The sequence below is a fragment of the Ruditapes philippinarum genome, unplaced genomic scaffold (genome assembly GCF_026571515.1).
Source record: "Ruditapes philippinarum isolate M1 unplaced genomic scaffold, ASM2657151v2 ctg5910_1_1_1_1, whole genome shotgun sequence".
NCBI lineage: Eukaryota > Metazoa > Mollusca > Bivalvia > Venerida > Veneridae > Ruditapes > Ruditapes philippinarum.
In genome coordinates, this window is record NW_026860609.1 from 1 (window position 1) to 233,335 (window position 233,335).

At 32.9% G+C, this 233,335-nt stretch overlaps 8 protein-coding genes and 2 long non-coding RNA genes across 23 annotated transcripts; 4 read left to right on the plus strand and 6 right to left on the minus strand.

Moving 5' to 3' along the window:
- Window positions 1-10,331: 10,331 nt before the first annotated feature.
- On the plus strand, window positions 10,332-20,138 carry LOC132712766 (uncharacterized). Its single transcript, XM_060695197.1, has 2 exons — window positions 10,332-10,420; window positions 18,512-20,138. Exon 2 carries the CDS (start codon window positions 18,521-18,523, stop codon window positions 19,385-19,387), a length of 867 nt encoding a protein of 288 aa, XP_060551180.1. The 5' UTR covers window positions 10,332-10,420; window positions 18,512-18,520; the 3' UTR covers window positions 19,388-20,138.
- A 12,825-nt stretch (window positions 20,139-32,963) lies between these two features.
- LOC132712767 (uncharacterized) lies at window positions 32,964-50,151 on the plus strand. 5 transcript variants are annotated; one of them, XM_060695200.1, is made up of 3 exons: window positions 32,964-33,089; window positions 48,422-48,443; window positions 48,906-50,150. In XM_060695200.1, exon 3 carries the CDS (start codon window positions 48,915-48,917, stop codon window positions 49,755-49,757), a length of 843 nt encoding a protein of 280 aa, XP_060551183.1. In that variant the 5' UTR covers window positions 32,964-33,089; window positions 48,422-48,443; window positions 48,906-48,914; the 3' UTR covers window positions 49,758-50,150. The 5 variants fall into 5 exon arrangements, with proteins under 5 accessions (XP_060551183.1, XP_060551181.1, XP_060551182.1 ...); XM_060695198.1 differs by lacking the exons at window positions 32,964-33,089; window positions 48,422-48,443 and adding an exon at window positions 44,871-45,029 and having other exon boundaries at window positions 48,906-50,151; XM_060695199.1 differs by lacking the exons at window positions 32,964-33,089; window positions 48,422-48,443 and adding an exon at window positions 47,188-47,287 and having other exon boundaries at window positions 48,906-50,149.
- Window positions 47,359-73,724, minus strand: LOC132712770 (uncharacterized). Its single transcript, XR_009623349.1, has 2 exons — window positions 72,920-73,724; window positions 47,359-47,566 (listed from the first exon to the last, which is right to left on the minus strand). It is a non-coding gene; the product is annotated as an uncharacterized LOC132712770 (long non-coding RNA).
- LOC132712765 (uncharacterized) lies at window positions 67,045-75,310 on the plus strand. 4 transcript variants are annotated; one of them, XM_060695193.1, is made up of 2 exons: window positions 67,045-67,127; window positions 74,219-75,310. In XM_060695193.1, the coding sequence occupies exons 1-2, from the start codon at window positions 67,122-67,124 to the stop codon at window positions 75,089-75,091; spliced, it is 879 nt and encodes a 292-aa protein (XP_060551176.1). In that variant the 5' UTR covers window positions 67,045-67,121; the 3' UTR covers window positions 75,092-75,310. The 4 variants fall into 4 exon arrangements, with proteins under 4 accessions (XP_060551176.1, XP_060551177.1, XP_060551178.1 ...); XM_060695194.1 differs by lacking the exon at window positions 67,045-67,127 and adding an exon at window positions 67,474-67,628; XM_060695195.1 differs by lacking the exon at window positions 67,045-67,127 and adding an exon at window positions 67,744-67,866.
- Window positions 75,311-75,810: 500 nt separating this feature from the next.
- Window positions 75,811-79,715, minus strand: LOC132712769 (uncharacterized). Its single transcript, XR_009623348.1, has 2 exons — window positions 79,663-79,715; window positions 75,811-77,366 (listed from the first exon to the last, which is right to left on the minus strand). It is a non-coding gene; the product is annotated as an uncharacterized LOC132712769 (long non-coding RNA).
- An 803-nt stretch (window positions 79,716-80,518) lies between these two features.
- On the minus strand, window positions 80,519-83,895 carry LOC132712775 (suppressor of Mek1-like). The gene is made up of 3 exons (XM_060695215.1): window positions 83,844-83,895; window positions 81,282-82,895; window positions 80,519-80,625 (listed from the first exon to the last, which is right to left on the minus strand). Exons 1-3 carry the CDS (start codon window positions 83,893-83,895, stop codon window positions 80,534-80,536), a joined length of 1,758 nt encoding a protein of 585 aa, XP_060551198.1. The 3' UTR covers window positions 80,519-80,533.
- A 2,191-nt stretch (window positions 83,896-86,086) lies between these two features.
- LOC132712774 (telomeric repeat-binding factor 2-interacting protein 1-like) lies at window positions 86,087-91,689 on the minus strand. Its single transcript, XM_060695214.1, has 6 exons — window positions 91,528-91,689; window positions 89,863-89,909; window positions 89,470-89,574; window positions 88,636-88,764; window positions 87,497-87,611; window positions 86,087-86,131 (listed from the first exon to the last, which is right to left on the minus strand). Exons 1-6 carry the CDS (start codon window positions 91,645-91,647, stop codon window positions 86,093-86,095), a joined length of 555 nt encoding a protein of 184 aa, XP_060551197.1. The 5' UTR covers window positions 91,648-91,689; the 3' UTR covers window positions 86,087-86,092.
- Window positions 91,690-91,692: 3 nt separating this feature from the next.
- LOC132712771 (anoctamin-4-like) lies at window positions 91,693-212,705 on the plus strand. 7 transcript variants are annotated; one of them, XM_060695204.1, is made up of 27 exons: window positions 91,693-91,795; window positions 97,100-97,560; window positions 149,453-149,528; window positions 150,482-150,582; window positions 155,413-155,491; window positions 156,754-156,801; window positions 159,527-159,550; window positions 163,077-163,211; window positions 163,757-164,093; window positions 165,017-165,073; window positions 168,162-168,256; window positions 170,145-170,266; window positions 170,712-170,801; window positions 171,438-171,593; window positions 172,420-172,456; window positions 173,656-173,765; window positions 174,435-174,577; window positions 179,672-179,909; window positions 180,481-180,610; window positions 181,461-181,594; window positions 182,469-182,549; window positions 183,376-183,464; window positions 184,149-184,163; window positions 185,966-186,136; window positions 187,101-187,160; window positions 190,561-190,800; window positions 207,737-212,705. In XM_060695204.1, the coding sequence occupies exons 2-26, from the start codon at window positions 97,144-97,146 to the stop codon at window positions 190,772-190,774; spliced, it is 3,159 nt and encodes a 1,052-aa protein (XP_060551187.1). In that variant the 5' UTR covers window positions 91,693-91,795; window positions 97,100-97,143; the 3' UTR covers window positions 190,775-190,800; window positions 207,737-212,705. The 7 variants fall into 7 exon arrangements, with proteins under 7 accessions (XP_060551187.1, XP_060551188.1, XP_060551189.1 ...); XM_060695205.1 differs by lacking the exon at window positions 207,737-212,705 and adding an exon at window positions 192,457-192,520; XM_060695206.1 differs by lacking the exon at window positions 184,149-184,163.
- On the minus strand, window positions 121,404-122,654 carry LOC132712773 (uncharacterized). Its single transcript, XM_060695213.1, has one exon. The coding sequence runs from the start codon at window positions 122,343-122,345 to the stop codon at window positions 121,404-121,406; it is 942 nt and encodes a 313-aa protein (XP_060551196.1). The 5' UTR covers window positions 122,346-122,654.
- Window positions 129,302-139,344, minus strand: LOC132712772 (uncharacterized). Its single transcript, XM_060695211.1, has 2 exons — window positions 139,075-139,344; window positions 129,302-131,603 (listed from the first exon to the last, which is right to left on the minus strand). The coding sequence occupies exon 2, from the start codon at window positions 131,594-131,596 to the stop codon at window positions 129,842-129,844; it is 1,755 nt and encodes a 584-aa protein (XP_060551194.1). The 5' UTR covers window positions 131,597-131,603; window positions 139,075-139,344; the 3' UTR covers window positions 129,302-129,841.
- Window positions 212,706-233,335: the final 20,630 nt, after the last annotated feature.

The window sequence follows — 233,335 nt, forward strand, 5'->3', positions numbered from 1 at the left end:
TAATATAAATTTTTGCGTAAAATTCTATTGGCCGAGCCTGACTTTTCGCATGAAGGTTCATATTTAAGAAATTGTACTGCATTAATGTAATTTGTTAGAGACATGTCAAACCTATATGATTGTACTTGTATAACACTAAATTACTAGGAATGAGTATAAAGTTTTGCTTAACTTAAATTTGGATTCATTTAGGTCTCAACCCGGTACGGAATTAGACCCAGCCCATTGTAGTCTAGAAAGTAGTTCTTTTAAATTTTGAAATGGCCTATTTCAAGTCATCTTAATTGATACTGGTTATATTTTAAGTATATCTTTATTAATTGTGTACATAAAGTTTCATTTCTGAGCACTTTAAAGGTTGTTTTTGATGTATTTTTGCAGGATTTCATTTCTGGGTGGAAGGTTTCAGGAGGCACTATGCACAAGAATACACACCAGTTACTATTTGGAATATTCTATAGTGATTACAGAAATTAAAAGCTGCAGAAAAACTCCAAGGGCTAATGTATTATTTTTTTGTGCTAAATTTACTTGGACTGCATTGGTGTTTAAAGAAATGGTCATGAAGTTTCGGTACCGGATTTGCTTTGTCCAGAATTTAGCCTTAAATGTGATGGATTTACTATAGGATATATGGGTCGAAAATTCAGTGGGCCGTCTCCGTCAAGGACTCGGCCCAGTCAAATTTCGTACTATTTGTTCAATAGTAAATCAGTGTCTTCCATATGAAAAAATATCTTCGCAAGGGAGGATACCTTTCGCTGGTACTTTGATAGCTGATGTTGTGGCAACAAGTAGTCATCGATAAGCATACCCCAATAATAAGTTTTGTGTGCGTGTACTTTGGAAACGAAATAATTGTATACGAGAATGAATAAAAGAAAACGGTCTGAAAATATTTTATATCATGCATGTACATAATTTCAATTGTTTCGTGCGATTTTCCAATGCATACAACTTCTTCACACACGTCTTTGTCACTCAACGTACCTGATGTTTCTAATGTGGTAATATATTGGCAACGGCGCTTCATATTGGGAATCTTAATTAATTGTCATACATGTGATTGTAGTAAGGGTCATCTCGAATATATTTGTATGACAAAATGGTGCTCAGAAAATCAAATGTCTTAGATGTAGATAAAGTAAAAATTAAAGTATTTTTAAGTACATATAAATACGTTTAAAGAAGTTTTCCTTTTAAAGGATCCTGAGAAGTGTCAAAAAATTTAAACTTCAAATTTTTTACGTTTCAATTTTTAAAACTATTTTTTTTTAAAATTTTGTGAAGAGTCAAACGGCAAATTTTAAAACATCTACTGTCTGCATGACGTTATTAATCTAAGAAAATATTCAAATATGAGCTCTACTGTTAGATTTACACGTAATCCATCAATCACAATCTGAAGATTGATGGAAATGGAAGAAATATTGCTATTGTCTACAGATATATAATTATATAGAGGGTGTTCGTTGGCAAATTCCAGACGTGTAAAGTGTTCATTTTGTAAACTACTTTGAAAATGCGAACGTGAATGCCGAGCATTTTTTTTTAAATAAAAAGCAAAAATGTTTTACTTAGTCTAGCAATCTTCTACAAGAAGTCATGCATCTTTGTTCGAAATACACGCGCGACAAACTGCCGCTCCATTTCAAAATTGTGATATACGGAAAAACAAGCAAACAGCATATCCGAGATAGAGCGGAAGGCCATTGTAAGCATTGCTTATGTTTTTGTCTTGTAATTCAATTAAGTTGTATCTTTTTTTTTCGAAAAACATAAAAACAAAAAACACGAAGAATGTAGTTCCGAGAAGGATTGTTTAAGGCTTCCAATGATCTAAGCTGTTACAAAAGAAAATTATGTTAAACCCGGGAGAACTCCCCCACCACCTGACGAATTGAGCGACGATTTGTTGTAACCAAGAGCATATTTCAATGGAATCAAATGCTAAATTTTATAATGTTTATGTTGTAAATATGTCCATAATGTACATCAGTATCAATACATATAACTGATTCATGAATTCAATTTTTCTTATCGGGGTGACTGTTTTCTTTTGTTTACATTTTCTTTTGCCCCGTTGGAGCCTCTGTGAAAAAAAACTACATTGATATATACAAGGTGCGAAAAGAACTCAACCATTATATATCAGTCGAGTTTTTTTTCCAATATGAAGCAATGAAAAAACTGAATTGTTATATATCAATACAGTTTTCAAATGCTCATTGAAGTGTACTGAGTATAATGGGTTAGTATAAAAACAAAGGAAAATTTCCAAACCATGCGATAATTAACAGTACCCATTTATCTTGACACCTATTAGAATTACAACCTGTCAAGCATATAAAAACACATGTGTGAAAATTAAGAAATTGAGAAAAATGTGATGAAATGAAAAAATACAAGTAAATAACAGCCTGGTCATACATGTACATGTATATGAAATCACGGATTTATATTACATGTAATATAAATCCGTGATGAAATTCACTAAAGGATAAATTGTGATAATTAACATTATGCTATTGTTTCAGCAAATTCAGTTTTAGGTGATTATGAAATTTAAAATATTAAAAGTCCTATAATTTTGCTATTTTATTAATTTAATCAACTTCATATATTTTTCATCATGTCTTACTATAAAACAGTTGCATATGATGTATAATAATTGTACTTTGTTCAGATAATTCCGAACTTCTGAATTCCGGAAACTTTCTTATACCTAACTTTTTGGCTAGTCACACAGATGTTCGGTTTTCAGAAATTATACTGTATACAGAGCACGAACATGAACTTGGCAATACGGACAATTTATACTTGACCCTGTGACACTTAACAATTAATATGAGCAATGGTTCATTCCGTTTATATCCTTTAAACTGTATAATCGATTATTTTTTTCCAAAAAAAATAGTAACAGTGAATTTTCTTGAAAATTGAGGTTGGAGGAATTCAGCTGTATAAAGTTTAATAATAATAATAATAATAATAATAATTATTATTATTATTATTATTTTATTATTTTTATTATTATTATACATGTTGTTATACTGTTGAACAGAGCAGACATGGATTTTTAGCTCTGATGTTTTCTCTTAATATTTAGTGATATACTGGATTGATACTAATGAAAATTATATCTGTATGACCAGGAATTTATTTGGAAATAAGATTTGAAAATATTTTGTATCTGTGATTACTAAATATGGAGTTAAATGAGGATTTTAGTGAATAATTTTGGAAATTTATGTAGCATTTTGAATATACATTCACAGGAATTTCACACCTAACATTCCCTTCCATTAGCTATACAAACATTTGTGTAAGGAAACAAACTTAATCCTCTTAACTTCTTATATCATACTCTTTTAAAATATAATGGATGTCAACACCTCTACCTCTACAGACTGTGACAGCTTTAGTGGCTTCTCTGAATGTGATCTTTCTGCAGATTATACTGATTGCAATAATGGAAAACTTTTTTGATATGGTTGTTAGTGAAGTGGCAGATTGTGTGTCAATTAATTTTTATCACCAATCCACTAAAGACGAATTATTGGAGTTGTTACAACAGTTGTATCAATTTACACCAACAAAAGATGAAACTGGATTATCCACAACTATCTACATTACAGACAAAAAGGTTGTAATAACAGTTTATAATACCTTAACTATGCTAATCCAGGGACCAGGATGCAGAGTATGGAAAAATACCATTTTTCAGACCCTATCAACAAAGCTTAAAACATCAACAAAAGTAAATGAAACTGTAGATCAACAGAGCAAACCAAATTCACCATACACATTGAACCAATATATCCCTAAGCTGAAGAAAAAATCTAAGTCAAGTAACATATTAACAACTGTTTCTACCAAACTATTTGGCCCATCTCCAGACAAAGGACTTCTGAAAGTTGCTAAACAAATGAAGAAAGCAGAAAAGGTAGCTAAGAATGGAGGGCCACCTGTTGATAAAGATTATTTCAACAAATGTCTAAATGATGTACTGTCAAACAAATCAGAAACATATGGTTTTAAACCAGCCAGTCACTCAGCAACACCATTAAATCACCAATATAATAAAAAACCACAAGAAACACACATACAAAACAAATTGAGAGAAAAAGCAACCAAACACATAATGAGCATAGAAGTTAAAGAATGCTGTGATGGTTATCATGACAATGATCAAACACTAAGAAAAGAAATACTTGAACCAAATAACTCTTTTTCTGCAGAAAATGATGACAGTAAAATAGCTGACAGTAAAGTAATCACTACTAACTTATGTGAAAAAAATGATGTGAGCTCTCCTTGTTCTTTGACACTAGAAAATCCTCATAATCCAACACAGATAGGTGAAAATAAAAGAAATGAAAACAGAAATACTAAAACAGAAAAATGAAGAAATGAAAAATCAAATAAGAAGGCTTGAGAAAGAAAATACTCAGTTGAAGACAAAGTACAGCGAGCAAGGAAACAGACTTTCAAAGGCTTTAGACTCTGCTGAAAAAATAAAAGCAACCCTTGAAGATACCAGGAAAAAAGTTTCTGAACAGAGCAAACATATTCGTTCAATTTCATTAAAATCTGATACCTTGGAGCATAAACTGGCAGAGGCAAACGCAAAATGCTTGGTACAAAGTGAGGAAATTGACAACCTTAAGAAAATAAATAGTGTCGTGACAGAAGAAAACACAAAAGCTGACTATCAATAAATTTGCAATAAAAAGCCTTGAAAGTGATAAGGATAAAACACAATGTGAATGTTCAAAAGAAATTATGGATGATATGACTACCATCAAACAAAATATTTGCACCTTGATGAATATCCACAAGATAGCAGCATCATCAAATGATATTTCTTTGCTTAGTTCAGAAATGAGGAAACAGACAAAGAAAGTTAACTCTCAATCAGAATCAGCACCCAAAATATGAAAACACAGAACAACCAGGCAGAACTGTAAATAATGGTAGTTACCGCAATCCCATTGAAATAGACCTCAATGACAAAGAAGACACCTCAAAAAAAACTCAGTCTTTATTCTAGGGGACTCGGTTACAAAAGTATTGAGGACAGATAAAATGTCAAACATACAAAAATAAACTGATGTTAAGATAAAGTCTCAAGGAGGAGCCCATGTTAAGGATATCCATAGCAAAATGTCCCCCAATGCCAACCAGCCCCATATGAAGAATACTGATGTTTTTGTCATTCATGCTGGAATTAATAACATCTTGCATGGTGATCAGCCAGAGGAAATAAAGCAGCATTTGTATGACCTGACAGAACTTTTGAAACAAATCAACCCCACATGTTAAAATAATCATTTCTTCAATACTGCCTATGAAAACAGATAAAAAGTACTCGGAAAAGATATCAAATACAAATGAACTCTTAAGAAACCTCTGTAACGAAAACAGCATGACCTTTATTGACCATACAAATTCCTTTCTGAAAAATCAGCAGACAAATCAATCTCTTTATTCAAATGAAGTTCACCTAAATAGTCATGGCGCTGCAGTATTTGCAAAACTATTAAAAGCCACAATAAGAAAAATACTCAACATCAACCAAAGGAACACCCAAGGAAATTTTCGTCAAGCCAGCCACTCATACAGAACACCCACGGTACCAACACTACAAGAGACCAAACATCCCCTGGGGCTTTCAACACTTCCATCACCCACCTGGGGCATGGAACTTACCACCATGGATGTACAGATACCCACCCCTTCAAAGATAGAAAACAATCAGAGTGTCTTCTTACTAGAACAGCAAACAAATATGCACACAGTCCTTCCAGACAATAAAGAATCTTCAAATACCAATTATTTTAATATTGATAGTGTTAATTTTGAAAACAAATACAAAAATAATGATAAAACAGATAATAACACTATAGACCAAACCAGCCCTTCTAGCTTTAAAGAACCCAACTTTTTATCCAAACAAGGAATGAAATTTCTCCATCTTAATATACATTATCTGTATCCTAAAACTGGATGAATTAAAAATGTTGTTGCATACTCATTCTTATCTAGACATTATTGGACTTTGTGAAACATTTTTAAATGACAGCTCTCAGATAATGAATTCCAGTTTTAAAGGATATCAAATGTTCGAATGACAGGAAACAAATGGGGGTGGACTTATATTATTGTTAATGAAAATTTTTTCTTGTTTTCCGCGGAGTGATTTACAAAAAGAGAACATTAAAAGCCATCTGGCTTGAAATCAGGAACAATCAACAAAAAACGTTTATATTAGGATATATTTACAGACCCCCATCATCACCTGCAAACTGAACTTGGATTTAGAACAAATATTAGATAAATATATATTGAAAACAAGGAAATTATTTAACTGGAGATTCAACTATAATTATGATCCACTAACACTATCTACTAACAACACTTGTTGGAATAATATTACTAACAGTTTTTCAACTTAAAGCAGGTTGTTGAAGAAACCCACCAGAGTAAACTAAAACATCAAAGACCATAATAGATCACCTATATACAAATTTCCCTCATAATATTTCTGAAATTTACTATCCCTCAGTTGTCAATAAGTGATCATTTCCAATTTGTTTCACACGCAAAATTTCAAATACAATTATAAAAAAGTCTTTACATCAGATAATACAGTACCGAAATGTTAAAAAAATTGATGAAAAGATTTCTTGAATCTCTGGAACAACAACCTTGGTCATGGATAGAAATATTTGAAGATCAAAATGATGCCTTGGATTGTTTTTTCAACTCTTTATTTAGTCAGGTATTAAATGAACATGCCCCTCTAAAACGAAAACGTGTAAAACACACACATCTTCCAGACTGGTACAATCATGACATGATATTCTTCATGCCTTCTAAACAAAGAGATAAAGCTAAAAAATAAATAATAATGAAGATTATAAGTATTGGGAGAAACAAAGTTAAAAACCTGATTTCTAGTTCTAAAGAAAAGTTACTACTCAGAAACAATAAATAACAATAAAAACAATGCTAAAGAAATGTGGAAAATCTCAAACAATTATCAGGGAAATTCTTCTAATCACCAGACAAGTTATATTCAAGATGAAGAATGGAAATAAAATTACAGACCACTAAAAACACTGAAGTATTCAAATAAACTATTTCATTAATTTTTAAATCTGCTCCGCAAATTGTTCAAATTATTACAAAAGAGAAATATAAAACTATGAGTTTATTGAAATGCATTTCAAAAACGATTCTCCATTTACAATACCAGAAAATATTTTTGAAAATTCTAATCAAAAGAATTCCCATTAATCCTTGATTTCAAAAAAATCAACTGTGTCAGATGTATAGGACCTAAATTTCTTAAAAGATTCTAAAAAATTATTTCCAACAACCTTAGAAAAAATTTAATCTCATTAATAAATGAAATTTTCCTCCAAATTTAAAAAAGCAAAAGTTACACCTATACATAAGAAGGGCAACAAGAAGAAGTAACAAATTACAGACCAAAATTTCCAATACACCATCCTGTCAAAAAAATTCTCGAAAACATTTAGTGATCACCTAAATCATTTCTTGAAGCTAACCTCTTTTTCAAACCAAATCAATCTGGCCCTTTGCACAAATATTCATGGAAACTGCCTAACTTCAAATTTTGAACGGGTTAAAAACAAAAAGAAGAGAAACTTAAGGACAAAATTTTTGCCTCAAAACATTTTTCTTAATCAACAGAATTTTATTAAAAAAAATAAAAAATTTTTAAAATGATAAAAATTTAATTTTTTGGTTTTAGATATATTTAGTAACGTTTACAACAATAGTGTGTCAGGAAAAAATCTAATCTCAAGATGTTTAATCGGTGCCCCCAAGGCTCATTTTTTAAAGGGCCCTTTTTCTTTTTATTTTTTCATAAATGACAGCCTTTTCACTTTTCAATTTCCCTTTTAAAAATGTTTCTGGGATGACACTTCCCTTACGTATTTGGGCAAACATCAACAATCTGTTAAATTTTAGCTGACCTTGACTCTATCAAAAAATGGGGTACCAGAAATTCAATGATTCCAAATGCCAAAAAACCAAAGCAATGATTATTTCCCCTTCACATAATATCCACAATATCATTAATAATTCTAGTGATTTCAACATCACTCTGCAAGTGAAAGCATTCAATTCTCAGAAACAGAAAAATTTTAGGGTCCATGTTGATCATACACTTAATTGGAAAACACATGTCAAGATGACGCTGAATAAATGCAATTCCTTACTATATTACTTCTGAGAATTAAACCATTTCTAAAATCTTCAAGTTAGGAAAATGTTCTTTAATGCATACATTCTCCTCATTTAGACTATTGTCTGCACTATTTGGGGTAATTGCAGTAAGGAACTCTTAAACGACATGTATAAATTTCAAAAACGTGCAGCAAGAATAATACTTGATTAAAGATTTTTTGATGCGCCTACTGATGAGTTATTATTTTCTGAATTGAAACTGGATGAAAATTCTCTGATAGAGTGAATTATAAAAAGGCCATTTTAGTACAAGTCCCTAAACAATCTTCTCCCTGATTATATGCAAAATCTTTTTACAAATACAGAAAATAAATCATTAAGATCATATGAACAAAAACTTCTTTTAGTCCCCAAACCAAGAATTGAATTCTGCAGAAAATCCCTATCATATTCAGGCTCAAAATTTTGGAACTCCCTCCCTTTAAACATAAGAAATTCTTCCAACTTACAAACATTCAAAACAAATTATCTTAAATGGTGGTTCTCTTGGTGGGCACCAAATAATCTAGCTATGTTTTAATATCACATATATACATGTAGCTCATAAAATGTACAATTTCATACTTTCAAAATGTTTGTATTCATTTTTCTTATTGCATTTTTTCAATTACTCATCTTTTCTTTGTTGTATAACTTGTATACATTAAGTTTTCTTTCTTTGTTTATATAAATCTTTGTTTGTAACTGTATATATGTACATTTTTGATAGAGGCTCATAGGGAAGACTGGGCTTGCCTAACTATGTTGCCTCTTTAAATAAAGTCTTTATTATTATTATTAGTAGTAGTAGTAGTAGTAGTAGTAGTAGTAGTACGTAGTAGTGTTAGTATATAGTAGTAGTAGTAGTAGTAGTAGTAGTAGTAGTAGTAGTAGTAGTAGTAGTAGTAGTAGTAGTAGTACTAGTAGTAGTAGTAGTATTATAGAAATAATACCTTTATTTTGAGAAGTGATATATTAAGGTATTAGGACCCTAATTGGGCACTATCAGGAACTAAAAATGACATCATAAGTCAGATGTATACCTTAAAGTACACCTGTATGCAAAATTTAAACAAAGTTTACCGTACGGAAATCAAGTTATGGCCACTTTTCTGAAACTTCAAGCTAGGATGTTATGAGGGCCTTTTTTTAGAAAGTAGGAACCTTTAAATAATTTGCAATAACATTCTATATGAAAAATGTTTTCCCATTAATTTTGGTAAGAAACAAAAAGTACCATTCAGCTAACAATCCAAATAAGCAAAATTATGGTTTCTACTTAAAATTTATGAAATCTGTATAAAAAATGTTACCCTACCCCACCCATTTTTACCACGTGTCTGGCCATTTTTCTTACTTAGGGAGCCTAATTTAAAAGATTCTTTTAAATTTTACCCAAATGAGTGCCTGTTTTCAAAGTTTCCCTAAATTTTTAAAAAAAGTATATTGGTTGATCTTGTAAAATATGAAATACTTTTACCGTCTAGTTTTGATTATATTACACTTTGAAAATATCAGGTACCATATTTATTACTAGATTTAGCATAATTTAGCCAATAAATACCTATATAAATTAAAAAATCAAAATTAAACACTTTTTTCTTTCCAAATGGGACATGAGAGATACATAAATAATGTTAAAAGAAAAAAAGAAAGAAAAAAAAAGTTGGCCCTTCTGGGGATTGAACCCATGGCCCTCATTTTCAATGTAGTTAACAGTAGTTCTAGCCTATTTGAATACTCTTCAAAGCGGAGGTAATGCATTAGGGTGCTAATACCTTAAGAGTGCATAATAAACATACAACTTATTGCCAATATGACCTTGTATACATCTGGGACATAAGATGTTGTGTCCCAGTATACATATATAAACAGAAAATAGAAATAACAATAAACAGCAATATTCAATTCAAATGATATATACATTTTTGATGTAAATCTGGAACTTAAAATTGTTTGATTGACATACTTTATGCCATTTTTATGCCCATTTTGAAAAATCTCTGGTGCCTTTTATGAAAAAAATGTTTCAATAAACGATAATAATCCTTTAAGGGGAGATCACTGTAAAGTTGACCGAAAAGTTGCGATTGACAAACAAGGAAAGTAACTTTTTGTTATTTTTCAGTGTATATATATTGATATCTAAGATAACGAGGTAAATATATATTTGATCTTTTAGTTTGATAACTGTCCACAACATCAACCGAATTCGTTTTCAATTTAGTACTTACTTAGTTACTACTTTCGCTTTTGTCTTGATATACATGTATATTACATTTTTGCTTTATACATGAGTAATGTAAATTATTATTTTGTCTTCAAATGTACTATTTGTGGATTATATTCAGTATTAAATGTGATAAACGTTTCATTTGTATACACACATTTAATCTTTCTCTTTTTTTTTTAATAATTTCTATATACATATTTCAGTATACCGTCATGACTGGATGAGATATATGCTATAGAATTAAACTAAAATGGAATGTGCACGTTATCGTATTACATGTATGCTTAATTTATGCCGACATGTGACACAGATCAGCGTAAAAAAATACATGTTAAAATGGAAACATTTTTATGATAATTTTTAAAAAATGACTTTAAGTTACGTAGGGAAAGTTTAATATTTGTTTTTGTTTTGATTTTTGTATGTTTTTGTCATATGTATAAAAAAAAATGCGCTCCGCACAATTTATTTATGATATAACATTAATTTTTGAATGTAAGGTATGCGCATATTAAAGTATAATTATATGTTAAATTTATGCCTACATGTGATAAAATAAATACTGCATATTCATAATATTGTACATGTTAAGTGCTAGGGGCGTGGACGGTAACTTGCACTTTCCATTACCGTCCATGAACAGGCTCAATGAAACCGAGGCCTGCAACTTTTCAATTTATCGTGTTGGGCTTTTCTTTAGGGATTCTGTATGTTCTCTATTGCCTTATTTTCAATTTGTTCATATTAAAACCTTATATCAAGTTGATTAATGTTCATATTGTTATTTAATTAACATCTTGTTCGCTCTTCAAAGTGATATCTATGTTCAATTACGAAGTCGCACTAAATAACAATTCTTTCTCCTCATGCTTTAATATATTGACGCTCAAAATCTTTTTTTGAAAATAAACTTTACTGAACAAACTCTCGAGTAAAGAGAGAAAATATTACATAATAGATTTATACTATTTGTACGACAGGTTATTTATACCAAGTTAATGTTATGTCATCAAAATATTTTTAATAGCCTATTCATGATATTTTTTATTATCCCCATCGCATTCAAATTTGTGAGTGAATGTATTAAATTCTGCCGCAGATTAGGAATTGATGATCTTACAACCTGTAATAAACTTATTCAGGCTCCAAAATTCCTGTAGGTGTATTTCAATACTCTACTCAATCCGCTCCTCTTTTAAATTGGAAAAACATTTAAAGTTCATCATAACATATTTCTTCCCCTTTGATTTCTATGCAATGCAGATGGTGCAAAACACATTATCTTTAACATTGGTGGTTTCTCTGGATGCGGCACCAAATATCTAAGCTATGTTAATATCACATTTATAGCTCAATAGTCTAATTTTGTGGATAAGATAACATCATTTAAAATGTGTTATCTAACATATTATCAGTACTTTCAATGTGTTCATGGTAATATTTTCTCATTTTTCAATCGTAGTTAATATTTGAATTCTCTATATATGTGTATATTCTAGAATTACTGTTAGCTTGATTTGTTCTTTTACAATGTTTATGCAATTTGTTTGTTTAATTATATTATCAGTATAGCGTAATACTAGTATGTAAGTGCATATCTTTCTTTCGTTGTGGTTTGCTGAATTTAAGATATATTGCGTAAAGGTTGCGTGTAAATTGGTGTATTCAATATTGTATAATCTTTCTTTTGAATATGCTTTATTTATTTTGTTATACCATTCTCTATTAGGATAGAGCTGTCTTCTATCAGAAGCGTACAGTATCTTTTTTTCTGAGGAATATTCATATTATGCACTGATAACTCACCTAGCTTTTGACTCGTCTTCTTTATAATTACACAATGTCGATTATGAATAATTTTAATTGAGTCTATTAAAAGTTTAGTATGTTAAGTAGATAGATAAAGTTGACTTAGTTCAGGTTCGCTGTAGCTTCCGATTATTGATATTGTTTTGTTAAAATATAGACATAATAAATAGAAGATCCAATGATGTTTAGTATGTACGTATTTCTCAGCTATAGTTATGTATTAGCTACTAGTTGATGTAGTTTGTTAATGTAGATGCAAAGACTTTATGAGCTTTAGTTACAGTTTTTCATGCTTTTTTGATGTTTTTGTACTTTGAGTTCCACGGTTATCGGTATCTTTTCGCTAATTTGAGTATTAAGTACGTTACTGGCGAAGTGTACTATACATCTTAATTTATTTTCGTTGGAATGGTTTGGGTATACTATTATCTTCATGGATCAGACCTCTGGACTCTTAAGACTAATGGAATTTATTGGGCAATGACGCATCGGTCAGGGATAACATAATGATCAGATAGATGAAATAGAATTGAATAATATGAGATCGAGCATCGTTTCGTTCAATTTTAGCGGTTTTTCAGACTCAGATCTATTAGAATGGGCGTGTTATGATACACCTGTATTCAATATGTACTTGTGATTATTCTCTTTAAAGTTTAACTCTCTCTCTTTTCTGTCTCCGGAGGTAATTAATCACACTTTATGCTCTGGATCTTTCCTATTTTCCTCGTAAGAAATCATAATCTGGAGCTTTCCATTGTACACGGGGTGTGGCTCGTTTATAGGGAGGGCCCTTTATTACATACTAGCAGAAAAACGCTTCGGGTATTTTAACCAAATTTTCGAAATATTCAAATTGAATTCTCTCCAATGTGCTCTCTTTTTTAATACAGTACTCTATCTCTAATGGGAACATATGTTTACTTTCCGCGTTTTATATATATTCAAATAACATACTGTTTGTGAGCTGCTTGTTATATATGCAAAAATCATAACATAAAGTCAGTTTATCTGAGGTATGAACCTTCATTCACCAAGAACTTAACAGATGCAACCTAGATGAAGCACCACAAGGATCAAATTTCTTTACTGGTCTTTCTCTTACTTGAATCCTACAACAATGACATTTCAATTTGATAGAAGATTCTTGTGTTTCTATAAATGTAAACTGGTATTCTACTCCGTCCCACTCACTCGCCAAATTTATTTTACCAGATCGTGCTCAGAGTGTGCCATTATTATAAAAACACATAATAATGTAGTCGACACAAATTCATTAATTTGGCTGATTTTTCTCATTTGTGAAAATCTTATTTCTTTGACGTTTCTCTGAAATTAGACCTGGCTGGATGCTTACTTTATTCTATTGGATATTACTCAACTCGCTCTTTTTCCTCCTACTATAATCTTTTCTCTTAAAAGATCTCAGTATAGGAGATAAGTGGAGCAGATCTTGTCGTTAAAAGTGATGATCAAGGCATGAATGTCTTTACTCGTACCGTCTAGTTTTGATTATATACACTTTTGAACAGGTACCATATTTTATTACTAGATAGCATAATTTAGAAATAATATTATTATATGATAAAAATCTATAAATTTATCATATAGTACCCATTTATATCTTCTTCTGTACCAAAATGGTGAGATTGGATCTAGAAGATATCATCATACACCTAATGGGTTTAAAAGAGAAAAAAATGAAAATATGATCGGAGTTATCTAGAAAGTTTGACTTTGTTGTACAGCCCTTATCGCATGGGAATTTAGATACTCTTTGGATTGGGCCGCTCTATCTCTATCGTGACCTCTCCTTCATACAAAGCTTAACACTACACAGGTTTAGTGATTTTGAGGACACTAATCTTAGAGTTCAGTGGTTGATTCTACAAGGCCAATTCAAGTAATATCATTATAACTGGTTGATTTCTAATAAACGAACTACTTGACGATATTCATCACAGCGCTCGGACTTAAGCAGAGGTACAAATAAGACTGAAAGCACCTTTGAGAGTGTCAGATCACATTCTCATCTATTTACCTCTCTCAATGCAAAACGAAGGATCGCCAACCTTCAACTATTTCAAGCATACAACTTAAAGTTCACTTAAATCTTATTGCTCCTCTTCAGTTTGATACATTTGGGAAAATACACTAACAGTCGGTTTATTGCTTCCAGTTCTCATAATTATTTTATATACTCATATATAACATGAGAGTAAGTTAACTCTATGTTATTGAACTCATAAAACCAAGTCCGTATAAATCATGTACTTCTCGCTCTAATAGTTTTTTTCAAATGTTATACTTATTTAAGACAATATCTTTTGGAGATGTGAGCGTTAATTTCATGCGCGATATCTACTGTTGACTTATCTGACAAATGTGTTATTGATGAACTATTATTCAGCTTCTATACTCGTCAGAGTAGGTATAACTTTAGCTCATAGTGTTGTATATACAAACATAGGGCTGACTGGAGTAAGCATCTTTATGTGGAAAACATAATGTGATCAATTATAAAAATATGCGCATAAATATAATCCATTGTATATTCGGGTGTCATACTGTATAAAGGATTTGGATCCGAAACATCTTGATGGTATGCGATTCGTGCCAAAACAAGGGGCTAAAAACGATAATAAAACTAAATTTCTTGTTACCTTATTTCGTGGTGGTAACTATACAAGTTTGATTATATAGTCATAATCTCTAAAGCTACTCCACGAAAGTATAGACGATAGACGTAGGTACATTACAGAAATGCTGAAACGCTGACAATTACCTATTTGTTAGAGTATTTCTGATACTAGACTCGCTCAAATTTACATGGAATCTACATTCGTTTCCAAATAAATTTCCAGGATATTTACGGATTAATTGCTAAAGTTAGTATTTACGTTAGTTACATTACTTTCACGCTTTCGCTCCATTTAGAATATACCTATGCTGCATATATTATACATCTTTTTGTCCAATAATTCATCTATGGATCACTAGATCTATTTGCGTTAGAGTACTTGTCTATGGTTTGTCTTTTTAAGATCAATTCTTCATATAAAAACCATCAAATGGCTATTGTCTCAACTAATTTCGTTGAAGTACTTCGTATCTCCGCAGTATTATAGCGTGACTCGCGCTCTCTAGTTAACACAATAATAAATAGTGACATCTTTTTAGAAGATGAACGTGTTTAAATGCTGATTTTCTTTTTAACAATTCATTTTCGTGATCAAACCATTTAAACGGAAAATCCCTACAACATTTTTCTCACTGATTGAGACGTAAAGATGCTTTTTCATTCGTCCATTGTGAGTAATTTGGTGAATATCATAGTTTTTGAATACGGTCAATTCGATCCAGACAGTTAGAATTCAAATTAGATAATGTGACTGCAACGTTATTTCTGATGGATACATCATAGGATAGTCAGGTGTCTGACTCTCCCGATGGCCTTGACAATAGCTGAGATTTCACATAGATCAGAGAAGGTCTGTCTTACAAATAATAACAGTAGTTTTCAAAAATTGATAACTATCTCTTTTTTTATTGTACAGATTCATAATATCTTTTGTCTTTCTTATACTTCTAGAATATCCAATTTGCAAACGTTGAGGGAAGAAGAGTTAGGACCAAGTGTTCCATCTCAATTCACATGTTTTTTCTCTGAACGCGGGTTTGGCATTTGTAATACTGTACACTTAGAGGAAAAAAATTACCGTCCTGATTGCATCTCTGGGTTTTCACCATGATAACATATTATATCAGGGTGAGTGAAAAACAAGTGTGTCGAACTTTTGATTAGGCGGGAGAATCATAGTTATTATAGGTATGAATATTTATAACATCTTTTATTATACGAAATATAGCCCTATTTAAATAGATCCGCTTATTCAGTAAATGGATTTGTGCCCCACTCGTTGTAATGCTGTCAACGGCTCCGTACATCAGCTTATCTTCTTGTATTATTTCTTTACTGAAGGCAGCTCTGGAAAAGAGGCTCCGAGCAGTATTTTGCGACATTCAGCAAAATGCTTTTGATAGGGTTTTGGCTATAGCCTCTTTAATTAAATTGAGGAAGATTTCGTGTATTAAAGGAAATCTTATAGTTGGTTCTCCTCTTATCTGTCGAACAGAAAACAAAGGGTCGTGTGTCCAGGTGCTCATCAAGGTGTTGGAATTTATCAGAGCAGGTGTATCTCAAGGGGTCCATCTTGGGTCCCTTATTTCTTCATTTTTATCAATGATATTGTTGCCGACATTAAAGCTAATATACGCCTGATTCGCTGATGATACCAGTCTTTATATTACAGTAAAAGGTCAAGTTAAGTGCAACCGAAACTTGAACGCTGACTTACAATATCAGATGGCCACAAAGTGGCTAGTGAAATTCAACACTAAGAAAACAGTATCTCTAATCATGTCTCGTAAACCAAACCCCACACCATTCTCGCGTATTTATGAACAATGTTGAAATTCGGAGATATTTAGCCACAAACATTTAGGTTCTTATTTTTAGCAATAATTTGAAATAGAATACTCATATTTGATTTATGTACTTGGAAAGGCTTATCACCGTATAAATATAATGCGGAAGCTTAAGGTTACTCTTGACCGACAATCGATACAAATTATATACATTTCATTTATTCGGCCAATATTAGAATATGGTGATAATTGTACACTCGAGCAAAAAAATGCACTTGAAAATGTCCAGTATGAGGCTGCCCGTATTGTTACAGTTGCAACTAAACTAGTCTCTTTGCAAAAGTTTCTAGATGAAGTTGGTTAGGACACTTCAGAATCCAGACGTCAGAAACATAAGCTACTCCTTTTCTACAAGATGAAGTCTAACCTAACGCCATCTTATCTTTCAGATTTATGTCCGCCATTAGTTGATAACGAAAATTATCTCCTCTGTAACCGTGAAGATCTTAGAACACCAAGAGCTAGAGCATCGCTGTACTATAACTTATTTCTCCCTACAACAAGAGCTTTTAATGAACTTCCTTTATCTCTTAGAAATGCACCAACAGTTTCAACTTTTAAGAAAGAATTGTTTAAACAAACAAAAACTGTACCGCAATACTTTTACTTTGGAAAACGTAAAAATCAAAGTATTCAGACCCGTATTCGTACAAATTGTAGCTTACTTGCAGATGAATGACCTATTTTCCAAGAAATATCACCCAGTCACCTCTTTGTATCTGTGGATTAGGCGAAACAGCCTCTTACTTCTTCTTGCATTGTAGATCAGACCGTCCTTGATAAATGTTATCAATACTTATTGTATTGTTTCACTTAAATCATTATTTCAGGAAACACATCTTTATGAGCTGGAGAGAATGAATGTATATTCAATGCTGTTCACACTTATATTGAAAAGTCTAAACGTTTTGACTGATCTGAAAAGGTCCACCATCTTTATGAATGTGTCATTCTGCAGTCCGCCCAATTCTATAGCTTCACACTTCTTTATATCTTTAAATTTTCTCATATTTTCTTCTTTAATCGGATTTCTTTCCTAATTTAAACTTCTTAACACTTCTGCATGTTTTTCCTTCGATTTTTTTGTTTGTTTTGTTCTAATTTTGTTTTATTTTCCTATAATAATATTAACATATTTTATCTTGGATGGTTGTACCATTCTATCAAATCATCTGTGTCGCCAAAATCTGTACCGATGTCTAGCTAGAAGTGGAGAGAATTACAATAAGCTTTGAGCTTCCAGTTCAATTCACTTTATCATGATTTTGTATAAATTTTGTGTTTGATGTGTAATATTGTAACTTAATGAAAAAAATAAATATATTTCAACCAAATATTTTTTCTCTCGTGTATTGGAATAGAAAATGACCAGTCAACATTTAACATTATCAAATAAAGAGTGTTTGTAAAAGCTATAAGCACAGGGGTGAAATATAAGGTATAGACCATAACAATTCTTTTTCCGTGTAGGTTGCAACTGGTCTCCTATGTAAGTTAAAGGGATATAATAAAGTATTTCCTGATAAACATATGTGAACCGAGGAGTTTAGGCTGCCATATCGTCTGTACACGTTACCGTGATTCCCCACCGTGTATCAGAGAAATAAAAAAATGTCTTTATTGTTTTAATATTTGATATTTGAACCTATCAGAGATGTTTGTCATCAATTAACACGGGTATACATGTATAAGAGTAGGCTTGTTTTTTATCTGTTTCAGATACCTAAAATGGACTTGAGGTACCCTATTAATAAATATGGGAAGATTCTCGTTTGGATTTGCTCTCAGACGAGTCCACTTGGTTTTAATGATCTTTCAGCGGAAGAGAAAAAGGGAAGTAAGATACTGATGACAGAAGAAGCCACTGGTTGCAAACGAGACATTGATTTGAAACAAATCAGAAATTTTTTCGACAAGGAAGGGAACTTTGATACACAAATTGAAGTTAAACAGCAAATAAGAGCATCATTTGAAGAGTTCAAATCTGAGTTGAAAAAACTAGACAAAGAACAGCCAAAACCCAAACGTGAGCTGGAAAACCTAGGCGAAGAAGCGCCGCTTGAGTACCAATGTTTTGTTTTTGTCTTTTTGACATACAGTAAGCCTCAACATGTAGGGGAATACAGTGAAGAGTTGCTGCATTTCGACCACAGATCTATGGCAGAAGGGCTTGTCCCACAGGCAAAAATCATCGATGAAGTGAAAAATCTAGATGTAACAAAAGGGAAGCCAAAAATCTTTCTTATCCAAGCGGATGATTTAAGTCTTCTTAAAGATAAGGTGACATATTTAGCCATACCGGATTATGAGACACCAAAAGTCATTAAAATACCAACAGATGCTGATCAGCTCATCATAAAATCCACTATTCCTCAGAGAATTGCCAACAAACATGATGCTGCTACACCATCGTTTTTGATTCAAGCATTTTTGGAAGCAATGAAAAATAAAAAAGAAAAGGAAGATCTTTTCACGTTGACGACAACTATTAACAGACACGTTGCACGCCGTATTACTGAATCTAAAGACAAGAGGGCAGCTGATATGCATGTTCCTTTGGTTACATCTACACTCACAAAATTATTGTTTCTATAAGCTAATACTGCCCCTGAAGATATTAGACGGCAAGTTTACAAAGCTGGCTGACTAAATTCAAGCAAACATTTGTTTTGAAATACCGTTGTTCGGGAGCGAATCAACTTGTTAGCTTCTTTGAGTTTATCAGAACAATTCACATGAAGAAATTCATGAATAATTGACATCAACTAAGTACCATAACTCTGTGGGGTAAAAAGATAACTTTATTTCTTTCACAGATGAATTAAACAATAGTTTACTCCATCATCTGTCCATTTTGTCTCTTCAAACCTCCTTATTGTTTTTTTTTATCCGTACATATACATTTGTCATTTTTGCATTAATTATTTCCGTAAAAATTCTCACTATTTTTCACAATGTTTCCTAGGGGTTATTTTGTTATCAGAAATATACATGTACAGGTTATATATAATAGGCTTATTCAATATTAAACGTTTCATCAATATATAAACTAGAGATGTAATAAATTTTAAACAGAAACAATTTTTCAGTAAATTTGTAATAAATTTTAAACAGAACTTTTTCAGTACAGTTTTATAACTTATAACAAGCAAATCACTTGATTTGAGCTTCTTTGTAATGTATGTTAGGATTTAACTGGGATTGAAGCATGTTTGTGCACAAATTAACAAACTCTTAGATTTCTGTTAGATCAGAATTAATCATTACTTAAATTTCAACTCTGATTTATTAGGTAACACTGATTATGAGATATAATAATTAATAAAAGAGTGTTCGATTCGAGAAAGGGTTAATAAGCTTATAGTTTCCTTAAAATAAAATAAATTCTGTCAACTAAACTAATTAATAAAAAATGGGTCAAAGACAGAAAAGGCCGGGTTGTATTTGTATACCAAATATCATGATGCTGTGATGTTACGAAAGAAATTTATCACTGATCATTAATGTCGAAAATTTAACTTAGTCAGCAACAGACCTGAAACCGATTCCCACATTATGGGACCACGTGTCAATGCTGTATGCAAAATATCAAAAGGCTGTGATAAGTAATTGCTGAGAAAACAGTTTACTGTTATGAAAATTTCCTATCAAGGACCATAAATGTCGAAATTTAACTAAGTCAGTAAACAGGAAGTGGATAAGCAACAGATCTGAAATCGGATCCCACGGTATTGGACCACATGTAAATGCTGCATGCCAAATATCAAGAGGCTGTGATCAGAAGTTGCTGAGAAAACTGTTACGAAAATTTCCTACCATTGTCCATGTAGTTGCTGAGAAAACTGTTATGAAAATTTCCTACCATAGACCATAATGTCGAAAATTTAACTAACAGGAAGTGGACGAGTGACAGACCTGAAACCGAATCCCACAATATGGGACCATGTGTCAATGCTGTATGCCAAATATCAAGAGAATGTAATAAGTAGTTGCTGAGAAAATTGTTAAGAAAATTTCCTACCATTGACCATTTATGTCGGAAATTTAACTAAGTTGATAAAAAGAAAGTGGATGAGCGACTGACCTGAAATCGAATCCCACGGTATAGGACTACGTGTCAATGATGTATGTCAAATATCAAGAGGCTGTGATTAGTAGTTGCTGAGAAAATTGTTACGAAAATGTTCTACCATTGCCCATTAATGTCGAAAATTTAACTAAATCGATAAACAGTAAGTGGATAAGCGACAAACCTGAAATCGAATCACACGATATAGGACCATGTGTCAATGCGCATGCCAAATATCAAAAGGTTGTGATAAGTAGTTGCTGAGAAAACTGTTACGAAAATTTTCTACCATTGTCCATGTACTTGCTGCGAAAACTGTTATGAAAATTTCCTACCATTGACCATATTAATGTCGAAAATTTAACTAAGTCGATAAACAGGAAGTGGATGAGTGACAGACCTGAAACCGAATCCCACAATATGGGACCATGTGTCAATGCGTATACCAAATATCAAGAGGCTGTGATAAGTAGTTGCTGAGAAAACTGGTACGAAATTTCCTACCGTTGACCATTAATGTCGAAAATTTAACTAAGTCGATATACAGGAAGTGGATGAGTGACAGACCTGAAACCGAATCCCACAGTATGGGCCACGTGTCACTGCTGAATACCAAATATAAAGAGGCTGTGATAAGTAGTTGCTGAGAAAACTGTTACGAAAAGTTTTTCTACGCCCTGCCACCGCCGCCCGCCGCCCGACATTCACCATACTATAACCCGGGTTCGCACCAGTGCAACCCGGCCAAAAATATACATGAATCTGTGTTGGTATTTTATACATATGCCCTCACTCCTTAATTTGTCAGTAATCAAATTGCCTTAAAAGCTTTTTTCATTCAGTCAGTCAGTGGAGCAAAAAAATGTTAACTTTTCTGTAATTGAGTTAAGTCTTAATACAAAATTGCACGAGCTGAAATGTGTATTGTGGTTATACGTTGGCAACGACTACATCATAATAGGAATTTCAAATGTCATACATGTAACGGAAGCAAATTAAGTGACAAATGCAAGCTCAGAAAATCTAAATTGCCATTGATAAGCTTAAAATAATACCAAAGGGAAGCAATTTAAAGCACTGTGGCGCCGAACTATAATAATAATAATAATAATAATAATAATAATATCTTTATTGAAAGAAGGTATAGCACATGAAGATATTCCATCGTCCATCCGTCCGTCAGTCCTTCCGTCCGTTCTCTTTTGTGTCGCACGTAACTCAAAAAGTATTTGACCTAGAGTCATGAAACTTGACAGGAATGTTGACCAGTATGTGCAGTTGTGCACCTGGGTATTTTTGTGTGGATTTATTCAGTATTTTTAGAGTTATTGCCCTTGACTTAGTAAAAATTTGCAATTTTCAACTTGTGTCGCATGTAACTCAAAAAGGATTTAATCTAGAGTCATAAAACTTTACAGGAATGTTGATCAGCATGTGTTGTTTTGCACTTGGGTATTTTCGTCTGGATTTATTTAGTATTTTTAGAGTTATTGCCCTTGCCTTAGAAATGTTTTGCAATTTTCAACTTGTGTCGCTTGTTACTCAAAAAGGATTTCATTAAACCTTACGGGAAGGTTGCTCAGCATATGTAATTGTGCACCTGGGGTTTCGCTTGAGGATTTATCCAGTATTTGTAGAGTTATTGCCCTTGACTTAGTAAAAATTTGCAATTTTCAACTTGTGTCGCACGTAACTCAAAAAATATTTGACCTAGAGTCATAAAATTTTACAGGAATGTTGATCAGCATGTGTAGTTGTGCACCTGGTTATTTTCGTCTGGATTTATATAGTGTTTTAGAGCTATTGCCCTTGACTTAGTAAAAATTTGCAATTTTCAACTTGTGTCGCATGTAACTCAAAAAGGATTTGACCTAGAGTCATAAAACTTTACAGGAATGATGATCAGCATGTGTAGTTGTGCACTTGGGTATTTTCGTCTGGATTTATTTAGTATTTTTAGAGTTTTTGCCCTTGACTTAGAAATTTTTTGCAATTTTCAACTTGTGTCGCATGTAACTCAAAAAGGATTTCATTAACCCGTATACGGGAAGGTTGCTCAGCATATGTAGTTGTGCACCTGGGGTTTCTCTTGAGGATTTATCCAGTATTTGTAGAGTTATTTCCCTTGACTTAGTAAAAACTGTTTCATTATGTTGTGTTATTTGTTCCTTAAGTGCTTGAGTTAGAATCAACCAACTTTACAGGAATAATGATCAAATCACTAAAGTACAGGAATTATGATCAACATCACTGTGAAGCTATGCACCTGGGACTTTGCATGTGGATTTTCAGTTTTGTTAGAGTTATTGCCCTTGACTTACAGTAGTATAAATTTGCAATTTTCAACTTGTTCATGCAACACTCAAAAAGTATTTGACTTGTAGGCCTGAAAGATTACAAGAATGTTGGTCAGCATGTGTACTTATGCACCTTGGGGTTTGCTTGTGGATTTATCCAGTATTTGTAAAATTCTTGCCCCTTACTTAGTAAAAGATTTTTTGTTTTCAACTTGTGGCACATGTAGTCCAAAAATTATTTGACCTAGAGTCATAAGATTGACAGAACAGTGGCGTGTGGGGGCACCCGTGTCCTATGAACACATTTCTAGTAAAATATAGATTTACTAAAATATCAATAACACAATAAACCGTCCCAGTATCTGATGTTTTCTTCATCGACCAGGAAAAAATCCCACCGTACTCCGTACATATATTGTTTCCCAACCGTTTTAATTAGAACATGAAATGACGTTTAAAAATTTTCTTTCCAGACAATTTTATATCTATTGCACTTTTTTTTCAGCCGAAGGCCGTCTGATTTCACCTTGACTTCCGCTAAAATTAACAGTAAAGAAATGAAAATAGGCAGAATTTTCATTGGTCATTTTAACACTAATAGCCTGTTTGATTGATACTTTAGGAGAGCTTCCGTTATAGATAGAGGTCTTTTCGATCGCGCGATGGCAAGAAGTGTTGGAAAAAGATATGTCAGCATAAATATAAAACACAATAATGATATTTTCAGCTTTTCAATTAAATATGACAGATCGCCTTTTTGATACTTTTGCGTTCGATTGGGTTTCTCTTAGATGTAAGTTGTTCTGGTCATTATATTCCCTTCTCGAACCGGGCATTATACGATTGAAACGAACTTTCGACTAATTTACAGTTGCAAAATTCTTCGTGGAATTAGTGTACTGTATCTACTTAATCTTTGTTTTATTATAAATTCCTATTCAAATCAAATTCCAATTTGATTAAAATGAAATAATGTGAGTAATTTATTGTTTTAATCTAAGATGACAATAAATGGGGAATAACACTGCGGGTAAAAATGAACTGTAATAAAACTATTGAGGACGAATAAAATGTTCTGTTTGCGGTTAGCATGGTAAGTAGTAGCTTATCCTGTGCAAGTTAACAAGTTTGACTTCGGCCGAGTATCTTTTTAAGATACTTCTTGTTTCTTTTGCAATCACATTCAGATTTCGTTAAACAGGTTACGCTATTCAAATGTGTCTATAATATTATATGTAACTATAGCAATCGCCTTTAAGTAAAAATATCTATTAACATTTCCACCTGATCTCTTGTTACGGTTATGTTATTTGAAACTGTATAATAATAATTTTAATGAACATCATGCAAATTTTAAGAATTTTCCCATACTCATGCGCGGATCCAAATGTAGGAGGGGGGGTGGGCTCATGAACATCTCCAATCCCAGACTTGGCTTGCATGTCGAGCCCGTCTGAAATTTGATATCCATACATTTGTATTATATCACTCTACTAAACAAGTAAATCCCCTAACCCATGTGAGCAACTTTGCCGGCCCTTTCCGTCAGTCTTCAAACACAATAGTAAGAATACACAGAACGGATACGGTAACTTAACATGTAACTAAATAGTTATTTAATGCAGGTAGTTGTTGACAAGTTTTTTCCCAATACATCAAGTGAAAGACCACCTAAAATAAGTAAAGCCATAGATATAAAAGTAAACAATACAATATTTATACACTTTTACTATTGTTGTAGAAATGTCAACCCGTTGACATAAAGTCAGACCGTTGACATTAAGTCACAGGTGTTCGGCGTGTTGATTGGTCACTACCCCCACCCTCCTTTTACCCACGCTACAACCCTCCTCCCTTTTCACAACAATGTAAACTGTAGTATTTTCTTTTGGAATATGTTTTAATGTTTGATATATACTTTAAATGCGATTTCCTTCATTCTCCACAAAAATAAAAAGAAAATAAAGAAAAGATAGATTATTTCAATTTCGTATATTGTATATAAATACTACTTTCGCTTTTGTCTTGATATACAAGACATTAGTCTTATAAATATAACGTTGTTTTGGGATATTTTTACTTCTTGGCAAAACCGGGCTTTACCAACATAAACTATAGCAAGTTCGTTGCGTAACGTCTAATATAATGGACAAGATGTAGATGAATATTATATTTTTAATTTATAGTATAAATAGATGAAATTACAAGAACCTCGCACCGACTGCCTGTGAGTTTGGCAATATATAAAAGCATTACGGCCTAAAATTAAATATTGTTTGTTTCCCCTTCCCGATACCTACCCACAAAATCACAGCAACACTAAACAATTTTATTGCCTTGCAAAAACATTTTTTCTTAACATGGAAGCAGAGTATGTCAATGAGAATCACATCTTCATATCTGTCTCATGATTTTAAAGCTACATGGTTTGTAAGTGCCATTGATAATGTGTAAATTGCTTCTCTATGGTTACTTCGCAATATAACAAATTCAAATACATTTTCAAAATTTTCATGAAAATCAGCATGAATCTGAAGGCGTGCTGCTTTAATTGTAAATATACAAACTGGGATATATGTTTAATAAAATTTAAAATATGGTTCTAACCTTTAAACAGATAAACAAAAATCTATACCTACCTAGTCAACCCAAACTACTGGCATGGGTTGCGTGAGAGAAAACAAAGATCATTCAAAGGCTGGCCTAAACGTGTACACTTAGCATCATAAGAAAATTTTTGTTAAGTTCATATATAAAAGAACACAGATATGGAGGTGTGTGGCTTAAATGAGTTGAAAGTATTTAGTTTTATTACGGATTTATATTAATATAAATCCGTGGTTTTATACTTGGCAACAAACTACGAAATAATTTTTATATGGAAGACGTTGGTAAGTGTGAGATACATTCATGATCCAATATTACATTATATGTAGCAGATAATAAATTGTTTGAGAACAAGATTATTATACATTATACAAAATCATTAAGAATTCGATCGACATTTTGTTTTTCAGGAAATATATCGTGTATTATCGAAAAGATGTATTCCTACTGTTTTATCTATATTTGAAACAATTCTTGAATATTTGCCTTTTGTAGGCCGATTCACACTTAACATACACTTGATTTTTAAATAGCCATTTAGCAAAGTCCTGTTTAAGTAATTTCTGAATCCAGCAACTCTTAAAATGACTAAACATGTATTGACCTTTTATATAGTTTAATGAATGTATGAAGTGTTTTTGCTGCTTGTAGCAGGTGGACAATATTAAAATTGCAGAAAAAGGAAACAATTATTCCCTAAACTTAGAATAGCCTATAGGCAGAACTAAATAAAGTAGTCATTGAGACATTTTTTTCAAGTCATAACCATAAATTCAGATCAACATTTAAAGTATAAATGCATCTAAATAATGGATTTCTATGCCCCTTTTAAAGCATATGATTGGTGGTTCTGAGTATCGTTATAAAGATTTCATGTAATTAGAACATATTGGATTAATATTTTAGTGATATTTTATATAACTAAGTAATCGTTGATAACGTTTGTAGTTAAAAGGATAATGTCGAAAAAAATTTTCGACCTTAAAAAAATCCTCGGAAGTGTGACAATGGTTATTGTGTGAAACTGTGACCCATCAGTGAAATCATGTGAAAACAAGGGCAACATTGTTGCAATATACGTCTGTCACAGAAGCTTTTGGCAGAGATGTGGGCATTATAGATATGCATATAGGAGATATGCTCTGGGAAATATCTGGATATACAATCATCTCTAATGATTTTTATCTGAACTTTGACTCCTATGTGTGACCTTGACCTTAGCCACAGGGGCCTAAATTTTGCTTGCGACACTCCGCCTCACAAAAATGAACATTTGTGCCAACCAAGTTAAATTGAAATCCCTCTATTCATGTAGAAGTTTTGCTCCGGACAAGCATTTTTCAATGGCCTCTAAGTGTGACCTTGACATTTGACCCAGAGGCCTGGTTCATGCAGGCGACATGGCTTCTCATAGTGGTGAACATTTGTATGAAGTTTCGTTAGAATCCCTCCATATGTGTAGGAGTTATGCTCTGGACAAAATCTCTACATTTTATCATCTTAAGTGACCTTGGCAATCATCTTTAGTGACCTTGACCTTGCATATATTAATCTAAATAACATGTTTCACACCAGTAGTCATGATAATGACCATTTGTGTTTCAATCCCTCAATAAATGATGACTAAATGGTCCCAATACACATTTTCATATTTTTATCTGAACTTTGACCCCTGTGTGACCTTGACCACAGGAACTTAAATTTTGCTTGTGCCACTCATCCTCACAATAGTGAACATTTTGCCAAGTTATATTGAAATCTATATGCATGTAGAATTTTTGTTCCGGACAAGCATTTTTTATAACCTCTAAGTGTGTCCTTTGACATAGAAGCCTTGTTCATGCACGGGACACGGCTTCTCATAGTGGTGAACATTTGTATTAAGTTTCATTAGAATCCCTCCATATGTGTAGGAGTTATGCTCTGGACAAAATCTCTATATTTTATCATCTTTAGTAACCTTGGCAATCATCTTTAGTGACCTTAATCTTGCATATATTAATCTTAATAACATGTTTCACACTAGTAGTCATGATAATGACCATTTGTGTTTCAATCCCTCTATAAATGATGACTAAATGGTCCCAATACACGGTATCATATTTTTATCTGAACTTTGACCCCTATGTGTGCCCTTGACCTCTAAACTTTGCACGCAATACTCTGCCTCACAATAGTGAACATTTGTGCCAAGTTATATTGAAATCCATCTATGCGTGTATAAGTTTTGCTCCGGACAAGCATTTTTCAATGACCTCTACGTGTGACCTCGACCTTTGACCTAGATGCCTGGTTTATGCGCACGACACGGTTTCTCATAGTGCTGAACATTTCTATGATGTTTCATTAAAAACCCCATGGGTGTAAAAGCGTTAAAGAGCACTAATGTTAGAGTTTCACTATAGGCGCGTCAAATAAAAATGTCTCTTGTAAACAGTTTACCGTTCTTATTAAATAAAATATTATGTTCGTATAGATTCAATACTTAATTAATTGAACTCGTTGAATAAAACAATATTATGCTCACCAGAGGCTCAAATAATATGATTTTATTCAACTTGTTCAATAAATTTAGTATTAAACCTACACTCATTCAATATGTCCAACTATATAAAGACAACCATTTCTATGAAAGTTTGATTGAAATCCTTTAAGAAATTAAGCAGGAGTTTCTGATCGAAGAAATCGCTTACACGCAGATGCCCACTTTAACCAATCGAATAACCAGGGTCATCAGAGTTAGATAATATACATGTAGTAAAAATATCAAAAGTCAAAATTTTGTTTTTATCATAATATAGTTAAAATATCATAAATTTTTTTATTGTTTTAATATTTGAAAATATCAGAAAAGTTTGTTTCTAAAATAAAATGCTGTTATCATTTAACACGGGTATATACATGTATATTAGTAGGATTGTTTCTTTTATCTGTTTCAGATACCTAAAATGGACTTGAGGTACAATATTAATGAAAATGGGAGGAGTCTCGTTTGGATTTGCTTTAGACAAGTGCACTTGGTTTTCATGCTCATGAAAAAAGGAAGGAAGCTGATTGAAGAAGAAACCACTGGTCACAAAACATTGATCTAAACCAAATCAGAAAGTTTTTCGAGAAGAAAGGGAAATTTAATGCACAAATTGAAGTTAAACTGCAGATAAAGGCATCGTTTGATAAGTTCAAATCTGAACTGAAAAACTAGACACAGAAAAGCCAAAACCCAAAAGTTGAAAAAACTAGGCAATAAAGAGTACCAATGTTTTGTTTTTGTCTTTTTGACATATAGTAAGTCACAATTTAATGAGGTAAACAATGATGACATGCTGCATTTCAATGTCAGAACAAATGGACTTGTCCCTCAGGCAAAAATTATCGTTGAAGTTAAGACTCTAAATGTAACAAAAGGGAAGCCAAAAATCTTTCTTATCCAAGCAGATTATTTGAGTCTTCTTAAAGATAAGGTGACATTTAAATCTGACAAATTGGAACCACCAAAAGTCATTTAAGTACCAACATATGCTGATCAGCTTATCATAAAATCCACTATTCCCCTGAGAATTGCCAACAAACATGATGCTCTACACTATCGTTTTTGAGTCAAGCATTTTTGGAAACAATGCAAAATAAATCAAAGGGCTGCAAGCTCTGTGGTATTTTCTGATCTTTGCAATCTAAATCGTACTGTATATATCTGTAATTTTGTTCTACAGTTTAGGCTAACTTAAATATATACATGCCTTTTAAAAGTCGAATTATTTTGAAATATTTTGTGCATCGTTTACTAAATTATCAAGTTGTGTATTTGCCCGGTTCATAATTTTACAGGTGCGTAAGAATATTACTAAATCTTTTGTGGTTCGTAAGCTATAAACATTGTTTTAATTCCTCTTTGTAAGCAGAAAACATGAAGAAAACAATCAAGATTGACAGTAACAATTCCATTGTCAAAAATAATTGAATAACTGTTAAAGTGCAATATTTAAGGATTCATGCATATTTCAGAAATGTAATGATTTTTATTCATGATTTAATTTGTTTAAATTTTATATTATCATTTGTTCAATTATTGTTTTATCGTTATATATTATTATTGGTAAACAATTGTTTTAGTCAGTTCCTAACATGTAACAAATATATAATGCTATAACCATTTCGTTTTAAAATTGATCCCGTTTAGCGATTTATTACCTACAATTAATTAGACTATGTTTGGGATGCATCGTTCCCTATTACAGGTCATAAAAAGTTGGTCATCTTCTTTAATGATACTATATATTCATATTTTAGCGTAACACCTATAGTAGCATAATATGAAGTCAAACATGTTTACTCTATATTTACAAATAAACGGTGTAGCAATTATCAATATTTTCTAATATTAAATTTTTAACAGTTCATGTACATAAAGGGCGATAATTAGAAATATGTTTCTGATAAAGTTTTCGATAATGCGGGGACAAACAAAAATGTTTGTACCCAGGATAATGTTTCAATAAAAAATGTATTATTCTAAAACTTATTTATAATTTATGAAAGTGATAAATTCTTTCTTTTTCCATTTTTTTAAATTAAGTCTGTATCGTTAAAATTATGATTGAAAATATGTCTGACAACCATTTTTAATTTAAATATGCCCACTGTTGGCCGAGACAGGTTGGCATTTTGTGCTATCGGTTTCTACAACCACAACAATAAATATGTTTTCTTTTCATTTGTATCTATGAATTCACTGATTTTAGGTGGACTTTTACTTGATACAGTATGTTGGAAATAGACTTGTCAAGATTTTCCAGCATTCGTTTACATATTTATTGGTCCTGATCCGAAAACTGACGGAACAATCGCAACTACTCGGCCCTTTCCGTCAGTCTTCGGATAAGTAGGTTATTACGAGGGTTGTTCAAAAAATAATAGGACTGCAGTTCTCCTGTTCACATTTTTTAATTTACGTGCACAATTTTACAAGATGATAATATTGGAACATATCCACTATACACAGTGAAAAAATCAATAAAATATGTTTAAAAATAACGAGTCTGTGAACATTTCAAATGACAAGGAGTACGCGACCCGGTGCACGCTAACAGCACAATAGATGACGTTTATGACGTCGTAAAATAATCAAAGGGCTGCAAGCTCTGTGGTATTTTCTGATCTTTGCAACATTAATCATACTGACTATCTGTATGTATTTTCCTATATAAGTTTATTTTTATATACTATAATTCATCTTACGCAGCGACTGCGTTTAGATTTTTTTATATAACAGTTTAATTGAGATTGATACATATGGAATTTTGCATGACTAGAGTTGCATCAAAAATCATTTTTTATGACAGCCACACTTTATCCGGCTACTTCCTAAAAAAAGACACTTCAAAAAAAAGTTGCCTCGACTAGGATTTGAACCTTAGGCCTCTCACACCCTAAACGAGCGCGATACGAGCGCGATACCCCTGCACCGCGGTGAAGTAATACGTAATATGTAGCCTGAATAAAAACAAATACATTGTAATTCTAAATTGAGAATTTCCATTTCGTGTTTGTAATCCTTATCAATTTCGAGGTATTTTGTTCACGATAAACCTGTTTAACACTGATAAAAATAATTTAGCGAAAATCTTCTCGCCAAAACAGTCCGACATGTATATATTCCACTACTCGGCAGTCAGATTTATTTGTGTACTACGCCCTGGAGTTTTCAGTAATCGACATAGCTAAAAATAGCATTTTTATTGATTAAAATGATATTCATCCGCAAAATTTGTGATTGTAACCTCATATTTCTATTGACTAATCTGAACTTTCAATGCACTGTAATTCGTTAAATGCCTACATTAAAAATTATTCTGTCTTTTAAATTGCTGGTTTTAAGCAGTTTTGAGTGAGAACTACTTTGCGTTGTTAGGTCTGTTAGGAAATTTTGTGTTAGACCGTGGATGTTAGCTATGTATTTACTGATCTTGCGATCAGAAAATACAAAAACAAAATGAATCAAGCGTCATCCCTTCTGAAAGAATTCACCGTAGTGTTTTAGGTGTCTAAATCATGTAACTTTGACCAGACCTCATATGTGAAGATGAAGGGAGAACGAAAACGAACACATTCTCGTTCCACTCTCGGAGAAAAAGAAGTCCGATAGCCGGCCACTCTCCGCCTTTTCTCGTATTCTTGTATCTTAAATTATAGTAATCAATATAGATTAAACAGGCATGAACTTATGATGTTTATGAAAAAGTGATTAATTGAATTATTTTACACATATCATCGTACTTTCTTAAAACAATATGATTATGTAAGTAAAATAACAATAGTTATCAACTGAAAAGTATATTTTCCTACCAAGAACAGCGTATCATTTTTAAAAGAAAATCGGGGAAAATATTAATTATTACCGTTAATCATTATTACATTAATTTATTGATGACACATATAAATCTAGTTAAATGAAATAGCATTTTGTTTGAAACAAATCATTTCGGCAGAACTAAATCAATAGACCCGATGCAGAAATCAAACATGCCGGACAGTCCGTGGACTGTTTACCGTCGATCATTTAATTTGTAGCGCTTTTCCATTTGACGTCACTAGTATAAAGTCCCGTCAATTTCCCGCTATCATTCTCATCCTTTCCTGTTTGTGATTTGGTAGGTGCAATTTTAGAATTGCTTGCACAAGCTGAAAACGAATAGCCGATTAATTGTACTGAGTTGATTTTATGTTTTCATATGTATCTGAAGGAGTATCGCCAATTTGTTGGCAAAGTTTAACGATCGCACACATTTTCATTTTGAACGAACGTCAAATTTCTACATTTAACGTTATGACCACTGCTGTTCAAAACTTGATGATTTAGGCATTTCATGTCTGAATGACGTCAAATTTGGGCATAATGTCACTTAAATACAATAAATTGTGTTGATGGAATAAATGGGGGGGGGGGGAGAAAATAAATTATGAATAAAACAGAAGTTCAACTAAGCTTCAATTACTTTTTATGTGCTGCACCGGGTGCGTGTTACTATGGTTATTCAATAACACAGGGAACACGCGTGAAGCACAATAATTCAATATTTTTATGCTTAAATTGAAGAAAACATTTTTCGATCGCTGTACATATTAAAATATTCCAAATTGAATTGAATATGAAGATAAAAGACTCTTAGTCTTATTACTTTATAAACAACCCTCGTATAGATAATAGCCGAGGCAGTTCCGAATGACTGACAGAAAGGGTCGAAAAGTTGCGATTGTGCGAAAACGCAAGGAAGTTAATATCGGAAAAAAACATAACTTGTTGTTATTTATCAGTGTATAGATATATAATTGATATCTAAAGATAACGAGGTAAATATATATTTGACATAAATTACAAAGTTTGATTACTGTCTACTACTGTCTACTCAACCGGCTTTATTTTTGTCATTGTTTCGATTTCGGTATCGTATATAAGTACTACTTTTGATTTTGTCTTGATATACATAAATATGACGTTGCTTTGAGATATGTTTACTTCTTGGCAAAGCCGGGCTTGACCAACATAAACTGTCACAAGCCCGTAACGTCCGTTAAATTGGACTAGATGTACATGTATATAACATTATTGCTTTATGGTATTTACCAATAAATAGTTTTATATACATGTCTATACAGCATAAAAGAAAGTAAATGACGTAAACCCATTTTAAAAAGGGTAGGCTGTCGTCTCAAACCAAGACATTTTGTTTTCCACTTTTTGCTATTAAAACTACTTAATTCCCCGGGCCCTGACATACATTTATTTTAAAAGGCAGGTGCGGACCTAGGTTGTAGTGAGTGAGTAAATTCCTTAAATACTAACAAGCTCACTTTCGTCATATAAAAATGAAATGAAATAAATAAAATGATATTTAAGATAACGAGGTAAATACATATTTGATATAAAAGTTTGATTATTGTCCACTTCTATCATTCTATAACTTTTTGTCATTATTTCAATTTCAGTATTGTATTTAAATACTACCTTCGCTTTTGTCTTGATAACATTAGTCCTATAAATATGACATACGTTGCTTTGGGATATTTTTACTTCATGGCAAAACTGGGATTTCCCAACATAAACTATAACAAGTTCGTTGTGTTACGTCTAATATAATGGACTAGATGTAGATGTATATTATATTTTTATTTATAGTATATATAGATGAAATTAAAAGAACCTCGCACCGACTGCCTGTGAGTTTGGCAACATATAGTAAGGCTAGGTTAAAGCATTAAGGCCTAAAATAAAATATTAAAATATTGTTTTTTTCCCCTTCCCGATACCTACAAACAAAAATCACAGCTACACTGTATATTTAATAAAAGAATTGTTTCTGTATCTGTTTCAGATACATAAAATGGACTTGGAGTACAATATTAATAAAAATGGGAAGATTCTCGTTTGGATTTACTCTCAGACGAGTCCACTTGGTTTACATGATCTTTCTGAAGAAGAGAAAAAAGGAAGTAAGACGCTGATGACAGAAGAAGCCACTGGTTGCAAACGAGACATTGATTTGAAACAAATCAGAAATTTTTTCGAGAACGAGAAGGAAGGGAATTTTGATGCACAAATTGAAGTTAAACAGCAGATAAGAACATCATTTGAAGAGTTCAAATCGGAGCTGAAAAAAATAGACAAAGAAAATCCGCTTGCGTACCAATGTTTTGTTTTTGTCTTTTTGACATACAGTAAGCCTCAACATGAGGAATACAATGAAGAGTTGCTGCATTTTCGACCACAGATTTATGGCAGAAGGGCTTGTCCCACAAGCAAAAATCATCGATGAAGTCAAAAATCTAAATGTAACAAAAGGGAAGCCAAAAATCTTTCTAATCCAAGCGGATGATTTAAGTCTTCTTAAAGATAAGAGGACCCATAAAGCGAAACCGGACTATGAGACACCAAAAGTCATTAAAATACCAACAGATGCTGATCAGCTCATCATAAAATCCACTATTCCTCAGAGAATTGCCAACAAACATGCTGCTAAAGAAACACCATCATTTTTGATACAAGCATTTCTGAAAGCAATGAAAAACGAAAAAAGAAAGGGAAGATCTTTTAACATTGACTACAACTATCAACAGACACGTTGCGGACCTTATAACTGAATACAAAAATAAATCTGGAGACCTGAGGGCAACTGATATGCATGTACCTTTGGTTACATCTACTCTCACAAAATTATTATTTCTATAAACTAATACTACCCTGAACATGTCATTAGCTGTTTTAAATGTAAAGCATTGTTAAGTATTTAAAAGGAGATAACTTAAACATCGAACAAGGAAGAATGTAACATTTTTTGTAATACTTTTTCTCCATAGTGATTCAAACAACAGACAGGTGCTTGCATTATTTGTATATATGTTTGGAAATGGCTAATAGTTTGTATTAATTAAAATTTGTTCATTGCGTTTTATGTCAAATCAAATATTTATGTGGCTAAATAGAAAAATCAGAGTTTTTTTGTAAATACAGAGTTTAGCTTAAGTTTATCACTTTGTGCATGTACATTTTTGTATTTAATTATTATTATTATTATTATCATTATTATTATTATTATTATTATTATTATTATTATTATTAGAAAATATTATAGGATATACTTAACATAATTGATGAAAAAAAAAGTTCGACATTTATCATATGCAGTTAATTTCCGGGATATCTCTATGTTTAATTCGATCTCGGCTTTTCTGAAAGCGATATGTTGCATAAGATCTCTATACACATGTTTGTAATACGACCTCATCCTTTGTAGGTCAAATTTCCCGGGATCCTTTTATATGGGTATACACCCTCTGATAAGTTTCTCTGTTTAAGATACGGAACCCACAGTATCGTAACGAATTAAGAGGAACATGGATCATCTGTTTATATTAATAGCATTTGCTGTGGTTTTATGAACGAAAGTAAAATAAACCCGTATATTGATTATAACCTTGACTTAAGAGTAAAATATAATAAGAACTTACCAATCTGCATATATTTGACAAGTGGAAATAACATTATGGATCTACATGTATATCTATAAGTAGGACATTTCTGACCGTTACTATTGTTTATACATTATTGTGAAACAAAACACAAATACGACATTGCATGCTTATATTTTGTAAGAAAGCACATACTACATTGTGTGTCTAATGCTGATTGATATGCTAATAAAGAAATGTTCTTTGACAATTATGTTGTTGCTTTGATCGATATGTTGTTTTAAGGATAACAAATTTTCAAAGATCATACATGCATACATACATGCATTCTAATTAAAAGAAGAAGCAGTTGATGTGCAGTCAGAGACATAGATAACATTTTATTAAAGTTTTGTGGTGCAATAAAGCAAAAAGCATGTATACGCATTTGCAATGTTCTGTTAGATAAACAACCATTTTCAATGCGACATTAACATATCATCAAGATACAACTATACATCAAAATTAACTCTTCTTTATTTAGTATACTTTTAGCGGATATTCCCCTCCATAAACGTACATTTAACTCTTATTTATTTGGTAATGGTCACTATGAGTTAAACATATATATATATAGTGTTTTTTTTAAAGACTTATAGAAAATTGCTACGTGACTTGTATAGTAATTCCCACGAGAAAATGGCGACTAAGTTCCTTATTATGTTAAAATAAGGTGACAAACGTTTCTTAAATCCAAACAAAACATAGCGTAACATTTGCGGGGTAATTTCATTCAAATGACAATACAAAGTGCATTATCTTACGTTTTGTGATTTTTGAGAACATTGTTTTGAATTGTGTGAAAATTACACATGCAGCGATAGTAATTCGCATGAAGCGATGTAATTTGGTACCAAATAAATGAAAATAAGCTTTCTTTCTGCACTTTTAGACATAAAACCAATCATTTTATTTACATATGTTATCGCAGAAGTCCAATTTGACTCGTCCAATTAGATCGCGTATTTCAACCCAGGTATCAGACTGCAAAATGGCTACGGCAATTCAAAAAATACCGCGAAACAGAAAAAAATCGGAATAAATATTGATAGTGGTTGGACTTGAATTAGATAAGCTGTAGAATTCTAGTACTTTTTATTGATGTTTATGAATGATGGCAGCGAAATCCCGCCCGGGAATGCGTCTCAGTAGCTGAAACGACGATTTCCCTTGTTCCACAGTTGTTTGGCACATGAACATATATTAGGCTTTTCAACTTTCTATAACTATACTTTTGATAGTGGCAATTTTTTCTTATCGGTGGTTTTCTTATTGGTACCTTATAGTAAGCCTTATAAAGTGTTGAATTTTTTTTTCAGGGTTATAGTAGGGGTCCAGGGCAGATAGGGGAGGGGTGTCTAAACACTGATACTGCCATCTGTGATGCAAATTACTTTGATAAGATTTACAAAATATTCTATTTTATCAGTGAGTTAAATTATATTTAGTTCGGAAAAAACAACTTTTTGTTATCTGTTTTGATACTATGCATAGGCATTTCGTTTACTGTATGTGAGCTCAAGTTTTATCGACAGCTCTTTAAGTTACGTTAAATTTAATAAAAACATCATTTTCACTTAAATTAAACTTACATATAAGGCTATCTTTAATATATACATGCCTTTTAAAAGTCAAATTATTTTGAAATGTTTTGTGCATCGTTTACTAAATTATCAAGTTCTGTACAAAGTATTTGCCCGGTACATAATTTTAAAGGTGCGTAAGAATATTACTAAATCTCTAGTGGTTTGTAAGCTATAAACTTTGTTTTAATGCCTCTTTGTAAGCAGAAAGATGAAGACAAAAAAAAAATCAAGATTGAGGGTGTCAAAAGTAATTGAATGACTGTTAAAGTACAATATTTTAGGAGTCATGCATGTTTCAGAAATGTATTGATTTTTATTCATGACTCAAATTTTTAAAAAAAAATTATAGTGTCATTTGTTCAATTATTGTTTTTAGTACAGTCCCTGTGTGCAAAAAAGGTCCATAGATAAATGTTATACCAATGTAAAGCTAAATGTTTGAGTTTACAAAAGTTTTGGGTAGGCATGTCAAATCATGGTACGTTTTGAGAAATCCAAGATAGCCGCCAAGATTGCCGCCAAATTATTGAAAAACGGCTAATACGGGCAATTTATATGATAAAATTAGTTCTTTTTGTATTTATTTTGGTACATATGATGTTAAAACTTCACATCCTATTGGAACAATATGAAAATGGAGGCATTTCCATTATTTTTTCATATTCTCTGAATTTCATAAATAAATTTGCTAAAAAATGCATGAAAAAATCATCAAAAATTGATATTGGGCTGACATTTTTTCCTACCAGCTTATGCATTGCGGTGTAAATGAATATGTTTAACATATACTACAAAGACTTGAACAAGATCATACTGAAATCACCCTTATTTTTTATCTTTATTGTAAAAGAATGTGGATTCTGATATTCTTAAAGTGGGTGGGGTAACGAAAACTAAGTCTCAGTATTTTGTTCACTGGTTTGTTATGATAATTAAAACTATGAATAGTCAACATGTATTGCACTTTGGCATGTACCTAAAGATTTAAATAATTAAGAAACTTAGACTGATATTTTGTTTGTCAATATTCAACATGTTCTGTTGCCATGGCAACGGAGAAGTAAAATGAAAGACACACCTGAAACGTATGACACTTTTAGCATTTTAAGCATGTTGTTAAGAATGACACAAACTTATAGATAAATAATCTGTGCACAATGCCATGGTAACAAATTGAAAAAAAATGTAACATTAAAAGAAGTCACATTTAATTCTAGCAAATTATCAACACAGATATTTTGAAATTAGATGAATAAATTTATTTCAAGAATTTGCATCATGCATTTGCTTTTTTCAAACTGCTATACATAGAAAAAGGTCATGTCAAATGTGAATGTTGTTACGTTTGGATAGGATAATTAATGGTGATAATAATAAGTAAAAGGCAGTCTTAAGGTAGAAATGTATATAAACATTATCAAATATTTGAAACTGTACATAGGGTAAACATTTAAGACTTTGCAGCTAAAACGAGAAATAAATAGGTCACTGGTTCAAATTCTAGGTCAACCAATATCAAATTTTAATGACAATCAAATTCATTGTTGAGTTCCAACTTTTTGGTTATAGCTTGTATTATGAAATTCTAACTTGCATAAGATAAAATTCTAGGTCAACTGATCTCAGTGTATAATTCTGCATCTGAAATTTTACAATCAAAATACAAAAAGATCACTAGAACAAATTAAGGTCAGCTGGCATATCATATTGTGTCTGTTATACAAATTTCTTTAGCTTCAAAAACAAGAAAGTAAGTCACGAGGTTTTAAATTCTAGGTCACCTTAAAACAAAGAGGAACACAAGACAATTCTTCCAACCAAATGGTCTTGCATTGTGGTTTCTGACATAAAGAGTTTTTTTATATAAAAATCGACATCTAGGCAGGGCCATTTTTATGCTCCCCGAACAATTATGGGGGAGCATATAGTCGCCGGGCGTGTCCAAAACCTAGTCGGAGAGCATCCCCTGGTTCAACCGGTTATTCTTTTAATCCAGACTCATGGTCATTATTTGATGCCTGCAAGCTTAGCACTTTACGGAGAGTGTCGGATGTGAAGTCCAGGCGTCTCTTGTTCCACAGACAACAATTGTCTGTCAAAAAAGTTAGTACCGTAGCTTAGTAGAAATTGGTCATTACTCTTCTGGTTATTTATCCATGAAAGTCAGATAGTTCAACCAACCTTCAAGCTATCAACAAAGAAGTGTTGAAATTGGCGTATAACCCAGACCCGGCCCTTTCATGATTTGAAGAAACATGGTAAAAGTCTTCTAGAAATTGTTTCACATGCTCTAAACAATGGCGTTAAAGGGATGATTTTATAAAGGATTTTACATATAAGTTAGACTATGTAAATCAATTGTCCCTTGGGAAAGGTAATCATAATCAAACGGATCATGACTTTACCAAGCTTAGAAGTTGTGTATTATTTCTATTATATGTTTTGTATCGTGACATAAATTGATATGGTCATAGAATGAATACTTCACACTTAAATATCAAAGCATTTATTTTTATGGAGAAGAAAGTTTTCAAAGCATTTTCTTTATAACACAAAGTAAAATGACTCCTGGGGTTAGGTCAACTTTGACCAGATTGTCAAGATTTGAAAAATAAATTAAGGTTTTTTTGACAATGCTTTTAACCCAAAATCTAAGATCTGGGCATTTGGTTTTTGGAAAAAAATTTGGTAAAGATCTTGTTTATTATAGTGTCACCCCTACTGAAAGGGCCAGCCAATTTGACTAATGAGACACCTTTTGCTTGCATACCATGTACCTCCAAATTCCTATCACTATGCCAGGCGCCAGGCGGATAGAAATCGGTAACCATTCATTTTAACTACCTCGCGGCTCACGAAGCGGCCATTTCGGAACGAGTCCCACGAGAAACATTCATCCGTCAATTAACGCTCGCCGTGGGGCTCGAACCTTCGACCTCCCGATCCGAAGGCGGACGCCTTAACCACTAGGCCAACGGTACCGGTACCGATTTTAAAAAGTTTCCTATGTGTCTCCATATGAAATAAGTTGACCCTAGGGGTGGGTTAAATTTTCATTTGAATAAATTTTGTACTGGTCTATACCAGGCTACAACAGAAATATTAGCTATAGGCATCAGTTTGGGAGAAGTTTTTTTTAGCTTATCAATTATGTAAATTGAAGTGACCCCTGGCATAAATGAATTTGACCACAAGATCGTGATTTAAGGAAATTTAATAGTATTAAATACTAGGTCCTGCAGTTATGGAGAAGAATATTTTGATGTTTTTCCTATATTTACACTGTGTAAAGAGAGTTTACTCCGGGGCTTCGCAAGAAACATGAATGTGTACTTCTTGACCTTTTTCCAACCATGACCTTGATGTTGCGTCATGCATATCATAAGCACATAGTCTCACGATGGCGATTATTTGTGCCAAGTTATTTAAAATCTTCCATAAAGTCAAAAAGTTAGGGAGAACATATAACCTTGATCTTGGTTGCAGCGACCTGGATGTTGAGGTCTGTAAATTGTGTCGTGGTGGGGATCATTTGTGCTAAGTATTTTTAAAACCTTTGAATTGTCAATATGTTATAGAGCAGACATGAAAAAAAAAGTTTTTACATTGGACCGTTGAGTGTGACCCTGACCTTTAGGGTTGTGACTTGCTTATTGTGCTCTGTCAATGGTGTCACAATGTTGATCATTTTTATCTTAAAAACATTTCAGAGGTTTAAAAGTAAGAGACAGACGCGAAATGTAGACTTTCTAATATATGAACTGTAAGTGTGACCTTGACCTTTGGGGTAGCAATTCAATTATTGCGATCTGCACATCGTCTCATATTGGTGATCAATTGTGCCAAGCTATTTAAACAAAATTTCATAGGTTTAAAAGTTATGGAGGGGACACGAAATGTAGATTTTATACATTTGACCTTGACCTTTGGTGTAGCAACCCAATGTTTGCGTTCTGCACATGTTCATATACTGGTTATCAATTGTGCCAAGATATTTTTTTTAAATTTCAGCGGTTAAAATGTTGGAGCGGACACGAAATGTAGATTTTTTTACATTTGACCTGAAAGGGTGACCTTGACCTTTGGTGTAGCAACCCAATTATTGCGCACTGCACGTCGTGTCATAATGGTGATCCGTTGTACCAAGTTATTTCAAAACTTTACATCGTTAAAAAAAGCTATGGAGCGGACACGAAATGTAGACATTTTATTATTAAATGAAGACTTTTAACATTTGACCTTAAAGTGTGACCTTGACCTTGGGGGTAGCAACCCAATTATTGCGCTCTGCATATTATCTCATTATGGTGATCACTTGTGCCAAGTTATTTCAAAACTTTACAGCGTTAAAATAAAGCTATGGAGCGGACACGAAATGTAGACTTTTTATTATTAAATGAAAACTTTTAACATTTGACCTTAAAGTGTGACCTTGACCTTGGGGGTAGCAACCCAATTATTGCGCTCTGCATATTATCTCATTATGGTGATCACTTGTGCCAAGTTATTTCAAAACTTTACAGCGTTAAAAAAAGCTATGGAGCGGACACGAAATGTAGACTTTTTATTATTAAATGAAGACTTTTAACATTTGACCTTAAAGTGTGACCTTGACCTTGGGGGTAGCAACCCAATTATTGCGCTCTGCATATTATCTCATTATGGTGATCTCTTGTGCCATGTTATTTCAAAAAATTTTCAGGGGTTAAAAAGTTATGGAGCCGACACGAAAGTGTTATGGACGGACAGACTGACAGACGGAGTCCATTCCTATAATTCCATTTTTCCGCTACACGGAAGGTGATTACTGATTAACAATGTTGGTTAAGTCCCATCTGAAAAAGCCATACATATAAAAGTTCAAGATCTTTTTATTTATTTCTGGGAATATTTGAAATCATTGCGCATTTTCAGTTCTATTTTTAACTTCTGTGACTAAGATATACAATTATCCGATTTGTGCAAAAAAAAACAACAACAAAACAAAATTTCTGTCAAATTTTATCAAATATAGCCTGTTTTTACGTCACATCAACACTTTAAAAGGCTTTGTGGCGACTTTCCTGCTTTACTGAGGAAGACTTTGATATGTTCCCTCCGTGCATTATTTCATAATATTGACACCTTCTGGTCATCTTTTAAGGCAAATCAGAATTACAAAGTATATAAGAAAGTGAAATTTGGCTTATTCAAATAAAGAAAACAGTAAAATTGTTTGTAAAATAAAGAAATCAAAGTCATATGTTCATCCTGATTCCAAATTCAAATACACCTTAATCTTAATTTGGAACACACTAGTGTTCATGTGCATTACACGCTACAGGACAATTTGAGAAATGCTGTTTTTCCTCATCTCCAATTACATCGAAACTATGGTTTTCATACTGCACTTTTATAATGACTTAATTAAAACAGAAAGCTTATATGAATTTTGGATACGTTTAGCCGCGGGTTATTTCACATGATTTATTGATATTTATTGATGATGAGAAAATAACGAAACTGTCACAGTTGATATGATTACCAATGCCTTTGAGATTTTATTTGAATGTTACCTGTATATCAGTTATTGCTTATAAGACTTTTAAGTTTCAGTTTTGTGTACAATCTTCTGTAGCTTGTTCTTAATGTATACTAGAGTTTTTCCCCTCTGTATCCGATTTTCAATAGGTAAAACAATGGAGATTCCAAACAGCGCGGCGTTTTAGGGATTCTGTTTTTCTCTATTTTAATGTGTTTAAATGGAGGGGTTGTTTTTGGTTATAAGACAAGATACCATTTGATGAACAGTCCGGAGTTTGTTGATGATCATTTAAGACATACTGACCGTATAACAAAGCATTAGGTGGTCTGACCTGTAGGTCACAAAATAATTTATAAAGAATTTTGAGGCAACGGTGGAATACGGCCTATTTGTTTTGCGTAACAAGACATCTACAAGATTTATAATTTATGCTGCTCTATCTTTTTTAGAATAGAAGAAAGTGTCAAATATTTAACACAAAATGGTGATTTTATCCATGTTTCTCTAACTGTTACAATATTTCAGCTGGGCTTGTATTGCATTGAGATGAGAACACAATCATTTAGGTTTTCCAGATGCATCTATGGCACATTATCTTGAAGACGTTCTTCATCACAACATATTGACATATTGTCTATTCCTTCTTATCACATTTGATTTGTGGGAATTTTTTGCTTTATTTGTTATTTATTATTATTATTTAATGACCAATAAATGAAGAATGTTGAAAAGTTTTTTCTCAAATCGGGCCAGACATCAAGCATAAATTTTATTTTTCAATATAAATCTGAGTAGATTTCATTATTATCTTTTGCCTCTAAAACTTTAAGCGTTTTTATTGTTACAGTAACGGATCAATAAAATGTTACCGATGTTTTATTTCAAATTTGTGTTTTTTCATAGAAAGTAAATGTAGTGATTTTTTTTATGTTTCAAATGTATCCAATGCTGTAATGCATAATCATGACATTAACTTCTACAACATGCTTGAAATGATAAAACTGAAAGCCTCATACGTTTCCGGCTTTCTCTCATTTTACCACTTTGTTGCCATGGCAACAGAACCAATTAATGTTGTTGATAGAATAAAAATCTACCTTTTAAAAAAATAAAGACTTAAGAACATTTTAAAATGTAATCTTGTTGGTTATTCTTAGTCTTAATAATCATAATATATAAGTTCACTAGAAATTGGGACTCAATTTTCGTGTACCCCACCCACTTTAGGAATGTCAGAATCCACATTCTTACACAATAAAAATAAAAATAAGGGTACATTTAGTAAGTTGTTGATCAGGTCTTTGTATAATATGGTAAAAATATTAGTTTTCACCACTATGCCTCGACTGATAGGAAAAAATGCCAGCCCTATGTCGATTTTTGATACTTTTTCATGCTTTTTAGCAAAGTTTCTCTATGAAAACAAGAGTATATATATTAGAAAAAGGAAACGGACCCCTTTTCATATTGTTCTAATAGGATGTGAAGTTTTAACATCACCTGTACCAAAATAAATACAAAAAAGAACTAATTTTATCATATAAATTGAGTATTAGCCATTTTTAAATAATTTGGCGGCCATCTTGGATTTCTCAAAACGTACCATGATTTGACATGTCTACCCAAATTTTTTGTAAACTTCAAATATTTAGCTTTAAATTGGTATGACATTTATCCATGGACCTTTTTTGCACACAAAAGGTCCCCAGGGACTGTACTATTTATCGTTATATATTATTATCGGTAAACAATTGTTTTAGTCAGTTCCTAACATGTAATAAATATATACTGCTATAACCATTTCGTTTTAAATTTGATTCCGTTTAGCGATTTATTACCTCCTATATCTAAACTATGTTTGGGATGCATGGTTCCCTATTACAGGTCATGTAAAGTTGGTCTCTTCTCATATTTTAGCGTAACACCTATAGTAGCATAATATATGATTATCTACTTTGTGTGAAGTCAAACATGTTTACTCTAGATCTATATTTACAAATAAAACGGTGTAGCAATTATCAGTATTTTCTAATATTATATTTCTAACAGTTCAGGTACATAAAGTGCGATATTTAGAAATATATTTCTGTTAAAGTTTTGGATATAATGCTGGGACAAACAAAAGATATTTTACCTAGGATAATTTATGAAGGTGATAAATTCTTTCTTTTTCCATTTTTTTAAAATTAAGTCTGTATCGTTAAAATTATGATTGAAAATATGTCTGACAACCATTTTTAATTTAAATATGCCCACTGTTGGCCGAGACAGGTTGGCATTTTGTGCTTTCGGTTTCTACAACCACAATAATAAATATGTTTTCTTTTCATTTGTATCTATGAATTCACTGACTTTTAGGTGGACTTTTACTTGATACAGTAATGTTGGAAATAGACTCATGAGACTTGTCAAGATTTTTCAGCATTCGTTTACATATTTATAGTTTAGATTCGTCAACAATCGCAACTACTCGGCCCTTTCCGTCAGTCTTCGGATAAGGAGGTTATTATAGATAATAGCCGAGCAAGTTCCGAATGACTGACGGAAAGGGTCAAAAAGTTCACGGTGATAGGGCGATTACCACAACTTTTCCGCGCAACGTCAAAATATCTTACTTCTGTCTGAGACACCGTATATTTCTGTGGTACAAAATGGACAGCAAGTCTGTAACCGAGACGAAAACAGCAGATCATTTGCTCAAAACAAGGTAAAATCATCATTTTTTCTTTTTCATCGAATGTGCCATTTAATTTGAAACTTATTTATCCTTACTACATGCAAAATGCTTCATTAATTAAGTCAGGATAGTGAAAACATTTAGGGCATACTGAAAAAAATCTTGCTTTGATTACGAAATATAACGTATTTCTAGTCCGTTCAGTTCATATAACTGGCCAAAATACAATATAAATATGTACATTGTTGTCGTATGAACAAGTTACAATACATAAATAACCCGTTTTTTGTATATTTGGTACGATTTTTATGTTTCCACGTGTGTATTTTAAGGCACCGCACAACTTTGTCAATCATAAGATTAGGGCACCGCATTCTTCCTCCTTAAAATCACCGCATTTTTCTGGTTTTTTTAGCACCGTTTATTTTTTATATTAATGTTTGCTTTCAGAAAAAGAAGACGTTCAAACCTATGTCTGAACAAGCCAAAGCAACGTGCGAAATTTGCAAAGCTGCATATACTTCCAGAAGATACTGCAGCAACTGGAGAGCGCCCAACTAAGTCTTCTGATATCAGCAGTGCGCCAATGGATCAGCGCCTCCCTGTATTTCAGGACGATATGCTTAACGCACCTCATTAGAGTCAAACTTTCGCAAAAGATTGTTTAATAAAAGCACATTGGAGACCATGACTGAAGAGATTATGGAAATATTGCCCGGGTTCCTGCAAAAACTACACCATGAAAATTTATGTTATGACTTTTGCAACTTTATCAAATTAGTATGCAATAAGAAATTCCCATTAAAAATATTTCATTCCTTTTTTTTCTCGATGTTGTAAGATGGTATAGTCTGCCAAGAACTTCAATCTTTCCATGTGGGGTTTATCAGTTTGAATAAGTTCGAAAAGGAAAAGACATCCTTATCTATATATAGATACCATTGCACTTATCTATAATTGGTAGTATTAACACAGATCAGACCTTCTGAAATTTTCCATAACATAACGTATGATAACAGCAACATAACGTAACAGCAAGTAAACAATCTTTCATCAAATTAAACATATTTGTATGAAGATTGCATAATTCAAAAGAAGACGGTGGCCAGTATTTATCGGTCTAACGGAAAAAGAATGCGGTGTTTGAATTCAGTGTTGTACGGTGCTCTAATATTCGGGTCAGTAGGCCTTTTTTCAACATATATTCCCTGAAATTTACGATAGAAACACACAATTTTGCATGGAACTTGAACTTAGGGTTAACCATAATAAATATACGAGCTCGTTAGGTCATAGAACAAAGACATCGTCGTTAAACCACACGTTTTTGTGACAGGTACGAGTCATGTTGAGGTACACACGATATTTTGTAAACACTATTTCTTCGAAGTATGTGTTTTTTTGTGAATTGTATTGTGCTAGATTAACGATAAATTGTCTCAAAAATTCGATGGAATACTTAAACAATTGGAATAATCTTGCAATATCCAGCAGTAAGATATTTTGTAAGCTATAACCTGGAATTTGTTTATCCCGCCATTAATATTTTGTCCAGAAATATACGGTGTCTCGGTCAGAAGGATGGTATTTTGACGTTGCGCGAAAAAGTTGTGGTAATCGCCCTATAACCGTGAAGTTGCGATTGTGCGAAAAGTTGCAATTGAGAAGCAAGGAAGTTAATCGGAAAAAAAACATATAACTTGTTGTTATTTAGAAGTGTCTAAGATACCGAGGTAAATATATATTTGACATAAATTACAAAGTTTGATTACTGTCTACTACTGTCTACTCAGACGGCTTTATTTTTGTCATTGTTTCGATTTCGGTATTGTATACAAGTCCTACTTTCGCTTTTGTCTTGAAATGCATAAATATGACGTTTCTTTTGAGATGTGTTTACTTCTTGGCATAGCCGGGCTTGACCAACATAAACTGTCACAAGCCCGTAACGTCCGATAAATTGGACTAGATGTACATGTATATTACATTATTGCTTTATAAATGATATTCACCTCTTACATTTGAACATAAATAGTTTTATATACATGTCTATACATAAATGACGTGACGTAAACTCATTTTAAAAGGGTAGGCTGCCATCTCAAACCAAGACATTTTGTTTTCAACTTTTTGCTATTAAAACTACTAAATTCCCCAGGCCCTGACATACATTTATTCAAAAAGGCAGGTGCGGACCTAGGTTATTGATTTATAGAAGTCGGAATACAGTAGTTAGTGCGTAAATTCCTTAAATACTAACAAGCTAACCTTGGTCGTTATAAAAATGAAATGAAATAAATAAATAAATAAATAAATAATGATAAACGTAAAGTGATACGAGTCTAAATTAGTTAAAACTAAAAAGTGTAAAGGAAAGTTCTGTATACTTTAGCCACAGGCAGTCGGTGTGTGGTTCATTAAATTTCATCCATATATACTATTAATAAAGAAAAAAAACATATAACTTGTTGTTGTATCATAGTTTGGGGACCTTTCTGTTGAAAACGAGTTAAATCGTATACATATACATGCACAGTGCGTTAACTCGAGTGCATGTATTAGTTACCCGCACTCCAGAGCATGCCCATTGATTGGTTCATTTTTGCTGGGGTTTACATATTGTGACGGCAGAGAAAGGGAAAGAGACAGAAATATCATATTCAGATGTTCCTTCATTGGTTCCTTTTTGCTGGGGTTTCATATTGTGACATCAGGGAACATGTTTTTATGTTTGACTATGATACAAATCAAAACACTCGGCAATCTGATTAATACTCGGGGGCTACACTCCCTCGTACAAATCAGATAGCCTCGTGTTTCGATGCTCTTTCTATTACTTATTTTTCAGTGTATATACTGTGTTTACAAATTGATATCTAAGATAACGAGGTATATACATGTTTGATATAAAAGTTTGATTATTGTTCACTACTATCTATAACTTTTTGTCATTATTTCAATTTCGGTATTGTATATAAATAATACTTTCACTTTTGTCTTGATAATAATAAATTAGTCCTATAAATATGACGCATGTTGCATTGGGATATTTTTACTTCTTGGCAAAACCGGGCTTTACCAACAGAAACTATAACAAGTTCGTTCCGTAACGTCTAATATAATGGACTAGATGTAGTTATTATATATTCATATTTTATTTATAGTATATAAAGATGAAATTAAAAGAACCTCACACCAACTGCCTGTGAGTTTGGCAACATATAGTAAGGCTAGGTTAAAGCATTAAGGCCTAAAATAAAATATTGTTTTTTTTCCTTCCCGATTCCTACCAACAAAAATCACAGCTACTCTGTATATTTAATAGAAGAATTGTTTCTTTATCTGTTTCAGATACATAAAATGGACTTGGAGTACAATATTAATAAAAATGGGAAGATTCTCGTTTGGATTTACTCTCAGACCAGTCCACTTGGTTTACATGATCTTTCTGAAGAAGAGAAAAAAGGAAGTAAGACACTGATGACAGAAGAAGCCACTGGTTGCAAACGAGACATTGATTTGAAACAAATCAGAAATTTTTTCGAGAACGAGAAGGAAGGGAATTTTGATGCACAAATTGAAGTTAAACAGCAGATAAGAACATCATTTGAAGAGTTCAAATCGGAGCTGAAAAAAATAGACAAAGAAAATCCGCTTGCGTACCAATGTTTTGTTTTTGTCTTTTTGACATACAGTAAGCCTCAACATGAGGAATACAATGAAGAGTTGCTGCATTTCGACCACAGATTTATGGCAGAAGGGCTTGTCCCACAAGCAAAAATCATCGATGAAGTCAAAAATCTAAATGTAACAAAAGGGAAGCCAAAAATCTTTCTAATCCAAGCGGATGATTTAAGTCTTCTTAAAGATAAGATGACCCATAAAGCGAAACCGGACTATGAGACACCAAAAGTCATTAAAATACCAACAGATGCTGATCAGCTCATCATAAAATCCACTATTCCTCAGAGAATTGCCAACAAACATGCTGCTAAAGAAACACCATCATTTTTGATACAAGCATTTCTGAAAGCAATGAAAACGAAAAAAGAAAGGGAAGATCTTTTAACATTGACTACAACTATCAACAGACACGTTGCGGACCTTATAACTGAATACAAAAATAAATCTGGAGACCTGAGGGCAACTGATATGCATGTACCTTTGGTTACATCTACTCTCACAAAATTATTATTTCTATAAACTAATACTACCCTGAACATGTCATTAGCTGTTTTAAATGTAAAGCATTGTTAAGTATTTAAAAGGAGGATAACTTAAACATCGAACAAGGAAGAATGTAACATTTTTTGTAATACTTTTTCTCCATAGTGATTCAAACAACAGACAGGTGCTTGCATTATTTGTATATATGTTTGGAAATGGCTAATAGTTTGTATTAATTAAAATTTGTTCATTGCGTTTTATGTCAAATCAAATATTTATGTGGCTAAATAGAAAAATCAGAGTTTTTTTTGTAAATACAGAGTTTAGCTTAAGTTTATCACTTTGTGCATGTACATTTTTGTATTTAATTATTATTATTATTATTATCATTATTATTATTATTATTATTATTATTATTATTATTTTTATTAGAAAAGATCATAGGATATACTTAATTTAATTGATAAAAAAGTTCGACATCTATCATATGCAGTTAATTTCCTGGATATCTTTTATGTTTAATTCGATCTCGGCTTTTCTGAAAGCGATATGTTGCATAAGATCTCTATACACATGTTTGTAATACGACCTCATCCTTTGTAGGTCAAATTTCCCGGGATCCTTTTATATGGGTATACACCCTCTGATAAGTTTCTCTGTTTAAGATACGGAACCCACAGTATCGTAACGAATTAAGAGGAACATGGATCATCTGTTATATTAATAGCATTTGCTGTGGTTTTATGAACGAAAGTAAAATAAACCCGTATATTGATTATAACCTTGACTTAAGAGTAAAATATAATAAGAACTTTACCAATCTGCATATATTTGACAAGTGGAAATAACATTATGGATCTACATGTATATCTATAAGTAGGACATTTCTGACCGTTACTATTGTTTATACATTATTGTGAAACAAAAACACAAATACGACATTGCATGCTTATATTTTGTAAGAAGCACATACTACATTGTGTGTCTAATGCTGATTGATATGCTAATAAAGAAATGTCTTTGACAATTATGTTGTTGCTTTGATCGATATGTTGTTTTAAGGATAACAAATTTTCAAAGATCATACATGCATACATACATGCATTCTAATTAAAAGAAGAAGCAGTTGATGTGCAGTCAGAGACATAGATAACATTTTATTAAAGTTTGTGGTGCAATAAAGCAAAAGCATGTATACGCATTTGCAATGTTCTGTTAGATAAACAACCATTTTCAATGCGACATTAACATATCATCAAGATACAACTATACATCTACATTAACTCTTCTTTATTTAGTATACTTTTAGCGGATATTCCCCTCCATAAACGTACATTTAACTCTTATTTATTTGGTAATGGTCACTATGAGTTAAACATATAGTGTTTTTTACAGACTTATAGAAAATTGCTACGTGACTTGTATAGTAATTCCCACGAGAAAATGGCGACTGCTGAGTCCCGCTAAGTTCCTTATTATGTTAAAATAAGGTGACAAACGTTTCTTAAATCCAAACAAAACATAGCGTAACATTTGCGGGGTAATTTCATTCAAATGACAATACAAAGTGCATTATCTTACGTTTTGTGATTTTTGAGAACATTGTTTGAATTGTGTGAAAATTACACATGCAGCGATAGTAATTCGCATGAAGCGATGTAATTTGGTACCAAATAAATGAAAATAAGCTTTCTTTCTGCACTTTAGACATCAAACCAATCATTTTATTTACATATGTTATCGCAGAAGTCCAATTTGACTCGTCCAATTAGATCGCGTATTTCAACCCAGGTATCAGACTGCAAAATGGCTACGGCAATTCAAAAAATACCGCGAAACAGAAAAAAATCGGAATAATATTGATAGTGGTTGGACTTGAATTAGATAAGCTGTAGAATTCTAGTACTTTTTATTGATGTTTATGAATGATGCAGCGAAATCCCGCCGGAATGCGTCTCAGTAGCTGAAACGACGATTTCCCTTGTTCCACATTGTTTGGCACATGAACATATATTAGGCTTTTCAACTTTCTATAACTATACTTTTGATAGTGGAATTTTTTCTTATCGGTGGTTTTCTTATTGGTACCTTATAGTAAGCCTTATAAAGTGTTGAATTTTTTTTTCAGGGTTATAGTAGGGGTCCAGGGGCAGATAGGGGAGGGGTGTCTAAACACTGATACTGCCATCTGTGATGCAAATTACTTTGATAAGATTTACAAAATATTCTATTTTATCAGTGAGTTAAATTATATTTAGTTCGGAAAACAACTTTTTGGTTATCTGTTTTGATACTATGCATATGCATTTCGTTTACTGTATGTGAGCTCAAGTTTTATCTACAGCTCTTTTTAAGTTACGTTAAATTTAATAAAAACATCATTTTCACTTAAATTAAACTTACATATTAGGCTATCTTTAAAATATACATGCCTTTTAAAAGTCAAATTATTTTGAAATGTTTTGTGCATCGTTTACTAAATTATCAAGTTCTGTACAAAGTATTTGCCCGGTACATAATTTTAAAGGTGCGTAAGAATATTACTAAATCTCTAGTGGTTTGTAAGCTATAAACTTTGTTTTAATGCCTCTTTGTAAGCAGAAAAGATGAAGACAAAAAAAAATCAAGATTGAGGGTGTCAAAAGTAATTGAATGACTGTTAAAGTACAATATTTAAGGAGTCATGCATGTTTCAGAAATGTATTGATTTTTATTCATGACTCAAATTTTTAAAAAAAATTATAGTGTCATTTGTTCAATTATTGTTTTTAGTACAGTCCCTGAGGACCTTTTGTGTGCAAAAAAGGTCCATAGATAAATGTTATACCAATGTAAAGCTAAATGTTTGAAGTTTACAAAAATTTTGGGTAGACATGTCAAATCATGGTACGTTTTGAGAAATCCAAGATAGCCGCCAAGATGGCCGCCAAATTATTGAAAAACGGCTAATACGCAATTTATATGATAAAATTAGTTCTTTTTATATTTATTTTGGTACAGATGATGTTAAAACTTCACATCCTATTGGAACAATATGAAAATGGAGGCATTTCCATTATTTATTCATATTCTCTGAATTTCATAAATAAATTTGCTAAAAAATGCATGAAAAATCATCAAAAATTGATATGGGGCTGACATTTTTTCCTACCAGCTTATGAATAGCGGTGTGTGAGGTTGATGAAGGCACCCCTATAAAAAAATGTTGAGCGTTCTTTGCGTAAGTTATTCTTTGCGGTAATTTGGCGCAGTCTCCGCCATGTTTTAAGTAGAAAGAATAAAGGCAATGAATTAAGAACATATTCTTTTCTTTTTAGACTCCGTATCATATCTTCAATTTGACCCGGCCAACATTTGGGGGCTCGTCCGGGATATTAACAATGACAAGTTTACGTGATGTGATGCGGATGAAGAGAAAAATTTTCGGCCTTGAATCTTCAGAACTGAGGTCTCTAGTAAAACATCTGGATGAAAAAAAGAAATTTTCAAATGAAGATGAGATGTTAAACTTTGCTGAAGAGATGGCAGAATCAATTTTGAAAGAAGAAGAAGAAGATCAAAAGGCTTTTCTTTTTGCTGATTTTGAACGGATGCTATTAGAATGCAAATCAGATGACAAGTCACAGAAAACTTTTCTTAAATCCACATGAGAAAACTAACCCGACACCAGCCATGTGGAGAAGAGACTTCAAAATATCAGGATCAATTACAGACGCAGGTGGTCTAAGTTTGGTATCTTTAAATCGCCAAATAAGAACTGGCATTGAAAAAGGACACACCGAGACAGAGATAATTCGACATCAGAAGATGCGGTGTCTTATGATAAAGTGTTGGTAGAGAGGATGTTTTTCCAGGCTGTTGCAACTGGTCTACGTGAAGATAACATAAGACATAGACTCAGACCTATTTTACTACCAGGTGTGTCTGATGTAGAGATTCTCAAAACACTGAACGAAATAACTCTTAATGAACTAAAACATAATTCAAAAACAAAATCTACAATAGCAACAGTTCAGGTACAGGAGAATAAAGCCATGAAAGAACTACAAGCGCAAGTTAAAGAGCTAAAGAGTTATGTGCTTCAGATGAAACAATCTAATCACCAAAACGGAAAGCACGAAAAAAATGAGAATGCAAGCATGCGAAGACCAAGAAAAAAATGTCAAAAGTGTCAGGATGGAGATGAACTATGCAACCACTGCTTTAAGTGCGGCTCTGAAGAACACTATGCGAGAGGATGTAGAGCAGCTTTAAACATGAAGGGGTCATCGGGGCAGGGGACGCGATGACCAGTGACATCAATGAGAGACATCCCCTAAATAGAACAATTGAACATTTTGAAGAAATCAAATCAAAAATAGCATCATTAGAAACAGAGAACAATGTCTATGGTAACCAAATTAAGGGTACAGTTTTAAGTTTATCATCTAATTCAAAAGAGAAATTAATTAATATAGTAGTGTAAAGAGTGTTTAATAGATGTAAATTTTAGAAAAGGGAATTCGGTTATGGATACAGGAGCCAGATCTCACTTTCAATCAAAAACTATTATTTAAAGAAAAAAGACCATTTCTAAAGATGAGGAAGATCTGCTACCAGAAGAGGGTGAAATTCCGAATTGGAGGGGTTGGAGAAATTTATACTTCAGTAGGCAAACGAGATTCTAACAAATTGCTTCATTTAATACCCAAAGCTAATTTTTGTCCAAAACCAATCTCAAGTGAGTTTAATGTAAATAGACATTTTAAGTGGGATAAATGAAGATTTAACTTTGTTGGATCAAGATGTTGTACAAGTGATTAGAATGAGGGTTAGTTATGGAAAACGCTCAGAAAATGGTAGTTGTCGCCTTGGAAAAAGACGACAGTATCTATGGTAAACAATACGATTGGAAAGAAACCGTTTAATTCCTTTGCCCCAAAATTCTAAGCAATGATAGAATAACAGTTTATTCATTATTGTTCATGAAAGACATTTCAGGCAAAAGTTTTTGAACCAAAAGTTGAATTTTCTATGCATAATGGGTTAGACTAACACTGGCCATATGTTAATGGGGTTTCGTGGTCCAAAGTTAAGATTCAATGGTTGGGGCCTGGGAAGCGTAAAATACATCAATAAATAGAAGTGTTTGTATTAACTAGTAGAGAACAGAGTTGGAAAGTTGTCAAGGCTTGAGACTTTTTTAATTACTTATGTTGAAATAAGTTATTGCTTGAAGGTATTTAAATACTTGTTCTGTTTCAAATTTTAATTATAGGGTTAAAGAAGTTGTGAGGAAGCATTCGGTTTTGGACTTAAGGCGAACAAAGTCGGACAGGAAGTTTCAAAAGATATGTCAAATCAAATTCATTTTACTCGGAATGAAAAAATACCATTTACTAAAGATTGAGAAAATGTTTTTCTAAATACCAAATTAGAGAAAGAATATTTAAATTCTAAAGTTGGGACGAACAGTCTCAGTGTTCCTTTTCATAGAAATTAATATACTTCCATGTATTGTTTGGCATACAACGAGAACTACAGACAAAATTAAGAAATTTAAATCCATATTGTTGCTAATTAACATTTTGTTGCCTAGGGCTTAAACACCGAAAGTTCAGACAATGATGTGTTAAGTACCAATAGAATAAACAATTTTAGTGATGGTAACTTAAAAAAGAAGATTTGTACATTTTTTAGGCAAAATTATCAAACCAGTATTTGAATTGATGAAATTTATCAGAATATTGCACATGCATTGCCTCAGATGACGAGAGTGAGTAAGTTTACGCAATTTTGGGATAAGACGATCGTAAAGCCGCAACCTAGGTTATTAACATACGATAAATTGGGACAGCCATGCTTACCAAAAAGTGTTAATTCACTGTGTTGTTGTCACCATTAGGTAATTTTTCTAAGCAATTTGATAAGAATATACAGTACTCACTTAAAGACCATTTATTGATTATAGAAATAAGGCATGATGCTTCAGGAACAAAGGGTTCGTCATTAAAGAGAACAGGTTGGCAATGGTCAAAACTTCTATAGCCCCAAAGGGTATGACTTGAAACAGACTGGCCATCTTTTCAATTTCATGGGGTTTTGGCGTGGTCAAACTGTTAAGTGTAATGGCGTTGGGTTTCCTGGGGAAGCGCTTAAGATAAAGAATCAATAAATAATGAGTGTCTTTGTATAAATAATTGTGATCTTAGAGGTTGAAAAGAATGTTAGTCAATAGTGTTTCATTTGAGATCTGGGGAAATATTTTAAAGCTTATGTTTGAAATAAGATAAATTTTTGAGGTATTTTTCTATTTTTTTTATTTACTTGGTTTCTAGTCTTCATTTTATTATAGTTATATATTTGTAAATTGTTTGTGAATCATTTGGGGTTTTTAAGTGGTTAGTGGTAACGGTTCATTTGATAGCAAATTCGGAACGACATTTGGTTTACGGGGGGAGTGTGTGAGGTTGATGAAGGCACCCCTATAAAAAAATGTTGAGCGTTCTTTGCGTAAGTTATTCTTTGCGGTAATTTGGCGCAGTCTCCGCCATGTTTTAAGAAGAAAGAATAAACACAATGAATTAAGAACATATTCTTTTCTTTTTAGACTCCGTATCATATCTTCAATTTGACCCGGCCAACAGGTGTAAATGAATATTTTTACCATATACTACAAAGACTTGAACAAGATGTTACTAAAATCACCTTTATTTTTTATCTTTATTGTAAAAGAATGTGGATTCTGATATTCTTAAAGTGGGTGGGGTAACGAAAACTAAGTCTCAGTATTTTGTTCACTGGTTTGTTATGATAATTAAAACTATGAATAGTCAACATGTATTGCACTTTGGCATATACCTAAAAGATTTAAATAATTAAGAAACTTAGACTGATATTTTGTTTGTCAATATTCAACATGTTCTGTTGCCATGGCCAACGGAGAAGTAAAATGAAAGACACACCTGAACGTATGACACTTTTAGCATTTTAAGCATGTTTTTAAGAATGACACAAACTTATAGATAAATAATCTGTGCACAATGCCATGGTAACAAATTGAAAAAAAAATTAACATTAAAGAAGTCACATTTAATTCTAGCAAATTATCAACACAGATATTTGAAATTAGATGAATAAAATTTATTTCAAGAATTTGCATCATGCATTTGCTTTTTTCAACTGCTATACATAGAAAAAGGTCATGTCAAATGTGAATGTTGTTACGTTTGGATAGGATAATTAATGGTGATAATAATAAGTAAAAGGCAGTCTTAAGGTAGAAATGTATATAAAACCCCATTATCAAATATTTGAAACTGTACATAGGGTAAAACATTTAAGACTTTGCAGCTAAAACGAGAAATAAATAGGTCACTGGTTCAAATTCTAGGTCAACCAATATCAAATGTTTAATGACAATCAAATTCATTGTTGAGTTCCAACTTTTTGGTTTGTAGCTTGTATTATGAAATTCTAACTTGCATAAGATAAAATTCTAGGTCAAACTGATCTCAGTGTTATAATTCTGCATCTGAAATTTTACAATCAAAATACAAAAAGATCACTAGAAACAAAATTAAGGTCAGCTGGCATATCATATTGTGTCTGTTATACAAATTTCTTTAGCTTCAAAAACAAGAAAGTAAGTCACGAGGTTTTAAATTCTAGGGTCACCTTAAAACAAAGAGGAACACAAGACAATTCTTCCAACCAAATGGTCTTGCATTGTGGTTTTCTGAACATAAAGAGTTTTTTATATATAAAAATCGGACATCTAGGCAGGGCCATTTTTATGCTCCCCGAACAATTATGGGGGGAGCATATAGTCGCCGGGCGTGTCCAAAAACCTAGTCGGAGAGCATCCCCCTGGTTCAACCGGTTATTCCCTTTTAATCCCCAGACTCATGGTCATTATTTGATGCCTGCAAGCTTAGCACTTTACGGAGAGTGTCGGATGTGAAGTCCAGGCGTCTCTTGTTCCACAGACAACAATTGTCTGTCAAAAAAGTTAGTACCGTAGCTTAGTAGAATTGGTCATTACTCTTCTGGTTATTTATCCATGAAAAGTCAGATAGTTCAACCAACCTTCAAGCTATCAACAAAGAAGTGTTGAAATTGGCGTATAAACCCAGACCCGGCCCTTTCATGATTTGAAAGAAACATGGTAAAAGTCTTCTAGAAATTGTTTCACATGCTCTAAAAATGGCGTTTAAAGGGATGATTTTATAAAGGATTTTACATATAAGTTAGACTATGTAAAATCAATTGTCCCCCTTGGGAAACGGTAATCATAATCAAACGGATCATGACTTTACCAAGCTTAGAAGTTGGTGTATTATTTCTATTATATGTTTTGTATCGTGACATAAATTGATTGGTCATAGAATGAATACTTCACACTTAAAATATCAAAGCATTTATTTTATGGAGAAGAAAGTTTTTCAAAGCATTTTCTTTATAACACCAAAAGTAAAATGACTTCCTGGGGTTAGGTCAAACTTTGACAGATTGTTCAAGATTGAAAAAATAAATTAAGGTTTTTTGACAATGCTTTTAACCCAAAATCTAAGATTGGGGATTTGTTTTTGGAAAAAAATTTGGCTAAAGATCTTGGTTTTATTATAGTGTCACGACCTACTGAAAGGGCCAGCCAATTTTGGACTAATGAGACACCTTTTGCTTGCATACCATGTACCTCCAATTCCTATCACTATGCCAGGCGCCAGGCGGATAGAAATCCGGGCGTTAACCATTCATTTTAACTACCTCGCGGCTCACGAAGCGGCCATTTTCGGAACGAGTTTCCACGAAAAACATTCATCCGTCAATTAACGCTCGCCGTGGGCTCGAACCTTCGACCTCCCGATCCGTAAGGCGGACGCCTTAACACTAGGCCAACGGTACCGGTACCGATTTTTAAAAAGTTTCCTATGTGTCTCCATTATGAAAATAAGTTGACCCTAGGGGTGGGTTAAATTTTCATTTGAATAAATTTTGTACTGGTCTATACCAGGCTACAACAGAAATATTAGCTATAGGGCATCAGTTGGGGAAGTTTTTTTTTTAGCTTATCAATTATGTAAATTGATGAGTGACCCCTGGCATAAATGAATTTGACCACAAGATCGTAGTTAAGGAAATTTAATAGGTATTAAATACTAGGTCCTGCCAGTTATGGAGAAGAATATTTTGAGTTTTTCCTATATTTACACTGTGTAAAGAGAGTTTACTCCGGGGCTTCGCAAGAAACCTGAATGTGTAGCTTCTTGACCTTTTTCAACCATGACCTTGATGTTGCGTCATGCATATCATAAGCACATAGTCTCACGTATGGCGATTATTTGTTGCCAAGTTATTTAAAATCCTTCCATAAAGTCAAAAAGTTAGGGAGAACATATAACCGGATCTTGGTTTGCAGCGACCTGGATGTTGAGGTCTGTAAATTGTTCGTGGGTGGGAATTCATTTGTGCTAAGTATTTTTTAAAACTTTGAATTGTCAATATGTTATAAGCAGATCATGAAAAAAAAAGTTTTTACATTGGGATCCGTTTGAGTGTGACCCTGACCTTTAGGGTTGTGGACTTGCCCTTATTTGGCTCTGTCAATGGTTAGTTCACAATGTTGATCATTTTTTATCTCTTAAAACATTTCAGAGGTTTAAAAGTAGAGAGACAGACGCGAAATGTAGACTTTCTAATATATGAACTTGTAAAGTGTGACTTGACCTTTGGGTAGCAATTCAAAAATTTATTGCGATCTGCACTATCGTCTCATATTGGAGATCAATTGTGCCAAGCTATTTAAACATAAATTTCATTTAGGTTTAAAAGTTTGATGGCAGGGGACCGACGAAATTTAGATTTTATACATTTCACCTTGACCTTTGGTGTAGCAACCCAATGTTTGCGTGCCTGGCACATGTTCAGATACTGGTTATCAATATGTGCCAAGATATTTTTTTTAAATTTCAGCGGTAAAAATGTTGGAGGCGGACACGAAATGTAGATTTTTTTACATTTGAAACCTGAGTAAGGGTGACCTTGACCTTTTTTGGTGTAGCAAAAAACCCAATTATTGCGCACTGCACGATCGTGTCATAATGGTGATCCGTTGTACCAAGTTATTTCAAAACTTTACATCGTTAAAAAAGCTATGGAGCGGACACGAAATGGTAAGACATTTTATTATTGGTAAATGAAGACTTTTTAACATTTTGACCTTTAAAGTGTGAACCTTGACCTTGGGGGGGTAGCAACCCAATTTATTGCGCTCTGCATATTATCTTCATTATGGTGATCACTTGGCCCCAAGTTTATTTTCAAAACTTTACAGCGTTAAAATAAAGCTATGGAGCGGACACGAAAGGTAGACTTTTTATTATTAAATGAAAACTTTTTTAACATTTACCTTAAAGTGTACCTTTACCCTTTGGGGGTAAGCAAACCCCCTTATTGGGGCCCCTGCATATTATTCCCCATTATGGTGATCGCTTTGTCAAGTTATTTTAAAACTTTACAAACGGGTTAAAAAAAAACTATCGGAGCGGACACCCAAATGGGAGACTTTTTTTTTATTAAAAAGAAGACTTTTTAAAATTTGACCTTAAATGTGACCTTGACCCTTTGGGGGTAAACAACCCAATTAAATTTCGCCCCTTTTCATATTATTTTCATTAAAGGGATCTCTTTGCCCTGGTTAATTTTTAAAAAATTTTTAGGGGGGGTTTTTAAAAATTTTGGGGGCCGAAAACCCAAAGGTTATGGGCGGCAGACTGACAGCGGAGTCCATTCCTATAAATTTCCCCCTTTTCCCCTACACGGAAGGTGTTTTGATTAACAATGTTTTGGGTTTAAATCCCCCTCTGAAAAAACCATACATATAAAAGTTCCCAAAATCTTTTTTTTTATTTCTGGGAATATTTTAAAAATTCGCATTTTCAGTTTTATTTTTAACTTCTGTTTACTAAAAATAACAATGTATCCCATTTGTGGGAAAAAAAAAAAAACAACAAAACAAAATTTTTGTCAAAATTTTATCAAAAATAGGGCCCGTTTTTTCGTACATCAAAAACTTTAAAAAATTTGTGGGGACTTTCCGGCTTTACTGAAAGGGAAAACTTTATAGTTTCCCTCCGGGGCATTTTTTTCATAATATTGGGCACCTTCTGGTTTATTCTTTTTTAAAGGGAATCAGAATTAAAAAGATATAAAGGGAAAATGAAATTTGGTTATTCAAATAAAAAAAAAGTAAAATTGTTTTTAAAATAAAGAAACAAATCATAAAGTTCATCCTGAAATTCCAAAAATTCAAAAACACCCTTTAAACTTTTAAATTTGGGAAAACACTAGTGTTTTTGTGCATTACCCGCTGGCAATTTGAGAAATGCTGTTTTTTTCACTCCAATTACATCGAAACTTTTGGTTTTTTATACGCACTTTTATAATTTACTTAATTAAAAAAAAACTTATAGGGAATTTTTGGGTACGTTTTTGCCCGGGTTTTTTCACATGATTTATTTATATTTTTTGATGATGAGAAAATAAAAGAAATGTCAAAGTTGAATGATTAACCCAAAAGCCTTGAATTTTATTTAATGTTAAACCTTTATATCAGTTATTGCTTATAAAAACTTTTTAAGTTTTAGTTTTTTGTAAATCTTCTTTAAACTTTTTTCTTTAATTTTATACTTAGAGTTTTTCCCCCCCTGTATCCTGGATTTTTCAATAGGGAAAACAAGGAGGATACAAACAGCGTTTTTGGGATTCTTTTTTTCTCTATTTTTAAAGTGTTTAAATCGGAGGGGGTTGTTTTTGGTTATAAAGACAAGATACCATTTGGCGAGAACCAGGTCCGAGAGTTGTTGAAGATCATTTAAGACCATATGACCGTTATCAAACAAAGCATTAGGTTGGTCTGACCTGTAGGTCACAAAATAATTTATAAAAGAATTTTTGACTGGCAACGGGTTGGAATACGGCGGCCTATTTTTTTGCGTAACTAAAGACATCTAGCCAAGATTTATAATTTATGCTGCTCTATCTTTTTTAGATTAGAAGAAAGTTGTCAAATATTTTTAACACAAAAATGGTGAATTTATCCATGCTTCTCTAACTTTACAATATTTCAGCTGGGTTGTATTGCATTGTGAGATGGAACAGCCAATTCATTTAGGTTTTTTCACGCAGATGCATCTATCGGCGACATTATCTGAAGAACGTTTCTTCTCATCACAACATATTTGACATCGAATTGTCTATCCTTCTTTATCACATTGATTGTGGGGAATTTTTTGCTTATTTCGTTATTTATTATTATTTTTTATTTTAAATGAAACCCCAAGTAAAATGAAGAATGTTGAAAAGTTTTTTCTCCAAATCGGGCCAGACATCAAGCGATAAATTTTATTTTTCAGTATAAATCTGAGTAGATTTCATTATTATCTTTTTGCCTTCTAAAACTTTAAGCGTTTTTACTATGTTTTTTACCAGTAACGGACATCAATAAAATTGTTAAACCGATGTTTTTATTTCTAAATTGTGTTTTTGCCCAAAAATAAAATGGAGTGATTTTTTTTATGTTTCAAATGTATCCAATGCTGTAAATGCATTTAACTCATGACATTAACTTCTACCCAACGAGCTTGAGAATTATAAAACTGAAAGCCTCATTACGTTTCCCGGCTTTTCTTCATTTTACCACTTTGTTCCATGGCAAACAGAACCAATTAAAGTTGTTGATAGAATAAAAATCTACCTTTTTAAAAAAAAAAGACTTAAGAAAATTTTAAAATGTAATCCTTGTTGGTTATTCTTAGTTTCTTAATAATCATAATATATAAGTTCACTAGAAATTGGAAATTTCAATTTTCGGTGGTACCCCACCCCACTTTTAGGAATGTCAGAATCCACATTCTTAACCAATAAAAATAACTAAGACTTTTTGTTAAAAACGATGCCCCCGGTACACAGCCAATAGTAAATTGATCAGAGTGGTTATTAGCATGACTTCTAACCCAAGTGATCAAACAATTTTAATAAGAGGTTATCAAGTATCTACTGGTCAACCTTAACCTTTCACCCATTGACCCATAACTAATAGGTCATTCTGCTGGTCACGAAAATCCCATTCATACCAAAGTTTGATTGAAGTTCTAGGGCCTAGCGTTCTTTAGAGTTTAATTGATCAGAGAAGAAGCAAACCGTTTTTACCTACAAGGTCAATGTGACCTTGACCTTTGACCACTTGACCCCAAAATCAATAGAGTCATCTGCTGGTCCATGACCAATCACCATACCAAGTTTGAAGTTCCTAGGCCTAAGGGTTCTTTAGTTATTTGATCGGAAACCGTTTTAACATACAAGGTCAATGTGACCCCTTGACCTTTGACCCCAAAAACAATAGGGGTCATCTGCTGCTCATGACCAATCACCATGCCAAGTTTTGAAGTTCCTAGGCCGAAGCGTTCTTTAGTTATTGATCAGAAAACCATTTTTACTTACAATTGTCAATGTGAACTTGACCTTTGACCCCTTGATTCCCAAAATCAATAGGGGTAATCTGCTGGTCATGACAAATATCACCATGCCAAGTTTTGAAATTCCTAGGCCTATAGCATTCTTAAGGTTATTGATCAGAAAACCGTTTTTACTTACAAGGTCAATGTGACCTTGACCTTTGACCCCGTTGACCCAAAAAACTCAATAGGGGTCATCTGGCTGTTTCATGCAACCAATCATCATACAAAGTTTGAAGTTCCTTAGGCCTAAGCGTTTTTTAGTTAATTGATCAGAAACCGTTTTTACCTACAAGCGGTCAATGTGACCTTTGCCCTATTGACGCCCTTAACCCCAAATATCAATAGGGGTTCATCTGCTGGTCATGACCAATCACCATACCAAGTTTGAAGTTCCTAGGCCTAAGGGTTTCTTAAGTTATTGATTGGAAAAGCATTTTTACCTACAAGGTCAATGCTGACCTTTGCCCTTTTGACCCCTTAACCCCAATTATCAATAGGGGTCATCTGCTGGTCATGACCAATCACCATTACCAAGTTTGAAGTCCCTAGGCCTAAGGGTTCTTTTTGGTTTTTGATCGGAAACCGTTTTTACCCAAGAGGTCAATGTGACCTTGACCTTTGACCCCTTAACCCCAAAATCAATAGGGGTCATCTGCTGGTCATAACCAATCACCATACCAAGTTTGAAGTTCCTAGGCCTAAAAGTTCTTAAGTTATTGATTCGGAAAAACCGTTTTTGCTTACAAGGTCAATGTGACCTTGACCTTTGACCCCTTGACCCCAATATCAACAGGGGTCATTCTGCCTGATCATGACCAATCACCATACCAAGTTTGAAGTTTCCTAGGCCTTAAAGTTCTTTAGTTATTGATCGGAAAAACCGTTTTTCCGTACAAGGTCAATGTGACCTTGACCTTTGACCCCTTGACCCCAAAATCAATAGGGGTCATCTACTGATCATGACCAATCACCATACCAAGTTTTTGAAGTTCCTAGGCCTTAAAGTTTCTTTAGTTATTGATCGGAAACCGTTTTTCCGTACAAGGTCAATGTGACCTTGACCTTTGACCCCTTGACCCCCAAAATCAATAGGGGTCATCTACTGATCATGACCAATCACCATACCAAGTTTGAAGTTCCTAGGCCTTAAGGTTCTTTAGTTATTGATCGGAAACCGTTTTTCCTTACAAGGTCAATGTGACCTTGACCTTTGGACCCCTTGACCCCAAAATCAATAGGGGTCATCTACTGATCTTGACCAATCACCATACCAAGTTTGAAGTTCCTAAGCCTTAAGGTTCTTTAGTTATTGATCGGAAACCGTTTTTCCTTACAAGGTCAATGTGACCTTGACCTTTGACCCCTTGACCCCAAAATCAATAGGGGTCATCTACTGATCATGACCAATCACCATACCAAGTTTGAAGTTCCTAGGCCTTAAGGTTCTTTAGTTATTGATCGGAAACCGTTTTTCCTTACAAGGTCAATGTGACCTTGACCTTTGACCCCTTGACCCCAAAATCAATAGGGGTTATCTACTGGTCATGACCAATCACCATACCAAGTTTGAAGTTCCTAGGCCTAAGGGTTCTTTAGTTATCACTCGGAAACCATTTGGTCTACGGACCGACGGACCGACAAGTGCAAAGCAATATACCCCCTTTTCTTCGAAATGGGGGCATAAAAATAAGGGTACATTTAGTAAGTTGTTGATCAGTTCTTTGTATAATATGGTAAAAATATTAGTTTTCACCACTATGCCTCGACTGATAGGAAAAAATGCCAGCCCTATGTCGATTTTTGATACTTTTTCATGCTTTTTAGCAAAGTTTCTCTATGAAAACAAGAGTATATATATTAGAAAAAGGAAACGGACCCCTTTTCATATTGTTCTAATAGGATGTGAAGTTTTAACATCACCTGTACTAAAATAAATACAAAAAAGAACTAATTTTATCATATAAATTGAGTATTAGCCATTTTTAAATAATTTGGCGGCCATCTTGGCGGCCATCTTGGATTTCTCAAAACGTACCATGATTTGACATGTCTACCCAAATTTTTTGTAAACTTCAAATATTTAGCTTTAAATTGGTATGACATTTATCCATGGACCTTTTTTGCACACAAAAGGTCCCCAGGGACTGTACTATTTATCGTTTTATATTATTATCGGTAAACAATTGTTTTAGTCAGTTCCTAACATGTAATAAATATATAATGCTATAACCATTTCGTTTTAAAATTGATTCCGTTTAAAGCGATTTATTACCTCCTATATCTAAACTATGTTTGGGATTCATCGTTCTGTACGTATAATAGGTCATTCATGTAAAGTTGGTCTCTTCTTTAATGACACTATATATTCATATTTTAGCGTAACACCTACAGTATAGTAGCATAATATGATTATCTACTTTGTGTGAAGTCAAACATGTTTACTCTATATTTACAAATAAATTGTGTAGCATTTATCAGTAATTTCTAATATTAAATTTTTAACAGTTCATGTACATAAAGTGCGATTCAGAGTCAACTCGTCCTCTGGTCAACTCGTCACCTTTTTGGTCAACTCGTCCCCTGGACAACTCGTCCTCTAGTCAACTCGTCCCCAACTCGTCCCTTATATTTTATTACTACTTGTTTTTCATATAGTTCATAAATCATTATAGACTGTTAAAATAATATATTATAAAATTACTGAATTGGACATATTTTGACGCTTTTTGTATGCGAATATTTGGAGTTCCATCTTATAATAAGGATATATATGCATAATTCTGATTAAATTACATACAGAAAAAAACAACACGAAGACGATCAATAGCAATAACATTTAATGTATAAAACATGTTTTATATGCAAAAATAAAATATCATATCGTATGTCTTTTTTGTCAATATTATGTCATACATGTATATATAGTCACTTTCACACTTTCATTGTTTTTTTTTCCATGCACATATTTCATTGTCTTTTTTTTTTTTTGACATCTTACGACTCTACTCTTGGGGCTTGTATAAGTTGCCGAATTCTCTCAAAAGTCCCGTTGATGATAACTCCCCATTCCTGTACTTATCCCACAGCTGGTGCGTCTGTCCCTGAAGAAAGGTGTACTTTTTCCGCTGGTAGCGGCGTAGTCTTCCTTCACTTATCAATTCCGAGTTCCTCACCGCTACCTGGGCCTCATCGTACAGCAGTTTTATCAAAAGGTAGAATGGAGGCGTTCCCCCAGCCCTCCCATTCAATCTTCTATGCCATCCTATAAAATAATAGAAGTATATTACAATACCAATAAGATAGGCACAGGTCAACTATAATAGATATATTTATCTCTTTAATGCGGCGATGTATGTGTCCATGAATGCATTTCTCAAATATATATCATTGTCGATCCAGGTCCGTCTAATGTAAGCTAGCAGTCCATCAAAACAGTCTGGAGCTAAGTCTGCCATAGACTCGAACACAAGACCAATGTGTTCTGCAGGAAGGAATGGCAGACACAGAAATTTTCTGATGAAGCGGTGTGCCCCTCGGTGACTGACATACTCGGCAGACAGGCCTTTTTCCTGTAAAAAAACAATTAGTTTCAGAATACGTTCAAGAAAGATAAAAAAAAATACAATTAGTTTCAGAATATGTTCAAGAAAGATCTATAAAAATAAATTGGCAATATCAAAATATTTCAAAAAAAATATATGTATATTTCAATCATATGGCTCTTTTATATGAATATATTTGATGTGACATCATCTTGTTTTTATTTAATTCTATACTTTTTTTAATATTGTTTGAATTACGAGTTGACCGGATTGCTAAAGTGCGATATTTAGAAATATATTTCTGTTAAAGTTTTGGATAATGCTGGGACAAACAAAAGATATTTTACCTAGGATAATTTATGAAGGTGATAAATTCTTTCTTTTTACATTTTTTTAAATTAAGTCTGTATCGTTAAAATTATGATTGAAAATATGTCTGACAACCATTTTTAATTTAAATATGCCCACTGTTGGCCGAGACAGGTTGGCATTTTGTGCTTTCGGTTTCTACAACCACAATAATAAATATGTTTTCTTTCATTTGTATCTATGAATTCACTAACTTTTAGGTGGACTTTTACTTGATACAGTAATGTTGGAAATAGACTCATGAGACTTGTCAAGATTTTTCAGCATTCGTTTACATATTTATAGTTTAGATTCGTCAACAATCGCAACTACTCGGCCCTTTCCGTCAGTCTTCGGATAAGGAGGTTATTATAGATAATAGCCGAGCAAGTTCCGAATGACTGACGGAAAGGGTCGAAAAGTTGCGATTGTGCGAAAAGTTGCAATTGAGAAGCAAGGAAGTTAATCGGAAAAAAACATATAACTTGTTGTTATTTAGCAGTGTCTAAGATACCTAGGTAAATATATATTTGACATAAATTACAAAGTTTGATTACTGTCTACTACTGTCTACACAGCCGGCTTTATTTTTGTCATTGTTTCGATTTCGGTATTGTATAAAAGTCCTACTTTCGCTTTTGTCTTGAAATACATAAATATGACGTTTCTTTTGAGATGTGTTTACTTCTTGGCATAGCCGGGCTTGACCAACATAAACTGTCACAAGCCCGTAACGTCCGATAAATTGGATTAGATGTACATGTATATTCAGGCCTCGACACTAACTTTTCTATCAGGTGGTAAGCCGGACCACTAGATTTGAAATTAAGGTGGTCCTTCCAGAAGTCAAGTGGTCAATTATTATTATTATATCAGTTTACTGTAAGTTTAGAAAAAAGTATGCTTAAAATTGATGACAAAGATGAATTATTAACCTTTAAAGAAAACAAACATCTTAGATATATATTTTTATCTGAGAGCAAGTAAGTAGGTATTCTGTCGTGAAGTTATTTGTTGTTTTTCATAGCTCATTCAAAAATACACAACAGGGCTCTTATTTATGTTAACTTTTATATTGAAGTGATTTCTTCCTCAACTCAAGTTAGGGAATAGTGAAACCATTTGTGTCTGGTTTTTAGTCCCCTACCGGTTTACCGGAGGGGACTTTAGGTTTACCCTCCGTCCGTCTGTCCGTCTGTCCGTCCGTCCGTCCGTCAGTCCGTCTGTCCGTCCGTCAGTCCGTCCGTCCACAAAACTGGATCCCGCGATAACGCAAAAAGTACTGAAAATATTTTAATGAAACTTGATATATGGATAGATGGCAGTATGGAGATTATGCACGTCTTTTTCTTTTCTTCCTATGTTAAAAATTCTGGTTGCTATGGCAACAAATAGACTGAAAATATGGCAAATTTTACACATAACCTGGATCCCGCGATAACGCAAAAAGTACTGAAAATATTTTTATGAAATTTGTTATATGGATAGATGGCATTATGGAGATTATGCACGTCTTTTTCTTTTCTTCCTATGTTGAATATTCTGGTTGCTATGGCAACAAATAGACTGAAAATATGGCAAATTTTACACATAACCTGGATCCAGTGATAACACAAAAAGTACTGAAAATATGTTTATGAAACTTGACATATGGGTAGATGGCAGTATGGAAATTATGCACATCCTTTTCTTATCTTCCTATGTTGAAAATTCTGGTTGCTATGGCAACAAATAGACTGAATTTCAAGATTTCTGATTCTAGTTTTTAAGTTTTTTCACTATAAGTTCTTTATTTCTTAAGGTATTTTCTTCAAACTTTAAATATAAGTTGCTTGTCATCAACCACATCATATGTGACAAGGTTTACAACTCTAGCACAAAGTTTATCAGAATTACCTCCCTTGAACTTAAAATTTTCATGAAAAAAACTCTTTTTTTTTTAATAACTTCTTTTTCTGAATGTATCTACTTCAAACTTCATATAAATGTTTCATATTATCACTCAACATTAAATTTTGTGAGTGTTCAATACTCTAGCAAGACTATTTCCAGAATTATGCCCCTTTTGAACTTAGACTTTTTTTTGAGAAATTGGTAATTTTTACTCCAACTTCTTCAATCATGATAGGATTTTAAAAATGTTATATTTTGATAACAGGGATGTTTAATAAATAACTTTAGAGTGTCTTTCAGTCCGTCTGTCTGTACATAAAAACTGTTTCCTGTGATCACTTTTAAAGAACTTTTTCAACAAATTTACTTAAAATAGGAACCTAAGTGAATGGCCCTTCAAAATGTTGCTTGGGCTCTTACCGGTAGGGGACTTATGGATTGCTTGCAATACTATGATAATTGCTTGTGATTATAGGATATTGAATTTTTGTAGTTTCCATACTGAATTTATTCAAGATGAAGAAGTTTAATCTACATAACAAATATTTTATTCTGTATATCTCATACCCATATTAAAGAAAGTTTACAGTAAAAACAAAAAATTTCTTGCTTTGCATTTACTTTAACATTAATAATATTATTACTGAAGGCCTACGGCTGTCACATATTTTACATGGCACATTTTCCTCACTGTATGAACCAGTATTGCTGTTCATCATATGATGATGTCGCATCAAAACAATTGCATGCCTGTTTCAAATTGTTTTTGACTATGTAATGTTGTATATAATTTATGTCACATTGTATTTATATGTTGTTATGTTACATTGTATGTATATGCTGAGGCCCACATGGAAGATCGGGAAACCGAATGTGCTAGCCTCATTAAATAAAGTCGTTACTTACTTACTTACTTACAGAGCCCCAAAAGCAGTACAAATACAAGAAAACAAATTTTTTTTCCAGATATTAAAATGTATTGACTGTAACTTTTGTGTCAAAGAATCTTGGTCTTGTGTAAATGTTTTCTTATTAAAATTTGTTTGATTAGGTGGCCCCTATGCATGAGATGTAAAAATGAATGACTAAAAATCACCTGCCCCCATAACTGTATTATGATAACTAGTGCTTCATTGGAGGAAGCTTAAAGAATCCAACCAGTACCTAATGTAAAACAATGATTTAGCTATGAACTACATATATTTTAAATGCCACAAAACATTTAAATCCACATACTTATTCATGTGTCTGAAAACTAGGAAACACACACCTTGTTAAATCTTTGAGAAATTCATGTCATAAATGTATGAAAACATTGACTGAACTGTCACAGTTTGAAGTATTTAATAGTATATTTCACAATGTATGGCATTGCAGGCTTCGTTTAGATATAAATTTGGATTATGTATGAATTTTGATTCCACCCTATCAAATAATAAATGTCCATGTGTCTGGAAGTTTTATAAGCCCACAAGCTTACAAATGGCAGGCATTTATACTATTTTAATCATTCTTTAATCAAGCTTTATAACTGATTCTGACAAAAATTACCCTCTAAAATGTTTTGACATTACAACAATTACTGATGTCAAACTCGGCTTCTGTTCACAAAACTTGCCCAGCTTAAATAAAAGTTGTCATTTATATGCTGAGAGTTTGACATGAATTGCCATTATATAGTTAAGATGGATAAGTTATTTCAAGATTGTGCCAGGCAGCTGGGAGGTTTTTTTTCATTTGAGTTTTTTTGTTTTTGTTTTACTGTAGATTTTCTTTACTGCACCCTTTTTTAGTCCCCTACCGGTTTACCGGAGGGGACTTTAGGTTTACCCTCCGTCCGTCTGTCCGTCCGTCCGTCCGTCAGTCCGTCCGTCCACAAAACTGGATCCCGCGATAACTTGAAAAGTACTGAAAATATTTTTATGAAACTTGGTATATGGATAGATGGCAGTATGGAGATTATGCACGTCTTTTTCTTTTCTTCCTATGTTGAAAATTCTGGTTGCTATGGCAACAAATAGACTGAAAATATGGCAAATTTTACACATAACCTGGATCCCGCGATAACGCAAAAAGTACTGAAAATATTTTTGTGAAACTTGATATATGGATAGATGGCAGTATGGAGATTATGCACGTCTTTTTCTTTTCTTCCTATGTTGAAAATTCTGGTTGCTATGGCAACAAATAGACTGAAAATATGGCAAATTTTACACATAACCTGGATCCAGTGATAACACAAAAAGTACTGAAAATATGTTTTTGAAACTTGACATATGGGTAGATGGCAGTATGGAAATTATGCACATTCTTTTTTATCTTCCTATGTTGAAAATTCTGGTTGCTTTGGCAACAAATAGACTGAATTTCAAGATTTCTGATTCTAGTTTTTAAGTTTTTTCACTATAAGTTCTTTATTTCTTAAGGTATTTTCTTCAAACTTTAAATATAAGTTGCTTGTCATCAACCACATCATATGTGACAAGGTTTACAACTCTAGCACAAAATTTATCAGAATTACCTCCCTTGAACTTAAAATTTTCATGAAAAAAACATTGTTTTTTTTAATCACTTCTTTTTCTGAATGTACCTACTTCAAACTTCATATTAATTTTTCTTATTGTCACTCAACATTTGTGAGTGTTCAATACTCTAGCAAGACTATTTCCAGAATTATGCCCCTTTTGAACTTAGACTTTTATTTGAGAAATTGGTAATTTTTACTCCAACTTCTTCAATCATGATAGGATTTTAAAAATGTTATATTTTGATAACAGGGATGTTTATAAAATAACTTTAGAGTGTCCTTCAGTCCGTCTGTCTGTACATAAAAACTGTTTCCTGTGATCACTTTTAAAGAACTTTTTCAACAAATTTACTTAAAATAGGAACCTAAGTGAATGGCCTATGGCCCTTCAGAATGTTGCTTAGGCTCTTACCGGTAGGGGACTTATGGATTGCTTGCAATACTATGATAATTGCTTGTTTTTCTTACTGTTATTCAAATATTCATTGCTGATACGTGGTACGTCTTATAATCATGATAATTACATGTATCTTTTATAGTTTAACATTTTTAATAAAAACTAATTATCTTAAAACAAGGAAATATCTAAAGGATAAAAAATAAAAACAACTTTATATATAACTATAGTTTAGCTTATTTTTCTCACAGATTTATTATGAATACAGAATTTTTACCGCCCTGTTGCTTGTTGGTTGATATTTATTTTTTACATCGAGTATTTTTAACCTTTTATTAAAAATTAAAAAAAAAGTAATTTTAACTCTGGAAGAAATGGATCTCTTAGCGTTAAAAAGTTAAAATAAAGATAACTAGCAAAGAATTATTTGATGTATTTTTCAAGTTCCTTTAGTTTGCTGCCATTATTCATGTATATGAAATTGAAAGTTCATACGGTATCCCATACAATATCATAATTACCATCGTCGGATACCCACGTGTGATTAACATGTAACATAACATAAATGTTAAAGGTTCCGCTGTGGTAATCCGACGATGCATCATTACTAGCATCATTTGAATGCAATTTGTTCCTAGATAAATATCACAAATTCTTAACTCTTTTAACTTGCATAGACACAATTTTAGCGAATTAAAATGAAAGTTATTGATGATTTAAGACCTTCTTTAACTTATCAGATTAATCTATTAATGAACCATATACATGTTCATAGGACAAATGGTTTTAAACAAAATGTTTATAACATGTTTTTGACCAAATCACAATTCCCCGAAATGAGCCTTGCACAAACCAGAAAATTCAAGTGGTCCGACGGACCAGGGGATTTTAAAATAAGGTGGTCCTTGCCAAAATCAGGTGGTCTCGGACCAACGGACCACCGCTAATGTCGAGGCCTGATATTACATTATTGCTTTATAAATGATATTCACCTCTTACATTTGAACATAAATGACGTGACGTAAACTCATTTTAAAAGGGTAGGCTGCCGTCTCAAACCAAGACATTTTGTTTTCAACTTTTTGCTATTAAAACTACTAAATTCCCCAGGCCCTGACATACATTTATTCAAAAGGCAGGTGCGGACCTAGGTTATTGATTTATAGAAGTCGGAATACAGTAGTGAGTGCGTAAATTCCTTAAATACTAACAAGCTAACCTTGGTCGTTATAAAAATGAAATAAATAAATAAATAAATAATGATAAACGTAAAGTGATACGAGTCTAAATTAGTTAAAAGTGTAAAGGAGAATTCTGTATACTTTAGCCACAGGCAGTCGGTACATGTGTGGTTCTTTAAATTTCATCCATATATACTATTAATAAAGAAAAAAAACATATAACTTGTTGTTGTATCATAGTTTGGGGACCTTTCTGTTGAAAACGAGTTAAATCGTATACATATACATGCACAGTGCGTTAACTCTAGTGCATGTATTAGTTACCTGCACTCCAGAGCATGCCCATTGATTGGTTCATTTTTGCTGGGGTTTACATATTGTGACGGCAGAGAAAGGGAAAGAGACAGAAATATCATATTCAGATGTTCGTTCATTGGTTCCTTTTTGCTGGGGTTTCATTTTGTGACATCAGGGAACATGTTTTTATGTTTGACTATGATACACATCAAAACACTCTGCAATCTGATTAATACTCGGGGGCTACACTCCCTCGTACAAATCAGATAGCCTCGTGTTTCGATGCTCTTTCTATTACTTATTTTTCAGTGTATATACTGTGTTTACAAATTGATATCTAAGATAACGAGGTATATACATGTTTGATATAAAAGTTTGATTATTGTTCACTACTATCTATAACTTTTTGTCATTATTTCAATTTCGGTATTGTATATAAATAATACTTTCACTTTTGTCTTGATAATATTAAATTAGTCCTATAAATATGGTGCATATTGCTTTGGGATATTTTTACTTCTTGGCAAAACCAGGCTTTACCAACATAAACTATAACAAGTTCGTTCCGTAACGTCTAATATAATGGACTAGATGTAGTTATTATATATTTATATTTTATTTATAGTATATAAAGATGAAATTAAAAGAACCTCACACCAACTGCCTGTGAGTTTGGCAACATATAGTAAGGCTAGGTTAAAGCATATAAAAAACAAAATAAAATATTGTTTTTTTCCCTTCCCGATTCCTACCAACAAAAATCACAGCTACTCTGTATATTTAATAGAAGAATTGTTTCTTTATCTGTTTCAGATACATAAAATGGACTTGGAGTACAATATTAATAGAAATGGGAAGATTCTTGTTTGGATTTACTCTCAGACGAGTCCACTTGGTTTACATGATCTTTCTGAAGAAGAGAAAAAAGGAAGTAAGATACTGATGACAGAAGAAGCCACTGGTTGCAAACGAGACATTGATTTGAAACAAATTAGAAAGTTTTTCGAGAACGAGAAGGAAGGTAACTTTGATGCACAAATTGAAGTTAAACAGCAGATAAGAGCACCATTTGAAGAGTTCAAATCTGAGCTGAAAAAGCTAGACACAGAAAAGCCGGTTGAGTACCAATGTTTTGTTTTTGTCTTTTTGACATACAGTAAGCCGCAATATAAAGGGGAATACAGTGAAGAGTTCCTGCATTTCGACCACAAAAAAATGGCAGAAGGGCTTGTCCCACAAGCAAAAATCATCGATGAAGTCAAAAATCTAAATGTAACAAAAGGGAAGCCAAAAATCTTTCTTATCCAAGCAGATGATTTAAGTCTTCTTAAAGATAAGATGACACAAAAAGTGGTAGGATTTGAGACACCAAAAGTCATTAAAATACCAACAGATGCTGATCAGCTCATCATAAAATCCACTATTCCTCAGAGAATTGCCAACAAACATGCTGCTACAGAAACACCATCGTTTTTGATACAAGCATTTCTGAAAGCAATGAAAAATAAAAAGGAAAAGGAAGATCTTTTAACATTGACGACAACTATCAACAGACACGTTGCAGACCTTATTACTAAATCTAAAGACAAGAGGGCAGCTGATATGCATGTTCCTTTGGTTACATCTACACTCACAAAATTATTGTTTCTACAAGCTAATACTACCCCCGAACATGTCATTAGCTGATGAATTTACTTTATTCCACCATAGTCCAAATAATATGGACAAAGATTTTAGATGGCAAGTTTTAAAAGCTGACTAGCTAAGTTCATATAAACTTTTCGTTTTATTTATCTTTTGTATGGTGGGTTTTGCATGGAATTAAATCAAACAATTAACTTACTGAAGTATATAATGTATTATTAACAAGTCAATATATAATGGCAATAAAAGCAAAAGTGTAAAGCATTGTTAAGTATTTAAAAAGAGGATAACTTAAACATCGAGCCAGGAAAAATGTGAAATTTTGGATAGTGCACTCTCTTTATCCAGTCACTATCACTGCCTGTTTTGTTAAAAAGATTCTTCCATTACTTCAAGACAAATGTGTGATGGAAAGACATCCTCAAATTTTGGTATTTAAGTAGGTAATTTTTTTGTTCCCTCTCCTCTTTTAGCTACTTAAGAGCTTACTCAGTGAATATCATCAAAAAGAAATTAATTGTTTTGTATGGTTCAAATAGTCACCAAAGTATGTGTACATCTGTTCGAAGGGATGAACAAGGCAGGGACGTCCCCTTCCCCTTATCATAGAAAAGAACAAAGTAGGGACCATTAGCAAGCTTCATTAACTTACATATAAACATGTTGTAATCAGGTGAGTTTAATAACAACAATGCCCCGAAACAGCAATATATCTGATCACACAAAATGACTAATACATGTAAATAAACACTAACACAAAGTCTAATTATTTCAAAATATTTAATATATTACTATTTCCTTACTTGCATGGCAATTGTCTAAAAGATGTGGCTTAAATAATATAGTCCATTTATAGTCACAAGATTCTTAATGAAGTATTGACTGTTTCTTTGGATTTTGGATCATAAATTAAATTTCTCATTACCAATGAACCCTGATTTTAAAGATTCAAATAAAACATGCAAAGCTGAATTGATTATCCCCATCACAAGTAGCAAATCAATTGGATGATACATCATAATGTTGTTTTAAGTACCTCTGAATATGGAATGCTTCATAAGTTCCTAACACAATTCAGTACTGATCATCTCTCCTGACCCCCAACCCATAAACTGCTTCAAACTAGAACTGCCACTATCATGGCGTGAATACCCCCGCATACCACTTTGTCAGAATCAACAGTGGCCATTTAGAGCTCAAGGACAACCTCCCTGCCAAATCTGAGGTTACTAAGCCAGTGCATTGCTAAGTTATGTATTCTACATGCTTCAAATGTGAAAATGTCAAAATCAATACATTGCGGACAGGACATTCTTTAGAAATTGAGAAGAAAAGCTTTTTTTTTGTCAAGGTCCCTGTGACCTTGACCTTTGACCCAGTGACCTCAAAATCAATAGGGGTCACCTTATAGTCATGATCAACATCCATGCCAAATATGAAGACTGTGGGTCAAAGGAATCTAAAGTTATTGGGCAGACAAACTTTTTGAAGTCAAAGTCCCTGTGACCTTGACCTTTGACCTGGTGACCTCAAAATCAATAGGGGTCATCTACTAATCATGACTAACCTCCATGCCAAATATGAAGACTGTGGGTCAAAGGAATCTTAAGTTATTGGGCGGACAAGCTTTTTGAAGTCAAGGCCCCTGTGACCTTGACCTTTGACCTGGTGACCTCAAAATCAATAGGGGTCATCTACTAATCATGACTAACCTCCATGCCAAATATGAAGACTGTGGGTCAAAGGAATCTTAAGTTATTGAGCGGACAAGCTTTTTGAAGTCAAGGCCCCTGTGACCTTGACCTTTGACCTGGTGACCTCCAAGTCAATAGGGGTCATCTACTAATCATGACTAACCTCTATGCCAAATATGAAGACTGTGGGTCAAAGGAATCTTAAGTTATTGGGCGGACAAGCTTTTTGAAGTCAAGGCCCCTGTGACCTTGACCTTTGACCTAGTGACCTCAAAATCAATAGGGGTCATCTACTAATCATGACTAACCTCCATGCCAAATATGAAGACTAAGGGTCAAAGGAATCTTAAGTTATTGGGCGGACAAGAAAAAACCGACGGACAGCCGGACGGACGGCCAGACAAGCTGATTCCAGTATACCCCCCTTACAACTTTGTTGTGCGGGGGTATAAAAAGAAAAAAAAGTTTTTAACATAGTAACACTGTGTTACAGATCTAAGTGATATAGTTTAAAAAATTATATCTTGTTGTGACATCTTTTTCTCCGAACTTGTTTATCAGACGAACTGCTTTGGGATCTGTTTCAAGGATCTTATCATCAATGTCGGTCCAGGGAGGTAACTCTGAAAATGAAAATAAACATTTATTTAAATAAAGTTTCAATACTTTCTTTTACCCTTACTGATAACCTTATTACAGTTTTTAGAACCAGAACCACGTTAAGGCAAAAACAATTTGAGCCACGTCACGACAAAACCAACATAGTGCATTCGTGACCAGCATGGATCCAGACCAGCCTGCGCGTCCACGCAGTCTGATCAGGATCCATGCTGTTCCCTTACCAACTCTAATACAAGTAAAGAAACTGATAGCGAACAGCATGGATCCTGATCAGACTGCGCGAATCCATGCTGGTTGCAAACCCATTATGTTGGTTTTGTCATGAGGCGGCACATTTATCAGTGGTGCTTGTAATATCCTTTCACAAACACACTTGAATAATCTGAAAAATACAGGAAGGTCCCAAGATAATTCATAACCATCAACCACTGCCTAGCAAGGACAGTGTTTGACTTTTTCTTATTCTTTAGTCAAACACATCTTCCGAGAAAAATACTGTTAAGAATACTCCAAGAATACATTTCATTTGATTCACAACTAAAATAAATTATAACATGGAACAAGAGCTATTGCCTGTCAGTATGACAGAACGCTTGACAATTCTCAGTGCTTGATAGTAAAAGAGGAGCCAAGTTTATGAAGTTTCAAGTCCAGGACAAAAATAAAGTATGAAAGTTAACAAAGGGCAATAATTCAAACAAGAGCGATCAGTGATCACATGTGTCATCTCATGATGGCCAATTTCATGTTGGGAAAAGTTTTGTGACAGACAGACAGACAGACAGTGCACAACTAGACTTGGTACTGATCATTCCTGTAAAGTTTGGATAAAATTGCACCAGTAGTTTATGAGGAGTAGTCCGGACAAGCTTTTGTGTATCTGGCAACACACAGAGAAAAACACCTTTTTATCAAAGGGCCATAATTCGACCAAAAATCATCCAACTGGAAAACCCGTGCAATATGCACAAGGACTTGAGCTACAGATCAATCCTGTAAAGTTTCATTGAAATTGCATTAGTGTTAGAGAAGTAGTCCGAACAAACTTTAAAAATAAAAATTATTAAAGGGCCATAACTCTGACAAAAATCATTGAACCGGAAAATGCTGACAATATGCACAACTAGACTTGGTACTGTTCATTCCTGTAAAGTTTGGATGAAATTGCACCAGTAGTTTATGAGGAGTAGTCCGGACAAGTTTTGTGACGGACGGACAGACAGACAGACGGACAGACAACGCCAAAACTATATCCTCCTCCCAATTCCATCGGCGGGGGATAATAAACAAAGGGCAATAACTCCAGAATTAGGCAAGGAAGAGTTGTGATTCTTGTGCACTGCACATCTACCCATTGAGATATATCTACCTACAAAGTTTCATGTTGATATCTCTTAAAGATTTACAGCTATGTCCAGTACAAGATTTTTCTAAAAGGGGAGATAATTCAAAAATGAGGCTTAACAGAGTTATGGTTCTTTTGCACTGCACTTCTACTCAATGAGATCTATCTACCTACAATGTTTCATCTTGATATCTCTTATAGTTTTAGAGTTATGTTCCAGACAAAGTTCAAAGTGTTGAAATTAACAAAGGGCAATAACTCCAAAATTAGGCAAAAAAGAGTTATGGTTCTTGTGCACTGCACATCTACCCATTAAGATCTATTCACCTACAAGTTTCATGTTGATATCTCTTATAGTTTTAAGAGTTATGCCCCGGACAAGATTTTTCTATAAGGGGAGATAATTAAAAAACCAGGCAAAATAGAGTTATGGTTCTTTGACACTGCACTCCCCCTCAATGCCCTCTACCACCGGCACTGTATGAAGTTTAAACAAATTATCTCCAAGGGTTTTCAAGTTATGCTCCGGACAAGACAACGGACGGACGGAAGTCCGGCCGAAATGGAATAAGGGGCCATTTCTTTTGTTATTTTCTTTTGTTTAATAGAGGGCCAATGGCCCCTTACTCTATTGTTACGGAATGAACTCTATTGTTCTCTTTTGTTCTGTTTACAGTTAGATGGCCCCCTATCCCTATTCGGTAGTGCAGACAGACGGACGGACAGACGGCGCCGACTATATGCTCCCCCGAAATTTTTCGGGGAGCATAAAAAATTGCAATTGGGGTGCCTGAAATTGAAAATGAATCAAACATTTGGTGAATCATTGCAGGCCTACTGACCCAATTGTTGAAAACATTGCCAAATATGCACCCAGTGACCACTTTAAATAAATGGAAATATTGTCAAATTGTGCACTCAGTCACCACTTGGTTGAAAATATTGACACATACCTAAAGAATGAGGTCCATATTCTATATATGATATAAGTCTATTGATATCACTTTGCACTGTCAGACTGTCTAACACACCTTCAGTTAAGTCCATATTGTAAAATATCATAACATAAAAGAAATAAGGCCGCTATTCAAAACCGAATAAGTTTTCGACGCATATCCAACCAGCCTGCGCATCGCAGTATCAGACTGCTGTACGCTTCGAGCATATAGCAAGACGAAAACTATATGACACATGATCCTGATAGTGCCGCGGATCACACTGTTGTCTGCTGCGCAACCAATTAGTTGGTTGATGAAAGGCTCAAACATATTTACATTGTTTAACAAATGATCTGCTTAACTCTTGTCTTGGGTTTGCTGTGTTTTGAACAGGAAACAGTACCATCAAAGTTAAAGGGATTTCAATATCAAAATAGAAACATTTCACTACTAACAGTAGAGCATGGTCAGACTGCATGGCTGTGCTGGCTGGCCTGGCTCTGTGCTGGTGGCAGAGGCTCATCGGTTCAAACAGGTTAAGGTTTAAGTATCAAAATTTGAGAATTAGAGGATATTGAATGAGAGTAAGTTCAATACTGATTATATTGAACAAGTTGAATAATTATATTATGTGAGTAAAATTAAATAAATAGTCAGTTATTAACTTACTGTCTTACATATCATATTCGATTTATCACACCTAAAATAAAGACTGTTTAAAGCGAAAAAGAATAATTCTAGCATTGACACCCCTATAGTGAAAAGCTAACATTTAGCTTGTTTAAACACTATGCAACTGATGTCACATCAAAAACAGAGTTGCAAAAGGGGCACTGGTATGTGATAACATTTATTATTGTAATTTGTATATAAGGAGTGTTGGTTTTTAACCAAAAAAAAACTTTCTAACTTTTATGTTAGCTCGACATTCTTCCACAAGTTTTCTTTTCTTTTCCTCTCTTGAACAATCTGTCTCATCTGAAATGACATAACTCAATATTCAATAATGTTGGAAAATTCTTAATTGATGACAGATCTGATTGCATGTATCACTAACCTTGTCCCATTTTCCCACCTAATAAAAAATGTAATAAAAGAAATTCATTTTGCAAGAAATACGAATGTCCAGTTGAAAAAGACAAGTATACTCTAAATTATGATTTTAAATAAAGCTTTAACAGAACATACAAATATAATTTTACTTATTAATAACAAAGTTAACAGACAAATAATCTCCAGCACACTAATAAGATGTTAACCAACTTGTTGTTGAAAAGTCCTCTGCTGAAAAGTTATAACTAATATTTTGATTTGGAGTTCCGATGGCAATTTTAATTAATATTTTCCATTTATTTGTTTTTATTTTCAGTGACACAAAGCCCAACAGCTTAACAACTTAACATTCTTTGATTCCTACAGTAGAGCAAACCTATTCCCCACAACTAAAGCTTGCAAGTGGTGGAGTTATATTGAAAACAAATGACTCTAGTATGATAAACATGCAACATAAAAGAAATCCAAACACAGTGATCTTGTTTGCCAGACAAGTCTTGTAACTAATTTCATTTTTTAAATCATCTAAAAATTTTCATAATATCTTTGACCTTACTTTCCCCTTAATTAAAAAATCTCACCTTTGTCATTTTCACGCTTTCTCTTTCCACTTTGTTTATTATTTAACTTTCCCGGAGTTTTTTTAGTGACCATAACATCATTATCGTCATTACCCTTCTTGCTTCTATCTGCTATTTCAACATTTATTACAGTTGCCTTCTTATTCTCTATGAAACCTTTTAACATTTCATCAAAACTATCAGATTCTGCATCACTTTCCTCAAGTGTATTTCTATTTTCACTATCGTCAACAATTTCTATTAGTTGACCAGAAGAGGTCACTTCATTACTACATATTTCAGCCTCGGGAGGCTGTGTCTCGGCATTTTCACTAATTTGAGAACTTTCATTCCTGACATGAGTATTATTATTTGTATTACATTTTACAACAGTATCAACAAACTTTCCACTTGAACATGTTTGTAAATCTTCATCAACAATCTGTTTATTGTTCTTATCTTTACTGTCCTGTTCACTACTTTTAGTGTTAGAATCAAATCTATTAACATCTGAATTCATATGACTCTTTTCAAGTTGAGGTATTCCAAGATTAGTCTCTTTTCTTATTTGTCTACCACTTCTCAACACAGTTTTCACTTCAAATTCATCTTCAACATCATAATATACACTATCACAAGAATCTTGTGAAACTGTCAATCTATCATCATTCATGTTAACAACTGATTTCATTTTCTTATTTCCATCATCTTTTACAGTTTTACCCTCATTCGGAATGTTGTCTTCATTGGCTATTTTAAATATGTCTGGTGGGGAAAAACTTTCAGCGTCTAAGTACTCTGATTCATCCTGACTGTCTTTTGCATCAGATTTGGCTTCACTTTCATCTTCGTGATTACTTTTAGTGGCTGTTGACTTTTTACCATTGTCCTTATCTGTTTTATTACTTGACAATTCAGCACCACCATCAACCTCATTACCATCAACATCATCGTTCCTTTCAGTAACAAGCCTGTCCTTATCATTTGAACTTTCCAAATTTCCATTACAAGTTTCAGAGTTTAGGTCATCACCTGTCACTTTGTCCATGTGTAAATCAAGAGCTTTAGCGTAAAAAATGTCTTCCTTATTAAGCTCCTCACAATCATTTTCAAGCACACTACTCTTTTTGCTATCATCAATATTCCTACCTTCCGAATCATCATCAACAGTTAAATCCTGGCTATGCTTTTTTGTTCTTGGTGATTTCCTAACACCTCTCCTAGGTTCATCATTTCTTTTTTCAATTCTTTTCTCCTTATGTTCTTCTGAACAATCATATTCATTGTTGTCCACATTTTCGTTATCTCTTTCGTCATCTTTATTCATATGTTTATTTCCTACATCACACTGTTTGTCCACATTAACTTTCTTTTTGCTACCATCAGCATTAACAGGTACAATTTCAACATCCTGACTACTCTCATCTCCCGTTGTAAAATCAAACTCGTCTCCAAATTCTCCTGTTAAATCGACCTTTCTTACAGTAGTCTCAGACCTGCAGCTCCTCTTCGAGGTTGTAAATAATGCCTCGGCAGCTAAAGGGAACAAACGTAAAAATACTTGAAGAAAATAACAACATATAAAATAGAAACATTTATAATATTTAATATAGTGTAAACCTCTATATCTACCGGCTGTAGTTTACTAAATTATTTTTCAAATTCTTTAAAAGAATAATTTCAAAACACCTCTATGAATTTGAAATATATATGTGTGTATTTTTCCTCAAAAGAAAATTAACTGTTGTAACCCCACAGAAAATAGGCGCATAACATTTTATTCTGTTTACTTACAATACTCATTATAGGATGGTCCCCTATGGTACCATTGTTCTTATTTTTTCCAGCAAATTGTACAAATAAAAAGAACTTTTATTTACTATTTTAATAAACTGTGTTTAACTGTCGCACCTTCACTTTAAAATACACATGACATTCATAGAATAACTCAATGATTTAAATTAGAAGCAACTATAATCAGTCAGCCATGTTTTGAATTTGAACGGGAGCTTGAGGGGAGAGCACTATGATACCGTGGTAAGTAAATTGATGGCCTGTCTTGGCTTCAGTAGAATTTTTTTAAACAGAATATGACCTCACTACAGTTTCAGCAGACAACCGTCACTTGCCAGAACATGAAGTTATCAGTTTAACTGGTATAAAGAAGTATTTTCAGCACACATGGGCAGCTTTGGATTTTATTATCAATGACAGAAATTTATTTCAAATGAAAATATTTCTAACAATTTTTATCCAAATTCAAAAAAGATTCACTTCCACTTTAATGGTGGAAACAGTCGACTGGTGGTGTTCAGCGAGTAAATAAACACATTTTCTTACTACACCGTAATAAGCATGGACGCGGTTCCTGCAGGGAATTAAATAAAACAGATATCATATGCTATGTTACAACTCTTTCAAAAATCAATTTAAGATTATAGAACCAAAATACACGTAATTTAATCATTTAAAAAGACATTTTACAAAACAACAACAACAACAACATTCTAACACTATGGGAGATTTGTCTTTTATAAACATAGAAGGCCAGAAGTGGGATATATTTCACAACAATGCACTCGCCGTTCTTATTTCCTCCCTCTGTATTTTCAAACCGACACATTGACTGCGCCATTTTGTTTGAAAAATCTGATACATAAAAAACAATTTTTAGTTAAATTTTATTTAAAAAAAACTATATAGAATGATAGAAAATGATCTAAGAAAATAAATGGGAACACCAATATCTTTCAGTCGTTAACGCTGTACAGACGTTTAGAGTGTTGTTTACATGACGTCACAATGTAGCGCCAAACAGCACGTGCAAAACAATCAAAACAAGAACGTTATTTCAATGTCGCAAACCAGTTAAATTTTACATCCAAGATATGCGTCAAGTTTTAAGTAAATGATGTTATTTGTTTTTAAGAGTGATGCCGCATGCAAAACTTTATCTAAGAATCTGACATAATATAATTTTTGACTGAACTTGGAAAGTTATGGAATTTGCATAATGACCTCCAGTTAAGATTTAAGTGAAGACCATCAGTAGTTTTTACAACTGACGTTGCATGCAAAATTTAAACTAAGTCCACAAAGGACCATAAAGCAGTCAAAATCCATGTCAAAATTATGGTCTATAATAATTATGATCCAGAAGATATGCGCCGCGTCACGACAAAACCAACATAATGGGTTTGCGACCAGCATGGATCCAGACCAGCCTGCGCATCCACACAGTCTGATCAGGATCCATGCTGTTCGCTTACAAACCCTATTACAAATAGAGAAACTGGTAGTGAACAGCATGGACCCTGATCAGACTGCGCAAATGCGCAGGCTGGTCTGGATCCATGCTGGTCACAAACCCATTATGTTGGTTTTGTTGTGACGCGGCTCATTATGTATTAAGTTTCAAGGGAAAACCTTCACTAGTTTTTTTTTTTTACTTCCGACTTCCCTTCGTGGCGTGCACTTTGTTTGGGGGAAATTGTCACCCCAAAAGGGGTACCTATTGGGTTACTTTACTGGTACCAAAAACCAAAAAAACCCAAGGGGTGGGCCCCTAAAGAGAGCTGCCCTCCCGGGGAAGAGGTTGCCTTTCCTTCTTTTTGTCAAACCTTTTGTTATGAACAAGGAATTTGGCCCTTTTAGAAAAAGGGATCTACACGATCGACCATGAAAAGCCCTTTCCGTCGGGGTTTTACAAACCACGAACCGACTTTTCCCAGGGGAATAATTTCCTCCTTTTTCCCAGGGCTCAAAGGGTTTACCAGAATCGTAATAAAGGCCGACTGGGCCGGGAAAAATAGGGGGAAAAACCCCGGGGCCCCCAGTAAAAAAAAACTAAATACACCCCCAAACCCCCACTAGTTTTTTAAAAAATTAAAGTTGCATGCAAACTTCAACCGGGGAAATTTTCCCTAAATTAAACAAAGGACCAAACTCTCCCAAAAAAAATTCCCAAAAAGTTTTGAATCCCCCTTTTAAAATGACAATTTTCCCCATCCCCCAAAATAAGTTTTTTAAAGGGTTTAAAAAGCAAAAAATTTTAAATTTTTTGACAAATTTGCTTTTTAAACAAATTTTAAAAAAAATTTTTGTTTTTGATGCTTTTTAGATACCCCCACTTTTCATTAAAAATTGGGGGGCTAAAAATTTCCCAAAAACCCCACCCTCTTTTGGAATTTATTTTAAAATATTTTTCCCCCTTTTTTCCCACTTTAAAAATTAATTTAAAATTAAAATAAAAAAAAATAAATAAAAATTTACTAAATTTTGAAAATAAAAAGGGAACCCTGGTTTTTAAAAAAACCAAAAAAAAAAGACTCTGTTTTCATAAAAAGATCCAAACAAATTTTTCATGAAAAAAAAAAATTTTCTTGAAAAAAAAACTAAAATTAAATTGATAGCCCAAAAAGGGACTTTGAATTATTAAAAATTTGGGGGGCTGAACCCCAAATTTTGTTTTTTGGTTTTAAAGGAAAATTTTTTAATACAGGTACTAGTAATGAAAAAACCATTAATTTTTCCTTTTCTAAAAAAATCAATTAAAACAAAAAAGGGTTTTAAAAAAACTTAAAAAATTTATGAGGGCCTATAAGACATAAAATGCAGATGTAAAGAAGAAAGTGAAAAAAGGGGTTTTCTTTTCCCTTCCCCCTGAAACAAACTAAAAAATTTTAAAAAAATTCTTTTCCCAAAAATTTTTGGCTCTTTTCCTTTGGTGAAAAACAGCCCCTGGATTTTCCCGCTAATAGCTTTTTGCCCAAAAAATCATTTTTTCCTATCCCTTTCCCTTTAAATTTTGGGAAAGAATGGTTTTTTTCTTTTTAGCGTGTATTCATAGAGCTGGCTGTGTGTAAAGTTACCTGTAGGAAAAATAAACAAATCAGTGACTTTTTTTTTTGCTTAAAAAAAGGCTGTAAATAGGTCTTTCATCAATTGAAAATTCCAAAATTTATAGTAAAAATTAACAAAAGTTGTGAAAGATTTCACCCCAAAAGCTTACATCTACAATCATACTACTAATTTTTTTTTACACCTGATGTGTACACTTTCAATGACTAATGCATTTAAAAGATACATTTGTATGTCACTCACAACAAACAACATATTGTAAGCCACTTAGCCATAATTCAAATAATTTGTTTCCAAAAAGTATATATAAATTTTGTAATCAAACTTTTCATTTACAATTTATGTCATGTGCTAGTAAAATTAACACCCAGAAACATATAGGCCTGATATTGACATTATAGAGTGAAATTTTAAAGGCCCATTATTCTGCAGAAAAATATTTTATTTTTATTTCACAAAAGCTTTTTAGTTTCCAACTAGAACTGTGTCCAAAGGACACGGATGCCCCCACTGACAACATATATATGGTATATAGTGAAAAAATCAACAAAGGGCCATAATTCTGTTGAATTTGGTCGCAGCAAAAATTCCTTCCTTTACTACCATCTACACATTAAGGTTGTTCATCCTGGAAGTTTTAGCAAAATCTGCCATCCGGTTTAAGAGGAGTTGTGTTCACAAAATTTCTATATAGTATATAGTGAAAAAATCAACAAAGGGCCATAATTCTGTTAAATTTGGTCGCAGCAAAAATTCCTTCCTGTACTACCATCTACACGTTAAGGTTGTTCATCCCTGGAAGTTTAAGCAAAATCTGCCATCTGGTTTAAGAGGAGTTTAAGAGGAGTTGCGTTCACAAAATTTCTACATACTATAAAAGGGCCATAATTCTGTTAAATTTAGTCGCAGCGAAAATTCCTTCCTCTACTACCATCTACACATTGAGGTTGTTCATCCCTGGAAGTTTAAGCAAAATCTGCCATCCGGTTGTTCTCTCTACAGAAGAAATATATTTATTCGTTTCTGAGGAAAAATGTATCTTTAACAAAAGGATACACTGAAGTGGTTATCCTATTTTTCTCCCTATCATCATGTTACCAATTTGTCACCAATTGTTCCAATGACCTCAATGGAATCTATAATTTAATGCAGGACACAAAACAAATCGGAAACTTTGAGATTCATCATAAAAAATTTAGGAAGAGTAAAAAAACTTGGTGAATTGTACCTTTTCTGATGCCACATCTTTCCATACGTGTATACCTAATACTTAAAAATCCTAGCTTGGGGGACAAGGATAGCACTCCTTATTCTTCGAATAGTCAAGCTAAAAAGTTTGGGTAGTGTAAAAATATCGAAAAATTGTGGAATCGTACCTTTTTTGATTCCATATCTTTCCATACACGTATACCTAATGCTTCAGAATATCTTTTTTCATCAAGCAGGAATGTTAACATGGCTATGTCATCTTCTTTGGTGTACTTGGATCTCCTAATAACCAGAAATAATTATTAAAATTACACTTTATTCTTACAAACATAATTACGGTTTATCATAAATACTTTTCTATCTTTGCTTAAAAATACAAAATGTAATCTACTTTTTCTTCCAATCATATTTCCGATATTAAATAAGGAATATAGTATTATGTGTGTTTTATCAATATGTTGTAAACATGATGTTTAAGTGTGAAGCTGTAACACTGTTACAGGTAGTCTTATCAAACACCATACAAGGACATGACTATGCAGTGCTTCCATGAAGTTCCAAAATTAGGAAGTCAGAGCCTGCAAAATACCTAACACTGGAAGACACATAATCATTATATAGGTAAAGAAAGAAAAGGGTTATATTTCGGAAGTCACAAGCCAAAACTCATGTAAATGACTCCCAAACTTCCACTAATGGAAGCCCTGGATATGAGGGAAGTGTAAAATACAACTTTTACACAATCCAACAGGAGTAATACAAATATACTAGAATAGGATACACATGTAATTTTTCTTTTATTGTAATACCTTCTGTAAAATTTTAAAAAAAAACCTCTTCAACAAAACCTAAGGAATTATATTTTACTTTCCTTATGAATAGGGCTATGTAAGAAGTATCAATTTTACACTCAAGGCATACATGCAACAACTCCAGCAATAGGAAATGTGTGGAACATGGAAAAAACGATGTCAGTTTCCCTTCATTCATGAGCATTCAATAAGCCAAATGGCAGGAAAATTACTTCTATGCTCAATGTCGTTCAACATATTGTAATGAATTCTCTTTTTTTATTAGCATGTTAGAATGGAAATTGATATTAACTTTTTGTACATAATAGTATAATAATGCATGGTTTATTGTTAAAATGCTTTGTAATTAATCACTCAGGCCTATCAGTCTTCATGATTATATTGCTGGGCATTTGAACTCTGCAACAATGCAAGAAAAATTGTTAATTATTTCCTAAATATTGTATAGAACAGTGTAAAATAACCTGATAATACATTTTAAAGATAACACATACCCTTTATAATCTCTGGCTTTTGTCTGTACAATATAGGATGCGGGTGATAAACTATCATTGGAACCAAAACTTTCTTTTGACACATTAGTATCACCTGATTCATTACGCACTCTGGATCCTGACTTCACTCTAGACAAATATAGAAAAACGACAGATATGTGAATGTATGACTGAGATTTCTAGTGTCCAATGTTTTTTCTCTGTTTAAAAAAATGGCGGCAAGGAACGATGATGAGAAAATTATGTTGAAAAAAGGAGAAAACATACACTAAAACTGAGAGAGAAGTGGCCAAGTTTTGGCCCAAAATCAACCCTAAAATGCCTTATTCAAACCTAGATAAACCTGATCAAATTACAAAATCCTAAGATCATTTGCAAAGACACTTGATGACTACCATTCTGTAATAGTTTGGTTGCACATGGTTAAAAGAAACAGTTTGAGCCAAGTTACCTGCTGATTCTCTGATATTCTCTAATCTAACAATCTTTCTGTTGGAAAAGCAGGTTAAAAATTAGCATCATATTGACATTTTTCATCTAGGAATATTAATGTTGAAGATTATAATTAAAGGTTCACAACTGTACATTATAATGCATTATTTTTAAACAAAATAAACCTGCTGTGATGCCACTACATGCACTATAATCACTAGCTGTTTTTATTGATAGGTCTTTATGAATTTTACAAATGGTGAAAAATATGTAACCTTCAATGAAAGGATTTGAATAAAACTGATAAAATTATTATATCTAAAAACCTTCATGATGTGATTTCTGATCAAATATAACGTTATCCTTTAGATTAAACTATTGCTCTCATTTTTGAAGATTTACCTGTATGAATCCATAGGTAATAGTTTATTCTGATTCACGCAGTCTTCTATGTATTTAGCTGATATATAGTCATCTGCAGAAACCGTACTTCCTTTCTCTGCAAGTCTGCAAAAAAAATAGAATAAACATATAAATTAAAACATTCATTTATGTTACACATTATGCTTTAAAATAAATGCCCCAAAGCATAGCATATATTATTAAGGAAAGTCCAAAGGAGGAAAATCTATCTAAAATGAAGGAGAAAAATCCATCTTAAATGAGTCCAGTGAGCTTTTTTGGCATGACTAGACTGGATATAATTTTTCGAGATTCATATTCTGTTTGATGTAGCAATCATAATAGCTTGATTTTCTTTTTGAAACAGATATGTTACTTTTAAATCATACTTACTTTATACTTTCCTTCATCACTTTAGATGTAACCTTACCACCGCCAGACTGGAAAATACATACATGTATATTATGTCAAGATAAAACACAAAAATAATTGTATTACAGAACTCCTAGGTTGATTGCATATAAAAGAGGATGTGACACTTGTTGTCAGCCTTTTTCCTGATATAGTTACTACCAGTACAATGAGATTCACAATTTTTTTTTTCATTAGCACATCTGTACCATACATTTGGTGAACTCTCCCACTTTTTGCAGCCATATGAGTTTTTTTCAAGAACTTTTCTTCAGATAAGGGTTTTTTTTTCATAAATTAAAGAAATCTCCCTTTTTTTGATGTCAGAACTTTCTTCTTTGTCATTGCAAATTCTAAAATCTCTTTTTGAAGAAAAATCTCCCACTTGATCATCGAAAAAAAAGTTTATGTGTACATGTATGCTGTACACTCAGAAAAAAACAACACAGCAATGCCATAATAATCAATCATTTCTGATTTATGATGATATATTTAAATTATGAAATCATTCAAATTAATATAAAACAATATTGACAAAAAATTTAAGTAATTCATTATTCTACTTAATCACTTTATCACAAGATTTTCATTAGTGTAAAAAACTGTAATAAATTTAAAAATCGGACATTAACAGGTCTAGGATTTCATGATATTTATGGACTGTCAGTAAATTTATGGATAGTCTATAAATTTAAAGACTTTTCAGTCCATAAAGTTACAGATCCTCTATGTTAAATTTGCTGTTTTTAGTTTTATACCAAAATCCGCAGCTTAAAACAAGTTGTTATATTGATTGTTCCTATTAACAAAGGTAATGAGATAAGTTTCATGTTTGTATGATGACTTTGAAATTTTTGTTAAAAGTGAAAATTGAAAGTCATCAAATTGTTCTAAATCTTATCATACTGTTACATTTAATCATATAATCAGTAAATTTATTTTTATTAACCTGCGGTTTTTAATTTTAATACAACTTATACTATTTTTGCATTTAATGTCTATAAATTTACAGATAGAAAAATCTGTAAAATTATAGATGGTCCATAAATTTACAGACTGTCCGTAAATATCATGAAATCCTAGACCTGATTAAATTGCCCCAAACCAATTATTTAAAAACTGCTAAATTTGTATTGTTTTAGCATTAGAGATAACAATTTTACTCGAATATATGGGAAACAACTCGTATTTTTTCACTTAATATACCTCGGTTATTTACATAGTCCATATAGAGACTGTATATGGTTGTTTTATGACAACAATGTCACTGCAGCAATAATAACAGCTGAGACACTCAACTTTTTCTTCAAAACAGAGGACATAAAAGGTAGCTTTTATTTTCTTTTTATCATCATCAGTGCATCTCAATGTCTATTCAGACTATTGCAATATGGGTTCCTGCATAACACTTTTATCAGTTGTCCAGACACTGTAAAGTCACGCAAATCGAGTTATATGTTTAACTTTGATCATTATTTAACATAACATTACTATTCAAACTGACTTTGCTAGACTTTGTTGTCTAATGTACAGCAACATATCAGTGTGATGCGAATTGTAGTGGGGCGAATGCAACTCGGTACGAATCATTCCTAAATCATTGAGCTCAAAAGGGCAGATTATCAATGGTTAAGTATCAGATTAAACCTCTATTAATGGTCTCAATTCTTGTCTGTGACTGCAAGGACGCATAAAGAAAACCATAGTTGAACCATCACCACATTTGAAAAGATCTTTCGAATGTTTGAATTGATTTTCTACCGCCATTCTGTTAGGACTAATTGCCGTAGCAAATGTTAAAATATGCACCGGTTTAGAAGTTATCTCCCTTACATCTTGGAAACACAGTAAATAACTTTTATTTTTTAACCTCGAATGTGTAAATAGGCCAAATAAAAGTGTAACTTGATACCAGGTATTGTTTTAAACTATATTTTGTGATTATGTTGTAGTACTAAATCATACTTTTTATAAGAAACTTGTGATGATAATCATCGTTTCTTTCGGATACATCTGTACCGGATAAGTAAAAGCATCATTCAGGTAAAATTTTCAAAGTAGGACAGTTTTTTTTTATCTCAGTTGAGATAGAATTTTTATCTCACTAGAAAATTTTTATCTCACCAGAATGTTGCGTATTTTTTATAGTATTGATGACCTAGTCAAAATGTTTTGACATATGACATCTAGTCCTTTAATTATTATAACATAAGACGTTTCCGCTAGTACTACGTGCACTGCAACTTCTTATCGACTTCTTCATTAGTTCCTTTAGCAAAACACGCAGCGATTTTGAAGCGCTATATAAACCGTCGTAATTTACTACAAAAACAATATTTTGAGTCGAAAGATAATGCAGACAGTAAATTAAAACATTTTTGCATCAATGTGCAGCAAAAAAAATAAACGACTCACCTTTGAATGTAAATAAATCTAATACAATTTAATTTATACCACTTTCACCGCTATATACATTCAGCCATATTACCTGTATACATGTTGGCACGTTTTGCTAAAGGCACTTATGAAGAAGTCGTTAAGACGTTGGAGTGTATGTAGTACTAACAGAAACGTCTTATGTTATAGGACTAACTAGAACATGACAGACATCTGATCCGTACTGCTAGCCAAATGTTCTAGCCTAACGTGAGTCACATACGTCTAGCTCATACACATTGTTGGGGATAGCCATATCACGGTATGGCATATTTTTTTCAATAATAAATAAATGCAACGATGAAGTCAGTAACTTGAACATCTTTTAAAATTACATTTTCACAAATAATGTTAATATATGTTTTTCCAAATAATTTTATGTACGATATTTGGCCATTTATATTATGACAATTAAGATATCGGATAGATCTGTCAGAAATGAATTCAGTTTTGATTAAGTAGTTTTCGTAAGCCCATGTAAATTTGTATTATTTACAACTTATAATTATCAAAAATATTTTGTTACAATGTATACAGTGATTTTCCTGCTTATATAACAGACTCCGATAAAACTTAAAAGGCCTCTTCCCAATTGAAATTTTCTTTGAAATCATGCAGTTTTCCCAAAAATCTTAACTTTCACCTGCTTTTTTACTTCCCAAATTAGCAATTTTAGCGATCATTTTTTCCTAAAATCAAGAGGCTAAGACCTCTTCCCAATTATGGAAATTGGCCCACATACATGTACTTAAATGTCAAATTCATAATATTAAAGTCTGTGATTGACACGATAGCATGCTAATATGCAATCATGAAAAGCATTAAATTTTGTTCTTTGAACATCATTAAAAGAAATTTTCAATGCCTGCTAAAAGCCTAGTTGTCAAGACAAAAAAGTATTACAAATGTATTACATCTATAATTGTCCATAGAAGTGATAAATAATGTTTCTGTTTATTTCTCTTTTTATTTTCTCACAGACTTTAATTCTGAAAATCTGTGATTTTCAGAAGGAAAAAAAACTTCTGATTCGAAAATTAATGTATATGATAAAGTTTTCATGATATTCAATAAAATCTTCATTTAGGAGCACAAGTTTGCATATTCATAATTGTTTTAAGTTATTTATTTTAAAATGCCATATGGCTAGCCTCAACAGTGTGTAGAGGTGAGTCGTACGTGACTCACATACGGCTAGAACTTGCTTCTGGCATTACAGGCCCATACAGCTAGCCACAGCTATAGCAGAATAACATAATTTGTAATATCATTTGGAATATCATTAAATATGGGGAAAAAATAAATATTTGTTTAAATTATCCTTAGAAAATATTCATTGTCAGAAATGTCCAAAAATCAAAAGGACAATGTATTTTGATTTATTCGAAATTATAAGGCCTCCACTATAAAGTACATGTAGAACAAACCAGAAGTTTGGACATTTGGACCAGATTTTACACAACATCCTTTAGGACAAGACCTTTATGAAAATCAAACTACATGTAACTTTGACATTTGACTTTTAAATGAACTTGACCTTGAAGATGTAATTATTGAATGTTTTTTTGTTTTTTTTTTTGCTTAATGATAATGGCAGTAAAACTTGGCTATTAGTGTATGGAAAATTATTAATACTTGGGACAAACATGACAATCACTGCAAAAATTACAATGCATCTTGGACGTGTCAAGTTTCATAATATTACAGTTTTAAAGAAATGGACAAATTGGTGGCTTTATAACTTAGGAAATATCTATAGCATGCTTATTATTATAATGAATTGTCTTCATAAAATGGACACAACAAAACCTTGAGAGGATTTGACCATCAAGTTAATGAGACTTTACATTGATTTGATCATAAATGGTTGGCATTCAAGGTCAAGTTATAGATTTTTTTGTGTGCAGTAACTAGCTGTCCCTTCCCATCTCATAAACCAGTAGAGATGTTTACTTGAACTTGAAATATCAATGCAATATCACATTTCTTTTACTTAGTTATCTCCCTTTTTCCTTTTTACCAAAGTATTAATGGTTAGCACATGATAATAAATATATAAAAATGAGTTTGACTTCACCCATTTTCATATTTATTTCTCATTTTTTTTTTTTTAAACTAATATGGTATACATTTGACTAATATAGTACCATATTTCATGGGTAAAATCAATTTTTGTGTATTATTTCATGCTTTCCAGTGTTTTACTGTAATGTGTCACATGTTTATATTCTGATAAACCACTGGTGAAATTTATAAAATATAATTTTCACTGTAGCCTGACTACATAATTATATCTGAATGCTGACTGGAATAACAGGCAGAAATAAATGCATAAAATTTTGCTTCTTTAGGAAAAGAAAGTCGATGTCATCATGACTGTTAAAAATGTAACAAATTAGAGAAATTTTAACAGAACTATATTTCAAAATTAATGATATGACGTCATGATGTGATGACGTCACAAAGGAGAATGCACAACATTACACAGCAAAATCAGTGAAAAATACTTAAAATTACGGTACTTTAAAAAGCATGAAATAAAAAGAAAATTTATTTGTTTTACATATAAGATTGAAATATCTTTCATTCGTGAAAACCAGCTATTCTATTTTAAAATATTGCATCTAGTGTTCACTCAGTGAAATATATTTCAATCTCACATGCAAAACAAACAAATATCCTCTTTATATTTTGTTTACAACTTCATGGTATTACTGACATATACGGTGATAAACATGTATATCCTTATAATTATTATATGAATGAGATAAAAAGGTAGGTTTTTTTGTTTTCTGTGAAATAAGTAATATATTTTCACTTAACATGAAAATATATGGAATTGTATCATGTTTTGTGGAAATATATTTCATATTTCACTGAAACCAAAGAATATCCTCTTAGTATAATATGTCTGTAATACAATTAATTGATAAACAGAATATTAAACGCTTTAATACAAACATTGATAAAGGATACAGTATTGGAGGCATTTTATTTATTGAACTTAATGTGTCTGAAATGAAAAGTAATTATACAACCGTTACAGTGCAAACTGTTAAGCTTTCTGAATTCAGTGTTATTGATCAATTTTATTGGGTTTTTTTTTTCTCCGGTTACAGCACAGGTATTTTATAGATTAGAACACTAACACTCTAATGTCATATACAAATATTATTAACTTATTGATGAGATCCATGGACTATAGAAAATGACCTAAATATTGATTATATAAAAGCTTAAAGTTGCCATGCCACCAGATGAGCCAAAATGTTTGAAGAAAATCAACCTTGAGAAAAATCTACTTAGATTTTCAGAAAAGTAAAAATATTCACGCTTCAAAATTGCAAAATTGATGTGGTTAACTTTTTTCTGCAGTCTGATCAGGTTCCATGCTGTTCGCTATCAGTTTCTCTACTTGTAATAGGGTCAGAGTGTAAGCAAACAGCATGGATCCTGATCAGACTGCGCAGATGCGCAGGCTGGTCTGGATCCATGCTGGTCGCAAACGCACTATGTTGATTTTGTCATGACGCGGCTCAAATATTAAATACACCAATTTGTGCATCATATTCTCAAATAGAGTACTGAGCCCCCTATCAGCTTGCGCTTGCTTATCTATACCAAGTTTCATCAGTCACCTGAGGTAGACTCCTATAATACTGATTACTGCTCATGCAGTTTTAGTATTTTGATATCTCAAAATGGTAATGGACAGGTCTGAAATTAAACGTAAATTATGGCAGTGTCATTTTGGATCATATTTGACAAATTGTCTTGCTCTAAGGTTAAAGAGTGTAAAGCTATATTTAACAAATTATTTTTATGAAATTTATAAAATGTAAAATTATGTCTTCAATCACTGCCCGGCCCAGGACTTGTCCATCTTTCAATCGGGACAAAATTAAAGAAAATTTCAAAATAAATACTGATTGAATAAGGAACACTGCACACAATGATCAGCCATCAGATCTAGGTCCGCTATATGGTCCCGTGGGTATATGGGTATATGGGTAGAATCAGTTGTGCTAAGTGTCATTAACACAAAAGCATGATAAACATCAAATCATTTGCTTAATGATGTATGGTTAAAGTGATGTCAGATCAACGGATATGTATATTTGTATGTTTAAATCTTTTATTGACATTTTATTATGGACATGTGCTGGAATTCCCATTATTCAAAGTCAAGTATATACAATGAAGCAATGTTGCCGGAAACTTTGACCCATTAAAATCCGGACATAAACTAAGCACACTTTTATTGATTGCAGGCAATATGACAAAACTGCTGCCTTTGGACCATGAATTTAATGTGAACTAAACAGGCTGGCAAAAACATGATACTGTTAAATGAATGCAATAGAAATTATTTGCACATTGCAAAATAAAACACTATTGGGATTATTATTCACATTATTTTTGGTGAGATGTTTGAGGTTGATTTTAAGAGACATAAAAAGTTGATTGTGTGTTTTAATTATAACCTTTTTGAGTTTATGCAATTAGCTTCAATTAGGTTTGGCTTTTACTTCAAAATCAGCAACAAATACTGCTAAATTGTTGTTTTTTTTATTCAGATAAGAAACTTAATACATGTTTATCATTGTTAGCATAATGATTTATAAAATTTGAAAACTAATTATTGTTTGTAGCATTATCCAAGGATAAATACAATAGAAAAAAAGATACTTTATTCAAATTGCCTGTACTTACATTTAATCTAAAAAGTGCATGTTGGTAATTCTTTATTCACAAATGTAGGAAAAATTAATTTTCATTCCAGAATGAAGTTCTGATGTCAGTCTTAATCAACTGAAAAAGACACAGATGGAGGGGTCAACACAGGCGAAAGATGGCGCGACAGTCTTAAATGGCCAATTTAAAGCTGTCGGTGCTATAGGGCATTTAAAACATCGAAGAAATAAAACGCGAAAGAGAAAACTTACAAAATTTGAACGGAGATACTCTTCCCTCGGGACAGCATTACATCCGGAGCAGAAACGCATTGACTATGTACTTGTACATAAAGTGAAAACTTCGGACGAGTACGATGACGAGGAGAAGAAACAGTCGAAGAAAAGGAAAGAAGATTTGCGGGACCGATTTGAGAAGGCCATTAGAGCTGAGGGTTTCTCTATAAAAGAAGAGATTATTGACGGCTATGTGTATAAGAAACTTCATTGTCCATTTAAAAGACTTTGCAAAGAAGCAGAGACTGTGAAATTAGAGATGCCTTTGAGAGGGGTAAGTTATAAATTTGTGATTTGTGTCATTAACATATAATTTGCACAGCAACAGTCACCATTTACTTATTTAGGGTTAACCCTTAACATGCTGAATATTTAAATGGACTTTTCCCGCTTCCATTTTTGGGACTGTCCATTATCAATTTTAGGGATATCAATTTGAATATTAAAAGTTTGTCAGCCAACTGTTGAACAGTATACTCAGCCTTGTCAGACTGCACGGATGTGTAGGCTGGCCTGGCTCTTTTATGGTGGCAAAGGCTTAACACTTTCAGTTCCTGAGCACTTTAAGGGTTAATAATCTGAATATATTTTTAACTTGTTACGAACATTTCAAAGATTTATTATATTCCGAGTACCATATGGATTTGATTCTCTATCAGGCCTGTAAATGAGAAAGATGTTTTTTCCTGAAATGTACCAATCAATCATGCAGCCTTTTGCCTAATTATCATTTTGATTATCATTAATTTATAACTTTCACATCAACTGGGCAATGTGCAGAACCAATGCCACTGTTGTGCTCCCTCAAGGTCACCCTTAAAAGCTGCGCGCCTCAAAGTGAACCAAAATATTTCAAGAAAATCAAACTTGATTAAAAAAGTACTGAGATTTTAAGAAAAGTAAACTGATTCAAGATAAAAGTAAAAATTTCCATATTATTTCCATATTATTTGCAATTATGACATAATTTTTCACCATAATTCTACTGCTTTAGTAACTTACTTTCATGTATCAATGTTAAAATTATTTTCTTTGTTCACTTTAAAGTATTTTACTTTTTAATACATTTTCAAAATTTTCATAAAAAATAGCATGGATCTAAGGAGCGTGGTCCTCAATTTAAAGATCAAATGTCCCACATTTTTGTGTCCACACTTTTTTTCTTGGTCATTTTGTAAAATAAAAGTATTATTTTGGAAAAACGAGATAAAGCATTAAAGGTCTGATCTGAAAATTTGAACACAACTTACTGGTCCAGACCTACATTAAATGGTAGAAAAAATATTTCCAGTCCCTTCATGTCAAAAAACCTCTGTTGGGTGCCTTTAAATTTTAAACTCCTTGAAAGACTCAATCCTTTGTTATAGAGATGGTGATGGTATTGATCAGTTCTAAGGCAGCTCAAGTTACTTACATTAGTTATTATATTGGTGGGAATGATCACTCCTGTGGCAGTTCTAGTTTTTTTTATCGTCCGTCCATCCATTACGCTGCAAATCAAATAAATGTTTTTTCCTATTGATAACAATTGCTTTCAAATATGATACTGTAGGTATATAATAAATTAATTGGATGTTTCTTCTTCTAACCACATCTGTTATCTAACCAGGGAGCTGTACTGGTATGTATTCTCTCTATATTTTAGATGTTAGATTCTTTTATTTAACATTATATGACATTGCTAGTTTACATTACAATATAACCATTAATGATTACGTGGTTCTTTATATTAAACATGTAACATATCAAAATGTCTTGTCAGATGAGGATTTTTGCCATTTTTTAAGCTCATCAGTATCGAAGAAAAAGTCAAGGTATTATGATCACTGCATCGTCTTTGCCGTCGTCGTTCAAAAAGTTTAATGTAGCCCAAAATATTCAAAAATTTTAATAGTGATAAACATGGACACTTGGAATACTTGCTGATAATGACAAGGAGCAAAATTGTTAGAAAAGGGGCACAATTCTGAAAGCTGTATTTTTGGAGTTATGTCTCTTTTTAAATAATATAATTTTGTGATAAGGAAGGGATGAAGAACAACACGTCAGGAACACCAGAGTGGGTTTACGTTATTATATTTATATACCAATAGAATTTTGGTCAAAATGGGTTATCAATATTATTGCCCTCAACAGACGAGCGTTAACACCACTTGTGGGTGTCTTGTTCTAGGTTTATATAATACTATCATGTCTGGGTAAAAGAACATTTTAATTGTCATGTCATAGAGACTTATTTTAGCATGTCCAGGAAAATGTTGGATTTTAACTCAGGATTAGAGCAGTACCTCTAGACACTTGCAGAAATCATGATCATCAAATGGACATTTTTTTTTTTTTCTTCGCTGATTTTTAAATTTTTTATTCATTATTTTACATAAATCAGTGTGTAGAGATGTCAATTAAACATTTTGAAGTTCATTCATTTGGGTGAAAAGGCGAGATTTTAGCATTTAATTATTTAAGCATCTTTTCTCATATATACCCGAATACGGCATTTAGTGTGGGAATACGGCATTTAGTGTGGGAATACGACATTTAGTGTGGGAATACGGCATTTAGTGTGGGAATACGGCATTTAGTGTGGGAATACGACATTTAGTGTGGGAATATGACATTTAGTGTGGGAATATGGCATTTAGTGTGGGAATACGACATTTAGTGTGGGAATACGACATTTAGTGTGGGAATACGGCATTTAGTGTGGGAATACGACATTTAGTGTGGGAATACGGCATTTAGTGTGGGAATATGGCATTTTTAGTATGGGAATACGAAATTTAGTGTGGGATACGGCATTTAGTGTGGGAATACGACATTTAGTGTGGGAATACGGCATGGAGTGTGGGAATACGCTATTTAGTGTGGGAATACAGCATTTAGTGTGTTGCTCCAATCCTTTTTTAGTCTCGCTCTGAAATCTTAATAACTTTTTCCTGGACTTGTTAAATATAAGTATGAATAAAAATTATATACATGTATGAAATGACAACTAATTGTGTATGATCCTATATATATACAAACTATGTATACAAACGTTATACATGGAAACATCTTTATAATTGCATGTATGTTAGAATATGAATTTTCAGTAGATAGAGTTCGCTAGAGTGTTAAATACATTGTAGATAATTTTTAGTATTTTTTCAATAAATGAAAGAGAATTTGACCTGTCCTACATAAGAGAAGTCTTCTTTAGGGTAGAGAAGAATGCAACACCCACTACTCTAGTATAAGGTCTACTTTAGGGTCCAAGAAATGACAACCCTCAAGTACACAGCTTACTTTAGTGTACATAGGAATAGAGTGCCTTGACAAGTACAACTTTTACTTTAAATGACATCTCCTCATAAACCACTAAGCCAATTTCATCCAAACTTCACAGGAATGTACCTTTGGTGGTCACCTTTAAAAATTGTTCAAAGAATTTAATTCCATGCAGAACTCTGGTTGCCATGGCAACCGAAAGAAAAAACTTTAAATATCTTCTTTTAAAAAACCATAAGAGCTAGAGCTTAGATATTTGGCATGAAAAATCGTCTAGTGAGTGTCTACCAAGTTTGTTCAAATAAAAGCCCTGGGGTCAAAATTGGCCCCGCCCCCGGGGGGTCATTGATTTTCACTATATGCATATAGTAAAAACTTAAAAAATCTTCTTTTAAAGAACCCAAAGAGCTATGGCTAAGATATTGAGCATCAAACATGTTCTAATAGGTGTCTACCAAGTTTGTTCAAATAAAAGCCCTGGGGTCAAAATTGGCCCCGCCCCTGGGGGTCATTGATTTTCCTTATATGCATATAGTAAAAACTTAAAAAATCTTCTTTTAAAGAACCAAAAAAGTTAGAGCTAAGATATTTAGCATGAAACATGTTCTAATGGGTGTCTACCAAGTTTGTTCAAATAAAAGCCCTGGGGTCAAAATTGGCCCCGCCCCGGGGGTCATTGATTTTCCCTATATGCATATAGAAAAAACTTAAAAAATCTTCTTTTAAAGAACTCAAAGAGCTATGGCTAAGATATTTAGCATCAAACATGTTCTAATAGGTGTCTACCAAGTTTGTTCAAAATAAAGCCCTGGGGTCAAAATTGGCACCGCCCCTGGGGTCATTGATTTTCCTTATATGTGTAAAGCAAAAACTTAAACTAGAAATGTGTCATCATGCCACGGATGCCCCCGCATGCAGCCAAAATTTCAGATGTTATAATATTTAGTTCCAAATTTGTTTGCACAAATTATTTTTTTCATTTGCAGTTCAAAGCCCTTAAAACTTTTCAATGTTAACACAAACCATTTTCATACAATGTTCAAAGCACTGAAATTATTCAGTCTTAACCTTTTGAAAATAGCATATTTCATATTTGTAGCCAAAATAATGGCTACATACATTTCCACAAAAGTATGAGTGCTGAAACTGAAAGTTCCAAATTTTTTCCAACATTTAAGAAAGATAAGTTTGTCCAAAATCTTTGAACCACGACCAAATTCAAACTTTCCACAAAAGTATGAGTGCTGAAACTGAAAGTTCAAAATTTTTCCAACATTCAAGAAAGATAAGTTTGTCCAAAATCATTGAACCACGACCAAATTCAAACTTAAACTGCTTATTCCTAAGATGTATCTATATTATTTTCAAAGTGAAAGGGACATAACTCTGCCAAAAAATCATCGAACCATGACCAAATTCCAACTTGACCTACCCATTCCTTTGACATATCCATATGTCAAATTTGAGTTGAATATGTAACACTGTTGGGTAGATAATGAACAGAAACTGTAAATTTCATATTATTTTCAAAGTAAAGGGGGCATTACTCTGCCAAAAAATCATTGAACCATGACCATATTCGAACTTGGCCTGGGCATTCCAAAAACGTATCCATATGTTTAATTTGAGTTGAATGTGTTGTACTGTTGGGGAGATAATAAATAGAAACTGAAAATTTCATATTATTTTCAAAGTGAAAGGGGCATAACTCTGCCAAAAATCATTGAACCACAACCAAATTTGAACTTGACCTGCGCATTCCTTTGATGTATCCATATGTCAAGTTTGAGTTGAATGTGTTGTACCGTTGGGGAGATAATGAATGGAAACTGAAAATTTCATATTATTTTCAAAGTGAAAGGGGCATAACTCTGCCAAAAATCATCGAACCATAACCACATTCGAACTTGACCTGTATTTTCTCAAGACATATCCATATGTCAAATTTGAGTTGAATGTGTTGTACCTTTGGGGAGATAATGAACGGAAACTGAAAATTTCATATTATTTTCAAAGTAAAAGGGGCATAACTCTGCCAAAAATCATCGAACCATGACCAAATTCGAACTTGACCTGTATTTTCTCATGACATATCCATATGTCAAGTTTGAGTTGAATGTGTTGTATCGTTGGGGAGATAATGAACGGAAACTGAAAATTTCATATTATTTTAAAGTAAAAGGGGCATAACTCTGCCAAAAATCATCGAACCATGACCAAATTCGAACTTGACCTGTATTTTCTCATGACATATCCATATGTCAAATTTGAGTTGAATGTGTGCAACCGTTACTTAGATAATGAACGGAAACTGATGATGACGGAATGACAGAATGACGGAATGACGGAATGACGGAAGGACGGAATGACGGAAGGACGGAACAGGGTAACACTATATGCCCCGGCCATTACATGGCGGGGGCATAAAAATCTTTTGAAAAAACCCAAATAGCTAGAGTTAAGATATTAAGCATGAAACATCTTTTAGTGAGTGTCTACAAAGTTTGTTCAAATAAAAGACCTGGGGTCAAAATTGGCCCCGCCCAGGGGGCCATTGATTTTCTTTATATGTGTATAGCAAAAACTTAAAATCTTCTTTGAAAAAACCCAAATAGCTAGAGTTTAGATATTAAGCATGAAACATCTTCTAGTAAGTGTCTACAAAGTTTGTTCAAATAAAAGCCCTGGGGTCAAAACTGGCCCGGCCCCAGGGGTGTCATTGTTTTTAACTATATGTATATAGTAAAAACTTTAAAAAAATCTTCTTTTAAAAGGCCCAATGAGCTAGAGCTTAGATGTTTAGCATGAATTATCTTCTTATGGGTGTCTACCAAGTTTGTGCAAATAAAAGCCCTTGGGTTAAAATTGGCCCTGCAACGTTTTTTTTTTTTTTGGGGGGGGGGGGGGGGGGTTGGGGGTCCTATATACAGGTGAGCAACCTCAGGGCCATCATGGCCCTCTTGTTTTAATGATGATACATGTATGTTTATATATCTTTGATATAAATGATATTTATAATGTAATAAATATATTAGGATACTACAGCATCCAGTATGGGATATACCAATTGTGTTACATCAATAATGCTTTGTGATAATATTTTTATACCTTTTTATTAAAGTGATTAAAATTTAATAAGAGTAAAGGTTTTTTTCATAGCTTTCTTGCTGTATCAGTAATATTCAATTTTTTTTTGTATGTACATTGTATATATATTTTTATATATTTTTTCTAGTGCTGTCTCATATTGAAAGCCTATTTTTAGCTCGACTATACAAAGTATATGGAGAGCTGTCCTACTCGCCCCGGCGTCGGCGTCCGCGTCCAGATTTCAGATTAAAGTTTTGGTGCAGTAAAATATTTTTCACTATAACTTTGTCATTTCTTAAGGTATCAACTTCAAACTTCAAATATATGTTCTTTATCATCAACCACATCTTATGTGACAAGGTTCATAACTCTAGCACCAATTTTTTCAGATTTATCTCCCCTTGAACTTATAATTTTCCTGAAAAAATTCTATTTTTTACTCTAACTTCTTTATTTCTTAAGGGATCACCCTCATACTTCAAATAAATGTACCTTATCATCATCCCCATCTTATGTGACAAGGTTCATAACTCTAGCACCAATATTGCAAGAATTATCTTCCCATAAACTAAGATTTTTTTACTAGAAAAATGTTATTTTTTACTATAACATTTTTAGTTTAAAAGGTATATATCTACTACAAACTTCAAATTATTATTCCTTATCATCAATTACATTTTATGTGACAATGTTCATAACTTTGAAGCAATTTTCACAGATTTATCTCTCTTTGAACTTAGGATTTTCTTTAAGAAATATTATAACTTCTTTACTTTTTAAGGTATCTACTTCAAACTTCAAATATATATTTCTTATCGTAACACACATGTTGTGTGACAAGGTTCATAACTCTAGCGTGACTATTTCTAGAATTATTTCCCTTGATCTTGGAATTTATGTTAACAAATGTTATTTTTTTACTATAACTTAATACATATTAATACATAATTGATTTTTCTCTCATAGTTTTGTCCTCTTTACTGCCTCCAGTATTTTATTAGTCGAGCTTGGCTGTCTCCTGTGACAGCTCTTGTTTAGACACATACTTAAAACTGTTCCCGAACAATTGATATTTTCTAATTACGAAAGTGCAAGCTTGAATGGCAATGAATATTTTTTATCCACATCCTATACATTTTAGTGTATTCATGTAAACATGGCTGATAATACTGACAAATATTCTTTGGCACCAGTTACAGTATACAAAACCATTTATTCATGAATACCTGTGACTGACTTTTCTAACTACTCCTACATGAAAATTGATCCCCTAAGATGGCAGTCTGAGTTACAGCTGAATTAATCGGTGATCGGTTATCTGATGCTGTGGGATCCAATTGATACATCTGTACCATTAAAGCATTGAAAGAAAAATATAATTAAATTTGTCGCCCCCCAGGAAAAAAATACGTTTATATTTAAACTTCTTTTTGCAATTTTTTAATTAATAATACGGGGGAAACTTCTTTTGAGTCAAATTTCGATTTATTTCCGATTTTTTTTCGATGGGTGGGAAAAAAAATTAAAAGTCCCGATTTTTTCCCCCTATATATCCTTTTAAATAAAAACCCTTTAATTATGAGTCGAGTTTTTTATTTTTTCAAATTTTTGGGATGTTGTCCGGGGTTTTTTTTCGTGGTCCGTTTTTTAAGTAAATCTAGTGGAAAATTTACCCACAAATAAGTCGAAGTTTTTGGGGTTATTTTGGACACCGTCGACTCGAGAAAATTTTTCACCCCTTTATCGGGTTTGCGAAGACGTTTTTTCCAATCATTTTTGTGTGACAGGTTTTAAAGTTAAAACAGCCGGGGTGTTCAAACAGCCTTTTTTTTGCGAAAAAATGTTTTGTTTAAAATGTTTTAATTTTTTTTACTATTTTAATTGCCGTAGGGGTATTTGAAAGTAAAAAGTAAGAACTACTTTCTTTTGATTAAAACCCTTTGGACCCGGTGTCGCGTGAGTTTTTAACAGGGAAAAATAAATACTAAAAAGTTTTTAAATGTTATCCCGCCCCCCTTGTCTTTATTTTTACCCCCTTTTGTAACTTTTTAATTGTATACCGTCAAGGGTTGTGCAAAAATAATTACCCGTGAAAAAACGTTTTTTTAAACTTGCCATTTTTTTAACATTTTTTAAAATGGGGGAATACCCGTTTAATAAATGGGAAACAACACTAAATGGTTTCGTTAAGACTATCACCGAGTCAAAATTTTTTCCAGGGAAATTTTGAGAGCGGATTTCATGGGGTCAAACCCCCTTCCCCGGATTTTTCGAAGTTTTTCCCCAAAATTAATTGCCCCTTTCCCCAACTTCGATTTACCGAATTTCTCTTTTATAATTAAAATTTTTTTCATAATTTTTTGGCACACCTTTTGGCCATTTTTCTTTTAAAACTTTGTTAAGTGGTCTGGGAAACTTTTTTAAAAAGGTAAAGTCTTGGAAACAACTGTCCCACCCTTGGGTAGGGTCCAATAAAAAAAATTGAAAATTTTTTGGTACCCTCTTTTTTAACCTATTTAAACCCCCAAAATTCCAATAATGGGAAAAAAGGGTTCCGAAATTTGCAGCCCTGTCTCAAAATTTTCCCATTAAAACTTGCTTTTTTCATTGTTGGACATGTTTTCGTCATTTTTGAAATTTTTTCATTAATTTTTTAATAAAATGTTAAAAAAAAAATTTACTTTAAGCATTTTGGGGAAACGTTCAAAAAGAAGGGAATTCGGGTTTTCATTTCCCAAAACAGTTAAAATTTTTAAAAGAATTTTTAGAATCAATGATTGTTTTTCATGCTTGTGCCGTTTTGTTGGTTGAAAAAATAGTATCTCAATGGTCATACATTGTGTAAGTTATTATAACAACAACTGTCACAATTATTCAATGTAAAATGATGAGCAATGTTCATTTGTAATTAAATACACCCAGAATTCAGTTATTAATATGTTATACCAACACATGAGTTTGTTAACTTATTATACTTATGCATTTAAGTTACCATAGTATAGCACAGGATGCATTTAAATCAAAATTTTGCTGATATATTACAGCAAATATTAAATTAAGACGTTAACTGCCTTCAATAAAATATAGGCATGCAAGTCAGTGAACTACTGAAATACTGGTTTAAGTTTCAGGAATAAATTTGACAATGTTTGAATAAGCTTCCAACACAATCAAAATTGAATTTATTTGTGTGAACTAAACCAACAAATTATAACCCTGTAAACTTTTACCCTGCTGAAACCAAATTTGATAAGCCTTGGCCATTTGTATTGAGCCAGGCCAGCCTGTATATCCAAGCAGTCTGACCAGGCTCTATACTGCTGTCTGCTGGCTGACTTAATTGTAAATTTTTGTCCTGATATCCCCATAATTGATAATGAACAGTTCGAAAAATGGAAGCTGGAAAAGTACATTATACATATTTGGCAGGTTAAGGGTTTAAACATTGGTTAAGTTTTGTCTGCTCACTTAGCTCCATATGGAAAGCATTCGATTAGTAATTAAAGGTCCCCGGTACCATCCTCAGGGGAGGAGTTATTTCTCCATGACAGCTGGTCATTCAAATTGAGTCTAATGGTCATATTTCTCCCACCACTGATTCAAATATAACATAGGATTAGTAGTTAATCACTTGCATAGAAATTGGTTATTACTGGTTAGTTATCCAGAAAAGCTGGTAAGGTATATTCACTATTATGTTGAACTTCAGTTGCATATGACTAAAACAATTCCTAAACAAACACATTGTCTTTTTCTGGTGGATGGTACCTTAGCCTTTTGATTTTGATTTATTAGAATCAGCAATAAAAAAAAAACAATAAATTTTTGTGAGAAAAGCATTTAATATGGGTACAATTTGGGGTACACAGTAATTAAACATTGCCTTAGTTAATAAGCTTAAATCTGATTACATTCATTTATTCTTTTTAAAAAAAACACTAAATAGAAAAGTATTGCTATATTGAATTTACGTGCCCATCTAAGCATATATGGTATGTGTGTAGATATAGTCAAATCATCTTAACATTTTGCCCATGTTTATGATAGTTTATAGGTGTGAAGAAATTTGTCATTTATCTCATTATTTTGCCGACCACTGAAATACAGCTTCTTTGTTTCCTCACACCAGCATACAGCATATGGATATTTCAGATCCTTCAACACCACCTTTCCTGTAGAACAGTCTCCTGACATCTCTTCTATAACATTTCTCCCCCAGTCAAACACAAAGACAGTACCATCATCTGACAGTGACATTCCTGTAGGCTTACTCATACCACTATAACTACCAATCACATCACCTTGCCAGTTTACTCTTGTCACTGTATTCATGTCTATGTCAGATACATAGATAGAACTTCTGTTACATGTGATATACAATGGCTCTTTGAAAATATTATTTCCATCAATTGTTGTTTGTATTACGCCATTCAGGTCAAGGATCTGAAGTTTTGCTGGATCAGCAAATGACACAACAAGTTTACCTTGGTAACAGCTTATACCACGGCATTCTCCTTCAACCTTCACAGTGTGCTTCTTTATGAGTTTGTTTGATGAGATTGATATAAACTGTATTGAGTGTTTGGCAGGAAGTGTGGCAGCAAGTTCAGTACTGGTTACTGTGGTGATATCCCATGGTCTATCATATAGTTGTAGTTGATCAGACACAGATTGACTGCTGATATCCACCATCTTTACAGCATTGTTATTGAAGTCAGTAATGATAAGAAGATCAGGAGCCAGCAAAGTCATTCCTGTTATCCAGCATCTTAATTTATCTTTTGATGTCTCCACACAGATTTCTCCCTCATGTGAAGATTGTCTAGACTTTATTTGTACAGATTGACATTCTGTATTTAAAGTTTTGTGTGTCAATACCCCCAGTGACTCCTCTGTTTTGAACAGATTTGATATTACACTATTTTTATTGAAAATTTGTACTCTTTTTATATCAAAATGATACAGTGTTTGTAAATTTTTTCCTTTTTATAACTTTTTATTTTTTTTCTCTCAAGTTTTAAAAACAATTTTAAGAAAATTTTTCACTTGTTTTTTTTGTGGGTTAAACTGTTTCCCTTTTGTTTTGAGATATCTTTTAGGGGTTTTGTTATATCTTTACATGTTTTCTGCTGCTTTTAGATGTTTTTGGTTTTTTTTGTTCTAAAGACTTTAGCTGTTTTCTTCAGTTTGTCTCTAAGTTCGTCTTTTCCCTTGGGTTAAATTTTTTGTCGAAACTTTTTTAAATTTAACTAATGGGATCTTTGAGAGAGGGTTTTTTATTTGTATGTCATTTTTCTTACATTTTTAAAAAATCTGTTGAAATTTTTCCCGAAAATTTGGGATTTTCTGCATTCAAGATAACTTGATATTCTTTGCTGTCTAATATATCACCAGAAAATGTCTGGTATATAATCAACTTTGCAGGAAGTAGCTTGATGTTCAAGGTAACACAAACACTGCAGAGTAATTCGACATGATCATGACAGTAGAACTTGATCAGTTCTTTTGAATGTTTAGGACAGGGTGTAGTTATTACATCAGACTGGCCTGTGTAAATGGATGGTGACGGTTGCTGCAAAACTTGAGGCATATTCGTAGCGTCCTGAAGTTTATGATGTTTGGAAAGCCTACTTTTTTTTGTGTGCTGTAAAGCATGTCTTTGCAAAGGTGTTCCTTGCAGTCAGTGCAGTACCCATGAGCAGGGAGTCTAGTTCCTTCCTCGTCACAAGGCTGACAGTAATTTGAAGATCTTCATCTGATGCCATGGATGTTGTTGATGATGAAAATTGTTTTGATGCTTTCTTTCCTGGGACTGCCATGTTTTTACCTAAAAAGTATTATAATAGACACCTGAGTTAAGAATATTTTGGGTTTTCCCAGCTATTCCGTAGGTACAAACAAACTTTTACAGTTTATAGCTTTGAAAATAAGCTGATCAGGTTGACTAATCTATTGTGTTGAGTAGTATACCATAAAACTACAACGGTAAAAGTATGTTTGTACCAACGGATTAGCTGGGAAAAAACCCATATTTTGCCAAGTTCTTGATAATATCTATAGATAATACTATGTATTGCATGTTTTCAAAAACATAAAACTCGAGATTCATTGCTGACTTTGACACAAAGATAAAGTCTAGTTTATAATTACTTAAATGATTTTTGTGGATTTTTGTTGGGAAAATAATTCAAGGAAATATACCTTGTTCAGTTCATATTTTTGACTTGTTTTATTTGTGATGAAAGTTGATGTTATGGTATATAATTATGCCCTGAAGAAGAGGGGGTATATTGTTTTGCTATTTGATCGGTCAGTCTGTCTGTCAGTAGATCACATGGTTTCAACTATTTATCACAAAATCTTCATATTACATATACTGAATTGATCATAACTAGTAGATGACCCCTTTTGATTTTAGGATTACTAGGTCAAAGGTCAAGGTCACAGGGGCCTTAAATGTCAGAATGGTTTCCACTCATTATCTTGAAAGCTATTTATCACACAAGTCTTAACTGCCTCCGTGGTTAAGGGGTTAGAGTCAATGTGTCCTAATCCAGTTACCTCTCTGGCATGGGTTAAAATCCCCGGGAGATGCTTTGGTAGTTTAGCGCGGAGGAAGGTAGTCTAGTACTGGTGTAACTCTCCAGGAACGATGGTTAGGAAACTAGCTGCCTATATGACTGAAATACTGTTGGGAAAAGGCGTAAAATGAAACAAACAACTTAAAACAAAATCACATTATTTTTCTTTATACCTTAGCTGAACACTTTCTGGTACCCATTTATGGCAAGTTCCTAAATCAAAATTACCAATAGTATGAGTCAAGGGCTAGAAAGTGGGGCATATGTGTGGTTCGACATTTCTTGTTATTAAAAAGCTTTTATGCATGCTGCCTCTACATTGATGGGTGATCTACATTGCCTTTATCTGTCTATCTATCCTGCTGGTATGTTGTCCTTCCAAAGACTGACAAAACAGTGGAAGGTGGGGGCATCAATGTATTATTTGTTTATCTTCATTTAATTGTTTTTGTAAAATATTTTTAACGTAAAAAATGGTTTACTTGGAACAGTACAATGTCATGTTAATCATTTAAAGTATATTTTGCAATCATGAAGAATATTATATTTTTATTATGCCCCGCCTTATAATGGCTGGGGCATATAGTGTTACTCTGTACCATCATTCTGTCATTTTCGTCATCATCAGTTTTCCGTTCATTAATTTAGTGACAATTGCACACATTCAACTAAAATTTGGCATATAGATATGTCATGAGAAAATACAGGTCAAGTTTTGAATTTGGTCATGGTTCGATGAATTTTGGCAGAGTTATGCCCCTTTTACTTTGGAAAATAATATGAAATTTTCAGTTCCATTCATTATTTCTCCAATGATATTACACATTCAATTAAACTTGACATATGGATATGTCATGAGAAAATACAGGTCATGTTCGAATTTTTGTCCATGGTTCGGAGATTTTTGGTAGAGTTATGCCACTTTAACTTTGAAAAAAAAAAAAAAAATTTAAGTTCCCATTCATTATCTCCCCAACTTACTGTTGTACATATTCAACATCAAATTATAAAGATATGGATATGTCATAAGAATTAATTGGTCAATTTGAATTTGGTCATGGTTTTGATGATAGCTGAAAGAGTTATCCCTCTTGAACTTGAAAAACAATCAGAAATTTTAAAGTTTCCGTTCAATTATCTCCCCAGTGGTTGTACACATTCAACTTAAATTTGAACATATAGATACATCTAAGGAATAAGCAGTTCAAGTTTGAATTTGGTTTTGGTTCAATGATTTTGGACAAAGTTATCTTTCTTGAATGTTGGAAATGAATTTTGAATTTTCAGTTTCAGCACTCATACTTTTGTTGAAATGTATGTAGCCATTATTTTGGCTACAAATATGCAATTTGCAAATGGTAAACACTGAATAGTTTCAGTGCCTTGAACTTTGTATAAAAATGGTTTGTGTTAACATTGAATAGTTTTAGTTTTAACATCTGCGGATGTTTCTCAATTCTAAATTGCACCGTTTTCGTGTTAAATGTTGAATTCTGCTTAAACCGGTGCTAGGGGGCTCGGACGGTAACTTGCATTTTCCAGTACCGTCCATGAACAGGCTCAATCAAACCAAGCCTGCAACATTTTCATTTTTGTCGTGTTTGGCTTTCTTTATAGGGATTCTGTTTTACTATATTTTTAAGGGCTTTGAACTTAAAACGAAAAAAAAATAGTTTGTGCAAACAAATTTTGAACTAAATATTATAACATCTGAAATTTTGGCTGCATGCGGGGCATCCGTGGCATCTAGTTATCTAATGCTATGTCATAGTGAATGTATCAATTAACTTAGTTGATTTAAGTATTTTATATTCAATATGATTATCCAGCCATGTATGATAAGGTGATGTAATAGGTTAAATTAAATTAGACCCTGCTGTATATTTCAGAAGTATAAACTAAATAAAACAAGGTGAATCATTTACTTATATTCCTGGTTCCAGGATAGATTCACACTCACTGCCCGCCCCCTTTCCACCCCACCCACCAAGAAGACAATCTGTAACAATTTTATTTGACATCTGACATAATGCCTTAATTGTCCTAGTTTCTTCATAGCAGCATTGGTCTTGGGCACATCATGAATGATTTTGATTTTTTGGGTCAAAGTCTAAAGGTCTAAAATTAAAAAACATCAAGATGAGATTGACGTTTTATGCCAAAAACAGACTCCAACCAAAAACTCTACAATCCATAGGCCCCATGCAAAGCGTCAATAATGCCGTGCCGTTTTTGAGTTTCAAAAGATTACCCTAAAATTATATTTGATGTTAAAAATTATATTATGTACCAAAAAATATGGAAAATGTATTCACTTCAAACTTAAAATTCTTGTTAGTTTGCTAATCACAAATTTACAGAATTAATACCCCTTCTTGTCTTTGTTAATATTAATTGAATTATATTATAAAGCAATTTAGAAAAGTGGGGTGCTCCTGGTCCACTGAGGGTCCTGATTACCCAAATATTGAATATAATTAAAAGGCAAGGCAAAAAAATAACCCAGTCCAGAAGTTTTTTTCAATACCATGACTTTTGTGTATCAAAATATATGTATGTTTAACTTCCTTTTTTTTAAAAAAAATAAGTTTATAAAATAATAATGCTGACTAGTTTTGAGAGAGTAATTTTTGAAGACATTTAGATATTTAATAAAAAGTATTGTACCTTGAAATTGTAATCCTCAAATTGTATCACAGGTATCTAATGTAAATATTTCACTGATGTGGAATTTGCTCCTTGTTTTATATCACTGATTACAGTGTAAAGTTTAAACCTGAAAGATATCAGTCATTTATTATCGTAAATAAAGTGTCTCGTGTGTGAGAAACTAATAAATTTTAGCATTGTGTTTTTCAATCAGTATTGTAACTAATGGTCAGAATGTAAAAAAAGTCCTGTCATTTTTTTTAATTTAAAGCTGTTCTTTCCCACCGCGCTGAAAAGTTAAGTTGTTATCATCCCTAGTTTATCAGTGTGTAAATGTTTAAACTATATGTTGACTTTAGTATATAAAAAAGGGGTTTTAAATCATTCAATTACATCCTTGAAAACAGCATGATTAAAACTTCCCGACTTGTATTTTAAACATTGTTTTCAGCTTTACATTGTTATGATTTTATGATGGTTTTTGGTGGACTAATTTTGCACCTTGGATTTTGCTTATTTTGCTTATGGATTAAGTATTTTGTTTTGTCAGAGTTATTGCCCTTGACTTAGTCGCACAAAGCTCAGAAGTATTTGGCCTAGGGTCATGAAACTTGACAGGAATATTGATCAGCATGTGTAATTGTGCACCTGGTTATTTTCGTGTGGATTTATTTAGTATTTGTAGAGTTATTGCCCTTGACTTAGTAAAAATTTGCAATTTTCAACTTGTGTCGCAATTAAGTAACTCAAACAGTATTTGACCTAGAGTCATGAAACTTTACAGGAATATTGATCAGCAGGTGTAGCTGTGAACCTGGTTATTTTGGTGTGTATTTATTTAGTATTTGTAGAGTTATTGCCCTTGACTTAGTAAAAATTTGCAATTTTCAACTTGTGTCGCAATTAAGTAACTCAAACAGTATTTGACCTAGAGTCATGAAACTTTACAGGAATATTGATCAGCATGTGTAGCTGTGAACCTGGTTATTTTGGTGTGTATTTATTTAGTATTTGTAGAGTTATTGTCCTTGACTTAGTAAAAATTTGCAATTTTCAACTTGTGTCAAGTATTTGACATAGGGTCATGAAACTTTACATAAATGTTGCTCAGCATGTGTAGTTGTGCACCTGGGGTATTACTTGTGAATTTATATGTTTTGTCAGAGTTATTGCTCTTGACTTAGTGAAAATTTGCAAATTTCTATTTGTGTCGTGCATAGCTTAAAAAGTATTTAATCTAGTCATGAAACTTTACAGGAATGTTGGTCAGCATGTGTAGTTGTGCACCTTTGGTTTTGCTTGTAGATTTATCCAGTATTAGTTATTGCCCTTGACTTAGTAAAAACTGTTTCATTATGTTGTGTTATTTAATCCTTGAGTGCTTGAGTTAGAATCAACCAACTTTACAGGAATAATGATCAACATCACTGTGAAGCAATGCACCTGGGATTTTGCATGTGGATTTTTTCAGTTATGTTAGAGTTATTGCCCTTTACTAGTATAAATTTGCAATTTTCAACTTGTTCATGCATAGCTCGAAACGTATTTGACCTGTAGGCCTGAAAGTTTACAAGAATGTTGGTCAGCATGTGTTCTTATGCACCTTGGGGCTCACTTGTGGATTTATTCAGTATTTGTAAAGTTTTTGCCCTTAACTTAGTAAAAGATTATTATTTGTTTGTTTGTTTTGGGTTTTACGTCACATCGACACAGTATAGGTCATATCGCGACGTTCCAGCTTTACTGGTGGAGGAAGACCTCAGGTGCCCGTCCGTGCATTATTTCAGGCACGAACGGGTACCTGAGTAGAACCACCGACGTTCCGTAAGCTAGCTGGATAGCTTTCTCACATGAAAGAATCCAAAGTCCCTGACAGGATTCGAACCCACAGAGGTGAAGGGCAAGTGGTTTGAAGTCAACGACTTTGACCACTCGGCCACTGACGCCCCCATAAAAGATTATTAGTTTTCAACTTGTGGCACATGTAGCCCAACAAATATTTGACATGAGTCATAATATTGACAAAACAGTGGAGTGTGGGGGCACCTCTGTCCTATGGCCACATTTCTAGTTATCATTTAAAAACCAAAATTACTGTTGTTTTCAGTCAGTATATATACTCCTTGACAATTGCATAGAGATAAATATTTACCACTCTGTGCTTCAAAATTTTTTTTTAAGGGCATGTCAGTGGGTATGAACATGTACTCCACAGCAGAAAGCTTTGGAATATATAATTGTCAGGAAGTATTCATGTTACAAGAGCATAGCTCTTTGGCATGTATCAATATAGATCTTAATATTGATCACTGAAATAAAACATGTTATGGGCAAATGTTATAAATGGGTATCCTCTTTGTTTCAACATTATTTTTGATAACTTTAAATTTTATTTACTTACTTGTTTTCAGTTTCCGTTCATTATCTCCCCAACAGTATTACACATTCAACTCAAATTTGACATATGCATGGATACCTTAAGGGAATGCGCAGGCCAAGTTCGAATTTGGTCATAGTTCAATGATTTTTTGCAGAGTAATGCCCCTTTCACTTTGAAAATATTATGAAATTTTCAGTTTTTGTTCATTATCTCCCCAACGGTATTAAACATTCAACTCAAATTTGACATATAGATACGTCAGCAGGCCGATATGTTTCAAGTCTTCACGGATTTGAACAAGTATTAACTTGTTCTTCCGCAAGTAATCGCAAACTTCTTAATCTACACACAAATGTTATTGTTGACTCTGTGATAAAGGATATTCTTATATCTAACATATTTATACCCCCGCACAACAAAGTTGTAAGGGGGGTATACTGGAATCAGCTTGTCCGTCCGTCCGTCCGGCCGTCCGTCCGGCCGTCCGTCCGGCTGTCCGTCGGTTTTTTCTTGTCCGCCCAATAACTTAAGATTCCTTTTACCCTTAGTCTTCATATTTGGCATGGAGGTTAGTCATGATTAGTAGATGACCCCTATTGATTTTGAGGTCACTAGGTCAAAGGTCAAGGTCACAGGGGCCTTGACTTCAAAAAGCTTGTCCGCCCAATAACTTAAGATTCCTTTGACCTACATTCGTCATATTTGGCATGGAGGTTAGTCATGATTAGTAGATGACCCCTATTGATTTTGAGGTCACTAGGTCAAAGGTCAAGGTCACAGGGGCCTTGACTTCAAAAAGCTTGTCCGCCCTATAACTTAAGATTCCTTTGACCTACAGTCGTCATATTTGGAATGGAGGTTAGTCATGATTAGTAGATGACCCCTATTGATTTTGAGGTCACCAGGTCAAAGGTCAAGGTCAAAGGGGCCTTGACTTCATAACGCTTGTCCGCCCAATAACTTAAGATTCCTTTGACCCACAGTCTTCATATTTGGCATGGAGGTTAGTCATGATCAGTAGATGACCCCTATTGATTTTGAGGTCACCAGGTCAAAGGTCAAGGTCACAGGGGCCTTGACTTCAAAAAAGCTTGTCCGCCCTATACCTTAAGATTCCTTTGACCCATAGTCTTGATATTTGGCATGGAGGTTTGTCATGATTAGTAGATGACCCCTATTGATTTTGAGGTCACCAGGTCAAAGGTCAAGGTCACAGGGGCCTTGACTCCAAAAAGCTTGTCCGCCCAATAACTTAAGATTCCTTTGACCCACAGTCTTCATATTTGGAATGGAGGTTAGTCATGATTAGTAGATGACCCCTATTGATTTTGAGGTCAAAGGTCAAAGTCACAGGGACTTTGACTTCAAAAAGTTTGTCTGCCCAATAACTTTAGATTCCTTTGACCCACAGTCTTCATATTTGGCATTGATGTTGATCATGATTAGTAGATGACCCCTTTTGATTTTGAGGTCACTGGGTCAAAGGTCAAGGTCATAGGGACTTTGACTTCAAAAAGTTTGTCCACCCATTAACTTAAGAATTCCTTTGACCCACAGTCTTCATATTTGGCATGGATGTTGATCATGACTATAAGGTGACCCATATTGATTTTGAGGTCACTGGGTCAAAGGTCAAGGTCACAGGGACCTTGACAAAAAAAAGCTTTTCTTCTCAACTGTTAAAGAATGTCCTGTCCGCAATGTATTGATTTTGACATTTTCACATTTGAAGCATGTAGAATACATAACTTAGCAATGCACTGGCTTAGTAACCTCAGATTTGGCAGGGAGGTTGTCCTTGAGCTCTAAATGGCCACCGTTGATTCTGACAAAGTGGTATGCGGGGGTATTCACGCCATGATAGTGGCAGTTCTAGTTTTATAAACAAAATTTTCAAGAAAAAACACTTAAGTCTCACCCAAAATGCGAAGTTGTAAATCCTACATCCATATCAACATTTTGCTATTATATTGTGAATGGTGTCACTGAAACCATTACTCATTGACTGGAATTGTGAAATTGGAGCACATTCAACTTTACAGTTTACTTTAGGGTGCATAAAAGAATGGAGCATCCTCAAGTATAAAGTCTACCTTAAGGACTTGCAAAAGAGTGCAGTATGAAGACTACTTTTAGGTAAATGAGAATTGTGAGTACCGTCAAGTATGAAGTCTTATTGAAAGATTAAACAAGACTTACCTGTTGAAGTTTGATCTTAATTCTGTTGTGCCATTGGCCAGGAATTATATGAGGTAACACGTGACCGCCAGACGCTTATCAGCCTCAGACTTTAAAGTGGAAAGTGTAGTCATGGAAATACTAATGTAAGGGTGGGAACAGAGTTCGGGTGGGCATATAATTCCTGGCCAATGGCACAACAGAATTAAGATCAAACTTCAACAGGTAAGTCTTGTTTAATCTTTCAATTCTGTTGTGCCCATTGGCCAATCAGAATTATATGAGGTTTTAGAGTCCATGTCTACACTTGATATCATATCTTGTAAACACAAAGGAAATGTAATTGTTTTGTATATGTAATCTATTAAATTCTACTCTAGATCCAGTACATATATGCCCATATACATGTAATATATATAGAATGTAGTAATATAACATAATAAAATTATTCTTATAGTGAAATTACAAAATGACAATAAAACAATATATGAAGTAATAGATTTTGCATTTGTTGCAGTCAATCAATCAATAATCAATCAATCAATTAATCACTCTTCTGAAAAAACATAAATTTTTTACTGTCCTAATTTTGATAATAGAGCATGTCCAAAATCACCAGAACATTTTACTGGAATGTCATAAAATTTTCGAAATGTACTTTCTTTAGACCAACCAGCAGTTTTTAAGATAGTGTCAATTGGGATATGACCCTTTATTGTACTGCATGCAGTTGATCTCACACTGTGGGCTCTGAATACGGTAATGTCTATCCCAGCATATTTAAGAATGTTTTTAATCCATCTAGCTATAGTTGATTTAGTTACAGCATTATGAGGCTTTTGAATCCCAACAAAAAGTTGTGAGGATTTTCTAATATTTTCTGTGTATTTAATATAAAAAATTAAACATTTTACAACACATAATATATCATTTTGATTAAAATACTTTATGAACATTTCATCTAAATGCCTATTTACACCAGACTGTTTTAATAGATCACAATTCTAATTTTTACACCTTCGTCGGTAAATTCAATATTTCTCAAGTCTATAAAAAATAGAGTTTGGCACCGCTGTCCTGTTGTTAAAGCGATAAGAAGTGCCAACTTGCATGATAATGACATCAAGTCCAAGTTCTCATTTTTCCCTAGTGTAACAATGTATTTTAGTACTTTTTGAACATCCCAAGTATTTTTATACCTAGGTAATGATGGTGCTTTTAAGAACAGTGCTTTCAACAATCTTTTAACTAGATGATGCTTTCCTACCTGAATATCACTTGTTAACTCTAGTAAACTTGAAATTGCTGACCTTGCTGTATTTAGACCACTATATTGTAATCCATTGTCATGCAGCTCTTTCAGGAAACACAAGACTTCTTTTATAAGTGGGTTAAATTTATCAGTTTTCCTTTCACGACAAAAGAGTACCCATTTTTTGTAATACGAGAAATATTGTTTAGATGTTGATGTTTTCCATGAAGCAAGGAGCAGGTCGATAACGTCTTCTGATAGTCCATCACTAAGGAGTTTTTTCCTGATATCAGGAAAACACCCAATTTCATGTGTTTCAGCGTATGTTGTTTTCCTGGAATTTTCGTGTTGACCAATGTGTGATTTGTCGGTGGTAGTAGGTAACTTGGCTTGCATATCATTTTTAGTAATCGCGGAAACCAAACCTGAGTTGTGAACAATGGTGCTATTAAAACTGCTGTTGCTTCTTCCGGTCTATTTTCTGGAGAACTGCTGCGATCAAACTAAAAGGAGGGAAAACATACACATATTTAAAGTTATTCCAGTTAAGAGAAAAAGCATTGACTGCGAAAGCTCTCGAATCAGGGGTAAAAGAGGCATATTTTGGTAGTTTTGTATTGTCTTCGGATGCAAATAAGTCAATCTCACATGAAACATTGAATTTCTTCACAATTTTTATGAAAATACTATCTGTAACAGACCATTCCATGTCAGTTGATTTTAATCTTGACAACCTGTCTGCTGTCACATTTTCTACCCCTGGTATATAATACAGGGTAAGCCATATGTTCCGTTTTTCACACCATTTCCATATCTCTTGGGTCAAATCATTAAGCTCTCTAACACGCCCCCCCCCCCATTTTTGAAAGATATTTCATAGCAACGGTATTATCTAGAAACAAATGAATATGTATGTTTACTCTTTGCTCACACAAAAATTGTAACACAAGAAAAGCCGCTTTAAGTTCTAAGTAGTTTATGTGGTGACTCTTTTCATCTGTTGACCATAAGCCTGACACTTTAATGTCATTTGTTTTATCATAACCACCCCAACCCGATGTCGAGCTATCGCTTTCTATTATCATGTCTGGATCAGGTAAATTAATTGGTCTGAATGAATCATCAATGTTATCAATCCACCACTCTAAACATTTCTTACTGCTTTGAGACAATTTAATTTTTGCATCAAAATTCCCTCTATTGATTTTTAAAGCGGTATCTCTTTCAATTTCCAAATGCTTATAATAGAGCCCCGCATACTGTACTCCTGGTTCGCTTGCGACCAATTTTCCTATTACTCTTGCAAATTCTCTTATTGTCATAGTTGTTTCCCTTAATGCTGAATGGCAACAACTCTTTATGCTTTCACATTTTTCTGGTGTCAATTTTATGGTCATGTCCACTGAGTTCAGCCAAAACCCAACAAAACTTATACCTTGTGTAGGTTTTAATATTGATTTTTCACTATGAATTGTAAAACCTAAGTTGTCTATCAGTTTCAATGTGTCTAGAATGTTCTCTTCACATTCATTAAAAGTTTCAGAAGTTAAAAAACTGTCATCGATATAAATAGCATTTGCATGGCCAGTCTTCCGTAACGTTGAAAAGACTGGTTTCAGAATTTTTGTAAATAATCGCGGCGAGCATGAAAGACCATTAGGAAGAGCTCTGAATTCGTAGCAAACACCTTTAAACAAATATCTCAGATATTTCCTATAATCTTTATGAACTAAAATACTATAATAAGCTTGTCTTAGATCAATGCTTGCAAACCAAGAGTTAGGCTTTATCATTGTCAGCACATGTTTTAAAGTTTCCATTTTAAAGTGGTTTTTTGTAACAAACTGATTCAATGGTTTCAGATTCAAGATAAGTCTATGTGTACCATCTTTCTTCGGTCTTAAGAAAATGTTCGATAACACTTGAGAAGGTGACTGTTCAACTATCTCGATTACATTCTGGTGTAACAATGAGCTTAACTGTTCTTCTATGATTTTTTGTTCAGATTTCGAAAATGTCATGCGAAGGGGTGTGCCTATCATATTTGGAATGTTAAACTTTTCGCAATCAAAGTCAATTTTACATCCATGTTTAACATTTCTTAAGATCCATTTGTCTGATGTTATTTTGTACCATGCGGTCATATTGTTTGCAACATTACCGGCTGTGAATGATTCCCATTTGTTGCTCAAATTTTTACAAAGATATAAGTTACTTACATTCACTTCTTGTTCTTCTGGTACTGGCCCTGTCCCTGGGTTTTTTGCTTGTCCCTGTGAGACAGGCCCTGCCTGGATAAAAAATCCTTGGCCACATTGTAATGTTTACTAGTGTTTTGGCGCTTGACCGGTGGTTGACCATGTGACTGATTGTAGTTGGGGTTGCTCGATGAATATGTGTTTCTCGGCATGTCCTTTACGCCATATGTTCGTTTCTTGCCCAGTTTCTTTTCAAATTTGGCAATGTCTTTCCCCAACTTCTTCATGTCAGTTATCGATTTAACCCGTTCTGAGAGGTTATCGCCAAAGAGGTGATTTGTAACTGGTGTTTTGGGTGCGCAAAATTTTCCAAACTCTGGCTTTAGTGCTGGTTTTAACAATTTTCTGCGATTGTTTGTGACGTCTCTATGTGCAAATGTCAGGAGTTCCACTGCCTCAAAGGCTTGATTGAACCATTTGGTACTTTCCTGCGAGTCACTTTCCAACATAGAATCCATCATATTAATCATTGGCACCATTGCTTTCCCAATGAAAAGTTTGGATATTCTGCAGTCCACAGTCCTGTATACGTAGAGGCTTTGATATAAACGAATCATGCCATATTTCTTCATTCACCTTTGGAGGAGCTAAAAGTGAACAGTTTTCCGGATATTCTATTGCATCCGCCAATTTCTTTCCCTTTTCTTGGTCAAAGTTCACATTTATTGAATTTTGTACTGCCGTGGCTAATGTCTCGTTTACTGGAGGGCCACATTCTTTTTTCCCATCAACTTTCGCGGAGAAATCTAGAAGTTTTTTCAATTTTGATTCATTGTTTACATCCGTGTTTTTTACCGGAAGTACCCCGTCCTGGACGGAATAATTATCATCCGACGAATTGCCTTCATCATCGTCGTCGTCTGACTGGATGCTTTCAGTGGTGATATTTGGTCGTGGTGCATTTTCCACAAAGTTAGTGAATTTTTCATTCAATGACACAAGTATTCCAGAAATTTCTTGCATTTGTCTTTCATTTGAATCAAGACGGGCATTCAAGGTTTTAATCTCGCCTCGATGATCTTTAGTTTTCCCCTTGGAAAAACCCGGTGTTGGTGAAGAAATTCCCACGCTATTTATTGATGATGCGGGGTTCCCGTTTTCGATTGGTTGTCTCGTTTCCGGGTCGTGACGTAGCTGCGTGATTCCGTACTGCAGCGTAGCGGGCTGTGCTATAATTGGATCGTTTGAGCACGTGATGTTGTCCACGCTAGTTTGGTCAGCGTGGGCAGCTTCTCCGCCATTTTTGTTCCAAACAAAGGAATTGACAGTCTTTTGCTCTGATGCAAAAAAGGAGGGATCGAGAACGTAAACGACATTTTGCTCTGGCGCTATATGTCCGTTCTCGATCTCGGCACCATTAGTGCTCGCGCTGGGCGAAATGTTTCCGTTAGAAACGCCAGCCATAGTTATGTTGACCGTACGTTGATCAAAGTTTCAAACAAAGAAAAAGTTCGAAAGTTTATTGTAATCAGTAAAATTATCGAATTGAGTCAATAATTTTTTATCATATCACACTTATATATCCCTCTAAACAATTTCCAAAAACTATAAATCCGTTTCACAAATAAACAAGGAGAATATTGAAAACAAAGGAATTATTATTAATTAGAGTCTAATAGTCCGAGTGTCGCGTCCGAAAGCTAACTTGCTACTGAGGCTGATAAGCGTCTGGCGGTCACGTGTTACCTCATATAATTCTGATTGGCCAATGGGCACAACAGAATTAAGGGTAAAAAAAGCTGGAGTGCCCTCAAGTATGAGTAATGTGCTCCCTGAAGTATGAAGTCTAATTTAGGGGAGATAAGAATGGTTTACCTTCAAGTATGAAGACTTCATAAATGAAGGTAAATAAGAATTGAGTACGGTCTCAAGTACGAAGTTAATACTTCTAGATAGATAAATGAAAATTTAAGAGGCTTGTTGGATTGGTCTCAAAGCTTTTTTTTGATCAAGTAGGCAGGTTGTAATTGAAATTTGTAGCAAAATATGTAATTAGATACAAGAAATTTGTAATAGCTGCTTTTCTTTGCTATGTCAGTAATATTGAATCTATGTATATATCTTTATATTATATTTTTTCTAGTGCTGTCTCATATTGAAATTAAGTCCCATATTTTTAGGCACATACTTAATACTATTCCTGAACAATTAATAATTTCTAATTATGAAAGTACAATGAATAATATTTTTTTATCTAGATCCTAGACATTTTTTGTGTATTCATGTAAACATGGCTGATAATACTGACAAAAATTCTTTGGCACCAGTTACAGTATACAAAACCATTTATTCATGAATACCTGTGACTTGACTTTTCAACTACATGAAAATTGATCGCCTATTAGGACTAGCAGAGTTACAGAATTAATCAGTGTTTGGTTATCTGATGCTGTGGGATCAAATTGACATATCTGTACCATTAATTTAGCATTGAAAGAAAATTATAATTAAATTTGTCACACAGGGAAAATGTATAATTACATATTAGTAGAACTTCTTTTTTGCAAGTATTAAATCAATATAAATTTGTTTCATAACTTTTGGCACACCTTTTGGTCACCTTCATTAACTTTGTTAATGTGTCCGGGTACATTTTAAAGTAAGATCTTGGTACTTTAACTGTCCACCATTGGTATGTCAATAAAAGAAAATGTAATTTTTGGTATTCTTGTTTTACCTAACTCTAAGCAAAGTCAATATGGGAACAAATGTCCGAACTGCAGCCTGTCTCTAATTTACATTAAACTTGCTGTTTCATTGTTTGACATGTTTACGTCATGTTGAAATTTTCATGAATTTTTAATGAAATGTAAACAAAGTATTTTCATAGCAGTGTGACGTTGGTAAGGAATGATGTCAGTTCATTTTCCAACATTGATTATTTAAGTAATCAACAAGAAAAGCATTGATGCAAAGCATCAAAGGGCGACGCCAAAAGAATTTGATCCAGGTTTGCACCTAAATACTTAACAAAAGATGTGTACTTTATAGCAGTACCATCTTTCATGTGACCTGGAGGCTTGGCCCAGTTTATGTTGAAACTTAAACCAAAAGGAATAGACTCTGTCTTGCCAAGATGCAAAGACAATTTATAGTCAATAAACCAATCTAAAGATTTACTTTACCAGATACAAGGATACCTGAGTCATCATCATATAATGACAGGCACAAGTATCACACCTGGGAAGAAAAAATATGACTGCTTAATAAAAAATCTGTGTTCATCTTAAAAGTGTCAAAAACCAAAAAAATGTAAATAATGACCCCCTTTAAAAATATACTATTAACTTTAAGTATATTTTTAAAGGGGGACATCATTTACATTTTTTTTTTTTGGTTTGTGACACTTTTAAGATGAACACAGATTTTTTATCAATCTGGTAATATTTTTTCTTCCCAGGTCTGATACTTGTGCCTGTGCATATAATAAAAGCTTATTGCTTAGGGTTGCAGACATGTCATTGACATATATTAGACATAAAAGAGGACCTAAAATGAACATCAGGGGGACACCATAGGTATTCAGAGAGAAGGAGTACCAGCCACATTCACCAATTGCTATCAGAGATAAGACTTAAACCATGCAAGAATGTCATTACATATGGCAGATGCTTGAAGTTCCATGAAGAAGAAGAAAAAAGAACTTCTTCATGTGCAGTATAGTGTGATCAACTGTACCAAATGCTTTTTGTAGATTTAAAAGTATCACGCAATACTGCCTTTGTCCATTTCAAATTAAATGCAATCTATTAAATGAATCAAACATGTGTCAGTTGAAAAACCACTTCTAAACCCTGACTGAAACTGCCTGACCATGACTCAAACCCATGACTTTCAGAAGACCAACTGAGCTATCCGTCCGGCTACACATTTTCTCTTTAATAATGAAACAGTTCTAAACCTTATAAACCTTTTTTCCCCACTATATTGATTCATGTACTTGAATTTCTGATGTTTACAGAGCATAGTAAATTAAACTAATGGTTATTTGCAGTAACAGGATGAGAAAAACTTTTAGCTTGACCAGAACTCAAACCTGTGACCCACAGAATAATGTACTGCGGCTGTAGCGATTGAGCTATCTGGCCGCTTACACATTTTCTCCCCTAAATAGTGAACAGTTCTAAACCGTGACAGATATTTAGATTTTTAAATTAACAGATAATTAATTCTAATTAATAAATAAGAAAAAAAAACCTTACATACTCATAGTCTTAATTAAAATAACAATTTATATAATTATTATTGTATAATTATTTTTACTAAAAAGGGCTAAGACAGTTATTGGTTGTGCCATTATTTATAACAGGTCAATTTGAAAGTGAATATAACTGTGCTAATACATGTACAATATCTATGATAAGAAATTTTATGAAGGCTGATTTGTATTTTACATCAAGGGCACCGGGCGAAAACATGAAAATGCAACAAACGAACCACTTTGTTGTAGATTGTATTTTCATGTTTTCATCTGGCGCCCGGTTACTTTTTGTACTTTGTTGGTTTTCATGTGGCACAAATCACCCACTATAAAATTTAGTGTACAAATTTATTCAAGGACAAGTAGCAATCTTAACTCTATGAAAAGTCTGTTGTCGGGTTGACTCAGGAGACCTGGAGATTGAGACCGGTGTCCCTCCATTACATTAGATAAGGCAGAAGCTGTCCTTTTCAAACTATGCACATGTTAGAAAAAAATTAGAATAACTATTCAGAAAATGATTTTTTGAGGCTTTTAATATCAATTATATTGCTTGATCCAAGTTTCAGGACATTTTCAATCAATACATGTTATGATTATCATTTATAACTTTAAATGAAAGTCTCATCCCTTTAATAATAATGACATAACTGCAACTCTTTAAATTCAGAAATATTATAAGTCTCATCATACCAATATACTAAGATATAAATGTATGCACATAACATTAATAATTCCAAGTTTCTATTAAATAAATATGAAATATTGGGTATATAAAGCCAGTAAAAGTATATATATATATCAATAGTCACTCATCAGGGCCTCTATGCTTTTGATGACCTTACAACTGGTAAATTTTATAAAAACAAAAATTGTAAGTAATACCTAAGATAGACAGAAAAGAACAAATAATTTAGTAAACATGAGTTACTTCCCCTTGAAATAAAGAAAACATGAAACCCAAAAGAACACCCTAAACATCAAAATTAAGAAATGTTGCAGGCTCATTTTAATTATGCCATGCAAATTAATGGTAAAGTATTCATAAAAAAAGTAGATGGCCATGTGACAGCAGTAATTGCAGAAAATCGGATAGCTGTCAACATCTGGATACTGGTACACTTTGTAAAAACAACCATTCTGTTCAACAGATAAACGTAATATGGATAAAATCAATAGGATAATCGTTTACAACAGTCCATTACCTATCCTAATACTCATTTGCAGGTGAACTTTCTTCTTGTAGGAAAGTTTTGAAAATATATAAATGAATGAGCATCAATGTAGACCACAACGATATTCGAAATCCGGGTTTTAGTATTGTCAATAAAACAAAGGGACAAGCTGTTAATCAGAGTCTGCAATTTCGTGAAAATAACATCACAATGCACATGCTTTTTACATAAAGTTATTAAATACAAATATAACAACATATTTGTTTACTTGATTTTTACGAATCAAAATAAATATAATTAACACAACAATAAATTAACTGCTAATAATAACAGCTCCTTCCATAGGCCAAAATAAAAAGCATTCCATAAAAGACGACGCCGCTCACCGGCGTCGCCAATGATTGTTTTCATGCTTGTGCTGTTTTATTGGGTGAAAAAATAGTATCTCAATGGTCATACATTGTGTAAGTTATTATAACAACAGCTGTCTCAATTATTCAATGTAAAATGATGAGCAATGTTCATTTGTAATTAAATACACACAGAATTCAGTTATTAATATGTAATACCAACAATTATGAGTTTGTTAACTTATTATACTTATGCATTAGTTACCATAGTATAGCACAGGATGCATTTAAATCAAAATTTCGCTGATATAATTACAGCATAATAAATTAAGACATTAATATGAAATTAGGCAAAGCCTATAAACGGGGAAGTCGTTAAAAAATCCTTTCATTCTTTCCGTTTTAAAGGTGTCATTCGGTATTATTTGCACCGCTTCCGTTTTCACTCGGAACACTCGACGATTATTATTGATCCGAAAAGTTGAGATTTGTTCCGTTATCGGAATACCCCGCCTATTATCATTGAGTTTCATTGTAAATGGCGGCGCTCAACTAGAATTGACACTGAAAATTTCATTGATAGGTATAGAATTCTATATTTATTTTTAATTGTTTTTTATTTGATTTTCTTTTAAATATACACATGTAGTCTATAGCCGGGCAAGCCAAAGCCCGGACCCGCTTCGCGGGCCCGGTCTTTGACTTCCCCGTATTAACTGCTTTCAATAAAAATATATGCAAGTCAGTGAACTACTGAAATACTGGTTGGTTTCAGGAACGGATTCAACAATGTTTTAATAAACTTATAGCTTTCAACACAATCAAAATTGAATTTATTTGTGTAAACTAAACCAACAAAGTATAACCCTAGAAACCTGTCTGAAACCAAAATTTGATAAGCCTAATATCCCTGTCACATATTCACGGAATACGCCCACGGAAGAGCCACGGATTAATTCCGGCATCGTCCGTAGCTACCCGTACTGGTCAGTAGCTGTCCGTATTGAAACCGTAATCAATCGTTGTAGTCCTTGTATATCCGTAGCGATCCTTGACAATTTTTGAACATGCACAAAAATTGGCTACGGAAAAATCAACCGTAGCGTATCCCTACTAGTCCGTATTAATCCGTACTGATTCGTACTGGTCTGTACGAAAACCGTAATAGTCCGTACTGATTCGTAGTCCACCAACTTGTCAAGGATTTCCACGGTTTGGTACGGAGAACTACGTATTTGTACAGTTACCCTACGTATAAGCTACGGTTTAATACGGATTAATACGGCATTGCCACGGAAAGCCACGATCGTAATACGTAGTACTACGGAGAGGCAAGGATTAGCACGGTTTTATACGGTTTATTGCGTTGCAACACGAAAAGGTACGGAATGGTACGGCCCACCACTGTTTAGTACGGATGAATTAAGTATCATGTACTTTTTCAAGTGTATAAATACTACCTTCTTGTTAAAAACAGACATTATGTATTTGCACAAACATTTAATAAATGATAATTGCCATTTACTGGCTGCAACTTTATATTGAAATGGCTGAGAATGCGGAGGCAGTGGTCAAGTTGCTTGATGACATGCATAGAAGTAAATTTATATTAATATCGTACTACAATTCATAAGAAATATAATTACATAACATTTAATGTTACATATTTTACAAACATTAGATCGTAAAAATGGAGTAAATATGTACATAAAACGAAGTGCTTGCAGACCGTAGTGTATCCGTAGTGCGTCGTGTCGCTCCGTATTAAACCGTGTCGGTCCGTATAGCAATCCGTGTCTCTGGGGGACTTTGGTGGTAAATCCGTCGGACTATGTACTCATACCGTTGTGTGTCCGTACTGGAACCGTAGCGGACTACGGAATTTCACTTTTCCGTAGTAATCCGTGAACGATTAGACCGTAGCTCTTCCGTGGCATTATCCGTGAATATGTGACCGGGGCATTAGCAACTTGTATAGAGCCAGACCAGCCTGTATATCCAAGCAGTCTGGCCAGGCTCTATACTGCTGTCTGCTGGGTGACTTAATTGTAAATTTTTGTCCTGATATCCCCATAATTGATAATGAACAGTTCGAAAAATGGAAGCTGAAAGTCCATTATACTAATTCAGCAGGTTAAAGGGTTAAAACATTGGTTAAGTGTTGTCTGCTCACTAAGCTCCATATGGAAAGCATCAGATTAGTAATTAAAGGTCCCCGGTGCCATCCCCAGGGGAGGCGTTATTTCTCAATGACAACTGGTCACTCAAATTGAGTCTAATGGTCATATTTCTCCCACCACTGATTCAAATATATCATAGGATTAGTAGTTAATCACTTTCATAGAAATTGATTATAACTGATTAGTTATCCAGAAAGGCTGGTTAGGTTGATTTTCAATGGTATATGACTAAAACAATTCCTAAACAAAGACATTTTTCTGGTTACTTGTGGATGGTACCTGAGTCTTTTGATTTTGATTTATTAGAATCGGCAATAAAAAAAAAAAAAATTTGTGAAAAGCATTTAATATGGGGACTTTGGGGTACACAGTAATTAGTAAGTAAGTAAGTTAAGACTTTATTCAATGAGGCTAACACATTCAGTTTCCCGATCTTCCAAGCGGGCCTCAGTATATACAAAACAACATAAAATACAATCACAATCAACATTTAGACAACAAAATATGTACATTATAAACATCATATCAATACAATAAATAAGTAAACATTTTTTCTTCTTACATAGAGAAGTGACATTTTCATAACTTCAGCATGGAAAGTACAAAAAAGTAGATCAATGTTGAAGAATTAGACATTTATATAGGGCTGTTCTAATAACAGTTTTTATTATACTTTTTATTTTATACATTGAATTGTTGTTTTTGGAAACAATATGTACATTCGATTAGTTTGAAAATTGCCATTGGATATAGGAGGCTTGAAATTTCCTCAGGGACAGAATTTCGAACATGTATTGGTATGTTGTTCCATACCACAGGACCAGAGTAATTTAACATTGCCTTAGTTAATAAACTTAAATCTGCTTACATTCATTTATTCTTTTTTTAAAAACACTAAATAGAAAAGTATTACTATATTGGATTTAAGTGCCCATCTAAGCATATATAGTATGTGTGTAGATATAGTCAAATCATCTGAACATTTTGCTCATGTTTATGATAGTTTATAGGTGTGAAGAAAGTTGTTATCTATCCCATTAATATTTGTCCAACCACTGTAATACAGCTTCTTTGTTTCTTCACACCAGCATACAGCATATGGACCTTTCAGATCCTTCAACACCACATTTCCTGTAGAACAATCTCCTGATATCTCTTCTATAACATGTCTCACCCAGTCACACACAAATACAGTACCATCATCTGACAGTGACATTCCCCTAGGATCACTTATACCACTATATCTACCTATCACATCACCCTGCCAGTTTAATCTTGTCACTGTCTTCATGCCACTGTCAGATACATAGATAGAACTTCTGTTACATGTGATATAAAATGGCTCTTTGAAAATATTATTACCATCAATTGTTGTTTGTATTACGCCATTCAGGTCAAGGATCTGAAGTTTTGCTGGATCAGCAAATGACACAACAAGTTTACCTTGGTAACAGCTTATACCACGGCATTCTCCTTCAACCTTCACAGTGTGCTTCTTTATGAGTTTGTTTGATGAGATTGATATAAACTGTATTGAGTGTTTGGCAGGAAGTGTGGCAGCAAGGTCAGTACTGGTTACTGTGGTGATATCCCATGGTGCATCATCTAGTTGTAGTTGATCAGACACAGATTGACTGCTGGTATCCACCATCTTTACAGCATTGTTGTTGCGGTCAGTGATGATAAGAAGATCAGGAGTCAGCAGAGTCATTCCTGATATACAGCACATGTATTCATCTTTTGATGTCTCCACACAGATTATTCCCTCATGTGAAGATTGTCTAGACTTTATTTGTACAGGTTGACATTCTGTATTTAAAGTTTTGTGTGTCAATGTCCCCAGTGACTTCTCTGTTTTGAACAGATTTGATATTACATCATTTGATTGAAAGTTGTACTCTTTGATATCAAATGATGACAGTGTTAGTAGTTTTTCCTTCATAACTTTGATTTTATTCTCTGCAAGTTTTAAATCAATGAAGAGTTTGTCAGCTTGTTTTGTTGTGTTGAGCTGTTTCATTTTGTCTGATGATATCTTCAGGGATTTTGTTATATCTTCACATGTTGTTTCTGCTGCTTTCAGATGTTTGTTGTTTTCTTGTTCTATGACTTTAGCTGTATCTTCAGTTTGTCTCTCAAGTTCGTCTAGTCTTTGGTTGATTTCTTGTCGAAACTTTTTAATGTCAACTAATGCATCTTTGAGAGAGCTGTTTGATTTGTATGTCATGTTCTTGACATCTTTTAATATCTGTTGAAATTTGTCAGAAGTGGTATTTACTGCATTCAAGATAACTTGATATTCTTTGCTGTCTAATATATCACCAGAAATGTCTGGTATATAATCAACTTTGCAGGAAGTAGTTTGGTGTTCAAGGGTAACACAAACACTGCAGAGTAATTCGACATGATCATGACAGTAGAATTTGATCAGTTCTTTTGAATGTTTAAGACAGGATGTAGTTAGGTCATCAGACTGGCCTGTGTGAATGGATGGTGACGGTTGCTGCAAAACTTTAGGCATATTCGTAGCATCCTGAAGTTTATGATGTTTGGAAAGCCTACTTATTTTATGGGCTGTAAAGCATGTCTTACAAAGGTGTTCCTTGCAGTCAGTGCAGTAACCATGGGCAGGTAGTCTAGTTCCTTCCTCGTCACAAGGCTGGCAGTAAATTTGAAGATCTTCATCTGATGCCATGGATGCTGTTGATGATGAAAATTGATTTGATGCTTTCTTTCCTGGGACTGCCATGTTTTACCTGAAAAGTATTATAATATATATAATAATATAGACTCCTGAATTAAGAATATTTTGGGTTTTCCCAGCTATTCCATAGGTACAAACAAACTTTTACAGTTACAGCTTTGAAAATAAGCTCATCAGGTTGACTAATCTATTGTGTTGAGTAGTATACCATAAAACTACAACGGTAAAAGTTTGTATGTACCAACAGATTAGCTGGGAAAAACCCTCATTTTCCAAGTTCTTGATAATATCTATAGATTACTATGTATTGCATGTTTTCAAAACCATAAAACTTGAGATTCATCGATGATTTGACACAAAGATAAAGTCTAGTTTATACTTACTTAAATGATTTTTTGTGGATTTTTGTTGGGAAAATATTCAAAGAAATATACATTGTTCATTTCATATTTTTGACTTGTTTTATTTGTGATGAAAGTTGATGTTATGGTATATAATTATGCCCCCAAGAAGAGGGGGTATATTGTTTTGCTATTTGATCGGTCAGTCTGTCTGTCAGTAGACCACATGGTTTCAACTATTTATCACAAAATCTTCATATTACATATACTGATTGGTCATAACTAGTAGATGACCCCTTTTGATTTTGGGATTACTAGGTCAAACATCAAGGTCATAGGGGCCTTAAATGTCAGAATGGTTTCCACTCACTCATTATCACAAAGTCTTAACCGCCTCCGTGGTCGAGGGGTTAGAGTCAATGACTCCTAATCCAAGTTACCTTCTGGCGTGGGTTAGATCCCGGGAGAATGCTTTGTAGTTTAGCGCGGAGGAAGGTAGTTTTAGTACTGGTGTAACTCTCCAGGAAGCGATGGTTAGGAAACTACCTGCCTATATGACTGAAATACTGTTGGGAAAAGGCGTAAAATGAAACAAACAAATTAAAACAAAATCTCAAAGTCTTCATATTTAACCAACTGATTATTCATAACTTGTAAATTACCCCTATTTGGGGTCAATAGGTCAAAGGTCAATGCCACAAGTGCCTTAAAAAAAAGCTAGAATGGTTTCAGCTAATTATCTTGCGAACTATCTATTACAAAATCTTCATATTTCACATATTGATTGGTCATATTTAGTTAATGACCCCTATAGATTTTAGGCTCACTAGTTGAAAGGTCAAGGTCAAAGCGACCTTAAATTTAAGAATAGTTTCCACTGATTACCTTGAAAACTTTTTATTACAAAGTCTTCATATTTCTCATACTGATTAGTCATAATGTGGTCACTAGTTCAAAGGTCAAGGTCTTTATATTTAACATACTGATTGGTTATAACTAGTAGGTCATTATTTTTCTTTATACCTTAGCTGAACACTTTCAGGTACCCATTTATGGCAAGTTCCTAAATCAAAATTACCAATAGTATGAGTCAATGGCTAGAAAGTGGGACATATGTGTGGTATGACATTTCTTGTTATTAAAAGCTTTTCTGTATGCCGCCTCTATATGTAGGTGTGATATACATTTGCCTTTATCTGTCCATCTATCTATCATGCTGTGTTCTTCCAAAGACTGACAAAACAGTGGAAGGTGGGGGCATCAATATATTATGTTTATCCTCATTTAATTCTGTTGGATGGGTGATCTACATTTGCCTTTATCTGTCCATCTATCATCCCTTACGGAATTCACTTATAAGTCACTTATAGGCTATTTTATATGTAGATTATACTTCACTTAGTCAATTCACCTATAAGTCAAGTATTTTAAATGCAAATTAGATGTTAGTGCAGTATATGTCTGGCATTTTGACATATAAGTGAAGTATAAGTTATATATAAGTCACAAATATGTGACATGTAAGTCAAAGATATGCTCAACTTATAAGTAAATATATAAGTGACTTATATGTTACATATAAGTGACTTATATGTTACATATAAGTGACTCAATATAAGTCACTTATAAAGTAACCATATAAGTCACATGTAAGTCGCATATATGTTGCTTGATGTCAAAAAAGCTTGAAATAAAATAAAAGTTTAGTAATTTTAATTTCAAAAAATGTTTATTAATTTATATTCATAGTCATATAAATGAGCAAAATACAAAATTCAACATACATATCCTTCAGTTCAATCATCTTACATTCACTATAACAAAAACAATATTCATTTATAACAGCAAGTTTTTGTTTTTACTGGTTTTCTTGGAATCAAACACTTTATTTATACAATTATTTTGCTGGAAGTCTGTCGGTGAGGAACTGTTCAAATCATAAATTTGATCAAATGTTTCTGATTATTCAAACTACTATTTCTTTTTATTGATGTCTGTTTCAGTGCTCTGATTCTGTTCCCTCGGAGAACTTCATGTGGCTGTGTTTCACCTTTAAAGATAAAATTCATAATTAATTAAAAAAAGATGTGGAAATAAATTCCGACCATTGTAAATGCAGTTATATTTCATATTTTGTATATCATCAAACTATATTAGCTATTTAATACTTATGCATATACAAATATATAAGTTACACAGTATCTTCATTTTAGTGCACAAGTCAACAGTGTTGTTTAAGAATTGCTAAAAGTCTCTATAAGAATTGATTAACAGCACTATTTGCAACAACATTTATTATGCTCTTTTCTGTAAAAGATTTAGAGCAGTAAGTATAGAGATTAAAAAAAAACATACCTTTCCAGGCTCAATACTGCATATCATTATTCACCTGGCATCTCAAAGTAAGAACTGGTCCCACTAGCCTGCAATGTATGTAAATTGTAATATCAGATTTCTCCATTGAAAACAACAATAAAATGTTAAATGATTATGATGACCCTGTCTTATTCAGCTGCATAAAACTACTGATTGTACTATTTAGTTCTAATAATTCAATTAATTTGACTATTAAATCTAGATTTAAATCAATTACAAGTATTAGTAAATCTAAAATAAAAACAGCCTTGATCTCTCAAGTTACAAATTTTAGTTTGCTGCCATCTTACTTTGATTGTTTAATATATAACCTGTATCAATTCTGCATAAATGTAACTCAAAGGTATTTACCTGATTTTGTTGTATATCTTCTTGTCCAAGGTGATTCTTATTTACCATAACTATACTTAAACATCTTAAACAAAACAATATCTCTAAATTTCCTAAAACATCAAGTAGATTCTCTGTGATTTCCACCAGATTGCTAAGCTAAATGTTTCAGACTTACAACTGTGTACCTGGGCAGGTCCAATGTTATGTGCAACAGGATAAATCCAAAAATCAAAGCACTCATCAGTTCTATCTTACAATCATTGAATGTGAAAAAAAATCAAATAACTAATAGTTATGTAAAGTTTAAAAATCATTATACATTTTTGAAAAAGAAAATGCAATGTCATTTTTTACAAATTCAGGATAGGAAATGTTATCTTTCCCCAAAATAATCACATTGAACAGTCTGATTTGTAGGAATGACCAGTCAAAAAATTAGTCATGCACATATGGTGGCAAAGGCAGGTGGCCAGTTTTATCAGACCTCTGATCTATATGGTGTATCAGTGGATGTAGAAAATATAAGCAATCTTCAGGCATATTGGTTCCTTGATTTTATATATATTAAAAGGGCAATATAAACTGTTTATTTCAAGCACTGTTTTTTTTAATGTTTAAATATCTAAAATACACTAGGCCTAAATGTCTTAAAAATAACACTTGTATATTAAAAAAAAAATACACCTCTTTTTCTTGTTAGAATATCTTACTTCAGCGAAATTAGGTCTGTAAGAAGTACAGTAGGTAAAAACATATAGATTTCAATGTCTGTTTCAAGTTAGAAAAAAAACAAAAGTAGAATTATGCCTTGTGTGACTTTTATGTGAAATATTTTCCTTGTGAAAAGAAATGACATGGAATTTCATTTCTGTCCATGGTAGCCTAGAAATCACTGATTGAATGCCATTTCTGTCCCAATTCCGCACAGAATATGTACCAAAATTTTTTACAGGTAATATACTTAATTGATAATCATTTTTTCTATTATCTTATTTAAAAACCCCAGCTGTGTTCAAAAATTAATAAGCAACATTTAAAAAAAAATCTTAATTGTTTGTGATTAAGGTCTAAGATTATAGTATTTTAAATTCTGAGTATTTTGATACCCATTGTGTTAAAGCAAAGAATTACAAATCAACTTCAATAAATTTTACCAATTTTCTCATGTTTTTGTACTTAGTAATTTTTTCAGCTTTGCTCAGTAATAAAAAGTCTCGCAAAAGTTCTAAGTTTTCACTTATATCTAACATAGAAACTGGTTACTTTAAACTTCACCAGTATAAGGCACTAATATAGGTGACTTGTATGTGACTTATATGTTGGGGAAAAAATGGCCAAAAGTGACTTATATGTAGCATATACCTATAACTGACTTAGACAGGTTTTTAGGTGATTTATAAGTGACTTATATGTAACTTATAGTTCTCTTATAGGTCAAGTATAAGTTGCATATAAGAAACATATAAGTCACTTAAAGTCATTTTGGTAAGGGATGCTGTCCTGCTGGTATGTCCTTCCAAAGACTAACAAAACAGTGGAAGGTGGGGGCATCAATGTATTATGTTTATCTTCATTTAATTGTTTTTGTAAAATATTTTTAACGTAAATAATGGTTTACTTGGAACAGTACATGTTAATTATTTAAAGTATATTTTGCAATCATGAAGAATATTATATTGCTTATTATGCCCCACCATATAATGGCTGGGGCATAAAGTGTTACCCTGTACCGTCATTCTGTCATTTTGTCATCATTAGTTTCTGTTCATTAACTTAGTAACAGTTGCACACATTCAACTCTTATTTGGCATATGGATATGTTTGAATTTGGTCATGGTTCGATGAATTTTGGCAGAGTTATGCCCCTTTTACTTTGAAAATAATATGAAATTTTCAGTTTCCGTTCATTATTTCTCCAACGGTATTTATTACATTCAACTCAACCTTGACATATGTATATGTCATGAGAAAATACAGGTCATGTTCGAATTTGGTCATGGTTTGATGATTTTTGGCAGAGTTTAGCCCCTTTCACTTTGAAAATAATATGAAATTTTCAGTTTCCATTCATTATTTCTCCAACGGTATTACACATTCAACTCAAACTTGACATATGGATATGTCATGAGAAAATACAGGTCATGTTTGAATTTGGTCATGGTAAGATGATTTTTGGCAGAGTTATGCCCCTTTCACTTTGAAAATAATATGAAATTTTCAGTTTTCGTTCATTATCTTCCCAACAGTATTACACATTCATCTCAAACTTGACATTTGGATACATCAAAGGAATGCGCAGGTCAAGTTCGAATTTGGTCATGGTTTGATGATTTTTGGTAGAGTTTTGCCCCTTTTACTTGGAATATAATATGAAATTTTCAATTTCCATTCATTATCTCCCCAACAGTATTACACATTAAACTCAAATTTAACATATGGATACGTTAAGAGAATGCGCAGGCCAAGTTCGAATTTAGTCATAATTCAATTATTTTTTTCAGAGTAATGCCCTTTTCACTTGGAATATAATATGAAGTTTTCAGTTTCCATTCAGTATCTCCCCAACAGTATTACACATTCAACTCAGATTTAACATTTGGATACGTAAAAGGAATGCGCAGGCATTCGAATTTGGTCAAGGTTCAATGATTTTTTGCAGAGTAATGCCCCTTACACTTGGAAAATATTATGAAATTTTCAGTTTCTGTTTATTATCTCCCCAACAGTGTTACATATTCAACTTAAATTTGACATATGGATATGGTAAAGGAATGCACAGATCAAGTTCGAATTTGGTCGTGGTTCGATGATTTTGGCAGTGTTATGTCCCTTTCACTTTGAAAATATTAGTAGATATTATCAGCTTTCTATCATACACTACTGTCTGGGTTATATTGCGCAGGTCATCGAACTCTTTTAGTTACATGGTTATCGAGATCTCTTTAGCCTCGCTTTTAACTTTTGTAATAAAGAAGAAGTGAAATTTGTTAATGTATGTAAGTTCCCTATTTCATCTCATCTCCGCATACAGTGTGTACATGATAATCTATAATCAAATTGAAACAAGAGTATGAGAACTATGTCATAAGAATTTATTGTCAAGTTTTAGAATTTTGTGTCTATGGTTATGATTGATTTAGTCTGAAGAGAGTTATCGCCTCTTGAACTTTGAAAAAAATCAGATGATAAATTTTGCTATAATTTGCCGTTCATATCTCGGCAGCTCGACGTCTCATATACACACTTCAAATCACTTCAACAAATCATTGATGCACATATAGATACATACATTATTCGAACATGACTGTACTTATGCTCGATGTAACCGTAGTTTCAAAGTTACTTGAGAATTGTGGGTTGTGCGTTCAATGAAAGTGGTTTGTAGTTGGACTCGAAAATGTTAATCATTTATAACTTACCACTGTTGAAGATGAAATGAAATATATTGATAGAAGTATTACTGAGTTTAAAATACAGTTCTCAATTATTCTATCCGGATTCAGTAATATATATTTCTTTCCCCCTCGGGACACCACACCACTCCCATCACCCATACTTTTGTGGAATATGGTATTTAGCCATTATTCTGGCTACAAAGTATGCAATGTCTGCAAAGGATTATACACTGATAGTGACGTTTCAGTCCTTTGTATAAATGGTTTGTGTTAAATTTTCTGAATTAGTTTTAAGGCTTTGAACTCTTAAGAACAAATAATACTTTGATGCACCAATTTCCGTAAGGACTAAACTGTATTAATAACTCTGAAATTTTGGGCTGCCATGTGGGGCGTTCTATTCGTGGCCATGGACGAACTTATTTCTAGTGTATCTAATGTATGATGTCATAGTGTACGTATCAATTAACTTAGTTGATTTAAGTATTTAATATCAATATAATTATCCGGCCATGTATTATAAGGTGATGTAAAAGGTAAATTAAAATCTAAAAGGTCTGAAATTAAAACATCAAGATAAGATTGACCTTTTATGCCAAAACAGACTCCAACCAAAAACTCTACAATCCATAGGCCCCAACCGTAACTATGCTGTGCCTAATTTTTGAGTTTCAAAAGATAATCCTAAAAGCTTATATTTGATGTTAAAATTATATTATAACCAAAAAAATGGAAAAATGTATTCACTTGAAATTCTTGTTAGTATGCTAATCACATTTACAGAATTATACCCCTTCTTTTCTTTGTTGATTTTATTGAATTATATTATAGTGCAATTAGAAAAGTGGAGCGCTCTGTCCACTGACAGGTCTGATTACAAATATAGATATAATTAAAAGGCATGCAAAAATAACTCAGTCCAGAAGTTTTTCAATACCATGACTTTGTGCATCAAAATATATGTATATTTAATTGAACTTCCTTTTTAAAAAAATACTTTATAAAATAATAATGCTCACTAGTTGTGAGAGAGTAATTTTTTGTAGACATTAAGATATTTAATAAAAATATTACATACCTTGAAATTGTAATCCTCAAATTGTCTCACAGGTTTCTAATGTAAATATTTTGCTGTTGATATTGGATACGTGGACTGTTTGCTCTGTTTTTAATGTCCTTGTTTTATAACACTGATAACATTGTAAAGTTACAAGTTTAAAGTTTATAGCACTGTTAAACGTTTAAACCAGTCATTTATTTCGTAAATAAAGTGTCTAGTGTGCGAGATTGTATTAAATTTTAGCATTGTGTTTTTCAATCAGTATTTTAACTGTTAAGAGTATAAAAATGTCCTGATTTTTATGCCCCCGGGCATATAGTAATTGAACCGTCCATCCGTCCGTCCGTACGAGGTTAACCTAGAACGGCAAGTTCGATTTTTCTTAAGTTCTACCTGTACCATTGGCTTCAAAGTTTACACACTTACTAATCAATACAAAGTACATGATCTGGGCAAGTTACATAACTCTGGCTTTCATATTTACCAAGTTATTGCCCTTTACAGCACTTAGAAAATGAATAATGGTTAACCTAAAACGGCAAGTTGGAAATATCTTAAGTTCTATCTATACTAATGGCTTTATAATTTCCACACTTACTTATCAAAACAAAGTACATGAGATTGCCAAGTTATATAACTGTATCATCCATATTTCCCAGTTATTTCCCTTTTTTCACTTTGAAAATAGGGCCTTGTCTGGTTAACCTATTTCGGCAAGTTGGATTTATCTTAAATTTCTCCTAATTGCTTAATTTCTTTAATGATATCTTTCATATTTAGTAGGTGGATACCTTTGATGGTCCTCTAATTTTTAGCTCGACTATACGAAGTATATGGAGAGCTGTCCTACTCGCCCCGGCGTCGGCGTCGGCGTCGGCGTCGGCGTCCGCGTCCAGATTTTAGATTAAAGTTTTGGTGCAGTAAAATATTTTTCACTATAACTTTGTCATTTCTTAAGGTATCAACTTCAAACTTCAAATATATGTTCCTTATCATCAACCACATCTTATGTGACAAGGTTCATAACTCTAGCACCAATATTTTCAGATTTATCTCCCCTTGAACTTAGAATTTTCCTTAAAAAATACTATTTTTTACTGATACTTCTTTATTTCTTAAGGGATCAACCTCATACTTCAAATATATGTACCTTATCATCATCCCCATCTTATGTGACAAGGTTCATAACTCTAGCACCAATATTTTCAGATTTATCTCCCCTTGAACTTAGAATTTTCCTCAAAAAATACTATTTCTTCTTTATTTCTTAAGGGATCAACCTCATACTTCAAATATATTTACGTTATCATCATCCCCATCTTATGTGACAAGGTTCATAACTCTAGCACCAATATTTTCAGATTTATCTCCCTTTGAACTTAGAATTTTCCATACAAAATATTATTTTTTACTCTAACTTATTTATTTCTAAAGGGATCAACTTCATACTTCAAATATATTTACGTTATCATCATCCACATCTTATGTGACAAGGTTCATAACTCTAGCATCAATATTGCAAGAATTATCTCCCCATAAACTTAGATTAATTTACTAGAAAAATGTTATTTTTTATTTTAACTTTTTTATTTTTAAAGGTATCTACCTCAAACTTCAAATACTTATTCCTTATCATCAATTACATTTTATGTGACAATGTTCATAACTCTTGAAGCAATATTTACAGATTTATCTCTCTTTGAACTTAGGATTTTCTTTAAGAAATACAATAACTTCTTTTTTTTTAAGGTATCTACTTCAAACTTCAAATATATATTTCTTATCATTACACAAATGTTGTGTGGCAAGGTCCATAACTCTAGCATGACTATTTCTAGAATTATTCCCCTTGATCTTGGAATTTATGTTAACAAATGTTATTTTTTTACTATAACTTAATACATAATTATACATAATTGATTTTTCTTTCATAGTTTTGTCCTCCTTACTGTGTCCAGTATTTTATTAGTCGAGCTTCGCTGTCTCCTGTGACAGCTCTTGTTTGTGGAGTAAGCGGTCTCTAGGGTCAAGGTCACTGGTTTAAAAAATAAACATTTTTGCTCATACAGCCTTTATTTTTTAGTTGATGTCTTAGTTTAATACAAACATGCCAAGGGAGGTCCTCCTTCTTTGGGTGTAGTAAGGGGTCATTTGGGTCAAGGTCAATTTTACTTATGTCAAGGTCATCAATGTTAAAAATAGATTTTTACATTTTTACAGGTGTATTGACCTTATTCTATAGACAGATGTTATTTATAATTGATAGAAACATAAACTTTGATGGAGTTAGTGGTCAGTTGGGTCAAGGTCACCAGTGCTAAAAATAGATTTTTACACATTTGCTCATACAGCCTTTATTAAGTGACAGGTATATTTTATATTAGGTAGGAAGATAACTTGCATGGTAGTCATCCTTTTGATTGGGGTAGGGATCAGTGGGTCAAGGTCACTTGTGCTAAAAATAGATTTTTACACTTTTGCCCATACAGCCTTTATTTATTGACAGATGGATTTCATATTTGGTAGGAAGATAACTTACATGGTATTCTTCTTTTGGATAGAGTTAGGGGTCAGTTTGGTCAAGGTCACCAGTGCTTAAAATAGATTTTTACACTTTTGCCCATACAGCCTTTATTTAATGACAGATGTATTTCATATTTGGTTGGAAGATAACTTGCATGAACTTGGCAACTTATATTTTTCACAATAACAAAATGTTTTGACTTTGTCAAGCTATATAACTTGTGTTTACAATTTTTTGGCAATTTTTCTGTCCATAACTGAGTGAATGGGTAAACATTTTTTGAAATATTGCTACAGACAAGAATCTGAGCCGGGAGCATTTGTGTTTAACAAACACGTTCTTGTTTAAATTTAAAGTTGTTCTTTCCCACCATGCTGAAAAGTTGAGTTGTTATCTTCCCTAGTTTATTGGTATGTAAATGTTTAAACTTTATGTTGACTTAGTACGACAGTCATAAACTGTGTTGAGAAAATTATATATAAGGGGTTTTAAATCATTTAATCACATCATTGAAAACAGAATGATTAAGACTTCCCGACATGTATTTTAAACATTGTTTTCAGCTTTACATTGTTATGATTTTATGATGGTTTTTGGTGGACTAATTTTGCACCTTGGATTTCCCTTATGGATTTATTTTGTTTTGTCAGAGTTATTGCCCTTGACTTAGTCGCACATAGCTCAAAAAGTATTTGGCCTAGGGTCATGAAACTTGACAGGAACATTGATCAGCATGTGTAATTGTGCACCTGGTTATTTTCATGTGGACTTATTTAGTATTTGTAGAGTTATTGCCCTTGACTTAGTAAAAATTTGCAATGTTCAACTTGTGTCGCAAGTAACTTAAACATTATTTGACCTAGAGTCATGAAACTTTACAGGAATATTGATCAGCATGTGTAGCTGTGAACCTGGTTATTTTTGTGTATACTTATTTAGTATTTGAGTTATTGTTCTAATGACTTAAAAAGAATTTGCAATTTTCAACTTGTGTCAAGTATTTGACATAGGGTCATGAAACTTTACATGAATGTTGCTCAGCATGTGTAGTTGTGCACTTGGGGTTTCACTTGTGAATTTATATGTTTTGTCAGAGTTATTGCTCTTGACTTGTGAAAATTTGCAAATTTCTACTTGTGTCATGCATAGAGAGGTTAACTGGTATGAAACCCAGGTAATCCTCGCATTTATCAGTGCTATACACTGGGCATGTAAAAGAACCAAGGGGTCTTTTCAATAAGAGCTAGGGACTGGTTCCCGGATTCCCTTGTATCTCATAGCTGTCTCTAGAGTCTGGTGAGATAAGGACCCTACTGGAAATAAGTGCTTGCACTTTCGTAGGTTATCCTTGACCGCCCGGTCTAAAGAAAATCAATCAACCAATCAATCAATCAGCTTAAAAAGTATTTAATCTAGTCATGAAACTTTACTGGAATGTTGGTCAGTATCTGTAGTTGTGCACCTTTGCTTGTAGATTTATCCAGTATTAGTAATTGCCCTTGACTTAGTAAAAACTGTTTCATTATGTTGTGTTATTTAATCCTTGAGTGCTTGAGTTAGAATCAACCAACTTTACAGGAATAATGATCAACATCACTGTGAAGCAATGCACCTGGGATTTTGCATGTGGATTTTTTCAGTTATGTTAGAGTTATTGCCCTTTACTAGTATAAATTTGCAATTTTCTACTTGTTCATGCATAGCTCGAAACTTATTTGACCTGTAGGCCTAAAAGTTTACAAGAATGTTGGTCAGCATGTGTTCTTATGCACCTTGGGGCTCACTTGTGGATTTCTTCAGTATTTGTAAAGTTTTTGCCCTTAACTTAGTAAAAGATTATTAGTTTTCAACTTGTGGCACATGTAGCCCAACAAATATTTGACATGAGTCATAATATTGACAAAACAGTGGAGTGTGGGGGCACCTCTGTCCTATGGTATCATTTAAAAACCAAAATTACTGTTGTTTTCAGTCAGTATATATACTCCTTGACAATTGCATAGAGATAAATATTTACCACTCTGTGCTTGAAAAAAAATTTTAAGGGCATGTCAGTGGGTATGAACATGATTGTACTCCACAGCAGAAATTTTTAGCTTTGGAATATATAATTGTCAGGAAGTATTCATGTGACAACGTCACAAGAGCATAGCTCTTTGGCAGGTATCAATATAGATCTTAATATTGATCACTGAAATAAAACATGTTATGGGCAAATGTTATAAATGGGTATCCTCTCTATCTTTCAACATTATTTTTTATAACTTTAAATTTTATTTACTTACTTGTTTTCAGTTTCCGTTCATTATCTCCCCAACAGTATTGCACATTCAACTCAAATTTGACATATGCATGGATACCTTAAGGGAATGCGCAGGCCAAGTTCGAATTTGGTCATAGTTTAATGATATTTTGCAGAGTAATGCCCCTTTCACTTTGAAAGTATTATGAAATTTTCAGTTTTTGTTCATTATCTCCCCAACGGTATTACACATTCAACTCAAATTTGACATATGGATACGTCAGCAGGCCGATATGTTTCAAGCCAAATCCAGGATTTGAACAAGTATTAACTTGTTCTTCCGCAAGTAATCGCAAACTACTTAATCTACACACAAATGTTATAGTTGAATCTGTGACAAAGGATATCTTATATCTAACATATTTTCATTCACAAAATTGTCAAGAAAAAACACTTTAGTCTCACCCAAAATGCAAAGTTGTAAATCCTACATCCATATCAACATTTTGCTATTATATTATAAATGGTGTCACGGAAACCATTACTCATTGACTGGAATCATTTCTTGTGAAATAATGTTTGCTACCTGTAATTATGTAGTGCCTACCATATTCTTTTTAACAGCTGGGGTGTTTGTGGCGGAGTGATTTAGGTCAGTGGCTTAAGACCACTTGAACCTCACTTGATGCAGGTTTGAATCCCACTTAGAAGTCTCTCATGTGAGGAAGCTAGCATAATTCAGCTAGCTTTCTGAATGTTGGTGGTTCTAACTCAGGTGCCCATTAGTGTTTGAATGAATGCATTGACAGACACATGAGGTCTTCCTCCACCAGTAAAGCTGGAAAGTCGCCATATGACCTTTACAGTGTTGATGAGACAAAAAAAAAAATTCTGTTCTGTTCAGTTGTGCCCCGTTTTTAGCTCGACTATTCGCAGAGTAATCGAGCTAATGCAGTCACCCATTTGTCGGCGTCCCTGTGGTTAAGTTTTTGCATGTAAACTGGTATCTCCATAACTACTGAAGGGAATGAATTGAAACTTAACAAACTTGTTACCTGTGATTATCTAAGATGATTGGCACAAGTCCCATAACTCTGATTTGCTTTTTTACAAATTATGCCCCTTTTTCGACTAAGAAATTCTTGGTTAAGTTTTTGCGTGTAAGCTGGTATCTCCATAACTACTGAAGGGAATGGATTGAAACTTCACACACTTGTTCCCTGTGATTATCTAAGATGATTGGCACAAGTCCAATAACTCTGATTTGCTTTTTTACATAATTATGCCCCTTTTTCGACTAAGAAATTCTTGGTTAAGTTTTTGCGTGTAAGCTGGTATCTCCATAACTACTGAAGGGAATGGATTGAAACTTCACACACTTGTTCCCTGTGATTATCTAAGATGATTGGCACAAGTCCCATAACTCTGATTTGCTTTTTTACATAATTATGCCCCTTTTTTGACTTAGTTAGCTTGTATTTTTGCTTGTTAGACGGTATCTCTGAAGGGTTTGTACCTTTTCGGACAATTTTATGTACTCATATAGGTAAGCATTATTATACTCAATGAAACACCCTTGTGACAACTTTTCGAATAGTCGAGCGTTACTGTCCTCCGACAGTTCTTGTTTGCATTGCACAGCTAAGCCTTTGAACTAAAATCAACTCATCTCATATATATGTTTATGATTAAACAACTAAGTTATTGGGGGGGGTGAAATTTTAAATGAGGTAGTTTAAGACATGTTGTTAAATATAAAAGATATGTATTTTAATTGATATATCAATGTATACCTTAATTGTTTTAGATGAAAGCTCAGGTAAGTATTTTGATAAAATGCTTGGTGTTTTGTTAGTTGTTTTACTTTTTTTAACTTTTTGAAATTTAGAGATGTTATTTACATTGAGGTGAATGCTTTTGAAAAACAAATATATTAAAATTCAGGGATTTTTTTGCACTTATTTAATTGCCAATATTCTGCCATATTATTTCATAATTTAAATGGTTTACCTCAATATGATATATGTTCATGGAAATTAAAGTCATTTCATCCATAATTATTTTCTTACAATAGCGTATGAACTTACAACTTAAAGAGATCAATGGCAAAATGAAGTCATCATAAGCACATATTTCCCTTTCTAAAACGACATCATTTTAACGCAGTTCATTCATAAAGTGTGCTAAAACGACGTTTGTTTGGCATGCGACTCATCTGGCATCCCCAATGCCAGATGAAATTTCCGGCATGGGTAAAACTCACGGAAACGCCAGTCTGCTATGCAGGAAATTATGTGCAATTGATGACCATGCTTTAATGAAATAATGTTTACGCAATCATCATTCATTATATTACAATAGGTGTTTAATTTTAATCATTTCTGTCAGTACAATAGTATCACTGGCATTTGAAATGTTGAAAATGTTGAAAAAAGTTATTGGAATTTTGAAAGTGTTGAAACAGTTATCAAAAATGTTGAAACTGGTAACAAAAATAAATAAAATATTGTAATTGTTTAAAAAAATATCAGAAAGTTGAAACTTACTGTTTAAATTAGCGAAATGTTGAAATAGTAAATGAAATGTTGAAATAGTTAATGAAATGTTGAAATTGTTGAAAAATTTAGTCAGGTTAGCAACATTGGTCTGCTGAGGCCTACTTGTTTTAGCTCACCTGAGCTCAAGGTGAGCTATTTTGATACCCTTGTGTCTGTTATATCTGTTGTTTGGTGTCTGTTGCACATAGTTAACATTACGAGTGATGAAACTATACAGGAATGATACATAGATGTGTCTTTTTACAAATTGCTCAAATGCTTCCTATAAACCGGTCTGTTGAATAAGATGGCTGCCTGTGCTAAAGATAGAGGTGAAGTTTTAAATAACATCTTATCCTCAACCGCTCAATAGATTCAGATGAAACTGTACAGAAATGATCATTTTAAAGGCAGTCCTTTACTAAAATCGCTAATTTTACTAAAATCGCTAATATTGTTCCGTATGGTGCTATTAATGGCTCAAATGGTTCAGGTCTGCTGAACAATATGGCTGTCAGATCAAAAAATAAAAAAGAAAACTGTTGTACTCAACCGCCCAATAGATTTCTGATAAAACTATACAGGAGTGGTTGTTTTATGGTCCTCTATAAAAATTGCTTAATAGATGGTTCTGGTCTGCTGAATAAAATAACCAACCAGTGCTGAACTACTCAGGTGAGTGATTACAGGCCATCATAGCCCTCTTGTTTATTTAATCTAACAATTTCTTCAATTTTCTGTAGTTAAGTGTTAGAAGTTGATGTTTTTTCTTAATGTTAGATTGTGTTACATTGATATTGTCTAGAAAATTTTATAAACAATTTCTTTAACATTTTTATAACATACTTTAGTTTAAAAGTTTGAAGCACTGTTGTGTCAATAAAAACAAAATAGAATGCTAGCATTGATGCACTAGTATCGCCCTTGCCATCATAAATCTTCCATAGAAGAATTAAGATTTTTTTTTCTTCCACAACATATAGTTTTTGTTGATAAATCTTTAATAAATCTTTAAACACATCTCCACCTGAACCTACCTAGTGCAGCAACCTAAATAATGGTTATGTTGTCCGAACATCTGCCTGACACAGATGCTGCTGTGCCAATAGTAGGGACTGGTCATCCAATACTTCCCCTACCTAAAAGAACCAAAAGCTTATATGAATGAAATCACCAAATCACTTGGTAAAAAGTAAATTTGTAAGTTATAACTTCTTTTTCTATCAATATCATATTGAATAAAATACTAGATTGGTACCAGGGTAGTAAAGACGGATATGGATACCAGCCAGAAAGGATCCAATACCTGGGGACTGGATGCTCATCCATGCCCTTTTCCATCCACTGTTTTTGCTTACAGTAAAATACCATCTAACCTCATAACACATAGGACCATGCCACTATTTGGGCCGTTTTCAAAAATTATAAAGGCAGAAAAGACCCGTTACCTGTGTTTTTGAATACTGGTCCATGCCCTGTTTTTGCTTTAAACTTTATATGACCTAGTTTTTGGAAATAAAGTTGACAGTAGAAGCAATGTTTTTATTTATTAATATATAATATTTTGCACAGGTTTCTTGGATATTTATATTTTTGTAATCATATAAACTTTTCTTGATGTACAAGCTTAGTACTTGAAATATTTGATATACATGATTGTACTTATTGTTTTCAGATATAATCTTTTATTTGTTCTTTTGTTATTTCTTCTATTCCTTAATATGTATTTTATTCAAAGTGCAAGTTTATGGGTGAATTTTTCAGTCATTTACTTTAATTTTTAAATGCATTTATGTAAGATTGGTGAATGCTCTGTAAATTGTATGAAATATATTATGTACATTTATCAATCATTATCTTATAAGATCAAAACAAAATGCTTATATAATATTTTGGTCCCCTGACCAAAACCCCCTTTTTTCCCCAACTCATAAACATTTTCTTGCAGTCAGGTTATAAATAACATGCCCATTTAAGTATTGGGGTTCATTTGTTTTTTTGTCTGCATGTTAACAAAACTGTCCTTGCATTTCAGTTTTGTATTTTATTACTTAATTACTTTTATATTTTATTACTTATATATTTATGTGTCGCCTCTACGGAGTAGTGGCGACATATAGGGATCACTTCTCCGTCCTCTGTCTGTCCGTCTGTCTGTCCGTCTGTCCGTCACAAAACTTGTCCGGACTACTCCTCATAAACTACTGGTGCAATTTCATCCAAACTTTACAGGAATGATAAGTACCAAGTCTAGATGTGCATATTGTTAGCATTTTCCGGTTAAATGATTTTTGGCAGAGTTATGGCCCTTTAATAATTTTTAATTTTAAAGTTTGTCCGGACTACTTCTCTTATACCACTAAAGCAATTTCTATGAAACTTTACAGGATTGATCTATAGCTCAAGTCCTTGCGCATATTGCAAGGGTTTTCCGGTTGAATGATTTTTGGCCGAGTTATGGCCCTTTGATAAAAAGGTGTTTTTTTCTGTGTGTTGCCAGATACACAAAAGCTTGTCCGGACTACTCCTCATAAACTACTGGTGCAATTTCATCCAAACTTTACAGGAATGATCAGTACCGAGTCTAGTTGTGCATATTGTTAGCATTTTCCGGTTCAATGATTTTTGTCAGAGTTATGGCCCTTTAATAATTTTTATTTTTAAAGTTCGTCCGGACTACTTCTCTTATACCACTAAAGCAATTTCAATGAAACTTTACAGGATTGATCTGTAGCTCAAGTCCTTGCGCATATTGCAAGGGTTTTCCGGTTGAATGATTTTTGGCCAAGTAATGGCCCTTTGATAAAAAGGTGTTTTTTCTTTGTGTTGCCAGATACGTCGCAAAAGCTTGTCCGGACTACTCCTCATAAACTACTGGTGCAATTTTATCCAAACTTTACAGGAATGATCAGTACCAAGTCTAGTTGTGCACTGTCTGTCTGTCTGTCCGTCTGTCACAAACTTTGTCCCAACATGAAATTGGCCATCATGAGGCGACACATGGGATTACTGATCGCTCTTGTATTACTTATATATTTTATTACTTTTATATTTTTATTATTTTTATATGTTATTACTTTTATATATTTTCAGTGCGAGACGAATCCCATTGAGAGGACGACATTCATCACGGAATTTATTGATAAATATTTTGAAACTGACGATGAAGGTATGTTGTCTATGAATTAAATATTAGACCTACGATTTAAGTCCATATTGTCACCTTTGTGCAATAATGAACTGGTAAACCCCTATTAGATTTAGAAGGACTGCACAATATGTGGAGTTCGAAATGATCATCTGAGGAAATGTCTTAATTTAAAATTCTCTGCCATTTGTTGTCTGTTGAATTTAATAGATAGGTATTGCAGAAAAAAATAGCACTGTGCCCTGAGAAATGAGTGTGCTATTATTATGTGATTATTCATAATGATAAACTCAAGTCTGCAAAGAAAAAGTTGCTTTTTAGCTCCACTTTTTTTCAAAGGTACTTAGAATGTGAATAGAAAGAAGTACTTGAAGTTGTACTTCGTATATGAGAGATCTTAAATAGTTGCTTATGAACATCGTATCACTTGACAACGACTGATGTGGGTTTGAATCTTTAACCAAGTGAGGAACCTAATAAGAAGATAGTCAACAAGTCTACCCAGATATCTGCTTGTACCTGAATTAATGCATGTGGGATGAGGAAACCTGAGCTCTTTGATTTTCACAAGTAAAGCTGAAAACTTGCCATATACACAAATTATAATATGTTTTATTAATATTAAAGGCACTCCACTGATGTCCAAAAGCCTAAAACATAATATCTGAATTTCGTAGGGGTACTTTAAACTCAGAAATAAATTAAAAATCCTGTTTTTGTGCAATTCTTAACCTGATTTGAATGAAAAATGCCACACTTTTCAATTTTGGTTCATTTTTCACTTAAAACTATTTATTTTGGAAAAAATGGAGTGAATGAAATTCAATGATCTGAAATTTTTCACACAAGTTATTGGTCAAATGGGACATTAATTTTAAAAAATTGTTTCCAGTCCCGTCATGTCAAAATATCTCAGTGGACTAGTGAAGTCCCTTTAACATGTTTTAACTGGATGTTGTATGATTTATTTACAGTTGACTATATCAGTGCACCGTTCAAGATGAACAAGATTGACATGTTTGAAGGTTATGACAATCCCACTTACTTCTTCCGTCCAGCAATCAGGTCACTTCTCGTAAGTATTGGAGTAAATTACGTGTAAACTGTTTTCTTATTGTAATGTAAATTTGAATTCCAATAAGAATACAGTAAAAACTCTGAAAACCGGACAGCAAATTTAAGTGTCAACTTTCTGTGTATTTTAATGTAGATTAAAGCATAATCACAACAGGTGACATATTCATTTACCACCTTTTTATCTATGCAGGTGTGAAAACACTTGTCAGTGTGTGTTAATTTCTTATTGGCAATTAAATTGTAGTTCTTTCATCATAAATGTGTCTTTCTCTGTATAGGTATGATTTCAAAATGTTTTTAATTTGTTAAGGTTTCCTTGATATTAAATGTAGAAAAGAACTGGGAACCTTTTATTAAATGATTCCTGTTTTGTTTAAAGTTTTGAAGTTATCTTAGTTTGGACATTGTTTAAAGTTTTGAAGTTATCTTAGTTTGGACAACAATTTTATGCCAAAATAGTAATACTAAATATCATTAATTACATATTTCAAAAGCCAATGAAAAAGATATAATAATATGAGCCGTGTCATGATATTTCCAACATAGTGGTCAAATGACGTAATCGTAAAAACGCGATGTCAAAGTTGACGCCAATATTTCTTAATGATATAGCGCGTGCTTTTCCAATCATGTCTATGTAGTTTTCCCTCCTCAATGATGACATTATTCCGCTGTTAAACTCATTTTTTAAGTAACAACTGCGCTGATAAACTTTTTCGGGAAACCTTTAACCCTTGACAGACATTTGCTCAATCGTAATTTAAGTACCATAAGAAAATGAAATTCAAGGAAATTTATGAGTAGACAATTTTAATTTTATCTGTTCAAACGACACTTGATATATTGTCCTTGTGACAGTGAACACTTTCAGGGCTTACTTAGACAACAATCCCATTTAGTCTTTCGATTGTTATTTTATTTCCACTGTCAAGTTGTTTTCCAAGTATTTCTCTTTAATCATATACATGTATATAGTAACATGTAGGGGCTGATTTACATTATATAAATCAGAATAAACACTTTAATGTCGATAGAATAAGGAAGATATTACATTACGTTGGTATCATTGTTTAACTTAACCCATTACTTCATATACACGCCTTTTAACGCCTTTTTCACCCCCCCCCCCCCTTTTTGTTGTCTCAAATGATGAAAAATGCCTTATTTAGGCCCCAAACACTTGTTTTTGTTTGAGAAATGTTGTTAAAAAAAGTGACCTCTTTTTCGGCGCGGCCCCCCAACCAAAAGATACATCAGGGGGTTGCCAGAAGGGGGATGTGCCCCCTTCTGTTTGGGGGGGTTTGAAGGGGGGCGGAGTCCCCCTCATCGCCAAGAAAATTTTGGACTTGTGAGAGGCTGTAAATGACCCCAGATTGATCATAAGGTAACATGTAACCAACGTTGAAAAGCATTTGACTCTATCTCAATCCATTGAGAAGTTGCAGCACTTTGAAATCAATTTTGATGGAAAAAATCAACGCAAAATAGTGATTTTTGGCAATTTTGAGATGTCCCCTCGTTGCCATGGTAACAGAAAATTTAAGCCTGATCATGTTGTTGCAAGGGCAATGGTCCAGTCAACATTTGTGCCAAGTTTGATTAGTGTTGAAGCAGTTTTTATAGTATTATAGCAATTTGAACTTGTAACGGGAGACTTTTCAATGAAAACAGCCATTTTTCACAAAATGCTCATGAAGTAATGGTTAACGGACATAAAATAATAAAAGTATATAATTAAGAGACAATTGTTCTGTTAAGTGAATGTGAGTAAGACACTTAAAGTTGTTGAAATACATTCCTGCTTTATATAAAATTAAATGGGAAGAAAATAATCTGAAATAATTTTGTCTTGTTTTATAATAATTATTGCAATACCAGTTTTGGTCTCTGAGAATATGGCATCGTAAATTGATGAAAGAAGCCGGAAATAGATAATAATCAGGTAAAACTGAATGAAAATTGAGTGATTCTGACTAAATCGGATAATTTCAGTAAAACTTCAGCTACGTGCTGAATGACACCCAAAAACATAGTATTAAGATATTGAAATCATTAAATTCTTTAAAATTTCATTATTAAATATAATGTTATGATGTCGTTAAAGCAGCATACCTCAAGATCCATGTTTATTTTCATAACAATGCGGACAATGTATTTAAAAGTACAATATTGTGAAGTGAACAAAGGAAGCAGTTTACACATTGCAAACGACACTTACAATCTACGTAAATAGTCCCTACTGTATTATATTGTTGACTGCTTTGTTTTTCTTTTTGTTCTTGTTTTTTTTTCAATATGGTATACATGTATACATATACATTTATATAATCACACAACGGCGTGACAAACTATCAACATGTCCATACGCACTGAAAAATAAATCTCTTACTTCTTTGTGTGATATAACATAGCATTTTTACAGAACAACTAAATATCCTCTATTTACATGTACGCACATTTTTGAGTAAAACGTTTATGACTTTTCATGTTAATAACGCCGTTGTAGAACCTATCAGATGACCTTCGTATCGACCATTATTCCAGAACAATTTCTCGTAAAGAAGACGAATATTACCTAAGCTTGACTGAGCATTCAGATTTTTTTTCACCATATTTCTTCAGCGTTACTAACACAGCAAGGGCATTTTTTATAAAATTCTAAAATTTTCATGAAAATTAGAACAAAAATCTTGAGCATGCTGCTTTGAGGATATGATGTCACAGTTACGCAGTATTTAAATTGTATGTTTATATCATGTCTTATATATCATAAAAGTGATATCTCATTTTTTATTTATTCCTGCAATTTTTTGAAACATAAATGTTGGTATTTCTGTTCACATTCATTACCTGAGTATTTTGACCTTATATAAGGATGGTTCCACATACTATATTCAAAAATGCACATTGATATATTGACATCATATAAAGACACATTGACATCAAATATTGTTCAGTTGACTACATATAAAGATGGATCCACATAATATATTAATGAGTGCACATTGTATACGGAAAGGTTGACTCAATATATTGCTAGTTGTACATAACAACGTTCAGGTTTATAATAATAAGACAGTCAAGGCTTTCCATATACTTGTATATGTCTATTCGTGCAACAAGTTGTTACATGTACTTAAGATGGCTTACAATTGACACGGTACTCTTTAACAATAAAAATGTGAGCTTCGTCACGTTAATAATTAACATGCTAAGATACATGTATTTAGAAGTATATGTCAAGCAAATCGATGAGTCAGTTTATTCACGTTGCATTTTTAATCCGTCAAATAAAACGACGTCACTTATAATGTTAAAAAGCGTTATAAATCAAGTTTTCTTTGTCTAAAGATAATAAAATTTGTCTTGAATGATTTAGAAAAGATTGCATTTTGAGAATCTTTGAAAAAAGTAAAATGTCAAATTTGACCACTATGTTGGAAATGTCATGTCACGGCTCATATATTTCAGACAATGTGTTGTTTTAATTTCTAATTTTCTGAGCTACATTCATGGATTTGCATAATAAAATTACTTAAGATTAATATCGCAAAAAAATATGACTTAGACAAAAGGGTTGAAAAGTTAATACAAAATGATTAAACAAATTCATTGTTCAAACATATCATATTCATCAATAAATGTATAAAACCTCTGAAAACCGGAATCCTCTGAAAACTGGACTTTTGGTCAAGTCCAGGTAGGGTCCGGTTTTAAGTGTTTTTACTGTATACTAAACAATTTTTTTTTTTTAAATTTTATTGGATTTTTTCATATGATGAAGCTATCCAACTAACTAAGGAAGGTCTGTGGTTCTACTCACGTGCCCATGCACGCATGTTGAATAAGTGTAGGTTGAATAGCGAATTTATTGAACGAGTTGAATATAATTATATTATGCTATCTTCTGGCGAGAATCATATTACTTTATTCAACGAGTTAAATAAATTCAGTAATGAACCTACACAAAATTAATTTAATATTCTATTTATCACATACACAAAATAAAGACTGTTTAAATTGCAAGTGAATCATTTTTCATTGACATGCCTATAATGTGACGCTAACATTAGCATGTCTTTACAATATGTTTGTATAACCCAAATGACTTCTCATCAACATATATGCTGGGCCGTGCAATACCATTATTATAGAGTCCCAGGCACATGTATGTGATAAACCCTTTTCCCATTTCTTACATCTGAAACTTACTTAATATTGAATGAAAAATTTCTTTTCTGTATTATTAGCAGTTACCATGCTTCATATTAATTCATCACATTTAGGGAATCTTTCAGAATAGTTATTCACTGAACACAACCAGTGCAGACCATGATCAGAGGTCACAGATGTGAAGGCTGATCGTGGTATGCACTGGTCGCATGGGTCTGTTGCCGCCAGCAGGCCAATGATTAAATGTAAAATGAAAAAGAAGGAAAAGTTTTAGTCATATGTTCTCAAGAGTATGCAGATTAGAACTCAAGACCCTTTACAAGAACTTGTACATATTTGCAATCTTATTGTTGCGAATTGTGCTTATAATATGCATGTGCCATGCGTGACATTAGAGAACGTCACTTCCTATGTTTTGTATTGTGAAACGTTAGTAAACTTATAATAAAGGTATAAGTCAGACACAACATGTTGTTCATTATTTTCTGTAGCATAACACCCTATCCATTACTTATAATATATTTCCCCAATTTTAGCAAATCACTTCACAAATTCACAATCTCTAACATATGGGGTTGTTATTTTTGTGAAGAAAAAAGAAACCACCCTAAAATATATATTTTTATTTCATTTTATTTCCTCATTTTTTTTCCAGACACATCACATTCTGAATAACATTGATGTCAGGGACAGATCAAAACAAGGGGAGAAGATAGCTGAAAAGTTTCAAATAGGTATACATGTACAATATTACATAGTGTCTTTTTTCCAACCTTTATATTTATATTTCCCCACCTGGCGCAAGCTAGGTTTTTTGGTATCTTTTTTATTTAAGTATTGGCTTAGTTATCAGTGCTGCATTTCATAGATAGTCCCAAGTATTGTGAGTACTAGGACATAAGACCAACTTTAAGACTAACTTAAGACCATTTCAATACACAATTTTATCTTTATCCATGGACTAGAATTTAATTAATTTTATTCTTCTGTGAAAGGGTTAAGAAATACAATGGCACATGCTTTAATCCACTATGTGCATATGCTATTGAAAATTTTAATGAGTCATAAGAAGGGAGTCAAAAGTGAGGACATTTTCTTTGAAATGCAAAATTTTCTCCCTTATGGTCTTAAGACTGATTGCAACCAAGGTCTCAGTGTGCCTTTAACTTATTAAGAGTTTAAAGCAATAAAGATTTTGTCTATAGGTATAGAATAGCCTGTACATGTGTGCAGACTCTATATAGTGTTGGGTTCCTGACTTTAGCATTGTGAAATAGGAATTTCTTAAATCAACAGCACATGGTTTTGATTACAAGCTAGGCAAGTACAATATACACAGTGACATTTTACAGCATGAAGGTTAAAGGTTTTCCTAAAATGCATGGTTTGAGTGGATCACAGGTGGTTGGGTCAAGCATTAAATTTTAGTTTTTGACTTTGCATTTCCTACTTATATTCAAAGTTGATGGAATGCTAAGTTTAAGCTAAAAAACTAAATTGAAATTGTCCTCAAGATAGTTGGGTTAAGCTTTCAATTTTAGTTTTTAACTTTACATTTTTTTTTACTTATTTTATATTTTAAGGTGTTAGAATGCTAAGTTGAAATATCTCTCAGATATAAAAATGTTTGGAAGGATAAGTTGAAATAGTCCTCAAGATATTAAATGGCTAAAAAAAGTGCCCAATATATTTAAGGGTTGAAAATGCAAAATTGAAATATAGTGCTTTGAAATGGTTAATTGAAATATTTTTGGGTTTAAAATGTGAAATTTAAATAATTCTCAAGGTTAGGTCCTCAAGAAATTATGGGGTTTTAAATGCTATACTGTATACAATTAGATATAGATACAGGTACATGTATATATTTAATATACCATTACATTGTATCAATATATAATATACAATTATGTTAAAAATATAATGTATGATCTATAAAGGTAAGAGAACAGGTATCATATGAATATTTTAAATTATTGTAAATTCCTAAAAATTTAAGAGAATGATGGCCAGGTTTCATTGATGAGGAGGACTTCAGATCTACCAGGTTAGTTTCCTACCCTGTGTTCTAAATGCTTAAAATGTGCCGCATTGCTTTGTCAGGAAAATAGATTGTAATTTCCGAGTGCATTATTGAAGAATAATATTATGTAACAACTGCACATATAACTATGCACTGACTCAAGTTACCATACAAGTTCAATAAGATGCCATTGCTTCTTGTTCTTTGAGCATATAAGAATGGAAAACTATATTGATTTCTTTCATACTACAATTATTTTGTTTACATTAATATCACCTGGAGTTGAGGTCAATGTCACTTTCTATTGACTGTCATGTGACCACTTCTTGACCAATTGCAACACAAGGAAATCATAATATGTAATATAACATACAGTATTGCATGGTGGCGATTGTTCAGATGAAATTATAAATTGTACTTAGACCAAAGGCCTACTGAATTTAAACTGTGAACTGTAATACAAAACAACAAGATTTCCAAAGAAATCACTTGGAATCAAACTCTGTCCACTTTTACCTTAAACCTGCTGGAACCAAAAGTGATTCGACTTTGTCATCAGTACAGATGTGAGCGGTTTAAGTCTGACTAGGCTTTACACTGTTGATAGCTTTCTTTTAATATTGAAATCCCTTAAACTTTGAAAGAACTGTTCCGAATGGTGTCCATTCAGCTTAATAGGTCTAAGAGCTTTTGGCTGTGAGTCGGGCGACTGGGTTTGATTCCTTCAGGTCACTTTCATTGTAATTCATCAATCTTTTCTGTGATCATTCACACTGAACCTCTGCTCCTGCATGTACAGAAGTAATCAGTTCTTTGTGAAAAGTGAAGGCAACTAGTACTGGTAAGCTGCTTGACTGTGAGTATGCCCAGGAAAGATACCGTGGCTGAACTGAGCTCTGGTAAATTTTATGTGGCTTACTGCCATGATCCGTGGTGAAAACTACTAACACCACCACACCAAGCACTATTCAAAAAGTCAAAGCGATGCAAATATCATGGTTCAAAGTAGTAGGTTCAGGATTATATTATAATTTTGCCTGATAAAGGACAGAAAACGTTGTTTTAGGGCTTATTGATGTTTATTTATTTGGCAATTCAAATTGCAAGTACATAATCTTGTAAAATTACAGATTCTTGCATAATGTTATAATTTGCTTGCAGTGGTAGAAATTTTAATTTTGCACAGACTGAAAGTACAGGAATTCTACAAATCATCTTCTTTCTTTTCTTCATTGTCACTTTGTTTGACACTGAGTTCACTTATCTTGCTTTCTATAACCTTTTCCTATTCCCAAGCTTAATCAGTCTCAGGGTTTTAAGGCTTTTTGTTGAAGTGAATGCACAAATGCTGCTTAGTGTTATATCTAAAAATAGTAACAGTTCAATGCTGGTAAACATTGCTGTGTATGATCTTTGAAGTAAATTTATTAATTCATATAAAAATATGAAAGCCAACTTGTTTTTCAGCTAGGATGCTGTGTTTTTATTTTATAACCAACACCATGCTAAATATCTGAATTTGTAACCTTGCCCAACCTTTCCACCTGGACAAAGTCATTTATCATTTTTGGCATGGCTCAGACCCTATGTGATCTTGGTCTAAATTGGTTTCATGAGTTGCATAAAGCCAACAGGCTTAGTAATTATAACTATATATAGAGCATACTTGTAATGTAGTTTTTCAGTGGATAATCATGATGTTTATATAATCTATATACAAGGGCCGGCTGCAATTGATTAATGAAATAATTTCATTTACTCTAATGGAGAAAGTTTGCAATATTATAAGTAAGTTATAAAGATTCTTAAGTTTAAAAGGTTATATGGCCATTTATGATACTGTAACATTTTTCATTGGATAATCCTTAGTATAATGTTTATATAGTTTTTTATAATACTGCACATTTTTAACGTCATTTTTCATTGGATAATCGGACGTTTATATAGTTTTATATATACGGCTGCTGTCGAGTCATGAAAAAATCTTACTTTTTTCTCTAAAAATAATGCTTGCTGTATTATAAATTCGTTATAAAGATGGTTGACATGTTATATGACCGTATATAAATGGCTATTTGCAATATAACCCTCGTCTTACGGCTCGGGTTATTTTTACAATAAGCCGTTTATATAGAGCCATATAATCTGTCAAAGATCTTTACATCCAATAATATACATGGCTGCTTTTAATTTACCAAGAAATCTCTTTTTCTAAAAGAAAGGAAGTTTGCTGTGTTATAAATTTGTTATAAAGATTCCTGACAGGTTATATGGCCGTCTATAAATGGTTGTTTGTGATAAATAACCTTCAGCTAACAGGGTCATATAACCTGTCAAAAAGTCTTTATAATAATATAAACAATTATATGCAATATAACCCTCACATTACAGCTTGGGTTATATTATGCAAACAACCATTTATATAGGGCCATTTAACCAGTCTTAAATCTTTATAACTAATAGTATAAATGGACAGTTCTAAATTCAAAGTAGTTGACAAGTTAATTGCATAAATTTAGCATGGTTAGGGTAATTATCATTGATTGCTCAATGATGTGTTACATAATGCATTGTTGTTGTTTGTTGTTTTTTTTGCAGAAAAAACATTAATGCCTATTTATAGCTATTTAATTTCAGCATTTCTTCAAGCAGAACCACATTGGGCAGCTAAAATAATGTTTTATTTAAAAAAGTGCTGATTATTTCAACTGTTTTATATATAATTTTTTTTTTTTTATTTTTTTTTTAGTGCAACCAAAACCCCACATACATCGTAAGATTTCAGCACACTTTAATCTTGTACCATTATATAATTGTAATTCTACAGTCTAATAATTATGCCAGTGTAAAATAATTTTATGAATTTTTGAGATTATATTAAAATTTAAGTTGATCTTTGATCTGTTTTTTAATAAAGAAGTCATAGAAGCCCTATTCTACTGGTACACAATCGGCTCTGGCCATGGTGCATTGTCACCAGGTTCTCTGTTCTGTAGACTGCTTAATTTTTGCACTTTACTTTAATAATGCTTTTTGCACTTTACCTTAAAAATGATTTTTGCACTTTACATTAATAATGGACTATATAATGGACTGTTCCAAGGTCATGAAACAAAGAAATCAGGGCTAGTCCATTTTACAAATTCAGCTGAATAGTAGTTATTTGTTAATAACTTTATGCTTGAGCCTTTGCCACCAGTATAGAACCAGGCCAGCCAGTACATCCATAATGTGTGTGCGTCCGTAGCCAAGTGGTTAAACCTGTGACTTGCCCCTCACTGTTGTTTGTTCCTACAGGGACTTTGAATTCTTTCATGTGAGGAAGTTGTCCAGCTAGCTTACTGAATGACGGTGGTTCTACTCAGGTGCCTGTTTGGCCTGAAATAATGCATGGAAGGGCCTAGAACCTAGAAAATTACCATTAGATCTATATTGTGTGGATGCAACATAAAACCCTACCAAGAAGGAAACAAAAAATGAAGAAAAAAAACATCCATGCAGTCTGACCCAGCTGTGTAAAATCTTGATAGCTAAATTCTTCTATTAGGATATTAAAACTCCTTGGACTGTTCCAAATTTTGATAAAAAGTTGGGCAAGTCCATTTCACAAATTCTGCTGGGTAAAGGTTAAAATTATTTAAAGTTATTTTGTGCTGGCATAATATAATAAATGTTAATTTAACAACAGCTTAAAATTGTAACTATGAAACAGTATTATCATGTATATATAATGATAGGTGGTCACTTTTTGCTTTGTATGAAAATCTTAAATTGAATGTGATAATTTAAGAAAAATAATAGCAAAAATCAAGCAAAATTTAGACATTTGACCTTGAAGGACAGAAACCTTAAATTCGAAATTGAAATATCAAGATACCTTCAAGTTAACAAACATATTTAGATATTTAGATACATTTATGATGAAATCTCATCCAATAAGGGGTTTTGTGGGGGGGGAGTATTTTTTGTATTTTTTGTTTGTTTGTATTTCATGTTGAAAGCACACTTGAGTGAAAGTATGATTTAGTCTAGATAATAAAAAGTAAAAAGCTTGAAAAAGCTTGCTTGGAAATGCCTTATACTTTGCTTTAATTACTTAAAGATTAAATTCAATAATTTGAGGTACATTAATGGAAAGATCAATTGAAAAAGAAATGTACATAGTGTTATTCTTTGCTTAACCTTTAACCTGCTGGAGCCTTTCCTATCTGTATAGAGCTTTAGGTCAGCCACAGTGCATCCTTGCAGTCTAACCAGGCTCTATACATATAAGAGCCGCGTCACGACAAAACCAACATAGTGCATTTGCGACCAGCATGGATCCAGACCAGCCTGCGCATCCGCGCAGTCTGATCAGGATCAATGCTGTTTGCTATCAGTTTTTCTACTTGTAATAGGGTTTGTAAGCGAACAGCATGGATCCTGATCAGACTGCGCAGAGACGCAGGCTGGTCTGGATCCATGCTGGTCGCAAAAGCATTACGTCGGTTTTGTCATGATGCGGCTCATTTAAAGTGTTGTTTGACTATCAAACTTGGAATTTTCATCTAGATATCCCCAACATTGATAATGGGAAAGTCCAAAAATAAAAGCTAGACAAGACCATTTTAGCAGATTAAGGGTTCATATTAAGTGATACATGATTTATGGTTACTAATGCTTTGATATAATCATTTGGCCCATGAGTTGTTTCCCTTGTCAAAATTGGGAATATATCAAGATATTTTATTTGCAAATTTAAGCTTAATCGCTTTACTAGTTTTATTTAACACATAAAAATATATATTTTAGATAATACAGCTGATGCTTTATTAAAAATAGTTTTAAATTAGTAAAAAAAAGACAAAAGCTATTCAAATTGTAATTTGATCCTGTTTTTTTTAATGGTACATGTAAGCAAACAAAAGTTGTTTAATAAGATTTGCAAATTTTAATTTTTATTCACAATGAAATATTTTTAAAGATTAAATGATAATTTAAAACTGATTTGATCTGGTTATTTCACCCAATTAAAATGTATAGTTATATTGCTACATATAATCTTTGTGTCTTGCAGTTTAAATACATTTTGTAAGCCATAATTTTTTTTTTTATAAATGTTTGACATATGATTAAGAATTCATTGAAAAGATGTAGAGTCAATTTCTTCTTACTTCTGTAATTTGAATTCTACCTTGGACTTTTTTGAACCATAAAAAGCTGATATCAAGCTTGCTTATGGAATTTTTAATAGTTTAACTAAGAGGTTAATTTTGTTGTTTAACTTGAGTACCCCAGGTTAATTTTGTTGTTTAACTAATGAGTACCCCTGGTTAATTTTGTTGTTTAACTAATGAGTACCCCAGGTTAATTTTGTTGTTTAACTTGAGTACCCCTGGTTAATTTTGTTGTTTAACTTGAGTACCCCAGGTTAATTTTGTTGTTTAACTAATGAGTACCCCAGGTTAATTTTGTTGTTTAACTTGAGTAGTCCCCAGGTTAATTTCGTTGTTTAACTTGAGTACCCCTGGTTAATTTTGTTGTTTAACTAATGAGTACCCCTGGTTAAATTTGTTGTTTAACTTGGGTACCCCTGGTTAATTTTGTTGTTTAACTTGGGTACCCCTGGTTAATTTTGTTGTTTAACTTGGGTACCCCTGGTTAATTTCGTTGTTTAACTTGAGTACCCCTGGTTAATTTTGTTGTTTAACTAATGAGTACCCTGGTTAAATTTGTTGTTTAACTTGAGTACCCCAGGTTAATTTTGTTGTTTAACTAATGAGTACCCCAGGTTAATTTTGTTGTTTAACTAATGAGTACCCCTGGTTAATTTTGTTGTTTAACTTTAGTACCCCAGGTTAATTTTGTTGTTTAACTAATGAGCACCCCTGGTTAATTTTGTTGTTTAACTTGGGTACCCCTGGTTAATCATGTGCCTGAATGAATGTAGATATTTAAAGTGCACTTCTTAGTATAATGTGACTGATAATTTGACGACCTTAACACTGTCAGTGTGCAGACATGAGAAAACAACATCATGTTTTTTTTACAATACATTTTTTCCTTTGAATTTATGTTGTTAATATTTCTGTTTTTACATTACATTGTCTTCTTTGAATTATTACTTGTTATTTTTGTTATTATTTTAGAAATTCTTAATTGTATAGTTTGTCCTATTTAAAAAAAAACATTTTTCAGTATTAATTCTATAAAATATCATTTTGACCCGTGTGACTGATGCTTTTTCTTCGGAAAATCCTAGAAATTATAATATTATATACATGTTAATAGACCTAACATCTAATTGTTGATTCCTACAGATGCTCAAGGGAATGCCACATTGGTGTATGCCCAGCTACAGATTGTTGAAGACTGCTTCACAGACTTTTGTGCCTGTTGCCCATGCTTTCCGAAAGATTCTGAGAACCCGGACAATATTGTACTGTCAAAGATGGGTGAGTAAAAAAGGATTGTTGTATAACAGTCTGTCCACTTTAATTTGCAAAGATGTCTGACTACAATTTCAGGGGTCATGAGTTTGACTCTACACTAGTCCAACTCATTTTGATAACAAGTCTTCAAAATGACTATTTAAAACCAAGATCGTGTTGAATGGTGCTAGAGACCTTGTAAATTAAAGAACAGTGCTGTTTCTCCTAGAATGAACTAGTTTTTATATCCTATACACTAGACATGAAAAAGTAAAAAAAGGTACAGTCTACTGCAGTTTAAATAAATGTGCACTGTATATCATACATTTTTGCATTAGTGAATATATGCTGACTCGCATCACACAAGACAAAAACCAGAAATGTGGCAGTAATCTGGCTATTGAAAATCAAAGAGTCAGATATCACAGCATAGATGAAAAAAACAAAACAAATACAACAAAAGATTAAATCTTTGACATGTACATCAACAACGAGGATGACTAAAAGAAAAGGAAAGATTGACCTTAAAAAAGACTTCAAAAATATGTAACTATATTCTTTTGTTGCAGGTTTACCATATATGTTAATGAAAGAAGTGTATGTTGATGCCTTTATACTACATGAAGATTCTGAACTTAGTAAAGTGATGGAAATGCAAACAGAGGATGAGAGAAAAAAGAAATCTAAAGGAGAGAAAGAAGAGGAGCATACTATTAAAGTTGATCCAAGGAAAGATCTTGACCGTCCTTGGACCACATTTTGGAAATTTCAACCAGTCTGGAAAATTCGGAACTACTTTGGAGAGAAAATTGCTCTGTATTTCGCGTGGGCTGGTCTGTTGATAACAAGTTTATGGATTCCAACAATCTTTGGACTGGCCTGCTTTTCTTATGGCCTTACTGTCAGGTATTTGATCCAGATATTTATTTTTTATTTGAATTGTTTATATAAGTAGGATATTCAAGTTTTTTGCTATAAATACAGCCTTTCGTTTCATCGAGTGGTATGAAAATTAATATTTCATAAGTAGCGGTAGCCACAAGTGAAATATGATAATTTTCATACCACAATTTTCAGTTTATTATATACGTTTTTTCTTCTTTTTGACAATACATTTTATGTGTATTGGCTGAATTAAGAAGAAAATAGTCTGGTAAACATCAGTGAAAATAAGGAAAATATGTTTCACTGCAGTGGAAAATAATTTTTTACAGTTAAAATACGGAAATTGAAAATATTCATTTTATTTCATCAGTATTTCTATAAGTATATAATAAATAGAAATAGGGATAAAATGTTACCCCTGAGTCTGCTGGCAGTGACTGAAGCAACCCATGCCACCAGTGCAGGCCAGCATTGGCTGGCACATCCATGCCCTTTGATCATGGTGTTCATTGTTCACTATACAGTCAATACTTATTTTGAAATTTTCCTTAAAAATTTATGAAAGGTTACATACAGACTAAAAAAATGTACAAGTCCTTTTAAGATTTTTAGCATGGTATTGGGCTTTGAAAAATGAATTTTTTAATTTTTGTTACCTTAGACCTTAGTGTAGTATATTTTGTAATTGCATTAACTTAAATTAACACTGACTCTGCAAGATTATTAATTAATTAATTAACTTTTCTTGCTTTGAATTTGGAATTTTTCATTGTTTTTCATTCAGTAAGGCTTCCTTCATCTCCTTATTATGGAATCATTAAATTCATACACATTTACATAATTTTTAACATTGCTTTTATGAAAATTATACTTCTTATTAGATTTTGTTTATATTATGCATTTTTAATGAATAAATATTACAATATTCTACCGTTGTATCGCAGTTTTGAAAGGTCAGCACAAAATGTTGAGATGCCAAAGAATCTGACAGCCCAGGAAGAGTATGTATACTTATTAATTATTTACTTTCAACCTTTATTCATAAGAGTTATTATACCCCCAAAAACGAAGTTTGGGGGGGTTTATAGGAGTCACCCTGTGGTCGGTCGGTCGGTCGGGCGGTCGGTCGGTCGGTCGGTCCAGACGTCCGTTGCATTTTCCTTGTCCGGAGCATAACTTGAAAACTAATGGTTGGAATTCAATATAACTACATACAATAGTCAAGCACATTGAGAGGAAGTGCAGTGCACAAGAATCATAACTCTATCTTGACTAATTACAGAGTTATTGCCCTTTGTTACTTTTCCTTGTCCGGGGCATAACTTGAAAACTACTGGTTGGAATTCAAAACAACTTCATACAATTGTCAAACACAATAAGGGGAAGTGCAGTGCACAAGAACCATAACTCTGTCTAAAGTAATTACAGAGTTATTGCCCTTTGTTGCTTTTCAATTGCTTATTTTTTTGACTGTTGCATTTTCCTTGTCCGGAGCATAACTTGAAAACAAATGGTTGGAATTCAATATAACTACATACAATGGTCAAGCACATTGAGAGGAAGTGCAGTGCGTAAGAAACATAACTCTATCTTGACTAATTACAGAGTTATTGCCCTTTGTTACTTTTCCTTGTCCGTGGCATAACTTGAAAACTACTGCTTGGAATTCAAAACAACTTCATACAATTGTCAAACACAATAAGGGAAAGTACAGGGCACAAGAACCATAACTCTATCTAAAGTAATTACAGAGTTATTGCCCTTTGTTGCTTTTCAAATGCCTTCTTTTTTTTGTCCGAAGCATAACTTGAAGACTAATGGTTGGAATTCAATATAACTACATACAATGGTTAAGCACATTGAGAGAAAGTGCAGTGCATAAGAACCATAACTCTATCTAAAGTAATTACAGAGTTATTGCCCTTTATTACTTTTCCATTGCTTTCTTTTGTCCGGACCATAACTTGAAGACAAATTGTTGGAATTCATTATAACTTCATACAATGGTCCAGCATATTGAGAGGAAGTGCAGTGCACAAGAACCATAACTCCATTTTGACTTATTACAGAGTTACTGCCCTTTGTTTCTTTTCCTTGTCCAGAGCATGACTTTAAAACTACTGGTTGGAATTCAAAACAACTTCATACAATGGTCAAGCACAATAAGGGGAAGTGCAGTGCACAAGAACCATAACTCCATCTTGACTAAGTACAGAGTTATTGCCCTTTGTTACTTTTCCTTTGCTTTCTTTTGTCTGGACCATAACTTGAAGACTTATTGTTGGATTTCATTATAACTTCATACAATGGTCAAGCACATTGAGAGGAAGTGCAGTGCATAAGAACCATAACTCCATCTTGACTAATTACAGAGTTACTGCCCTTTGTTACTTTTCCTTGTCCAAAGCATGACTTGAAAACTACTGGTTGGAATTCAAAACAACTTCATACAATGGTCAAGCACAATAAGGGGAAGTGCAGTGCACAAGAACCATAACTCCATCTTGACTAGTTATAGAGTTATTGCCCTTTGTTACTTTTCCTTGTCCAGAGCATAATTTGAAAACTATTGTTTGGAATTCAGTACAACTTCATACAGTTGTCAAGGACATTCAAAGGAAGTGCAGTGCACAAGAGCCATAAATCCATTTTGACAAAATACAGAGTTACTGCCCTTTGATACTTTTCCTTGTCCGGAGCATAACTTAAAACGTTACAGGTTGGAATTCAAAACAACTTCATACAATGGTCAAGCACAATAAGAGGAAGTGCAGTGCACAAGAACTATGACTCTATCTTAAGTATTTATAGAGTTATTGCCCTTTGTTCTTTTTCTTTGTCTTTCTGGACTTATTACAGAGTAATTCAATTAAACTTCATCAATGGCCAACCACATTGAAAGGAAATGCAACATACATGAACCACAATTATCTTTAATTGCCCACAACCATAACTCTATGTTTCAATTCTTTTACAAGGTATTCTGTTACTAGTAACATCCTCATTTCCGAAGCAGACTTGTGGGGGTATTAATCACATTTAGTGATAGTTCTAGTTAATGATTAAAACAATAGCACACATGATTTGTATAATGGAAATGTGCTTTGATTACAGAACTGGCAATTTTCATTTTAAAACATTTCAGTATCAAAAAGCTGCAAGTTTATTGCATTACAGCTTTAGATGATGCCCACAGTATACTAAGTTCATAGTCATCTAGTCCTTTTGTACTTGCTTTGTGGGTCAAACTATCAGAGGTGATGGATTTTGTAGTTTACCTTTGGGATCAGGGGCTGTAAGCTACTTTGAGTTCACAAGACCACAGTTCACAGCTCAGTATCTCTTTATTGGGAATGCTGTCAAGCAGTTTACTAGTATCAGTGACTGCACTTTTGCAAGGAACTGATACTACTTCTGTCTATGCCTTAGCAGAGGTCAAGTGTGATTGGCTGTAGAAAGAATTGATCAGTCAGAACAGAAATGTCCTGCACCATCTGGGAATCAAACCCAGGTTGCTTGATTTGTAGTTCAATGTTCTAGCAATTGGTTCAGATTATCAGACGCATTCCCAGTGCCTTATCTTTCCCAATTTCTAATTTGAAGTGCAAATTCACACACACAAAAATTACCTGTTACTTACTGTTACCTATCTTGTGAAGATAAAATTTCTTAAATTTGACAGAAAAAAAATATTGGGTGTGTAAGCCTGTTTTGTCCCCATTATAAGTTTATTAGGTTAGGTAATTAATATTTATGTGAAGGAAGCATTCAGATTATTTGAACCTGTGTCTAGTCAGCTTTCTGGATGTAACCAGTACTGTGTCATATGCAGAAATATGACGATGACCCGAATGGGGCTCATTACGATTCCTGAATTAGTGGCTGACTATTTAACCATTAGGCCACTGCTTCTCTTTGTAAGGCAGGCTAATTTAAGATAAATCTTAACAGTTTGACATGTCTTTACTATTTAGAATTTTTTTTTATTTATCTGTTTATTATGTGCTGAATATAGTTTCAGATACTGTTTCTAAATTAGGGAAAAAAGAAAAATATGTTGTTGGTTTAGTTTTGTTTGTTTGTCTACAGGTTAAAGTGGCAGTTGGGAGAATTGTATAATACTGTTAGTGGGTCATTTGACAATGATGTTACGCCTTATTTTGCAATGGTCATTTGTTTATGGGGTAAGTTTTTTTTTAATTCCAAGGTAGCGCTGTTGTTGCAAAAATGCAATGGTCAATAAAACACCATTATCATAATTTAGATGGTAAGTGATCATGCCAGAAACATGTTTGTCTTTTTAAGGCATTTTTAGCTCGACTTTTCTATGAAAAGGGGAGCTATCCTACTCGCCCCGGCGTCGGCGTCGGCGTCACACCTTGGTTAAGTTTTTCGTACCACCCCACTTTATTTCAGAAGTATTACAAGTATGGCTTTGAAACTTACCATACTTGTTCACCATCATAACCTCCATCTACAGACAAGAGTACATAACTCTGTCAAGGTTTTTGACAGAAATTATGGCCCTTTTTTGACTTAGAAAGTGTATTGAGCTTGGTTAAGTTTTTTGTACCACCTCACTTTATTTCAAAACCATTGGAGGTATTGCTTTGAAACTGACCATACTTGTTTACCATCACGACCTTCATCAACAGACAAGAGGACATAACTCTGTCAAGGTTTTTGACAGAATTATGCCCCTTTTTGACTTAGAAAATACATTGAATATGGGTAAAATCCACTTATTGCCTTAACCCTTTGAGATATTGCTTTGAAACTTTTAATGCTATTTCACATCATTACCCCCATCTGTACGCAAGAGAAGGTAACTCTGTCAAGGATTTTGTTTTAAAAATTAAGGCCTTTTATCGACTTAGAATCTTGGTTAAGTTTTTAGTACCAGTCCACTTTTTGACTGAACTGTTTGAGATATTAATTTGAAAGTTGGAATACTTGTTTACAATCATGATTCCCAAACATGTCCAGGAGAAGGTAATTCTGTCAAAGATTTTATTTGAATTATGGCCCTTAACTGTCAATGTTTTGTATTATAGGCAAGCACTAAAAAACTTAAAAAATCTAAAAAAATTCATTCCTATCCACTTGTTCACTTTACCATAAATTATGTCATATAAACATTGCTGTAATATTCAAGGGTATCAAACAACTAGTTCACTTTAAAAATACAGAGATTCTTGTATTGCCTTTTACTGCAAAAACTTTTTTTATTGGCAAGCAATAAAAAAGTCGAGCGCGCTGTCTTACGGACAGCTCTTGTTCTATATATTTTTGATGCCAAAACATTGTATATATATATATATTTGATGGCACTATATACATTTTTTGATTTGATAAAATATTGCTAAATGTTATTGTAAAAAGGGTTATGATATTATTGTTTGATGCAAAAAGCCTACTAATATATACAAGACTGTATGTCAATAGCTATATTTTGATGCCAAAGGGCAAATGCTTAATGTTCAATAATCAAATTGCAATAAAACAAAAGACTATAATGTTGAATTCCGAATAATGAAAGCAATTTTGTGAGACAGCATTTATAAATAACTTATTGGTTTTGAATAGCTTTTGTGGACTTGAATAAAAGATTGATTATAATTATCTATATACATGTAAATTATTACAATTGACTTAACATAATATGCAAGCTAAACATATGCTGTACTCACTAGCTCCTTATTCTTTAGAATTTGTACAACAATAATTAATTTTTGGGATATTAGGATGAAAATTTTGAAGTTGTTGAATATAACCTTCTGAAATTTGTGTAACTATTGGCTAGCTTTTTGCACAAGATCATCCTTATTCTGGCTATAAATCTCCCATATTTACCCTCAGCAACCTATATAACAAATAATGTACATAATGTTCATGTACAGCTAGGACAGGCCTAACAGGTAAGGTATTCAGGATCTTTACAGGTTGCAGGGCTGTTAACTAGTGGTTTCACAAACAAAATGATCGACGTGACTTATTTTCTTATCAATTTCTGGTATGTTGAACATGTACAAAGTATATATATGTCATTATTATTTTATGTTGTGTTTGCAGGTACAATATTTCTGGAGTTGTGGAAGCGGTATAATGCCAGGCTGTCATATGAATGGGATGTGGACCAGTTTGAACAGAATGAACCGGACAGACCAGAATTCTTTGGAACCAAATTAAAAAAGGTATTTATTACACAGAAATCAACAAAAATAAATTATTCATGACAGAATTATAAACTTCACACATCTTTTTTCCCCTTAAGTTGGGTTTTATGTCACACAAACACAGATGTGGTCATATGGCTTTACTGGTTGAGGAAGATGGTGCCCCTCTGTGCATTATTTCAGGCTCATAAAAAAAACCCGACTTAGTAGACGTATCTATGTCCTTAAGATAGCTGGATTGCTTTTGAAATAATTCATTCCCTGGCAGGTTTTGAACCCACAGCAGTGAGGGACAATTGGCTTGATGTCAACATTCTTAACCACTTAGCCTTGGATGTCCTACATGACATTAATGTCATTATTTTGTCACTGACCAAGACCCACAACTCTTACATTGACTTTTACTTCTGTGAACTTAATGTACTCAAGCATATTGTTACAATTTTTTGTTTTACTATTTCAGGATCCTGTCACACAGCAGCATGACTGGTTTTATTCTTGGAAAAGACAAATGCTCAAATTTTGTATCTCAGCTTCAGCATTAATTTTCATGGTGAGTCAGACTGTGTCAGTTCTACATTGAAAAACCATAGAATATCTTTGGTGATCAGACTTGAAAATGGTACCAATCAGTTTTGAATTTGTATTCAGAATTATCCAATCAGATGCTTGTCATTTTCAGACTGGTGCTTTTCAATTTTTAATTTTGACAAAGTTTGTTATTTAAAGGGACTCAACTGAGGTCCAAGAACCTAAAAGCATCAAATATGAATTTCTTACATACAGTGTAGATGAACTGTGGCACTAAAATCAGAAGAAGTTGAAATGCACAAGATAATTAAGAAACATAGTCTCCATTTCCATCTTGTCAAAAACCTCAGTGGTGTCCCTTTAATAATTTATATTTACCATATATGGTGATGAAAATAAAATTTTGTTTGGAAATAAAGTCTACATGTAGCTTTTTGTCAGAGTTAGAACTTATGTTTGTATTATTTTTTTTAGATAATTTATTAGATGTGATTATGTCAATTTGAAGTCAATGCTTTAACTTGGACCAAATCTTTTGTAGGAAAGGTTATTTTCCAGAACAGAAATACATTTTTGTAATTGAATTCTTAGTAAGCTTGTGTATTATATCATTTAGATATTCAGTGTGAATTATTTATCTAGAGTTTGTATATTCCAGATCTGTTTGGTATTCATCAGTGTGGCGGCGGTAGTGGTATATCGGGTGATCGTGAGCGTGGATTATTGTACGAATATAAGTACAGTAAGCTGTCTTCTCCTGACAAATATACTCTCAGCTTTACTCAATGCATTATCTATACTGCTTCTTGGAAAGGTAAGTTCAAATGATTTTAATCCTTAAAGGCACATTATGCCTCAGAAATAAATAATTTTTTACTTCTTTAGAATGGGCAAACATGAATTTTATAATATCTAAATAATGGATTAAGAGAAATCTTAAATGCTTGATACCTGACAATTAGCAAAAGATGTGAAATGATTTGTAATAAAAGTAGTATTTTGACTTCCATACAAAATACCATTTTACTAATACTGTACTTATTACCAAAAAGTTACAGATAGAAAAGATGGTTCAAGTAATAGGCTAATGAGTAACTTTCTGGATATTATTTTCAAAAAAAAAGTACACAAAAATTAAAAGGTTTTTAGAAATAAAAATAAAAGCATTTCTCTGACATAATGGCACTTTATAGTGTATAAAGCTATATCATATGAAATATTTATATAAAATTAATATACAGTAAAATTATGTTCTTTGTTTGATTCTCAAAAAAAAAATAGATAGATCTACACAGAATCTATTATTATTGTTATTTGACAAACATAAATCTTGTATGTAAACAGAATAAAATGTTCCGGAACAAAGGATTTAAAACAATCAAAATAATTTGGATGCATGCTTCATTTGCTTTTAAAGTAATATACTGGCATATTTCTGCCATTATAGGTATTTTGTAAGCATTCTTTTACAGCCAGTTAGCCTCGGATCTCAGGTTCAAAGGTTGAGGTTACTGCCATAGTTGTTGATGGTTATCTTGTATCCATGCTTGACAGTTTTTAACTCATTAGAATTTTTAGAATGCATGTTGTACCAGTTAACATGTTAAAATGCGCCGCTGATTCCTGTTTATCTTCTTTAGATTTACGACTGGGTGGCATTAAAACTGACAGAGTGGGGTAGGTGTTATTAGAATAATTTATTTGTGTCAATATTGTACACATTTGTTTTTGCTGCATAATTCACATAATATTACTAAAATATGTAGATTTACTTGCTCTCCGTAGAAAATTTAAGAAATCTGATTTGAAAACCTTTGAGCAATTAAAACAAAAAATACAGACATTGTTTTGTTGAGTGTGTCCATGACAGCTCAAAGATTGCTTGCAAAATATACAAATTTATGTGGTGTGGATATTTTAATCATAAATACTGTTGTTGACTTTCTTTATGTATGAGTAAATATATAATGTAATGATCAGGAAACTCTCTGGCTGCTTTGTATAATTGGGAGAGCATTGAATCAGTGATCCAGGGATCACTGGTTCAATCCTCTGACTAGGCTCTAGTCTAACAGTCTTCTGTCTCACACCACTGATTTAGAAATCATTTGAGCCGTGTCATGACAAAACCAACATAATGGGTTTGCGACCAGCATGGATCCAGACCAGCCTGTTCGCTAACAAACCCTATTACAAGTAGAGAAACTGATAGCGAACAGCATGGATCCTGATCAGACTGTGCGGATGCCCAGGCTGGTCTTGATCCATGCTGGTCACAAACCCATTATGTTAGTTTTGTCGTGACGTGGCTCATTTGGGTTTAGTAGTCAATCATTTATGGAGAAATTGGTGATTACTAGTCAGTAATTCAGGAAAAACGGTTAGGTGGATCAACTGCTGAGATATGATCAGAAATGTTTCAGATTTTGGCAGAAAAAAAATAAGCCTGTACCTTGCTAAATGTATGAAACAAATTGACAGTTCATATGTCATTTGATCTAGAGCTATCCATTGTTAAATTGAAAGAAATTCCATGTCAGAATACAAGAAATCAGCTGCCAACAGTATATAGCTTTGATGGGAACACATCTAGTTTGGCACCCCAGAATATATACAATATTTGCATGCTCGTTTAATGGGGGCTATTGCCAAAGCCCACACCCCTCCTTTTTTATGGATTCATTCCCTTTAACTAACCCAAAACAGAATAACACATTGTAAAATGATAACGGCATAATTACACTTGATTATTAATACAGACGGCTGCTAAACAAGATTCTATTCCTTTGATGTGTCTGTACTTTGTGATATTAACTGCTATATTGCAGTTGATTCTTAGACTATATATATAATAGCTTTTATATTAATTCTTTCAGAAAATCATCGTACACAGACCCAGTATAATGATGCTCTCATTATAAAACTTTTCGCCTTCTCATTCGCCAACACATATGCCTCATGTTTCTACATAGCCTTCTTTAGAGGGGTGAGTAGCTTTTTGAAGACATACCTCTCATGCTGTCTATTTAATTAGTGTTTTCTTAAGTTATTAAACATTATGAAAATTACATAGAGGTAAACTTTTACTCCTTTTGTTTTCTAACTATCTCTTTGAGATCATCGGTTTCAAGCTTTAGGGATGAAGATATTCTAGCACATGTCAACTTAGCTTGTATGTAAGTTTACCACATGAACAAATCTGTGGTTGTATGTTGTTTATGTGATGGGATATCAAATTGAGCTGAGCACTACATAATTTAGAAACATCTGTCCTACTATTAGATGATTTGACAAGTGTGTCTAGTATGGCCTTGCCCATCTTTAACCTGGACAAAAACCATTCATTACTTTCAGGGACAATTTTAAAGATAAATACTGACTTAGAAGCGATTTAAGTGCGAACAATGATCAGACAATCTGTCTAATCTTAATTATTCATTACTGGTTATGTTGGTAAAACCTGTTTCCAGCAGCAGGCTAAAGGTTAATACTTCTAAAGCTCTTTTTTTTTCTTTTTCTTTTTTGGAAATAGTGCTAATTTAAGGGTTTCCAGGTTATGGGTCTTTTATAGCAATTTTAACGTCTTTCCATGTACATGGTTTGTTATAAGACACTTTTTTCTATGATATTTATATTATAACGGTATATATTTCAGAGATTTGGAGGTATATTTGGACTACCTGATGAATACAATGACAAGTGTGAAGGGGACAGTTGTATGTCACAGCTCTCATTTCAAGTTTGTATCCTCATGCTGGCAAAACCATTACCAAAGTTCTTGAAAGATATTGTATTACCGTAAGTCTATTTTATTACTGTAAGTCTATTTTATTACCGTAAGTCTATCAAATTACCATAAGTCTGTTTTATTACTGTAAGTCTTTTATATTACAATAAGTCTATTATATTACCGTAAGTTTATTATATTACCATAAGTCTAGTTATGGTGATTTTAATGTTTAATCTCACTTAGGATATGTTGCCTGCTTTTAAAATTTGTCTTTTGACAGCTTGTTTGTGATTTGCAAGCTTTGTTCCCCTTTCAAAATTCCATTTAGTTTCCACCCATTGTTTTCTTGTTTGGGACACACACATTATTTAGCTTGGGGACCTTACGCCCATTTTCATGGAATGGCACATTGAAGGTTTCATGATAACCACCGTATGAACACATCTGCAGATGTTTGTAAATTCTGCTTATGCCTGTGCTGGGAGGCATGGATGGTATCTTGCACTTTCCAGTACTGTCCATGAACAGGCTCAATCAAACCAAACCTGCAACATTTTCAGTTTTGTCATTTTAGACTTTCTGTAGGGATTCTATTTCTCTCTATTTAACAATAATTTAAGTAATTATGTCTCCCCCACCTCGGGGGGAGACATATTGTTTTTGCCCTGTCCGTCCGTCAGTCCGTCCGTCCGTCCGTCAGTCCGTCCGTCCGTCAGTCCGTCCGTCCATTCTTCGTTTCCGGATGATAACTAGAGTTCCTTTTGACCTACAGCCCTCAAACTTCATAGGATGATTGGTCTTATAGAGCTGATGATCCCTATTGTTTTTGGGGTCAGTAGGTCAAAGGTCAAGGTCACACTGACCGTTGGTCAATTTCTCGTTTCCGGATGATAACTAGAGTTCCTTTAGACCTACAGACCTCAAACTTCATAGGATGATTGGTCTTATTGAGCAGATGATCCCTATTGTTTTTGGGGTCAGTAGTTCAAAGGTCAAGGTCACAGTGACCATTGGTCAATTTCTCGTTTCCGGATGATAACTAGAGTTCCTTTTGACCTACAGCCTCAAACTTCATTGGATGATTGGTCTTATTGAGCAGATGATCCCTATTGTTTTTGGGGTCAGTAGTTCAAAGGTCAAGGTCACAGTGACCGTTGGTCAATTTCTCGTTTCCGGATGATAACTAGAGTTCCTTTTGACCTACAGCCCTCAAACTTCATTGGATGATTGGTCTTATAGAGCAGATGATCCCTATTGTTTTTGGGGTCAGTAGGTCAAAGGTCAAGGTCACAGTGACCGTTGGTCAATTTCTCATTTCCGGATGATAACTAGAGTTCCTTTTGACCTACAACCCTCAAACTTCATAGGATGATTGGTCTTATTAATCAAATGATCCCTATTGTTTTAATGGTCAGTAGGTCAAAGGTCAAGGTCACAGTGACCGTTGGTTAATTTCTCCTTTCCGGATGATAACTAGAGTTCCTTTAGACCTACAACCCTCAAACTTCATAGGATGATTGGTCTTATTGAGCAGATGATCCCTCTTGTTTATGGGGTCAGTAGGTCAAAGGTTAAGGTCACAGTGACCATTGGTCATTTTCTCATTTCCGGATGATAACTAGAGTTCTTATCAGTGAGGACATTTAACTATTATTGATATATCAGTGATATATCAGTTGTCTGGTTTTATATACTCTGTTCTTTTTTGATCTTTCCACCCTTATGCGGTCATTTCTTCCCCGCTGCGCGTTCAATGCTACATGGTCACAGCAAGGTGTGTAAATCATGATTTGACATACATTGAAATTTGAGTTGTCTTTCAATAGTGTAAAAAATCTGACAATATGAACGTTTGTTTCAAGTATCATCAAAATCCTTCAAAGGGTTGAAGAGTTATGGAGCAGACACAATTTCCTTTAATTTCGTTTGTGAAACTATATATGATATGACATTCAAGTGTCAAGTAGACCTTGACCTTGGAACCAGCCATACGAAACATGTACTCTACACGTTCTCTGGATGTGGTGAATTTTTGTTTCAAGTATCTACCAGAGAGGCTTCATTGTGAAAACGAGTGGAGTCATCCCAACACACTACAGTTATCATGATTTTACATACATTGTAATTTGAGTTGTCTTTCAATAGTGTAAAAAAATCTGACAATATGAACGTTTGTTTCAAGTATCATCAAAATCCTTTAAAGGTTTGAAGAATTATGGAGCAGACACAATTTCATTTAATTTCATTTGTGAAACTATATATGATATGACCATCAAGTGCAATTTCGTTTGACGCCCGCCTGCCATACGCTGATTGAATAACCAGGATTTTCAAAATTGAATACCTGGTTAAAAACAAACAGTTTAGGAAGCATCTTCTCATACAACCTTAACAATAGAAACCATCCATAGACAGCCTTCATTGAAGTGACTACCGGGTATTTACATTATCTTATCTCCATTTCCATTCCTGTTTCCATTCAGTTATTCTCAGCAGTGGGGGAGACATGCGCTTTTTTACAAAAGCATCCTCTAGTTTTCAATAGTGCTCCACAGTGCATAGTGTGCTCAGTTCTAATACCAATAGCTAATATTGTTCTGATTCACTAAACAATTTTGCAGATTAAGCTAAAAATAGAGATTATCAATACATGGCATCAGGCAGATTTTGATGAAATGCAACATTGGCTTTCAATGATGTAAACATTTTTTTCTTCCTGTTTTCTGAAATGAGTTATCTGGAGGATGTTCATTTAATTGTTTAGCTGGGTTTAAGTATAACATGTTAAGATCATTAATTTTTCCAAGTGGAAGAAGACCCCTATGTAATTTTTTGTGTATCATTTGTATTTTTAGCTCACCTGAGCATGCTCAGGGTGAGCTTTTAGGATCGATGATTGTCCGTCGTCCGTTCACATTTAGTTGTTAACACTCTAGCGGTCGCATTTTTGCCTCAATCATCATCAAACTTAGTCAGGATGCTTATCTAGTTGATAGCTGGGATGAGTTCGAACATGGGTCATCTCGGATGAGAAACTAGGTCACAAGAGCGAAAAATAGAAAAACCTTGTTCACACTCTAGAGGTCACATTTTTGCCTCAATCATCATCAAACTTGGTCAGGATGTTTGTCTAGGTGATAGCTCTGATGAGTTCGAACATGGGTCATCTCGGATGAAAAAGTAGGTCACCGGAGCTAAAAATAGAAAAACCTTGTTAACACTCTAGCGGTCACATTTTTGCATCAATCATCATCAAACTTGGTCAAGATGCTTGTCTAGGTGATAGCTCGGATGAGTTCGAACATGGTTCATCTCGGATGAAAAAATAGGTCACCGGAGCTAAAAATAGAAAAACCTTGTTAACACTCTAGCGGTCACATTTTTGCATCAATCATCATCAAACTTGGTCAGGATGCTTATCTAGTTGATAGCTCGGATGAGTTCGAACATGGGTCATCTCGGATGAAAAAGTAGGTCACCGGAGCTAAAAATACAAAAACCTTGTTAACATTCTAGCGGTCACATTTTTTGCATCAATCATCATCAAACTTGGTCAAGATGCTTGTCTAGGTGATAGCTCGGATGAGTTTGAACATGGGTCATCTCGGATGAAAAACTAGGTCACCAGAGCTAAAAATAGAAAAACCATGTTAACACTCTAGAGGTCACAATTTTGCCTCAATTATCATCAAACTTGGTCAGGATGTTTGTCTAGGTGATAGCTCGGATGAGTTTGAACATGGGTCATCTCGGATGAAAAAGTAGGTCACCGGAGCTAAAAATAGAAAAACCTTGTTAACACTCTAGCGGTCACATTTTTGCCTCAATCATCATCAAACTTGCTCAAGATGCTTGTCTAGGTGATAGCTGAGATGAGTTCGAACATGGGTCATCTTGGATGAAAAACTAGGTCACAGGAGCTAAAAATAGAAAAACCTTGTTAACACTCTAGTGGTCACAATTTTGACTCAATTGTAATCAAACTTGGTCAGGAAACTTGTCTAGGTCATTGCTGGGAATAAATCGAACATGGGTCATCTCGGATGAAAAACTAGGTCACAGGAGCTAAAAATAGAAAAATCTTGTTAAAACTCTAGTGGCTACTGTTGTGATCCAAATATTCTGTTAATTGGTCTGAAAGTTTGTTTTGATGATTTCTAAGTCAAGATCGAACATGGATCATCTTGGATGAAAAACTAGGTCACACCGCCCAAATATGGAAAAACCTTGTTAACATTCTAGTGGTCACATTTTCGACTCAATTATCATCAAACTTGGTCAGGATGCTTGTCTAGGTAATTGCTTGGATGAGTTCGAAATCACATGTGAAACTAGGTCACCGGAGCTAAAAATAGAAAAATCTTGTTAACACTCTAGTTGCTACTGTTTTGATCCAAGTATCCTGGAAATTGGTCTGAAAATTTGTTTTGATGATTTCTAGGTCAAGTTTGAATATGTGTCACCTGGGTAAAAAACTAGGTCGCACTGCTCAAATATGGATAATCCTTGTTAATACTGTAGTGGTCACATTTTTGACTCGCCTGTCATGAGACTTGGTCAGAATGCTTGTCTAGATAATTGTTTGGATGAGTTTGATAAGTCAGGTGAGCGATCTAGGGCCATCATGGCCCTCTTGTTTGAGGTTCAAATTGGTGCCTAGGTCATGCCATAGACATCATGTTAGCTGGATTAAAAAATTCAAAGGATCTTTTATTCTTATGAAGGGCAAGCAACTCATAATTAGTGACTTTAAAGGGACTCAACTGAGGTTTTTTTATATAACTGGACTGGAAATATATTTTCGGACATTTTTAGTGCATTTAATGTAATTCTATACATAAATTGTGTTCATTTGCTTACACTGCTTTTTCTGGTATAATAATATTTATAAAAATGAAAAGTGTTTCAAATTAAGCTAAGAATTACACTCAATATCAATTGTCAATACAATTCTGAGTGTATTTCTTTTTCATGTATTTCTGTTTTAAGTGCTCAAACTGATTTTTATAAAATATTAAAAATTATGGTTTTAGGCCTCAGCGGAGTTCCTTTAATCATTCAGAAGTGTACATACAAATAATACAGTTCCTGTAATTCTATATCTGACAATACACACTTTATTGTGTTTTAACATCTAGAAACCTTTATTTGATGTTTTGTAGGTTCATAAGAAAGTTATGGCGGACACGTCCCGATTGCTGCAGATGTTGTGATAAAGGTTGTTGTTGTTGCAACAACAAGGTTGAAGACGAGGAAAAGGATTCAGATTTTGTAGACACAGACTCACTAGCGTCAAAAAGGTCGAAGGCATTTTTGAAAAAAGAAAGATACAAACCACCACTGGGAGATTTTACCCTCGGGGAATACACCGAGAAAGTTATTATTTATGGGTTTCTCATGGTAAGTAAAAATAGTTCTTTTTTTCCATAAGAAGGTTTCTTTTAATCAATGGACTTGGCCTGTTTTGAAGCTGTTATGGCCGAGTGTGACATTCAAAGGTTGTTTAACCTCAAAGCTTTGATTTTTAACTCCTGTGCTAGACATGGAGTTATAGTTTTGTTGGGAGTCTATACAGTTCGAGCTTACAGAAAATTTTGTTCTTCAACCAAGCTGTATACATGTGCTTAAAATAATCTACAAAAAGAAACATATAAGGTTCCTGTCCTCAAACTGGTATAATATAATAATGCTAGTTTGATTCCATGTAATTTAAGAAAGGTATCTTAGGTCAGTATTTCTGTACAGTTAATTATTACTACCATTTGTGAAGTTTCAAGCCAATAAGGCTAATGCGGGTGCTTAGAAAGTGCCAGGTTCTCGTTGATGAATCATTAGGTTGTCATACAGTATCCAGGGATGCTCCTTTTTATAACTATCAGATAAGCAATGTAGTCAGCAAAATATATATACAAATATTAACGAATAAAAACTTAAAAATGAATTAAGTTATCAATTTTATATTTTGTAACAGCTTTTTGCGGCATCATTCCCTCTGGCACCATTTATAGCCTTAGTCATATTATTCCTGGATAAACATATAGATGCCAAAAGATTACTGTGGTTAAACAGAAGACCTGTGGCCTTCATTGCTCAAGATTTAGGTAGGTTGATTAAAAGCACTTCTTTCCATGTTTTTTTGGTTGTTTTGCATTGTATTATATTATTTATATTTCTTTTTGATCAAAAATGTTGTAAGTTTTATTTATTAGCAGGTAGCTTAATAGTTAAGGTGCAACATGACATAAAATGAAAGTGTTTAAACATTTTAACTCGGGTCAAGCTAAAAATCATGTGAAACACAAATTCAGTGTCAATTCTGAGTATATTTCTTTATTTTATGTGCTACAATTGATTTTTGTCAACTTTTCAAAATTTGATAATTTTAGATTTTTGGACCTCAGATCATTTAACCATTTAAATGTCTACATACAAAAAATATAGTTTCTGTGATACTTTGTTTGACATTGCACACTTAATTATGTTCGCTCGATCATTAAATTTTTGGTTCAAGCCCTGATGGGGTCAGGACCATGGGTTTCATATGAAACCAGCAATAATTAGTTCCAGGAAGAACACTCAGGAATGGTGTAAATAAGCTCGATACTTTCATTGGAATCAAACTGAAATAATCATTTAATAATATAATTAAACTTATTGGATATATAAAGTATCAGTAAAATGAGGGTACATCTACAGTAGTGACAAGATAATCCTTCAACAGTAACAGTATTGTTATCAAAATATGTAAATAACATTATTTGGTACCATTTTAATGCATTAAATCAATTCACAAAAAATAGCATGAATGCTGCATTAACTGCAGTTTTTATGAAATACTAAGGCAGAACTATATTGATTCAAATTCAGGGAAATCATTTGTGTTTCTTTATTTCTGAAATGTAACTTTTGACATTATTATATTACTGTTTTACTATAAAATATCTGTTACAGGAATGTGGTATGGTATACTGGAGTTTGTCAATCTCATCGGTGTAGTCTCTAATGGCTTCCTTATAGCCTTCACCTCATCCTGGGGTCTTAAATACAGTATACAAACAAGGTTATGGATATGTATTGGGTTTGAGGTAAGATATTTACATATCTGATATAAATCACGCCCCTCAAAGCTTACAAGGATGCTATTGGTCAGATGATTAACCTTTGACACTGATAAATTTGCATAATGGGCTTGTCCTGATCTAATTTTGGAACTGCCTATCTTGTATAAGAATATATCTTTGACTTAAAGTATCAGTTAAAATCTGGCCCCGTGTTCACTAAGAAAAGATCAGGATCAAGTGATCCTGATTTTATTTTCTTTTTTTTTTATGTTACTAAAATTAAACGTGTCTTGCTAGCATTAAATGGTAAATATTCAAACTGTAAACATTTACTGATTTGCAAAGAAACCAAACTATTTTGGGATAAAATTAACAAATAACAAAACAAATACAAAAATATTCGGATCAAAATAAGGATCAGGATCAACTGATCAAATTATTCTAAAATTTCATAAACTTGCTATTGTAAGTCCAGTTTTATCTAATAAATATTAGATATTTTATCTGTGAGGATAAACAATGAAGAATATGAGTTTTTAAAATTGATCCTGATCTTTAAATTTTGTGAACACAGGGCCAGGGACACAGCAGTCATCCAAGACTTAGTAACCTTATCAGGACAGCTCCAAGAAGATTTGAACATTTGATGCATCCCTTTAACATGGGTGAAAATGGCATTGTTCCCATAATTCCAATGTCAACCATCCTCCTGAAGATATTTTGGATTTGGTTGAAGTGATTTAAAATTAGCCATATTACCAAATATGTCAAATTATACGCTAGTTATTATAAATTGTAAAAATTTGTTACTTTTCCAATAGCAAGTGATATTTTTGTGCACAGTCACCTTTATGTATATACTTTATTTTATAAACGTATATCTATATTATATTTTCAGCATATAGTGTTTGCTCTCAAGTTTATACTTGCATACCTAATTCCTGATGTCCCTAAAGATGTTAGATTAGCCATAAGAAGGGTAAGTCTTTTTTACATTATTATAAATTAAATGTATATTTACACTTTTTGTGGGGTCGGGCGTCAGTGGCTGATTGGTTACTGTAGTTGACTTCCAACAATTTGCCCTTAATTGTTGTGGGTTTGAATCAGGACAGGGGCCTGGGATTCTTTCATGTGAGAAAACTATCCAGCTAGCTTTCGGAATGTGGATGGTTCTACTCAGGTGTCCGTTTCTCCCTGAAATAATACTTGGATGGGCACTAGAGGCCTTCCTTCACCAGTAAAGCTGGAAAAATGCCATATGATCGAAACTGTGTTGGTCCGACATAAAACCCAACCAAAAACAAAACAATAAACCACTTTGCAACAGTATGTTATAATTAAACTGATGATGGTATCCATTTCAGCACCATAATTATGTGATGGCTGTTTTATCTCAATGCTAGTAATTTACATGGAAAGAGATCAGTGGTTCCAATTAATTGCCAGCTTATACCTAAAATAATGTGTGCAGGGATATCCCAGATTTTTCTTTACCAGTAAATCTGGAAAGTTGCCAAATAACTTTAAATTCCTGCAATGGGGAGATCACTCTTGAATAATGATTACAAGAACAAATCCTGTGCACAGATGTTGAAAAAAAATGAAATTCCCAGACTTCTGTTTTCATTGAGTCTGTTTAGGAGAGATAATGTAAAGTGACACATCTGTTACACTCAACAGCCGGAAATCAAAAAAATTCTTTCATACTGGGTCATAACCACTACAACCATCTTTGAAATAAAAAAATTTTTACTTTATTATGACTCTATTTCATGCTGAAAAATAATGTTAATGTCTTGTAGGAAAAATATCAAGTTGCCAAGAAATTTGAAGAGAAGAGCAAGCCTCTGGATTACACTGAATTGGTACCAGCAACAACTATTGATGAGAGGTAAAGCTTTTACATGACCATGATGTCTACTTAAACAAGCTTCTGTTTGACTATGATTTTTTTTTAATTTTTCATCATTAATGTCTTAGTCAAAGTAGATCTATTCAATAAAGAATCAGAAAACCTGAAGATGAATAAACTTGATTAAATAAACACTTCATTTTGCTGTCAAGTGCTAGTTGTTTTTTTACTCTGATTTCATTTTTTCCCAAATGTCTTTTCTCGTGAATGTCATTTTTCCTGAATGTCATTTCTCTTGAATATCATTTTCTTAGATAGTCATCTCACTAGAATGTCATTTTTTTTCTTGATTTTTTTATGTCAAATTTCAGTTTTTACTGACCTTTGATGAGCCAAAAATTTTAAAAAAAAATGTATTAAGGATTTAAGATAAGTAAAATCACGGATTTATATTACAAGGATCGGACACTTTCGTTTAGCTTAAAGTCCCGTCGCGCGCATGCGCGGAATCGGATAAAGGTGGATGTGAATTATTTTCAAATGATTTGAATTACGAGAATGCACAGTATATTCTATGTGTTTTACTTTGCTATTTCTTTCAATGTACAGATCTGTATTTCACTTAGCTCAAACTATCTGATATGACTTGTATCTCTTTTATATATATTTTTATTATCTCATCAAAAAACAACAAGATAATGTCTTATATACATATTATTTTAGAGCGTTTGATACCAGGTACGTCTTTGCTTTACTGTTCAAGAATGATTTATGAACGATAACCAAAATCAAATATTAATTTACGCATCACCCCCCTTTTTTTGTCTATGATTATTAAATGCATGCTTTTATGAATGCTGATCACTGTGGTTATAGGGTTAACATTAATCAATTTAGGAGATGAAAATAAACCCTTCACCTGCTGGCAATGAAAGTAAGTAGCCTTTGCCGCCAGTATAGAGCCAGGCCAGCCTGCACATCCGTGCAGTCTGACCAGGCTCTATACTGTCAGCTAATAAAATTTCATCTATAAATATATAGTATATCCCCAAAAATGAATATGGACAGTTCCAGAAATGGAAGCTGGACAAGTCCATTTAAGAAATTTCAGCAGGTTAAGTGTTAAGCAGCTTAAACCATTATGTCTTAGGTAGAGCATTTGCCTTTTATATTAAAACTGACTGGTTAATTACCTGTCTTAGGTAGAGCGTTTGCCTTTTTATGTCCAAATTGACCGGTTTAATAATCATAGCCAGGTTGTACCAAAACATATTATAAAGGCATTCCTGGAAGCCTTCTAGCTTTTTTCTCACATTAACAGGAATAAATTTCAAACTGGACAATTTGTTGTCATTATAACATGACTGGGTGGGGTATGGTGTCAACTTGTTTTCCTGCATGATAATTTAGAAAATTAGCTGGGTATCAGTTGGGCATGGCTCTCTCTGCAACAATTTGACACCAGGGCCTACATAAATTATATAATGAAGATTGTAGGGAATACATATGTACTAAAATCAAGCACAGACATTTACATCACTTATATCATATATTGCCAAACAAGTACCAGTAAATCTTTTGCATGTATTATATATCTTGTATTATATACTTTTCGTTGTGGTAAAATGGATGTTGAATGTTTTTTATTTCAGATCAGGTCTTGCCTTTTTGTTTAGTTGTTTAGTAATTTATTATTTTTCCTTTTATATTGCCCTAGATAATAAAAAAGCATGGATGCATAAAAAATAGTTAAATAAGGATTTAAATTTTTGCATGCTTAACTATATTGTTAAATGTTCACTTTTCATAAATGAAATACAATAATTATTCCTACATCTTATTTCAAAAAGGAAATCTTCCATGTAATGCACATAAATCACTGGTAACCCTCCACCTCCAATGGGAAGAGCAATGACCTTTACTTATAGTACATGAAGAGCAATGACCTTGACTTTTAGTACACATGAAGAGCAATGACCTTGACTATTAGTACATGAAGAGAAATGACCTTGACTTGTAGTACATGTTACGATTTATATCAAAATCTAGGTAAAAGGTCCTCCTTTCAAAGGGATTGTCAGATGGTAAAAATATCTGCTCTGCAAGTTGGACTTATTCCTTGCAATATGAGCACTTTAACAAAGTCATTGCATCAACCCATACATTATAGGTTATTATTGCCTATTTCTGCCCTGATTTGCCATTAGAATGGGGAGGATTGGTTTTATTTGACTAGTGCATTAAGTGTTATAAAAGATTGATTTTAAAGTCTGATTAATCATGTTAACAATTCATAAAGTTTTGATATGACTTTGTATGGGTATTAGAAGCTGAAAATGTGAACTACCTGCCAAGGTATGTGCCTTTATTTTCAGGTGGTCTCTAGTTTAAGTTTTAAGAAAATCATGTATTGTAACTAAAATATTGAAATATGTAAAGTCTGTATTAATTAAAATTTATTAGTTTTGAAGAGTTTAGATTTTCATCAAAACTGTCAACCAATTATTTAAAATGTTTAATGGGTTTCTTTAAATTTTTAGGGCCAGAGATGACTCAGCAAATTTCGGCAATTTTCCTGATCATCATTCGGACGAGGAGTACAAGAGTGGTCCTGAAAATAGGGCTGATCCTCCGGCACCTTGGTCTGCTTCTAGTAGAGACCTGCCCCCTGTATCTGAAGAAAACGAATCTGATGTTACAAGCCCAAAAAAGTATGTATTTTCCAAATTTTGTTCTTGACACACATAATTGCAAGTCTGTCAATCCTTACACTTTTTAATTGTTTGTCATACCACAGGCATTTCCTGATTGGTATTTATAGTTACAGGATTATTTGCTGACCTGATATTGAATATATGATATTTTGGAAAACCATATCCTTGAGAATATCAGGGGAGTGGTGGCCTAGTGGTTAAGGCGCCTGCCTCTCAACCCAGGAATCATGGGTTCGAGCCCTAATTTGGTCACAACCATGATTCTTCATATGACGCCAGTACTGGTTGTTTCCAGGAAGCGGACTGAAAAATGATAAGTTGCAAGAACTTGTTTCGCAATTGAGCTTGAACAATATGTTTAAGCCATATCTTGGAGAGACCCTGTGACCGATAACTTTCCTCATCATCATTTGGAAAGGATAAACCATGTGTAGGCTGTTGAATCTAGGATACTTTTGCCATTTTGAATTTTTATCCTGCCAAATGTATTCTGTTAGTATGGAATGTAATAGGTAATCATGTGACATCAAAACATCCAATGAGAGAAGAGTATTTTGTAGTTGCTTGATATGTTGATACCACCCAGTGAACCTCTACCCTTTGATCAGTCTCATTTTAAGGCAATGTTGTACTCTTTGTCAAGCCTTAACATTGATCACTCCCCAGTTTTTCCAATATTCATACTGTTTGAAAGGAAGGCATGAAAAATAAATTCTATTTTACAGGACTTAGACTGAGTTCAAAATTTAGCAATTTTAGATTGAAAATGCCATTAAGTATGATTTTTCAATAAGAATTTTGCTTTTGTTTTGTGCATTGAATTTTCATAATTTCCTTTACACCAATACAGGAGTAACATTTGTTTAGAATTTTGCATTTTTGATGCATTTGCATCATTAAGTTTTCCATGTTTAGGACTTGACTTCATAATAAAACACATTCTTGATTGTTTAACTTACAGTAGAAATAAAAACATGGAATGGTATGAGGTTGCCACAGATTCCGAGCTCCCTCCACCAAGGTACCCATGGTTTAAGTTTACAAAGAGTTGAAAAAGAGAACCAGACTGATATTTCAAATCAACAGTTTTTAACCTTCGACCCTTCCACCGCTTTTCTTGTTCAAGCAGTGTTTTTCTCCCATCTTTTCGGAAACAGGTCAGTGACCACTCAAAGGAGAAATGTGTCAACACTTAAAGTGACATTATGCTCATTTTTTCAATGTTAAGCTGAAATTTTCAAAAAGGATGAAGAAAAAGACAGGCAATAGAACAATAATTGATAATGACAAATGGTTAGGCTAAAATTTAAAAGAAATTCCCCACTCTTTTTAAAAAAATGAAAATAACTGTTGATTTCCGTAAAGATATTTATGGAAGTTTATAGTGGTCACAGGGGTTTTTGATTTTTCAGGTGACAAATGCAAAGTATAATTTTGAATTCTGTATGCACACTCTCCATAAAATTACTCTTGGTTTAACATTATGTCACTTACCATAAAAATATTTCTTGGATTAGCATTATGTCACTTTAATCTGCTGACTTTATGTAATGGATTTGCCCTGCTTTGAATTTGGAACTAAGGGATTTCAAAATTACTAACAGTACAGAGCCCAGGCGGAATGCATGGATGGACAGGCTGGTCAAATCGTTCCTGGTTGAAGCAGGTAAAGGGTCAGTTGTAAATCATTTGACACCATTTAGGTTATTTTAGGGAGGTGAGGGATATGTAAAAAAAACAGCTAAAAGTTTACTTTTGAAACCATTTACATTGTACTAGGTAAATAAGGGGGGGGGAATCATGACAGCTACATTATAAGTTAATTCTAATAACATTTTGGAAAATAATTATTTCTAGAAATTGTGAACAGGTCCATTTACTGTAACCATTGAAAAGAGGTAGAAAAACACTGACAAGAGCTGGACATGTACCTTACACTAGGCATATATATATCTCATTTGGCTAGTCATGAGTGTATGATATAACCAAATATTTTATCATGTCTTATTCAACGCAATCTGATATTATAGTGTCTCATTTAAAGACTGGAGTTACAGGAATTTTTTTCGCTAATTTTATAGCCGATATTCAGTCATATTCCAAATTGAAAATATTATATTTTTTCCCAATTCGCAGGAAAAAATTCCCAGTTGTAAGTTACAAAAATAAAACTAGTGAAAACAAATTCTAAAATCTTTGAAAATTAAAGGCATTTTTGATGTGCTTGTTTGAAGATGACATCCTAGACAGTAATTCTTTTCATTCATTTAATCCCTGCAAAATTTTTCCCAAATTTTTAGCAAAACATTCCCATTTCCATGGGTATTGGTCATGTTCCCAAAATCCTGGAGAAAAAAAACCTGAGATGTCACATATTTGAACTGATGTCAGAAACACCATTGCACACTATTTTCCTACACATTTTTAACAATTAACCTGCTAAATTTGTGTAATGGATTATTCCTGCTTTGGATTAGGATCAGTCCATTCAGAGGCAAGGGATTTTAATATTCAGATAATAAAATTGAGCTATAAACAGACCGATGTGCAGGCTGGTCTCAGGCTCTATACTGGTAGCAAAGGTTGATCACTTTTAGTTCCAGTAAAGGTAATCAAATGCTGTGTTTTAACTCTTAACCACCAGGTTTGATCCTGGGACTTATCATGCAGTCTAACAGCTTCAAATTTTCATATTGATACCCCAAAAATTGATAATGAATAGTTCCGAATATGGAAGCTGGACAAGTCCATTTCAAAAATTCAGCAGGTTTAGGGTTAAGGTTGAAATTTGTTTTCATAACACAACATTATAATGCACCTGAAGAATTTGCTATCAAGCTCTAGGTTATCAGGCTTGCCACTGAGACTTGCTCTATTATACTTTAATGTAAGTCTTTAAAAAGTCATCATGGAAATCATTGGTAAAAGTAGGTTTATAGAATATTAAAGAACAAGAGCTGAAAATCATTTCCAATTCAGAAAAAAAGTCCTTCGTATTTTTAGTTTGCAAAAGTACAGTAATCTATTATATATACAAGGCTTGGCTTTAAGTTTTGTCTTAAAGATACAAATATTAGTAAGTATACTGCTATTTAAAGAAGCAGCTGATGGTTAATGGGATAGCTTGACCTTTTGGCAGTTGACCTTTGCACTTTTCCTTGAAATTATTCTGAGCTTAAAAGAAATCATATTCTAGAAGCATATTGTACATGAGACTGCTTAATCACCCACTGCTTTGTGAGTGGATTTATGTGAATAAATGCAAAATTGAGCCGTGTCACGACAAAACCAACGTAATGGGTTTGCGACCAGCATGGATCCAGACCAGCCTGCGCATCCGAGCAGTCTGATCAGGATCAATGCTGTTCGCTTACAAACCCTATAATAAGTAGAGAAACTGATAGCGAACAGCATGGATCCTGATCAGACTGCCAGATGTGCAGGCTGGTCTTGATCCATGCTGGTCGCAAACGCACTATGTTGGTTTTGTCATGATGCGGCTCAAATAATGATACATGTTTGGATATTGGTGCAAAAAGATGAAGACTGGTTCAAGTTCCAAAAGGTGGAAATTAAAAGATGTTAGTGAAATATTTCGAATACTGGGGACTGGTGGCATTTAATGCAGGGTTTTCATTATTAACAGAATGTAGATCCATATCATCGGATAAAGTGCTGTTACAATTTGTTGTATTTTCAGCCTGTTGTTTAAAATAACTCCCTTGACCCTTGGCCGAAATTGGTTGTTCTTGTTGGCTTATCTATTGCCTCAGATAAAAATTTAATGGTTGATTAGTTGAAATAAAGAGGAAAATATTGCAAACTTATGCGCTTGTAAGCTGCAGATTGTTGAAGTTTGTGAATAAATGTATTTGGATAGGAATAAATAAGTTTCCCAAGTCTGCTAGTGAAATTATCCTAGCCTCATTTTAAAGGTGCTAGATTATATCTATAGGCATGCAGCTTTCAGAATTTAGCTACAGGTGTATAGAAAAGATGATGATATTGATGTTAAACTTATAAGATATTTTCAAAAATTTACATTACATGTACTGATGTTTTTAAGCTTTAATATTTCAAACAAAAAAGGTGCTTTATTTACTGCACAAATAGGAATAACAATAATTAAGTTGCTTTTAAAACACTTATTAGTTGAGTGAGCATAAATGATTTCTTTAATTAAATATCAAGAACTCAAGTTTCAATGAAGCAGATGCCGCAAAAACATCCTTAATTTATAAACATAGAATAGTATTTTTAGAAACTGTTATTTTTTTTTATTAAAACAACAACAACAACAAAAATACACCTATCTGCAATACATTTTCAATCATGTGGGAAATTAAATAGATACTAATTCATATGTTTTGATAATAAATGGATATGATGTTGTTTTTTTCTTTTTTTTTTAAATACTTCAGTTTGTCCGGAAGTCATGGTATTGCAAGTCTACGAGCCATCGATCCTGAAGGCAGTTTGCTAGAACAGAATGGTGCTCAAACCAAACTGAATACACTGAATGAACAGGATAGTAAAACTGAGGTCCAGTCCATGGAAAAGGCAGGCGAGTACAGTGTGAACTATCTGTTTGGTGCATCCCCGCTCCCCGACACCTGTTTATCATGCCGAGACTGATAATGTGGTGTCGGAGGACACTGATAGTAAGTCGGTTTTATAAAATCGTAAACTTCAGATTTACCTTCGTATTTCAAACTGTCTATGGCTTGGTAAAAATGGATGATATAATCGTTTTTTATGGCTTTTAGAAAAAATGAATTATAGACGTTTCTTGCACTTTTTTCTTTAATATATGTATTCATATTCAGTGTATCTTTCTTTATACAGTTCTTTTCTGTTTTCTTGATATAATAATACTATTCTAACAGGTTTTCTTCATTAAAGAAGGATCAGAATTAAGTGTTCCTGCCTACTTATAACAGAATGTTCTTCTATGTATAATAGTAAATAGTTAAATTTATCTTTTGGTTTGATCCAGAAATACCCAAAATATTTTTATAAATCTGATAATTAATAATATTATTATCATGATGTCCTCCTTTAATTTGTATACCTGTGTAATGGTCAATTGTTTCATCTGTTTAATTGTAAAATATTATTTATTAAATGTAATCCAGCAACATTTCAGGATTACTAAAATAACCCATGGTAATGTCATAGCCGCGCAGCTCATACAACTTGTGACCGTGTAAATGATGTACTTTTAATTTTATAGTACACCAAGTGCATTGAAATAATTGTGGATAAAAAAAGATAAAATTCTAGGAATAATATATAAATCATAAAAAAATTATCAAAATTTTTCTTAAAATTGATGTATCAGAGGGATATGAATAAATAATAAGGGAAATAATGACATTGTCTTTTATAGGGAAATACAGTTAAACTTTGTTCGCTCGAACTCAGATCACTGGAATACTTGTATGATACTTGTATGTGTGTTTATTTTAGTTAATGGCTACAAAATAGATGCTGCTGAAAATATTTTGTTAAGTCATTGTTTGAAATAATTTTTATCCCATAATAAAGATATAAATATATTTTGAGTTTGGATAATGATTGCCCATTGTCTAAAATCGATATGGAAATACTAGCATTGTCTTTATATAGGGAAATAATCACAATATTTTTAATGGGGAAATAATTACATAGTCTCTTATTGGGAAATTTAATAAATGTCTTTGGTATGAAAATTCTAGCATTGTCTTAGAGGGAAATAATGACATTGTCTTTTATAGGAAAATAATGACATTTAACAGTCTTTGGAGCAATGTCTTAGAGGGAAATAATTGATAGGGAAATGATGGCATTGCCTTAAAGGGAAATGATGACTGTCTTTTATAGGGAAATAACAACATTGTATGTTTTAAGGAAGTTAAAACATTGTTTTATGGGAATTATGTCCTAGCCTGTAGGTAAATAAAACATTGTCTTTCATATTGAATTAATGCCATTACCTCCCATATCAAATATTGGCATTGACGGTCTTTGTTATGGATATAATGGAATTGTCTTTGTCTTTTTCTTACAGAGAGTGCAGATTAAGTCTTGGCAATCGTTGAATTCTTCCTGCACTTAGTAAATTATTTTGGTTTAACCCCTAATACTAATAATACATACTTTAAACTAATGAAATGCTGTGGGGTTTTCTAGGTGTTTTTTATCTTCACTAGTCTAGTTTGATTACAAAATAACACAGTTGTTGTGTGAGATATTTTTCTTTATTATTGTACCAAATATTCATATAAACATAAACAAATTGTAGGTAAATAAAACCATGATTTAAATATTTTTCACAGCAGACTCATCCTCTGATAGTCAGGATGAGATTGAGAGTAAGTTATTAAAGCAATTAGAGTAATCCCCCCTGTCATTGAGGTGTCGTCTGATGAATGATTTTGTAGTCTGCTAATGATTTTATTGTGTGCTCAATGAAATTTTTTTGTTACCTCATAGATCATGTCATTCTGTTGTCAGTACTGATACCTTAGTTTTGTCTTGTGCACAATGATTTGGTTGCAAGTTGTATTTTTTCTGTTTTATTTGTAATGATCTTGTTGTAAAATATATTTGTCAAAATGAATTTTATTGTCAGATTGAAAAATCTGGTATTTTGTGAAATGACTTTGTTGTCAATTGAATAATTCTTGTTATTTTCCCCTTTGAGGATTTTGTCAAGTAAATAATTCTGTCTTTTGCACAATTATTCTGTCTTTTGCACATTTATTCATCTTTTGCACACTTATTCTATCTTCTGCAAAGTTATTCTGTCTTTTGAACAATTATTTTGTTCTCAAAAGAATATATTCAAAGAGTAATTGCAAATTTAAATTTGTTGCCAACTGGATAATTCTGGTTTTTAGCACATTTATAATGTTTTCATTATGGAATGACTATTTCTTGCTAAATTTATTTTTAAGAAAACTGTATTAGTTACTTTTGTTCAATGATTTGGTAGGCTATAGACTAATTTTTATTTAGCTCCACTTTTCTAACAAAGCTTTTTAATTGAAACTTTATATGTACATGCACCTTGATGAGTCTTACCTGCCACACAAAAGGTCTCTTAACAAAACATACCAAGAAATCAAAGTGCAATGACGAAAAGAAATTTCAAACACAAGTTCTGTCTGCTACACCTATTTTAGGGTTATAAGGTCAAATGTATTTTAGGGTCATAAGGTCAAATGTCAAGGTCACTTGTACCTTAGATATGTTAAATTCATGTTCTCAGAAACTATCAGAGCTCTTTGTTTTCGAAATCTAATTGGTATTATTTTCCATCATGATAAACCTATTTTTAAAAGAAATGTATCTAAGTTCTTCACTTTAAACTTTTAAGTATTGTTCATTATCAAAATGAAATATTTCTTAACGGGCAGATAATCCTGAAAGTCATTTTTGCTTAATTATCTCCCTTTGCCAAAATATTCACTTCAAACTTGAACTACATGTTTAATGTTACAGGCGGGTTATATTGCCAATAAGTTGGTGTCATCTTTTCAATAAGAACAATATTTTATTCTACACAATAATTCTGTTTATCTTTCAAAAAATTTGCACAGTAATTATGTAAGTTTTTACGGGGGGTATATTGCTTTGCACTTGTCGGTCCGTCGGTCCGTAGACCAAATGGTTTCCGAGTGATAACTAAAGAACCCTTAGGCCTAGGAACTTCAAACTTGGTATGGTGATTGGTCATGACCAGTAGATGACCCCTATTGATTTTGGGGTCAAGGGGTCAAAGGTCAAGGTCACATTGACCTTGTAAGCAAAAACGGTTTCCGATCAATATCTAAAGGACCTTAAGGCCTAGGAACTTCAAACTTGGTATGGTGATTGGTCATGATCAGTAGATGACCCCTATTGATTTTGGGGTCAAGGGGTCAAAGGTCAAGGTCACATTGACGGTTTCCGATCAATAACTAAAGAACCTTAAAGCGTAGGAACTTAAAACTTTGTATGGTGATTGGTCATGATCAGTAGATGACCCCTCTTGATTTTGGGGTCAAGGGGTCAAAGGTCAAGGTCACATTGACCTTGTAAGTAAAAACGGTTTCTGATCAATAACAAAAGAACCCTTAGGCCTAGGAACTTCAAACTTGGTATGGTGATTGGTTATGACAAATCAGATGACCCCTATTGATTTTTGGCGTTAAGGGGTCAAAGGTCAAGGTCACATTGACCTTGTAGGTAAAAACGGTTTTCGATCAATAATGAAAGAATCCTTAGGCCTAGGGACTTCAAACTTGAGATGGTGATTGGTCATGATCAGTAGATGACCCCTAATGATTTTGGGGTCAAGGGGTCAAAGGTCAAGGTCACATTGACCTTGTAGGTAAAAACGGTTTTCGATCAATAACTAAAGAACCCTTAGGCCTAGGAACTTCAAACTTGGTATGGTGATTGGTCATGACCAGCAGATGACCTATTGATTTTGGGGTCAAGGGGTCAAAGGTCAAGGTCACATTGACCTTGAAAGCAAAAACGGTTTCCGATCAATAACTAAAGAACCTTAAGGCCTAGGAACTTCAAACTTGGTATGGTGATTGGTCATGATCAGTAGATGACCCCTATTGATTTTGGGGTAAAGGGGTCAAAGGTCAAGGTTACATTGACCTTGTAAGCAAAAACGGTTTCCGATCAATAACTAAAGAACCTTAAGGCCTAGGAACTTCAAACTTGGTATGGTGATTGGTCAATGATCAGTAGATGACCCCTATTGATTTTGGGTCAAGGGGTCAAAGGTCAACGTCACATTGACCTTGAAAGCAAAAAAACGGTTTCCGATCAATAACTAAAGAACCTTAAGGCGTAGGAACTTCAAACTTTGGTATGATGATTGGTCATGATCAGTAGATGACCCCTATTGATTTGGGGGGTGAAGGGGTCAAAGGTCAAGGTCACATTGACCTTGTAAGTTAAAAAACGGTTTCTGATCAATAACGAAAAGAACCCTTAGGCCTAGGAACTTCAAACTTTTGTATGGGTAATTGGTTATGACCAATCAGATGACCCCTATTGATTTTGGCGTTAAGGAGTCAAAGGTCAAGGTCACATAGACCTTGTAGGTAAAAACGGTTTTCGATCAATATTGAAAGAATCCTTAGGCCAAGGGACTTCAAACTTGAGAATGGTGATTGGTCATGATCAGTAGATGACCCCTATTGATTTTGGGGTCAAGGGGTCAAAGGTCAAAGGTCACATTGACCTCTTAGGTAAAAAAACGTTTCCGATCAATAAACTTAAGAACCCTTAGGCCTAGGGAACTTCAAACTTGGTATGATGATTGGTCATGACCAGCAGATGACCTATTGATTTTGGGGTCAAGGGGTCAAAGGTCAAGGTCACATTGACCTTGTAAGTAAAACGGTTTCTGATCAATAACTCAAGAACACTTAGGCCTAGGAACTTCAAAACTTGGTATGGTGATTTGTCATGACCAGCAGATAAACTCCTATTTGATTTTGGGATCAAGGGGTCAAAGGTCAAGGTCATAATGACCTTGTAAGTAAAAACGGTTTCTGATCAAATAACTAAAGAACGCTTCAGCCTAGGAACTTCAAACTTGGCATGGTGATTGGTCATGACCAGCAGATGACCCCTATTGATTTTGGGGTCAAAGGTCAAGGTCACATTGACCTTGTATGTCAAAAACGGTTTCCGATCAATAATAAGAGAACCCTTAGGCCTAGGAACTTCAAACTTGGCATGGTGATTGGTCATGACCAGCAGATGACCCCTATTGATTTTGGGGTCAAGGGGTCAAAGGTCAAGGTCACATTGACCTTGTAGGTAAAAACGGTTTCTGATCAATTTACTAAAAACGCCTAGGCCTAGGAACTTCAAACTTTGTATGATGATTGGTCGTGACCAGCAGATACCCTTATTGAGTTTTGGGTCAAGGGTCAAAGGTCAAGGTCATGACCAGTAGATACTTTATAACCCTTATTAATTGTTTGATCACTGGGTCAGAAGTCATGCATAATAACCTTATCACATGACTAATTGGCTGCTGATAGGGGGCATACATGTTTTACAAACATATTCTTGTTTAATTGTTATCTCTCAACCAAGTACTCAGCCGTTATAGCCGCAAGTAAGGTAAAGCACGAGGTTTATACCTCTAAAGTGCCCCAACGTTTTTAAGTTCGAAGAACCGTGTTAGGTTATGTTTGTTATTTTCTTATTAATACTGTTCAACAAATTGCGAGCTATTATATGTTTCGTTTGTTATTATATGTTTACTTATTTTTTATATCTACTATTCTTTTAAAACCAATTTTTAAGAATTCATGTTTAAAATTAAAACGGATTTAAATCAATAAATGTCTTTTCAATGCTGTAAAACACACTACAAACTGTTCCATTAAAATATACGGCAAAAATAAAAAAAGAGTACTAAAACAAAACAATACATCAAAAATAAAAGGCTTTTGAAAAATAAAAGTACATGTACTGTTAATTGCATTTTCGAGGCTTTATAGGCCTTTAAATCATTTATGTTTATAAAGCCAAAATAAATGAAAAATAATTGCAATATTGACACCAGTAGATATTTGCTTTGTATGTTTAGATGGTTGAAAATGATTTAGTTAAAGTAGATCCATTATCAATCTATTAAAATTTGTTAACCCTTTAATCAGCCGAATTTCTGTAAAAGTCTGGCTTTGTTTCCAATTTAAAATTTATTTTAGGGATGCATGTAAAATTCAGAGTCTGGTCAGACTGCAAAGATCTACAGGCTGACCTATTGGTGGCAAAGAGATAATTTAGTTTTGAATTTCCAAAATTGTCTTGGTTACATATATTCAGAAAAAAGGAAACTGTAACCTTTTAACCTTATTCTGAGGATTTTATTCTGAGGGCAAGGCGAAATTTCACTATGGCAATTTATTTTGAACATTTAGTAATGGTCATTTGTCTCTTACGGCTGTGGGATTAGTAGTCAGTTGATTTCAGAGAGATATTGGTAATAACTGGATTGTCATCCAGACAGCATTATTTAAACATTTCCTCTCTGGCGTGGGTTTGATCCCTGGGTGATGCTTTGGTAGTTTAGCGCGGAGGAAGGTAGTCTAGTACTGGTGTAACTCTCCAGGAACGATGGTTAGGAAACTACCCGCCTATATGACTGAAATACTGTTGGAAAAAGGCGTAAAATGAAACAAAGAAACAATTTAAACATTTATGAATATTTAACTTTTTCACTTAAATTTGTAAGTTATCAATATATACATGCTAGTTATTTACGGTACATTTAAAAAGAATGACTTAGATCAAGAGATGTTTATTTCTGACAAATCATTTGGTCTGTAAGTAGGTGAATTTTACAGTTATAATTACTTGAATTTTGAAGGTACCGTGCAGTATTTCATAATTCAAAAGGGATTGGGTGCAACATTGCTTTTCATATTTGAATCATAAAAAATTCTGTATTTCCTTAATATAGTATAGACCACAGTTTGTAATCTTTGTCAGTGTGATATTGGGGAGCAATTCCATTTGTATAATAGAAATTTTTGTTGAACAACGGTTCTTATTTACTGGCACTATTTAAACTATCAGGATCAATTCCATAAGTATTATGGACATTTTTTTTGTTAAAACTAAGAACTCTAATTTATTGACACTATTTAACCTATTTTCAGATGCAGTCAAAGTAGGGCTTGACACAGATCCATACTCTGTTGTCAGTATGTATCCTGCGTGCACGTGCGATTAGATTCTCGTTTAAATTTTGTAGATTTCTTCTTACTTTAGTCCGCTGAAAACTAACTTTTTTAAAGCTTTGGTGACACCAGCTTTTTGATGCTTTGCTTTTAACAAAAAAAACAACAAAGATTACCTGGTGCATTTTGTCTTTTATATTGGAAGGAACTGGTTTGTGAGTATTTGAAGTGGAATTAAGTTTGAATTTGGCTTTCAGCATTTGTTACAGCACCAAATATAGTTCTGTATAATTATTAAGATCAAAAATTTTTTTTATTTATCGGAGCTTAATTATTCTAAAAAAAGTATTGTTTCCCCACTTTCCCTGAACAAATTCAAGTTATATAATAATTTCTTGCATATCTTTTTTTTTTGGTTGCTTGGTTACACATGTAATTGGTTACGGTATTTCATCGTCATTGTAAGTGACAATGCCATTGAAATGTAATGATGAAACTATTTTTGCAGTAAGAATGTTACATAGGACTGATATAGTTGTAAATTGCTCTATTTGCACTTGAAACTTGATTTCATTTTTGTTGTTCTTAGTGCCAAAAACAGCACTTAAGTAGCCTCCCTTTGCACTTTGTTCTATAATACAATACATGTCTTTATGGGATAGTTCTGTAACTAAGTATTTTGGTGATAGTTCTAAAATAGTAATATTTAGGAAAAGTTTATCATTCAATATTTAAGGAATAATTCTACCATTTAGCATTTAGGGAACAGTCCTTTTACATGGTTTTAAGGGGAAATTCAGTGATTGAATATTTGAAGAATAATTCTATGATTCAATATTTAAAGTGACATTATGCTCATACTTTCATAGTCAAGTTGAGTTAAATTGAGTTTATATTTCAAAAGATTGACTGTCAAAATGGTGTTTGACCAACAGTTGATATTCAAACAAGCTTAGGATAAAATTATATATCTGCCTAAAATTTAAAAAGACTGCCCCTCTCTTTTATAAACTAAGCATTATACGTAAATTCTTATGGATATTTACAGAAATTTCGTTTAGATCTCTGCGTTTTTTATTGTAAATGCGAACTAAATTATTAAATTAAATGGAATTATGGCAAAATGAAAACTTATTTTGATCTTCACCCGTTCACTCACTATAAACCCTTGGATGGGCATAATGTCACTTTAATGAATATTTAGTATTATACAGTGTTGAGTGGATATTCTATAATTAAGTATACCGGCCGTTCTCAGTTAGAATTTACACCCTTAGTTTTTACTTGTCGCCACCGTCTATCCTCATTATTGCAGGTTATTTGCCTGTAAATCTATGCTGGTTTAAGAAGGTAGATGTTACCTTAAATAACACACAATAACTCGCCATTTGATCATGAATAATTGTTTAATAATATTCACCTAAAGTTACGAAAATGACAGGTTCGTGATTGTCGCCGTTCAATTTATATAAAGTGAACGTGTATTTAGATGCTTTAATTGTATTGTTTTAATTTTCTTTGATGCCGTATTATTTTGGAACAATTCACGACTATAAATTTGTAAATTAGATCTCAGTAACAATAACTCATAAAAAATGGTAAGATTTTAGTGTTTGTCGCCGGATAGTATGAAATGTTCGTTATCCTTTTAACCATATATTGCAAGTGAAGTGTTTTTATCATTGGAACAACATTAGATGTTCTTTTTTGTATTAATATCACAATATAATACTTTCATATTATCACCATGTTCATAGTGTGCACATTTTTTTTATTATTTATGTAGAATTTATCGTTGTGATGTGGTTTCACCGTTTGGGTTAAAATTGAAAGGTTCGTTACCTGATTTAAAGGGTTTATGACTGCAATATGTACCCCGAGCACATCAAATGTTCTAAGTTACGTAAAAATTAGTATTTTATGCCAAAAATGAAACATTTTGTTGCTGTTTAAACAACATTATTGAATCTGAAATATGCTGAGAAAAGGTTCGTGATGAAAGGTTCGTGCGGTGATATATTTTACTCGATGCCGCCTACACTATGCTTGTTTGTAAACGGCTGCGGATAACAAACATATGTACTATGATGTCATTTGGGTTGAAACGTTTCAACTCTTTCCATAATGGTTGCTTATTATTCGCAGCACATGTTATAAACATGATCGAGAATTCCCATCAAAATCCTTTGGCAAGTGATTTTGATACTTTTCATGATTATTAAATTTCAAGAAAATTTTCTATTGCCTACCGAATCACAAACGATATTGTTTTCAAATGAAATGAGCGAATTTATATTTCTATGATGTTTATCAATACCATGTCGGATCCCTTACCAAAATGACTTTAAGTGACTTATATGTTCTTATATGCAACTTATTCTTGACCTATAAGAGAACTATAAGTTACATATAAGTCACTTATAAATCACCTAAAAACCTGTCTAAGTCAGTTATAGGTATATGCTACATATAAGTCACTTTTGGCCATTTTTCCCCCAACATACAAGTGACATATAAGTCACCTATAAGTGCCTTATACTGGTCAAGTTTGAGGTAACCAGTTTCTATGTTAGGTATAAGTGAAAACTTAGAACTTTTGCGAGACCTTTTATTACTGAGCAAAGCTGAAAAAATTATTAAGTGCAAAAACATGAGAAAAATTGATAAAATTTATTGAAGTTAATTTGTAATTCTTTGCTTTATCACAATGGGTATCAAAATACTCAGAATTTAAAATACTATAATCTAAGACCTTAATCACAAACAATTAAGATTTTTTTTAAATGTTGCTTATTAATTTTTTAACACAGCTGGATTTTTTAAATAAGACAATAGGAAAAATGATTATTATCAATTAAGTATATTACCTGTAAAAAATTTTGGCACAGATTCTGTGCTAAATTGGGACAAAAATGGCATTCAATCAGTGATTTCTAGGCTACCATGGACAGAAATGAAATTCGGGCATGTCATTTCTTCTCACAAGGAAAATATTTCACATAAAAGTCACCCAAGGCATAATTCTACTCTTGTTTTTTTTTCTAACTTGAAACAGACATTGAAATCTATACGTTTTTACCTACTGTACTTCTTACAGACCTCATTTTGCTGAAGTAAGATATTCTAACAAGAAAAAGAGGTGTATTTTTTTTAATATACAAGTGTTATTTTTAAGACATTGGGGCCAAGTGTATTTTAGATATTTAAACAATAGAAAAAGCAGTGCTTGAAATAAACTCATTTATATTGCCCTTTTAATCTAAATAAAATCAAGGAACCAATTATGCCTGATGATTGCTTATATTTTCTACATCCACTGATTTTTTACACCACACAGATCAGAGGTCTGATAAAACTGGCCACCTGCCTTGACACCATCTGTGCATGACTAATTTCCTGACTGGCCATTCCTACAAATCAGACTGTTCTATGTGATTATTTTGGGGAAAGATAACATTTCCTATCCTGAATTTGCAAAAAAGGACATTGCATTTTCTTTTCAAAAATGTATAATGATTTTTAAAATTTACATATCTATTAGTTATTTGATTTTTTTTTCACATTCAATGATTGTAAGATAGAAATGATGAGTGCTTTGATTTTTGGATTTACCCTGTTTTACATAATATTGGACCTGCCCAGACACACAGTTGTAAGTCTAAAACATTTAGGTTAGCAAGCTGGTGGAAATCACAGAGAATCTACTTGATGTTTTAGGAATTTTAGAGATATTGTTTTGTTTAAGATGTTTAAGTATAGTTATGGTAAATAAGAATGACAAGAAGAATCACCTTGGACAAGAAGATATACAACAAAATCAGGTAAATACTTTTGAGTTACATTTATGCAGATACAGGTTATATATTAAACAAGCAAAGTAGGATGGCAGCAAACTAAAATTTGTAATTTGAGAGATCAAGGCTGTTTTTATTTCTAAGCTTCATACATTAGATTTACTAATACTTGTAATTGATTTAAATCTAGATTCAATAGTCAGTTATTAGGACTAAATAGTACAATCAATAGTTTTATGCAGCTGAATAAGACAGTGTCATCATAATCATTTATCATTTTATTGTTGTTTTCAATGGAGAAATCTTATATTACATTTTACATACATTGCAGGCTTAAGTGGGACCAGTGCCAGGTGAATAATGATATGCAGTATTGAGCCTGAAAAGGTATTTTTATTCCCTATACTTACTCAGAAAAAAGCATAATAAATGTTGTTGCAAATAGTGCAGTTAATCAATTCTTATGGAGACTTTTAGCAATTCTTAAACAACACTGGTGATTTGTGCACTAAAATGAGATCATAACTGTGTAACTTAGTATATTTGCATAAATAGCTAATATAGTGTGATGATATAAAATATATGAAATATAACTGCATATAAAATAGTGCACAATTTATTCCACATCTTTTTTAATTAATTATGAATTTTATCTTTAAAGGTGAACACAGCCAAATGAAGTTTTCCAAGGAAACAGAATCAGAGGACTGAAAAGACATCAATGAAAGAAAAAGTAGTTTAAATAATCAGAAACATTTGAACAAATTTATGATTTGAACAGTTCCTCACTGACAGACTTCCAGCAAAATAATTATATAAATAAAGTGTTTGATTCCAAGAAAACCAGTACCTACAAAAACTTGCTGCTAGAAATAAATATTGTTTTTGTTATAGTGAATGTAAAATGATTGAACTGAAGGATATGTATGTTGAATTTTGTATTTTGCTCATTTATATGACTAAGAATATAAATTAATAAACATTTTTGAAATTAAATTACTAAACTTTTATTTTCATTCTAGCTTTTTTGTCATCAAGCAACATATATGTGACTTACATGTGACTTATATGTTACTTATAACTATTAAGTGACTTATATTAAGTCACTTATATGTAACATATAAGTCACTTATATGAGACATATAAGTCACTTATATGTTACTTATAAGTTGAGCATATCTTTGACTTACATGTCACATATTTGTGACTTATATATAACTTATACTTCACTTATATGTCAAAATGCCAGACATATACTGCACTTACATCTAATTTGCATTTAAAATACATATACTTGACTTATAGGTAAATTGACTAAGTGAAGTATAATTCACATATAAAATAGCCTATAAGTGACTTATAAGTTAATTCCGTAAGGGATTACAAACAAGGAAAGGTTCGTGACCATTAGTCACGAACCTGTCCTATGATAATTTATATGAATAAAATAATATATCTTATCCTGTAATGTATATAATATTATTTAAGAAAAATCTTGTGAGTATATCTTGTTTATACAGAAAAAGAACATCAAAAGAATGTCTGATTTTTACAAGACGTTACAACTGAAAAAGATGTATGTAAAAATTAAACCTCGTACTCGCCCGAAAAGCTTGTTTTATAAAAAAAGCAAATAAACATTATATTTGTGTGATTATAAATTCAAAATATGAAGTGAATTTAAAACAATTCTATAAAGATAAATTATTATGATGAGGGAAACATGATAAAATAAACATTAAACTCCATGAAAGGTTCGTTGTCTTGAGCCACGAACCTTTCAAGTAAAAAACCGTCTTTTTCAAGCTAGACGAATGTAGCTTTGGAATTACTTTTAGTGCAGACAATTATGCTGAAGTCTAAACCTGAAAACATGCGGTAATTCAGTAAAATAATAAAACAAGAAGATTCGGAAAATTATCAAGAATATATTATTACAAGCATGAAAATATACGTTGCTTCTTCAATGTTGTGAAATTGTGATTAACCTTTTGAAAACTAATATTTGCGTGACATATTGCAATGTCCAGTAGGCGAAGAAAAGATATGGCTGAACCCAAGGACACACCCTAAAAGGTGATGAAGCCAAGAGAAACAAGATATTCGCGGAGGTCATTTAAATACTTGGGAGGTGACAACATTGAATTGGTCAATTCTTTGTTTGTTGCAAAAGAGCAGTTTCAGTGAATAACGAACATATCATTAGAGAAATTGACTCCGATCCTATAATTTGATATGCTTGCGTTATATAGCTAGTATTTTTTTATACTAGCTGAATGTTTCTCTTCGTAAAAAGCTTATGTTTATTTGTTTTAAAAGTAGAATCTAGTATTATTACCATATTGACACGTTTTTATTGGATTGAATTAGTTGTTATAAATTGAAGAAAACATTTATAAATTGTTTTACTACAGATGCCATTCCCAATTTAATATCATTTTTGAGAAATGAAAGATTACAATAGATATCATTAGGTAAGAATATAATTGTAATTCGAATGTCTATATCCGAACTTTATATCTGAATATAAATGTATCTGTATTAGCATCAAAATTTTGATTTGACAATGAAAGGTTCGTTATTTTATATACCATATCTGAATTGAAAAAGTTAGTGAATATATGATTAAAATCTTAGCACCAGCAATGTATTTGATCTGGTAAACTGTTCTACTTCTTGATACATGTTTATCTTTTAATTAAGGTGTTGTTGTTTCAATTGTTTTAGACTGATATGCTGTATTGCTATGTCTTTAGTTACTATCATTTTACATAAATACTATTCGATGCTTTATTTTACTACAAAATAATGTGAACCAGTATACTATAAAGTCAAGAAAGATAATGGGTTTTATACTCAATATCATTGTCTGATGTCTGTATGTATGCTTTGGGGTATTAAGTGGGATTCTTTTTTGTTTGCGTCTATGGTTGAAAGGTTCGTTAGCTTTACATAGTACTTAAATTTTAGCAAGGTGATCATTTACCTAACAATAAAGCATATACATCGCATACAATTGCTAGCAGAGATACTACGGTTTTTATTTATGCCAAGAACTATACTTATTACACTGGGTCGTAGCTCTTATAATAATGAGACAAATCGTAATCACAGTTAAGCAGTATATCTTGATTTGCACTTTTTGCATATGAGTTTTTAAAAAAAGTATATAAGCTTAATTAGTCAAGAAATTCGTGATATCAATTGTACAATTAAATATTTATGTATCATGTGATATTTAAAAGTAAATTCCAATAAGATATCATCAATGTAATTATAAGCAGCCCTTTTTAGAGTAAAAGGTACTTTGTCACGAACATTTCCGGCATTTTAAAAAGGTAAAATGGATACACTTTTCAAACCGCCGATTTACAAAAACTACTTATATGATGTTGAAAATAATTTCAGTAGAACTTCACAGATGGTTTAAGTTTGTAAAAAGACTAACAGTTTTGCGTTTTTGCGAATCTGTATTTTTTATAAAATTTTGATAGGGGTGTAAATTCTAACTGAGAATGGCCGATACATGTATGGGAAATAGTTCTATAAGTCAATATTGAAGGGAATTTACTATAATTCAATATTTATAGGATAGTTCTTATAATTCAAAGTTTTAGGGATAGTTCTATAACTTTCAATGTTTAGGGTAATGGATCTATAATTCAATATTTATGGGAAAATACTATTATTGAATATTTATGTGAAAATTCTATAATTCTATATTTATGGGAAAATATTATAATTCAATATTTATTGGAAAATTCTAGAATTCTATATTTTAATATGGGAAAATAGTAAAATTCAATATTTATTGGAAAATTATATAATTCTATATTTATGGGAAAATACTATAATTCAATATTTATTGGAAAATTCTATAATTTTATATTTATGGGAAATTACTATTATTTAATATTTATTCGAAAGTTCTCTAGCCCAGTATTAAGGGGAATGTTCTATATATGGGAAGAGTATTATCATTGAACATTTTAGTTATAGTTGTATATATTTATTATAATGTTAGAGGGCCAGTGATATATTTCAAGTATTAAGGGAAAATTCTGTAATTCAATACAAAGCAGTTCTGAACTTAAATATTTTTATCCTGCTACTGTCTATATCTTCAGCTGGATAAAGCCTTGCCGGATAAACTTAATTAACTAAACTGTATCTCCAGTCATTACGTCATATGATGACGTCAGCTGTTTAGCAGCAAAACAAAACTGCATAGCTAGAGATGCTATTTTATTGGGGAAAAGTAAGAATGGAACCATTCAATTATTCTAAAAACTTGATTGAAAGCAGGATAAATCAAATACATGGTTGATGTCGGGATGAAGAAGGTTTATACGGTTCGCTGCGAAAGTGAATACACTTTCTCAATCAATATTTAGAGAATCATTCTATAACTAATCAGTTTGGTGTTAAACAAAATACATGTATGTGAATGGATGGGCATGATGCCAATGATTAATTCACTAGCTTTGCTCAGTGTTATAAGTGAGAAAACAAAGAAATTTATATATCTCCAAGTTAATAAAAATTGTCTTTAAAATCCAACACAAGTTATTGACTTTTTACTAAGATACTTAACTACATGTAGTCTTTACATATCTAATATATTTACTTATTTTAACACTATGAACTCTATAATTAATTTTCTTTTCTAAGTACTTATTCTTAATAAATTTTAGTGTTTAGGGTTATATAATGGTAAAATGTAAATTTTCCTTTAATTTGGGAGCAATAGGACAGTATTTTTGCAAAATGGGGTGAAAAAACTTTATTTAAATTGAATTTTAATGGAAAAAAATGAATGATTTAAAAGAATTCTACTGGTGGAAGACTACTCTTAAACAGACACTGTTATAAAAATGGAAAAAAGCCTGCAGCAATTGTTAATTTGTGATGAATATAGTACAATTTTGTAATTGCATAAATGTCTGTTCAAAGTTGTATAATTTTCTTGTATAAAGTTTTAATATCTTATAATAACAAGTTATGCAATACATGCCACTTAAATGCCATTCATGATATCATATAATTTTGAACAAATCAAATTTCATTTAAAATGTTCAATACTTTTACCTTGTAAAACAAGCTAACTCCTGAAATATTAACAACAAAAAGAACACTGTTCACCTTAAATTATCCTTATTCTTGCATAAAAATTGTTCAGACATGTTTATATTAACAGTGAAGATAACATGCAATAATAGATAAAATCACTCAAACATGCACTGTAACTGTTTTAAATATGCATGACAATTACATGGTTCCCTTGTAAAAATAGCTTACTGCAATGATGGCCCTGGTAATTTCATTATCAAAACATAAACGTCACTTGACAATGCACTTGCATGTAAAACCATGATGAAACCAGTTTCTTTGTATGAAGAAGAGATAATGAAATGTGGAAAAACCAACAGAAATATTCTTTGATGCAAGAATAGCGCTTTAAATGCACCTTTCTTACGCATCTTCCTGCAGAAGCCTTCATGCAGTCTTATTAAATCCCTCTCCATGTGGGCTTGGGCTTTCACTGTGTCCTCTTCCTTCTGCAGATGTTAACTTAATGCATAATAAAGATCATCAACTCCTTATGAACAAATTCAATTTTTTACAATCGTTGTGTTAACAGTTTCCACATGAAGACATAATGTTATTAAAATTGCAAGTTGAATTTTTATAGTTTTTCATAATGCCATAATTATATAAAGTTGTTATATAAAGTTGTTATTTGGATTTTGTTTTTAAATTTTGGGTTAAATGAATGTCATAAGAATTAAATAATTGAAATCATTTAGTCTGTAACTTAAGACCATTCAATGGATATTAGGTTGCTGAACACTGATAACTAAATGTAATTAAATTTTAGCTTCATATCTAGAATATATTTTACAATACCATATAGGCCTATATATATATACAGTTTGCTATTTTTGTATTAACAATGCCACTATTCATAGCTGTCTAGATACTATTTCAACAATGATACTATTTTTAGCAGTGTATCTATATTTAGAAATGTTACTTATAATGTTACTATTTATAGCTTTGTTACAAGTAATATACCAATGTAACTAATGACATTGTTTTATTTATCTTTTCAGGTGCCAAAGATGTGGAGTATCATAGGAAGAAAGGTGGTGCATCAAATAGGCCAAGGGACTCTGAAACGACATGTTGATGATACAAGGTCACAGGGGTCAAGGTCAATTGCCCAGATATGAGAAATAGACGATCAAAGCATATCATCTGTCCATATTCATCAGTGAGGAAACAAGTGTTTGGCATCAGTAAACTTTTGAAAGATAATCAACATTGTTCATCATGCTAAGTTTTTAAAGTTTTTTTATTATGATAATCAACCTATGCCAGCAATCAGCCACATTAAAGCATGTGTTATAACTTGATATACATGTACCATTCTCTCTAATAATGTTCTAAGCCCATTTGTGAAGGACAAGACTTTTGGGAAAGATTACTTAAATTTTGCTCATTGTGATAATTATATGTTTTTCTACAATTTTACTAAATTGTCAAATTTTCATCTTGATTAAATTGTTATCTTGAATAAATACGGTAACATTCCGCATTATTTTTGCTTGTGATAATCATAATAATTTTACAATTTTACTGAAATGTTAAATTTATATCTTGATCAAATTGTTATCTTGATTCTATTCAGTAACATTCCGCTACTTAGACCACACTGGTACAAAAGGTATTTATAATGAAATGCTCATGATAGCTGACCATAGTAGTGCTTGCTATAAATCACACTATTCATTCATAAGAATTGCTAAACTTGGGGAAAACTTTACTGTTCCTTCAATATAGTAGATCTAATTCATACATTGTAGTTTTTTGTATTCTGAATATGGAAATGAATGATATTAGAGTAAAATGAAATATATCTTTTGAATTGATAAGATTTTTGTATAGTTTCTAGATTTTAAAAATCACTTCACGTGATATCTTGGGATTTTTAGCTTGACTACTAGTATTCAAATAATAATGAGAGCTATTGCTTCAGTGTAACACTTTAGTTAAGTTTGTGCTTGCAAAATTACTGAAAGAAATAGGTTCAAACTTCACACACTTATTGGCTGAGCTTAGCAAGGAGTCACTGTACAAAGCCCATACCTCTAACATGGATTTTTACAGAATTATGGCTCTTTTTTAACTAAGCAAATTCTACATTATCAAGGCTCTAAATGTTATACTATCAAGCACTGAGAATAGTTGAGCATGCTGTCTAACTGACAGCTCTTGTTATTTTATAAAATTGTTGATCTAGTGTTGAGATTTACAATATAATTATGGCCATAATAGAAATGTGATGTACTAATACTGTTTTTTTTTTATATAATCACATTTATTTATGATGACTGGCATAAAAATCCCAACCTTTGAGTTCGAACAAAACTGAAATTCTTGACATAGAGAATATGGAATCTTTAGAATTCAGGGACAGCTAATAAGAAATACTCACTGTGATAAATTCTTGTGTGTTATTTAACTTATATATAATGTACAATGTATGTATATAGTCCAGTTTTATTGACCTGTCAGTTATGCATAAATTAAAATAGAAATATTTGTATTGAGCATCTATTAGAATGTTGGGTTATATTCGTCTATTAATGACATTTTTTTCGGAGGATGATAAATGTTTGATATTTTAACTAATTAATCTAGCATGCACAATTATATTGATATCAGTAGCGTAATGAATAGATCATTTATGGCGGAGGTCCAACGTTGGAGTTAAACAGCTGTTTAATATTTTGAAACATTTGAAAGACTCTGTGAAACTAGATCATCCCCTTAGAATAAGAAATACAGTTAATAGAATGTTTGAATGGCTAATCTTTTTAACAGATGTGTTACAAAAAAAGTTCATTCAAGATCTGACTTGCCAATTTAGGCTAAATTATAATGCTCTCTGTGTTACAAAAAAGTTCATACAAGATCTGAGTTGCCAGTGAGGCTAAGTTATAATGCTCTATGTGTTACAAAAAAAGTTCATACAAGATCTGAGTTGCCAGTGAGGCTAAGTTATAATGCTCTATGTGTTACAAAAAAGTTCATACAAGATCTGAGTTGCCAGTGAGGCTAAGTTATAATGCTCTATGTGTTACAAAAAAGTTCATACAAGATCTGAGTTGCCAGTGAGGCTAAGTTATAATGCTCTCTGTGTTACAAAAAAAAGTTCATACAAGATCTGAGTTGCCAGTAAGGCTAAGTTATAATGCTCTCTGTGTTACAAAAAAATAGTTCATACAAGATCTGAGTTGCCAGTAAGGCTAAGTTATAATGCTCTCTGTGTTACAAAAAAAAGTTCATACAAGATCTGAGTTGCCAGTAAGGCTAAGTTATAATGCTCTCTGTGTTACAAAAAAAAGTTCATACAAGATCTGAGTTGCCAGTAAGGCTAAGCTATAATGCTCTCTGTGTTACAATAAAAAGTTAATACAAGATCTGAGTTGCCAGTAAGGCTAAGTTATAATGCTCTCTATAGATTTAAGACACACTTGTAATATTATTTTGTTGATTATTGTTCGTACATCTTACAAATAGGTTGTAAAACATTTATGTATTCTATTGTGTGAAATGATCTTGAATTTTTTATGCATTTGACAGGTTAATAAAAATGGTCAATATGTATATATAACTGAATTTACCTCATAATGTAAAGATATATGTACAAACATGACTGTGATATATGTGTGTCTCATTTATCTATGTTGTGTGTATATTTTTTTTATATACATTTTTTGTTAGTTTTTATTTTTATGATTTTCCATACTTGTTAATTTTGTATTGTATAAAGTAGTTTTATAAGATAAACTGGTCAGTTAGTTTACATATATGTATATTTGCATAATTGTTGCTCTTAGTTTGTAAATGTTGAATAGAAATGATGGAATTTTCATTTTTTGCATGTAAACAAGGTTAAAGTCTTTTTGGATAGTCATTTTTTCATGTCAATTTTGGCATAATTGGCTGCGATGTCTGAATGGTTAAGACCACTGAATTTATATCTCTAATATGTAAGTTCAAATCCCACCAATAGTGCTGCGTTTCAATTCGAGGATGTTATTCGGCTAGCTTATGGCAGATTGTTAGTTGTACTCACTGACAAAATGCTTGCTTGGGCTTCAAATAATGTATAAGCAAGATTATTTATGATGATTTTGATAATGATAAGACTTATTTTCACCAATTGTAATTTATAGATAGCCTGGGTTCCAGTCTGTCGATTTTATATATGCTTCTGTTAGGCAAATCAATAACTAATTAAAAAAAACGAACAAGTACAAAATAGCGCATATATTATGAATAAGCAAAAACTATCAACGCCTGAATCCCAGGCTAATCAATAGAATACTTTGGCCATTGTCATATAGGTGGAAAGATGAAAGTTCCATGTTTTACTGGTTGATTTTTATGTAAATTTTATTAAAGTGGATTGGTATACAATGGGCACTTCTCCATTAGTAATTAAAATATTGATGAAAACAATAGGAATACAATGTATGTCATTTTGTTATTGTTATAAAATATTCATTGAAAAAATCTATATTGATAGAATTCTAAGTGATGAAGAACATTTATATGACGAAAAATAATATTTTGTTTCAGAGCAATTTGTTAACTGCTACTCTGTAGATACTTTGTTTGTAATATCAGATCATCTGTATATAAATCAAAGTAGTTTTTGTTGTGTATGATACTTAATACTATCAACATAATTATTATGGTATTTCAGACCTTCCATTATGGACAAATTCACTTTAAATGAAATTTGATTTAGAAAAGCAATATTTTTTATTCACAAAATTTGACAATAAATATTTTTTGATGGGGAATAAGGAATTTAGACTCATTCACATGTGCGACTTCTAAAAAAGGTCTTTTTGTATATAACTTTATTTTGTGAATATGACTCCAAAAACCCAGTTGGGTCATTCCATGAAATATACATTACAATTCGAGATCGAATTTTGCTCATTGCTTACCTCATGCCAGATGGATTTTTTGCCACAAAGTTTTTTTTAACTAATTCTATGTTTTATTTTTTAATGTGTTATTTTTCTGTTTTTCATGAGCCAAAAACAATTTCATGAACTGTAAACATTAACCCATTACTTCATGAGCATTTTGTGAAAAATGGCTGTTTTCATTGAAAAGTCTCCGTTACAAGTTCAAATTGCTATAATACTATAAAAACTGCTTCAACACTAATCAAACTTGGCACAAATGTTGACTGGACCATTGCCCTTGCAAAAACATGCTCAGGCTTAAATTTCCTGTTACCATGGCAACGAGGGGACATCTCAAAATTGCCAAAAATCACTATTTTGCGTTGATTTTTTCCATCATAATTGATTTCAAAGTGCTGCAACTTCTCAATGGATTGAGATAGAGTCAAATGCTTTTCAGCGTTGGTTACACGTTACCTTATGATCAATCTGAGGTCAATTATAGCCTCTCACAAGTCCAAAATTTTCTTGGCGATGAGGGGGACTCCGCCCCCCTTCAAACCCCCCAAACAGAAGGGGGCACATCCCCCTTCTGGCAACCCCCTGATGTATCTTTTGGTTGGGGGCCGCGCCGAAAAACTGGTCACTTTTTTTAACAACAATTCTCAAACAAAAACAAATGTTGGGGGCCTAAATAAGGCATTTTTTCACCATTTGAGACAACAAAAAGGGGGGGGTGAAAAAGGCGTTAAAAGGCGTGTATATGAAGTAATGGGTTAACAGAAAATGATGAAAATACTTGAAATTACCCTAAATCGCGTTTTTCCATGTTTAAACATGGCCTGTCATATAAATTTGAAGAAAAATTGTTGTTTTGTAGATTTTTTGATTTTTTTCATTAACCCATTACTTCATGAGCATTTTGTGAAAAATGGCTGTTTTCATTGAAAAGTCTCCCGTTACAAGTTCAAATTGCTATAATACTATAAAAACTGCTTCAACACTAATCAAACTTGGCACAAATGTTGACTGGACCATTGCCCTTGCAAAAACATGCTCAGGCTTAAATTTTCTGTTACCATGGCAACGAGGGGACATCTCAAAATTGCCAAAAATCACTATTTTGCGTTGATTTTTTCCATCATAATTGATTTCAAAGTGCTGCAACTTCTCAATGGATTGAGATAGAGTCAAATGCTTTTCAGCGTTGGTTACACGTTACCTTATGATCAATCTGAGGTCATTTATAGCCTCTCACAAGTCCAAAATTTTCTTGGCGATGAGGGGGACTCCGCCCCCCTTCAAACCCCACAAACAGAAGGGGGCACATCCCCCTTCTGGCAACCCCCTGATGTATCTTTTGGTTGGGGGGCCGCGCCGAAAAACTGGTCACTTTTTTTAACAACATTTCTCAAACAAAAACAAATGTTGGGGGCCTAAATAAGGCATTTTTTCACCATTTGAGACAACAAAAAGGGGGGGGTGAAAAAGGCGTTTCATTTTCTATTGATAACCTTTTACCTTCGTCCATCTATTCTATGTTTTATCAGTTGTGTGATACTTTTGTAAATTGAGCCACGTCATGACAAAACCAACATAATGGGTTTGCGACCAGCATGGATCCAGACCAGCCTGCGCATTGCGCAGTCTGGTCAGGATCCATGCTGTTCGCTATCAGTTTCTCTACTTGTAATAGAGTTGGTAAGCAACAGCGTGGATCCTGATCAGACTGCGCGGATGTGCAGGCTGGTCTGGATTCATGCTGGTCGCAAACGCATTATGTTGGTTTTGTTGTGACGCGGCTCAATTTATGTCCAGCTTTTTTATGACTGGTTCTAATTTATTTTTTATTCAAATATGTATGTAATGTTATATTTTTTGTCAAGTCCCGTCCAAATAACTTATGTATAGTTTCATTTTGTTATCTTTTTTGTCAAGACCTATCCAAATATATTATCTTCAGGTAGGTTTTGTGATATTTTGTCAAGTCCAATCCAAATAACTTATGTCAGGTTACATTTTGTGATATTTTGTCAAGTCCCGTCCAAATTCATGTATATTATGTCTTTTACATTTTGGTATCTTTTTGTAAAATCTTTTATTATCATTATTTTGACTGCATATCATTGGAAAAAGTGGAAAAGAAACGTCTATTTTTTTCCTATATATACTGATATTATATACAGTATAAACCCACTTATATCACTCCTGAAATTTCATTTTTGTATAGATATACAAGTGCTATACAGTAGTATTAATTTTAGTATTTTATATACATTTATGTTTTATTCTTTATTTGATTAGATTGCAAATGTCACATAATGTATAAAATTAGTTTATTTTATTTGAAGTTTGTTTGTTTTTTAGTTGTATATAAATTATTTACACTTGCTTAAAGTCACACATTCACAAGAGTATCAATTTAATTTACATTGTGTTTAGTTGAACCAGATGTTTGCACAACCAAAAGAAAAATGGATTATTTCAATAATTTAAAACATTAAGATACATGTAATGTAAATTTGAGTCTTTTATTGCAAATTAAACATTACCCACTTGATATTGGACGTGTGGTCTGCTTTTTTATTTGGTACAGTCCATTAAGATAGTGAGGGTGATATTTATGATATCATAATGCCGACAGAAATGTCCTCTTGTCAGAGCATGCAGATGTGCAGGGTGATTCAGATGTGCTCACTGACATGAAATAAAAATGATGTTTCTAGGGGAAAAAAAAAACAGAGTGCGGTAATGAACACAACTTAGGAGTCCCAGGCCACTATTAGATGACATACAATGTCTTATAGAAAAGTATTTCCAGTCCCTTCATGTTAACAATCCTCTTAAGGGGAGCGGTGGCCTAGTGGTTAAAGTGTCAACTCAGGGATCATGGGTTCGAGTCCTAATTGGGTCACGACCATGTTTCCTCATATGACACCAGTACTGGTTGGTTCCAGGAAGCGGATTCCAAAGTGATTAATATAAGTTTCAAAAACTTTTTTCGCAATCAAGCTTGAATAAATATGTTTTTACCAACATTCCTTATCACTATTTTCCCTTTATTATTTTAGCTCACCAGAGCCGAAGGCTCAGGGTGAGCTATTAGTATCAAAGGGGGATGCTCCGGCGTCCATCGTCCGTCGTCATGCGTCAACAATCGTCGTCTTCTCTGAAACTACAAGGCAGATTTACTTCAAATCTGGTCTGTAGCATCCTTGTGACAGTCACACTTGAATTTGATCATGTCATTCCAATTGGCCCCTTTTAGGGGTCAGCAGAGCTAAAAATAGAAAAACCTTTAAACATCTTCTTCTACAAAACTAATTGATGGATGATCACCCAAACTTTGTCTGTAGCATTCTTAGGTAGTCTTTTATCAAGTTTGCTCAGATAAATTTGATTGGCCCCTTTTAGGGGTCACTAGGGCTAAAGATAGAAAAACCTTTAACATCTTCTTCTACGGAACTAATGGAGGGATGATCACCAAACTTTGTCTGTAGCATTCTTGGGTAGTCTTTTATCAAGTTTGCTCATATGAATTTGATTGGCCCTTTTTAGGGTTCGCTTAAGATAAAAATATAAATACCTTTAAATGTCCATTTCTACAGAACTAATGGATGGATGATCACCAAACTTTGTCTGTTGCATTTTTTTATCAAGTTTGCTAATATTATTTTGATTGAGGGGTCACTTATTTATTTGTGTGACGTTGGTAAAGAATGGTGTCAGTTCATTTTACAACATTGATTTTTTAAGTATTTTTAGAATAAATGATTGTTTTCATGCTTGTGCTGTTTTGTTGGGTGAAAAAATGATATCTTGGTCATACATTCACATTGTGTAAGTTATTATAACAACAACTGTCACAATTATTCAATGTAAAATGATAAGCAATGTTCATTTGTAATTAAATACACACAGAATTCAGTTATTAAGTACATGTAATAGTTACCGTACGAGGAATAGGTCTGCATAGTATTTACAGACCCGGGTGGCGATTTGAAGACCGAGAGAGCGTAGCGATCGAGGTTTTTAAAAGGCCACCGGGTCTGTAAATAATATGCAGACCTATTCCGAGTGCGGTAACTATCTTACCTACATGCTCTTTTGTTTTTCTATCCATACATCAGTTTTTAACTCAGTATTTATTAATAATACTCAAAAGAAACATATTATTTATGTACTTTATCATGTTTAAGAAAGCATTCCATAGCCATGCAAAGATACCATCCGCTACGCTCTTGTAATTCATTCATTCACAAATCAGGTGTTATTTGAATATTCTCGTACTTTTCGTGGGGTTTCATTATGTAATAAGGACAAGTAATGTACTTGTTGAGTTGAGTCAAAGAAAATGAAAACAGAACTTGTCGAGTAGGCAAGGTAAGATCATTATTTTGATATATGAATACATAGCATATTAATAATATATACAAATATTGAGGAAGATAAAACAGTTTTCTAATCATAAAAATGAAACACTTTATCTTTATATAATAATTTCATGGTAAATAGATGATCAGACTATTTCTAATTTAAAATATACGATTTTTTAAGACAGGGTTCTGTGAATGAATATTAGTAGTACATGTATTTTTACCGTCATGTAAGTTGTTGTTGTTGATTTTTTTTCTTTTTCGTTGTTGTTGTTGTTTTTTATGATGGATGATTTTAAATGTTCTTAGAATTTCATCCATGTTTGGAAGAACTTTTGGTGTATCCGTTATTCATACATTTGATAAGACGCATGTGGGCACGCGGCGCAAGTCGTATTCTTGCGAGGAACAGGCGAGTACTGGTATTAAAAAAAAACAAATTATAATATAAAAAACTGGGAAAATGAGAAAAAAGGTCTTTTACTTAAGATGAACTTTTCTCTCACTGAAAGTTATATTTTGGGAAAGAAAGATGCAGAAGTTGACTTTGATTCTTGTTTGTTTGTTTGTTTGTTTGTTTCATTTTACGCCTTTTCCCAACAGTATTTCATCATATAGGCGGGTAGTTTCCTAACCATCGTTTCTGGAGAGTTACACCAGTACTAGACTACCTTCCTCCGCGCTAAACTATCAAAGCATCTCCCGGGGATCGAACCCACGCCAGAGAGGTAACTGGATTAGAAGTCATCAACTTTATCCCCAGGACCACGGAGGCGGTTTTGACTTTGATTCGATATGCACCAATAATATAATCGTCGTATATATCCCATTGTGCAGATTTGTTAAAATAATGCAGTATTGTGCGAAATCAGACATAGTTGTGAAAATATAAAATGCCGAAAACTAGTATCTTATGTGCAAATGTGTTAGTTATACCAAAAAGCAAACTATAAAGAAAGGCTAAATATGCGTTATTGTACTCATTAATATTGGCGAAACACACAAAAAACTTCAACGCCAGAACAGTAGCCAGTTCGTTTTTCTCACAAGTAATTTGGAATATATGTTATGAAGGTCCATACAGCCGTATGCGCTTATTTATTTCTATTTATCTTGATGAAATGTACTTTAAAATATATATCGACCCTTTTTCCTATTCGTCTTCACATATTTTCTATAATTTAAAGAACATTAGTGTCCAGCTTTATTTGTCATCCAATGAAAACGCTGTATTTCTTCAAAATTCGTGCTTAAATTTTTCATAGAAGTAAAAAAAAGTCGATCTATATCAAATTTCCGGGTTCCATAGTCGGGGTTCTTTTTTTCCATGTCTTCAAAAACCCCCAAAAAATGACTTTAATAAAGTAAAATGAAAATGGGGCCCAAAATTAAAGCTTGACACAAAATTTATGTTAGTATTCACCCTGCTGTTCAAACGGGAAATTGGGAAACAATTCTCCTGTCGCTATCGCCCCCTTTCAAAAGGTTTCAAATTTTCTTTTAAAAACAGAGGGAAAAAACACTAACATTACATAAAAACCCAAAAAACGGGTGGGTAATTTTTGGGGCCTTTTTAAGGGGTGGGTTTGGGTTAATTTACTAGACCGTTTTTTTAAAAAAAGATATGTTTTTAGGTAATATTTTAAACCCCAAACATATAAAGTTTGTTAATTTTATTAAAATTTTTAAATGCTTTATTACCTTTAGTTTTAGCAAAAGGATGAAATTTAAAATTAAAAAATTCCCCCGGATATTACAGAAAAAAATTAAAAACGTTAATTTGCCTTAAATAAAAATTTTTTGCAAGTCAGGGGAAAACTACTAAAAATACGGGGTTTGGTTTCGGAACAGATTCGAAATTTTTGTGGGCTTTAAAACCACAGTAAAAACCTTGAATTTATTTGTGTAAATTTTAACCCCAAAACAATTAAAAACCCTGAAAACCCTTTCCCCCCTTTTAAAAAACCCAAAAATTTTTTAAATAACCCTTTGGGCCTTTTGGGTAGGGAGCCGCAAGCCTTTTATACCCAAGCAGTTTTGACCGGGCCAAATTACTGCTGTTTTCTCGGGGTTGATTTTAATTGAAAAATTTTTTGCCCCGATCCCCCCATAATTGATAATGAACAGTTCGAAAAATGGAAGCTGGGAAAGTCCATTATACAAATTCATCAGGTAAAGGCAAAAACAGTGTTAAAGTTTTGACTGCTCACTTAGCTCTATATGGAAAGCATTAGATTAGTAATTAAAGGTCCCTGGTACCATCCTCAGGGGAGGCGTGATTTCTCCGTGACAACTTGTCACTCAAATTGATTCTAATGGTCATATTTCTTCTGCCACTGATTCAGAAATCACGTAGGATTAGTAGTTAATCACTTGCATAGAAGTTGGTTATTACTGGTTAGTTATCCAGAACAGCTGGTTAGGTATATTCACTATAATGTTGATTTTCAGTGGTATATGACTAAAACAATTTCTAAACAAACACATTGTCTTTTTCTGGTTATTTGTGGATGGTACATGTCCCTGATCCTTTTGATTTTGAGTTATTAGAATCAGCAATAAAAAAAACAAAAAATTTTTGTGAGAAAAGCATTTAATAGGGGTTTTACTTTGGGGACACAGTAAAAAAACATTCCCTTTTTTAATAAGTTAAAAATCTAAATTAAACATTCATTTTATTTTTTTTTAAAAAAAACACTAAAAGAAAGAAAATTGCTTTTTGGATAAGTCCCCAATCAAAGGCATATAAGTATGTGTGAAAGATAAAAGTAAAAATTTTTAAACTTTTTTGGGGCCTCATTTTTAAAATGATATTTTTATAGTTTGTAAAAAAGTTTCATTTTTCATCTTTTTGGCACCATTAAAATTTACTTTTTTTTTGGGTTTTTTAAACCCCAAACCAACAGAATATGGTTTTTTTCAAAATTCTTCAACACCAATTTCCTTAGAAAAGTCTCCTATATCTTTTTCTTTTAACATTTCTCCCCAGTCAAAAACCAAAACAGTACCATCATCGGGACGGGGAATTTTTGAAAGGGTAACTCATACCACTAAACCCCAAATTCCCCTTAAACCTTCCCAGTTTAATCTTGTTAACGGGTTTTTCCATGCCCCTTGTCAGTTTACATGGGATGAACTTCTGTTACATGTGAAAAAAGGGGGCCTTTTTTGAAAATATTTTTTCCATAAATTTGGTTTTTTTGTATTGGCCTTTTCAGGCCCAAGGATCTGAATTTTGGGCTGGTTAAAAATGAAAACAAATTTCCTTGGAAAACGCTTTACCTAAAAAGTTTTTCCACCCCCTTCACAGTGTGCTTCTTTATGAGTTTTTTTTGATGAGATTAAATTTTTAAATTGTAGGTTGTTTGTAGGAATGTGCGGGCTTTTTCTTTTTTACTGGGGTGTTTTCCCCATGTTTACCAGTTTTTAGTTATCAACAAAGATTACGGTTTGGTATCCACCATCTTTACATTTTTGTTTTTGAAAGTCAGTGAGTTTAAAAAAGATCGGGGAGTCAGCGGGGTTTTTCTTTCCCGGTTATTTAGCACATGATTTATTTTGAGGGTTCCACACAGATTTCTCCCTCATGTAAGATTTAAAATTTTTTTTAATTAATTTTTTTTAAAAAATTTTGGGTTTTTGCCCCAATGTACCCAGTGCTTCTCTTTTTTTGAACAGATTTTGAAAAATTAAAACATTTGATTAAAAGTTTTTACTTTTGATATCAAATAAATGCCCAGTTTTGGGTATTTTTTTCCTTCATAATTTTGGGTTTTTTATTCTCTGCAATTTTTTAAATAAAATAAAGAGTTTGTCACCTTTTTTGTTGTGTTGAGCTTTTTTAAATTTTGTCTGATGATATCTTCAGGTTTGGGGTTAAAATTCTTAATGTTTTTTTTTTACTGGGTTTTTAAAATGTTTGTTGTTTTTTTCTATGACTTTTGCTGCAAAACTTCAGCCCGTCTCTCAAAGTTCAAACTAAATCCCTTTTGGGTTTATTTTTTGGCGGGAAAAATAACTAAGCATCTTTGAGAGAGCTGTTTGATTTTTTTAAAGTTATGTTCCCTTTAAACTTTTAAAAATTTTGTTGAAAAATTTTTAAGGGAAATGGGGATTTACTGTTAAATAATTAATTTTTTCTGTCCCAAAATATCAAACCCGAAAATTTTGGTATTAATAAAATTTTCAGGGAAATACTTTTATTTCAAGGGAACAAAAACAAATGAGAGTAATTCTACATAAACATTTACCCGTAAAAAACTTTATCAGGGTTTTTTTTTGAAAAGTTTAAAAAAAGGGTTAGTTATTTTATCAGACTGGCCTGTTGAAAGGATGGTGGGTTGTTTCAAAACTTTTTTGGCATTTTCAAGCTTCCCGAATTTTTTTTGATTTTTTGGGAAAACCTATTTTTTTTGGGCTGTTAAAAACGTCTTGCAAAGGTGTTCCTTGCAGTCAGTAACAGTAACCATAGGCAGGTAGTCTAGGCCTTTTCCCCCTCACAAGGGTGGCAAATAAAAAATTTAAAAAATTTTTCATCTGTGCCATGGATGTTGTTTGGGTGATAAAATTTTTTGAAAGCTTTCTTTCCTGGGGGCGCCATGTTTTACCCCCAAAAAAAAAAATTTTAATAAACAACCCCGAGTTAAGAATAAATTTTTGGGTTTTTTCCCCGCTATTCCTAGGTTTCAAAAAACTTTTTTCTTTTCAGTTTGAAAAAAAAATTTTATCAAAGGTTTTACTTTAAACTTAAATTTTGTTTAGTTTGTATACCAAAAAAATTTTCAATGGTAAAAAATTTTTTTTTGGTACCAAAAAAATTTGCTGGGAAAAAACCCCCAAATTTTCCCCCGTTTGGAAATATCCCATAATTAACCCATGTATTGATGTTTTTAAAAAAATAAAAAAATCAGATTCAGTGATTTGAAAACAAAAGGGAAAGTCTAAATTTTTTAGTTCTTAAATTTTTTTGGATTTTTGTTGGGAAAATATTCAAGGGAAAAAAAAACAGTTAAAAACAATTTTGACTTGTTTTTTATTTGTTGAAAAAAGGGGGAAAGGGTTTTGATTTTTTTGGTTTTTTTTTAAATTTTTCCCCAATTTTTAAAATTTAATATTGGGTTTCTATAATACCCCCTTTTTTTAAAAATTCTGGGCGGTCAAAATTGAACCACAAAAAGGGTTTCAAAAATTAAAAATTTTTCACAAAAAAACTTTTTAATTTTTTTTTAATTTTTTCAAAACCTAAATTTTAAAAAAACCAGAAGGAAAAAACCCCTTTGAAAAAATTGGGATTTTACTTAGGGGGCAAAGGTTTCCAAAAGGTCCACCAAAAAAAAGGTGCCTTTTTTTAAATTTTTTTTTTTTCCCCCCAAAGGAAATTTTGGTTTCCGAATTTTCATTAAATTCCTTTGGAAAAGCCTAAAATTTTATTACAAAGTTCCCTTTTTAACCGCCTTTAAGGTCAAAGGGGGTTTAGAGGAAATTTTTTTTTTCTTAATTTTTCCAATTTTTTCCTGGCGGGGGGTGTGTTCCGATCCCCGGGGGGATGCTAGGTTTTGGGGGAAACGCAGGTAAAAAGGGCACGTTTTGGGGTAAAATTTCCAGGAACAAAAGGTTTGGAAACTTCCCCCTTTTATGACTGAAATAAATGTTTGGGAAAAAGGGGTAAAAATTAAAAACCCAAAAAACAAAATTTACAAAATCTTATATTTAACCCCAAATGATTGGTCATAATTTGTTAAAAAAGACCCCCTTTTTTGGGGGCAAAAAGGGTTTAAAACAATGTCACAAGTGGGCCCTTAAAAAGCTAAAATGGTTTCAAATAATTATCTGAGAATTAAATTTTTACAAAATTTTTCATTTTTTCACATATTTTATGGTCATATGTTTGTTTATTACCCCATAGATTTTGGGTTTTTACTAGTTCAAAAAGGCAAAAGGGCAAAAGCAAACCCTTTAAAATTTTAAAAATGGTTTCCAAATGATTACCTTCAAAATTTTTTTTACAAAACCCTTAAAATTTCTTAAAATTGATTTTTTCATAATGTGGACTAGTTTAAAAAGGGCAAGGTTTTATATTTCACATACTGAAATTTGGGTTTTAACTAGTAGGTCATTTTTTTTTCTTTATTCTTTTAACCCGAAAAACTTCCAGGGACCCATGGCAATTTTACAAAAAAAAATTTTAGTCCCAAAGGGGAGAAAGTGGGGCCCTATTTGTGGTTCGACATTTTTTGTTAAATTAAAAAACTTTTTTTGCATACTGTCCACATGGAGGGGTGATTTTACATTTGCCCTTTTTCTGTTTCCCCCTTTTTTCAAAATGTTCTGCTGGTAGTTTTCCTTCCAAAAAAGAAAAAATGGGGGGGGCAATTTAAAAAGTATTTTGTTTATCCTTTATTTAATTCTTTTTGTAAAATAAATTTTTTTAAGTAAAAAAATGGGTTTACCTTTTGGAAAGTTTTTTAAAAATTTAATTTTAAAATTTAAAAAATTTTTTTATTTTTTGCCCAAAACAAATTTAAGATAAAATTTTTATTTTTTATGCCCTTTTTCCATTTTTAAAGCTTTTTTCCGGGGGCATAATTTGTTTTTTTCCCCGGAAAAATACCGTCCCGTCATTTTTCGTCATCCTTTATTTTTTCCCTTCATTAAACTTAGTAAACCTTGCACAAAATTAAACTCAAAATTTTTTTATTTTTGGAATGCCCTGGAAAAAAACAGGTTTAAAATTTGAAAATTTGGGCATTGGGGTTGGGTGGGTTTTTTGGAAAATGCCCTTTTATTTGGAAAAATAATTTTAAATTTTCCAAATTTCCGTTTTATTATTTTCCAAAAAATATTACACCCTTAAATTAAACTTGACATATGGGGTATGTAAGAGAAAATTTTCAGGGCAAGTTCAAATTTTTGGGCTGGTTTTATGAAATTTTTTCAGAGTTTAAAGCCCCCTTTCTTTTGAAAAAAATATTTAAAATTTTTATTTCCCTTTTATTTTCCCCAAAGGGAATTCATGAAATTTTCAGTTTCCATTCATTATTTCCCCAACGGTATTACACATTCAACTCAAATTAGACATATGGATACCTTAAAGAAATGCGCAGGCCAAGTTTGAATTTGGTTACAGTTCAATGATTTTTTGCAGAGTAATGCCCCTTTCACTTTGAAAATAATATTCAATTTTCAGTTTATGTTCATTATCTCCCCAACAGTGTTACATATTCAATTCAAATCTTACGTATGGATATTTCAAAGGAATGAGCAGGTCAAGTTCGAATTTGGTCATGGTTCGATGATTTTTGGCAGAGTTATGCCCCTTTAACTTTGAAAATAATATGAATTTTCAGTTTCCGTATCTCCCCAACGGTATTACACATTCAACTCAAATTTGACATATGGATACCTGAAAGGGATGCGCAGGTCAAGTTTGAATTTTGTCATGGTTCAATGATTTTTTGCAGAGTAATGCCCTTTTAACTTTGAAAATAATATGAAATTTTCAGTTTCTGTTCATTATCTCCCCAACAGTGTTACATATTCAACTTAAATTTGACATATGGATATGTCAAAGGAATATGCAGGTCAAGATCGAATTTGGTTATGGTCCGATGATTTTTGGCAGAGTTATGTCCCTTTCACTTTGAAAATAATATGAAATTTTCAGTTTCTGTTCATTATCTCCCCAACAGTGTTACATATTCAACATAAATTTGACATATGGATATGTCAAAGGAATATGCAGGTGCTGTTCGAATTTGGTCATGGTCCGATGATTTTTGGCAGAGTTATGTCCCTTTCACTTTGAAAATAATAAGAAATTTTCAGTTTCCGTTTATTATCTCAACTAGGGTATTACACATTCATCTCAAATTTGACATATGGATACGTCAAAGAAATGCGCAGGTCAAGTTGGAATTTTGTCATGGTTCGATGATTTTTGGCAGAGTTATGCCCCTTTTACTTTGAAAAAAAAAGAAATTTTAAGTTCCCAATTATTATCTCCCCAACAGTTGTACATATTCAATTCAAATTAAAGATATGAATATGTCATTTAGAATGCATTGGTCAATTTCCTATTTGGTCATGGTTTGATGATAGCTTACAGAGTTTATCCCTCTTGAACTTGAAAAAAAAGAAATTTTAAGTTTCCGTTCATTATCTCCCCAATGGTTGTACACATTCAACTCAAATTTGACATATAGATACATCTTAGGAATAAGCAGTTCAAGTTTGAATTTGGTCGTGGTTCAATGATTTTGGACAAAATTATCTTTCTTGAATGTTGGAAAAATTTTGAACTTTCAGTTTCAGCACTCATACTTTTGTTGAAATGTATGTAGCCATTTTTTTTTGGCTACTAATATGCAATTAACAAAAGATTAACACTGAATAGTTTCAGTGCCTTAACTTTTGTATAAAAATGGTTTGTGTTAACATTGAATAGTTTTGGTTTGTGTTAACATTGAATAGTTTTAAGGGCTTTGAACTTAAAATGAAAAAAATAATTTGTGCAAACAAATTTGAAACTAAATATTATAACATCTGAAATTTGGCTGCATGCATGCATGATAAGGTGATGTAAAAGGTAAATTAAATTAGACCCTGCTGTATATTTCAGAAGTATAAACTAAAAAACTAAATAAAACAAGGGGAATCATTTATTTATATTCCTGGTTCAAGGATAGAGCCCCCCCTTCACCCCACCGACCAAGAAGACAATTGTCACAATTCTATTTGACATATGACATATTGCCTTAATTGTCCTAGTTTTTTCATAGCAGCATTGGTCTTGGGCACATCATGAATGTTTTTTTTTATTTTTTCGGTCATTAAGTCTTAAAGGTCTGAAATTAAAACATTTTGATGAGATTGACCTTTTATGTCAAAACAGACTCCAACCAAAAACTCTACAATCCATAGGCCCCAAGCGTCACTATGCCGTGCCTAATTTTTGAGTTTCAAAAGATAACCCTTAAATTATATTTGATGTTAAAATTATATTATAACCAAAAAAATGGAAAAATGTATTCACTTCAAACTTTAAATTCTTGTGAGTCTGCTAATCACTTTTACAGAATTCTACCCCTTCTTTTCTTTGTTGATTTTATTGGATTATATAAAAAAGCAATTAGAAAAGTGTAGCTCCCTGTCCACTGACGGGTCTGATTACAAATATTAATTAATATAATTAAAAGGTGTGCAAAAATAACACAGTCGAGAAGTTTTTCAATACCATGACTTTGTGTATCAAAATATATGTATGTTTAACTTCCTTTTTTTTTTTTTAAAGTTTATGAAATAATAATGCTGACTAGTTTTGAGAGAGTAATTTTTGTAGACATTTAGATATTTAATAAAAAGTATTGTACCTTGAAATTGTAATCCTCAAATTGTCTCACAGGTATCTAATGTAAATATTTAACTGATGTGGAATTTGCTCCTTGTTTTATACTGATAATTACAGTGTAAAGTTTAAAGTTTAAACCTGAAAGATAACAGTCATTTATTTCATAAATAAAAGTGTCTAGTGTGCGAGAAAGTATTAAATTTTAGCATTGCTTTTTTCAATCAGTATTTTAACTTGGTCAGAATATAAAAAAAGTCCTGATTTTTTAAATTTAAAGTATGCTGAAAAATTAAGTTGTTATCTTCCCTTGTTTATCGGTGTGTAAATTTTAAAACTTTATGTTGACTTAGTAGGACAGTCATAAACTGTGTTGAGAAAATTATATAAAAGGGGTTTTAAATCATTTAATTACAGCATTGAAAACAGAATGATTAAGACTTGTATTCAGCTTTACATTGTTCTGATTTTATGATGGTTTTTGGTGGACTAATTAAGTGCACCTTGGGTTTCGCTTATGGATTTATTCTGTTTTGTCAGAGTTATTGCCCTTGACTTAGTCGCACATAGCACAAAAAGTATTTGGCCTAGGGTCATGAAATTTGACAGGAATATTGATCAGCATGTGTAATTGTGCACCTGGTTATTTTTGTGTGGATTTATTTAGTATTTGTAGAGTTATTGCCCTTGACTTAGTAAAAATTTGCAATTTTCAACTTGTGTCGCAAGTAACTCAAACAGTATTTGACCTAGAGTCATGAAACTTTACAGGAATATTGATCAGCATGTGTAGCTGTGAACCTGGTTATTTTTGTGTATATTTATTTAGTATTTGTAGAGTTATTGTCCTAATGACTTAGTAAAATTTTGCAATTTTCAACTTGTGTCAAGTATTTGACATAGGGTCATGAAACTTTACATGAATGTTGCTGAGCATGTGTTGTTGTGCACTTGGGATTTCACTTGTGAATTTATATGTTTTGTCAGAATTATTGCTCTTGACTTAATAGTGAAAATTTGCAAATTTCTATTTGTGTCGTTCATAGCCTAAAAAGTATTTAATTTAGTCATGAAACTTTACTGGAATGTTGGTCAGTATCTGTAGTTGTGCACCTTTGGTTTTGCTTGTAGATTTATCCAGTATTAGTTATTGTCCTTGACTTAGTAAAAACTTTTTCATTATGTTGTGTTCTTTAAACCTTGAGTGCTTCAGTTAGAATCAAACAACTTTACAAGAATAATGATCAACATCACTGCGAAGCAATGCACCTGATATTTTGCATGTGGATTTTTTCAGTTATGTTTGAGTTATTGCCCTTTACTAGTATAAATTTGCAATTTTCAAGTTGACTAAGTTGTTCATGCATAGCTCGAAACGTATTTGACCTGTAGGCCTGAAAGTTTACAAGAATGTTGGTCAGCATGTGTACTTATGCACCTTATGGATTTCTTCAGTATTTGTAAAGTTTTTGCCCTTAACTTAGTAAAAGATTATTAGTTTTCAACTTGTGGCACATGTAGCCCAACAAATATTTGACATGAGTCATAATATTGACAAAACAGTGGAGTGTGGGGGCACCTCTGTCCTATGGCCACATTTCTAGTTATCATTTAAAAACCAAAATTACTGTTGTTTTCAGTCAGTATATATACTCCTTGACAATTGCATAGAGATAAATATTTACCACTCTGTGCTGCACAATTAGTTATTTAAGGGCACGAACATGTACTCCACAACGGAAAGCTGTGGAATATATATGTTGTCAGGAAGTATTCATGTGACAAGAGCATAGCTCTTTGGCATGTATCAATATAGATCTTAATTTTGATAACTAAAAAAAGCTACTGTTATGAAGAAAATGTTATGGACAAATGTTATAAATGGGTATCCTCTCTATCTTTCAACATTATTTTTGATAACTTTAAATTTTATTTACTTACTTGTTTTCAGTTTCCATTCATTATCTTCCCAACAGTATTACACATTCAACTCAAATTTGACATATGCATGGATACCTTAAGAGAATGCGCAGGCCAAGTTCGAATTTGGTCATAGTTCAATGATTTTTTGCAGAGTAATTCCCCTTCCACTTTGAAAATAATATGAAATTTTCAGTTTCTGTTCATTATCTCCCCAACGGTATTACACATTCAACTCAAATTTGACATATAGATACGTCAGCAGGCCGTTATGTTTCAAGTCTTCCAGGATTTGAACAAGTATTAACTTGTTCTTCCGCAAGTAATCGCAAACTACTTAATCTACACACAAAAGTTATTGTTGAATCTGTGATGAAGGATATATTATATCTAACATATTTTCATTAACAAAATTTTCAAGAAAAAACACTTAAGTCTCACCCAAAATGCAAAGTTGTAAATCCTACATCCATATCAACATTTTGGTATTATATTGTAAATGGTGTCACGGAAACCATTACTCATTGACTGGAATTGTGAAATTGGAGCTCATTCAACTTTACAGTTTTCTTTAGAGTGCATTAAAGAATGAAGCATCCCAAAGTATAAAGTCTACCTTAAGGACTTGCAAAAGAGTGCAGTATGAAGACTACTTTTAGGTAAATGAGAATTGTGAGTACCGTCAAGTATTATTAAGGGTAAATAAAGCTGGAGTGCCCTCAAGTATGAGTAATGTGCTCCCTGAAGTATGCAGTCTAATTTAGGGGAGATAAGAATGGTTTACGTTCAAGTATGATGACTTCATAAATGAAGGTAAATAAGAACTGAGTACGGTCTCAAGTACGAAGTTTACTTTTAGATAGATAAATGAAAATTTAAGAGGCTTGTTGGACTGGTCTCAAAGCTTTTTTTGATCAAGTAGGCTAGTTATACCCCATCAAATGAAGTTTAGGGGGGTATATAGAAGTCAGCTTGTCGGTCGGTCGGTTGGTCGGTCGGTCCGTCGGTCGGTCCACATCATGGTTTCCAGACGACAACTAGAGTTTGGAATGAGGTATTGTAATCAAACTTGGTATATAGCAACCTTATGTGGAAACTCCGGTTGGTATTGCATATGGAACACCTGGGGTCAAGGTCAAGGTCACCGTTACTAAAAATAGAAAAATGGTTTCCGGACAATAACCAGAGTTAGGAATGAGATATTGTTATCAAACTTGGTGAATAGCAAGCTTATATGAAGACCTGTGTTGGTTTTGCATTTGGACCCCCTAGGGTCAAGGTCACCGTTAACAGTGTTACTAAAAATAGAAAAATGGTTTCCGGACAATAACTAGAGTTAGGAATGAAATATTGTTATCAAACTTGGTGTATAGCAAGCTTATTTTGAGACCCCAGTTGCGATTACAATTAATTGAAATATTTCTTTGTACACAGTTTGATAGTTTGTGTTCAAATTTTTCTTCAGACTACGTTTTTTTTCAAAAAGTCAAAGTTGCTGGTGGGGGTATTAATCACCTTCAGTGATAGGTTCTAGTTGTAATTGAAACTTGTAGCAAAATATGTATTTCTTTATGTATTTCTCGATACTTAGGGGCTGTATACATGTACTAAAGTCTTGCCTGACAAGCAAAATAAGGATGGATTTTGGAAGTTGTTTTTTTGACAATTCCGGAAAAATTTCTTGGGAGGAGCATATAGTCGCGCCTTTGTCCGTCCCGTGCCGTCATTCCATCCCCGTATTTTCCCCTTGTCTGGGAATAGTCTTTTTTAAAAAACAAAACAAGAGGTATCCAACATGTACCTTTGAAGGTGCAACCCACAAAAACCGGGGTAACTCTGCCTTGCCCTGATTTTTGGAAATTAATCCCCTTTGTTTATTTTTTACACTTTGAAATTTGTCCGGGTTTCATAACTCTAAATGATATTAAGAGGTATAAATCATTGAAAACTTTTGTAGGTAGACTATATCTCCATTGAGTAAGGTGTGCAGTGCATAAGAAACCATAACTCTGCCTTGCCCTATATTTTTTGAAATTATCCCCCTTGTTTATTTTAACACTTTGAACTTTGTCCGGGGATACATAATCTAGAAACTATAAAGTGGTATCAAACCATTGAAACTTTTGTAAGATAGTTAAATCTTAATTGATTAGGTGCTGCATGCACAAGAATCTTAAACTCTGCCTTGCCTAAATTTTTGAATTAAATTTTCATTTGTTTATTTTTACACTTTGAAACTTTTGTCCGGGACAATAAACTCTAAAAAACTATAAGAGGTATCAACATGAAACTTTGTAGGATAATATTATCTCATTGGGAGTAGTGTGGCAGTGCACAAGAACCCGTAACTCTTGCCCTTGGCTTAATTTTTGCATTTTCCCCCTGTGTTTTTTTAACAACTTTGGACTGTTGTCCGGGAACATAACTCTAAAACTATAAAGAGGTACATGCAATGAAATACTTTGTTAGGTAGATAGATCTCATTTGGTAGGTGTGCAAGTTGTACAAATAACCGTAACTCTGGCCCTTGCCCTATTTTTGAATTATACCCCCTTTTGTTTATTTTTAACAAATTTGAACTTTGTCCGGGAAACATAACTTCTAACATGTAAAAGAGGTATCAACATGAAACTTTGGTAGGTAGATAGATTCTCATTGAGTAGGATGGTGCAGTGCACAAGAAACCATAACTCTGCCTGCCTAATTTTTTAATTATCCCCTTTGTTTTTATTTTACACTTTGAACTTTGTTCCTGGACATAACTCTAAAAACTATAAGACAGGTATCAACATGAAAACTTGTACATTGTTGTTTGGTAGATAGATCTCATGGAGTAAAGGTGTGCAGTGGCAAGCAAGAACCGTAACCTCGCCTTGCCCTAAATTTTTGAATTATTCCCCTTTGTTTAATTTTTACACTTTGAACTTTGGTCCGGGGGACATAACTCTAAAACTATAAGAGGTATCAACATGAAACTTAAGTTAAGTTATTGCACTTTGTTTATTTTTGCTTTTTGACTTTTTTCCGGGACATAACTTTAAAACTATTAGAGATATCAACATGAAACTTTGTAGGTAGCTAGATATTATTGGATTATAAACTGCAATGCTTAAAGAACCTAAACAAAGCCTGGTCTTTTATTTTGGAGTTATTGCCCTTTGTTCAATTTTACACTTTGAATTTTACCCGGGACACCAACTTTGAAACTATAAAGAGATATCATCAGGCAACTTTAATAAGATATATAAGATCTCATTGAATAGAAGTGCAGTGCAAAAAAAAAACATAACTCCGCTTTGCCCTTATTTTGGAGTTTTTGCCCTCCTGTTCGTTTTTTTTTATACTTTCCTGTTGTCCAGAACCTTCTCTGGGAAGCATCAAAACCGGTTCAAAACAGGTTCTTGTTTTCTAAAGTGCTGGTCCCAAATATTGAATGTCTCATGTTTTTTAGGCACATACTTAATACTATTCCTGAAACAATTAATATTTTGTAATTATGAAAGTGCAAGCTTGAATGGCCCAATGAATTTACTTTTTATCCAACATCTGAGACATTTTTAGTTGTATTTATATAAACCATGTAAACAGGTGATAATACTTGACCAAAAATTATTGTCACCTTTTTGGCACCAGTTACAGTAACCAAAACCATTTATTCATTACAGAATAAATCGGGTTATCTTGATTTGCTGTGGAAATCAAATCTACAAACAATCTCTAACCCCCTTAAAGCATTGAAAAAAAATATAATTAAATTTTCCACATGTCACACGGGAAAAAATGTAAAATTACAATATTGGTTTTGAAACCTTCTTTTTTGCAAAGTTTTTTAATCCAATATAATTTGTTTCAATAAACTTTTGGCAGCACTTTTGGTCACCTTCATTAAATTTGTTAATGTGTGGGGTACATTTTAAAAAGTAAGATCTTTGGTACTTTCAACTGGTCCCACCATTTAGTATGTCAATAAAAGAAAAATGTAATTTTTCAAATATTCTTGTTTTAAACCCCACTCTAAAGCAAAATCAATATGGGATAACAAATGTCCGAACTTGCAGCCTGTCTCTAATTTAACATTTAAAACTTTGCTGTTTCATTGTTGAACATGTTTATTCCCTCAATTTGAAATTTTTCATTAAATTTTTTAATGAACTGTAAACCCAAAATATTTTCATTAGGCACTAGTGTGACGTTGGTAAAGAAGGATGTCAGGGTTCATTTTCCAAACATTAATTTATTTCAAGTATTTTTAAGAAATCAATGATTGTTTTTCAATGCTTGTGCTATTTTGTTGGAATGAAAAAAAAATAGGTAAATCTTGGGTACAACATTGTGGAAGTTATTATAAACAACAACTGTCACAATTATTCAAAGTAAAATGACAAGCAATGTTCATTTGTTAATTAAATACTCACAACAGACCTTCAGTTATTAATATGTATAAACCAAACATTGAGTTTGTATTAACTTTATTATCCTTAGGCAAATTAGTTAACCATAAGTATTAGCAGCACGGAATCGCCATTTAAATTCAAAATTTTCGCTGATATTACAGCAAATAAATTTAGGGAAACGTTAACTGCCTTCAAAGTTAAAAATATAATGCAAGTCAGTGAACTACTGAAAATAACGGTTGGTTTCAGGGGAATGAATTTTGACAATGTTTGAAATAAAGCTTATAATAGCTTCCAAACATGCACCGCCTTCCGGTGGTCGAGTGGTTAGAGTCGATGACTTCTAAAATCAAGGTTATCCCATCTTGGGCTGTGGGGTTCGATCCCCCGGGAGATGCCTTATTGGTAGTTTAGCGCCCGGAGGAAGGTAGTCAAGTACTGGTGTAAACTCTCCAGGAACGAATGGTTAGCCGAAAACTACCCGCCTATATGAACTGAAATAACTGTGTTTGGAAAAAGGCCGTAAAATGACACAAACAAACGAAAAAGAACAAAAAGCTACCCAACATAACAAACTTGAAATTTATTTGGTAAACTAAACTAACAAATAATAAACCCTGAAACCTTAAACCCGCCCTGAAAACCAAAAAATTTGATAAGCCTTTTGGCCCATTTTGTTATTGAGCGCAGGAACTACCCTGTAATTTTCCAAGCAGTCCTGACCAAAGGTCTATACTGCCTGTCTGCTTTGATTGACTTTAATTTTGTAAAATTTTTGTCCTGATTAATCCCCAAAATCCATACATGAAAGTTCAAACGAAAAAATGGAAAGCCTGGGAAAAAAAAATACATTTAACAATATTCGGAGGTTTAAAAGGGGGTTAAACCATTGGTTAAGGTTTTGTCCTGCTTCACTTAGCTCCATATGGAAAAACCATTCGATTTAGTAATCAAAGGTCCCCCCGGTAACCATCCCAAGAGGAAAGGAGTTAAATTTCTCCATTGACAGGCTGGTCCTTTCAAATTGGAGTCCTAATGGTCATATTTTTTCTCCCACCACTTGTGATTTCAAATATAAATAGGATTAAGTAGTCTAATAAAATCACTTGCATAATAAATTGGGTTATTACTGGTTACCGTTTATCCAGAAAAAGCTGGTAAGGTGTATTCACTATTAAGAATTAAAGGATCCTGTAACACATTATTTTTATGGTTGTAAATTAATATTATACAAATTATGATGCTCAAATTAAGATTTAATCGACATTGTAAGTTTCCAAAAAAACATTATTTATAAAGATATTACCGAATTTAATATTTTCAATGTAAATAAAGGGAGGGTAATTTAGAATTTTAGTTTTCTATAAATTCTAAGTCCAATTTTTCCAAAAAGAATGATTGCGTATAATTTAATGATTTATACCTTTAAAATGTACAAAAATATTTGGAGGCGGCAACATTAATTTAACATATTCTTTCCATGTTTGAAAATTGACAAAAATTTTGCATAAAATTACCAACATATATATTTCAAGTGAAAGAGGTGGTATGCAATTCTCAAATTACACAAAACCAATACCGGATCTCTTTAAAGTTGATTTTCCCAGTAGCATATGACAAATTTTCCCAAACGAAAACTTTTTCCCGGGGTTATTTTTGTTGGAGAAAGGTAACAGGCCTTTGATTC

Excerpts from the sequence above, each read along its gene's own strand:
- LOC132712771 (XM_060695204.1), top strand. The coding sequence starts at position 97,144 with ATGGAGGGGTCAACACAGGCGAAAGATGGCGCGACAGTCTTAAATGGC. Across the intron at positions 181,595-182,468 it reads GGATATGTATTGGGTTTGAG|CATATAGTGTTTGCTCTCAA; the intron begins GTAAGATATTTA and ends TTATATTTTCAG. Across the intron at positions 182,550-183,375 it reads TTAGATTAGCCATAAGAAGG|GAAAAATATCAAGTTGCCAA; the intron begins GTAAGTCTTTTT and ends AATGTCTTGTAG.
- LOC132712773 (XM_060695213.1), bottom strand. The coding sequence starts at position 122,345 with ATGGCTGGCGTTTCTAACGGAAACATTTCGCCCAGCGCGAGCACTAAT.
- LOC132712775 (XM_060695215.1), bottom strand. The coding sequence starts at position 83,895 with ATGGCGCAGTCAATGTGTCGGTTTGAAAATACAGAGGGAGGAAATAAG. Across the intron at positions 82,896-83,843 it reads AGAGGGAGGAAATAAGAACG|CCGGTAGATATAGAGGTTTA; the intron begins GCGAGTGCATTG and ends AGTAAACTACAG. Across the intron at positions 80,626-81,281 it reads AAAGCGTGAAAATGACAAAG|ATGAGACAGATTGTTCAAGA; the intron begins GTGAGATTTTTT and ends ATGTCATTTCAG.
- LOC132712766 (XM_060695197.1), top strand. The coding sequence starts at position 18,521 with ATGGACTTGAGGTACCCTATTAATAAATATGGGAAGATTCTCGTTTGG.
- LOC132712772 (XM_060695211.1), bottom strand. The coding sequence starts at position 131,596 with ATGGCAGTCCCAGGAAAGAAAGCATCAAATCAATTTTCATCATCAACA.
- LOC132712774 (XM_060695214.1), bottom strand. The coding sequence starts at position 91,647 with ATGGCGGTAGAAAATCAATTCAAACATTCGAAAGATCTTTTCAAATGT. Across the intron at positions 89,910-91,527 it reads AATTGAGACCATTAATAGAG|TCTGGCGGTGGTAAGGTTAC; the intron begins GTTTAATCTGAT and ends TGTATTTTCCAG. Across the intron at positions 88,765-89,469 it reads TTACCTATGGATTCATACAG|AGTGAAGTCAGGATCCAGAG; the intron begins GTAAATCTTCAA and ends ATATTTGTCTAG.